Source organism: Thalassophryne amazonica, chromosome 18 (assembly GCF_902500255.1).
Source record: "Thalassophryne amazonica chromosome 18, fThaAma1.1, whole genome shotgun sequence".
Lineage (NCBI taxonomy): Eukaryota > Metazoa > Chordata > Actinopteri > Batrachoidiformes > Batrachoididae > Thalassophryne > Thalassophryne amazonica.
Genome location: NC_047120.1, coordinates 33,119,500 through 33,407,857, shown reverse-complemented (window position 1 = coordinate 33,407,857; position 288,358 = coordinate 33,119,500). Strand labels below are relative to the sequence as shown.

Below are 288,358 nucleotides of genomic sequence, written 5' to 3'. Positions count from 1 at the left end.
GTCCCTGCTGCTCGCACTGGAATCCTGCATGATGCCCGTAGACGTGGTAACAAGAAGCCAATGTTCAGCTCTGTGCAGAACAGGGATGTTTCCCCAAACCCACATTTGCTGACCATGGTTCAGAACATGGATGACCACTTTGGAAGAAGTCCAAATGCTATTGGGCTTCAAGAAACTGGAGCTGGACCCTCTGCAGAAGCTGGGCATGAGTACGGACCTGATGAGGACTGGCTGAGACTGGGGGCTGAGGCCTGTAACTTCATGCAGGCTCAGCGGGGATCCAAACCACCTTCTATAGCTCCCAAACCACAGGCCCCGCAGGTGCCACAGCTGGCTGGGAAGGGAGGCCAGCTGTTTGCCCGCAGGCAGAACAGAATGGATCGTTACATAGTAGAGCGATCGCCTTCTGTTGCTGCAGCGCCATACTCACCGGCCCAGACAAGGGAGCCCTCACCTACACCTTCCCTTCCTGCCACCTGGAAGTACTCACCTAACATCCGTGCTCCACCTCCTATCAGCTATAACCCACTTCTTTCACCCTCTTGCCCTCCTAAGGCCCAGAAGAAGGCTGAGGTGATAGTGTTTAAACCAGGTGGATCTAAACCAGGAAGACATAAAGCAGGAGTCAAACCTGTGGACATTTCAGGCCACCAGCCTTACCAGCTCAACTCTTCATTGTTCACCTATGGGGGCGGGGCTCCACAGCACGCCACTCCCAATCAGCAGCACCAACAAATGACAGGTACTTCTCAAAAGCCAATGAAGACAGCACGAGTCCATGAGGTGAAGCGCTTCTCCACTCCTCCTCCGACAGCCACAGGACCTGCGCTCAAAGTTATCGCACCGCGATCGGCCACCACATTAGGAGAACCACTGTGGCAATCTAATATTTCATCTCCGCCACCCACAACTGCTTTCGCTGCCTACCAGCCCTACCAGCTCGAACCCCAAATGGCTCATTGCCCTCCGCAGCCTCAGTGGGCCTCCTCCTCGTTGTCTCCCCCACTGCCCCCTGCTCCTAATGCACCTCTCCCTCAACTCCCCACCTTCTCCTCTACATCTGCACCAAATCCAGACCAGTCCCCTTCATTCTCCCACCTGCAGCACCCCAATACTGCGCAGGCTAACAGGCAGTTTAAGAGTGCACCAGATTTGAGTCCTTTCAGCCCCACCGATGCTTCCAGGCTGGCATCCGTCAGCATTCAACCTACCCGGGTCCCCAGACCTCGGTTCAGTACCTCCAACATGGGTCTGCAGCCTTGTGTCTGGCGCCCTGGAGCTTCTACGCACTGAATGGCTAAAAGTCTGGATGTATTAAGGTCAGGCTTTACGGGAACATAGAGCAGCCTTTTTAAATAGGCACACGTGTTTTCAGTGTTTGCAATATTCAGTCAGTTTTTACCAGCCATAATGTTTCACCACAAGATTAAGTTTGGCAGCTACCTACGTTTTTAATCACTTCCCAGTAATCTTGTTGACTTGTGCTCATTTGTCCAACACATTTGGTTATAATTAAAAGGATTGTCGTGTTCTGCAAAAGGAAGTGCAGTTTGGAAAAAAAACTGAAGGAAAAGTGAGGACAGAAGTGTTGATGATGAATAAGACTGAAAATGGATGGAAACTGAAGTGAAACTGTTATGAATAAAGTGGTAGAAGAAGAGAAATGTGAGAGTGACCAGGCCACGTGAGAGCGATATGGAAAAGATGAAAAAGAGTGTTTTACTAAGGAGGGTATCCTGTCTGTTATGTGGACTGTAATCAAGGATTTGTTGTTGATTATTCAGTGTGTCTTTTTGTGGAGTTGCACTCTGCACACTGTAGTTGTGTGTTTTCTTTCTTTTTGTTGGAGTTTTTCATCATGTTTATGTTTGTAGAAGGGATGGCCTACATGAAATTTAAGATGTATAATATGTCTAACTGTGATTCTTCTCCACAGAGGCATTTGGCTGAATAAAAATAGACATGACTCATCTCAGCTGTCATTCTGTTTCTTCCGGTGTCACCCACGTCACCACCCGCTGAGACACCAGACCTTGGAGTCTCCTCCTGTTCTCATTTTTTTCTTTACTCTGTCCTGATTTATATACTTGTTCTAAATTACACTTTGCATCAGTCACTGTGAAGTCACTGACTCTATTTGACCCTTTGACAAGTATTTGCTGTCACCAGAAGGAGGCGCTGTAGGATTTATCATACAACAATACAGTTTATGGTTATTTCAGTGTAATCAGATGTGTTATCAAAATAATTAGGATTTTATATAGAAATAAAACTCAATTAAAGAAGAAAAACATAAAGAAAAAGTAAGTAAGTAAAAAAAAAAAAAAACAAGAAAGAATGAAATAAGGTGAAAAGGAAAAAAGAAAAGCAAACAAAGGTAAATGTGAAGAAAAGACAAAAAGAAGTGGAAAGGATGAAAGAAGAAAAATAAAAGAAAATATATGAAAACATGAAACTCGAATTGGAGAAGAAAACAATGAAATAAACAGACAATAAAAAGGAAAAATGACAGAAAACAGCAAAATAAAGCAAAAGTAAAATTTAAAAAGATGAAAGAAAGAACAAACAAAGAGAAGTGATTTAGCATAATGAAAAAGGGAAAATAACAGAAGGAAATGACAGACAGGCATTGTAGCGCATGATGAGTAGTTTAAATGACAACGCAAAACCCAGCCGTATTCACAGAACGGGATCCAACCACTGACCCAGAACTGGATCCAGTGACAAACTTTAGCGGCTAACTTTAGCCCTGTTAATCTCCACTGGTGAGTGTAGCGGCTTTGCTAGCAGGGGGTAGCAACAAACATCCGCCTGTAACTTCACTACACATTTATAAATATTTTCTATGCAAATACATAAAAGTAATTGACACTTTTAATTCTTGGCCACATCACCAGATGATTTAATTTCTCTGCCTTTCTGTCTCCATTAATCTCCCCTCTCTTCTCAAACACACACTTCAGCCATTTTGGGAGCTGTTAATCTCAGCTGTTTGGCATGCTGCTAAACTCTTAATTCTGGCAGATTTTATTATATGGCAGGATTGAGCACTACAGAGAAATTGCACCTCACACATCCCTGCTCAGCCAAAAGCAATCTTCGCTCAAAGCATGTTTCTGGGTTGATGTAGCAGATTGTTTGGGATCAAGGATCAGAGTTTAGGGTCAGGTCAGATCATGGACAAACAGCAGACCATTCTTAATCCCATGTGGGTTTGACCATTTCAGTGTGTCCACCAAGAGATTACATTTCATTCACGTCTGTTTGCTGCTAACGAGCCACGTTACCTGAAGCTCAATGGAAAGGTCGAGTCGATCTAGAATAAAGACTGCTTTATTTTTGGCTGGTTTAGGAAAGTGGGAGAGGAGATTTTAAGAGAATATTTAGTGGATCAACATGATTAAACTGATTCTCAACAAACCTGGTGCAACAAATGCTTTGGCTGCATTAATAGAGGGCGACACTCTGCCTTGGTGGTTAGCACTATTGTCTCACAGCAAGAAGGTGGTGGGATCGCTTCCCACCTGGGCTTTTCTGGTGAAGCTTGCATGTTCTCTTGGTGTCTGTTTGGGTTCCCTCCAGGCACTCCAGCATCTCTTATTTCCAAAGTAGGTGAACTGATGACTGTAATTGACCAAAGGTGTGCATGCATCTGTTCTATACAGTAGTGTTCAGAATAATAGTAGTGCTATGTGACTAAAAAGATAATCCAGGTTTTGAGTATATTTCTTATGTTACATGGGAACAAGTTACCAGTAGATTCAGTAGATTCTCACAAACCCAACAAGACCAAGCATTCATGATATGCACACTCTTAAGGCTATGAAATTGAGCTATCAATAAAAAAGTAGAAAAGGGGGTGTTCACAATAATAGTAGTGTGGCATTCGGTCAGTGAGTTTGTCAGTTTTGTGGAACAAACAGGTGTGAATCAGGTGTCCCCTATTTAAGGATGAAGCCAGCATCTGTTGAACATGCTTTTCTCTTTGAAAGCCTGAGGAAAATGGGACGTTCAAGACATTGTTCAGAAGAACAGCGTAGTTTGATTAAAAAGTTGATTGGAGAGGGGAAAACTTATACACAGGTGCAAAAAAATATAGGCTGTTCATCTACAATGATCTCCAATGCTTTAAAATTGACAAAAAAAAAAAAAAAAAAAAACAGAGACGTGTGGAAGAAAACGGAAAACAACCATCAAAATGGATAAAAGAATAACCAGAATGGCAAAGGCTCACCCTTTGATCAGGTCCAGGATAATCAAAGACAGTCTGGAGTTACCTGTAAGTGCTGTGACAGTTAGAAGACGCCTGTGTGAAGCTAATTTATTTGCAAGAATCCCCGCAAAGTCCCTCTGTTAAATAAAAGACGTGCAGAAGAGGTTACAATTTGCCAAAGAACACATCAACTGGCCTAAAGAGAAATGGAGGAATATTTTGTGGACTGATGAGAGTAAAACTGTTCTTTTTGGGTCCAAGGGCTGCAGACAGTTTGTGAGACGACCCCCAAACTCTGAATTCAAGCCACAGTTCACAGTGAAGACAGTGAAGCATGGTGGTGCAAGCATCATGATATGGGCATGTTTCTCCTACTATGGTGTTGGGCCTATATATTGCATACCAGGTATCATGGATCAGTTTGGATATGTCAAAATACTTGAAGAGGTCATGTTGCCTTATGCTGAAGAGGACATGCCCTTGAAATGGGCGTTTCAACAAAACAATGACCCCCAAGCACACCAGTAAATGAGCAAAATCTTGGTTCCAAACCAACAAAATTAATGCCTCGCAGATGTAAAGAAATCATGAAAAACTGTGGTTATACAACTAAATACTAGTTTAGTGATTCACAGGATTGCTAAAAAAGCAGTTTGAACATAATAGTTTTGAGTTTGTAGTGTCAACAGCAGATACTAGTATTATTGTGAACAGCCCCCGTTCTACTTTTTTTTTACTAATAGCCCAATTTCATAGCCTTAAGAGTGTGTATATCATGAATGCTTGGTCTTGTTGGATTTGTGAGAATCTACTGATTCTACTGGTACCTTGTTTCCCATGTAACAATAAGAAATATACTCAAAACCTGGATTAATCTTTTTAGTCACATAGCACTACTATTATTCCGAACACTACTGTATGTGGGCCTGAGACAGATTTTCACCCTGTCCAGGGTGTACCCCATGTCACGCCCTATGGCTGCCAGAACAGGCTCCAGCCCCCCTCCGTGATTGGAGGAACAAGGTGTAAAAAATGAAAGAATGAATGAATTGATTAACAGAAGGCTTCTCTGTAGAAGGTTCAAAGTACCTTACAATTTCTCTTGTTCACTCATGCACACATCAATGAGTCAGGGTACCACTTTGCAAGGTGCTCAACTCCACCTCAGTGTGGAGTGAGGGAGTTCTTCCATGCCCACTCTGAAAATTGATAGGGATTGCATTGGATGTGTCACTATCCACAGGACGATGTGTTTCATATCGGAGGGCACTCTGAATATTTTCAGATGTGCCTGGCTTGACGGAAATTCCAGGCTGTATGGTAAGATGAAAAATTGTCATGATAACTACAAGGATAGACAAGGAGATGTTTGTTAGCAGAATTTATGATCCAGTAACTGCGGTCTAGTGACCCTCAGCCTTCCTACAGAGGAGTCAAAGCACTTTGCTCCTCATTTAACTGTTTCGTGTTTTCTTGAGATATCTTATTGACAAATGGACAATTATCAGACAGTGAATCTGGAGTTGGCCTGAAATCAGTGTGGTATTTGAAGAAGATTCAGCCACAGTGCAGCTGGAATTTGTATAATATTTTCATTCCTCATCTGCCAGAAGAGGGCGCACATCTCTGTTTGACAGAGTGAAGGCACATAACTTAAAACGTGAAGCACAGATTCAAATGAAATTGTGATGGTTGAATACAGTTTGAGGTCTTGATTTTTTTTTTTTTTTTGCATATACTTTTACAACATTAAAAATAAAAAAGCTACACAGGTGTGGATGTGTGTGGTTATTTGAAAAAAAATGCATTTCATTTGCATTAGACTGTGGTATATACATAATAACTTGGGGAGGAGTTTGCTTTTTTGGTTTTGGTGTTTTGTTTTATGCATTCAAATGTTTGTATCTACGAGGCTATGCGGTTACTAACCAAATAATGAAAATTTAAATAAAATGAATACATTGTCATAGATTTTCCGTCAGCCCCTTTGCAGGTATTCCAAGCACCACAATTATGACACCACAAACTTCAGATACCCAGAATTCCCACTTGCTTTTGTGAAGTCATAAAGTCATAAAAAGACCAAATAAAGAAGATGGCAGTACAAAAGCAGAGGTTTCTCAAAAAAAAAAAAAAGCCACAAAAATCCATCTACTAAAAACAGATTGATGGATGAACAACCCAAGCTGATCACATGTATGTTCTACAAAGTGACACCTCATTCGGACTCACATGGATGTTAAGCGTCTCACGATGACACCTGTGCAGACAGACAGATTTAAAAATACTGGGGCTGAATGACAGTACCATAATGGCTGAAACTAAAAATGTGAGTATTGACATGGAAATGACAGACGTGAGGACACACGTACCTGCTGTCAGGCACAGACTATTCTTAAAATCTCTCGTCCCACAGACAGTAATATGCTGCAGGTACAAGCAGAAAAATAGGGGGCGGAGTGAGCTTGAACCATAGAGGAGACAACTTTTTTTTTCAGCACATCCAAAATCTATTAGCATTATGTCCTCCTGCATGGTGCAAACACCCTCGAGGGAATTTGTTGAAAAATCTTGCTCATTGTTGGCTCATAGTGCTGGTGTCTTTCTGAATGGAAATTAAGGCTTCATAAACTTTAATACAATATGTCAGTGCAGAGAGAAAAATCTTTGCAACTCGAAAGTGGTTATGGCTTTGCACTGAGGATACTTTCTTGGGGTCGGTTTTACTTTCGACATCCTGACTGCCGAGACCCAAGTAACTGTGTTCTTTCATATTTTCGAACACGTGTGTTGTTTTGCATCTGCCACACCCCTCTAGAGAATTTATGCGGTGCCTGTTTTACATGCATGCCATTGCCATGGCATTTAGACATCCCACCAGCAACACTGGAAAATGTCACATACATGATGTTCACGGAATGCTTGTAGTATGTTTCAGACATAAGATGGTGGTTTCTGAAGAACAGCAGATGGTTTTTACACACATACCCCCAAAGAGATGAAAGATCAAAGACATGATTGGAATCAAAGAAAAGGGGAAAAGATCAAAGCATAAAGATCAATGACAAGCTCAACCAACTGATCCATATCAGCACCATAATTTCTTCAGCTTTTCTCTAATCGAAGGCCTACTTCTCTAACACATTTCATTGAAATCTGTTCATGTCCTTTTGTGATATCTCACTAACATAGGGCCCCATCACACTATGATGTGAAATGGCTGATGCTGGCTGACGTAGCAGATTCACAAAAATTTCTCTGAAATGCCAGGGCATGTTGCAGGGGTCCAAATTTCCTGTATCCAATGCTGTTTGATGCAGACCAGCAGAGGGTGCTGTTGTACTGGCGGAGCTCAATGTTTGGAGATACTCCACTGATTCACACAGGACGTAGCTTAAGTGGTGGTATATGTTGCGCTCTCGTCAGAGAAGTAACATAGTTTGGCAGAGCCAATTATCAATTCAACGTTTGAAACTTCACGTGACATCACCTGTATAAACTCGACGAAACTTTGCGATTGCGTCACTTGCTACTGGTGCGTCATCAAGACAGCTTCCTTCACATTTCTACATATTTCTTCGCACCCAAGGGATCCAGAAGAGGTGGTGCATCCAGCCAGGCCTCTGACGTTGGCCAGGGGAAGCCCCTGGAGGCTAGCAGAGGGCCACGGCCCAGTAACGGCATGCTAGCGTAGGTGACGGAGTGGTAGCAGAATTCAACTCTTGCCAGTATTTTAGCAAGAATGTTAACGTTTTTAAGCATGCTGAAATAGTCCATGGACCAACCAGATTTTCGGTACCACTTAAGGTGACAAAATGACACTTCGAATCAGTGTATCATAGCCTACACAAAAATGTATGATAACCATCCCAGGGTGATAGCTGTAGCCAGCTAGGGGTCAATGAAGAATTACACAGAGGTCAAAATGTAAAAAATGTTTTCATCATGTTGAAAACTATACTACAACCCCTGGCAAAAATTATGGAATCACCGGCCTCAGAGGATGTTCATTCAGTTGTTTAATTTTGTAGAAAAAAAGCAGATCACAGACATGACACAAAACTAAAGTCATTTCAAATGGCAACTTTCTGGCTTTAAGAAACACTATAAGAAATCAAGAAAAAAAGATTGTGGCAGTCAGTAACGGTTACTTTTTTAGACCAAGCAGAGGAAAAAAATATGGAATCACTCAATTCTGAGGAAAAAATTATGGAATCACCCTGTAATTTTTCATCCCCCAAATTAACACCTGCATCAAATCAGATCTGCTCATTGACATTGACCCTATGCCATGACATTGACCCTATGTGTCTTTTTGCAAGGAATGTTTTTGCAGTTTTTGCTCTATGGCAAGATGCATTATCATCTTGAAAAATGATTTCATCATCCCCAAACATCCTTTAAATTGTCCAAAATATCAACATAAACTTGTGCATTTATTGATGATGTAATGACAGCCATCTCCCCAGTGCCTTTACCTGACATGCAGCCCCATATCATCAATGGCTGTGGAAATTTACATGTTCTCTTCAGGCAGTCATCTTTATAAATCTCATTGGAAAGGCACCAAACAAAAGGTCCAGGATCATCACCTTGCCCAATGCAGATTCGAGATTCATCACTGAATATGACTTTCATCCAGTCATCCACAGTCCACAATTGCTTTTCCTTAGCCCATTGTAACCTTGTTTTTTTCTGTTTAGGTGTTAATGATGCCTTTCGTTTAGCTTTTCTGTATGTAAATCCCATTTCCTTTAGACGGTTTCTTACAGTTCGGTCACAGACGTTGACTCCAGTTTCCTCCCATTCGTTCCTCATTTGTTTTGTTGTACATTTTTCGATTTTTGAGACATATTGCTTTAAGTTTTCTGTCTTGACGCTTTGATGTCTTCCTTGGTCTACCAGTATGTTTGCCTTTAACAACCTTCCCATGTTGTTTGTATTTGGTCCAGAGTTTAGACACAGCTGACTGTGAACAACCAACATCTTTTGCAACATTGCGTGATGATTTACTCTCTTTTAAGAGTTTGATAATCCTCTCCTTTGTTTCAATTGACATCTCTCGTGTTGGAGCCATGATTCCATAATTTATTCCTCAGAATTGAGTGATTCCATATTTTTTTCCTCTGCTTGGTCTAAAAAAGTAACCGTTACTGACTGCCACAATCTTTTTTTCTTGATTTCTTATAGTGTTTCTTAAAGCCAGAAAGTTGCCATTTGAAATGACTTTAGTTTTGTGTCATGTCTGTGATCTGCTTTTTTTCTACAAAATTAAACAACTGAATGAACATCCTCCGAGGCCGGTGATTCCATAATTTTTGCCAGGGGTTGTACATTATTTATCTGATCATAACAATTCCAAAAAGGTATAGTTTGGACTATCTATGACTGAATGTTCTGGAGTTAATGGGGTAAAACAGCAAAAAATGGTGACAAAGGTCAGTTTCAGTTTGTACAGGGGTCAAAAGTTAAAGTTGCTCCAATTTCAGTAGAAAATTATGCAAATTATTGTTTGGGTTAAATAGGGTTGTAAAAAGGAATAGTTTGCACCATCTGTCATGCTTAGTTATCATGTTACAGGTTAGCATATGCCACATGTCATAAAATCCAATGGACGCTGACCTTGTTTGACCTTTACTTTGGAGACCAAACATTCAACACAGTCAAAACTATTTCATTTATTAATTCTTTTATTTCAACCAATAACTTGTTGTTTTTGTTATTTAGACCATGGTACACAAAGGCTGGATTCTAAGTGCCGTTTCATCACCTTACGTGGTACCAATTAGGTCAAAATTGATGACAGGCTCATAGACTAAAAATGTTTCTGAAAGAAACACAAGAAACATCATCATTGGTAAGCAACTTTTCACTCTCAGTTGGTAAATGCTGGGCTAACTGTCAGAGTGTGAATGGACCATAACTATCTTCTTCTTTCTAAAGCCTAGTCTATGCTAGCAAACATTTGTTTGCAAACACCACCAAATTTCATGTTTGGTGGTGTTTGCCATGAAAAGTTTGCCCGAGTTTGGTAGTGAGGACGTATTGCTAAACACCACCAAACTAGTTTGCAAAAGTTTGGACATGTTCATTCTTGAAAACATGTTTGGTGAAGTTTGCCAACAAACAGATCAGAGAAGAGCTGGTGATGATGTGAATTACTAGTTGGACAAAATGGCAGCCTCCAAGAAGGAAAGAGTGTGGGGATTTGAAGAGATACAAAATTCAATTGAGGAATATGAGAAACATCCATGCCTATACAACACCATAATCAAGTGTGTGTCTTGCTTTTGTATCAGTGACTCCACCTTCTGAAGGAGTTCCTCGAAAGCTGCCTCATCCATCCTCAGAAAGTTCTTAGAATTTGGTTTGTCTGAGGACTGTATTTCTTTAAGAAGGCAATTGTAGGCCCCATACTTGTGTCTTTTCTTAATCCAGGATCTGCACCACAAGTGAGGCTTGTGTTGTTTTTGGCGGCGGCGGTGACGTTCCACAGCAATTACACATACGATTAATTACACATACGTATTACTGCTGCAGATGCCCTGATGACTTCTCTCTTGAATTTTGCCATTGTTTCCGATCATTTTTAGAGGGAAAGTACAAAACATTGGAAAACATTACCAAACATTTGTTTGGTAATGTTTGGTACTGTTTCATAGTATGGATGCCCAAGCCAAACATAAGCAAACGCTGTGTTTGGTAATGTTTGCAAACAAAAGTTTTGTCAAGTTTGCCAGTGTAGATTAGGCATAAGAGTACCTCCACTGGTTCATGATGACGCCTGCTGTAGACCATAAGCTATTGGCTTGCTGGCCTTATGTAGCCCACTGGTTGCCTGTTTTTAACCCTGCTCTATACCCTTTACTCAGTCGTACCCCCCCATGCACACGCCTGGTCCATAGCACTGCTGATTGGATTTCACTCTCTCTGAGGCATACAGGAGGGCAGGCCATACAGCACAAATCTACCTGGGAATCCATATTCTTCTGACATACACCTGAATCTTGTTTGACTCTCGTCTTCCTGTGGATATCTGGGTAAGATGATCAAATATATGTCATTCTTTGTGTCAACACTTGTTTTCATCGTTTGTTTGGTTTGGTTTTTTGGAGGGGTCCACCACCAAGGCCCCAGTGTGTGTATTTGAGAAATGTGACTGGCTAAATTTATGAATAAGGGAATCACAGGCTAATCAGAAAAGCATCTGTTTTTTTTTTTGACTTTGCATACTCAAGAATGTCAGGCTGCTGTCTTTTAAGCTCACTTCACATTGATACTTGTGCCACTGAGGTGTGTAAATTTAAAGCACAATTAATGTTTAAATAATTCTGAAAGCGGGGGACTTGGATTTCTTGCAGCACTTTTGCTTCCACCTAGCACCGTGGTAGGTGAGGAACGTGACCCACTGTGGAGGAGTTTTTAGTCTGGGAGTGATGGACGTACTATATGTGCAGATTTTGGAATGTGCTGAGTGATGCCCTTCCTCCTCAGCTGTCCCCTAGAGATTTATCTGGAGCTAAAACAGGCTGGTCGCCTCTTCACTTAGAGAGGTGGTAACAGGACCCAGGTCTTTACGATACTCCTGCAGGAGTTTACGGAGGATTATGCTGAATTCCGTATATGCACCCATATCACCCATGTCGTCTGCTGATGAGTCCTATGCATACTATAGAACATGGGTTCATAAAAATAGCTTGTCCACAACCCAGTCCCAGTCTAGGAAATGAGCTTCATTTACTGCAGATGAAAACCAATTACATTAACTGTCTCCGAGTGGACGAGCCCTGCAGCCTTTTAGTACCTGTGCCATAGATTGCTATATACTGCCAGTCCGTCAGAGTGGTTTGTCTAGAGCTGCCACTGGGAATTAGAGTCCAAGGGCCTACACAGGCTCCACACTAACTTTAAAGTATGCTCAATTTAATTAGGAAACCCTGCCAGGTGATGCCAGGTTCATAGTAAACCAGGAGTCGGAGCACGTTTTGGATGAAAGTTTAGACTATGAGTCTCAAAATAAGATTACAACATAGTATGTTCAAAATTTATATTAAATGTGGTCTGCATGGTTTTCTTTCCATTTCACCCATTTTTGATCTACTCTGATAGTTCCATTGGGTTTTATACCAAGTCTGCAAAATGTGTTTTTATTACCTCCTGGGTGGTTGCCATCCAGGATGCATGACTGTTGTGTGGTATGGTGGATACGGCGATGAGCAGCAGCAGCAGCATATGTACCCAGACTAGACTGGATTGCGGATGTTATTTTCATTACATTCCCACTGTCCGGGTTGTCTGTTTGTCTATCAACAGAAAATATCAAAAGGGCAGAAATGTACTGCAATTATATTTAGTGGGTCATAGTGACAAAGTGACAAGTGACAAAGTTTTTATTCGGCACACAAAATATTCAAATAGAAAAAAATGAACAATTCCACAAACGCATAAACAAAACTAGTGAGTCTGAAGGGTGTGGGCTGAAGCAAAGCTTATTAGCGCCCACCCCTGCTAGTACAAGTCCATCAATTCTAATCAGTCATATTTACATTAATACAAATTCACTACTACATGTCGACACACAGACATACACATCAATATACTATTCACTTATAATTATATTTATATAGTACCAGATCACAAGAAAGTCAAATCAAGGCACTTTACGCAAGTAAGGACTAACCTTACCAACCAACCCCCAGAGCAAGCATTAGGCAACTGTGGTGAGGAAAAACTCCCTATAAGGAAGAAACCTCAAGCAGACCAGGCTCTTGGGGGTGACCCTCTGCTTGGGCTGTGCCATATATACCTATATACATACATATATACTTTACATACATAAATATATACATATATATAGATACATATACACGGTCACTTATATACATATATACATATACACCTACCCATATGTATATATCTACATACGCATATACATACCCACACATTCAAATATACAATAAATCCCACTTATAAATTGAACATTCCCTATAAATCAAATTATATTTGCTTCTTTATGATACTTAGACATGATGTTCTTTTTGAGTAGTTTCTTAAATCTTACTAAGGTACTACTCATTCTAACCTCTGTTGAACATTCGTTCCATTTCTTCACCCCAACCACAGACACACAAAAACCCTTTACATTTGTTCTTACTGGTGGTTTCATAAAAATTGCACAACCTCTTAAACTATATCTGGATTCCCTCAATCTGAACAGACTCTGGACATGTCTCAGTAAGGCTTGGTTTTTCGCTCGAAACAAAGTTTGAATTGTAATGTAATCGACCAAATCTATGAATTTTAATAAATTTAAAGACACAAATAGAGAATGAGTTGGTTCACAATAATGTTTATTGCAGATGATTCGTATGGCTCGTTTTTGCAAAAGGAATATTGGATTGGTATTTGATTTCTAAGTGTTTCCCCATGACTCAACACAATATGTCACATATGGTACCATCAGAGAATGATATAAAGTAAGTAACCCTTCTTGTGGCAGCACGTCTTTGGCTTTATACAAAACACACGCAGTTGTATCATCCGCAAAAAGGACACATCTCAGTGAACTCGACACCCAACTTATATCATTTATATAGATTATAAACAATCAATGAGAGTTGTTGAGTCCATAGTTATTCTGCTAGGATGAATGATGGTTGGAAAGTCCTAAACAGTACAAGGTGTTTATAAATGAAGTGATTTGTGAATGATTGTGAGGGTTTAAAAAATCTATATTGAAATCTCCACAGACAAATAAATGCTTATTTCTGTTGATTTTGTTGTACATTCCTAAGATAACGTCTTCAAAGGTGTCAATATTTGTCCCAGGAGCTCTGTAAATACAACTAACAACTATGTTTTTGGAGTTTATAGATGTAATTTCTATGGTAACACATTCCATGATGTCCACTGTAAATGACATGTTGTTAATGAATTTACAGTTGTAATCTGACCTTACATATAATGCAACGCCTCCGCCCCTTGTCATCTGCCTATTAACCAGGAACAATTCATAACCATCAAGATATACCAGATCTTTATTATCCTCATTTAACCATGTTTCCAAAATTGCAATAACTGAAAAACGTTTTTTGGATGTTTTCAAACAATCATTAATAGTGGACAGATTATGAGAAAGACTTCTGCTGTTGAAATGTCTAATTGAAAAAGCTTCATCATTGATTTTATAATTTCTGAATTGTTCTTCTGTAAAATATTTGCACTGTCTCACAATATTCTCACTGAAAAAGGTATCAGGATCATTTTCAGATTCGAAGGGGCGGTTAGCAGAATTATTATAATTAAATGTATCTAGACAGAGCTCCTGGGCAGAAATAAACGGATCATTATCCTTAGTCATTATGTCTCTCTTGTCTCCGGGTGTAGATGATGTGGATGAGTGGGTTGCTCCAGTCTGCATCATGGTGCTGTGATGTGTTTGAGTTCTCATACCTATTGTTCATATTTGTCCAGCTCCTCGATGTTCCTTATTGCCATGACTTTTGCTTGTTCTGGTGATCCCTTCAGTTTGATGAATATTTTACAGTTTGAAGTCCATGTGTGCTGGATTTTTCCCTGTTTCTTTAAGAAGCGTGCTTTCCTGGCGATGTCGGCATTCCGTTTGGTGAGATGTTCACTGATGAATACGTTTGTCCCTTTCAGTTTTCTTCCTTGTTTTAACAGTGCTGTTTTGTGTTTTCTGTTGATGAATCTCATGATGACGGTTCGTTTATCACCGTCATTTCTCCGGGGCAGAGGGTGGCATGCTTCAATGTTATTTAAATCCATTTCTATACCTTTAGATAGGAGGAAATCAGCAACCTTTTTTTCCACAGACCTGACCTCCTGTTCACTGGGCTCCCCTCCGCTCTCATCTGTTACCGCCCGTATGTAGGACCGTGGTTTGATGTGAAGACCGGTGATGATGACGTTGTTGATTCTGGTGTACTGCTCCAATTCAGCTACTCTATTTTCCAGCTGCACCAGACGCCGGTCTTTCTCAGCGTTCTGTAGCCGTAATGCCTTCACCTCCTCCACCAGATCCATGATTGATTTCTGTTGCTGCTTCACAACAGAAATCTCCTCTGATAGAAAGTCCAGAGATTTTTTTAATATCGTCACCTTCCTCCGCCGTCAGAACCTTCTTAGGCCCCATGGTCAGCTTGTGGGCTGCTTGGCGATCGCAGATGTTAACACCTTGCGTTGTTTGTCACCGGAATGGATCTGCGCTGCGCTGGTGCCGCGCAGCCTCGGTGTTTCCGCGCTGATGAATCTGCAGTGGCTGCACGAGGCCTCGGGGAAGCGGCACTCGTGACGCGCGGCTTCAATGACGCAGCGCGCGGCCTCGATGATTTCACCACGTTGGGCGAGCCTCGGACGTTGTTGCTGTCCAGCCGCGGGGCTAAGTTGCCGGTTGAGGTGGTATTCCCACTGTCCGGGTTGGCAAACACCAGCGTGGCAGATGGCAACTACAAACACCACCTCTGAGGCACAAAAACTCAGGTACAAACTTTTTGCAGCTCGCTCTCTGACGACACACAGCTCTGACTGACGACGCAGCTCTGACTGCGATGACGATGTCAAAGGTCAGAAACATGATCAAAGATGAGTGGTCATGATCAAATATCACAATCAAAGTTCAATGGTCAGTATCAATGCTCAGTGATTGGGATCAATGTTACAATCAGGATCAAATGTCAGAAACATGATCAAAGTTGAGTGATAAAGACAAAAGATCAGGATCAAATCAGTTGCAATTATCAGGATCAAATGTCAACATCAAAGTTCAGCAATCAGAATCAAAGTGTGTGGTCAGGGTCAAAATTTAAAAATCAGGTCAGCGATCGATATCAAAGTTGCAATCAGGATCAAAGGCGAGTTTTCATGAAGAAAACTATTATCTAGTTTGGACCACATGCAGATGATACAGATCTGGTGGACAAAAAATGACTTTCGGATTGAAGGGACCCACAAGAGTGGACTAAGGTTTGGAAGTCTGTTTGAAGCTTAACACTTTAAAACAGTTTGTGGAGCCTTGAAGACCGTATGGCCTCTGAGTGTCCTCCTTTCACATTTAACATTTAACAAGCGCTACATATCGGTGGAAGTGTTCGGCTTAGTCATATTCACTGTAGAACTCTGGCACCTGTCAAAAGATGTCCTACTCTAAAAAAGCAGGTGTGCATGGTTTAACATTTTTCTTCTTTTTCTGTTCTTGTTGATTTTAATATGATAGGTTTGTGTGTCGTCAGCAAACATAAAGATGTTTTCTGAAAGTAAAGTTTAACATAGTCTCATATTGCATAAATAACTGAGTGCCCCCCCACCCCCTTTCCTGGTGATCGGTCGAGTGTTTCATCATAGCAAACTGAGTGTGGACCCAAGAGTTTAAGACTCCAGATATACAGTTTTTTGGTAAAATGCTGCATGACCCATGTACTCATCAAAACAAATATGACACATAATGCACTATAATCCATCTGCCTGTCTGTGTGCTGATGCAATAGCTTAGGCTGACCAAACGTCCTGTTTTCACATCCTGTCCTGACCGTCTTTTTTTTTTTTTTTAGAAAGTGATGACAACATCCTGGTTTTCATTTTTTTATTGGGTCTTTAAACTGACCGGCATTCTGGGAGCTACTAATTGACAGACTGTAGGCGTAATGGAACTGGAACAACTAGTAATTGGCAGAATGGGTCGTTTTTGCTTATATTACACCCCAAACAAGTATTGATGAGATGATCGTATCTCACCATTAAAATAACCAAGTTATTTAGCCACTATATAAAGCTATAGGTCGGCTTAGAAGCCCCAGACTCTTGACAGAACAGTGATGGAATGGCAGAATGGGAGCTTGTGTGGTGTCATCTAGTGTTAGTGAGGGTAAATTTTCCAATATGGTGATCCGCTATTCCGGTGTGAGGAGCTCAGCACTCCCCTGCCTTCACTACGCATGCATAATTTCAGAGCATCAGGAGCGATTCACAGATTATCACCTCGTTTCTGCTTAAAACTGCACTCCAGTCATCATCTATCTCAGCGACAGACATCTGAAGTTTTTGTACAACAATCATTTCCACATAAAAGACGGGAGAGCGATCAGAGCGCGACAGTAGCACGTCTGCGTCAGAATCTCTGAGTCTGACTCTCTACATCCAAAAATGCAACACAACAAATGGAGAAATTATTGAATAAATCCCCCAGATTATTAACATGTTATTTAAAAACAACAAATCCTATCATCTTGAAATCCACCAAATTAAAAAATGTACGAGGTCTGCGAGAAAAATAACGTACCTTTTTATTTTTTTTCAAAAACTATATGGATTTGAATCACGTGCGATTACATCAGCCAACCTTGAACCCTCGTGCGCATGCGTGAGTTTTTTCACGCCTGTCGGTTACGTCATTCGCCTGTGGGCAGGCTTTGAGTGAGGAGTGGTCCACCCCCCTCGTCAGAATTCCTTTGTCTGACTTCTTCCTGAGAGACTGGCGCTTTGCTTTATCAAAATTTTTTCAGAACCTGTGAGGCAGATTGAAGTGGACACCATTCGAGAAATTCAGCTGGTTTTCAGTGAAAATTTTAACGGCTGATGAGAGATTATGGAGTCTTACTGTCGCTTTAAGGACTTCCCACAGAGCGAGACGTTGCGCCGCGCTCTGAGGCGCCGTCGTCAGCCTGTTTCGAGCTGAAAACCTCCAAATTTAAGCCTCTGTTGACCCAGGACGTCGTGAGAGAACAGAGAAGTTTCAGAAGAGCTCGGGATCAGCAGTTTATCCGGACATTCCACTGTTAAAGGTGATTTTGTAATGAAAGACATGCGGACGGATTGGCGCGTCACAGGCAGCCGGCGCGGTGCGCCACCACAGGAAAAACACCTCCGTGTTGATAACCATTTGTAAAAACCAGGCGGCTTTTGATGGCTTTCAGTAGAGTGAGTATCTGAGAAATTGTTTAACAGCTGGACATGTTCCAACTTGTCCTTAAGGCTTCCAACGGAGGTGTTTTTCCTGTGGCGGCGCGCCGCACCGGCTGCCTGCCTACGTCCGCACGTCTTTCATTACAAAATCTCCTTTAACAGTGGAATGTCCAGATAAACTGCTGATCCCGACCTCTTCTGAAAGTTCTCTGTTCTCTCATGACGTCATGGGTCAACAGAGGCTTAAATTTGGAAGTTTTCAGCTTGAAACAGGCTGACGACGGCGCCTCAGAGCGCGGCGCGACGTCCCGCTCCGTGGGAAATCCTTAATCCTCTAGTTGCTCCCAGTGTGTAGTGGGCACCTTGTGTGGCAGCACCCTGACATCAAGGTGAATGTAAAGCACTTTCGAAAAGTGCTACATAAATGCACTCCATTTACCATTTATGATCTGTGAATACTTATGTACAGTGGGGGAAATAAGTATGTGATCCACTGTCAATTTTGCAGGTTTTCCCACCTACAAATAATGCTGAGGTCTGTAATTTTTATCATAGGTACACTTCAACTGTGAGAGACAGAATCTAAAAAAAAAAAAATCCAGAAAATCACATTATATGATTTTTAAATAATTAATTTGCATTTTATTGCATGGAATTAGTATTCGATCACCAGCCAACCAGCAAGAATTCTGGCTCACACAGACCTGTTAATTTTTCTTTAAGAAGCCCTCTTATTCTGCACTCTTTACCTGTATTAACTGCACCTGTTTGAAGTAGCTACATGTATAAAAGACACCTGTTCACACACTCAATCAATCACACTCCAACCTGTCCACCATGGCCAAGACCAAAGAGCTGTCTAAGGACACCAGGGACCAGTGGTGGGCACAGATAACCAAAAAATTAACTTCGATAACAGATAATCAGATAACTGAAAAGTTATCTTTGATAAAGATAATGTTATGTGGGCCGCTGAAGAGGAGGTACTGCTGGCCCACCACCACCAGAGGGCGCCCTGCTTGGAGTGCAGGCTCCAAGCACGAGAGAGCGCCAGACCCAGAAGAAGTGACAGCTGTCATTCATCCTCTGCACCAGCTGTCACTCGTATCATCATCATCATCATCATCACCATAAAGGCCGGACTGCAACTCCACCTCCTCGCCGAGAAATCGACTACTGAAGAGGTCATTTCTCTGCTGACTATTACGTTGTGTCCTAATCTGAACTTCTGTTGCAGCCATTTTCCTGGTGTTTTGCCTTGTCTGTGGGATTGGCGTTTGGTGTGACAGCGACGGCTTCGCCTCACACCCCAAACCAGATAAGTGGTTAACCAGGAGCTGCACGAGTGTGTGATTGGAGGTGGAGGTGCTCCCTCCTAACTGAATACAGACTGTGGATTACTGAGTGTGCGGACTCACACTCATTCATCTTGTCTCTGCTTTCTGCCAGCAGTACCAGGGTCGACAGCCGAAGACAGAGGCCACCTGGGGACTCAGGACTTGGCGGCTCCGGTGTTCTTCAGACTGTTGGTGGTGGAAGCCGTGTGGGACGCGGCTTCTCTCTCGTCGGGGGTCTTCTATCTTCGAGCCTGCCCACACGTCACCTGGTGTCAGTTGACTTTGCTAATTCTGTGTATTTCGTTGTGTATCATCACAACATTAAATTGTTACTTTTTGGCTTAATTCATTGTCCGTTCATTTGCGCCCCCTGTTGTGGGTCCGTGCTACGACACCTTCCCAACAGATAAACCGATAAACCACACAAAAATGTATCGTAAGTTACAGATAACCGATAACAGATAAATTCCAGGGTTGTCTCTGGTACATTTGCAACTACTAACAAGCTGAATTTGAGTTTTAACACCACGATCGCTTTTGAAAGCGACAAAAGACTCAAACAATGAGTCAGCATTTCTATGTCAAATGGTCAAATGGACTTGGAATAGAGCCGCTATTTCTTCACAGCAAAAGGAGCCAGCTGAGGTGGTTCGGCCTGGTGAGGATGCTACCTGGTCACCTCTCCAAGGAGGTCCTCTAGGCACGTCTAACCAGAAAGAGGTCCCGGGGAAGGCCCAGGACATGCTGGAGAGATTATAACTCCCAGCTGGCATGGGAATGCCTTGGGTTCCCCTAGGAAGAGAAGAGAGAGAACCAAAGAACCATGAATTTCTGCACAACCTGTCAGAAACCGTCTCAGGGAAGCTCATCCGCATGCTCGTCGTCCTCATCAGGATCTCGACCTGACTGCAGTTTGCCGTCGTAATTGACTTGAGTGGGCAAATGCTCACATTTGATGGCATCTGGCTGCTGATAAACTCTATGAGAAGGAGATGTGTTGTACTGCGTGAAGCAAATGGTAGTCACACCAGATACTGACTGGTTTTCTGACCAGCCTAAGGCACACCTGTGCAATAATCAGTAAACTGTCTAATCAGCATCTTTATATGCCACACAACCTGTGAGGTGGGATGGATTATTGACAAAGGAGAAGTGCTCACTAACACAGATTTAGACAGATTTGTGAACAATAATTGAGAGGAATAGGTTTTTTGTGTTATAGAAAATGTTTTAGATCTTTGTCTTCAGATCATGAAAAATGGGAGCAAAAACAAAAAGTGTTGTGTTTATATTTTTGTTCAGTTATGCAGGAGTGTTCAGCATAATAGTAGTGCTATGTGACAAAAAAGATTAATCCAGGTTTTGAGTATATTTCTTATTGTTACATGGGAAAGAAGGTACCAGTAGATTCAGTAGATTCTCACAAACCCAACAAGACCAAGCATTCATGATATGCACACTCTTAAGGCTATGAAATTGGACTATTAGTAAAAAAAAAGTAGAAAAGGGGGTGTTCACCATAATAGTAGTGTGGCATTCAGTCAGTGAGTTCGTCAATTTTGTGGAACAAACAGGTGTGAATCAGGTGTCCCCTATTTAAGGATGAAGCCAGCACCTGTTGAACATGCTTTTCTCTTTGAAAGCCTGAGGAAAATGGGACGTTCAAGACATTGTTCAGAAGAACAGTGTAGTTTGATTAAAAAGTTGACTGGAGAGGGGAAAACTTATATGCAGGTGCAAAAAATTATAGGCTGTTCATCTACAATGATCTCCAATGCTTTAAAATAGACAAAAAAAAAAAAAAAAAAAAACAGAGACGCGTGGAAGAAAACAGAAAACAACCATCAAAATGGATAGAAGAATAACCAGAATGGCAAAGGCTCACCCACTGATCAGCTCCAGGATGATCAAAGACAGTCTGAAGTTACCTGTAAGTGCTGTGACAGTTAGAAGACGCCTGTGTGAAGCTAATTTATTTGCAAGAATCCCCCGCAAAGTCACTCTGTTAAATTAAAGACATGTGAAGAAGAGGTTACAATTTGCCAAAGAACACATCAACTGGCTTAAAGAGAAATGGAGGAATATTTTGTGGACTGATGAGAGTAAAATTGTTCTTTTTGGGTCCAAGGACCGCAGACAGTTTGTGAGACGACCCTCAAACTCTGAATTCAAGCCACAGTTCACAGTGAAGCATGGGAGTGCAAGCATCATGATATGGGCATGTTTCTCCTACTATGGTGTTGGGCCTATACGAGTATATCGCATACCAGGTATCATGGATCAGTTTGGATATGTCAAAATACTTGAAGAGGTCATGTTGCCTTATGCTGAAGAGGACATGCCCTTGAAACGGGTGTTTCAACAAGACAATCGCGTCAACAGCAGATGCTACTATTATTGTGAACACCCCCTCTTCTACTTTTTTGTACTAATAGCCCAATTTCATAGCCTTAAGAGTGTGCATATCATGAATGCTTGGTCTTGTTGGATTTGTGAGAATCTACTGGTACCTTGCTTCCCATGTAAAAGTAAGTCCCTTCGGCTGCTCCCTTGTTTGCACTCGGGGTCGCCACAGCAAATCCAAGGTGGATATGCATGTTGAATTGACACAGGTTTTATGCCGGATGCCCTTCCTGATGCAACATTACATCGAGAAATGCGGCAGGGGTGGGATTTTAACCCGGAACCTTCTGCACTGAAACCAAGCGCATTAACCACTTGGCCACCACCCCTGCATACCTTGTTGTACCAATAAGAAATATACTCAAAACCTGGATTCATCTTTTTAGTCACATAGCACTACTATTATTCTGAACACTACTGTAATTAATTATTTTATGTAAATGCTTTGATTTTAGTATAGTTCTCAACATGTCATTCAGGGGATACTGTGGTTTCATAAGTATTGATTGTGGACATGTCTGCTTCATGTCTCATGGGATGAGTGAGTTATTTTACAAGGGTGATTGATAAGGCAGGACCTCCCAAGAATGCTTTAAGGCTCACCACTAGAAATCTGGTGTTTGAGATGCTATTGGCAGAAAATGTCCTGTCCTGGTTTTCGAAGTCCTCTGAATTGGGCAAGTTTCATTAAACTGTCTAATAAATCTTGTTTGAACTGGTGTTGACCAGAACGAGAATGCTGTTTGGGGCCCTCAGTCCTTTTTGATACTTTATCCAAGATAGAGACTGTTCTTACTGTGGTGCTCTGAAGGGCTATAAATTCAGCCAGGAAATGTTTGGACACTTTGTGGAAAGGGGGAGTGGAAGAGACTCTTGATGCGTGGCACCAAGCCGAGTGATATACAGAGTTATCCACGCACATTGTCAGCTTAACAGATTCCAGCCTTGTGATTGTCGGGGCAGTCCGGTGCTTTAATAAATGAGAAAGTTAAGCCAACTTTGGTCCTGGAAAGATGTAGGCATCCTCGCTACACCTGTCAACATCAATCAGGGCTCAGATTTCCTCTCACAGAATGATTTTCTTGATCCAAATCTATCAGACTTTAAAAATGGCTTTTGAAAAGTCTCCTTCAAACTGTAGAGACAGTATTTATTGTAATGTTGATCTTCCCCTTCGAACTGTAGGTGTAGAGGATTAAGACAAGCCTCCAGTTAGTAATTATGCTTAGATTGCGAATGCTATACAAGCTTACCTTGGAACATGAGTGAGACAGGTAAACTAAAGATAGAACATCTTGAATGTTGTCCATGTTAACAAGTACTGCATCAGGCATTGGGAAACCAAAACAATCTCACAGGTGTAAGACAGAAGAACAGAACAGACCCCTCAGAGCGAGGCCCAAAACATCCTAACAACATCATACCACAGTTGTGTTTCCTGTTGACTTTCATTTAGGTGTCTATGTTAACACATTACACTGCCAACATGAGCAAAATGTCCCCAAAACACCCCAGATTTGTGTATTGTGTCATGTCTGCCAAAATAGAGAACAGACCTGGGGCCTATTTTTTCTTGCATCCCATCAGCAGCACTCAGCTAAAATGGAAAGAGAAATGATCTGGAGAGGTTTTGGCATCATACCGCCCACAGCAATAATTAACACCTTTGACAAGCGTTTGTATGATTGGGAAAGAAGCCACACACGCAGTACCAGCTAAAGGTTTGGACACACTTTCCCTTTCAATTGAATGGGATCCAGATTACCTCCAAAATGTAATGGGTTCTTCCATGGCCTAATATATATCCATGATGAAAATTTGGTGAGAATCCGTAAAGTAGATTTGAAGTAATCTTTCAAAGCCTATATAAAGTTAAACTTGATCCAGAATCCGGTGTCACAGGCCGAACGGTCCCCCCCCTAAAAATCGGTCCACCTTTTCCGTCTGCGCATGTGTCATTTCGGACCACAGCAGCACGTCTGAGACGGAGTCTCTTCACCCAAAGCAATCAAATGGATTAATGGGATTATTAACCATTGGATGATAAAGGTAAAACATCATAAATCATTCTAAAGTGAGTTTTAAGCAGAAACGAGACCATTTTAACCAGAAAATCAGCAAAATTCCGTGACGCTTTGAAATGTCTGATGCGCAGTGAAGGCATCAGCTAGCTGCTCATTTAGCCACGGCACTCTGATCGCTTCCGCCGCATTTTATGATGAAATAATGCTGAATTTATGTGGAAATGATTGTTGTACAAAAGCTTCAGATATCTGTCACTGAGACAGATGAGGACTGGAGTGCACTTTGGACCAGAAATGAGGTGTTAATCCATGATCTGCGTCATCAGGGGGGACCGATTTTTAGGGGGACCGGTCGGTTGGCGACACCAGATCCAGATGGAGATCATCTCCAAAATTTAATGGAGTCTTCCATGGCCTAATATATATCCATGGTGAAAATTTGGTGAGAATCCGTGAAGTAGTTTTGAAGTAATCCTGCTAAAAGTAATCCTTTAAAACATATATAAAGTGAAACTTGATCAAGAGTCTGGATCCAGATCACCTCCAAAATTTAATGAGTTCTTCCATGTCCTAATACAACCCCTGGCAATAATTATGGAATCACCGGCCTCGGAAGATGTTCATTCAGTTGTTTAATTTTGTAGAAAAAAAACAGATCACAGACATGACACAAAACTAAACTCATTTCAAATGGCAACTTTCTGGCTTTAAGAAACACTATAAGAAATCAGGAAAAAAAAATTGTGGCATTCAGTAACGGTTACTTTTTTAGACCAAGCAGAGGGAAAAAAAATATGGACTCACTCAATTCTGAGGAAAAAATTATGGAATCATGAAAAACAAAAGAACGCTCCAACACATCACTAGTATTTTGTTGCACCACCTCTGGCTTTTATAACAGCTTGCAGTCTCTGAGGCATGGACTTAATGAGTGACAAACAGTACTCTTCATCAATCTGGCTCCAACTTTCTCTGATTGCTGTTGCCAGATCAGCTTTGCAGGTTGGAGCCTTGTCATGGACCATTTTCTTCAACTTCCACCAAAGCTTTTCAATTGGATTAAGATCCGGACTATTTGCAGGCCATGACATTGACCCTATGTGTCTTTTTGCAAGGAATGTTTTCACAGTTTTTGCTCTATGGCAAGATGCATTATCATCTTGAAGAATGATTTCATCATCCCCAAACATCCTTTCAATTGATGGGATAAGAAAAGTGTCCAAAATATCAACGTAAACTTGTGCATTTATTGATGATGTAATGACAGCCATCTCCCCAGTGCCTTTACCTGACATGCGGCCCCATATCATCAATGACTGTGGAAATTTACATGTTCTCTTCAGGCAGTCATCTTTATAAATCTCACTGGAACGGCACCGAACAAAAGTTCCAGCATCATCACCTTGCCCAATGCAGATTCGAGATTCATCACTGAATATGACTTTCATCCAGTCATCCACAGTCCACGATTGCTTTTCCTTAGCCCACTGTAACCTTGTTTTTTTTTTGTTTAGGTGTTAATGATGGCTTTTGTTTAGCTTTTCTGTATGTAAATCCCATTTCCTTTAGGTGGTTTCTTACAGTTCGGTCACAGACGTTGACTCCAGTTTCCTCCCATTCGTTCTTCATTTGTTTTGTTGTGCATTTTTGATTTCTGAGACATATTGCTTTAAGTTTTCTGTCTTGACGCTTTGATGTCTTCCTTGGTCTACCAGTATGTTTGCCTTTAACAACCTTCCCATGTTTGTATTTGGTCCAGAGTTTACACACAGCTGACTGTGAACAACCAACATCTTTTGCAACATTGCGTGATGATTTACCCTCTTTTAAGAGTTTGATAATCCTCTCCTTTGTTTCAATTGACATCTCTCGTGTTGGAGCCATGATTCATGTCAGTCCACTTGGTGCAACAGCTCTCCAAGGTGTGATCACTCCTTTTTAGATGCAGACTAACGAGCAGATCTGATTTGATGCAGGTGTCAGTATTGGGGTTGAAAATTTACAGGGTGATTCCATAATTTTTTCCTCAGAATTGAGTGAGTCCATATTTTTTTCCCTCTGCTTGGTCTAAAAAAGTAACCGTTACTGACTGCCACAATTTTTTTTCTTGATTTCTTATAGTGTTTCTTAAAGCCAGAAAGTTGCCATTTGAAATGACTTTAGTTTTGTGTCATGTCTGTGATCTGCTTTTTTTCTACAGAATTAAACAACTGAATGAATATCCTCCGAGGCCGGTGATTCCATAATTTTTGCCAGGGGTTGTATGTATTCGTGGTGAAAATTTCAGCAAAATCTGTGCAGTAGTTTTGGCGTAACCCTGCTAATAGTCAGACAGACAGACAAACAGACAGACAAATAAATAAACGCAGATGATTTTATTACATCCTTGGCGGATGTAAAAATGTCGGGATGGGACTCATCTATTACAGCCAGCTTTCCTGAGACAAGTCAGGGGATGGATACATGCACATTTCAGTCAACAAGAGATACAAACAATATGGTGTTGTGTGGTAAATCTGTCAAGTAGACAATTCTCAAAAACTGAGTGACCATGCTGGATGTAGCCAGGGTGCATTCTGTTCATGCTTATGTTTATGATGTTGGTTTTGTTCCATCTCATGTTCTGTGTTGTCCTGTAGACATGGCTCTGACAACCACAGGCCCTTCTAACAAGAGAAAGAAGGCCAATAAAATCATCACTGACCTGACCAACATCAGCCAGAACGGTATGACACACGTACAGCAGACACATTATATGCTAATATAGGCCATGCAAAAATGTGACATTTTGCAGAGTTTCTCCATCCTCACACTTTCTTTAGCTCCACAGTGTGAAGTAATTATCCAGTAAATGTCAAATCCGAATTCTAAGTTTCAGGTTTCTGCTGCCTGTGTGCATAAAAGGAACTGCGTGGGTGCAAATTGATGCATGCGCTCATCTATTACCGCATTTAGATCACACTCACACTCACACACACACACACACACACACACACACACACACACACACACACACACACACACACACACACACACACACACACACACACACACACTTTTTCCAAGTGTATCCGACATGCATGTGACATCTCCTGAAGGGATGTGGGTCATTATCAGATGGCAGACTGACCGCAAATCTGTCACTATTAATATGACCACAAAATTCCAGACTGGAAATCTGCTCCCACTGTAAACTGAACTAATTCCACTTGCAAAAATGTGTCACATTATACAAATAATGAATGTTTATGAGCTCAATGGTACAAATATTTCATGAGGTGAAAGATGTAACGTACCATTCAATGAGGCTTCGCCTTATTGAATGGTACGTTACATCTTTCACCTCATGAAATATTCGTTCCATTGAAACAATGGAAAAACATTCATTATTTGTTTTATATGACGGCTAAAATAGATCCTTCTCATTTGATATTTTATTAATTTATAAACAACAGAAAAGGGACTTACATTTTGGTTTTCCTCACTGTGTTATGGATTTGATCCCAAAAACCTGGGTTAGACTCCAATGCAGGGAGGCTGAATGGAAAAAGAAAACCAGATTTATTGTACAAGAACAGGTGTAGTGGAAATGGTGAGTACAGTCTTGGACGTTAGCTGAGTGGAGACTCGGCCCGCGTTGCGGTGGGAACCGGTGGTCGCAGCCCAAGTGGATCCGGTGTGCTGGTGGAGTTCCAAGGTGTGGAATGGTGCGAGGTCCGTGGTCCAGGTGGCCCCCGTGGAGCTGACGGAGAGTGGTGTCACTACAGAGATGGAGAAACAGTATGAGAGTGGCAGTGTACAATTGCTAAGAACCAAACTGAACAGATGACTAGAGACATGCAGTTCGCAAAACAGCGAGTCAAGAAACTCTGCGACAGAACGCAGACAGAAAGGTTCTATACAGAAATAGAGAGGCCAGGTACCAGGTCGTGAACACTGAGTTTCTGGCGCCAATGAGCTGTTGGACCAGGGTTTTTATGGAGGCTGGTTGATTGTAGACAGGTGAGCTCATGAGCTCCACAAGGAATGCCACCTGGAAGACAGAGAGAGCGCAGAGGAGCAGAAACCAGGGCGACACACAACACACTGGTGCTTAACAGTCCAACACAAACTTTAAATAGGAGTCCAAAATTGTTATCAGTAGTCCGTGATGCATTTACTGACTTTGTGTACAGACTGCCGTCTGCTTTCCTCACTGCAGTGAAAAATCGCATCAGAAATTTGTCCAGCTTTTCATCCTAACAGCTCTTAATGCCTCCAGAGAGCTTACGATGTGGTGGATTTGTTTTTTTTTGGGGGGGGGGGGGGGGGGGTTTGTGTATGTGTGTTAGAAAAATAGGGCAGCACAATCTCGTTTGAACACTGCATGATATCGCGGGATTTTACTACTTATGGAGAATGCCACTCCCGTTGTGCAATATATACACAGCATAACTTCACATGGAAAAAATGGTGTGCTGTTTTGTTTTCGGCTGCAATCGCTGAAGCAGTCGTGAAAAGTGTAGTCTTTTTGGTTCCCAGTGGAGAACGGAAGACGAGGCAAATGGGAGAAGTTGTGTTGGTAAGTGTTAGCCTATACAGCTAACCAGAGTAGCTACGTTCTCTTGCCTGCAAAACCGCCTCAACATGTTTGAGCTAGAGGTGGGCAGATCAATCCTAATATTGATAATATCGATACCAATGCTGGTATTGATATTGAATGATCCTCGTGTAAAAAGATCAATACGCAAGCTTTTTTCTCTTCTGCACGCACTGACTGCTGTGCACGCATATTCATCAGTCTACTCTCTGTCTGTAAGAGCAGCGCTGCGCTGTGTCACACAACACTGAGCAGCGCACCCTTGTATTGTGGTTTGTCAACCCTCTATCTCAGGATATTTTAAGTTGTGTTGAGTGATTTTTTTAAACAAAAATGTTGATTGCGATAATATTTTGTTGTCACATACAATGTTTGGTGAAATTCTATCCTTGGTCTTTTGGATCCTTTGGATCTATGAAGCTTAAATATGAAAACGTATTGGTATCGGTATCGATATCGGTGTTACTGGGCCTGTATTTACTTGGTATCGGATCAATACCAAAATTCCCGGTATCGCCCACCTCTAGTTTGAGCTCCGGTGTCACCGACCGTACGGTCCCCCCTAAACATCAGCCCGCCTGCCTTCACTGCGCATGCTTCATTTGGGACCACAACAGCTCGTCTGACTCTTCACCCAAAGCGATAAAAGGGAATAATGTGATTATTAACCATCAGATGATAAAGGTAAAACCTCTTAAATCATTCTAAAGTCAGTTTTAAGCAGGCGCTAGGCCGTTTTAAGCAGAAACGAGGCAAACCCTGTGACACTATGAAATGACCGACGAGCAGTGAACGCATCAGCTAACAGCTTGTGTAGCCGCGGCGCCCTGCTCGCTTCATCCTTCTTTTATGAAGAAATTATGCTGAATTTATGTGGAAATGATTGTTGTACAAAAGCTTGAGATATCTGTCACTGAAATAGATGATGACTGGAGTGCAGTTTTAAGCAGAAACGAGGTGATAATCTGTGAACCACGGCTAATGACATAAGGCGGGGCGGACTGATTTTTAGGGGGGACTGTTCGGTCGGCAACACCGGGTCATAAACAAACCACAACACATGTCCACTTTCCACTGCATCGTTACTTTTTCTTTGTATTTTCACTTTGTTTGCATGTAATTTGCCCACATCTAAGAGAGACTGCAGAGTTTCTGTCCCTGGAATTAGAGAAATTCCGTCATATTTTACCCCTTTAGCGCCCGCACTCAAACGAGACTGTGCTGCCTAATTACAGTAATTTTTTAAAAAAGTTGGTCCAGGTTTGACTTTTTTCAGTGCACTTTACATCTATTGAATTCTCCCTAAAATTAAATGTAGTTTTGCACATAATACAAAGCTGTACTGCAAACACACCGAAATCTGTAGGAGTCTGTGCATTCATCCGTGTGTCTGTGCCACAGTCACATCTCTATCTCCGTCATCTTTATCCTGCTTATCTCGCATGTCGCTCCAGTTAACACCCACTCGTCTACTTGTCATCCCTGTCCGGCTCCCTGTCTGTCCACCTCTGTCAGTTTGTCCATTTTCTTCCCAGTCAGCAGCCGGCTATAGTTTCACGTTCTTCTGAATTACCGCTAATCAATATTCCCACGGGAGGGTTCGCTTCACTCAGCAGCCTTGATTATTTCCCATCTCTCTCCCTCATGCGCTTGCATAAGCCTGATTTACGAGATACCGCTAACAGCTCTTTGCAGCACTGCGATGCTAACTCCCTGCTTTATGGACGCGCCGGTGCCTGTGTGTTAGTGTGTGGCTAGAGTCCAGGTGTTATGAGTGATACCGGCGTGCGTGCGCTGGATGAGGAGAGTGTTTTATGAGGAGCTCTGTGGAGCAGTAAAATCCATCAGATCTATCATGGAAGGGTGGCACAGAGTGTGTTAGCAGGATTTCCTTCCATAAACAGTTCTACCAGAAAACCCGCTATGACATTCCCCAGCGTCCTTTTCAGCCATATTGCTTTGGCCTAATAACCTCTACAGCTCCCCTGGATTCACACCTTCTACCGCACAACAGCTTTCAACTGTAATTCACAGCATTAAGGAGGGAAACACTCACAAGAGGATATGCGCTGGTATTGCAGACATGGAGGGAAGGATAGATTAGATTAGATTAGACAGAACTTTATTAATCCCTTGGGAAGACTCCCTCAGGGAAATTGAGGTTCCAGCAGCACTGTATATCAGCACACAGGGTAAGAAGCACACAGAGTATTAAAAGTGAAAGTAAAAAAAGAAAAACAGTTTGCAATACTTGCACCATAGACCTGCAAAAACCTGCTTTACAGTCGAGCACACTGTATTTGTGGTATTTAAATGGCTTAATACCGTAGACTGTATATACACTCAACAAAAATATAAACGCAACACTTTTGGTTTTGCTCCCATTTTGTTTGAGATGAACTCAAAGATCTAAAACTTTTTCCACGTACACACTATCACCATTTCTCTCAAATATTGTTCACAAACCAGTCTAAATCTGTGATAGTGAGCACTTCTCCTTTGCTGAGATAATCCATCCCACCTCACAGGTGTACCATATCAAGATGCTGATTAGACACCATGATTAGTGCACAGGTGTGCCTTAGACTGCCCACAATAAAAGGCCACTCTGAAAGGTGCAGTTTTATCACACAGCACAATGCCACAGATGTAAAATTTGAGGGAGCGTGCAATTGGCATGCTGACAGCAGGAATGTCAACCAGAGCTGTTGCTTGTGTATTGAATGTTCATGTCTCTACCATAAGCCGTCTCCAAAGCCGTTTCAGAGAATTTGGCAGTACATCCAACCAGCCTCACAACCGCAGACCACGTGTAACCACACCAGCCCAGGACCTCCACATCCAGCATGTTCACCTCCAAGATCATCTGAGACCAGCCACTCGGACAGCTGCTGAAACAATCGATTTGCATAACCAAAGAATTTCTGCACAAACTGTCAGAAACCGTCTCAGGGAAGCTCATCTGCGTGCTCGTCGTCCTCATCGGGGTCTCGACTTGACTCCAGTTCGTCGTCGTAACCGACTTGAGTGGGCAAATACTCACATTCGCTGGTGTTTGGCACGTTGGAGAGGTGTTCTCTTCACGGATGATGCGAAGGAGATGTGTTGCACTGCATGAGGCAAATGGTGGTCACACCAGATACTGACTGGTATCCCCCCCAATAAAACAAAACTGCACCTTTCAGAGTGGCCTTTTATTGTGGGCAGTCTAAGGCACACCTGTGCACTAATCATGGTGTCTAATCAGCATCTTAGTATGGCACACCTGTGAGGTGGGATGGATAATCTCAGCAAAGGAGAAGTGCTCACTATCACAGATTTCGACTGGTTTGTGAACAATATTTGAGGGAAATGGTGATATTGTGTATGTGGAAAAAGTTTTAGATCTTTGAGTTCATCTCATACAAAATGGGAGCAAAACCAAAAGTGTTGCGTTTATATTTTTGTTGAGTATATACTGGACAGAGCCTGCATGACATCATCCATTGGCTTTCTATAGAGACTTGGAACAGCCAAAATAACTCCCTTGCCTGGGCGTCAAGATGTTGAGAGCCTCACTGTTTCATGATGAACTCATTAATGCATAAACGGGTGAAGCATGGGTGGCTCCGTGTGTGATGAAAAAAGCCTGAACACACCCCTTTCTCTGACTCCAAAGCAGCAACTTACAGGCTAACAGTCATTACAGTCTGTAAATTTATATATTTATTTGTGTCTCATTCTGATATTTTGAACCTTGGTTCACTTTGATTACAACACTTAATCACTAGTTTTATGAAAATAAAAATAAATCACATAAGATTTCAAATCTTTGTAATTTTGCCCTGGCTTGAATGTACGCCTCTGACAAACCCTGGCCCCAGCCAGGCCCCCTCAATAAAATTGGTCTACAGCCGACGCTGGGAGAAAGTTGCTTGAAAATTGAAAGGGCTAGTGTACCAGCAGCAGGTCTGTGGTGATTCCGTCAGGTCTCTCACTGAGTCTGCCGAACACGATCAGAAGATCGGCGGCTGGTTCACAAAGCTTTTTTAGGCCTTTCTCCCACTGATGTATTCTGCAGAGGACGCGCGTTTGTGTGTAGGTGTTAATTCAGAAGGCAGAATAACGCACCGTTCGTGTGCTCTGAAATGCATCTCTGTTTAGTATCATGAATCAAACTTACAGCTCTTTAAAAATGTAAAACTAACCGGAGACAGACAAAAAGCAGGCTACCGTTTTTGAGCTGTTGTTGAAGGAAGTTCCTCTTTCTTTCCTTTCCGATTATAAACAGGGGTGAATCAATCATCAGCTTGTGCCAGATGGTGATTGATGGTGCCATCAGTAATAAAACCTTAGGATCAGCAGTGCTGCCACTGTTACTTTGAAAAAGTAATCCAATTACTGATTACTCCTTGAAAAAGTAACGGTTACTTTACTGATTACTCAATTGTAAAAGTAACTAAGTTAGATTACTAGTTACTTTTTTAGTTACATTCCCCAGCTGCCGACAACAACCCTCTGCCACCTCAACATGACAATGATACTTGTTTTGCCAAAACTCACTTTATAGTCACCCTTTGTTGACTTCAATGAAAATACTTGTTTTATAAAAAGTAAAATAAAGACCTCTTTCTTGACCTCATATTTAACTGTTGACAGCACTGTAACAGTAAAACTTGCAATTTCTAACCTACATTGTTTATAAATGTAACTATTAAATTCTTTCTAAACATTTTACTTGTCAAAATTATTATAAGTAATATTAGTGGTTGGAGTAAAAAAAGGCTTCAAAACTGGACCTTTAATCTAGGGGTGTTGTGTGTGTGTGTGTGTGTGGGGGGGGCACATCCTTGCCCCATGCCCCCATTCCATCTGGATTTGCCCCTGCGTTGACGTTTGAGCACAAAGAATGGATAACGTTTTGTTTATGCAGAAAACATGACCAGATTTACAGGTAAGAAAGTTTTATTGCGTTTTCACATCATGTGGTCATCAGAAAGAGAGTTTAGGTGCATTTGAGTGGAAAATAGTGTTAGTTGTTGATGCGTCGCGGAGGATCAGCTGTTTTTAACGAGCTCAGCTGAGAATTCCAAATAAAGGAGGAAAAAAGCAGAAAAATGTCTTTGTTAAGATCAATGCAAGTGTGCTGTTGTCACCGCGCTTTAAGAGGTGAGGACGAGTCGTATGAAAAGCTCACAGCTCGCTTAAAGTGGGCAGTTCAGTCGAACCCCGACCTCCTGCCCACGGACCAAGTTTAATGCTGCTATCGACCCACAATGCAAAAATAATAGTAACGCACAGTGACTTGGAGAAGTAACTTTAATCTGATTACTGATTTGGAAAGATTAACGCGTTAGATTACTCATTACTAAAAAAGTGGTTATTAGAGTAACGTGTTACTGCTGTAACGTGTTACTAAGTAACGCGTTACCAGCATCACTGATGATCAGTAATGCCAGTTTCCATGATCTCTCCGACCTTGTTGCACATACTGTTTGTGCTATCAACTCAGCAACTGGATTCAGTTTGATGTGTCTCAGGGCTATTCTGTAAATTGTAAGAAAAAAAGTGTACTCAATACTGTGCCAAGAGGTGTGCTTTTTCCTTCATTCTGCAAGTATTCTTGTGTCTACTTGTATGTGTGCAAAAACAGATATTCGGCCAAACTGCTGTTTTTATTATAAACACACACTCAAATATGTCCACACACACAGACGTGCTTTGAAACAATATGAATTGGTCGGGAGATGTGTGGGATAGTTTATTTTTATGTTTTCTTTGGCTGCGTTCAGTACCATGGATAGCGATCAGCATATTTCATTCACAAGCACTCACGACCACAAACACGTTTGTGGAGACTGAAGATGACAATACCACACGGTGGGTCACTCGTGCAATCAAATACCCTGTGTGTGGGTGACCATAGTTAATGCCTTTAATTTCCAGGTTCCACTTTGTCCTCCTCTTCTTTTCCTGTCAGATGATGAGTCAGACCCTGAGGCCTCTGAGCTTGACCTGGGAACAAAGATCAAAACACCAAAGGATGTAATGCTGGAGGAGCTGTCCCTGCTCAACAACAAGGCATCAAAGATGTTTAAAATGAGGCAGGAGAGAGTCGAGAGGTTCATTGTGACCAACCAGAACCTGGTGAGAGTGAGGAGTGAGACAGTCAGAATGTGAGTTATGTGGACTGTGATCTTCCTCTTTTACCTTCCAGCAGAACCTCCAGAACCTGCTGGTGTCCCCACCGCCTCCTCCACCAAAGCCTCCTATGCCAAAGCAAGGTTAGCACCACTTCAACCCCCCCCCCACCACCACACACACACACACACACACACACACATTCCCTTTCTCCTATTTCACATGCCTTCCCTTTAATAAAAATTCTGTCAACATTTTGCACTTCATATCGCTGGTCTTTTTCTCTGCGGTCATTTTGGTTCTCAGTGGTTCAGCAGCTCATGGATGAGGATGCTGCCAAGGAGAAGGAGAAGGAGAAGCAAGATAAGGAAAAGAGGAAGGAGTATGTACGCACCTACATATCACCATGGGAACGGGCCATGAAGGGTAATGAGGAGCTGACAGCCACCATGAAGGCCTGTATGCCGGGACCCATCCAAACCCACCCACAACTGCCCCAGTATAAGAGCTTTAATAGGTACAAACAGGTCGATCATTTCATGCAGATGTGTTTCTCAGCACAGTTTCAAAGTGACAGAAACATTTGCACTTCTGATTCCGCTGAGTTCTGTGACTGTGTCTCAGCCCACTGCAAAGACTGAAAGATTCCATTTGATCTGAAAATGACCCGAACGGCCACTTTACCAGTGTTTATTGACAAAACAAACAACATCAGAATAGTTCCAGATCTCTACCTTGTAGTTTCTTTGAGGATTCACAGCTGAGTGTTGTTCTTTCCAGCAGTTTCAGTCTCTTGCCTGGCTTCTGGTCTACAAATCATCTATTGAATCCACATTTGCTTCATTTAGTCAGACTGGTGAGTCTGACTAAATGAAGCAAATGGTGGAAATGGCCAAACTTCCAGTTCCTTGAGTTGTTGCTTGAGGCTGGCTCCAAATAAAGAGTCACTTCCCAAAGACCCCCATGTTAAAATGGCCAAATTTAGAGGAGAAATAAACATATGAACACATTTTTTGTCTCTTTATCTAGTTTCCCTGTCTATGCTCATTTGAGTGATACAACTCAATGTACCACTGAGCCAAGTCCAGAGCTCAGGTAGAACCTGCTAACTGTTTTGGACTGACTGCGTCTGTCCTTTCTCAGCATTTTATTACAAATATCTCAGCTAATATTGCCTACTTTGTGGTTAATTGTATGGACAGACCTTCTAAGAAGCCTATCTTACAGTGATTTTTTTGTATTAATTAAATTGTATATTAGCACCATTAGCACTGTTAGCACATATTGGTAGTTTGCTGACCTCAGCTCCACCATTAAGATCCCCTCAAACAGACAGTGGGATTGCAGCATTTAGAGGCAGGTGTAGCACTCGCCACCAAACTTGCCACTGTTCGCCACAAACACACAACACAACTCCACATGGCTGCCCCCACTCACCAGTGTGACAAATCTTTTCAAAACACTCACCATGCAACTTCAATCATCAAGTGGTCGCATCTTACATGCCACTTGCATTCCTGGAAAGCACCAGGCTATGATGATGCCCAGGTTTTCCACACTAAACACCACTGAACTGAAGTTCCGGTGGGTATATCACAGCAAGACCCGCACACTCTCACACAGAAGGTGTGGGAGTGTCTTGAGATGGTTCACACACTGGAACCCGGCGAGTATACCACACTCAGACACTCCCTATCTCTAAGATGGGGTGTGCTCTGGCATCATTCATCCTACCAAGACTGTGCATGGACCTTCCCTTGATTCACCACTTTACCCATTTATGTGTTGACTGGGACTTAGCTAAAGTAAGCACTGCCAACATGGCGACACCCACTATTTGAGTTTCCAAACCACTCTTCAAACAATTTATGGGTGACCTCTCAGAAGGTTTATCCAGTATATGGTCTATGGTACCCACACTTACATTTCCCCCAGATGTATCTATATTATAATAATCAAGTGGCCTCTGTGTGTGTGCACGTGCGTGTGTACAGCTTCCATTACACAAAAACCAAGGAGAGCTGACATTTGCCATTTGGTATGCTTATGAATTTTGGGTCAAGGATGAGCGCTGCGAAAACAGAAAGTTGATAGGACAAATATTTTTGGAGAAATTAGCAATTATGGCTAACCAGTAAACAATGGACATTGTGCTGCAATGCACCGTGGGAGTTCAGGGTTTTGAGGTTTTAAATGTTTTTTGGTTCATGCTAGTTTAACAGTGATCGTGTTATTGATTTATTGTATTTTTGTCGCTCAGTTGGTTTAGTCAGTTTAGTTAAGTCTCATGTTGCTGTTACCATGAGTGACTTCAATTTCATATTGTGGAATGTGTAGTGTTTTTATTGTCTTCTGCCACCGTCTGTTTGTCAAATTAAAAGCACCTGCTTACAGTAGCTGTGTGTGTGTGTGTGTGTGCATGCAACTTTGAGCCCAGAGAATCTGTGGACAGCTGACATTTGCCGTTTGGTATGCTTATGTATTTTTGGTCAAGGATGAACTGCAAAAATGGAACCATGGATGTTGCTAACTGCTTTCTGGATTCACACACCATTCCAGTAGGGGGTGGTAAGTCATCTTTATATTAAAAGCGTGAGTGTGGTGAGTGATTTTATTTCATAAGCTCAATGTAAGTACATAATATAACGGACAATATTCAAATTGCGCTGCCAACTTGAAACCGAGACTTGCGGTTAGTGAACCTCTTGCTCACATGTTTGGGATCATTATAAACACCAGCTCACCTGTCAGAGTTCCTGGGAGTGAAATGGCCACTGGAAGCGAATTCCATGCCGTATCGGTAAGTAATTTTGTTGTCATTGTTGTTGGCAACCCACAAGGAATGAGAATGAGTGCTGCAGTGGTGTGAATATCGATGTAAAGGCCTGGTTACATGGCATTAACAAAGGACACTGAAGTCAAAACAAAACAAGTAATCAACAAGTAATCTGGACTTACGTTGAGTTTCAGAGACATCATTTAACCGTCGTCCAGCGTTGTGCACAACTTTTCCAGCCAGAAACAGGAATGCGAATGTGCGCACAGCCGTTTATGTGTGCACACAGCCTCTCCAGCCACAGACGGCATGCAAACGTGCAGATTTATTGTTTCATTTTGCCTTCAATGTCCTTCGTTAGTGCCGTGTGACCGGGGCTTCATTGCTAGGAAAGTTCAACGACCTAAATACCAACATTCTGGGCACAATTAACATGTTTTCACTATTATTTGATTTCTTTGTGCGACTGACATCATTATTTAAGCATTCAAAAGGCTATTCCTACCTCCACACAACTCCAACCACACATGAGAAAGTTTCTTGACAGTTCTTGTTGTTGAACGAAACCGCGTCTCCCTAAGCGGATAGAGTTGCGATGTCAATCTAAAGCCCATGGATCCTCATGTGTAACACGCTAGTTTACTTTAATCTTGATGGCGCTAGTCTGTTCTAATACTCTTGATGGTTTTTCTATGTAAGAGCAGCCATTTCCTAATAAATCTCAAAAAGCAAAAAACCACAATTAAATGTTGTTTCACATGGAGAATTCCATTAAGTGTGAACACAGGAGTCTGTCAACCTTTATCTTGTGGCAATCTGCGCAGCGTCTTGTGTGAGGTCCTGTGGTTTCATACACTCTTCTAATGAAAACAAAAAACAAAAAACAAAAACACTGCAGTGCACAACCACAGGTGATCCATCTGATGTTACCGTAGTCTCACTAGCAACCCTCTTCCAGCTGCCCTGTATCTCGTCTTAATTCTCCCTATGCCTTCCTCTCACCTGCCCAGGACTGCGCTGCCATACGGCGGCATGGACAATGCGTCCAAACTGCTGACGTTTGAGCTCCCTGAAATCAACCCTGCCCCCGAGGACCAGGAGCTCCTGCCCACCCTTCAGCCGGACATCAACTCACGGCCCTGCTTCAACCGCACACCCATTGGCTGGGTCTGCTCTGAGGACATCCTCGTGGACCTGCAAACCATCCCCTTGGATGGGGAGACCGATGACCTGTGAACACATGAACACTCTTACGCCCAAGTACAACACTGGAACTCATAAAAACATATAGCAGGGGTTACCTACAAGGTGTTATGTAAAAGTGTGTTATGTACACACTTTTAAATGTACTTCACTGCTTGGCAATAAACTTGGCAAAATACTGTTTAAAAAGACTTCACAGAAAAAAAAAGAAAGAAAACAAGATGTGCTTTTTTTTTTTGCAAATTCATACGTAAATGCGTCTTTGTGGGTGGTCATAAAATGTACAGAACTACAAGCTTAAAACAACAATGTGTAGCGATGAGGAACCAGTGGTCATTCCCAGCGGTGGACACAGCTAAGTGATAAATTAGCTTTGCTAACCATTAAACCCATAACTGAAAAGTTAACTTTTATAATGCTAAACTGATAAACCACAAAAAATTAATAATAATAATAATAATAATAATAATAATAACAACAATAGCGGACATTTTGGCTAATTGCTAACTGTTGGTATCAACTTGGTTGCGACCACATTGGATTACACTGTCCACTACTGATAAGCCAGTTTTGAGTTTAAGTGCCGTTGAGGCTGCTGGGCATTCCCAGGATCACAAACACATAACAAAGGCACAAAAAGTAAATACATAGAAAACAAAAACCCCAAACACTGTCAGCTTTATCACAAGCAGTAAATTGCAGCATTAGAAGTCACGGTTTATCTCTATATCATATATTTATACACCATTAAAGTAGACCTGCATTGAAATAAATGTGGTCAGATTTCAGAAAGAAATAGCTGATATGTATTTATAAGACCCTTGTGAATGCAGTAAAGTAAATCTGTAAGCCCAAATTTGTAATTCAGCGGAGAAATCTTCGTTTAAAAATGACAAATTTGCAGCGAAAATTTAGCCCTCCGTGAAAACAGTTTGTACATCCGGATCATTTCCATGACGTCGGGGACAAGATGGAACGCTCCCGCCTTCAGTCCGATCCCGCATTGAAATTGATTTTATCTGTTAGTAATGTTATTGTTATACACATCCAGGTTTCAACATCCAAAAGTAAGCTGCAATGAATGCGAGATACTGCTCTGCATGCTCAGATCAGCGGCGGCATCGACAGCGGGTGCCGTTCTTCCCCGACGCCTTGCTCTCACTGCCTCCGATGCACTTACCGAGTGCATATGCGCTTGTTAAATGCCGCCGCGGGCCACTCACACCTGTTGCTCGGAAGGACAGACTTCTTGCGGCAAAATCCGCAGCGCCGCACATCTCGGTAATCAGAGCTGCACAGCTCCATGGCCGCTGAGAGAGGTTTATATCTTTTTAATGACTTGGATTCTTTGCGGGTCTCGCCTCCGTACCCCGCGATGGTAACACCGGAGGTGAAAGACAGTAGATTTTCAATGCGACACCACTCAATCAAACGGGCATATGAAAAAGTCCCCAAAAATAATTTTCAAGCGCAAATAAAAGAAATGTGTACTCACCAAGCGTACCGCAAGACAATATGAAGTTTTTAAAAAGTAGATCCTTCTGTATAAGAAAGAAAAAGGTGCAGATGCAAACTGACGTAAATCCACAAATTACAGTTGGCGCGCGCAATGCATGCTGGGATAGAGTCTTCTCCCTGACGTCTCGGCAGCATCCCGGATGTGATCACAGTTTTGCGGAGGGCTAAATTTTAGCTGTAAATTTCTCATTTTTAAATGAGGATTTCTCCATTGAATGAGAGATCTGGGCTTGCAGATTTACTTTACTACATTCAGAAGGATCTTATGTGTAAATATAAGTCATTTTTTGGTCCAAAGATCTGACTGCATTTATTTCAATGCAGGTCTATTTTAAGGGAGCTACGACTCACCCATTCAGGGTTGGGTAGGATTACTTTGAAGGAATACATGTGGATTACATGTATGTATGTACATGCATCTGGATTACTTGTAATCTGATTACTTTTGGATTACATTTCAAAGTAATCCTACTCAACCTTGCCCATATTGTGTTCACAAACACAAAACAAATACACAAAAAATAAATAACTAAAAATACTGACTTTTGAGCTGCTTACATACCGTTCTTTTGGCTATATGTCGCAACAACAGCAGCGCTTGTGTGGATTGACCTGTGAACTGGAAGTGATAGCTAGCTCTCTGCGCTCATAAACAGGAACTAAGGATTTTAGAGTTTACAAACTTTTTGACTGTTATAAATTTACCAGCAAAAACAAAAACAAAAAATGTTAGCAGACTGAAAGTTAGCAGAACTAAATTCAGCAGACGTTAATTGGTCCTCAGACGGTTTTCAAACTTAGCTGAAAAGCTAATCTGCTAACAAAAACATTAGCTTTGCTAATTAGCGGTTAGCAGATTAGTGGAACTGTGCCCACCACTGGTCATTCCCCAGTATATTGTCTGCTGGTGGTGGCTAGTGCAGGATAATAAGTTAAGAAACTCTCATTTTTGTGAAATAGAGGATCATACATATTGTTGATCACAAGAGAAGGGAAGGCAACATGAATCCTAATCACCAAAGAAGGAAAAATGTGAAGTGAAGTGAAATTATTAGTGGCAACAATAGCTTGGGTGTGGCTTTTTTCAGCTAGACACTGTTGATAAGAGACAAAGGCTTTGAAAGTGACGCAGAAATTGTGTTTGTTGTGTGTTTTCTCTCAGCCTACCAATCTAATTAATGGACCTTTGGGGAAGAATGATAGATATTTGGGCATGGAGTTTAACGGAATGTGAAGGACAGCTTTTCTGTACTGCTGTGTTGCTGTTCACTTGTAAGTTGCTATGAAGCTGTTTTTGTTTAAAGATAAGTCTATAAGTGTCATAAAGGTGGTATGTGATTTTGTGTGTGAACCATTAATGTTCACAGCACTCAGTAACACAAGGGCTCATTAGGAGCTTCTCATTTGTTCTTCAACATGTAAAACTGTATGAATAAAATATTCCTCTGAAACCTTCAAAAATCTCGCTAAGTTTCTTAAAATATTCAGTAAAAAGTTGTCTGAGCTGTCCTTGAAGCAGTTGTGGAGGATGGCATCATTAAAGGTGAAGGTACGGTATGTAAATAAAGGTACGCTCTTGGAGCGAGTATGTGCGAGTTCAGTTTGTTGCAATATGCAACCTCACCACTAGATGGCATTAGATTATACACACAGGGTTTCTTTAATTATAAAGTCACTTCTTGAATGTCCTGCCACTGCTAATGTGTTGAGCTAATCATCACACACAAACACTACTGCAGGCATTACCTGCTCCCTATGAGTAGAACAAACTATTTACTTCCAAATGAGCTCAGTCAGGTAGGTCTGAACTTAGGTACCTGCTAACTAGAAAAGCTAGCTTGCCACATACTATCTAGAAAAGCTAACTCACTGCATGCTAACTGGAAAAGCTAGCTTGCTATTGTAATTCCCTGATCTTTTGTGTCCCGTCCCAATTACAGTCTGGATTCAACCTATTCCTCAATTTAAATTTATTTAGAGTTTGTGAAGTTAACAGGTCTGGGTTCCAGGACATGTATCTCACACAGGAGAACATGTCATCCCAACCACAAACCAACACAGAGAAGAGTTTTATAAAAAAACAATGTAGGCGTAACAATAGGAGGCCCTTATTTCGCAATTCCAAACTTAATTGGTCCCCGTAAGCATAGAGGGAGGTCCCACCCTTGCCCTGACCCATGGTAAAACAAAACCTATGGTAACCTAAGCCTTCTTTTGTTCTCACCGCAAAAACCAGTTCTACATGATTAAGCCCCTAGCAAATTAAAAATGTAATCCTTTAAGTGATTATTTAATATTAAAACACACACACACATACATACATACATATACATATATATAAAACACTACATACTAGCTAGAAAAGCTAACTCACCGCATGATAACTACAAAAACTAGTGTTCTTTTCCCCTGGCACTTTCTGTGACACTGCCCCTCACAAAGGACAAACTCAACCAAACTATTCTGCACTTTTAAATTTATTCAAAGTCACAATGAAAAATCAGGCCTGGGTTTTAACCTCCTAGGGCCTGGCATCAACATAAGTGGAAATGACATTTTTGGTTGTCTAGACCAGTGTTTTTCAACCTTTTTTGAGCCGCGGCACCCTTTTTATATTTACAAAATCCTGCGGCACACCACCAACTAAAATAATATTATAATTCTATTACCTCTGGTTTTGCGCAAAACCCAATTATCGCAATAGAAAATCGATACAGAAAACATCGCATTTCGAAAATCCTCAAGCATTTTGCGCTCTGATCTCAAGTAGGGCTGTCACGATTAGAAATTTCTGGAGACGATTAATTGTCAGACAAATAATTGCGATTGACGAATATATTGTCTATTTTTTTTTCTTTTTTTTCCCCCCTTTATATTCTACTATTGTAGTATAATTACACAACTCTGGAAGAACGTTTGGCTTCTGTGAGTGGAGAAACTGGGAATGGTGCAACATTTTCATTTTTATCTTCATTTTACATACAGTCCCAACTTTTTCTGATTTGTGGTTGTTTCTGTTGCATTTCTGAAATTGTTTCTCCTCATCAGTCACGTTTTGTGCTTAAACACTACATTAAGCTCAAGACTGAACAAATAAATACCTTTGGAAAATAACAGCTGTTAAAGTTCAGAGTTCTCACCTGCTTTTTGTGATCTGTGCGTCTGAACATTGTTTTTTTTTTGTGGCTCTCAGTTCATTCATATATTCTCATTTTTTAAATATGTTTTTAAATATATTTGACCGTTTATTTCATCTCATGATCTCATAAATTCAGCATACGACGCGCACATGGTGTGAACAGGACGGTAACGGCAGAATCACACCTTTAGAGAAAGTTCAGAGAGACGTAAAGGCAGCTTCACGTTTCCGTTTTGTTAACGTTCACTGGGGTTAAAATCCTCTCTCTGCTCCGCGCTCACTGCGCACTGAACCTGCATTCAGGAATCTCCCTCACCCACCCCCTCCCCTCCCTAACCCACCCCCTCCCTCGCAGTCTGCAGCCTGTTAACTCCGCGCGCGCGCACACAGGCACAGACACACACACCGACAGCTCCGCATTTTAAACGGCTTTTGAAGGAGACGGCACTGTTTTAATCGGCCGTGAGCCTCGTTATTGTCCCGACTTAAGACGAGAGCGAGGCTGCAGCACAATGACGTCAGATTCTGAGTCGTTTTATGCTTTGTGGATAAAATAAATAATTCACGGTAATCGCGAATATGAAAAATAATCGCGAATATGAAAAATACCCACGGCACCCCTGACGATCGATCACGGCACCCTAGGGTGCCGCGGCACCCCGGTTGAGAATCACTGGTCTAGACCATAATATTAAGTTTTGTTTTATGAGAACCTCCGGGTCTTAGGAGGCTAAAGAACTTCTCTCACAGATGAGAGCCGCTCTTTCAGAATGCCGAACAATGAACACAAACAGTTTTTATAAAGGACAACTTAGGCGTGACAAAGGCGGACCTTATTTCACAAATTCCTCCCCTTATTGCTCCCCGTGGATATTCGAGAGAGGTCCAACCCCCTGCCCATGACCCGTGCGATAACGGGACATGTATGATTTATAATGTAACCTGAATCTCTTCGTCCTAAGTGGTAAAACTGGTTAAATCCAGTTCGACATGCACATTCCAATAGAGGCACATTCCAAAAGAAAGCATTCCAAAAGAGAACAGAGAAAAATATATAAAACTATGGATACAATCCTAAGTAAAATAACTACTTCAATACCAAAACAAGTACAGAAAACAAATAAAGAAAACAATAATTAAACACACAAATATATCTAACACTAGCTTACTTGAAGAGTTAGTATAGTGAAAGGGATAGGCCAAGACTGTCTTCACCCAAAATACAACCCCATAGATGATTTGTGAAAGCACATTATTATGGTCTACAGTTACGTTTTAGCAAAATGCCATCCCTGGTAGTGTGAGCATGCGCGGTGGTCGGGGCGTGCAATAGCACATTTCATATAGCACCAAAATTGCACGCTAAAAAGAACTATTGCACGGTCAATGAAACACAACGGCAAATGGTACGAATAATCCATGTGACGTGACATACAACCCAAATGACAAGGATCCACTCAGTCATTATATATAAGAAAATAAAATGCACTAAGTCATTTAGTAAACACTATAGAAAAGAGGTGAGTTTTTAAAGAAGATTTAAATTCTCAAGGGTTTAGGGATGATCTAGAGACTATTCCAAAGTGTGGGGGCAGCTGCCGCAAAGGCCCTGACACCACTAGTCTTTAATCTAGTTTTAGGAACCTCCAACAACAGTTGGTCAGAAGACCTTAAAGTTCTGGTTGGGGAGTAATGGAGTAGAAGCTCAGAAAGGTACACAGGGGCCAGGCCATGGAGGACTTTAAAAAGAATTAAAAGAAGTTTAAAATCAATACAATACCAGACCAGGAGCCAGTGTAGACAGACTGAAATTGACAAAATATGGTCACGCTTTTTCTTACCCGAGAGAAAATGAGCAGCATCGTTCTGGATGAGCTGGAGATGATTTCCAAATCAGTTATCAGATTAAAGTTACTTCTCCAAGTCACTGTACATTACTATTACTTTTACACTGCAGGTCGATCACAGTATTACACTTGGCCCATGGGCAGGGGGTTGGGTTCCACTGAACTGCCCACTTCGCCCACTTTCGGTGATGCGAGCTTTTCATCCACGGTTTTCTGTCACAGCTCTGAGTTGAAAAACAGTTGTCTCTCAAACTGTAGTGATGACAGCACACCTGCACTGAGATTTACAAAGACATTTTTACCCTTTTTTCCCTTTTCATTAAAACTCTGAACCACTCTGTGTCTCCTCGCTAAAAACAGCTGATCCGCAACACATTAACAACAAGCACTTTTTTTTCCACCGAAATGCACCTAAACTCTCTTTCTGAGGATGACATGACATAAAAAACACTGATAAAACTTTCTTACCTGTCAATCTGGTTGTGTTTTCTGCATAAATAAATGTTATCCATATTCCTGCTCCAACGCCAAAGCAGGGGCGAAACCAGATGGAAAGGGAGCGTGGAGCAAGGCAGGGATGCGGCTCCCCAAAACACCCCGAGATTAAAGGTCCACTTTTGAAGGCCTTTTATTCTACTACTACTACTAATGCTACTGATAATTTCAACAACTAAAATGTTTAGAGAGAATTTAAATATTAGAAAAATGTTAGAAAGTATTTAATAGCTACATTTTTAAACAATGTAGGTTATAAATTGAAAGTTTTACTGTTACAGTGCTGTCAAACAGTTAAATATGAGGTCAAGAAAGATGTAATTTTTTTTTTAATAAAACAAGTATTTATGTTCATTGAAGTCAAGAAAGGGGTGACTATAAAGTGAGTACTGGAAAAACGGGTTATCTTTTCATGTTGAGGTGGCGGGGGGGTGTCAGCAGCTGTTGAAAGTAACTAATAAAGTAAATAGTAATCTAACTTAATTTGAGTAATCGGTAAAGTAACCAAGTTACTTTTTTAAGGAGTAATCAGTAATTGGATTACTTTTTCAAAGTAACTGTGGCGACACTGTTGACTACTCAGTAAAAGCCTCAGAGATGACAGAATAATGACATGGAACCTCTTCATCACCTGATGTAAACCCTACTGAGAACTCGTGGAAACAATACACCTCTTTGAGCAACATTTGGGAGGCCATGGTTGCTGTTACATGAAAAGATGATCATCCAGAGATCAAGAATGTGACAGGCTCCAAGGGCGGAAGGCTGATTGATAGAGGTGACTGGAGAGATGGGTGGTTATATTGATCACGAAAAAGGTGAGATGGAAAACAATGTTGCATAATAATTCTGCACACTAATATTCATTCATTTTATACCTGCTTACGCCAATCAAGGGTCAAGAGGGGCTGGAGCCTATCCCAGCAATCATAAGGTGAGAGGCAGGGTACACTCTGGACAGGCCACCAGTCTGTCGCAGGGCTTCATATAAACAGATAAACTCATTCAACCCTACGGTCAATTCAGATTAATCAGTTCAACTAACCTGCACATCTCTGGAAGTGGGAAGAAGCCAGAAGCAAAAAAGAGGAAACTCCTGGAACCTTCTAGCTGTGATGCAACAGTGCTAACCACTCATCCACCATGCTACCCCCCTCCCGCCTACACTCAAAAAATGGCTCATTGGATGAACTCAATTCAATTATGTGCATGATTTCCATCTAATAAATATATGTAGCCCAAACTCAAATAAAGCACATTCATGCAAGACACTCAACCTCACTCATCTTCAACCGCTTACTCCGGTTAAGGGTCGTAGGGGGGCTGGAGCCTATCCCAGCAGTCACAGAGCATGGGGCGGGGTACACCCTGGATGGGATGCCAGTCTGTCGCAGGGCCACATAATCGACAAAAAAACACATCCACACCCTCATGCACCTACAGACAATTTTAAGTTTCCAATCCACATAACCTGCGTATCTTTGGATGTGGGGGGAAGCTGGAGCACCCGGAAAGAACCCACGCAAACACGGGGAGAACACGCAAACTCCACACAGAAAGGCCACAGATGGGGATCAAACCCATGACCTTCATGCAAGACAATGTAATTTAATTTAGTTGAGACTACATATATTTATTAGATGGAAATCCAATCCAATGAGTCAGTTTTTTTAGTGTATCACGCAAACAAACGACTCACTGGATGAACTCAATTCAATTATGTGCAGGATTTCCATCTACTAAATATATGTAGTCCCAACTAAATTAAATTAAATTATCTTACATGGATGTGCTTTATTTGAGTTTGGGTTACATATATTTACTAGATGGAAATCCTGCTCATAATTGAAATGTGTTCATCCAATGCATCAGTTTTTTTGAGTGCACATATTCCCCTGAGAACGCCAAAACACACATTTCCTTTGATATATGTCCTGTTTTCCCAGAACATGTCCTGGTTTCACTGAGAAACCTAGCTGAATTTGTGTCTGTGGTTATACATAGTATTTTGTAATATAACTCCATACAGAGGAAGCATACTTTAAATGTATCAAAATTACAAGGCATCTTTGAGTAAACTTTGAGTATCTCATTGCTGGGCCGAGTGTCCTGGTTTTTCGGTAGTCAAAATATGGCCTAAGTCAAAAATAATGAAGCCTAACTGCTGATTTGCATTGCATTTGTCATGAACAAGCCATTATTTTATTTAGCACCATCCAGATTTACAGTGAGGCAAATAAGTATTTGAACACCCTGCAATTTTGCACATTCTCCCACTTAGAAATCATAGAGGGGTCAGAAATTTTCATCTTAGGTGCATGTCCACTGTGAGAGACATAATCTAAAAAAAAAAAAATCCATTTATTTGTATCTTACTGCTGCAAATAAGTATTTTACCGCTATACCAACCAGCAAGAATTCTGGCTCACACAGACCTGTTAATTTTTCTTTAAGTCCTCTTATTCTGCACTCTTTACCTGTATTAATTGCACCTGTTTGAACTTGTTACCTGTATAAAAGACACCTGTTCACACACTCAATCAGTCACACTCCAACCTGTCCACCATAGCCAAGACCAAAGAGCTGTCTAAGGACACCAGGGACAAAACTGTAGACCTGCACAAGGCTGGGATGGACTACAGGACAACAGGCAAGCAGCTTGGTAGACGACAACAACTATTATGATTATTTATTAGAAAGTGGAAGAAACATAAGATGACTGTCAATCTCCCTCGGTCTGGGATTCCATGCAAGATCTCACTTTGTGGGGTAAGGATGATTCTGAGAAAACTCAGAACTACACAGGAGGACCTGGTCAATGACCTGAAGAGAGCTGGGACCACAGTCACAAAGATTACATTAGTAACACATGATGCTGTCATGGTTTAAAATCCTGCAGGGCAGCAAGGTCCCCCTGCTCAAGCCAGCACATATCCAGACCCGTTTGAAGTTCACCAGTGACCATCTGAATGATCCAGAGGAGACATGGGCGAAGGTCATGTGGTCAGATGAGACCAGAAAAAAGCTTTTTGGAATCAACTCCACTTGCCATGTTTAGAGGATGAGAACAACCCCAAGAAAACCATCCCAACCGTGAAGCATGGGGGTGAAAACATCATACTCTGGGGGTGCTCTTCTGCAAAGGGGACAGGACGACTGCACCGTATTGAAGGGAGGATGGATGGGGTCATGTATTGTGAAATTTTGGCAAACAACCTCCTTCCCTCAGTAAGAGCATTGAAGATGGGTCATGGCTGGGTCTTCCAGCATGACAATGACCCCAAACACACAGCCAGGGCAACTAAGGAGGGGCTCCGTAAGAAGCATTTCAAGGTCCTGGAGTGGCCTGGCCAGTCTCCAGACCTGAACTCAATAGAAAATCTTTGGAGAGAGCTGAAACTACAAACCTGAAAGATCTAGAGAAGATCTGTATGGAGGAGTGGACCAAAATCCCTGCTGCAGTGTGAGCAAAGCTGTTGTGTGGGCTGCCAGAAGAGGAGGTACTGCTGGCCCACCACCAGAAGGCGCCCTGCCTGAAGTGCGGGCTTCAGGCACGAGAGGGCGCTGCCGCCTCAGGAACAAGCCGTGGTGACAGCTGTCACCCATCATCCGTGACAGCTGTCACTAATCAACACATCTGGTATAAAAGCAGGAAGACACCTCCACCAAACTGCCGAGATATCATCTTCATCTGGAGGTAATATCCTCAGCCTTTTGTAAATCTGTTTATTGTGAGTGTTTGCAGGAGAACCGGTCGTTTTTGAGGAGGCTGTGCAAGACGGTGCTCCTTTTCAGCTGAGACCGCTGCAACACGCTGAGTGAGAGGTGGAGGTGGCATTCCCACCAGTGTTACTGGGTGTTCACACACCCACCCTTTGACTGTCCTTTGCTTTCCGCCAGCAGTACCAGATCTGACACGCCGGAGAGGTGGCCACCTGGGGACTCCGGGACTTGGCGGCTCCAGTATTCCTCGGGTTCAGGTGGCAGTGGAAATCGTGTGGTTCCGGTTCGTTTCCAGACGGGCGTCTCCTATCGTCGAGCCTGCCCACACAACACCTTTTGTTAATTGACTGTTGCACATTCTGATTCTGCTGTGTTTGGTTGTGACATTCACACCAGTAAAGTGTTATCATTTGACTCCTTCCATTGTCCGTTCATTTACGCCCCCTGTTGTGGGTCCGTGTCACTACACTTTCCCAACAGGATATCTCGGCCAGCGTCATGGACTCCGAGGGGCGTCACCAGGTTGTTGAACAACCAATGGGAGAGCAGGGAGCGCAGGCATCTGCAGGAGGCGTGATTGGTGAGCTACAGCATATTCTCACCGCCTTTATGGCTCGAATGGATCAAATAGCCGAGCAAAACATCCTCCTGAACCGCAGGGTGGAGGCTCTCTCCGCGCAAGTGGCGGCGAGCGCTCAGGGCGCTGCTGCAGCTCCTCCTCCTGTCGATCCTGTGCTAGATATTAATGTTCCACTGGTGGTCCAACAACCCCTCTCACCATCCCCTGAAGCATACATAAGCCCTCCTGAGCCGTACGGAGGTTGTGTGGAGACGTGCGCGGACTTTCTTATGCAGTGTTCGCTCGTCTTCGCACAACGTCCCGTCATGTACGCGTCAGACGCAAGCAAAATAGCTTATGTGATCACTCTGCTTCGGGGAGAGGCACGCGCTTGGGCTACAGCGCTTTGGGAGCAAAATTCACGGCTCCTTCACACGTACACTGGGTTTGTGAGGGAGTTCAGAACTGTGTTTGATCACCCTAACAGGGGAGAGACCGCTTCAACTGTGCTGCTGTCGATGAGACAGGGACGCCGGAGCGCAGCCGCTTATGCAGTCGACTTCCGCATCGCGGCTGCGAGGTCCGGCTGGAATAACGCTGCGCTCCGCGCCGCCTTTGTAAACGGACTGTCGTCAGTCCTAAAGGAGCACCTAGTGGCCAAGGATGAACCGCGGGAATTAGATGGGCTTATTGATCTCGTTATACGGTTAGACAATCGGTTGGAGGAACGCCGTCGGGAACGAGACGAAGGACGTGGCCGGGCGCGCGCTGTCCCTCTTCCTTCCGGGTCCGAGAAGGGTCCGCCCTTCCCACGCGCCCTAGCCTCTATGTCCCGTGGGGCGACAGCTCCCCCTGCTGACGAAGCTATGGACACGAGCAGGGCCACATTTAGACCACCTAATAGACAGAGGAGGTTTCCACGCAGGGCGTGTTTTGTTTGTGGCTCAATGGAGCATCAATTGAGCGATTGCCCCGAACGGTTAAACACCAACGCCCGCCCCTAGAGACTGGGCTTAGGGTGGGCCAAAAACTTCACATGGGACACACACATATTGCCGCACGACTCCCAGTTACAATCCTTAGTGGGGATTTAACCATTCAGGCCCCAGCACTGGTAGACACAGGGTCAGAAGGGAATCTGTTGGACAGCAGATGGGCCAGGGAGGTAGGGCTCCATCTGGTGGCGCTACCTACACCATTGCAGGTGCGAGCACTAGATGGCTCCCTACTCCCTTCACTCACACACAAGACACCACCAGTAACTCTGGTAGTGTCAGGGAATCATAGGGAGGAGATTGAGTTTTTTGTGACTCCTTCTACCTCCCGTGTGATTCTGGGGTTCCCCTGGATGTTGAAACACAATCCCCGGATTGATTGGCCGTCCGGGGTGGTGGTACAGTGGAGCGAAACCTGCCATCGGAGGTGTTTGGGATCCTCGGTTCCTCCCGGTTCCCAGGCGAAGGAGCAGGTCCAAGTTCCCCCCAATCTGTCGGCGGTGCCGGTTGAGTACCACGATCTTGCTGACGTTTTTAGCAAGGATCGGGCACTCACTCTTCCCCCGCACCGTCCATATGATTGTGCCATCGATTTGTTGCCAGGCGTGGAGTTCCCGTCCAGCAGGCTGTACAACCTCTCCCGACCTGAGCGCGAATCGATGGAGACCTACATCCGGGACTCCTTAGCTGCCGGGCTGATCCGTAACTCCACCTCTCCGATGGGAGCAGGTTTCTTTTTTGTGGGAAAAAAAGATGGTGGTCTTCGTCCATGCATTGATTATCGGGGGCTGAACGAGATCACGGTTCGCAACCGATACCCGTTGCCTTTGTTGGATTCAGTGTTCACCCCCCTGCATGGAGCCAAAATCTTCACAAAGTTGGATCTTAGAACGCATACCACCTAGTTCGGATCCGGAAGGGAGACGAATGGAAGACGGCATTTAACACCCCGTTAGGTCATTTTGAGTACCTGGTCATGCCGTTCGGCCTCACTAACGTCCCCGCGACGTTCCAAGCTTTGGTTAATGACGTCTTGCGGGACTTCCTGCACTGATTCGTCTTCGTATATCTGGATGATATACTCATCTTTTCTCCGGACCCTGAGACCCATGTGTGGCATGTACGTCAGGTCCTGCAGCGGTTGTTGGAGAACCGGTTGTTTGTGAAGGGCGAGAAGTGTGAGTTTCACCGCGCTTCTTTGTCCTTCCTGGGGTTTATCATCTCCTCCAACTCCGTCGCCCCGGATCCGGCCAAGGTCGCAGCGGTGAGAGACTGGCCCCAACCGACAAGCCGTAGGAAGCTGCAACAGTTCCTCGGCTTCGCAAATTTCTACAGGAGGTTCATTAAGGGGTATAGTCAGGTTGTTAGCCCCCTGACGGCCCTGACCTCACCAAGAGTTCCCTTCACCTGGTCGGATCGGTGCGAAGCCGCGTTTAGGGAGTTGAAACGCCGGTTCTCGACTGCACCGGTCTTGGTGCAGCCCGATCCTGGTCGCCAGTTCGTGGTTGAAGTGGACGCCTCTGACTCGGGGATAGGAGCCGTGCTATCCCAGAGCGGAGAAACCGATAAGGTTCTTCACCCGTGTGCCTATTTTTCCCGCAGGTTGACCCCAGCAGAGCGGAACTATGACGTGGGCAATCGTGAGCTCCTTGCGGTGAAAGAGGCCCTTGAGGAGTGGAGACACCTGCTGGAGGGAGCGTCAGTGCCTTTCACGGTTTTCACTGACCACTGGAACCTGGAGTATATCAGGACCGCCAAGCGACTGAACCCCAGGCAAGCCCGCTGGTCACTGTTTTTCGGCCGTTTTGACTTCAGGATCACCTACCGCCCCGGGACCAAAAACCAAAGATCGGATGCCCTGTCCCGGGTGCATGAACAGGAAGTCAAGACCGAGCTGTCGGATCCACCGGAACCCATTCTCCTGGAGTCCACTATCGTGGCTGCTCTGACCTGGGACATGGAGAAGACCGTCCGGGAGGCCCTGGCACGGAGCCCGGAACAGGACCGACGAACAGATTATACGTCCCACCAGAGGCCAGGGCTGCCGTCCTGGACTTCTGTCACGGGTCCAAACTCTCCTGCCACCCAGGGGTGCATAGGACCGTGGCAGTGGTCCGGCAGCGCTTCTGGTGGGCGTCCCTGGAGACTGATGTCCGGGCTTACATCCAGGCCTGCACCACCTGCGCCAGGGGCAAGGCTGACCACCAGAAGGCACAGGGACTTCTACAGCCACTTCCTGTGCCTCACCGCCCCTGGTCCCACATCGGTCTGGATTTTGTCACGGGCCTCCCGCTGTCCCGGGGGCACACCACCATCCTCACGATAGTGGACCGTTTCTCCAAGGCGGCCCACTTCGTGGCCCTCCCGAAGCTCCCGTCAGCCCAGGAGACGGCGGATCTCCTCGTCCACCATGTTGTCCGGCTGCATGGGATACCAACAGACATCGTTTCGGATCGCGGTCCCCAGTTCTCCTCGCAGGTGTGGAGAAGTTTCTGCCGGGAACTGGGGGTCACTGTAAGCCTCTCGTCTGGGTATCACCCGCAGACTAACGGACAGGTCGAACGGGCCAACCAGGAGTTGGAGCAGGCCCTCAGGTGCATGACCTCCACACACCCGGCGGCTTGGAGTGAACATCTGGCCTGGATCGAGTATGCTCATAACAGCCAGGTGTCCTCTGCCACCGGCCTCTCCCCATTCGAGGTGTGTCTGGGGTACCAGCCCCCTTTGTTTCCTGTGGTGGAGGGAGAGGTCGGTGTGCCCTCGGTCCAGGCCCACCTGCGGAGATGCCGTCGGGTGTGGCGCACCGCCCGTTCGGCCTTGTTGAGGGCCCGGACGAGGGCTAAAGCCCATGCAGACCGTCGACGGTCCCCGGCCCCTACTTACCAGCCCGGGCAGGAGGTGTGGCTTTCCACCAAGGACATTCCTCTCCAGGTCAAGTCCCCCAAATTGAAGGACCGCTTCATTGGACCCTTCCCCATCCTCAAGGTCCTCAGTCCTACCGCAGTGAGGCTCCAACTCCCGGCCTCACTGCGGATCCATCCGGTCTTTCATGTCTCCAGGGTAAAACCGCATCACACCTCACCCCTCTGTGCACCCGGTCCGGCGCCGCCTCCTGCCCGTATTATCGACGGGGAGCCGGCTTGGACGGTTCGCCGACTTTTGGACGTCCGTCGAATGGGCCGGGGTTTCCAGTATTTGGTGGACTGGGAGGGGTATGGACCCGAAGAACGCTCCTGGGTGAAGAGGAGCTTCATCCTGGACCCGGCCCTCCTGGCCGATTTCTATCGTCGCCACCCGGACAAGCCTGGTCAGGAGGCGCCCGTTGAGGGGGGGGTCCTGTTGTGTGGGCTGCCAGAAGAGGAGGTACTGCTGGCCCACCACCAGAAGGCGCCCTGCCTGAAGTGCGGGCTTCAGGCACGAGAGGGCGCTGCCGCCTCAGGAACAAGCCGTGGTGACAGCTGTCACCCATCATCCATGACAGCTGTCACTAATCAACACATCTGGTATAAAAGCAGGAAGACACCTCCACCAAACTGCCGAGATATCATCTTCATCTGGAGGTAATATCCTCAGCCTTTTGTAAATCTGTTTATTGTGAGTGTTTGCAGGAGAACCGGTCGTTTTTGAGGAGGCTGTGCAAGACGGCGCTCCTTTTCAGCTGAGACCGCTGCAACGTGCTGAGTGAGAGGTGGAGGTGGCATTCCCACCAGTGTTACTGGGTGTTCACACACCCACCCTTTGACTGTCCTTTGCTTTCCGCCAGCAGTACCAGATCCGACACGCCGGAGAGGTGGCCACCTGGGGACTCCGGGACTTGGCGGCTCCAGTATTCCTCGGGTTCAGGTGGCGGTGGAAATCGTGTGGTTCCGGTTCGTTTCCAGACGGGCGTCTCCTATCGTCGAGCCTGCCCACACGACACCTTTTGTTAATTGACTGTTGCACATTCTGATTCTGCTGTGTTTGGTTGTGACATTCACACCAGTAAAGTGTTATAATTTGACTCCTTCCATTGTCCGTTCATTTACGCCCCCTGTTGTGGGTCCGTGTCACTACACTTTCCCAACAAAAGCTGGTGAAAAACTACAGGAAATGTTTGACCTCTGTAATTGCAAACAAAGGCTACTGTACCAAATATTAACATTGATTTTCACAGGTGTTCAAATACGTATTTGCAGCAGTAACATACAAATAAATTATTTTAAAAAATCATACATTGTGATTTCCGGATTTTTTTTTTTTTTAGATTATGTCTCTCACAGTGGACATGCACCTAAGATGAAAATTTCAGACTCCTCCATGATTTCTAAGCGGGAGAACTTGCATCATCGCAGGGTGTTCAAATACTTATTTTCCTCACTGTATCTGTGAGTTGCCTATAGTCTCTTTGACAGGTACTGAAAATTTCATGGAAAATTTCTGCACGGTTCCAGAGAAATGCACGAAATTTACCCCCAAAATAGCACTTTTTTTTCATCAATTTCGTGTGACATTGATATTTAGCATTATCATTTAAAGTTGAATGTTAAAGAAATAACCTTGTACTTTGTCAGTTTGTTTGTTTGTGCTTCATACTGGTTGAGAAACAAGTATAACTTTGAGTTTTATCATGTTGGGATTGATACTGTGGAATTTTTTGCAATTGGACATTGTTTTTTGAAAATTGCACAATTTTTCAAGTTTCCCTTTATTCAATGATGTAACTTTATCACAAGGTAAGCCAGTTTGTTACTATGACCATCAAAATTGTATATAATGTCCATAAAGTTGATCTAATACATTTTTGTAAAGGTAGAAATGTCATTTCCTAGAAAAAACATGTTTCTAAAGCTAGGTAAAACTGTCACAAGTGTAATGCTGAGAATAAGTCCTTGATTTATTTCTGTCAAGCTATATCGCCTACTCTGCTTCAATAGAATAATTATATTACTTGTTCAATAATACCAGGAACTAAAGGACAGAATTTCTTTGTTTCAGGCTTCTGCAGACTAAAGAAGATACCTCCAGCTGTTGTCGCAAGCGTTACTCTCTAGCACATTTTAGTATATATGCACTGACAATTGCACAGATCAAGGAATACTTAGAATTTACAATGTGCTGATGTTGTCATTATTTTCTGTGCATGTGTTGGTGACAGATTCTCTATTCTAAGCTGTTGATAGATATATCTCTTGATTGTTCGATCAAATTCAATCTAATTCTCACAATTTTTGTTTGAATTAGATATGAAGTCCTTTTCTTTCCATCTTGGAATTTCACTTGTTAATGCATTGCAAATCATAAGGTGACAGGACTTTAGGTAGAGCCAAAATATCTGCAAAATAAGTCCTATAGGTTCTTGAATTCACTGGGACGGAAGTGTAATGCTTGCGTTAAAATGTGTCGCAAGTGTAACACATATCTATATTTGTGTTACTTGTCTGTTGAACCATTCATGTTGCGATAAGTGTTCTTTTATTAGCATAGATTGAAAGCACATATATACATATTGTCTATAATGATTCTTTATAATCAAAGTAAAGGGATTTTTGCTTCTGAAGGAAAAAATTGAAGCGCTATCTGAAAATACAACTGCAATTCTTCCTAAATGTTTCATAATATCTGATATAACTAAATGTTTACTTGAGTTGTTAAACAGGCAACTTTATCATTTTCAATGGTTTTTCCTTTTCAACATGTAATGAAAACAATTTTGTCGCAAGCCTAACACTTAGCATGCTTTCCATTGCGTCACTGTTACTGTGTTGGTGATGTCTCAATTGCTTTTTTTCTGTTTATGGATTTGAAGCATACATATTCATATATTTTCTACAGTTGTTATACTTAGTAACTAAGAGAATTTGTGTTTTTGAAAGAAAATTATTGAAGTAATATGCAATTTTTTTTCTGGAAATTTTGATACAATTATACCAAAATGTGTCAAATCAATGTGTATTTAGCCATATGTGTCCTAAATATAGTTTCAAACATGTTATCATCATAAAATTATAGAGAAAGTAATGTGGCAATCCACCAAACTTCAATTTCAAGTTGCAATGAATACAATTTTTGGAATTAAAAAAAAACTGCAAGGGTTTCAGATCTTCTCAGTTATTTTTAAGATTTCTAGCAATGACTGAACCGAGACCAATAGAAATATTGAGACTGATATATCACCATACCTAAAATGATAACATTTCACAAAAAGACCACTTTTAAATTTTGATGGATATGTCACACTTTGGCTTCATTATTTTTGAACTAGGCCATATGGTCAGAACATTTAGGTTTGGCATTTATTAACATTTTGGATTGTCTGAGAGACTTTATTTGTTCAAAAATAAAATAAATCCTCAAAAAAACAATCTGCTTCATAATTGTGCATGCAGTGTACACATACAAAGTGCAGATTGCTGTAATTACCTGCATATGATGTGGCGCTGCCCCTTCTGCTGCTCCCCTAAATAAAATACTGACTCCGCTACTGCAGCAAATCCTAATATCATTTTCTTAGTATATCATGTTGTGCTAAACTCTGCTGTAGGTTCCAAAAACTGTAGAGATATAAAAACATCAAGAAACAAATGTCGCTAAAAGGACATAAAAGCTGTCAGGCGGTGCCACGTCGATGCGGAGGCGTGCGCGAGCTCCTTACGGGGATGACGTCACCGTCATCATTCTCCTCGTGGGCAGAAGGGGGCGCAGTCGGGCTGAGTCAGGAGCTCAGCAGCAGTCAGTGAGCTGTCTGCCGCCCATAAAAACGCTACGTCACGGCGCTGCTGCTCGCGGACGGCGCGAGGATCATGGCCCGGGTATCGCGAGAGCCGCGTGCCGCGACCGCAGCGCTGGATGGCGCTGGTGGGGGGCTGCACGCGCCCGCGGCTCGCCTTCTCTCCCCGTGAGAAATCCACGCGCAGGGCGGAAGAGACCGGCGGCGATACGGCATCGGCGGGGTGAGTACACCCACAGTGCACCGCGCTCCGCCACACACAGTCACACCCACCATGTATACACCATCAGGGAGGGCGTGCGTGTGGTGTCGCGGTAGATGTGCGCCTCTCCAGATGTGTTCTTGTCGTTGTACTCCGTCATCATTTTAATCATCATCATCACTATCAGCAGTAACAGCGGCGGTTCGCGCGGACAGCCCCACGTGCCGGGTGCTCCCACCCTCCGTCCCGCACAGGTGTTACTGTGCACGGATCTTTGTACGTGTACGGTCCCCGTGACTTTACCGGGCGCGCGCGCGCGCACTTCTTGATAGATGATTGCAGCTGGATTCGTGCTCGTCTGTCATTGCGATTGATTTTTCTTTGCTCTTTCGATCTGTGTGACAGCTGGTTTTGGTCCTTTACACTCACAGTGTTTCTAGGGGCGGACCCAGGATTATAGTGCGCCCCCCCCCCAAAAACCCCCCCCCCCCAGCACATAATCCCTCATTTGCATATTGAACACTGAAGGTTGCAAAATGTGCCCTGCTTTTCCAGCTGCAGTGGCTCCAGAAGTTTTTATTTTGTGAGTTCTGGTGGGAACATAATTATATACTGCAGAGTTCAACAATTTTGATTCTTCTTTTCAGTTTTAAGAGCAAAATTAGAACAGAGATTTGTTAGGGGACACCTTATATATGTTGGATAACTTTTCCTAAAATACCCAAGAAAACTGTGTAGTACTGATCATGTTGAGAAGACCATTAATCTGGATTTCTGCAGCATATTTTGGGTGGGCCAGAAAAGGTGGACTGATGACCTTTTAGTAATAGTGACCACAACTTATCAGTGTATCCTCTACATATAAATAAAAAGTGACATAACAACAGTGATTCTCCCACTCATTGTCCACAGAAATATTTGTAGTATCATTATACTAGCTGACTACCTGCCTAAGGGCAGGTTTGATTCAGAGACTGAAATGAAAACTTATTCTTTACCAACAAAGCTATCACCTCCCACCTATCCTGGATTTCAGAGGCGACTGGAATCTACTACTCCACCACTACTTAAAAAAATGAAGAGGTAAAAAGTTAAAAGGGAACAGAACAGAAAAGTATGACACTGAACTTTTAGTACATTTGCTGATGATGATGCAGCACAAAGTGTCTCTCCCATGAACTACTACTACAATAAAGTGCTCAATAGCCTATGTCACTCCCTGTATTTTAAAGTATATGCGTGCCAAGTTTGGTTGAATTCTGAAGTGCGGCTTGGACAGTAGAGGGACATACGAGTATACACACCCACACAGTTGTCTCTAGTATACGAGGTCTGTCCAAAAAGTATCAGACCTTTTTATTTTTTCAAAAACCTTATGGATTTGAATCACGTGTGCTTGCATGAGCCAACCTTGAACCTTCGTGCGCATGCGTGAGTTTTTTCATGCCTGTCGGTTGTGTCACTCGCCTGTGAGTAGGCTTTGAGTGAGCACTGGTCCTCTTCCCTTGTTGGATTTTCATTGCGAGGAAAATGTCTGAACAATTGGAGCAGCGCTGAATCAAATTTTTCCAGAAACTGTGAGAGACAGCCAGGTGGAAACTATTTGGAAGATTCAGACGGCTTTCGGTGGCTTTTCAGTCGAGTGAGTATCCGAGGAATTGTGTAAGAGCTGGACATGTCACAACATGTCCTGTGAGACTTCCAACGTCTGCACGTCTTTCATTACAAAATCTCCTGTAACAGTGGAATGTGCCGAAAAAGTGCTGATGTCCACCTCTTCTGCAATTTCTCTGGTAGTCAGACGACGTCCTGGATCAACACAGAGTTCACTTTGGAAATGATCTGGTCGTTTCAGCCTGTCGATGGCCGCTCGGAGCGCGGCGCACCCTCCGCCATTGTGCGCCATCTTTAAACCGGTTGTAACACTCAATCTGTGTGATGCCCATAGGATCGTCACCAAAAGCCGTCTGAATCTTCCGAATGGTTTCCACCTGGCTGTCTCTCAGTTTCCTGAAAATTTGATGCAACAAAGCTCCAAATGGTTCCACCTCGCAATGAAAATCCAGCGAGGGGGGTGGACCAGTGCTCACACAAAGCCTGCTCACAGGTGAATGATGCAACCGACAGGCATGAAAAAAATCACGCATGCACATGAAGGTTCAAGGTTGGCTCATGCAAGCACACATGATTCAAATCCATATGGTTTTTGAAAAAAATAAAAAGGTCTGATACTTTTTGGACAGACCTCGTATGTTGTATATTACTAGCAGAGGTGCATGTCTTCACCTGGGTGAGGAGTAGTTACCAAGTTGTGAGCATTTTTTTATTAAAAAGTAAGCATATGTTGGAATCAGTGTGTCAACATGGTAGTTTTAGTCTATATTTAACCTTTATTTAACCAGTTTAGTCCCATTGAGATCGAGATCTCTTTTACAAGGGAGACCTGGACAATTATAAAGTTTCCATTTCACCAAACCTGCATGTCTTTAGATGTGGGAGGAAGTTGGAGCAACTGGAGGGTGTAAGGTGCTCTTGTTCCATCTTTTACAAGTGCTGTACATCCCCAATTCTTTTGAACTTTTGCAGTAGTAACAGTCTGGAGGGTCTTTTTCCTCTTTTGACACGGCCGTCATTTCCAAAAACAATTTGAAATGTGGACTCATCAGACCACAGCACTCTCTTCCACTTCGCATATGTGAGCTCGGGCCCAGAGAAGGCAGCAGCGTTTCTGGATGTTGTTGATGTCTGGCTTTCGCTTTGCATGGTAGAGTTTTAACTTGCACTTGTAGATGTAGCGGCGAACTGTGTTAACTGACAATGATTTTCTGAAGTCTTCCTGAGCCCACGCGATAAGCTCCTTTACGCAATGATACCGGTTTTGTAATGCAGTGCCGCCTGAGGGATCGAAGGTCACGGGCATTCATTGTTGGTTTTCGGCCTTGCCGCTTATGTGTAGAAAGTTCTCCAGATTCTCTGAATCTTCTTATTCTGATTATGGACTATAGGTGATGAAACCATAAATTCCTTGCAAGTGAACATTGAGAAACATTGTTCTTAAACTGGACTATTTTTTTTTCATGCAGTTATTCAAAAAGTGGTGATCCTCGCCTCATCTTTGCTTGTGAATGGCTGAGCCTTTTGGGGATGCTCCTTTTTTACCCAATCATGAGTGTCCTCAGTTCCCAAATGTTTGAGTGTTGTTAGAAGGAAAGGTGATGTAACACAGTGGTAAACATACGTACCACTGTCCCAGCTTTTTTGAAACGTGTTGCAGGCATCCATTTCAAAATGAGCAAATATTTGCACAAAAACAATAAAGTTTATCAGTTTGAACATTAAATATCTTGTCTTTGTGGTATATTCAACTGAATATAGGTTGAAGAGGATTTGCAAATCATTGTATTCTGTTTTTATTTACATTTCACACAGTGTCCCAACTTCATTAGAACTGGGGTTGTATGACTGACTAAAACTATCAAGCTTGTGTTGTGTTATGATATTTATTGTTTTCACTTCACTGTTTCATGTTCTGTATTGTATTTACTGAGAATAGCCAGTGCTGTGATTCCACACAGTAGGTGGAAGTATGCCCCTCTAAAGCTTGTTTGGGATCTGACATTCACAAAGAAGATTTATTTTTGTTTTTAATTTAGTGCTACATTTATTTAGTGCAGATTGCTACATTTATTTTCAGGCTGTGGCCAATGACGTGACCAAGATGAGAACCTTAAAGCAGTGATTCATGAAGGATTTAATTGATCATGTGTTTTATAAAGGATGTCATGTTTTACATAGCATTATGCTAATGGATAACATTAGCATGGCTAATTGGCTCCTGTGTGAGCATTTTATATCAAATATCTGTAATAATATGGGTTGTTGCACAGTTATTTGGCCTAACGGATGAAGTCTAAGAAATGTGTGCTGCAGTTTTTCCCATCGAGTGAGGTGGTGGCTTCTGCGTGAGCCACACACATAAGGCACTTTAGATATAGCATTTCACCAGAAGATGTCAGTAGTCTCTAATGAGCTGTTAAATGAAGGTTATTCAGGAAGCTTTTCGTGAAGCCTTTGGCTGGGAGTTGACATTTAAACAAGGCGCTTTCCTCTTTTATCAACTTTCCCATTACTGCCAATGAGAACAGTGAGTGGCTGCTAATGCACTGTGCCTTGTCATTTATTTTTCTAAAAGGAATCCACAGTTTTGCTTGTTTACCACGGTCCACCCACACAGTAAACGTCAATGGTGTCAAATAAAGCCCTCCTGGAAATGCAGTTCCGTGACTGGCCACTTGAGGCTGGCTCCAAAAACTGAACACATTCCCATGAGTTCATGTTAAAATGTACAACTTTAGAAAAGAAATAATAAAGGATTATTAACTGAGTGCAAGGTCTGTATGGGAAAATAGACTGAATTGTAAGTACGGACCGAGCATTAGTGAGCTCCGGTGCGAAAAACACAGAGGTCTGATACAGACCGAACAAGCGAGGTTAATAATTAATTTATTATATGGCTATATATATATATATATATATATATATATATATATACACACACACACAAACTTACAGTATCACCCGAATATGAAAGCTGCTGACGGTTTTGGGCTTGTAGTCAGAGACCTGTTCGCTGCACTGCCATGAAGAACTTGCTAAAAGATGATCCGGTCGTTAGCAGCTTTCAATCTGTGTGTGTTTTTTTCTGATGCTGTTTAGATATGACTTGGTTTGTAATTGTGATTTTAGCTTTCTGCTTTGTAATGAATGGGATATGCTTTTGGACCGATTGTCATGGTAACTTGTCAGCTATGGGAAAATATAGGAAATCAGTCAATCAGAGTGCATGTAGCAATGCAGCCATATAATAATACGGGTTGTATGTGGTAAGATGTTCCTGCTGCAGTATATGCGCTGAGTGAAATTTAATGTTGCACGCTAACAGTGTTAGCTCTTTTATCGCATGTTGTTGGACACGGTGTCTGTGTGTGTAATCGACATGAAGACACGCATGCATTAACCCTCTGGGGCCGACGTATACGACGGCTAAGACCAAGCTTTACTAAATTATAAATAACTTTTTAATGATATGAGATAGAAACTTACTTCTTTTGCTGAAAAGTTAACTCTGCGGACTTTCGAGCCAGCCATCTGCCATCTTTGTACTCCTCATAGAAGCTGTGTGATGACGTGCGCAATGTGAGTGTCCAGTCAGAATTGGTTCACTGTCACATGGTTTTTCAAAATCCAATCGTAGGGCAGATTTACCTCACATGAAAAGCCAAAGATCATTTCCAGGAGTAATATGTTACTAGTTGGCCCATTTGAATAGCCCTCTGGGTGCTCCAATGAGTACATAGTATTAGTACATACTCAGTGCGCCCTGCGCCATTACGTAGAGCGAAGGTGAGCAGACGGAGAGCCTCTGATGACAATCTCACGTGCTTGAACAAAGAGTGTGTAACTATCAGGATTGCTCCACTAGTTTGCTAGTTGCTTTCTCTGTGTAAAGCACTGTTTACCATATCAAAATAACAAAACGCATAGACCATTTTGTATATATTGTTCAAAATGTGCATTTGTTTATTGTTTGAACCTTTTTGTTTTACAGTCTTTCACACAAGACCTCAAATTACCTTTTATAAAGTGTCAAAACAGTTGTTTATTATAGTTTGCTGTGTGTTTTGAATAAATGTGTGTGGAAAATAATTATTTATTTTTTTCCTTGCCTATTTTTGATTGTAAACCTTTATTACACTTATAAAACACAACAAAGACACACATATATTCTGAAAGTCCTGAAAAAAAAGACATAAAACTTGATTGTGGGATGCAGGGAGAGCTGTTAACAGCAATAATAAAACATTTATGCCAGGCGAGTGAACTATCCAAAAAATGCCCTCGGACCCCAGAGGGTTAAACGTCGCCAAAAGATTATGAAACAGATTTTTTTTTTATATCACGTATTGAACAACCAACATACTGTTATTTTTGTCTGGGATCGGGGGAAATCGTTAGTAAGCGCTGCACTGAGTCAGTGCGCTCTCCGGCTCCTACAGGCTGAATTAGGCTTCTTTTTGGCTCCTTTCGGTTCCTGTCCGTGTTGAGCTGCACCACCCCCTGCCCGTCAAAATGCATAGAACAACACGGCCATCTACTGGATGGAAATGTGAATAGCGACGTACATATTTATGAAACTTTGAGCAGCTTTGCACTGAGAATGTCTCAATATTGCGTAAGTGAGCAACATAATGAATGCGTGTAATCGGTGATCTACAAATGCTGAATCACTCTTCACAAACAGAATTTTCAGTTTTGCAAATGCTTTTGCGTTTGTGGATCACAAAACGTGTACAAATCGAGGAATATTTGTAAGTCGCCCTCTGTGCATTTGCTGGTAGGACAGTGTTGCTTTCTGTGAATCGCGAGCTGTTTGTTTGTGGATTTGTGCAATTTTCCACTGAAAATGCCTCAGTATTGCGTAACTGAGCAAAGTGATGAATGCGTGTAGTTGGGGATCCACAAATGCTGAATCACACTTCACAAACAGAATTTTCAGTTTTGCAAATGCCTTATATAACAATATACGAGGTCTATTAGAAAAGTATCCGACCTTATTTTTTTCAAAAACCATATGGATTTGAATCACGTGTGATTACATCAGACATGCTTGAACCCTCATGGGCATGCAAGAGTTTTTTTCACGCCTGTTGGTTACGTCATTCGCCTGTGGGCAGTCTTTGAGTGAGGAGTCGCCCACCCTCTCGTCGATTCCCCCCCCCCATTGTTTAGGAATGGCTCAGACTGCTGCTTTCTTTGATTAAAATTTTTTCAAAACTGTAAGGCACAACTGAGTGGACACCATTCGATAAATTCAGCTGGTTTTCGGTAAAAATTTTAACGGCTGATGAGAGATTTTGGTCTGGTAGTGTCGCCGTAAGGACAGCCCACGGCGCCTGACGGCGATCTGCGCTTCGAGGCGGCAGCATCTCGCCGTTTCAAGTTGAAAACTTCCACATTTCAGGCTCTGTTGATCCAAGAAGTCGTCAGAGAACAGAGAACTTTCATAAGAAGTCGGCATGAGGACTTTATTCGGACATTCCGTTGTTAACGGACATTTTGTAATGAAAGAACATGCGGGCAGAGTCGCATGTCGGGCCGGACCCGACCACGGGGGGTCGCGATAGGAAAAACACCTCCGTTGGAAACCTTAACAGGCAAGTTGGAACATGCCCAAGCTGTTAAACAATTTCTCAGTTACTCACTTGTTGAAAGCCATCAAAAGCTGCCTGAATTTTACAAATGGTTTTCAACACGGAGGTGTTTTTCCTGTCGCAGCGCACACAGATTTGCCGAGTCGTCACGGAAACGACTTGGCGAATTTGCGCGCACGTCTTTCATTAAAAAATGTCCTTAAACAGTGGAATGTCCGCATAAAGTCCTCATGCCGGCCTCTTCTGAATCTTCTCTGTTCTCTCATGACGTCCTGGGTGAATTAAGCCTTAAATTAGGATGTTTTCAGGTCGAAACAGGCCGACGACGGCGCCTGGAAGCGCTGCATGACGTTCCGCTGCGTGGGAAGTCCTTACACCGACAGAAACACCCCATAATCTCTCATCAGCCGTTAAACGTTTCACCGAAAACCAGCTTAATTTCTCGAATAGTGTCCACTCGGATATTCCTCACAGGTCCAGAAAAAATGTTGATAAAGCAACGCGCGCCGTCTCGAGCAGCGTGTGAAACAAAGGAATTCAGCCGAGAGGGCGGGACCACATCTCACTCAAGGCCTGCCCACAGGGAAGTGACATCACCGACACGCGTGAAAAAACTCACGCATGCGCACGAGGGTTCAAGCATGATTGGTGTAATCGCACGTCATTCAAATCCATATAGTTAAAAAAATAAATAAAAGGGTCGGTTTATTATCTAATAGACCTCATATTTATAAATACATATTTATTTGTAAAAACCAACACGTTAGAAATCAGAAATTTCTGTTTGTGGATCACAGCATGTGTACAAATCAAGGGATATTTGTAAATCACCCTCTGTGCATTTGCAAGTATTAATGAGACAAATTTAACATACAGACGCATTCGCAGTGAAGGCAGGGCGGACCGATTTTTAGAGGGGACTGTTCGGTCGGCGACACCTGATTACCGCACTGTGATTTTTCAATTCATTGCTTTCACTTTATTATGATCTGGATTTGATCCCCCTGTACAGATGTGTGAGAAGTAGCTGAATATGCCAGGTTGAAGATGGAAAATAATGCTTTAATGTAATGAATTAATGAATCCCAAAGTGCGGGTCGCACCCGTGGGGTGTGAAGGCACTGCAAGTACATGAAGTTTGTCATTTTTAGTTTTACAATAAAGTTCAAAATTGGCAATAATGATGATAATAACAATAACAGCAATCAGAGATTTCTGATGTCCGCCAATCTGGATCACCTCCAACATTCAGTTGAGTCTTGCATGCCCTAATATGTATCTGTGGTGCAAATTTGGTGAGAATCTGTGAAGTATTTTTGACATAATCTTTCAAAGCCTATATAAAGTGAAATCTTGATCCAGAAACGATCCAGATCACCTTCCAAATTTAGTTGAGCCTTCCATGCCCTAAATATCTATCTGTGGTGCAAATTTAGTGAGAATCCGTGAAGTAGTTTTTAATGTAATCTTTAAAAGCCTATAAAGTGAAACTTGATCCGGATCACCTCCAAATTTTAATGGAGTGTTCCATGGCGTAATATGTATCAGTGGTGCAAATGTGGTGAGAGTCCGTGAAGTAGTTTTGACTTAATCCTTCAAAGCCTATATAAAGTGAAATCTTGATCCTGGATCTGGATCACCTCTCAAATTCAGTGAAGTCTTTCATGGTGTAATATGTATTTGTGGTGCAAATTTGGTGACAGTCAATGAAGTAGTTTTGACACAATCCTTCAATGCCTATATAAAGTGAAATCCTGAGCTACAATCCAGATCCGGATTACCTCCAAAATTCAGTGGGGTCTTCCATGCCCTAATATCTATCTGTGGTGAAACATTTTTCAAAATCCGTGCAGTGGTTTTGACGTAATCATGCTAGTAGACAAACAAATAAATGAATAAACGCTGATGATTTTTATTATGCCCTTGGGGGACGTAATAATAATAAATAAAAAGTAAAAGTAAAAACAAAAAACAAAGCCATGGGATTTAAATTAAGTGTTACTCTTCATTTATCCAACATAGTTTTAATGTCTGCCATAATTTCCACACTATAAATTGCTCTTGAGTATTAATCTTATCTGTCCAGAAATGTCTCATGAAGAAGACACACACATAAGTTGCGCTAGTGTGTAAATAATTTTTTAAATGTGGTGCTACCACTTGATGCAACAAAAAGAAAAATTTGTTTAATCTGCACATTATTTATTTATAATACAAGCACTGTGTTCGTGAGCAGTAGCTAATGGCCCAGTTTCATATTATTATTATTATTATTATTATTACTACTACACAGGCACAGAACATGAGTAAACTGCTTCTTGTGGCCTCTATACAGACAGTCATAAGTGAGGTAAATTTGCAGCGCAGTTAAACATTCGAACACTCTGCACATTACTTATTTATAATGCAAATACCTTAGATTTAGCTTGCTGACCTCCCATTACTGTTTTTGTTATCTCACACAGTACAGGCAAGTGGCAAAAAAGTATGAAAGCTGTATTCCTTAGGGCCCCTTCACACATAGTGTGAATTTGGTCGATTTGTGTACAACTCCAGGGCGACACACAGCGATAGTCGTATGAGCACACCACGAAACATTGCGCTGATGGGCAAGTGTGCACGACGTCGGCGTGACGGTTTGTGCACGCGACAGTGTCTGTCGAGCAGGATGAGCTGCACCACATCGCGCTACTGATGTGGAGGAAAATGAGATAAAAATCAGCTGTATAATTAGTGAATATCACTGGGTTTATATAAATAATACATAAAGGGGGACGCAATACAGAACCCTGCGGTTAAACGACTTTAGTTTAAAAAAAAAAAAAACAAACACCACTCATGATTTGAACCCGCGCATCCGGATTACCAGATGAAAACTTTACCACTACACCACAATCGCTGCATGAAATGGCTAAAATCAACAAGCAGACAAACGTATTTTCTAAAAAAATATAAGAAAAGCACTGTGATAACTGACCAAACAACGTCTGCTACGGTTTATTTCTGCTGATACATGACTGAAAGTGGCGTATATGTTGTACTGTTGGCATGTCATATGGTCCTGCGGTGTGCGGCTCACTGTCGTGTCAGACAGACGTGATGTTCAGATCGCCTGCTGCATGTCCGCATAAACTGATGGTCCGGTCCATCTGGAACAGCCTGTCAGTGTGTGCGCTCTCCAGCCCATTGCAGAAGCAATGTATGTTTTTCTGTTTTTCGATGTGAGTACAGCAAGCGCACACACGCGCGTGTCCCTCAAAACACAGTGCATGTTCTGCAGCTCTGATGTCCAGGACCAGAGATTTTAACAGCTGCCACGCCCCCGTCCGTTTAGCGCACAGACCAAGTCACTCTGTGATCAGATGAGATGCGCCTCGCCCACGCCAACCACACACATGCATGTGTTGGAGGAGCACACGATACACGCACACGTGTTGTGGGGGTAGCCGACAACACACCACATCTCGACAACTCCACAGTGTGTGGAACTTGGACAAATTTCACTGACAGCACGACAGTGGTTGTCTGCAGACTGTTGTTGTGCTAAGAGTGTGACTGGCCACACATTTTCTAAGTGCCAATTGAGCAGTGTTACATGTTACATGCGTGTCAGCTGGAATTTACCTGACATCTGCCGCGAGAGGGTTTGATGGGTTCGCACAGTGCACACTTTGTCTTTCAGCCGCTGGTGTGCGCAAACAGGTGTACGAGGCGTTACAGGCAGGGATAATTTTACACGGGTTGCACACGATTCCTGCGTCATGCACACTTCATGCGCACTTCGACCAAACTTCGCACTATGTGTGAAGGGGCCCTTACTTTTGTTCCAGGGAGTGGTCTTTCAGTTTAAGAGCATGATTTCTTACATTTTCTCATTCTTAAAGACACAGAACCTATTTCTTAATCCGATTTTCTTCTTTTACAGTGGCTGGCAACCTGTGTTACAGCCACCTTCTGTTCTGGAGTATGAATCACATTACCTCATTCAGTATATAGGAATAGCTTGTCATGCATCCCGATGGTGCCATCTTGTGGTGATTGATGGCGGTGCAGTATTTTTCATAGGTAAGTCGCTTCAGAATATAAAAGGCAGGGCTGCCTAAAGTAGTAAAACAACAGCAACAACAAAAAAGTGACTTGTAGTCCAGAAAAAAAAAACACGTCATCTTAGTCTCATGTGTAGATCAAAACTGTGATTAATGGTTTGGGTGGACCCCAATCAATTTTCAGTTTTCAAATTTGGCCCCCTTAAATTTTGAGTGGTTACTTTAATGCACTCATTGACCTTAACCATGCATTGGAGCATTTTTATTCATTTTCACCTGTCGTCTTTGACATGTGGCTCCTTTGTCACGTATATACAAGGTCTATTAGAAAAGAAACCGACAGTTTTATTTTTTAAAAAACTATATGGATTTGAATCACGTGTGATTACATCAGCCAAGCTTGAACCCTCATGCGCATGCGTGAGTTTTTTCACGCCTGTCGGTGACGTCATTCGCCTGTGAGCACGCCTTGTGGAAGGAGTGGTCCAGCCCCCTCATCGGATTTTCATTGTCTGAGAAGTTGCTGAGAGACTGGCGCTGTGCTTGATCAAAATTTTTTCAGAAACTGTGAGGCACATCCAAGTGGAGACCATTCGAGAAATTCAGCTGGTTTTCTGTGAAAACTTTAATGGCTGATGAGAGATTTTGGATTGTTTCTATCGCTGTAAGGACTTCCCACGGAGCGGGACGTCGCACAGTGCTCCGAGGCGACATCGTCATCCTGTTTCAAGCTGAAAACCTCCAAATTTAAGCCTCTGTTGACCCAGGACATCGTGAGAGAACAGAGAACTTTCAGAAGAGGTCGGAATCAGCAGTTTATCCGGACATTCCACTGTTAAATGAGATTTTTTTTTTAATGAAAGACGTGCGGACGGATTGGCACGTCGGCTCGCAGCCGGCGTGGCGCGCCCGCCATAGGAAAAACACCTCCGTGTTGATAACCATTTGTAAAATCCAGGCGGCTTTTGGTGGCTTTCAGTTGAGTGAGTATCTGAGAAATTGTTTAACAGCAGGGCATGTTCCAACTCGTCCTTAAGGCTTCCAACGGAGGTGTTTTTCCTGTGGCGGGCGCGCCGCGCTGGCTGCGAGCCGACGCGCCAATCCGTCTGCACTTCTTTCATTAAAAAAATCTCCTTTAACAGTGGAATGTCTGGATAAACTGCTGATTCCGACCTCTTCTGAAAGTTCTCTGTTCTCTCACGATGTCCTGGGTCAACAGAGGCTTAAATTTGGAGGTTTTCAGCTTGAAACAGGATGACGACGTCGCCTCGGAGCGCTGCGCGACGTCCCGCTCCGTGGGAAGTCCTTACAGCGATAGAAACAATCCAAAATCTCTCATCAGCCGTTAAAATTTTCACAGAAAACCAGCTGAATTTCTCGAATGGTGTCCACTCGGATGTGCCTCACAGTTTTTGAAAAAATTTTGATCAAGCACAGCACCAGTCTCTCAGCAACTTCTCAGACAAAGGAATTCCGACGAGGGGGCTGGACCACTCCTTCCACAAGGCGTGCTCACAGGCGAATGACGTCACTGACAGGCGTGAAAAAACTCACGCATGCCCACGAGGGTTCAAGCTTGGCTGATGTAATCACACGTGATTCAAATCCATATGGTTTTTTTAAAAAAATAATAAGGTCGGATACTTTTCTAACAGACCTCGTATTTATACGTTATGTTTATTTCTCTCTGCTAGTCTGTTAGCTACCCCCCACCCCATAGACCTGTAACCTAAAACATAAAATTCTCACATGAATTGCAGCATGAATCGTAATAGGCTGAATAATAAACAAATTTCCATGCCCCTTTTCTTTTTACTCTGTGGTGATCACGGGTTCCATGTAGGTTACAGTGTTCGCAGTGTGAGCAGCAAAATGACCTTGGAGGGTGGAGGAAAAAAAAACCCATCTTGGTGATATGGTCACACATGCAGTGGCACGTATGCGCTTGCTTACACACGCACACGTGTGTAACTTCATGTGGATGAAATAAAGGTGTGTGTGTGTGGGGGGGTAGCACAGAGGGGAAGATGAACTCTGGGCTCTTCCTATTGTCATCGAGGGCTATTGGAAGGGCCACATAACCCAGTTACAGGAAAGCTTGTGTGTGTGTGTGTGTGTGTGTGTGTGTGCACACACACACACAAGTGAAGTTTTTTGGGAACAAGACAAAGATGAATGAATGAATGAAGAAATGGAGGGGGAGAGTGAGAGAGAGAGGCAACACAATGAATGAGAAGAAATTTTCAGATGAGGCACAGGAAGACTTGTTACCTTTAGATGGATGTGTGAACAAATTCCCTGTCATGTGAGAGATCGGGAGGACAGAGGAAGACAAAAGTAGAAAGGGACAGGTTAATGTCCTTGGGGACAGAATCAGGTCATTGTTCAGCCTGTTTGTCGCTGGTGTTACTGATAGCAACCTGTACAAACCACAGACGGTACATATACACATGTGGACAGCAGGTTTAAAGCTCCAAATGTCGCCATCTTAACAGTGCCTGACTCTGCCTAACTCTCGCCCAACCCATAAATGGGTAATGAAGTGGAGCGTGTGCACAACCAGTGTGACGTGGGTGGAATGAATGAAGCCGAACAGTTTCCAAACAAGCAAAGCTAAGGCTAACACCCCTATTCCACAGAGCGCTGTTCTACTACAATCACCCATGCTACCAAAAAGTGCTAAAACGGGATGAACCGGCCTCGGGATGAATCTGACTTGCCTCCTAACAGACTGGCTTATACAGTGCAGACCTGGTAACCTGCCCAAAAACGAAAGGAAGAAGTTGTGCCTTCAGCCAGAGCTGCTCACCTTTGAACCAAAACCACAACAAACGCTGTTTCAGTTTCAGATTTTTACTCCGATGGAGCACGATCAAACAAGTTTCAAGTTGTTAGTCACTACACATACCCCATTTATAGAAGTTTGAACATGATTGAAGACTACAAATACCCCAAAGGTCCAGTTCAAAAATTGGATCCCGATTTCAAATCTGGTGTTGATGATGGTACTAATTCAGGGGTGGCCAAGTTCGGTCCTCAAGAGCCACATTCCTGACACTCTTAGTTGTCTCCCTGCTCCAACAAATCTGAATCCAATGAAAGACTCGTTAGCAGACTTTATTGAGCCTTTCATTGGATTCAGGTGTGTTGGAGCAGGGAGACAACTAAGAGTGTCAGAAATGTGGCTCTTGAGGACCGAACTTGGCCACCCCTGTACTAATTCATCCAAGATGGACAAAGATGGATCAAGAAGTTACTATGATGCTTCAAAACATGCGCCCAATTTGCTTAATCGGGAAGGAACGGCACTCTGTGGTGCAGCCCCGTAACACGCTACCTTGAGTTTGGGTGTTTGAATAACACATTTTTTGGACTGGGTGCTGGTTTTTATAACCAGGTATTTAAATATATGACCAGAGTATTGGTTTTGTAACCTTTTCACCATCATTGGCCCTAATGCTACATGCTAATTAGTGCTAACCTGCTGCTAATAGTGCTAACATTAATAATACTAAAATTTCACGCAAATGAAATGCCAAAGTCCCAACTTCTTTGATGGTCCATTAGTACAGTTAACCATACAGCAAGCCATGTTAGTTCAGGTATTTGTACTTACATGCTCACAGAGGACAAACTGTTAAGACCACAGCAGCTAAATGGAACCTAATTTGCATGCCAAATGGAACCAAATTTGCACACCAAATGGAATGCAACACAAATTGGATGAATAATCCATGTCACGTGACATACAAAGCACCAATCAAATGACAAGAATCCACTCAGCCGTTATATAACATGTAATGTGAATTTTGCATACTCCTTGGAAACATCAGGTCTGAGTTCCTCAATTTTGAAAATGGGACAGAAATTGGGGCCAAAAATTGTGCTGGGAGACCACCATTACTCTAATGAGTTTCTTAATATCCCACTTCAGCACAAAAAGTGTGATGCAAAGCATAGAGCATGAAGGTCTTAATTCTGCTTTCCAGGTTGATATGAATAGAATTTATGACCAAAACATCCTCCGTATGCCCTGTACACAGGGAAATACAAATCAAACAAGGCTACAAGTAATCGTGGGAGGATGATGGTCTTCGTTTTAAGAGGCACTGCTGTTGTGCCGTTCCTCTCCGTCATTGATCTCATGGAGGCAAAGATTTAGCCTAGATTTAGATCAGAAAAGAAGTGTTACAGTGTACAGGGATCAAGCAGGCATGATGCCACTCCTTAAATGCTGTCCTCAAATAAACGTCTGCAAACCTCTGCGGTTCTATCACTTGACAAGCTTGGAGAAAGGAAGGGAATACACAGGTGACAATGAAAGTGAGGAGTTCGATATCAAGGGAAAAAATTCTAGGCTGAATTAGAAGCACAGCAGAAGTACAGCAAGGGATTGAGGAAAATTAGGAATGTGTTTGTAGGAAAGCGAACATGCATTTGATGATTGGGTCAAGTTTTGCTTGATTTAGAGTTTAGGCCTCTACAGCAGTCCTATCATGTTCCTAGAAGTTATTGTTGTTGAAACCTTTTCTCTGTTTGGACAGTTGTTTGGAACCCACTTCAGTTCTCTGTGATGCATCCCTTTTTGAACTTCGTGCACAGGTTCACGTTGTTGGCCATGATGTGTAGGATTTCTTATGGATGGACTTATGGATTTTATTTAAACACTTTTGTGAGAGTCTTCTCTCGCAAAGGAGCAGGAGCAAGGAGGAGCAGCAGCTGCAATCAGCATTTTTTTTTTCTGTGCCTTTTGAGCGTGTAGTTTTACTGCATTGTGTACACTGTATGAAAACAATCCTGCATGATTTATACTTCGGGAACAATGGAACACAGCAGGAATCATAAATTGGCGTCAGGTAACGTTGTATTGTGAGGGTGTGGCTTCCAGTCACACTGAGTACCGTCCTGTTGCTCTGACTTGCACTGAAACCACTTAATTTGTGCATCGAGCACAGGACGCCAAAAAATTAAACATGTTTAGTTTTTGGCGTCTGATTTGCTTCGTCCTTTGCGCCCTCGCGCTGTTGTGGCGTTGAGATACATCGTTTTGGCACTAGTTTGCTTCCACGCGGCGGCGTCATGACGACACACGACGCAACTGGAAGCACACCTGGTGTGAAAGGGGCTTAAGAAATAGCACAGGCTGTGATGTGCAGATGTGCTACACAGTTCCTGTCTGTTGTTAAACTCGCCCCCAAGGGAAATGCTGCGTTGCAAAAGTGAATACCACATGCAAAAGAAAGGTGTGACTTATACTCCATAAAATATGGCAAATTGAAATTCTCTTGCCAAAATGATGTAAGGGGGAGTTGTAACCGGAAAGTGGAGGCGGTAGCTTCTTGTTAACGTTACAGATGTTGCAACTGGGGCAGTGTGACATCAGATGAAATCAGTATTCCATTCATAGGATCGTCTTGTCTGGACAAATGGATCCAGTCAGTGGTTATGTGCATAACGCACCATCTAGATAGAAGTACAGATTTCCAGAATTCTGCTTAAATTCTCATTGGTGGATCTTTCAAATTTGGCAGACAGCCTTGTTTTGGTGTTAACAACCATATACATTTAATTACGTCCACCAAGAATGTAATAAAATAATTTATCCGTTTGTCTGTCTGTTAGCAAGATTATGTCAAAACTACTGCAAGGATTTTCTTGATCAAGTTTCACTTTATATAGGCTTTGAAGGATTACATCAAATCTATCTGCACGGATTTTCAACACAGATGCATATTAGGCCATGGAAGAACCCAATAAATTTTGGAGGTGATCTTGATCCAGATTTTGGATGAAGTTTCACTTTATATAGGCTCTGAAGGATTACATCGATTCTCACCAAATTTTCACCACAGACATATATTAAGCCATGGAAGACTCCAGTAAATTTTGGAGGTGATCTTGATCCAGATTTTGGATGAAGTTTCACTTTATATAGGCTCTGAAGGATTACATCGATTCTCACCAAATTTTCACCACAGACATATATTAAGCCATGGAAGACTCCAGTAAATTTTGGAGGTGATCTGGATCCAGATCCGGATTCTGTATTCTGTATCAAGATTTCCCTTTTATATAGGCTTTGAAGGATTACATCAAAACTACTTTACAGATTCTCACCAAATTTTCACCACAGACATATATTAAGCCATGGAAGACATCAGTAAATTTTGGAGATGATCTGGATCCAGATTCTGTATTCTGTGTCAAGATTTCCCTTTTATATAGGCTTTGCAGGATTACTTCAAAACTACTTCACAGATTCTCACCAAATTTGCACCACAGATAGATATTAGGGCATGAAAGACTCCATTGCATTTTGAGGTGATCTGGATCAGGATTGGTGGATGTTAGAAATCTCTAATTGCTCTTGTCATTGTGATCCTACTAGAGCCTTAAAAGCTACCTTTTCCTTATTGGCTGTCCAGGTTGTCCTTGTCCCAATTTCACTCCATTTTGCATATTAACCACCATGTACATTATTTATTTTTCTTATTGTCTTTTTTTTTTTTTTTGAGTTTTGTTGTTGTATATGAGTGAAATTTTGTTGCATGGGTGTCTAATAAATTCAATTCAGCATCTCCTTAAAATATGACAACACAGGAATATCTTAGTTTTGGTCAGTGCTCACTTAAATTTCATTAGAACCTGACCAGAACTCCAGCCTTTCTCCTTTTTGGGCCGGACCTCAGAACATACTGCACAGCTTCATCTCATCCTGCACCCATGCATACCAAAGGTTTTCCTGAAACCTATTCGTGGTTCTGTGTGTGGCTGTGTGGGCTTCGACCACAGGTACTGGTTTCCTGATGCTTTCCAGCGCAAGGAGTCAAGGAGTTGATTGACTTGTTCGCCGGCTCACTGGTTTGCTGGAACCATCAGTCCACATCATCATCATCACTGCTGAGGACTGCACGTCTTCATACACTGTCTCCACCATGAGAGCACAGTGTGTCTCTCAGTTAAATCACATGGTTCGGCTTTTTCCCCCCCGTGCCTGCTGCTTGACCTATTTCCATGGTAACTAGCCTAAGATGTGGGGACACATATATGCAGGCACAAAAATACATATGCATACACACACACACGTATGTGTGAGGCCTGATTGCACATGGGCTCGGCGGGAGGCCCACACACACACACACACACACACACACACACACACACACACACACACACACACACACACACACACACACACACACACACTGCTGAGACAGAAGCTCAGAATGCTCTTTGGTAGTGGTGAAAGTGGCACACGAGGACATGCCAACCAAATCCCTCAATAAATCCTCTGGCAATTTGGATGCGTTTGAATCCACTAAATGTGATACTGTTTTTTCATACATCAGTGTGAGACATCGTGAGCACGACTTTATGACAAGTGGCTGAACTGCCTCTCAGTTGCCTAATGTTTCCTGTCGTATTGGCTGTAGCACACTCGCTTGCCTTGTCACGATGTGCGCTACCCCCCCCCCCCCCCATACCTTCACTACCTTTCCTTCGCCCCCTCCGTCTTGTCTCATCGTGCTTATTGCCATAATGACGACGCACACTGTCTCTTCACCGCAGCATCCCTGTGCTCTTTGGCCCGTTACCAAGGGAGGTGCAGAGGCAGTGCATCCGAGCATCCAGGAGAGAGTTTTGCCAAAAGTGGACAAGCTGTAGCATAAGGAAGTACTAGAATGAGAGTGGGGGGCACTGCCGCTTCCCTGGCTACTGCCCTGTGGTGTTATGCAACTTCACGCGCACACACACTGTAGGGTGACAAACATGTCACTCGGAGGTGGGGTGAGGTGCATCTCTTTTCTCTTGTCTCCCTCACTCACGATCAAGCTGACAGGTAGAAGCTGCACGCAGAAATGACAACGTAAGCTTCAGATAAGTTCAGATTAAGGTGCAACGTAGCAGAGTTCCACAGGTGGCGCTTGTGTCGTTTGATGAATGCATTGATACTGTGGCTGACACTGTTGTGTTCCAAGGATATTTTTCATGATTTAAAGGGGTAAAAGGAAAGGTATCAATTTTTTTTTTTTTTTTTTTTTTTTTGGCCACCAGGAGGCAGAGTAGATTTAAAAAACCTGGCAAACACATAGTCCCCACAGAAGGCTAATATATGAACAAGCAGTTGCCAACTTTAGCCAATAGAGCAGTATTTGTAAAGGGGTAGAATGTCATTTTTATCTACATTTTACAATTAAATGAGGCTTTATGCTAAACATTAGGGCCAGGTGACACACTTAACTCTTATTATGGTAGCTATCATGATACTCTGGTGCCAATTCAGTACATATCGCTATTGTTAAAGGTGCTCAATCACTTCCTACTGTTGTCAGTTAATTTTAGCTAATACAAACGTTTACCAGGAAAATCACCCTGATCTTGCTTAGTATCTCTTTCTCACCAGGTTGATCTACTCTTTTTGTTCTGTGTGTTAGCAAACACAGTCCATGTGCGAGGTCTGATCTTGCACATGCACAAAAACTTTCAACCAAGAAGAAGAACACTAGAAGTTGAAAAATGCAGATTGGAAGAGTCCGAGATCAAGTGTCCAGAAATGAAAAAGCCATTGGAGTCGTAGAGGATTAGAGTATGAACTTGAATATGAAGATGTCACTAAAGCTGTGTAAATACTCAGATTTCACTGTCAAACCAATGGAATCATGACTACACAATCAAATATAGGCATTTATGTGAATTATTTATTAGTTGTGGTTTTCAACAGGCTAATGAATAATGATTATGTTGCACCTTTATGATTTACTATATATAATTTTATAGGCTTTCCAGAGCAAGGAAATGGTAACATATGAATGATCACGCTAGCAAAAGCTAACAGAATTTTTTAAAAATTTTATATAGCCATCTATCGCTTTTATTTATTGTTTCTTATTCAATTTTTACTTTTTATTTTAACCAGTCAAAAAATTACAGTGCCTCTGAAACAAGACAGCCGGTGTACCCAGGACCATAAATTTGTGTTGTAGTTTTAACCAATCATAAACTATTTATTTTGTCATGTTTTCAGTTATTTCTCTGACATCAACATGCGATGCAGTGCGTCTTTGCTTCACATTTTTTAATCACATCAAATAAAATGGCATGCTGTGAATCATAAGTGTTTAAACATGCTGGGTTTTTTACCATCTTTGTTTTTTTTGGCTCCTTGAGTCATCCAGGACAGTGAGTTAGACAGAGAGTGCGCCACTAATTGGTGTTTGCTATGTTTACGTTGCTCTGTCCCGGTGCAGCATCTTTTCTACTTTTGCACAGGAGCAGCAAATGGTTACCAAACAGGATCTTGAAAGGCATCATTATATTTCAGGGAAAAAACACTATTTCATATTTATTTAAAATATGCATAATTGGACTGTGTAGCTTTTAAGAACCTTTATTCAGCAATTAATTTCAAGTATTGCAATTTGATATGACAATATATTGTGATTTTTTTTTTTTTTTTTTTAAACACATTGGGGAAAAGTTAAATCACACATCACATCTTCATATACAGTGTGAAGGTTTTTTTTTTCCCCTCAGATCACTTTTTTTTTTTAAGAAAATGTTGTCTTCCAGTGTGTCTTCCACAACCACAGAGTTGGCTGCATAAAAAGTGTCAAATAGTTTGCATTATTGTTGGGCAACGTGAACTTCACTGGTATATCATGACACATCAGGCAAGTGAACGCTTATGGATTTTTTTTTTTTTCTTCTTCTTCACCGAGTTGTGCACTGTCTGCAGAGAGCCAATCTGAGGTGACCAGCCAAGGACAGTTGGTTACATGGCCGGCTTCCCTGCCTTGGCTTGGTCTACATTTGGCTCATGAGCTGTTGACACATCTCCACCATTTAACATATAAATAAAGACTCCCCCCAATTCTTACCTTTTCACTCTGTGGCTGCCGCTCTCCTTCATTCCTTTCCTATATCTACTTATTCCCGTTAAGTCAAATTAGTATTGATTAGTGAGCATTTATTTTCTTTAAAAAAAAAAAGTTTCTCGTGCTCCACCATGGTTTCCTTCTTGCTTCTGAAATGGAGGTGACGTCACATAATATTACCATTCGCTCTACAATACACTGCACCTTCTACTCGTCACAGGCGGATGGGTTCAGACCCCAATGCAGAGATAACACCAGCAAGTTCAGAAACAGTGTTTAATGACTCACTTAGGCAGAGGTCAAAGGTCGGTACACGAGAGAGGAGTCCTAAATTGGCAACAGTGTTTGTGAGGGGATTAGCAGGCACGACATCAGGGAGGCAGAGAATAGTCCAAAAACACGAGAAGCAATCACAAGCAAAGTGAACAAAATGGCAGGCAAAATCTAAACGATGAGAGAAAAACAAGGTTCGGCAACAAGAAGCCATACACTGGAGAGGAGGGCAAGAAAGAGGGCAAAAGCACACAACATTGAGGCAACGCACAGGAGGGACACAGGGGTATGAATACACACTGAGGGTATTCACAGGGTAGACACAGGAACAACGTTAAAGCACACAAGGAATCCATCATCACCAAAATAAAACAGGAAGAACTAACTCCAATACATACAGAAACAAAACCATGATAAAATAAACACAGAGATGAAACGCAGAATAAAACCAGACTATAATTACTCAGGAACTAAACTGCAGAATAGTTAAACACCAAAGACATACAAGGATAAAGACAGATTAGTGTTTTCTGATTGTTTAGCAGCAGTTGCTGTTTGTCTTTTTGGCTTGCCCCATTTGTTCAGGATCGCCACAGCAGAGTTGATCCAACTTCACATTGGGACTTGCCTGTTTTACACCGGGAGACCTTCCTAACGAAACTTCAGTTTTACCCGGAGAAACAAACACAGCCCTTGGTCTTCCTAAGAGGTCTCCCGTACAAATACTAACCAGGAGCTACACTGCTTAGCTTCTACAGCCTTGTCCACACAGAAATGGAGGTTTTTGTACACAGTCTTTTTCTTTGTCATTTTCAAAAAGTGTTCCATAAACATGTAATTGTTTCAAGAAATATCTGTGTCCTCACAAAAATGCTCCAACCACCTGAAAATGTTGTAGCACATAGTGCAGGCCTGTATGGGTGATTCTTTAACTACGGGCACTATTGGCCTTGTAAATGTAATTTCCACCACACCATTGCCTTACAATATAAAGCGCCTTGGGGCAACTGTTGTGATTTGGCGCTATATACATGTGCTCTGATGTCACTGTTTATCTCCATAGAAACTACCCAAACAATCTTTCATACAAACTGTTTAAAGGGACATTATGTGTTGTGGTGGAAATTACGGCAATAATGTGGGACAAATACATTTTGTTTAAAAAAAAAAGCACAACAGTTGTATGACATTGAATACCCCAATTATGTTTTGATTATTTTACTGATATTTTATTCAGAGATATTTTAAAACATTAGAAAAAACGTTTCTTTGCCATTCATTTTTATCATTGAAGCTCAAAAGTCTGGGTCTTGGACAAGCACAAAACGGCAATATTTGCATATAATGATGCTGAAAAAAGGTGAAAAAGTCATCATAGACTACTAGAACAAATTTCTTAACACACTTTCATTGTAAAGATAACTATAAAAGTGTGAAATTTCCCCTTTTTTCTGTTTTTCATACAGTATGATCAAAGGACATAATAAGTGCCCGTAGTCTAAGAATCACCCGTATGTGGCACTGTTTAGCTTCCACAAAAAATAGAGACAAAGATGTAGAGCATGCACATAACCAGTGGAAGGAGTTAATGATTGTAGCAGAAGCTATACCTTACAAAGTGGCACATAACGTAAATATAACATCTTTTAATCTGGCCTGTTGCTTGCTTTCAGCCAGATTCAACATCACAGCCAAAAAGTGTTATCCATGTAAGGCATCCTTGTTTTGGAAGACAACATCTGAAGGACTTCCTTACTGTGGAAATTACTTGTGAATAAACACTAGGTTTTTAAAGAAGTCCCTCTGTGTTTGTCTGCTCCGGGTGCATTTCTCAGCCTTAGCCAACAAAAGAAAAACTAACTTATTTTGAAAGCTGAAAGTCCTTTCGTCAATTATTTTATTCATGTCACAGCAGTTCCTTTATTCACAGTCGGCATTCACTGCAGCCACCCTTTGTCTCTTCAGCAATCTGCTAGTGATGAAAATAAATTCCATTAATGTGTCTTGAGCCACCAAGACAAATGTTAAATTACCCTGTTAATGACATGTCATTCATTATGAACAGCTGAGGTTCGAGAGGTGGGGCTATGACATCATCATTTGAGATAAGTTTAGTGTAGGTTGTCTACACAAAGACGCAAATCCGGTGTTTTTCAGATTTATCCATTCTGGGACCCCTTTGCAAAAAGTAGCATTTTTGGCTGCAAAAAGCGGCAGTTCCATGTGGACAAAATGCCTGTATATGATACAAAACATTTGCGGATACACCTGAACCCATCTCCATGTGGATGGGAGCTGAGATCTGGCGGGATCAGGCAGCACACAAAGCAGAACGGCTGCCTTGTTTAGTTGAAATAATTCACATCTGCATAATTTACATCCTTTCAACACGATTGTTGAAAGGATTTTATATGAATGTAAGTGAAGCAGGCACTTCTTCATTCTCTCTCTGACTCTCTCATCGTATTTGTGTCTGCAGTTAGGTGTAGCTTGAAATAACCTTCTTTGTCAGTTTCATTCATTCCCAAAGTCGTGGCCTGACTTGTCTGCATTGTCGGTGAGAACTTGCTTGTGGTGTAAATCTATAACAGTCACCAGTCACCTAAAGAGCTTTAGTGTTGATTCCGAGCTATTTTGGCCCAGTGAGAAAACCTTTTAGCGCACATAATTGTTTAATCCGGTCTTGTAAAAAAAACTATTGATTCATGCAGTAATGTTGGTTTGCTTTAATATTTAATAGCTCTGCTGCGGCTGTGAGCCTGAGTAGGTCTGAAGAGGTGTGTATTTATTTATTTATTTATTTAAATGGGAAGTGTTAACAACGTTGTTTGTTTGTCATGCATGCAGAATGAGCGAAGAGACGAGGGCATCGAAGGAGTCCACACATGGGAGCAGCAGTGCCGCCTAATCAGTGCTCATTTGAAAGAATCTGCCAAAGGACGCTTTGGATGAACTCTCATGTCCTCAGATTCAAACAGCTAAATTCAAGGATCTAAATGGAGGGGAAAAAACAAACACTGGCCCCAGCAAGTGGATGATTGTACAGTGAAAACGGGGCTGCAGAGGGTTGTATGGCTGCCAAATTCCCATCCAAGACGCACCACATCTCCTCAATCGACCGCCTCCACCTCCCTCTCTTTCCTCCCTTCATTTGCTTCTCGTCGGCCTTTCGTCCATTCTCCTTCTCTCTCTCCCATGGGAGTGACATAGAGGCTTGCTTTGCTGCCCCGCCTCTTCCTCGCGTTGCTGTGGAAACAGGGGCATCCAGGTAGTGATGTCGTGGAAGAGGAACTACTTTGCGTCGGGCGGAGGAGCAGTAGGTGGGGTGCACGGGTTGGTGAACCCGCGAACGATGACCTCCATTGCGCCCAGCAAAGGCCTGAGCAACGAGCCGGGACAGAATAGCTGCTTCCTCAACAGCGCCCTCCAGGTCAGTCTGACACAAACATGGCAGAGTTGTTGCATTTTGAAGCATTGAATCATTTTCTGAATGATGCATTCCTCACTATTCATTAAATAGTGCCATCGTAGTGTTTTGAGCCTTTTGAAATGTGATTTACTTTGTGAAGCAGTCCTTTCTTTTATTGTTTCAAGGCTTTCGAAGCAGTTAATGTTTTTGAAACAAGTCATTCATTTAGTGCTCTAAGCCCACTGAAGCATTTGATCATCTTTTTGTAGTTATTGTTTTATTTTGTGTTTTGAAACTATCATCTTTTCACTTAATGAAACTTAATTTGAAGCAACTGGTTCATTTATTGTTTTGAGAAATGATGAATCTTTTTGAAGGAAGTGTTTTTATTTATTTCGTTTTTGCATTTCGAAGCAGCAAATATGATTCTGATCAAAGCCTTAGTCCTAGAAATCATTGTTTTTGAGCCTTTTTAAATGGTGGTTCATTTTTTAATGCCTTCATTTCTTTCATTGCTTCAGGACATTCAAAACAGTTAATCTGATTCTGAAGTAAGTCATCCATTAAGCATTGTAAGCCTACTGAAACATTTCATTTTGTGAAACTGAATCTTAAGCAAGTGTTTTTAGTATTCTCAAACAGAATATGATTTTCTGAATGAATTGTTTCATTTATTTTTGCATTTTGAATCATTTTCACAATCTAGCATTCTCCACCATCACTAAATATCACCATGATAGTGTTTTGAGCCTTTTGAAATAGTGATTCAATTTGGAAGCACTCATTTATTTTATTGTTTCAAGGCATTCAAAACAGTTAATACATTTCTCAAGTAATTAATTCACTTAGCGTTGTAAGCCTACTGAAACACTTGATAATTTTCTGTAATTATTGGTTTGTTTAGGGCTTTGAACGTTTCAAAACACTGTTATTTTCTTGAATAGTCCTTTCATTTCATGAAACTGAATCTAAAGCACCTGGTTAATTTTGAGAGACAATAAATATTTCTGAAACAAATATTTTATTTACTGCCGTCAAACACAAAATGATTTTCTGAAGGTTTTGTTTATTTTGCAGCAAATCATTTTCTGAACGAAGCAGTTCCCACCGCACACTGTTCATTAAATGTCACATCATAGTGTTTTGACCCTTTTGAAATGGTGAGCCAGCCAAAACAGTTAATATTTTTTCTTTGTTTTGCATTCAAAAGAAGAGATATAAAAGAAACATACACATATACATAAAAAATGTAAAATATGTTTCTGAAGTAATAATCCATTTAACATTGTAAGACTACTGAACACTTTGATCATTTTCTAAAGTAATTGCTTTATTTGGTATTTTGAGCATTTTGAAACACTAAATTATTAATTTGCTTTTTATTCATTTTTCTTTTTTGTAGCTTTTCCAAAGAGGAAATAATTTTCAAAAAAATTGCTTAGTTTGGGTCAATGTCTCACCCATCACGATATGTGGAAATGTCTGCTTTAATTTTGATTTTCTGTTCATGTATAAAATAGGCAAGTCTTTTGTGCGATTCATCAATATCCATCTCACAATTTGATTTCAGTCATACTCCAGCATTTCTGACAAATGTTTAAAGATGAGCCAAACTCTGAACCTGTGGGCACTGACTGTGCCCGTGGCTCTTGTTTTTGTCACTATTTTATTGTTGCCATGGTGCATCTATTGTTTTTTGTTTTGTTGATGCATTGAGCGAAATATGCAAAGTTACTCCTGAATGCATATTTTCTGAATATATAATAAAGGCATTTGACTTATTGTAACTATAAAATTTCATAGAATTGCTACCTCTTGCAGCTGAGGGTTATATGAGATTAAAAGAAAGTCTGTTTATATGATTGTTTTATTGATGTAATACGACAATGCTGTTAAAACCTCCAACAGCTAAGATTTATAGTGTTGTGTAAATATTTCTCTGTATGACCAGTGTGTTGTATATTTTAAAGTGAGTCTCTCTATTCCACATGATGTCACATATTTCCCAATGAAATGGGATTCTCAGTGGGATTTCATGTTGGCCTTGGTTTGATTGAGATTCTAGATTAAACTGGAATATTAACATTATTACGAGATATTTTTGACCGCAGCCAGTTCAGCAGTTTAGCCCTGAAAGTAGTTGGTATTTTATACTGCCACCTTCTGCTCCTGATTGTGGATCAGACAGTCCATCTTTCATATAAGTATACAGGAGCAGTGTGTAGATGATGCCATCTTGTGGCCATACAGCAATATTTGGAGCATATTTTGTTTGTTTCTCAATTACGTGGCATAAGGCACTTCATTGCTACCCAATACAAATATGGCCACCAACGGTTGGCACAATTCCACTAATCCACTAACTGCTAATTAGCAAAGCTAACTTTTTTGTTAGGGGATTAACTTTTCAGCTAACTTCAAAAGCCATCAGCTGACCAATTGGCTTCCACTAAATTTAGTTCCGCTTAGTCTTATGTTTTTTTTTTGCTGGCATAGTTAGGAATGGTCAAAAACATTTGTAAACCCTAAAATCATACATGTTGATTCCTGTCTGCTATGTATTTTGCAGCAGTCATGCAGCTGTGAGGAGCTGAGCTAAACTACCCCAGCAGAAGGGGCCTAGCTGCCAGGCTGCTAGGAAAAAAAAAAAGAAGTCGTCATTTACATTCAACATACAGTGCCCAGACAAGTGCTGGAAGTCATGAAAAGCAAAGCACATTTGACTTGTGGTTTTGATTTATAAACCAAATTAATCCTGATAGTTTATCTACATTAATGTTAACTGTCATTTTTACAAAGTGAAAATATAACACATATCTTTTAATTTTAAAATAATGCGTGAATTCTGCAGGTTTGAACATTAACACACAGATGCCAAAAGGCATTATGGGAAAAAGAGCATCCGCCCATCACTGGTTGGTTGGTTCATTTATATGTAAAAACCAACACACGAGTTACTATAACGTGTGTGCTGGTTTTTGCAAATAAATGTGTATTTGTAAAATAGGTCATATTTGTCATTTGTAAAAGAAAAAGGCATTTGCAAAATTGAAAATTATGTTTAGGTGTGATTCAGTGCAACAGCCTTTTTTACTGCTCTGTGCTAAAACCATATACAGTAAAAACACAAACCTAGAATTAGAATGGTATGGTATATCTACACTATGCTAGTTCTATGCTAACACACATTAACTGACTCACATACACTGCCTCACTGAAATAAATTACTGTTCATGTACAATGAGGATGACATTATCAGCACATTAATGGGTGTTTGTGTGTTTTGGTTGGTTTTGGCACCAATGCCAAAGTCAGTGTGGATGTTGAGTCTGTGGTGGGGTTTGGGTTGCTCTTCTCGCTAGCTGTTTTAGTTTTGCACACCCGTAGACACACACTCGTCCTTCCAAGACTTGCAGCCGGCACTAAACAAACCGATATGCACAGAAACGCACTTCTCGATGACTGGCTCGACAGTGCGAGAGAAGATGAGAGTGAGAGATGGGGCAGAAGTTTAATTGAAGAGTGCGGAAGGATAGATGAAAAAGAGAGAAAATGCTGAGGGGAGGAGAACATGGAAGGCAGTGTATAAAGAGTCAAGAAAAAATAAAGCGCGATTACTGGGAGGAAAAACTGGATTTAAAAAAAGACCACTCAAGGTAAGAGGAAAAGGAAGGCGTGACTGAGTGTTTGTGCTGAGTGAGAGGAAGACGACAAGCTGGAGAAAGGGAAAGAGAGAGAGAGAGAGAGAGAGAGAGAGAGAGAGATAAAAGACAGCCAACTAAGGGCAGGAAATTTATTTGTGAAATTAAGAAAATGTCTCAGCAAAGGCCTGCAAAATATTAAAGCAGCTTTAAGAGGGAGAGAATTGGGTCACACGAAGGACTTGATAAAGTGTGTGTGTGTGTGTGTGTGTGTGTGTGTGTGTGTTTTCTCAAAGGCGGCTCTATTGTGGTGCTTCATAGGGCTTCCACCACCCAATTCTCGGACTGATCTGGTCCTATCACGTCTATGTCACAGTTTCCAAAGCAGCCGTGAGATATTGTTTACGCAATGGAATGGGATCAATTGAGCAAATATATTCACTAACACAAGATGTGTTGATTTTTCTTTCGTTTGCTTGGTATGCCAAAATGATTAAAATTCACTAACTCCTTCTTAAAGAACTCCAGCCAGGAACCACAAAATAGTAAAATTGAAGAAAGAAGGTGAAGATCTCACATTTGGAAAGAATAATGCCTATAGTTTCTTTTTTTTCTGGCCTATAGAGCACACCTGAATATAAGCTGCACCCACCAATTTTAAAAAGGAAAAGAAATTATACATAAATAGGCCGCATTTGTCTATAAGCCGCATGTGGTCCACGTTGTAACATGAGATATTTAACTGAAAAATGTTAGAAAGATTTTTTAACTGCAATTAAATATGAACCATAAATGCTTTTTTTTCCTGAAGGCGTTACACGTAAATATTGACGAGCACGGCATCCAGTGCACGGCGTCTCTGCTCCACACGGAGCCAAAATTGAGTAATTTTAACTTCTTTTTTTGCTTTGTGAATCATGAGATAATTTCATCGCGTGCAGCTAGAATCACCTGATGACTGTGGAAACTGAGACGTTAATGACGTGCTGTGACTTTTTCAACTTGTGCCGCAAAGACAGAGACCTGTGGGGGGAGAAGGCTCCACTGACTGATTAATCGGAGCAACTGTAGGGCAAAGTGCCCGTGTCACACAGGGACTTTTTTCAGCCACGACAAGGAATTAAAGTATTTTCAGATGTCGGATTTGAATAATATCGCATTTTTTTTTTTTTTTTTTTTCTGAGCGCCATCACCTATTTTTCAATTCTCCATACCACATATAGTCACATCTGGGCCACCGTATGGAGCACACTATGATTATTTGCCTAATTTTGAAGAGATATACAGTCACCTGTTCTTTCAGTTGCGCTCTAAAACCCAAATTATGCTGCTCCATATCTGCACCTCCGTAGCCACACAGAACCCTCTACGTCAGCTGTGCCCAAACCTGTTCCTGGAGGGTCCCTGACCTGCATGTTTTCGAACTCTCCCTGTTCCACTTCCAGGCAATTAATTCTATCAGGTGTGTTCAGCCAGTCAAGACCCGGAAGACACCACTTTAAAAAAAAAAAATCAGGTATGACTAGGGATGGGTATCAGGAACCGGTTCTTTTTGGGTATCGTTAAGAAATGATTAGATCCACTGACATCAATAGACTTTTTACTTAACGATTCCCTTTATTGGTCCTTCAGAGCGGCCACTTTAAGGGTGTTTGTCGGGAAAATGATCATTTCTCTACATTGATTACAGACCCTGCAGCGGGTCTGTAATCAACTGTTTCTGCAGGGTGGCTTTGCTCTGAACCTTGAACCAATGAAGCAGTGCTTCAATCTGTTGCTTCATTGGTTAATTGTTTCGCTCCTTTTCAGAAGTGGCAACTTCGCTTATTATCCCCTCTCAAAGCCATTAAAATATGACAATAGTGAGTCACTTTTGTGCAGATTAAAGTGACTAACTGGGACTTCTGTCTGTTACAAGAAAGAAATGAGAATCGTCCTCCGTTCCGTTGCTCCAAATGCTGCGCTGCTCTCTACTGAGTCGAGTCCGCACGGAATTTATAACTCAAAGCAAATCGCCGTTTAAATCAAATGACACCTCTTTCAAGGTTGTAATACAAACATTAAACTGCATTTGATCAAAATGTTGTTGTTTTTTCTCCTCCCAAACTAAGACGTCCTGCGCTGATGTGCAGCAGCCCAATACTGCATGGTTGCAGGGCTGCAGACCTGCAGACTCCAGTAGCCAGCTGAGCTCAGCTCAGATGTATGGAGAGACAATCATGCCATTATTGTCTGAAAGGAAATGCTTTTGACAAAAACTACAGATTTTGTTTATTTCTATTTATGTCCAGATTTCAAGGATCCACCATGTAGAGTTTATTTATGTCCAGAGTTCAAGGATCCAGTGACCAATTTCATATTTATTTGCTTTAATACTCAAAAGGTTGTTGGCATAGAAAACCTGTAAAGCCTACTTGTAGTACACAGAAAATTCACAGGAGGTATCGATAAGGAAATGGATTGATTAAGTGGAATCAATAATGTATCGATATCTATAAAATCTTATCAATACTCACCCCTAATGTGACTTGAGTAGGTGGATGTTGAAAACATACAGGACAGGTGCCCTCCAGGAACAGGGTTGGTGACCCCTGCTGTGTGTGTGTGTATGTATGTGTGTATATACACTCAACAAAAATATAAGCGCAACACTTTTGGTTTTGCTCCCATTTTGTATGAGATGAACTCAAAGATCTAAATCTTTTTCCACATACACAATGTCACCATTTCTCTCAAATATTGTTCACAAACCAGTCTAAATCTGTGATAGTGAGCACTTCTCCTTTGCTGAGATAATCCATCCCACCTCACAGGTGTGCCATACCAAGATGCTGATTAGACACCATGATTAGTGCACAGGTGTGCCTTAGACTGCCCAAAATAAAAGGCCACTGTGAATGGTGCAGTTTTATCACACAGCACAATGCCACAGATGTCGCAAGATTTGAGGGAGCGTGCAGTTGGCATGCTGACAGCAGGAATGTCAACCAGAGCTGTTGCTCGTGTATTGAATGTTCATGTCTCTACCATAAGCCGTCTCCAAAGTCGTTTCAGAGAATTGGCAGTACATCCAACCAGCCTCACAACCGCAGACCACGTGTAACCACAACCAGCCCAGGACCTCCACATCCAGCATGTTCACCTCCAAGATCGTCTGAGACCAGCCACTCGGACCAGCTGCTGAAAAATCGGTTTGCATAACCAAAGAATTTCTGCACAAATTGTCAGAAACCATCTCAGGGAAGCTCATCTGCATGCTCGTCGTCCTCATCGGGGTCTCGGCCTGGCTCCAGTTCGTCATCGTAACCGACTTGAGTGGGCAAATGCTCACATTCGCTGGCGTTTGGCACGTTGGAGAGGTGTTCTCTTCACGGATGATGCGAAGGAGATGTGTTGCACTGCATGAGGCAAATGGTGGTCACACCAGATACTGACTGGTATCCCCCCCCAATAAAACAAAACTGCACCTTTCAGAGTGGCCTTTTATTGTGGGGCAGTCTAAGGCACACCTGTGCACTAATCATGGTGTCTAATCAGCATCTTGATATGGCACACCTCTGAGGTTGGGATGGTTATCTCAGCAAAGGAGAGTGCTCACTATCACGGATTTCGACTGGTTTGTGAACAATATTTGAGGGAAATGGTGATATTGTGTATGTGGAAAAAGTTTTAGATCTTTGAGTTCATCTCATACAAAATGGGAGCAAAACCAAAAGTGTTGCGTTTATATTTTTGTTGAGTGTGTGTATATATATATATATATATATATATATATATATATATATATATATATATATATATATAATATATATTTCGTATTCTCCTAGTTCAGGGTTCACCAACCCTGTTCCTGAAGAGCCCCTGGCGTGCAAGTTTTCCACATCTACCTACTCAAGTCACACCTGATTTTTTTTTTTTTTTTTTAAAGTGGTGTCTTCCAGCTCTTGATTGGCTGAGCACACCTGATAGAGTTAATAGCCTGGAAGTGTAACAGGGAGAGTTCGAAAACATACAGGATAGGGGGCCCTCCAGGAACAGGGTTGGGCACAGCTGCTCTACATCATTACAATCCCCCTTTGAGCCACTCTCTGTAGCCTGATGTGCACCACTCAAAACATGTCGAGATGATGAAGACCACACACGGGCTGTGATTGGTCCACTAACTACATAATTTCCAGAATGGCGGGACAACTGCATAAGGGATAATGATTGTTTAAGAAAGAGTAAAATTTCATGGTAATCCAACCAGAGGCAGGGGTGTGGCGAGAGTTCACGCACAAATACAACCACGCACGCACTCGCTCACACCAACTACCAAGACACACGCAGCACACAGCATTAGGATTTTTCAACTGGAACAACACACGTTACTTACCCCCCCCCCCCCCCCCCCCCCCCCCCCCCCATTGAAATAAAAGGCAAGAATGTACATGTGAGCATAATGTTAGATTTATTTAATTCCAGTTGTGGCTTGTTGAGGTGCAATAAATATCAAAGTTCTAAAATATCTATTACATTTAATTGTTTAACTATTATACACATAGTAAAGATATTATCTATAACTAGCTGAGTTATGGCCCTGTCACACGGCATCCGACGATTCCTGAATGAAGGAAAAAAGTAAAAAGCCACAAATTGTCGAGAAAAGGTGGACAAATGAGCTTGCTACTTTTCCCATCACCGAATAGTCTGCGGCTCAAGAGCACAAAAGGAACAAAAGAAGAACAAAATGACAAAAAGATCTCCACGCTTTAAAAGAAACGTGCCTGGAGCCACTGCTGGAGTAGTGTGTGTCTGCATCCTGCTCTGCGTTCCAGGATGCTGTGCTGGGACGGAACTCTGTAGCACCTGAGTCCTGGAGAAGCTGCAAAGAGAGGCGCGCGATCCGACCCACTGTGGAGTTCTGTGCGCACATCGATGGATCCACTTGCTCTGGTTGCTCGTCCAGAACAAAAGAGGGATGATCACTTTCATCATCAGAATCTACACTGTCTGCTTCAGACTCTGACGACGTGCTGCACACTCCTGCTCCAATTTAAAAAACAAAACAAACAAAAAAAAAAAACCACAAGATCTTCAGAGTTCATGGACAGAATACTGCAGCTTCTGAGAGGACACCAGCTGGACTTTTTGTGCAGGACCTCCCTCCTCAGGTGTGTGCAGCACTGGCCAACAGCTCGATCACGGAGTGCTGTGCACTGGTGGAGGAGGCCGAGAAATTCATCCTGGCTGGCTAGCACCAAGGGCATTACAACAGGCGCACTTGCCCCATCACACGCAGTGGTAGAAGCCTCACACCAGCAGCGCCACGGAGGAGCTGCATCTCTCCTCCACAGCAGTGCTCACAAACTGGCTTCTATACTGCATGAAAACATTCAGCTGGTTGAATGAACTCAAACTAAATACAAATGTTACAAAAACTAAGCAAACGATAAGAAACCATCAAGAACGATAGCAAAATGAAATGTGGATGAATTGAGGTTTTTGGCAGCATTCGCTGAATTTTTTCAAGAGTTTTAAAAGTCCTGACGAAGGGGCAGCTGCAGGATCGAAGCTGTGCGAAGGTTAAATGATGGCTACGAAAGTCCAGATTTCTTGTTTCATTTGGGCTTCGTTGCTCTTTAAGTGCCATGTGTCTGGGCCTTTACTTGTTCTACGAACTGGTAATAGAGAAGAATTCTAGCCATGCCATTGTATGTTATTGCGTTGCATTGTGTGTATGTTGTCATCATTAATTTTCATTGAGCATTTTGTTACATTCATGAGACTCAAGTGAATGATGATAAAAGGTGATAGCATGACATATCACGGCAATGCTCTGGCATGCCGTACACAGCAGGTATGTTTTAATTGAAAAAGAAAAAAAAACGCGCTGCTTAACTTGCACGCGGCATGCGCTGGCCCATTCAGATTGTAATTACATTGCATCCTAGCCAGCCGCTACTATGGAGTAAATAAAGTGTGATGCTTGCTACCTGAACTGAGTACCATGTGAACTGCAAAAATAAGGGCTCCAATGAGCGGGCTGTGATCTAATATATATGGCTGGCTGTGTGTGTTCATGTACATATGCTTTAGGGGATGGTCTAGTGGTTAAGGTGTTGGGCTTGAGTCCAGAAGATCATGAGTTCAAATCCCCGCCTGACTGGAAAATCACTAAGGGCACCTTGGGCACCTAATCACCTTGGGCAAGGCCTTTAATCCCCTATTTCTCCCGGTGTGTAGTGTGCGCCTCGTATGGCACCCTGACATTGGGGTGAATGTGAGGCATAATTGTAAAGCGCTTTGAGCGTCTGATGCAGATGGCAAAGCGATATATAAATGCAGTCCATTTACCATTTATTTCCCCAGATTTGCGCCTCGAGACAGTCCTGTCTGGGTGATCTATGGACAATTCCTTTTACTTCATAAGGACTATGAAAACTCTGCAGATCCGTGGAATTCCGTGGGTTTCATCATGGTTGGGGGGGGGTGGGGGGTGTTGGTGTTGATCGTCACCGTGTTTATAAAATGCCTATCGCAAAGTGTTCGTTTCTTTGACATCGTATAAGTTTTAAAAACCTGTGTCCTCGGATCCAAGGAGAAAAATGCCAGAGTGTGGCTGTTACGACAGTTGCCGTAAAACTGGACTGGTTGGTTGCTATGGCGATGCTGTGTGCCTGACTGCTGGAAAACTGTTCAACTAAAAGTAGCATGTGGACATCACATATCTTTAGAGAATTTTGCAGCATGTCTGTGTCACGGAGCGGTGTGGGACAGAGTGAAGATGGCGAGAAAGACTGTGTGAAAATGTTTGACAAGGAATCAAGAATCCGTGTAACTGGCAATGGCTTGAATTTAAATTGTCTTAATGAACACGTCTTAAACATAAAAGAAACAAATTGCAATTTTTCTGTCCCTGGAAAATAACAGGATTTCAGACAAGATTATGTGAATTTTTTAATGTAGACTTTTTCTTTCACTGGAAAAAAGACACTGGCTTTAAATGGATTGACAGGAATTCACAAAAGAATATAAGATATGTTATTGATATTTTACAATGATTTTCAGCTTTAGCTGTGGTTTTTGAAATGCTTTAACAGTCTTTTCAGTCTTCTTGATTTTCATGTCGTTTAATTGTTCCGAGTTAATGCATAATTTAGTTTACAATTAAAAGGAAAATAATTCCAGGTCCTACTTCTGTGACATATTCTGTTATTTCAACAATATCAGTGACAGTTCAAATGAAAAGTTGAATCTAGGATCATCTAAATATGCACTTCTTTTGAGATTTTTTTTTTTTTTTTTCTTCCAGCAGATGCTGAAAATGCAGCATTAGCTAAAAAATTAATTTGGTTTCTAGATCCCGGCTCCATGCTTGGTTTGTACTCTGACATGCACTGTCAACTGTGGGACCTTATATGTAGACAGGTGTGTGTCTTTCCAAATTATGTCCAATCAACTGAATTTACCCCAGGCGGGCTCCAATTAAGCTGTCATTTTCCCGATAAACACCCTCAAAAACAACGGTCGCTCTGAAGGATCGATAAGAATCAGAAGAAGTTTATTGCCATTGCCAATGAACAGGATTCACAGACTAGGAATTTGCTTTGATATAAAGGTGCAACATTAAACAGAGAGCAATATAAAATGCTAAGATAAAATATACAATATGTGCCAAAATAAGACAAAATATAAGATAAAAAAATAACATATGAAATATGAAAGGCTGTGTGCAACAGAGAAACAGAAAAAAAAAAACAGTGCAGTGGGAGGAGTGCAATTAAAACCAAAGTACATTGTCTAAAGTGACCTATGATAAAGTGACAGAGTTAAGGTTAAGGTGACTGAGTTATGAGGAGTTCATGAGTCTAACAGCAGAGGGGAAGAAACTGTTCTTATGGCGGGAGGTTCTGGTCCGGATGGACCGTAGCCTCCTGCCCGAGGGGAGTGGTTTGAATAGACCGTGTGCAGGGTGAGAAGGGTCAGCTGTGATCCGACCTGCTCGGCCCAGAGTCCTGGAGACGTGCAGGTCATGGAGAGATGGAAGGCTACAGCCGATCACCTTCTCAGCAGAGGCCACAATGCGCTGCAGTCTGTCTGTCCCTGGCTGTGGTCCCGGCGTACCACACCGTGATGGAGGAGCAGAGGATGGACTCGATGATGGCCGTGTAGAACTGCACCATCAGCTGGACAGGCAGCTTGGCCTTCTTCAGCTGCCGCAGGAAGTACATCCTCTGCTGGGCCTTCTTGATGAGGGAGCTGATGGTTGACTCCCACTTGAGGTCCTGGGTGATAGTGGTGCCGAGGAAGCGGTGACAGACCACAGTGGTGATGGGGCTGTTGGTGAGGGCGAGGGAGGGTGGGGGGGCTGTGGCTTTCCTGAAGTCCACGATCATCTCCACTGTTTTCTGGGCGTTGAGCTCCAAGTTGTTGCTGCTACACCAGGTCACCAGCCGGTCCTGTGTGTGGTGCTGTAACATCCCCATAAAAAACAGAAGACTAGAGCATGCGCATAAGCCGTGTAAGAGTTAATCAGTGTAGTACCAAAAATTACAGCTTTTGCGACACACAGAGTAAAATAAAGTGTTTTAAGAGAAAGACGCTCTATGCTGATCATCTGAAATAGACTGCACACTTAAAGCGAAGCAGTGTGGTTGCCTATTTTAAAAAACACACAGTTTGGTCCGCTGGCTGTGCTCCGCTCTACGTGCACTTTAAGTCAAGCTTTCATCGACAGGGTGCAGAGCGAATTTATCAGTGTGGCTTTTGTGGAAAAGCTGCAGTCCGGAGCCCAGTTTTTCACAGGCTGTACATGTGCAGCCTGACTGAGGATTACACCGACCGCCTGCACTTACGGTCCGATGTCAGCGGAGTGCTGACCTCCTGACACAGGGAAAGATCCAAAACTTGTAAAGACGTGAAAAAATAAATAATTACCCAGGAAAACAGAAAGGGATACACTAAATTTGCCAATCTGCGTGATGGTGCAGCAACACTGTGCCATGCTTAGGGAGAGGCCTGGACTATTGATCTTGTTTAAAAATGCAAAGTGCTTTTTATCTGATCACTCGATTTATTGCCAGAATACAGGGTGGGCCAATAAAATGTTACCACTTTTTTAATTCGTACAATTTCCAAAATAACAAAGATTTCTTTTTCATTTTCAGGAATATCAATTCCTGAAAATGAAAAAGAAATTCAGAGAATTCCTCTTGAGAAGTGTGGCAATGTCATCACAAACTTCAATGTGCGTGTTGCAGCTATAATCCAAAGAGGAGCGTGGATTGAACATGTCATCAGTTATTGAACTGTGCAGTAAACAAGAGACAAAGTGGGAAACCTTTGGTATCATATGTTAATTTGATGCTTCTCTTACAAGTCTGTAAATAAAATTTTCGAATAAGTTCTCATTTCAAAACTTGTGTACGATCAAAAGTGGTAACATTTTATTGGCCCACCCTGTAATCGATAGAATCCTCGATAATTAAAATAATCGATAGCTGCAGACCTAGCCAAAATTGTTTCAAAAAAGCAGGTCCATCACATTGTTGATGACTTACTTGGGTGTAGAAAAGTGTTTGCATGATGAATCTCACACACGCTGACTCTTGAAATACAAACGGAACCAAAAGCGGGTTTGTTAGGAACTTCAGACTTGACGTGTACAGGAAGGTGAGGCTTTTCTTTGCCAGATTGTCACTGGTGACGAGTCCTGGGTAGATCACTATGACCCAGAACTCAATGGAGTACAGGCATAAGGACTCATCTTGCCCAGAAAAAATCAGTCATTCCTTCAGCTGGAAAAGTCTTGAGGACCTTTTTTTTTTTTTTTTTTTTAGATTGCAATGGCATAGTCTTCAGACGGCAACGCTGTCAACTCCAGGTGATATGTGGACACTTTCCACTTTTCAGCTGGGCACATGCTTGAAGTGGATTTGTCCTTTCAGCAACACAGTGCTCATCCGCACACAAGTAAACAAACACTGGATGCATTGCAGTGGCTCAGATTTTATGAGATCTTGCCACAGCCGTTGTACAGTCTGGATCTTGTGCTCTGACTTTTTCCCAAGCTGAAACAACACTTGAAGTGACACATTACACTGATGATGCACAGGTACAAGCAGCACAGCATCACTGGTGTCAAGAGAAGACACCCGATTTCTTCACTGACGGGATCCAAAAACCTGTCTGGCATAAGAGTAAGTATGTGAAAAGGAAGGTGACTATGTGGAAATGTAATGACACTGCCTCATAGGGAACATTCTAATCTTTAATGATATGAAATTCATTCATGCATTCATCCTTGTACTCCTGCCTGGTGGCTCCATCCTCAGTATCCGTCTCTCTATATACCCGGTAATCCTCCTATGTACATGTCTTAAAAACTATCTCAATCTCACCTCTCTGACTTTGGCTCCAAACCCTTCTACCTATGCTGTCCTCTCATTTCTAATCCTGTCCATCCTCATCAGTCCCAAAGAAAAGCTCTGCCACTGGACACTGCCAAGTGAGAGCTGTTTGGGGAAATCAGCCTAGGTGCTGTGAGTTACAAGTTGGCGTGGTACGGTGCAAAACCTTGCAAAACTTAGCCAGTGGCGAGAGCTGCTATCGACCCCAATGAAGATCTCCGGGATGCAGAGAAAATAGTTGAGATCCAGACATTGTTCTGTGTGGAAGTGTGCTATTTAATGAGCGTGCTGTAATTAATTATACACAAACGGCAACCTTTCACTGTGCAAATAAAGGGTAAAATAAAAATAGCTTAAAGAGTATGTGTGCACGCACAAGTGTTGCTGGGAGTGGGGTAAAAAAACAACCCTTCAAACTACTAATTAAAAGTTAAAATGATAACAGAATTGTTTATTTATACTTTTGGTATTTAAAAGCAAATTCAACATTTGTTTTAAACACCCACACTTATGATTACTTTTCTGCAGTGCACCAATTTTAAATCTGGCACATTTCCTGTTAAAAGTTGAACCATTTTAAAAGTTATTCCTGTTAAAGTTCTTTAACAGACGTGCGCAGTGAATATATAATAATGAGGCATCCATCTGACTGAGTACAGTACAGCAAAGCAGAAGAGATTGGAAATAAATCCTCTGGCAGCTGATGAAGCTTTGAACATCCTGAAAACATGGATGGTTGGTGGGTTTGGTTTTTTTTTGTTGTTGTTTTTGTAAAGTTTACTCCAAAAATATATATATTTTTTAAACAAGAAATGCCAGCCCTAAAATTGAAGAAAAATGGGGAAAGTCCAAAGGAAATGACAACATTCATGTTACCTTTAACTGAATGATACCTTATAATCCTCGTGGTGCTTAGTAAATCAGCAGTCAACGAAGCAAACCAGAATCACTTTGGGACTCCTGGGCTTGCCTTTGCTGACTGTTGCTCTCGGAAGTGCCACTGGTTAGCTCATTGAAAGGTGTAAAACAAAAACAAACAAACACAAAAAACTGAAACATACAACCCCAATTCCAATGAAGTTGGGACATTGTGTAAAATGTAAATAAAAACAGAATACAATGATTTGCAAATCCTCTTATACATCCTCTTAATACACCACAAAGACAAGATATTTAATGTTCAAACTGATAAACTTTGTTTTTGTGCAAATATTTGCTCATTTTGAAATGGATGCCTGCAACACATTTCAAAAAAGTTGGGACAGGGCAACAAAAGACTGGGAATGTTGATGAATGTTCAAAGAACACCTGTTTGGAAACAGGTGAGTCTCATGATTATGTATAAAAGGTGCATCCCCAAAAGGCTCAGCCGTTCACAAGCAAAGATGGGGTGAGGATCACCACTTTGTGAACAACTGTGTGAAAAAATGGTCCAGCAGTTTAAGAACAATATTTCGCAACGTTCAGTTGCAAGGAATTTATGGATTCCATCATCTACAGTCCATAATATAATCAGAAGATTCAGAGAAGCTGGAGAACTTTCTACACGTAAGCAGCAAGGCCAAAACCAAAATTGAATGCCCATGACCTTCGATCCCTCAGGCGGCACTGCATTAAAAACCGACATCATTGTGTAAAGGATCTTACTGCGTGGGCTCAGGAACACTTCAGAAAACCATTGTCAGTTAACAGAGTTCGTCACTGCATCTACAAGTGCAAGTTAAAACGCTACCATGCAAAATGAAAGTCATACATCAACAACATCCAGAAATGCCGCAGCCTTCTCTGGGCCTGAGCTCATTTGAAATGGACAGATGCAAAGTGGAAAAGTGTGCTGTGGTCTGATGAGTCCACATGTCAAATTGTTTTTGGAAATCATGGACTTTGTGTCCTCTGGACAAAAGAGGAAAAAGACCATCCAGATTGTTACCAGCGCAAAGTTCAAAAGCCAGCATCTGTGATGGTATGGGGGTGTGTTAGTGTCCATGGCATGGGCAACTTACTCATCTGTGATGGCACCATCAATGCTGAAAGATACATCCAGGTTTTGGAGCAACACATGCTGCCATCCAAGCAACGTCTTTTTCAGGGACGTCCCTGCTTATTTCAGCAAGACAGTGTCAAGCCACATTCAATAGCGTGGCTTCATAGTAAAACAGTGTGGGTACTAAACTGGCCTGCCTGCAGTCCAGACCTGTCTCCCATTGAAAATGTGTGGCCCATTATGAAGTGCAAAATACGACAATGGAGACCCCGGACTGTTGAACAACTGAAGTCGTACATCAAGCAAGAATGGGAAAGAATTCCACCTACAAAGATTCAACAATTAGTGTCCTGCTCCCAAACGCTTATTGAGTGTTGTTAGAAGGAAAGGTGATGTAACACAGTGGTAAACATACCACTGTCCCAGCTTTTTTTGAAACATGTTTGTTATGTGTCGACGCGAGTTGAGGAGCGGACCTGCGTCAGACAGAACCCAGCGCTAAAAATAACCAGAAAGCGGTTCCAACAACAGAAACAATTTATTTTTCACCTGTGCATAATAATGTGTACAAAACTAAAAGAACGTCCTTCTGGTGGAGTGACTGTTGGCGCGCTCTTAAGCGCCCAAAAGGATAGAAGCCCGGCGTTCCTGGACCCACTACCACCAGACAAACACCCCCCAGGTGGACACGACAAACTGACTCTCTGTGAAGCAAAGAAGAGGTGAGGTAAGTCAGCAGTTACAACAATATCTTTCAAAAGACACACGCTATCAGCAACACATTCAGGTCTGTATTTTTTAACTTTATGCAAATGAGCAGCTTCTCACAACAAGTGGAGGATCACTTATCCTGCACGCCACAGCAGTGAGAAGCAAACTGCACAATTCTCATCACAATTCCAGTATACTGCGTAACAAAACACCAAGTTACTATCAACAATTAGTCGAACACTTAATCACCTTTAATATGTGCTGACAGCAAGTGTCCTCACCCTTCCTTGCTTCACGGGCTCGATGTGTCAAACCCAGGCGCGGTCCTCAGCGTCTCACAAACGGACATCACAAGGTCGAGTTCCCGGCAGTTCTGCTTGAATCACACATGCCTTAAATGCAGAACGCCATCCAATTACCAGTCACAGGTGCTACACATGATGTTGATGAGGGTGAGGATTCTTCAGCCAGCACCTTCTCCACAGACAAATCAGTTCTCATGCCACCTGAAGAGCAAAGAAAAGAAAAGAACACCAAAACATCCAGCCACACCCCCCCCCAACACACAACAATGTTGCAGGCATCCATTTCAAAATGAGCAAATATTTGCACAAAAACAATAAAGTTTATCAGTTTGAACATTAAATATGTTGTCCTTGTGGTGTATTCAATTGAATATAGGTTGAAGAGGATTTGCAGATCATTGTATTGTGTTTTTATTTACATTTTACACAACATCCCATCTTCACTGGAATTGGAGTTGTACATAAATTTGTGGCAAGTCCAACTCATTTTTGCTATTTACACAGGAAGTAGGTGTTTTCATAGAATATCACAAATGATGTGGGCCTATAATTGGTTGGAATGCTTTAAAAAAGGAAACCATGTTGTTCTGAATATAAGACCATCCTCACTGTAAGATGACCCCACTTTTTCAAAGGCTTTCTGCTGACCAAATTGTATTTTTGTATTTATTTATTTTTTTGCAAAGCAAATTTAAAAACCAGAAAAGCTCCCCCATGCTGGTTAAATCGCAGCATAGGGGCCCAAATTACAGCATAGGGTGCCCCTATGCTCAACTATGCTGGCAAGAACCCGAACATTGTCTTTTTCAACTATAAAACTACATAATCTTCAACACACTTTGCTTTCATTTCATAATTTGTCACGCCACCTTTCTTAGCACACTGGAGAAGCTCCTGAAATTGGCAGCTCTATGTATTGAATTAATTTAGAAATTCGAAAATCTTTTTTTGTTTTTTAATCAAATTGTTTCAAGCCAAAAAACATTTTTGAATTGAATTGGAAACTGACTGAATTGTGATATACTGAAAAGTTCACACCCCTACTATGGACCATCTAAGAAGTGTGTGCTGCAGTAGTTGAATATTAATTAATTTGTTTGTAAACACTATTAGCACTAATTACATATCAATAGCTTGGTCCTATTAGCTTCATGGATCATGCCATAATTATTGACGCAATATATTGGGTTATGGTTTTCAATACCTCTACCCAAGTCACCCATTATGAAAACCAGTACCATGTTAGCCTGCTAGCTAAAGCTAACAGCCTGTGCCCTGCCCAGGTCATGTCACTGTACCCCTTTACCCATTTATGGGTTGGCCAAGGTAGCGACATGTATAACCAACTTTTCTGTTTTTTTTTTTTAAAGCAGTCTGATCAGTTTTTGAGTTGTGCACTCAAAGAGAAATAGTAAGACACCTGATAGTACTTTGAATATAAACATCTACAACATCACAAGACGTGCAAAGAAAACTATTTCCTCTCTGTGTTTGTCTTTCTGCAATAAAGATGAGTTCTCCGGTTTAATCCAGGACTCATTACAGGTTTGCATAATTACTTTTTTGGCGGGGGCAGCGTGCTGAGCAAGAAGACCAGATAATTTCCATTCTCTTTGTGTGCTCGTTGCTGTATGGCAACTCTGCAGCTGGATTGCCGCCAGCTCAACAGTTATTGAATTTTTCTAGCCAAGTGGCTTATTTAGTCCTATTGCTGATGGTCTGCATTAACATTTCTGTCAGAGACAGATTAAAATACAGAGCCACGTATTGCATTGTCGCACACTATTATCTGGCAAAATAGCCTCTGCTCCCCGGTGAATTTGAACAGCGGTGCAGCATCGAGGCCAGAAGCAACAGCCCTCAGGGCTGCACAGAATTGAAGCGCACATATCAGAACATCCACACACAGTAAACAGACATCAGCAGGCGCTGTGACAAGAAAGAACACGAGCAGCCGCGTGACAGGTACGGCCTCCGCCAATAACTGCGAGGCAAAAGGGGACAAAGAAATTATGAGCGTGAGCTTGTTGCGTTATTAAAGCGGCGTCATTTTATTCACTGAATATGACTGGTGTCTCTTTTGTTACAGGGGACAGCGAATGGTGTGCACGACTTGAATGCTGTGCCAGAACTGTTGGAATATTTCATTGTTACGCAAATGATTTCTGTCAGATGTAGGGCTGGAACATAACCCTAGGGGATGTGAAGGCTAGTGGTTAAAGCGTTGGGCTTGAGACCAAAGGATCCTCTGTTCAAATCCCAGGCTGACCAGAAAATTACTAAGGGCCCTTTGGCAAGGTCCTTAAATCCCCTAGTTTCTCCTGGTGTGTAGTGGGCACCTTGCATGGCAGCAGCCTGACATCGGGGTGAATGTGAGGCATTGATGTGTAAAGCACTTTAAGCGTCATGCAGATGGAAAAGTGCTACATAAATGCAGTCCATTTACCATTTAACCCTATGCAGGTCTGTATCACAAGTGCGCCGTCTCCCATCACCAACTGGGGCTAGAAGTGCTCCCAAACAATGTCAACTCTAGAACCAAGCAATGAATTTAACCACCCAGGAAATGACATTGACTCTGAAAAGGCTTTTCCACTCTACTCATGCCAATAAATTTGTAGTATTGTAATTCATGAATATTTTAGGAAACATATACACACACACACACACTCATCTTCAACCACTTAGTCCAATTAAGGGTTGCGGGGGGCTGGAGCCTATCCCAACAGTCATAGAGTGCGAGGCGGGGTCCACCCAGGACAGGACGCCAGTCTGTCGCAGGGCCACAAACAGACAAACAAACACATTCACACCCACTCACACACCTATGGACAATTTAAAGTTTCCATTCCCCCTAACCCGCATGTCTTTGGATGTGGGAGGAAACCGGAGAACCCGGAGGAAACCCATGCAAACACGGAGAGAACATGCAAACTCCACACAGAAAGGCCACAGGCAGGAATTGAACCCATGACCTTCTCGCTGTGAGGCAACAGTGCTAACCACTAAGCCACCGTGCTACCCATTTTAGAAAAAATAAATATTGCAAAATGTAGACATCTGTGTTTGTAGTTATTTCTCTCACAACAATACAAAATATCATGCACCTTTGATCGACATTTTCTTTTTGTTGCTAACAAATCAAACTACATGGCATAAATCATGAATACATGTTAAAAAGAAAACTCAGAATTTTCACTACTGTGTATGTGCATTACTGCAGTGTTGCCACTAGATGGCAAGTGCTATGTTTGTAGCACCATTTGACGATGGCTGTAGTACTTCCTTGGTGGCACACGGTCATGTGATGAGTTCTCAAATTCCATGAATTTTCTCTATAGAGGACATCTACTGTGTATTTAGCCATATTTTAGCAATGTATGAACAGAAGGTTCCAGATTGTGCTTCATTAAAGGTTCTGAAAAAACAAAAACAAAACGGTACTTTCTAATCCCTTGTTTGAAACTGTCTTCTAGCATGTTCAAAGCATAGCTATATCACATAGCGTATATACTGGACAAATTCTCCCAGTGATGGGCACAGTTCAGCTAATCTGATAGCAAAAACATTAGCTTTGATAATTATCTACTATCAGATTAGCTTTTCAGATAAGTTTTAAAATAATCATCGGACCACTTATCTTACGATAAATTTAGTTCTGATAACTTTCAGTCCGATTTTCTTTGCTGATAAAGTTTAATGGTCAAAAATGTTTGTAAACACTAAAATCAAACATTGTAGTCTGTTTGTTGTGCGTTTATAGCCACCAAGCAGACTGGCTGCCTGTCGCTTGCTGATGATATCATCATTAAATGAAAATGGTGATTGGCCGGTTGATGCAGGGAGCATTGTGGGTAGTGTAGTTCAGGTTCACTAACAGGTAAGAATTTCTATTTACTACGTGTATTTTATTCTGCCAATCAGTGCATTAATGGATGTATTTCGATTGTTTAAGCCGCAGGGTTCAAACCGTGTGGGGAAAAAAGCGGCAATTTTTAGCTCATAAATGACGGTGTATCGAATACCGAGATAAACTGTGACTTCTCATACTGTTACGGTTTTGGTGCGGGATGGAAGCCAACCCAGGATTTGAACTGGACCCAAACGCAAGGAAGCAGAGATGGAAGGAATGAATAACTGATATTTAATTACATACGAATCAACAAAACAATTTATTAAGTCAGGCGGTCTGTAGAGTGGAGGACACGGCCCACTCCAGGCGATGGAAGACCTGGAAGCCACAGCGAGAACTGGACCAGGAGGGGAGCCGGCACCAGGTGGCTTCAACGGAGCTGAGTTTCTCAGGAACTATGCTGTCTGACAGCTGAACAGAAGCAGAAGGTTGTTTGGTAGGTTCGTAGAGTGTTCATTCGTTCACTCAACCAGTGAATCAGTCATCCATCAGCAAATCCTCCTCTTCAACAACAACATAATTATCAAACACAAGTTGGTTTCATCAACATCAACAAGTCTCTGGCAATCAACAGCTGCATCACCAGGCTTTAAATGCAGCAGCTCCTGATCAGGTGGAAACGAGCTGCAGGTGATGTTCCTGATCAGGTGGAAATGAGCTGCAGGTGAGGTCTCCAGATGCTCAGCTCCGCTTGCACGCCACCTGGTCAGAAATAAAGAAAACAAAAACCAGCCAAACAGCCCAGACCATGACACATACTGTGTTTTACTGCTTTTGAAAGATGACAATGTTTGAGGTTTTATTTTTTTGTTCATTTTTTGTGCATTCTTTGTGTTTGTGATCCTTGAATTTACCTAGCAGCCCTTCCGGCGCTTAAAGTGAAACTGGTTTGTCAGAAGCCGGCAGTGTAATCTGATATGGCCGCATCCAAATCAATACTAATTATCGGTTATCTGTAATAAAGATACATTTTTTTAGCAGTTTATCGTCATAAAAGATAACTTTTCAGTTATCTGATCAATGGTTATCGAAGCTACCTTTTGAGTTAGCTGTGCCCACCACTGAATTCTCTGTGACGTCATCCACAGGTTTTCTCATGAACAGGTTTGAAGATCAAATTAAGTAGTTCCAAGCAGTGCCTGTCTCCACCTAACTTCCCGCAAAACCATGAATGTGTCAAGAGGTGGAGGGTAGCGTGAGCAAAGCAGGGACAGTTGCCCTACGGTCACATTAGCTACAAATGACGACAACATGCCAATAGGCTTTGTTGCTTGATGGTTCCGTAAGATGTCTTGTAAATCACTTCAGAAGTGTTGCCTGGGTAAAAAACATTGTTTTTAGATTTAAAAATGTTTATTTCTCAGTAACTTTTGCAAAATATTTGAGAAACATAGATTTATACAGAAGCCGTCACTTTGCCTCTGTCGCTAATGTTGACCATAGGGTTAGTGTTGACAGGTCGTTAACCCTCACATTAATGTCTATGTACAGTTTAGAGCCACCACCTGCCTACCTACCCAGCATGATTGACTAAATTAATGATGTAATTCGATAGTCGTGTGTCCTTCTCTCTAAGCAGTACTGAATAGTTATAATAATAGTATATTATTGTGTCTTTCTATCTGAGACAGATGCTCAAAGTACATAAAAGTGATGTCTCACATTCACCCATTCACAAATGGCAATGTCAGGGTGGTCAGCTGCACTGTGGTCGCCAATGGGAGATTAAAGACTTTTCTCAAGGGAGGTTTTCCAGTGTGATCGGGGCATTAAACCTATGACCCTCTGGTCAGAAGCAAGCTTCATACAGCTCTATAGGTCACCACTGCGGGGGGGAGAGAGAGAGCCCTCCTTGTGGCTGCTGCAATGTTGTGCAGGCAGCCGATTCATCATGACCGAATAAATGACAGAGAGAGAGAGCGAGTGAGCATTGGCGTCAGCATGCAGTCTGTCATCCTCCTTCCTCTACCTTTCACGCTCCTTAACACACACAGATATTGTTGGTCTGTACTTGGGTGGCTTTTGCAGATGTGCACAATAGTGTGTGTATAGGCACATAGAACCACGATTCTTCCCGTGTGTGTGTGTGTGCTGTAGATCTCAGTAGAAGCCTAAGGGACACTGTTGTGTCAATATTTTACCTTTCACTGCAAACGCTCCTCGGAGCTCTTTCCTCTAATTACACACGAGAGAGCGACTCCTTGTTTATGTACCATGTTCTTTGCCTTTTTTGCACATCTGCAGTGTCACACAGGTTGTTTTCTGTCCATCCATCCTGCAGGATGATTTCAAAATACAACATGGGTATGAAGCGCGCACACTATGGGAGGGGAAATAAAATAAGTTGGAAAAGCCTGAAACCCGGTGCAGGCTGGGATGTTGATTCTCAGTCATCCCTAAATTCCTCGACATCCTGCGGTGTGAATGACCACACATTGTTGACTATGTGACACAAAATCACAAACAAATAGGGTGCGGCTGGGCAAAAAAAAAATGGATGGACTTGGGCTCCTCATTTGTCATGGGTGTGTTGTGGATCAGCGTATTCTCCTAAACAAATACTTTAGTAAAATATATAAAAAATGGTGCATTAAAAAGAATGTCCTGGATCAAGACTAATGCTGCGTTTACACATAACGACAAGTCACGAATGCCACGAAGTACACATTCTTGGCCGCTGATCACGAATGTGATTATTCGGAGCAGAGGCGTCAGGTGTCCTCAGGAACTGCTGCAACCTGTTACCACACATTACGATTAATGGCACATGTTGCGCACGGTCAAGAATAGTGTTCCGCGTTGTTATGCGCTATCGCGCGCTATTGCGCGTAACAGCGCATCGTTAAGTTCTGTCACGTTGTGAACGAGGTGAATTGTCTCCACACACACACACACACACCCATATTCATCCAACCAAATTCAGATCGCTCCAGTTTTTCAGAAGAACTTTGTGACTGCATGCGTAGTTGGGCTCTGTGTCATGGAGTGGCGCAGAGAGGAGGAGGAGGACAGCGCCAGATGTGTGGCTTCATGCGGCTCTCATCTGGCGCATTTTCCCAAACATCAGGCACATGCAGCAGGTGGAACACCTGCAGGAACGCGCTGAAGACCACTGAAATTTGACTTTTAGCTGACTTGGTGTCAGCAACCAAACTGAATGTTATGCAGCAGGGTTTAATTGTGCGCACGCTTCTTCCTCCCCCGGACTGGAGGAGGTGCAGAGATGTCTGGCTGCACGTGAGTCTCCTCTCGCTCCTCTGGTTGCTCAGACTCGTTCTCCCGCTCATCGGTTACAACAGCAGGTGGAACACCTGCAGGAGCGTCCTGAGGAGCTTCAGCAGGAACTGTGGACCCACATTTGGAGCAGAGTTTAATTGTGCGCACGTGACAGAAAACTGATTCGTCGTGGCGCGCAGTGAAATGTGACGCCGCGTTACAAGTCGTGTCAAAACTTGACAGGTTCCGTGTCACTTTGTAATAACGCGTGACAGTTTGGGCTCCAAGAACCATCACAGGAACCACTACGAACATTGTCACGTTCTGTTAAGGATCAGTACTCATCAAGACGGATCAATACGCTCAGTTGCGACCTCCACAACGTGAGACGAAATGAGGGTGGTGTGTGACATTCGTGGAAGATTTTTTGACACGAATATCAAGAATATCACGCACCAACACGCACTATTAAGAAACCTATTCAGATGCGTTAAGTCACATTAAGAATGTCAGGAATGTGTCACGAATGACAGAAAAATGACGTTCGTAATGCCTCTTGCTTATGTGTAAACGCACCTTAAGGTCCAGGGCACACATCCATGAAGCAGCCTAATGCCGCGTTCACACCGGGCGCGACGCGAGCGACAGGTTGCCATGTAATCCCTATGGAAGGAAACGTTTTGGCACCAAGCCACGTAGCACGACACGATGGACGCGAGTGAAGCGATTTTGAGCGATTGGCGCGATATTGCGTCGTATCACGTCACGTTGCCCTCCTCCCCAAGTTGAAAAATCTGAACTTTTTCATCTTGTCGCGCTGCGATGACCAATCAGGGACTGAATACGTAGTGCCATGGAGATGTCTGGAGTTTGACTGAGTGGGATGTGAACATGTCCTGTCTCTGGTAGCCAGCCTGTGAGCAGGACTTATGTCCCTTTTGTCCTTTATTTCACAATTATGACAGAGTTTGGGCGAAGAGCGAGCGGCAGCCCCGCAGCAGCGGGAGCGGAGTTTCTTTTTTTCTGTTACGTGCACACGCGAGCGAATCGGCCGTGGACATTAATTTATTTATTAACTACACAGGTGTATAATAAAAAAAATGGTGACTGGTTTCTAAACACAATTATGAGTTTTTTTGGGGGGAAGAGCGAGCAGCAGCCCCACAGCAGGGGCAGCGGAGTTTCTTTTTTTTTTTAATTTATTTATTGTTTGTCTGGTTTGGGAACCACAGAATCTCGTCTCTGCTGTTTGTGGACGATGTGGTTCTGTTGGCTTCGTCAAATCAGGACCTTCAGCGTGCACTGGGGCGGTTTGCAGCCGAGTGTGAAGCGTCCGGGATGAAAATCAGCACCTCCAAATCCGAGGCCATGGTTCTCAACCGGAAAAAGGTGCTTTGCCCTCTTCAGGTCGGTGGAGTGTCCTTGCCTCAAGTGGAGGAGTTTAAGTGTCTCGGGATCTTGTTCACGAGTGAGGGACGGATTGGAGCGTGAGATCGATAGACGGCTCGGTGCAGCATCGGCAGTGATGCGGTCACTGTATCGGACCATCGTGGTGAAGAGAGAGCTGAGTGGGGGGGGCAAAGCTCTCGATTTACCGATCGATCTACGTTCCGATCCTCACCTATGGTCATGAGATTTGGCTCATGACCAAAAGAACGAGATCGCGAGTACAAGTGGCTGAGATGAGTTTCCTCCACAGGGTGGCTGGGCGCTCCCTTAGAGATAGGGTGAGGAGCTCGGAGTCGAACCGCTGTTCCTCCACGTCGAAAGGAGTCAGTTGAGGTGGCTTGGGCATCTTTTCTGGATGCCCCCTGGACGCGTCGCTGGAGAGGTGTTCCGGGCACGTCCCATTGGGAGGAGGCCCCAGGGAAGACCCAGGACACGCTGGAGGGACTGCATCTCTCGGCTGGCTTGGGAAAGCCTTGGTTTGGGAAAGCGGAAGAAAATAGATGGATTTATTGTTTACATGTGTGCGCGTGAACGGGACACGAGGTCCTCAAACTGGGTCCTGCAGAGGCGGAAGGACCGCTGAAAGCGGCCATCATTCAGACGCAGCTCCTGCAGTAAATAATGATACTCCCCGAATTGGGAACGTCTCATGACATTTGTCAGCTTTCCACAACAGCTTGCTCCGTGTGATCAAGGTCCGTCATGTTAACTTGACTGACAACCGGAGACGGTGAGCAGAATGGAAGCTCCTCCTATTAGATGACGCACTGGGGCGAATTTTCGCAGTGAAAGCAGAGCGACACACCGGACGATGGTGGCGCGTCTGTCGCCACGCGATCTCCGCGAATTTGTGGCGTCTGATCGCGCCCGGTGTGAACGCGGCATAGCACTAAAAATAGCTCCTAGTGACGTTATTCTAAGAAAAATCTTAGAAATCCTGGAATTCTTACATTTCTTAGAATTGGTAAGATGAAAGTTATCCACAAAGCATCTTAGGCCTAAAGAGAGCGCCTAAGGTGCCAAACTGGCAGGAGGGAGGAGGATGTTTAAGAAGTCTAATAGCGTCTTAAGTACTGTGTTACAACAGTACTTAAGCTGTGTAACAATTAATTTATCTTAGCTGGGTTTCGTCATCGTAACAAAGTTATCCTCACGATTACATGTCTTAATGCAGTTCAGGTTATAAGATCATTTGATTTCACTGTCCATTCATGACGAGGAGGGTGGAGTGCATTTTTTTAAAATTTCTCCTCCCCTTTCTATGACAACCAGTCACAGCTCTTAGAGGACTGTGTCGTACCTATCAACAAGATCAACCCCGCCTCCTCACAAGGATAGTAGTTTCTGTCCCCTCCTTGCTCAGACTTGCTCTCAGACCCCTGCTGGCTCACTGTAAGGCTAAGATTCTTTTCCAGGAAATTTTAGGCTAAGTTAGGAGCTCTTTGAGAGGACTTTGAGTTGCTTTGAGGATACAGGCCCTGACTTGCAGTGATTTCCTGGACTCGTCCAGCAGATCTATTTGTAGAAAAAGTGTTAAACTTGTAAAGGCATTCACTTATCTCGGCAGTGGTATTCACGTGTGTGGGTCCTCGGCCTCTGAGATTGTGAGATGCTTGGGAAGAGCTTGTGGAGTGATGAGGTCATTGATCAGAGTTGTTTGGTGATGCCAGTATCTTTGCAGGACAAAGAAGGTCCAAGTCTTTATGCTCCTGGTGCTTTCTGTCTTACTGTATGATTAGGAGATGTGGACACTAATCAGTGAACTAAGGTGTAAATACTTTCTGTAAATACTAGAAACTTCATTTCACTTCTCAAATATCAGTGTGTTCGTCTGCTATATGATATATTTAACTGAAATTTCTGATCCAGACAACCAATGATTTATAAAATTATCAGGGGTGCCCAAACTTTTGCATACACCTGTATCTATCTGTGGTGCAAATTTGGTGAGAATCTGTGAAGTAGTTTTGACATAATCTTTCAAAGTGTATATAAAGTGAAATCTTGATCCAGAATCTGGATCCAGATCCACATCACCTCCAAAATGTAATGGGTTCTTCCATGGCCTAATATGTATCTGTGTTGACAGTTTCATCAAATGTGTGCAGTGGTTTTGTGGGATCTCCCAATTTTAAATGATGCATCATGTAATGCTTTGAATGCTGAAATCACCATTCAAGAGATAGTATCAGTAATTAAATCCTTTCCCAGTGGCAAGGCTGCAGGTCAAGATGGCTTTGGCATTGCAATTTACAAACAAATGCTGAAAAAATTGCCCCTTTGTTACTTAGAATGTTTAAGCATTCATTTCAAACTAAGGAATTCCCACGAACATTATATGATGCCAACATCTCATTATTATTGAAGGAAGGGAAGGATGAAATGGAACCTTCATCTTATCATCCCATTTCCTTATTAAATACTGATTTGAAAATACTCAAAGTTATTGGCAAATAGATTAAATAACCACATTAGCTCAATCATTCATCCTGACCAGACTGGGTTTGTACCTAATAGGTTTTAATTTTTTAACGTTAGGAGACTAATGAACATCATGTATCATCGACATTGGCAAACTCAAAAAGTCGCGGCTTTATGCTTAGACGCAGAAAAGGCATTTGAGCAGGTGGAATGGGCCTATATGGTGGTAGTATTAGAAAGATTGGGTCTGGGTGAAGTTATTATATAGGCATCTGTCAGCTTCCATTTTTACCAACCAAGAACAATCAGCGCCTTTCCCTTTGCATCGGGGCACCCGTCAGGGTTGTCCCCTAAGCCCCCTGCTTTTTGCAATTGCAGTTGAGCCCCTCGCCATAGCGATTAGGAACAGCCCCTCCATTAACCCAATCCGGTTAGGAAGAGTTGATCATTCCATATCAATGTATGTTGATGATGTGGTTATGTTTTTATCTAATCCTGAAAGCTCAGTTCCAGGTTTATTAGAATTGGTAAAATCTTTTGGGGAAATTTCTGGCTATACCATTAATTAGCAGAAAAGTGAATTTATGGTTCTGGGGGCTGATCTTGATGCAGATTTTTTAGAAAATCTCCCTTTAAAAAAAAACTGACCAGTTAAAATATCTAGGTGTTACCTTGCCAAAAAAATCCTAAGTTAATTTTTAAGTATAATCATCTTGATAAGATTGAAAAATTAAAACAGGATATTGAGAAATGGAGAAGCCTTCCTATTTCTATGATAGGTCGTATAAATGCAATAAAAATGGTCTCAATTCCAAAATTTTGGTACATTTTCCAAAACTTGCCCATTTACTTGACAAAGCAATTCTATAAATCTATAGATTCAGTAATTCTTCCTTTTTATTTGGGCCTGTAAAGCCCACAGAATAACTAAAACTAATTTTCTGTAAGCCCAAATCGATGGGGGGGGGGGGGCTAGTTTTGCCCAACTTTCAACATTACTATTGGGCAGCACTCTGCCGCACGTTGGTCTACTGGCAAACGGAGTACAAATTGGACTCAATGCCTGACATTCCTCCTTGGGTGGCCATTGAAAATGAAGAGGTTGAAAATAGTTCTCTCCTTGCCCTTCTTTTTTCGCCTCCTAGTCCAAATGTTAAGGTGCATAATTTTGTTGTCTCAAACTGTATAAAAATGCTTAATCAAATCAGGAAAAAATATTCCTTACCAAATACAAATATTCATACACCGATATCTCGTAATCACGCTTTCCCCCATCTTTGTTAGATGCCTCGTTTGACAATTGGAAGAAAAAAGGAATTGTTTCTCTTAAGGATTTATATGTTGCTAGACAGTTTGCCTCATTTGCTCAACTAAAAGATAAGTTCTCTCTGCCTGCAGTGCATTTTTTTTCAATATCTGCAAGTTAGAAGCTATGTTCGCCAGAATATCCCTGAATTCGAGTCCTTACCTGAGGAGGTGCCAATTTACAGCTTCTCTCACGCTCACCTGAATCCAACAAGTTGGTGTCTGGAGTTTGTTAATGTTTTTTTAGTTCAGTGTACTCTTTAACTCTTGAAAAAATGCATGGGAAAGGGGGAGCTGGGCTGACAGATAGAGGACGAGGAATGGGAGGAGAGTCTGAACAAAATCCGGTCCTGACTCTATAAATGCAAGGCATCAATTAATTCATTTAAGATGCCACCTAAAACAAACAACGTGTGGTGTGTGTGTGTATGTATATATATTATATATGTATATATATATATGTATATGTAAATATATGTATATTGTATATGTATATAATATATATACGTGCACCTGTTTCCAGTGCACGTTGGCCTCCGCCAGGGATGCTTTGCTTGAGCTGCTGCCCCCGTGACCCGACTCCGGATAAAGAAAATGGATGGATGGATGGATGGTATATATATATGTATATATGTGTGTATATGTATGTGTGTGTGTGTGTATATGTATGTGTGTGTGTGTGTATATGTATGTGTGTGTGTGTGTATATGTATGTGTGTGTGTGTGTACAGTGAGGAAAATAAGAAATGGCACACGACGGTCCCGGCTCCACAGAGCCATCCGTTTAGAAATGATCCGGTGGTTTGTGGCTCTCGATGGCGGCACGGAGCGCGGCGCGCCGAGCGTCCTTAAAGCCGTCCTTAAAGCTTTAGTAACAGTCCTTATTCTCTGTGAAGCCCGTAAAATTTTCACCGAAAGCCAGATAAATTTTTTGAATGGTTTCCAGCTGCCAGTCTCTAACAGTTTCTGAAAAAATTGTGATGGAAAAAAAGCCCAAATCATTCCGCCATTTCCTGACAATGAAAATCTGCCGAGGGGGTGGACCACTCCTCACTCAAAGCCTGCTCACAGGCGAATGACGCAACCGACAGGCGTGGAAAAACTCAGGCATGCACACGAGGGTTCAAGCTTGTCTGACACAATCACACGTGATTCAAATCTATATGTTTTTTGAAAAAAATAAGGTCGGATACTTTTCTAGTAGACCTCGTATGTGTTATTTGATTTTTGTCTCTGTTTGTTTGTTTGTGGTTTTTTTTTTTTTTTTGCATACTTGACAGGAATGTTTGGGGGTTCTTTACTGTTCAGTTATTACTCTTTGTTCACTTTGTATATAAATCTGCAAAATGTTAATAAATACATTTGGCTATATATATATATATATATATATATATATATATATATATGTGTGTGTGTGTGTGTGTGCAGTGGTTTTGACGTAATCCTGCTAACAGTGGCCTAATCCTTCAAAGCCTATATAAAGTGAAACTTGATCCAGCATCCGCATCTGGATCTGGATCAACTCCAAAATTTAATAGGTTTTTCCATTCACCGTATAGAGGTTTCAAGTCCTGCAAAATCTCGCAGAACTTTGAAGAGCTCACCGCGCTGCCAGATGTCATTAACATTGAGAACTGCTTTGGATCGGCCTGATAACACTGCAATTTAACCGCTGCACAAGGACAACAGCATTAACATTGCAACATAAAACTCTTTGGATATTGTGCCTAAACCTCTTGTGAATATATTATCTGGAGTTTTAGACATTGTTATTGTGTTTGTTTTATGTAAACATGTGTGATGCTCAGGTTGTTTCTCTGTTATTTTCAATGGGAATCCCTGTGATCACTTCCTGTTCATGTCCTTTGGGGGAAAGTGAAGTTTGCTCTTTAACGTCCTGCTTATTGTCCTTTACAACACTGTTTGTCCTGTTTGTTCCAGAGTAATATATATAAAATGTCTGAAATTCAGTTTGCGTTTATGAAATTCCACGCATGTTAAATGTAGCAGGCACTGAATATGTGGAACATTGTTTAGCAGGTTCAGGGTCTTATCCATGCAGTCTCTTATTAATGTGATGAAAGCATAAAAAAACATTTTGGTGGTTTCTCTGTTATTTGACTCTCTGTTGCGCAAGGGATTATGGGATATCTCAATAGGGCAAATGGTCTAATATCTATCTGTGGTGAAAATTTCATTGAAATCCATGCAGTTGTTTTGATGTAATCCTGCTAGCAGGCAGGCAGACAGACAGACAGACAGACAAATAAATAAATGCATTTTATTACGTCCTTGGCAGACATAGTAATAATTTTCTATATGTATATTGCTAATCAAACATCAAAGCCATGGGTGGAAAGATCTGTGTAAATCCTGTCATACACTGCGGTTGGGCATTCAGCGGAGAAGAGACAGAAATATAACCAGGACTCTCCACTCTGACAGTGTACAGCAAGTAACAAAAATAAGACCGATTTATTCAGTTTCTTTTTCCTGTCCATGTTGTTTTCCAGGTTTTGTGGCATCTCGACATCTTCCGCAGAAGTTTTCGACAGCTCACCACCCACAAGTGCATGGAGGACTCATGCATCTTCTGTGCTTTAAAGGTAAAAAGTGTTGTTATTTTGTGCAATGATAGCTTGAAGTCGACTCACAGTCCCGTCAAAAGTGTTGGAATGATGACCCCAACAAGTCATTTCTTTCTGCTGTACACTGAAGACATTTGGGTTTGAAGTGAAAATATGAATACGGGAAGACATTTCTGAATGGCAGCTTTTGTCATATTTAAGTCTACATTTATTCAAGAACATAGGACATGGCATCTTTTGTATCACACCAATTTTGGGATGAACCAATATATTGAAACTGATCTGTCTTAAAGTATATAGCACAGTAATTGGTTCCATAGCTCTTGCTTGCTGTAACTACTAGGATGATACACTTACTGTATCTCCTAATTTGATACATATCACGATACTTCGGTGCTGATTCAATGTGCAACTTGATTCTTAAGAAATGTCATTCTACCTGTACTGCAATTTGATATAACAATAAACAATCTTGCTCATGAGTGGAGGTAAGATGTAGTGTGAGATCAACACAGAGATTGGGGCTGCATCTGAGGTTTTGCGGACACTGTAGTGGACCATTGTGTTGAAGAAAGTCCATTTATACTCCTACTTCCTCCTAGGGTCATGAGGTTTGGTAATGAACTGAAAGAGCAAAGTCGTGGATACAGCAATGAGCAAGAAGAGTTCACCTGCCTGGTGCACCATAGAGACATCACTAAATATAACCAATTAAGAATACAGTTGCACACTCCTAATGCAAACTATTTAGGCCACTACATACAGCCAATTTGTATTGGAAATGAGTACCTGAAAGACAACAGCTTACTTCAAAAAGCAGTTAATTATCTCATTACCACATCTGCAGTATGCTTCTCCTGTGTGTGTTTGCGGGTGGGTGGGAGGAGGCTTTTGATTTGCATTGTTCTTGAACATATGACTCATGATATTACCTCTAAAAGTGTATTATACAACTGGATATAGTGTTACAAAAAGCTAACAAAATGACAATCTATTGTTCTAATCAAACTGCAACTACTACTTTGTAGAATTGCATTCCTTAGGGCCCCTTCATACATAACATGATTGAAGGCAACTAGTGCATGAAGGAGGAATTGCATGCCATTTGTGAAAAATCTGAGCCACCTCAAACGCCTTGTATACCTGTCACCACAACCATCACGCACACAAGCGGCTGAAAGATAGCGAATGCCCTGCACGTGCTCATTCGTTCCCAGGTGTCGGCCAAATATCAGGTGTCACACATGAACATCTAACACCGCGCGTTGTACGCTTAAAAAAGGCAGGACAGTGGCACACGAAAGTGGCATAACCTAGCAATACACATGGGTGTAACTGCACCGATGCAGACAGATGCAGGACTAACACATAGTAATACATACATAAAATTAAAATCACAGAACAAAGCAACAGAGAGTGAGCCTTTTTTCCTCTCTGAGTTGCGAGGTCTGCTGACAGAGGTGGATGTATCCCCCTGTGACATGCAGCTGGTCAGATAACTGTGCTCCCATGTCACAGCTCGGGAACACCTGTAGTGGCTTGTAGGATATGAAGTTACATAACTACATTGTGAAGCGTGGACGTCGGCATGCTGTCCTCTTGTGGGAATAAATTAAAACATATCGCTTCAGCTGACCGTTGCGTCAGAGCACAGCAAAGCTGCTGAACATCGTGGCATGCAGGAAATCACCCCACGGGATGCCCCCGCGAGGTGCGTGTCACTGTAGGATTTCCCCACATTGTAATAAGTAAAACACATATCACATTTGTAGTGGATCACTGCTGATGTGTTTAAGACACGAGAGCCCGACTCTTCATGACACGGGAGCCAGCTGGCTCTTCATGAGACGAGAGCATTAGGTAATTCATGTAAAACATGAAAGAGAGAATGGTAATCCAACGTCATTTCATTACTTCCTGGTGTAGGTCTAGGCGGAGGCTAAATCCACTCTTTATACCAGGAATTAAATATTATAAAGTGCGGTGTTTTTAAATTTTTTTTTCTTCTGCTGCTGTGTGCGCAACTTTCCAAGTGCTCGCATTGTGTTCATGTGCGTGAATACAAGCGTGCACAAAACTATTGCTGTGGTTTCGTGCACTCCTGATCGACCATGCGTTGCTCCCGACAGCAGGTGGAATGTTTCGTGGTTCCTCATTTCGTTTTTGGTTTGCGGATTTTCTTCCGGTTTCTGCTTCTTTGTGTTATGTGTGAAGGGGCCCTTAGGGTAGTGTCTCACTGGGCTGCCACTGTTGGCAAGTAGTTGCAGATACAAATTTGCAACAAAATGTGCAGATCTAGCTTTTGGAATCTCACTGAATCGGTACTGATGACACATTTACAAGATAGTTTATATATGGCTGGTCACGTGGAGCACATGATTTAAATGCGAACAAACTGCGACATATTTGCGACACTCCAAATAATTTGTGGCATTCGGAAAATAGGTGTGCATAATTTCACGCCTGTCTCATGCCCCGAATGTCATATTCTCATTTTGTCTTCAATCACTCACCATTTAGTATCATAGGTTCCCAATCCCTTAAGGTACTCTCACTGGGCTGCGACAGTTTGCAAACATCATTTGTGAGGGATTTCTCAAGATTTCACGCAACATTTGCTGGGTAGTGCCATCCCTTCACATGAGTCACAGGGTGTCACTCACATGTTACCTGAATTTCGAACAGTTCAAAGTTGGCGAGGCAGCAAAAGTCCTTACTAAGTACTCACAGAGCCATTGCAAGCGTTGCAAAGCCCTGCAAAAATTGTGAGAGGACTTTTTCAGGAGTTGACGACAGATGAAACTACATTGCGAGTGATTGGAGATAAAACTGAAGATCTGACATTGCTAGTGGGAGTAACGCATGAGCTGCCCTGGGAGCACGCCAAAATAGCAGCGATGATCGGAGAGAGACTGTGCTTCTGAAAAAGGCTGAGGGAGTCCAGCAGCCACCCTGGCTTGTGCCATCCTTGCACCAGCCATGACCTCTTTAGTGGCGTGGACTGCTGGATATTCTGCAAGTGGGTGAGTGCCCTGTTCAGAGTTTCCCTCCTATTGTACTTGTACTTTTCCCTCTTTGGAGCCAGGCTAGGCTTTTTATTATTATTTTTTATTCATTATTATTTTATTATTTATATTTATTATTATCATTTATACTACTGTTCCTTCTTGGGTACAGTGGGGGAATTTCCACATCTATTGACATGGATAATGGTGGGTGTTGTGGTGGGGTGTTTGTGATGTTACTTGGGAGGTGGACTGCTACTGGGGAGATGGGGGCCTTGGTTTCGGCGGGAGGATGCTGTCCCGCTCTCGTGTGGGTGTCATACTGACGTTGGGCTTTGGTGTGGGTTGGGGTACAGGGGAGAGGGTGGTCAGCTGCAGGACTTGGCAGGTCATGGGGGGGTCCTGCGGGATGTGTTGGGGGAGTCGCGGGTGGGGGTCTGTCGCGTGCAGCCTGGCTTTGGATGTATTGGGTTTTTTTTTGCTCATCCGGGGTCGGGTCTCACCGTCGTTGGCTCTGCAGTGTCTGCCTGGGCTTGGTGATTGGACTCCCCGGCCCTCGTCCCCCTCGCTGTTCGCTCCTCCCTTTTAGCATCATGGCCTGTGTGGTGTGGTGCCAGGGCGCCTCCCTCTGGGCCTCTGCCAGTGCCCTGTGTGCTTCCCCGTGTGCATGAGGGTGTTTCCTCCGTGGGGGGTCTGGGAGTGTGTTGGGATTGTGCCTGGGTTGCTCCCCTGGTGGTTCATCAGGCTGCTACGGCCTCTCGGCCCTTCTGCTGTACTGGTTCTCCTGGTTTCCTCTGGGGCTCTGCATCCTGGACCCCTTTCCGTCAAGGTAAATGCACTCGCCCATGTGGATCCTTTCATGCTGGAGTGATCCATGTCATATGGTAAGGTTGTGTACTTGGGTGTTGGCCCAACAAACCAACCACAGTAGTGATCTGATAATTTAGCAGTGACGGGGTCTCTGTATGTGGATGGTCCGGTGTTTGTGGCCATCACCAACAATTCGGTTTTGTGTGTTCCCAAGGGGATCAAGTCTCTGGTGTCCTGGAATAGGTGTGTGGATCGTCATTAATTGCACAACAGACTGTTACTGTCATTGCTTGTTTATGTGTGGCTGTTTGTCCTGTATGTTGTATCTTGGCATCTTTGGTGTTTCACATATTTCATCACTTCACTGTTATTACTGTCACCACTTGTCTTTTGTTATTATCTGTCTCTGTTGTTTTGTTGTTCAGCCCTTCCTGATAAAAATTATCTGTTAGCTTTAAATAAAACTTTACAGGCTGATCAAGAAGGGCAGGCCTGTGAGGAATATCCGAGTGGACACTATTCGAGAAATTTAGCTGGTTTTCGGTGAAAAGTTTAACGGCTGATGAGAGATTATGGGGTGTTTCTGTCGCTGTAAGGACTTCCCACGGAGCGGGACGTCGCGCAGCGCTTCCAGGCGCCGTCGTCGGCCTGTTTCGAGCTGAAAACATCCTAATTTAAGGCTTAATTCACCCAGGACGTTGTGAGAGAACAGAGAAGATTCAGAAGAGGCCGGCATGAGGACTTTATGCGGACATTCCACTGTTTAAGGACATTTTGCAATGAAAGACGTGTGCGAAAATTCGCCGAGTCGTTTCCGTGACGACTCGGCGAATCTGTGTGCGCAGCGACAGGAAAAACACCTCCGTGTTGAAAACCATTTGTAAAATTCAGGCGGCTTTTGATGGCTTTCAACAAGTGAGTAACTGAGAAATTGTTTAACAGCTTGGGCATGTTCCAACTTGCCCGTTAAGGTTTCCAACGGAGGTGTTTTTCCTGTCGCGACCCCCCGCGGTCGGGTCCGGCCCGACATGCGACTCTGCCCGCACGTTCTTTCATTACAAAATGTCCGTTAACAATGGAATGTCCGAATAAACTCCTCGTGCCGACTTCTTCTGAAAGTTCTCTGTTCTCTGACGACTTCCTGGGTCAACAGAGCCTGAAATGTGGAAGTTTTCAACTTGAAACGGCGAGACGCTGCCGCCTCAAAGCGCAGATCGCCGTCAGGCACCGTGGGCCATCCTTAAAGCGACCACTACCCAGACCAATAATCTCTCATCAGCCTGTTAAAATTTATCGAATGGTGTCCACTCAGTTGTGCCCTACAGCTTTTGAAACAATTTTTATCAAACAAAGCAGCAGTCTCTGAGCCATTCCTAAACGATGAAAATCGACGAGGAGGGTGGGCGACTCCTCACTCAAAGACTGCCCACAGGCGAATGACGTAACCGACAGGCGTGAAAAAAACTCTCGCATGCCCACGAGGGTTCAAGCATGTCTGATGTAATCACACGTGATTCAAATCCATATGGTTTTTGAAAAAACCTCGTGTGTGTGTATGTATGTATGTATATATATATATATATATATATATATATATATATATATATATATATATATATTATACTATATATATATATATATATATATATATATATATATATATGCAGCCAGGGTGGAAAAAAAAATGACATGGATAATAGCAGCTGAGCACTTTGTGTGTAATGTGTTATTTGTACTACTTCAGTGAGATACCAACTGGGAATTTGTTGCTGTTTTATGTGTTTGGTCACCAATTTGTGTCTCCAACTACTCTCCAGTAGTAGCACCCAGTGACATACTACGTTTACAAAGTTGTCTTACATTTTGCACAGAAGGGTTTGAGACAGGTTCGAGACACCTGCAATAACTCCGACTATTTTGAGAGAAAATTTGTCATGTGAAGTTGTTCAGCATGTTCAAAATTCCAGTGACATGACAGCGAGGCCCTGCGACTCACGTGAGGAAATTGAGGACGCCCACAAACATTTCGAGACATTTTGGAAACTCCCTCACAAATGCTGTTCGCAATTTGTCGCCAACCGTCACAGCCCAGTGAGATACTACTTACACTATGTACCAAATCCCCAACCAAGTATGGTGATATGTTGCACACATGCACCTTGAGAAAGATGAGCTTTTATGTTCAAATAGACACGAGGTTACTGATGTCCAGTTTGTGATGGTGGAGGCTGTACGGCATAAAGTCATTAGCATCTGCGTTTCCCTGTCACTGCATCCCATTTGTCACTATTAGGGGTTAAATGATTTGCCAATTAACTCAAATAATTTGAATAATGAAAAATCAATGAGGCAGATTGTCTGAGGCGAGGAGTATTTTTATTAATGTTTTTACTCTTATTCATCAGAGTGTTCAGTGTACAGGTGTTTTTCATACTGCGGATTGATCATCTTTGGAGGCTTTGAAGGAAAAGGATAACAAAAGATGAAAAAAGAAGGATCAGACAGCCTATAAAAAGTTGTCTGTTTTTCCACCACATTGTGTGACACAAGGGTATCAGTGGTATCACAAAACAGTTATCAGTGTGTCCATATTGGTGGGATAAACTCAAAATTTTTGAAGATTACATGTGGGCTGCCTCAGGGTTCAGTGCTGGGTCCATTGCTGTTTCTTTTATATATCAAAAAAAAAAAAAAAAAAAAATATATATATATATATATATATATATATATATATATATATATATATATATATATATATATATATATATATATATATGACTGCTCTGTAATGAGGATCATTTGTAAAATCTTTTTTTTCTTGTGACAAGGAGCTTTGTGTGCTGAATGAATAAATAAATAAATTAAAATATTCTAAATTTGCAGCACATAGAGATGAGAAACAAAAACTGTAGAGCAGACATCGTCATTTACTAAAGCAGCCAGTAATTAATATTTTGGGCCACCATCTTGGGCCAGATATTAAATGATATTCCACATTGTTCACTGAAATGCTTAGTAAGTTCAGAAAGATTTAAGTGAAATATGCTAAATGTGCAGCCCATAGACATGAAAAACCGCTAGAGGGGACACTGTAATTTACTAAATCAATCTGTCATGAGTAGCTTAGGCTGCCATCTTGGAAAGGGATTGAATGACCTTCCGCAATCCAAACAAAGCAGCATACTTGCTTTTTGAATAAATGAATGAATGACTGAATTAATGTATTTATTCAGCACACAGATCAACAATAACAAAAACTCATTAATATACAAAAGAAACAACAGTGGACCAAGTACTGAACCCTGGGGCATCCCACAAGTAATCTTCAAGAATTCAGAATTTGCCTCACTAATATGGACACACTGATACCTATTGTGTATGTAGCTTGTTACGCATTCATGTGCCAAGCCCTTGATACCATACTTCTGTAATATATCCAGTAGCAAACTATGATCTGTAGTATCAAATGCTTTCTGTAAGTTTAACAAAACAAAACAAAAATTATTTTTTATGCCACAAAATTAGGAAGAAATGTTTGGGGAGGGGGATCTTTTCTCTGAATCATTGTAGCTCTTTAATATCATGGAGATCAATTTGTCTCATTAATACCTGCAAATGCACAGAGGGTGATCTAAAAATATTCCTTGATTTGCACATGTGTTTTAATCGTTTTAAAGTAGTAAATTGGATTCTCTTCGTCTTTTCTTTGTTTTAATGCAGATCATAATGTAAGCTAAGAGGTTTAATTTGCAGAACAAGAGAAATGTAAAAAAATGTTTTTGCAGGTTTTTTTTTTTGCCTCAATAGTGTTGCATAATAAATGATCTAATAATCATATAAGCGAATTGCTGTGGCTTCCTTAAAAATTTTAATGAACTTAGCTGGTGGAAAATTCAAAACGTCTGTCACAGAGAAAGAATTAACGCCCTTGGCTGCATCCCTGGTGGGAATTTTAGTGTATCTGCAGCAGATGAAGATGCCTGGCTTTGTTCGAAAACACAAGATCAGAAGTTGCCTGTGGTGATCCCTCTAGAAATCACTGCAACACTTTATCTCTCTCAACAGCAAAACCACCACAGTGATCTCTCTCTCTCTCTCTCTCTCTCTCTCACACACACACACACACACACACACACACACACACACACTGTTGGGTATATTCCCCCTCCATTCTCCTTGGCGCATTGCTGCAGTCAGCACACCAGAACACATACACGCACACACACACAAACACACACACACAAGCACACAGATATATATACACACACACACACACACACCTCGCTCTCAGCCAGCTGCATTACCACTGTCACTGACAGTGTTCAGCCTCCACACCCACACACTCATTCATGAAAGTTTTCTCTTGTCTTAGATTTCTTTGTAAGTAGTAATAATAATAATAATACTAGGACTGCAAGCAGTCATATACGGGCCCTCGTTCCGCGCAACCGCCTACCCAGGCCAGTGGGTGCCCTTGTGACCACGTGGGCATGTGCATGCAGGGGCAACCACTCATCACACAGTTAAAATTTTAAACAAATCACACAGTGCATCAAGGAGTTATGACATGTTGATTGTTAATCCACTAGGGGGCGCTCAGTGTACAAACAGAGGGGCTGGGTGTGTTCAGGGGCCTACCATCATCATACATGTGAAGTTTCAAGTCAATCAGGCAAAGCATGAAGGAGTTATCATGACTTGATGTTCCATGGCAAAGGGTCAAAATGGCGGCACCATAGCGGCCACACCCTTCAACATAGAGAAAAACTTTCGATAACTTTTGGGGGCGCTATGGTGCAGGTGGGAACTTAAGATATGTAGACATTCAGGGCGGAGCCCTCATCATGTCCAGCAAGTTTGAAGGATCTACGATGAAGTATGTGGGCGTGACAGCCGTTCGAAGTGAAATGGCGTGCTCCGAAAAGCTCGTCAAAGTTTGACGACCCCTAGCAGCCACGCCTTTTGACTTAATTAGAATCTTTTGATAACTTTTGATCACCATTGTGTTGTGATGATTTTGACCAAATTTGAAGACGATCGGATGAAATCCCTAGGATGAGTTCGTTCAAATGTAAGTAGTGGAAATGGCCAAAAATGGCAAAAATTTGTTCAAAATCGAAACTTAAAATCAAAATGGCCGACCCTGAAGTGTATAAAGCCATATTCATTGGTAAACAACTTGATAACTGATATTATCATATACCTATAAATGATACGCCAATATGATTGGATAAAACACTAAAGAATAAATAGCAATACACCCTTTTTGCAGACGGTAATATTTTTCATACCATCCGAGTAATCAGCCAATCCGAACAGCGGAGCGGCGCCACGACGAAGAGGCGCGGTCAGAGGAACTGTGAAATACTGGTGAGTCACTATTAATAATTTCTTATGTGTCCAACCTCGTAGGTTGAACGTTAAAATTAAATTCGTTAGTCCTAAAAGCCATCATAATTATTTATAGGAAACCATTCTATTTTTTTCTACTAAGGTTTGAACTTTGAGTGTTTATACAGGAGAGACAAGTGAGAAAATGTTAATGCCTGTTTGAGAAAAGTGTATAAAGTGTGTCGTGAGGGGTTTTACAGCCTTAAAACATCTATAATAATTGTAAAAAATAACACTGACTACTTTGCGGATTTCGCCTATCGCAGGTTATTTTTAGAACGTAACTCCCGCGATAAACGAGGGACCACTGTATATGATAAAATCGTTATCAAGTTGTTCACCAATGAATATGGCTTTTTACACCCTTCAGAAAACCATATAACATTTAACATTTATCATTTATCCTTTACAGGCCTCAGGGTGTATGGTTTTCTTCAGGGTGTATAAAGCCATATTCATTGGTGAACAACTTGATAACTGATAATATTTAATTAAATCTGAAATTTAATTAAATATGTCAAAAGGGGAACTTTCCTTCCAGATCACAGGAAAATATTAATATTGATCAGTCTTGAATCTGAAAGTCATGAGTTCTGAACACAATTGATTAACATGTGTCTTCAACTGGACACAAAAAATATAACGCAGTGCTGAAGTACCCTCGGCCATATGAGCCTTGTGTTCTTCATAATTTGCAGTTGTGTAATTAATTATTAAGATCCTGCTGTCTTACATACAATTTGTACATGTTCAATGAAGCCCCTCTATTAATTAGTCAATCAAAAACAATAGTTATGTTTTAACAGCGTCTGAAGGAGGCTTTGCATGTGCATGTACATGAGTTTTTGACCAAAGCGGAAGTTATGCAAATCAAGGAATATTTGTAGATCACCATCTGTGCATTTGCTGGTATTGATGAGACAAATTTAACTCTATAGGAAGATAGCTTTGAGTTAGCGGATGTTAGCATGCATGCTAATGTTGCAATATGTGTTACGAGGTTACAAAAACAGCACTTTCAGTTTTAGAAGTGTTTATTTCTCGCTAGCTTTTACATAATATATGAGAGACATGCACACAAGGGAAAGCGGTTTTGACCAGACCAGCCACTGACGCCATGGTGCAGCTCTACTCTGATTGGCTGTCATCCTCCGCCACTCAAAAACAAAGCCAAACTGATTAAAACAGAATGTGACTTTTTAACCTCTTAAAATATGTCAAGGTTATCCATCTTTGAACTTGTCCAAGGTCTGTGTCCCAATAATAATCCCTGTGAATTTGAAGACTGTGGCAGTAATAAAACTGGACTTATGCTGAACACGGATGGACGGACGGACGCCAGGTCTTCACAATAACTGATGGCCATATGTTGGCCTCAGGGTAAAAATAAGCGTAGTATTTACACATTTATTTACATATTTACATATATATATTGTCACCTAAATATGTAAATATTTAGGTGACAAACACGTGAATGCATTACTGACAGCAAAGACCATCAAAACAGTGGGCCCTTTGAATATCTGGGCCCCTTGTAGCGGGTGGAGAGGCTTGATTCGGTCTGATTTGGTTTTGGCTGTTTGCTGGTCTGTGTCTGGTTAACCCTGTGAGTCACCCAGATGACGACAGGTGTGAGGATGATTCTTGTGTTCCCAGCAGGACCCAATGTGGGAGTTTGGCAGCTCTAGCTCCATTGAGGTTGACGACTCAGGAGGAAAACTCTGTGTTTGCTGTCAAAAATGCTGTGCCGGCTTCCAAATCTTGTGGAAAATCAGTTTAAAGTCTTTGTTTAAAAAAAAAAAAAAAAAAAAAAAAAGGCTCAAGACTTGGCAAAGAAAGTTATGGAAAAAAAAAATTAATGTTGACATAAAGCTTTTCGCATCAAGTGAAGAATTTGGAAACTCACAAATTCACTTTTAATTTCAAAAACTCAGCTAGCAAGCTGTCTTCAAAATGCAGATGACTTGATTCATGTCTTAAAGTTACCTGCAGAAGTTAGCAATGTTCCAAGGCTCGTTCATCAAAACTATGCGTCTAACAGAAAAATGTAAAAATAAAGAATAAAGCAAAGAAAAAGAAAAGAAAGGAGCAAAAAAAAGCACGAGCTAAGATAAGAGACTTGGAGGCAAGATGAAAAAGCACCGTTTTTTAGTTTCAGGGTTTTTAAGGAGAGCTTCGCACATGGCCATGAGCTCCACCCACTTGGCATTATATTGCTTTTGCCAAAAAGTTATTTGAGACCCAACTAAATAAAATGTGTTAGCCCGATGTCTTTCTTTGACTCTACAATATAAACTGACTGAATTCCATTATGTAAAAGGAATATGCTCATCACATGAAAAACAAAATGTCAAGTATTAAATTGGAATATAATTCTCAAGACACATTATTTTATGTAGCTGCTCACTGTTTTGATTTGGGGTTTAGTATAGGTCCAACAATGTCCTTCAGGTGGCACAGTGGTTACATCCCATTGTTGGTCAAGGACACATTTGGTTCTGTTTGAGTTGACTTGTGACAAGGCAACTTTTGTTTGTTGAGATGTGATGTGCAGAATATGTCCTGTTGATGTCTAGACATTCTCTGAATTGAACAGGTTTCATTAAACTGTCCAATAAATTCTGTTTGGAACTGGCGATGACAGGAATCAAAGTGCAGCTTGGAACAAGAGTCTTTTGATTCATATGGGCTGTTTGTTGCAGTTTTCCTGAGGTGTCATAAATTTGGCCAGGAAGCTTTTGGTGCTTGGTACCAAAGCAAGTGATTAACAGAGTCAGTCCACTGTAACACATTCAAAACTTAAGTCCAGTCCAGTTCTTTGTTAAAAGTGAAAAGTGAAGCCAACTTTTGGTTCTGTAAATATGTCTTTGGCATATTCTCTACACACAGGTGTCTGCACTTTAAACATAGTTTGAAACCAAAACATAGACTATTGATAGTACAGTGGTATGTAAATGTTTGGGCACCCCTGATGATTTCCATGATTTTCCTTTATAAATCATTGGTTGTTTGGATCAGCAATTTCAGTTAAATATATCATATAGCAGACAAACACTGATATTTTGTTGTGAAAGTGTAGGAACACGGACCCACAACAGGGGGCGCAAATGAACGGACAATGGAGGAAGTCAAATAACAACACTTTACTGTTGTGAATGAGCACAACAAACACGGCAGGTCACAATAGTATGTAATGAAGTCAATTTACAGAACGTGTCATGTGGGCAGGCTCGAAGATAAGAGACGTCTGTCCAAAGCAGAACCGGAACCACACGATTTCCTCCGCCACCGAACCCCGGGAATACTGGAGCCGCCAAGTCCCGAACTCCCAGGTGGCCACTGCCTCCGCTTGTCGGATCTGGTACTGCTGGCGAGGAACAAAAACAGTTAGATGTAGGTGTGTTTACACCCAGCAACACGTATGGTGGGAAATCCACCTCCACCTCTCATCAAAAAGCTGGTAAATGCAGGAGTAAGGTTACTTATCAACAGGTAGGAGAAAAGTCCAACTCGGTCTCCAGCTGCAAGCACTCACTCTGCAGTCAAAAACACAAAGCAACAATATTCTGCTGTCAGAAAGACAACTCAATTGTCTGAGCTTGTTACCTCCTAAGAATAGCGATATCTCGGCAAAGAAGTGGAGATGTCGTCCTACTGATATACGATTGAAGATCTGATGATTGGTGACAGCTGTCACAGGTAATAAGTGACAGCTGTCACCCCGGCTGCTCCTGTGAGGCGGCGGCGCCCTCTTGTGCCTGGAGCCCGCACTCCAGGCAGGGTGCCCTCTGGTGGTTGTGGGCCAGCAGTACCTCCTCTTCAGCGGCCCACACAACAGGACCCCCCCCTCAACGGGCGCCTCCTGGCGCCCGACCAGGCTTGTCCGGGTGGCGGCGGTAGAAATCGGCCAGGAGGGCCGGGTCTAGGATGAAGCTCCTCTTCACCCAGGAGCGTTCTTCGGGTCCGTACCCCTCCCAGTCCACCAAATACTGGAAGCCCCGGCCCATCCTATGGACATCCAAGAGCCAGCGCACAGTCCAAGCCGGCCCACCATCGATGACCCGGGCAGGAGGCGGTGCTGGACCCGGAGCACAGAGGGGTGAGGTGTGATGTGGTTCTATCCGGGACACATGGAAAACAGGATGGATCCGCAGTGAGGCCGGAAGCTGAAGCCTCACCGCGGCTGGACTGATGACCTTGAGTATCTTGAAGGGGCCGATGTAACGGTCCTGCAGTTTAGGGGAGTCCACTTTGAGGGGAATGTCCTTTGTCGACAACCACACCTCTTGCCCTGGCCGATATGTAGGGGCCGGGGTCCGCCGGCGGTCTGCATGGGCTTTTGCCCTTGTCCGGGCCTTCAGCAGGGCAGAACGGGCGGCGCGCCACACCCGACGGCACTTCCGCAGGTGGGCCTGGACCGAGGGCACACCGACTTCTCCCTCGACCACCGGAAACAACGGGGGCTGGTATCCTAGACACACCTCAAAAGGGGAGAGGCCGGTGGCAGAAGACACCTGGCTGTTATGGGCATACTCGATCCAGGCCAAATGGGTACTCCAGGCCGCCGGGTGCGCGGCCGTCACGCAGCGCAGGGCCTGTTCCACTTCCTCATTGGCCCGTTCTGCCTGCCCGTTGGTCTGAGGATGATACCCGGACGAGAGACTCACCGTGGCCCCCAGTTCCCGGCAGAAGCTCCTCCAGACTTGTGAGGAGAACTGTCTGTTGGAATCCCATGCAGCCGGACGACATGGTGGACCAGGAGGTCTGCTGTCTCCTGGGCAGTCGGGAGCTTCGGGAGGGCCACGAAGTGGGCTGCCTTGGAGAATCGGTCCACTATCGTGAGGATGGTGGTGTTGCCCTGGGACGGCGGGAGGCCCGTGACGAAATCCAGGCCGATGTGGGACCAGGGGCGATGAGGCACAGGCAGCGGCTGGAGCAGTCCCGGTGCCCTGCGGTGGTCAGCCTTGCCCCTGGCGCAGGTGGGGCAGGCCTGGATATAATCCCGGACGTCGGCCTCCAGGGATGCCCACCAGAAGCGCTGCCGGACAACTGCCACGGTTCTTCGCACCCCCGGATGACAGGAGAACTTGGAGCCGTGACAGAAGTCCAAGACTGCAGCCCTGGCTTCTGGTGGGACGTAAAGTTTGTTCTTCGGCCCAGTTCCAGGGTCCGGGCTCCGTGCCAGGGCCTCCCGGACGGTCTTCTCCACGTCCCAGGTGAGGGTGGCCACGATAGCGGACTCCGGGATGATAGGTTCCGGTGGATCCGACAACTCAGTTTTGACTTCGTCTTCATGCACCCGGGACAAGGCATCCGATCTCTGGTTTTTGGTCCCGGGGCGGTAGGTGATCCGGAAGTCAAAACGGCCGAAGAACAGTGACCAGCGGGCTTGCCTGGGGTTCAGCCGCTTGGCGGTCCTGATATACTCCAGGTTCTGGTGGTCAGTGAAAACCGTGAATGGCACGGACGTTCCCTCCAACAGATGTCTCCACTCTTCAAGAGCCTCTTTCACCGCAAGGAGTTCTCAATTGCCGACGTCATAGTTCCGTTCTGCCGGGGTCATCCTGCGGGAAAAATAGGCACACGGGTGAAGGACCTTATCGGTCTCTTCGCTCTGGGAAAGCACAGCTCCTATCCCTGAGTCCGAGGCGTCCACTTCAATCACAAACTGGCGACTAGGATCGGGCTGCACCAGAACGGGTGCAGACGAGAAGCGCCGTTTCAACTCCTTGAACGCGGCATCGCACCGATCCGACCAGGTGAAGGGGACTTTTGGTGAGGTCAGGGCTGTCAGGGGGCTAACTACCTGACTGTAGCCCTTAATGAACCTCCTGTAGAAATTTGCAAAGCTGAGGAACTGTTGCAGCTTCCTACGGCTTGTAGGTTGGGGCCAGTCTCTCACCGCCGCAACCTTGGCCGGATCAGGAGCGACGGAGTTGGGGGAGATGATAAACCCCAGGAAGGACAAAGAATTGCGGTGAAACTCACACTTCTCGCCCTTCACAAACAGCCGGTTCTCCAACAACCGCTGCAGGACCTGACGTACATGCCGGACATGGGTCTCAGGATCCGGAGAAAAGATGAGTATATCGTCCAGATATACGAAGACGAATCGGTGCAGGAAATCCCGCAAGACATCATTAACCAACGCTTGGAACGTTGCGGGGGCGTTAGTGAGGCCGAACGGCATGACCAGGTACTCAAAGTGACCTAACGGGGTGTTGAATGCCGTCTTCCACTCGTCTCCCTTCCGGATCCGAACCAGGTGATACGCATTTCTAAGATCCAGCTTAGTGAATATTTGGGCTCCATGCAGGGGCGTGAACACTGAATCTCATGGACGGAGCCCGCCATCTTTTTTTCCTACAAAAAAGAAACCTGCACCCATCGGGGAAGTGGAATTCCGGATCAACCTGGCAGCTAAAGAGTCCCGGATGTAGGTCTCCATTGATTCGCGCTCAGGTCGTGAGAGGTTGTACAGCCTGCTGGACGGGAACTCAACGCCTGGAACCAAATCAATGACACAATCGTACGGCTGGTGCGGGGGAAGGGTGAGCGCCAGATCCTTACTGAACACATCCATAAGGTCATGGTACTCCACCGGCACCGTCCCTAGATTGGGCGGGACTCTGACCTCCTCCCTAGCCTGGGAACCGGGAGGAACCGAGGAACCTAAACATACCCGATGGCAGGTTTCGCTCCACTGAACCACTGCCCCGGACGGCCAATCGATCCGGGGATTGTGTTTTAACATCCAGGGGAACCCGAGAATCACGCGGGAGGTGGAAGGAGTCACAAAAAACTCGATCTTCTCCCGGTGGTTCCCTGACACCACCAGAGTTACTGGTGGTGTCTTGTGTGTGATTAGAGGGAGTAGGGAGCCATCTAGTGCCCGCACCTGCACTGGTGAAGTAAGCGCCACTAGAGGGAGCCCTGCCTCCCTGGCCCATCTGCTGTCTAGCAGATTCCCTTCAGAGCCCGTGTCCACCAGTGCTGGGGCCTGAAGGGTTAAATCCCCATAAAGGATTGTAACTGGGAGTCGTGTGGCAATATGGGTATGTCCCACGTGAATGTCTTGGCCCACCCTTAGCCCAGTTTCTCGGGGCGGGCATCGGTGTTTAACCGCTCGGGGCAGTCTCTCACTTGATGCTCTATCGAGCCACAAACAAAGCACGCTCCGCGGACCAGCCTCCTCCGTCTATCTGGTGGCCTAAATGTGGCCCTGCTCGTGTCCATAGCTTCAAGAGCAGGGGGAGCTGTAACCACACGGAGCGTAGAGGCCGTGGAGCGTGGGGAGGGCGGAGCTCGGTCGGAACCGGAAGGAAGAGGGACGGCGCGTGCCCGGCCATGCCCTTCGTCTCGATCCCGACGGCGTTCTTCTAGCCGATTGTCTAGCCGTATAACGAGATCAATAAGCCCGTCTAAATCCCGCAGTTCGTCCTTAGCCACCAGGTGCTCCTTCAGGACCAACGACAGTCCGTTTACGAAGGCGGCACGGAGGGCAGTGCTATTCCAGCCGGACCTCGCAGCCGCGATGTGGAAGTCGACTGCATAAGCAGCTGTGCTCCGGCGCCCCTGTCTCATTGACAGCAGCACGGCTGAAGCGGTCTCTCCTCTATTTGGGTGATCGAACACTGTTCTGAACTCCCTCACAAACCCATCGTATGTCAGAAGGAGCCGTGAATTTTGTTCCCAGAGCACTGTAGCCCAATCACGTGCCTCACCGCGAAGCAGATTAATTACATAAGCTATCTTACTAGCATCAGTCGCGTACATGACGGGACGTTGTGCGAAGACGAGCGAACACTGCATAAGAAAGTCCGCGCACGTCTCCACACAACCCCCGTACGGCTCTGGAGGGCTTATGTATGCTTCAGGGGAAGGTGGGAGGGATCGTTGAACGACCTGTGGAACGTCAATGTTGCGCACAGGATCGGCAGGAGGGGGAGCCGCAGCAGCGCCCTGAGGGCGCGCTTCCACCTGCGCGGCGAGAGCCTCCACCCTGCGGTTAAGGAGGACGTTCTGCTCGGTCATTAGATCCAACCGAGCAGTAAAAGCGGTGAGGATACGCTGCAACTCACCAATCATGCTTCCTGCAGACGCCTGTGCGCCCTGCTCTTCCATTGGCCGTTCAACAGCCGGTTGACGCCCCTCGGGGTCCATGACGTTAGCCGAGATATCCTGTTGTGAAAGTGTAGGAACACGGACCCACAACAGGGGGCGCAAATGAACGGACAATGGAGGAAGTCAAATAACAACACTTTACTGTTGTGAATGAGCACAACAAACATGGCAGGTCACAATAGTATGTAATGAAGTCAATTTACAGAACGTGTCATGTGGGCAGGCTCGAAGATAAGAGACGTCTGTCCAAAGCAGAACCGGAACCACACGATTTCCTCCGCCACCGAACCCCGGGAATACTGGAGCCGCCAAGTCCCGAACTCCCAGGTGGCCACTGCCTCCGCTTGTCGGATCTGGTACTGCTGGCGAGGAACAAAAACAGTTAGATGTAGGTGTGTTTACACCCAGCAACACGTATGGTGGGAAATCCACCTCCACCTCTCATCAAAAAGCTGGTAAATGCAGGAGTAAGGTTACTTATCAACAGGTAGGAGAAAAGTCCAACTCGGTCTCCAGCTGCAAGCACTCACTCTGCAGTCAAAAACACAAAGCAACAATATTCTGCTGTCAGAAAGACAACTCAATTGGCTGAGCTCGTTACCTCCTAAGAATAGCGATATCTCGGCAAAGAAGTGGAGATGTCGTCCTACTGATATACGATTGAAGATCTGATGAATGGTGACAGCTGTCACAGGTAATAAGTGACAGCTGTCACCCCGGCTGCTCCTGTGAGGCGGCGGCGCCCTCTTGTGCCTGGAGCCCGCACTCCAGGCAGGGTGCCCTCTGGTGGTTGTGGGCCAGCAGTACCTCCTCTTCAGCGGCCCACACAACATATTTGAGAAGTGAAATGAAGTTTATAGGATTTACAGAAAGTGTGCAATAATTCTTTAAACAAAATTCAGCAGGTGCATAAATTTGGGCACCCCACCAAAAAAAATACATCAGTATTTAGTAGATCCTCCTTTTGCAGAAATAACAGCCTCTAAACGCTTCCTACAGCTTCCAGTGAGAGTCTGGATTCTGGTTGAACGTGTTTTGGACCACTCTTCTTTATAAAAACATCTCTGGTTTGTTGGTTTCCGAGCATGGACAGCCCACTTAAAATCACACCACAGATTTTCAATAATATTCAGGTCTGGAGACTGAGATGGCCATTCCAGAACATTGTACTTGTTCCTCTGCATGAATGCCTTAGTAGATTTTGAGTAGTGTTTAGGGTCATTGTCTTGTTGAAAGATCCAGCCCCAGCGCAACTTCAACTTTGTCACTAATTCATGAACATTGTTCTCAAGAATCTGCTGATACTGACTGGAATCCATGTGACCCTCAACTTTAACAAGATTCCCAGTACTTGCACTGGCCACACAGCCACACAGCATGATGGAACCACCACTGTACGTAACATGTGTTTTTCTTTGAATGCTGTGTTCTTTTTCAGCCATGCATACTGCCCCTTGTTATGTCCAAATAACTCAATTTTAGTTTCATCAGTCCACAGCACCTTATTCCAAAATTAAGCTGGCTTGTCCAAATGTGCTTTAGCATACCTCAAGCAACTCTGTTTGTGGTGTATATGCAGAAAAGGCTTCCTCTGCATTACAGCATCATGCAGCATCTCTTTCTGCAAAGTGTGCTGTATAGTTGAACGATGCACAGACACTATCTGCAGCAAGATCATGTCGTAGGTCTTTGGAGGAGGTCTGTGGGTTGGCTATGACTGTTCTCACCATCCTTCGCTTCCGCTTATCTGAGAGTTTTCTTAGCCTGCCACTTCGGGCCTTAACCAGTACTGTGCCTGCAGTCTTCCATTTCCTCACTATGTTCCTCACAGTGGAAACTGACAGCTGAAATCTCTGAGATAGTTTTTTTGTATCCTTCCCCTAAACCATGATGTTGAACTATCTTTGTTTTCAGGTCATTTGAGAGGTGTTTAGAAGCTTCCATGTTGCCACTCATTAGAAGAGATGCAAAGAGGGGAACCATTTGCAAATGACCAGCTTAAATACCCTTTCTCATGATTGGATTCACCCGTGTCAGGAGGTCAAGGGTCAATTTACCAAACCAATTTTGTGTTTAAATAATTAGTGCTAAATGTATTCAAATCAATAAAATGACAAGGGTGCCCAAATTTATGCACCTGCCTAATTTTGTTTCAGTAATTATTGCACACCTTCTGTAAATACTAGAAACTTCATTTCACTTCTCAAATATCAATGTGTTCGTCTGCTATATGAGGTCTGTTAGAAAAGTAACGGACCTTTTTATTTTTTTGCAAAAACTATATGGATTTGAATCGTGTGATTGCATGAGCCAAGCTTGAACCTTCGTACGCATGCGTGAGTTTTTTCACGCCTGTCGGTTGCGTCATTCGCCTGTGAGCACACCTTGTGGAAGGAGTGGTCCAGCCCCCTCGTCGGATTTTCATTGTCAGGAAATTGGCTGATCGACTGCCGCTTTGCTTCATCAAAATTTTTCCAGAAAGTGTGAGAGACAGCCAAGTGGAAACCATTTGGAAAATTCAGATGGCTTTCAGTGAAGATCTTATGGGGATCACACAGATTAAGGACAATTACAACTGGATTAAAGACGGCCCACAGCGGCTGATGGCGCGCCGCGCACCGAGCAGCGATTGACAGGCTCAAATGACCAGATCATTTCCAAAGTGAACACTTTGTTGATCCGGGACGTCTGACTACCAGAGAAATGGCAAGACAGCTGAACATAGCACTTTTTCGGCACATTCCACTGTTACAGGAGTATATGTAATGGAAAGAGGAGCGGAGAAATTCGCCACGGAGCCACTCATGGCGCGGGATGAAAGCACCTCCGTGTTGTTCTCACAGGATAAGCCCTAACATGCCCAGCTCTTGCACCATTCGGAAAATTCAGACGGCTTTTGGTGGCTTTTCAGTCGTATGACTATCCGAGAAATTGTGGACGAGCTGGATATGCCACACAATTGCGTTGCTTTTTGTTCTGTGCCCTGCGCCTCCGTCCCGACACGCGAATTCCTCTGCACGTCTTTTCATGCTGAAAAAGTGCTGATGTCAAACTCTTCTGCCATTTCTGTGGTAGTCAGACGGCGTCCCGGATCAACAAAGCGTTTACTTTGGAAATGAACGGCACATTCCACTGTTACAGGAGTTTTTTGATCCAAAAAAACAATGATTTATGAAGGAAAATCATGAAAATTATCAGGGGTGCCCAAATTTTTGCACAACTGTACATCTTTAATATGTGTAACAATCAGTGTTTTGATGCAGAAATGAATTTCAAACACTAATCGTGCACACATGATAAAGTACACAAGAGTGAAGTTCCACTTGGAGCAGGGCACAGTTTTTAACTTACTTTACAGAGTGACACAGGTGATGTGTCTTGACATCAACCTGCGGAATATGTAATCCCATTCCTTCATAAATTTGGGCAGGAGGTCTCAACAGCTCCGCCTTTTGTCAGCAAAAATGCTTCTTACATATTGGCCCTTATGATGATAAGATTGTTGTGTGGGCCGCCAGAAGAGGATGTACTGCTGGCCCACCACCAAAGGGCGCCCTGCCTGAAGTGCGGGCTTCAGGCACGAGAGGGCGCTGCCGCCACGGACACAGCCGGGAGTGACAGCTGTCACTCATTAATTCCTGACAGCTGTCACACATTCTTCATCATCAAAGACCAGACGTCATCTCCACCTCATCGCCAAGATATCATACTTCATTGGAGGTAATATCCTCAGCCGTTTGTGTCTTTTGCAATATATCTGTATATTGTGAGCGTTTGCAGGAGTACCGGTTCCTTTTTCTGTGGAGGCTGAGTGAGTGCAGGACGGCACTCTTTTCCCCTGAGGAATCACTGCGGTACTCTGCAACATATTGAGTGAGAGGTGGAGGTGGCATTCCCACCGCTGTTGTTACTGGGTGTACACACACCCACACTTGACTGTCTTTGTTCTTCGCCAGCAGTACCAGATCCGACAGTCGGGGACGGTGATCACCTGGGAATTCGGGACTTGGCGGCTCCAGTATTCACCAGGTTCTGTGGGGGCGGAAATCGTGTTGTTCCGGCTCTTCTCAGGACAGACGTCTTCTATCCTCGAGCCTGCCCACACGTCACCTTTGTAATTTGACTGTAATTATATTCTGAGATTGTCTGTATGTTCGTTGTGCACGTTTCACAACATTAAATTGTTACCTTTTGGCTCATCTATTGACCGTTCATTTGCGCCCCCTGTTGTGAGTCCGTGTCACTACACTTTCACAACAAAGATTGCAGTTATGCAGTGTGCAGTATAAAATATTATTTAATTGAGAGGTTCTTCCTATATTTAAGGAAACACGTAGAGTAGTTTGGGGAACTGCACTTCAAATAAAAAATCACTCCATAAGAATCTTCCAAACCTGAAAGTTTGAAAGCAAAAACAACACATAGGTGAACGGGTATTACAAATACAACTAGCTGCTTTCTAAGGATCAATAATAGAGGTCGTTCAAAGTGTCAGTGTGAAAACTAAAAGATCACAGGAATAATAAGGTTTAAAAAAAAGTCCAAAAAACCTTCTGAAACTATGAACTCTTAATATAAATGCATATAAATAAACAACTAATGCCTGAGTGGACATATTTTGGCTGGAATATTACTTTAACATTTGATTATACATTCCTGGCAGTTTCTGTTATGAAGCTTATGTGCTGACTCTGAAACTGCTGTTCCATAAACATTATGTGCATGCTAAAATCTGCAAGTCTTTGCATATTCTGCTGTTATTTTACAACTAATTTAGCTTGCTGCAGAAAAGTTCATCTCACTTATTTGGTCACAGAATTTTTTTGGTATCACTGACGGGGCACAGACAGAACCTGCTGATTTTTAGTCTAGCTGTAGAATAAGTAAATTATTTTCTGGATGGAAAACCAGCAGGTGGTTGACACACAGAATAGAAGGTGCTGCTCTGACATGACAAACTGCCAAGTCTTTTCTGTTTTTTTTTTTTTTTTTTTTTTTTTGGGGGGGGGGGGGGGGGTAGCCAGTTTTTCCCACAAGAAATCCAACCAACCAAAAATATTATTATTATTATTATTATTATTATTACGTAATACTACTAATAATATATTATGAATTAATTATGTAATATAAAAATAAGTGCTTAATTATACAATAATTAATAACAGCAGTGATTATAATAATGTATTAATTAATTCAGTAATAAGTAATAATAATAATAATAAAATAATAATAATTGAAATGGGATTAGGGGACTAAATGACACTTAAAATCCACCCTCAGGGTGCTATAGCCTTCACAAAATGTGTCGTGGCCATCCCAGAGTTGTACAGTAGCTGTAGCTAGTTAGGAGTCAATCAAAGATAACACAGTGATCAACTTTTAAAAATGTCATGTTAAAAACTATACCATATTTTTTTTTGTATGATCATAAGGATTCCAAAAAGGCTTAGGTTATACCATCAGCGGCTGAACGTTATGCGCTAAGAACAGCAGAAATTGTTACAAAGGCTGATTTCAATTTGTAGAAGGTTCAAAAATTATAACTGCCCCAGTTTTGGTTAAAAAAAAAGTGATGCAAATTATTGGTGAGTTGAGCTCAAAGAATGTTAAACATAAGTAGTTTGTATAATTTGCTAAATGCTTAGTTGACCTGTGGCCATGGAGGTCATATGTTATAGAAAGTGGTAGCCTAAGGTGCTGAAAAATGAAGCCAATGTGGAAGTGCCATATCTTCCAGTTCCTTGAATGGCTGGTTGAGGCTGGTTCGAAGGACCTGTCCACACAGAGACTGCTTTAAGTGTATCTGCAAAAGGTTTGTATTATCGTATTATTGTATGTATCAGTCTTTTGTTCATGGTAATGAGTCATTCACATCATCAGGAGAGTCATCAAGGGAGCCATCAGGGGAGGCTTCCGTCCCATCATTAGGAGGGACAGCTGCCCTGTCATTAGGAGGGTGCTAACTAGAGCACAATAGGTGCTAATTAGAGCTATTGTTTAGTCACTAGCCTGTAGCAGTCGGCCTCTCGATAGGAGGGGTCTGGTTAAGTTAAAAAACTCCAGCTTTTGTTGGCTTCTGTTTTATTCTTCTCTACAAGAGTCAAGACAGAGGTCAGACTACCAGAGCAAGAATTTTAGCTGAGGAAGCTTCTGCGATTTGAATCGAAACGTCCTCACGTCAAGCAACCCAGTCCAGTCGAAGATTCAAGCTTCTCTACAGGTGTTATCCCAAAGGGGCTGATTACTTATGCAACCCATCATCTTGGCTTTTATTTTTTAATTAATTTATATCAAGTTGTAGAGATTTACTTTCAGTTTGAACCTAAGGAAGATAATTTTTAGAAATCTGTATGTTGAGTAGCTTGATTTCAATCCAATGGTTAAGCTCATGCTCTACCCAAAACAGTAGTCTATGACTATTAAGTAGGTTTGTACCCTACTTTGCATTCAGGTTTTGCAGTATGTAAGCTAATCACCAAATGCATTTGTGCTATGCACATTAGTCTGTGAGCCAGAAATCCAGTTAGGGCCCCTTGTAATCATGCCTACAGCAGAATTAGAAGGTACAAAAGCTGAAAATGTGTCCAGTGGTGCATATATTGTACGTAAATGGTGCAAACCTCACCACTGACCAGACTGACTGATCCAGACATTGCAGGTCTAAGCACTGCCTTCGCATCCTCTTTCTACAAGCTCCCTGCAACAGTTTAATTCGGCTTCTATTTTGCTGCTACAAAGCACTCCGAGAGCTGTTTTTATCAGAGAAAAAGTGCACTACAAAGCAATTTATTATTGATGCGCTCTGATACTGAGGCTCGCTGGTGCTCTAAGGATCAGCCACATCATTATGTTTTAGGTGACTCTGGGATTGGAGTGGAACATAAGTTTCAAGGTCTCATCAGGTTGACAGCTGGTTACTGGTTCTATTTAAAGGGACACTTGACAGAACACGATAGTGATTTATCTTGGGAAGACAGTTTTCTCTCTGGGTTTTTTTTCCACCCAGGTGAAGAGTAGTTACCAAGTTATCAGTATTTTTCATTAAAAAAAAAAGCACACTGTTGTAATCAGCACATCAACATGGTGGTTTTATGGTAATTAGTACAGCACTCACAGTATGCTCTTGTTCAGTCTTTTAAAAGTGCCATTTGATTGTGCTCAAACTATCAAGCTTGTGTTGTTTCCTAAGTATTAAGTAATTTATTGTATGTTTTCATTATTTACTTTTGTATTTTTTGTTTCACGTTCTGTTTTGTATTGACTTATGTTTTGTTGTAATTTATATCTGGCTGACGATGTGACCAAGATGCGCACCTTAACGCACTGATTCATGATGGATTAAATTGTTCACGTGTATTGAAATCAACATCATATTTTACATAGTGTGATGCTAAATGCTAACGTTAGCATTACCGAATGGCTCCTGTGTGAGTATTTCATCACAAATATATGCAATAATATGGGTTCTAAGAAGATCATTTCTAAGAAGCGTGAATTGCAGTTTTTCCGCCGAGTGAGGTGGCGACATACATAGAAAGCCATGCCTTCGTTGCACACACACACCTACAGAGTCACTGAGCCACACACATGTATATAGGATGAACAGATACGTCGGTATCTGCACTAGCACTCATAATTTCACAATTCAGGAAAGAATGTGTTTGTGTGAGTGTGTCTTTCTGTGTGCTCGTGCGTCTGTCTTTATTTGTTGCAGCGAAATAAAGAATTCATAAGTTTTACTGTGTGTGTGTGCTTGCAGAGTATTTTTGCTCAGTTCCAGTTCAGCAGTGAGCGCGTGCTGCCTTCAGATGCACTGCGGAGCGCTCTGGCCAAGACCTTCCAAGACGAACAACGATTTCAGCTGGGCATCATGGACGATGCTGCTGAATGCTTCGTGAGTGTGTACACACACACACACACACACACACACACACACAGAGAGAATCTGATGAGTTGCATTAACTTCACTGCTGTGACTTTTGTCAAATTTATAATTTTCTGCAAATGTTTAGATTAAAAGTACGCACAACTGTGCATGTGTCCCTTGTCTATGTGAGCTTTATTGCACTGTTGTCCTTACTTCATTATGGTTTTATGTTCTATATTCCACTATATTTTACGGTGTATATTGTGTCGTTGAGATAGGGGGCAATTATGTACGCAAGACAAAGACATTACATGATGGTGAAATAAAATTTTATGTCTCAAAAGTAAAGCGTTATACACCACTAGCTGCCTCTATGTGGAAAATGTAATTACCACCTGAGGCTGTGTTCACATTATTGAATGGAGTTACCTGAATCTGAGTTGCCAGATTGGAATGTTATTATTATTATTTTAAGTTTGAGTATCACATTCATGTTTGTAGGTGACTCCATACCTGATCAAACAAATCAGTCACATTGCCACAGATCAGAGCACAAATCAGATCTGCAACAGAAGTAGTACCGCATAATGTATGCACATGACCCAAATCGATATAAAAGCTAGAAACACACTCAGTAAACTGCGTTCCTGCACCAAGGATGTTCAATTGTTTGCTTCTTTATTGGTAATAAATCTCAATGTGATGTTGCATTGAAATCAAAGCAGTTGTGCGTTTACAGAGCAGGTTAAAAACACACAGTGCGCTCGGCTCGAGTAATTCTGCTGCAGACTCAACACGTCGGGGTCCAATCGTGGATAGAATCACGTCAAAATTTCAGGAGTTGAGAATAGAGTTTGCTCGGTGCTTTCCTTGTGCCATCCCGCGTAGAGGTGTCTGAGACTCCACTGATCTGTAGAAAAAATAACTTTTCCCAACTTTTGTCAAGTGGTGTGGCCAGATTGGAGCTGCAGGGGGTAGCCAGTTGAGGTTGTACCTGGTACTTCAATACCGAGTGAGATGGCATTCTATTTTATTTTAAAATATTATTTAAACATCAGACACCTTGTTTTTCATTCAGGACCAAGAACAAAGGATCATTGTTTTCATAGTTGCTACAACCTGGTTCCTAAGAAATTATTCGATCCACTGACATCAATAGCCTTTGTGCTTAATGAGTCCCTTATCGGTCCTTCAGAGCGGCCATTGTTTTTGGGGGTGTTTTATCAGGAAAATTATAATTTCTTTACGTTGATTACAGAACCTGCAGTGGGTCTGTAATCAGCTGCTTCTGTAACTGCTCCACCTTATAGCTTGAAACAACGAAGCAGTGCTCCGATCCGCTACTTCGTTGGTTCTCTGCTTCACTGCTTTTCGGAAGTGGCAAGTCTGCTTCTTAACACCTCTCAAAGCCATTTAAAGATGTCAATCGTGAGTCACTTTTGTGCGAATTAAAGTCACTAACTGGGACTCTTGTCTTCTTGCGGGCAAGAAACAAGAATCGTCCTCCGTTCTGTTTGTACCACTCCAAATGCTGCGCCGCTCTCTGCCAAGACAAGTTAGAGACCAGTCGGAATTAATAACTTCAAAGCGAATCACCGTTTTAAATCAAATGACACCTCTTTCCAAACATTTGGAACACAGACAACAGACTAAAATGAATTTTCCCTTCCAAAATGAGAAGTCCTGCGTTCTTTATGAATTACATTGATTTTGACTTACAGCACAACCGGCTGAGCTCAGCTCAGAGGTATGGAGTTAGATTTGTGCCATTAATGTCTGAAAGGAAATGCTTTTGAGAAAAACTACAGATTTATTTATTTTTGTTTATGTCCAGAGATCAAGGATCCAGTGACCAATTTCATATTTATTTACTTTAAGACTCAGTAAAATGATCTTGACATAGAAAACCTGTAAAGCCTACTTTTAGTGCACAGAAAATTCACAGGAGGTATTAATAAGGGAATCGATAAGGAATCGGATCAGCGGATAAGCGGAATAGATAATGGTATCGATATCAATAAAATCTTAACAATACCCATCCCTTATTATTTATGTTAAAATGTGTTAATTATGCCAAAGATGTTTAAAAACACAGAGATGTTTAAATGTTTTAAAAAACAATGTTTAAAATATGACAAAAGATAAAAACAGAATAAAAAGTTATTTAAAAAACATGTTTAAAATGTTTGAAAAGGGTGTAAAATATGTGAAAGAATAGAAAGTTTATTAAAAACATGTTTAAAATTTTTACAAAGGCTGTAAAATGTGTTCCTTAAAAATGCACAAATACTTTAAATGTGTTTTAAGATGTGTAAAATAATAAAAAGAACCACACGAAGATGTCGAAATTGTGCATATGTGTCTTGGGGGGGGGGTTGCTGCTATTCATTTGTTCTCTGAGGGGGGCTCACTCTCCCACACTTTGAAAACCCTTGGTGTATATTTAAAAATACACTATAATGCGTCAGTTACTAGGTGCATATAATATGTTTATAGATGTATAGATTTTTCTGCTGGTATACTTTCAGGTCAGAAGTAATCAAAGTCAGTAGTTTTGACTGATTAAAAGGAAACATGACACTTCCTTTCTACAGCCATTCATTTGGTTTACGTCTACCTTTTTTCTTTTTCTTCCTCAACCTCTTTTCCTCCTACATTTAAAGACATCCACTGTGTGTGTGTGTGTGTGTGTGTGTGTGTGTGTGTGTGTGTGTGTGTGTGTGTGTGTGTGTGTGTGTGTGTGTGTGTGTGTGTGTGTGTGTGATGGGTGCTTTCTGATCGATTGGTAGTAAATGTGTTCAGGCAGGGGATCTGTTGGCTTCTTATGAAATATAGATGCTGTTCCCACGGTCGGATTAACAAGAGCCCCAAAAGGGAGGATCTCTCTCTCTCTCTTTCTCTTTCTCTTTCTCTTTCTTTCTCTCTCTTTCTCTTCTCTCCTCTCCTCTCCCACATGCACATTATTATCTGTCTATTTTACAGGAAAATCTCTTGATGCGCATCCACTTCCACATCAGTGCTGAGAGTAGAGAGGACATCTGCACAGCCAAACACTGTATACCACACCAGAAGTTTGCCATGACTCTGTTCGAACAGGTGGGTGACGTGCACACACACGCCAAAGTATTTCCCCCGTCCACGTGGCTATGTTTTTGTTGCCGATTGCTTGTTAGTTTTTCTGCATGAAAACTCAAAAAAATATTAACATACTTCAGTGATATTTGTTGGAGAAGTAAACCTTGGATTTTAATGTGTGTATGTGTGTGGCTAGTTAGGTGTCCATAAGTTAGAACAGCTTCTTAGCTCAGTGGAGTTAGATGTTACGGGCACTCCAGATGAGGTTAGTGTTGGGCCGGCTAGCGTGCCCATTAGCATCAGCCTAGAAATGCCGGCTGTGGAGGATGGCTTTCGGTCTGTGGCTAGGTGGAGGAAGCCCCGTAGGGCTTGGTGCCCGGTTGTGGTACCCTGATCACACTCGCCACTGCGAACTGTGAATCTGTTCTCCCCCTTGGATTTGCCTGATGTGAATTCTCTGAATCCATGAGTCACTTCCACACCTGTCTCCAGGCCAACATGCCAGACTTTAGTGATAGGGGATTCTATCACCCGCAAAGTAAGGTTACAGATGCCGGCTGATGTTAAATGTATTCCTGGGGCCAGAGCTCCCGACATTGCATCCCATCTTAGGGTGCTGAAGCTGCAGAAGGGAAGACAGATTAAGGAACATGACATAAGATATAGTCACATAGTTATTCACATTGGCACCAATGATGTCAGGATGAAGCACTCAGAGGTCACAAAAATGGACATAAAGAGGATTTGCCAGAAAGATGTGTTGGCATCGATTAATAGTCTCTGGTCCCCTCCCCTGCCGGGGTACTGATGAGGCATTTGGCAGGCTGACATTGTTAAATAGATGGCTGGCGCAATTTTGTAGACAGCAAGGCTTTAGCTTTATTGATAACTGGCCTTCATTTTGGGGCCACCGTGGCTTGCTGATGCCGGACAGCCTCCACGCTACTGGGGAAGGCGCCGCCATCTTGTCTGCGAACATAGATAGAACTCTACAGGGAGGGTAACACTAGGAATTTACAGCAGGCCACGGAGCAGGTGATTAGAGACCCTGCAAGGCTTATGACAAATGTGGGTGTGGAATCCATTAGCTTAGCGGGAAATTAGTGCAGAAAATCCACTATGTTGATAGTGCAGTTTATCTGACAGGGAGGGAAATTCAACAAGTTGAGACTGTGGCCTGCTTTCGTAGATGTGTCCATAAAAATCATAGAGGGACATGCTTTGTACCCATTACTACATTGGATGATGTTGAAATTCCAGCAATATTAAAGATTTCATGTCTGCTACCTACAACGCGTGTGGAATGTCTCAAACCTAAATAAAATTCAGCCGTATTACTTTGTCACTGTATATAGGCCTCCTGGCCCATATTCTGAATTCTTAGATGAATTTGGTGAGATCATCTCTAACTTGTCAACTAGCGCAGATAACATTCTCATCATTGGTGACTTTAACATTCATATAAATAAGCCTTCTGATCCCCTCTGCAAATCATTTATGGAAATTGTGGATGCATTAGGATTTCGGCAGTGCACATTAGTGGAAATACCCTGTATTTGGTTCTTGCATGTGGTATTGCTGTCACGAATATTGATATCATGCCTCTTAAATCAGTGGCCTCTGATCACGCATGGGCGCAATTTGGTGGCAGATAGGGGGGACATGTCCCCCCCACCTTTTCAACCAGGGGGACAGAATATGGTATGTCCCCCCCACCTTCTGACATATGTTTGTACTTGAAACATGCTATGCCAGTCTTATGTGCAAACCATGTCAGTCTTATGTGCAAAACCATGTCAGAATGGTATCTTTGTTTCTGCAAGTTTGTATTTTTAGCAGCATTGACTTGTTTACAACACCTGTTTCTTGTTTGTCACATTCTGAATTTTGTGGGACTGCATTTGCCCAGATTTGAAACCAAAATAGTTGCCTCTAGGGACTAGTGTCTCTACACATAAGTATCAATGGACTGTATGCTAATTTACTAAATTCTAAAAGTTAGAAAAGAAAATCAGAAAAGCTATGTGGGACCTCAGAAAGCCCATCTGCAATTATTGCTTGATCTCCAAAATCAGTCTATGCAAGCGAAATTATGTTCAGTATGAGTGTTGCCATTAGTGCCACTTCGAAAATTAAATTCATGATAAGTAATTTATCCTAAACTTATGATCTGTTGTTTTTTCAAACTTATGCAAAAACAAATCTTGACAAAAAAATACAGTATGCAATAGTTAATAATTATTAAGAGCCTGTTCTTTCATATTTATGAATACATTTTACCACATTGCAGTTGTTTTTTTTTTTAATGAAAACTCAACTTATGATTCTTTTTGAGTTCTACACATGTGATACCTTATTTACACCAGGATATTAATAAAATCAATGCTGGCTATTCTCAGAATAAAGTACTTATATCCACAGTTTCAAATTGCATAAGTCAAATGGTGTCCACTTTATGGTCTTCTCAAAACATTAAAATTACTGTTCTGGATGCTCAGAATGTATCTGAGCTTATCTAGAAACCGTTGGCCGCTTTAGGCCCCCAGACCCCTGGCCTATGGGCTTCAGCCTTGCGGGCCTCGCACTTTGTTCCCCCAATTTCTATTTCTAAATTGCGCCCTTGTGATCACTCACTTATTAAGTTTACAGTTTCGCTGCCGTGTTTAGAGGATCAACAACCTTATATATCACTACGGCGATGCATCAACTCCTCAACTAAGACTGAACTCGAAGCTAGACTACCTGATGTCTTAGCTTCACATTTGGCAAATACCCAATCAGTAGACAGTCTTGTGGATAGTTTAAACTCTGTGCTTAAAACTGCACTCGACATGATTGCGCCAGCTGTGTTAAAACCACGCTCCCCCAAAACCCAGTCACCTTGGTTCAGTGATTACCTGCGTGACCTCAAGCATAAGGCTAGAGTTCTAGAACGGAAATGGCGTAGTTCAAAATTAGAAGTATTCCACCTTGCGTGGCGTGACGCTATCTTAGACTATAAGCATGCATTACTGGCTACAAAGCGGACCTATTACTCTGATTTGATCAACAAAAACAAGCATAACTCAAAGTCCTTGTTCGACACAGTGGCAACACTTATTCATGGACAACCACCTGTAGTTCGCTCTCCTTTTACAGCACAAGATTTCCTGGATTACTTTGAGAAGAAAATAGAAAACATTAGGTTAAACATCCCAGCATGCCTCAACCCAGCCACTACACCCACCTATTCAGGTGGGCGCCATTACTGAGGTATTATGTAGATTTACAGAATTTGAGAGTATCTCTCTAGGCATGCTGACAAAACTTGTAATGTCAACAAAAAAGCACAACCTGCTTATTTGATCCTTTACCAACAAAATTGTTTAAAAAAAAAAACTTTTACCTGTGGCCCACTCTTGGGCCAACTGTGCTGGAAATTATTAATCTTTCTTTAACTTCTGGATCTGTTCCTAAATGTTTCAAATCTGCAGTGATTAAACCATTACTTAAGAAACCTAATCTTGACCCTAATGTATTGAAAAACTATCGGCCAGTATCAAATCTATCATTTTGCTCTAAAATTCTGGAAAAAGTGGTGTCATGGCAGCTTGTGGACTGTCTTACTGAGAATAATCTCTTTGAGCCACTGCAGTATGCTTTTAGAAAATATAATTCCACAGAGACTGCTCTCACTAAAATGGTGAATGATCTTCTGCTTACAATGGATTCAGACACCACTACGGTTCTGGTGCTGTTAGATCTCAGTTCTGCATTTGATACAGTGGATCATCATATTCTACTTGATAGGCTGGAAAATCACTTTGGCATTACTGGGAGTGCCCTTACATGGTTGATGTCATACTTGACCAGTCGTTCTCACTATGCTTTGTACAGTAACACTATCTCTAACCTTAGTGACATGAAATTTGATGTCCCACAGGGGTCCGTCTTAGGCCCCCTGCTTTTCTCCCTTTATATAGCACCCCTTGGGCACATATTGCAGCATTTTGGGATTACCTTTCACTGCTGTGCTGATGATACTCAGTTATACATGCCGATAACTACTGGTAATCTCATCCACATAAAATCCTTAGAAGATTGCCTTGCATCAGTGAGAAGTTGGATGTCTAGAAACTTCCTACTTTTAAATTCTGATAAGACTGAAATGATGGTTCTTGGTCCAGTGAGACAGCGGCATCAATTTGACCAGTTAACGCTTAACCTAGGCTTGTGTGTCATACATCACACTGACAAAGCGAGGAACCTTGGGGTAATTTTTGATCCTACATTGTCCTTTGACCTCCACATTAGAAATATTACGAGGACTGCTTTCTTCCACTTGCTAAATATAGTGAGGATTCGTCCCATCCTGTCTATGGCTGATGCTGACACCCTGATCCATGTGTTTATCTCTTCTAGACTGGACTTCTGCAATGTTCTATTTTCTGGTTTACCGCAGTCCAGCATTAGGGCTCTCCAATTGGTTCAAAATACTGCAGCCAGACTTTTAACACAAAGCAGAAAGTTCGACCACATTTGGCATGCTCTTCACTGGCTTCCTGTCCCAGTGAGATTAGATTTTAAGGTTCTGCTACAAGTCTATAAAATTGTTCATGGACTGGCACCTCCCTACCTAGCTGACCAAATTAAACCTTACGTACCGGCCCGGGCTTTGCGTTCTCAGGGTGCAGGACTACTTTGTGTCCCTAGGGTGAATAAGAAGTCTGTGGCTCATAGAGATTTCTCTTATCGTGCCCCTGTTCTGCGTCAATAAAAGTCAGATTCTGTGGAGACTTTCAAGCCCAGACTTAAGACGCACTTATCTTCCCTTTCGTATGGCTAGCATACTGGCATAGTATAGTTCTGCTCTTTTTATTCTTTTAATTCCTTTTATTAGGAAACGGAGTGTGCCGCGGCCTCAACTTTACCTAAATTCTGGGTCTTTCAGCAAAGCTTAGGGCTAGTACCCAGTGATCACCTTAGTATCCTGTTTTTCTTGTTGTTTAATCCTGGAAAATTGTACTGTATTTCTTGTCTTTCTGATGCCTGATTCTGTTTATTCTCGCTGTTTAAGGTGCAGCTCCATCCAGAGATGGGTGTGGTATTTGTGCTGAAAACCCTCTTGTCCTGTGCACCAACAGCATTTCTTATATATTTGTTTTGTGAATTGTGTCTGTTGCATGGCCCAAGCAGAGGGTCACCCCTTTGAGACTAGTCTGCTTGAGGTGTCTTCCTCAGAGGGAGTTTTTCCTTACCACTGCTGCTCTGGGGGTTAGTAAGGTTAGACCTTACTTGTGTGAAGTGCCTTGAGGCAACTCTGTTGTGATTTGGCGCTATATAAATGAAAATAAATTGAATTGAAAATTGTGGCTCAAGTCTGCCTTTGCTCTTTCAGCTTTGATCCTTATTCCTTTGATCTTCTTACTGCTTTTGGTATTTATTCTTTGATATTTAATCCTGATGCTTAGATGATGACTAGAGGATCACAGCCATCCATAGTGTACAACAATGAGGGTGAAATTTTAGGATCCACTCCTTGGGACTGATTCCTTGATCCTCAATACAGATCTTCTGTTCATAGATTTGGATTAAAGATCAGTGTTCCTGATGCAAGGTGTAGTTTGGTCCAGAGTCAGAGAGTGATCCAGATTTAGTGTACAAAGAATGTATTTGTTGTGCTGTGAGTGCTTGGTCTGTTGCGTGATCATATTCTTAGGGTATTTTTTCACTGGATGGTACCAGACCAACTCAACTTTTTTTTTTTTTTTTTTTTTTTTTTTTTTTTTTTTTTTTTTTAAAGAACAGGTTTGAAACTTTCCCAGTTGGTCAGTGTTCTGCAGTGTTATCACTGATAGCGCTCAGCTTCAGGCCCCGATTGGGTATCAGATTATTATTTTTTTCCCAAAATCTGTGACACGCAGTTATCAAAAATCGGTAACATAGGGCTGCTACAAACGGTTATTTTGTTAATGGACTAGTCAACAATTAGTCGACTACTCGGATCATACGTAAATTGCGGCTTATTGCACCAGCATGCAGCTGCTCTTATATAACCATCATTAGCTTCAAGCTTGAAATGTTTAAGGTATGTGCTAACTAAAAATAAAGACAATTAAGATGATAATTCATTCAACTTTTACTTGGTAACAAAGTCATCCATTGAAGAGGAACATGTCTTTTTAGCACTGTAACTGTTGTGAAAGTGTAGGAACACGGACCCACAACAGGGGGCGCAATGAACGGACAATGGAGGAAGGTGAATAACAAGGTTTACTATTGTGAAACGAGCACAATGAATACAACAATCACAATTTGGGGTCGAATCCGCTGGTGTCGTGTGGGCAGGCTCGAAGGTAGGAGACGTCCGTCTCAGTCGAACCGAAACCACCCAGATCTCCTCTGCCACCGAACCCTGGAAATACTGGAACCGCCAAGTCCCGAATTCCCAGGTGGCCACTGCCTCCGCTCGTCGGATCCGGTATTGCTGGCGGGAGAGAGCAACAACACAGGCGTGGATGCGACAGCACCCAGCAACGGAGAGGGGAGAAGCCGCCTCCACCTCCAGTTACAGTATGACAGGCAGGTGAGTACTTATCTAAGCAATTCAGCTGTCCTGAAAAGGTTTAACAAATCTGTTAGCTATTTAGTCAGAATATAAATGCAGAGAACGTTACCTTCGTCTAAAGGCGATATCTCGGCACTGAGGTGGAGACGCCGTCCTCCTGATATACCTCTGTGCTGAGTGGAACAGCTGTGTCCGGTGATGGGTGACAGCTGTCACCCAGGCTGCTCCCATAAGGCGGCAGCGCCCTCTGGTGCCTGGAGCCCGCACTCCAGGCAGGGCGCCCTCTGATGGTGGTGGGCCAGCAGTACCTCCTCTTCAGCGGCCCACACAACAGTAACATAGTGTTATAAAACATTAGCTTTATCACTTTTCCTGTTCAAACATGACATCACTGTTATAACCTTACAGCAAACACATATATGTGCTAAAGCTAATTACATCATCATCGTTAATGTTAATGTTTACAGCTATCAATATAAGTAAGTAGCTCACTATAGACGTTAGCGGCTAACTAGCCAATTAGTTTACCGAGACAACTGTCTCTCTTCGTCAGAATCAGCTACAATGTGTTTCCATCTCAGATGTTCCTGCATCGCTGTTATACAGCTGTGGAAGGAAAGTTCTGCCTTTCAGATTTTGCATTGCCTGTTTTTCTCTTTAATTTGGTTAAAATGCTGCCAAACTTCTGAACTTCATTGCTGGCAAGCTATGATATTGTTTGGACATAACTTTTCTGGTGACATCATGGCTGACCCAAATTAAAACTACTGTGCATGTGCGTCAAGGACAGAAAGGCAGCGGAAGATCCAGCAGCAGTTTTGAGAGAAAAACAAAGCTGAAAAAATAAATGACAACGTTGATTATTAAATTAGTCGCCAACTGTTTTGAAAATCGACATAATCATGACTAGTCGACTAGTTGTGGCAGCCCTATAGACAGGCTTAATCATTGATATAGCAAATATTATATTTATAATATAAATATAATCTTATTACTTTTTTCCAGTGTGAACTGATATAAATACTTGTTTTGTAATCTGATTGCATAATTCCAAATACATGTAATCCATTACTACCCAATCCCATTTAATGCAATATTCAGGCAGCATTCGATTGCTAGCTGGGAATATTCTATGTTTCTGTCCCATGCATTTGCACGTTTCCCATCCTGGGTGAAGGAGAACTGCTGATCTGTGTGCATCTGTTTCCTGAACTGATATGAAAAATCCACTACCTCTGAGAACTGATGAACACAGAGTCTGAGCAGCAGTGCAGAGGGACAATGAAGGCTTTGTTTGCATAAATCAAACAAAGAGGGAGCTATTACCCCCAGGACGAGGAGCTGATACAAACTGTGACCACTTTATCCAATCAGCAGCACATCCCTGTGAGCACCGCCGATGACGAGCGAGAAAACCAAGACACTGGGTCTTTGTTGCACTGAGATAAATTAGCAGCTTGTTTTTTTGTGTGAACATTTGCTCGTCTCCCTCAATATGAGACAGTTGATGAGACAGCATCAATGTGTCGTTTGTGCTGTTGCCACTCTTTTTAATCTCTCTTGCTAATTAATGGGGCGCATCATGCTGCTGCCATTATTCATGTTGTGATTTTGGTTCCATCGCTTTTTAAAATCATATCTAGTTATCAGGATGTCACTCGGATTGGATAAATGTGGCTGAATGGTGGCAAAGAAAGTGAAGGTGATCCAAGCGGAGGGGGTGGAGTTGCCAGAAGGCAGGATAGGGGACAATACTGGACAGGTAGAAGTACCTGGGAATTCCACAAGCCAGTGGGAACCATGATGAAGATGCAAGAAGGTCAGCCACAGCCAAATATCTGCAGAAGCTAAAACAGGCACTGAGAAGGCAGTGCAATGGTAGGAATAAGATCTGAGCCATCAATGCATACGCCCTACCAGGCATCAGGTACCAAACTAGGATAATAAGTTGGCCACAGGATAAGATAGGTGCCACTGATGGCAAGACATGAAAACTCCCCACAGTGCATGGAGGCGGTGCTGTTTTCCAAAGGTATACAATAAACAATCCAATCTCATGGCACATATCCAAACATCACATACTAAATGAGCAGCAAAATGGATTTCGAAAAAAAATCGTACTACTTCATTTGTGGTAACTGATTTTGTGGAACATATTATGAATGCAATTGAAAACAAACAATATAGGGTAGGGTTGTTTTTTTCTGACTTACAGAAAGCATTTGATACCATAGATCACACCATATTATTGGATAAATTATGGAAGCATGGTATCAGAGGATTAGCTCACAATTGGATAGTTATCTGCACAATAGGTAGGAATGTGTTCATATTGGTGGGATAAATTCTGAATTTTTGAAGTGCACGTTTGGGGTTCTCCAGCGCTTAGTCCTTGGGCCTTTGCTGTTTCTTTTATATATTAATGACATATGTTTGGTTTCTAAGTTTGTGAGTTGCATTTTATTTGCTGATGACAACTGTGTTTGGTAGTGGGGATCATTTGGGACAGGTTCTGGACGCGATGGAAACAGAAACAAACAGAAGTTTGAAGAATGGTTTGAGTCAAATAAATTATTGCTTCATTTTGGTAAAACAAAGTGTATCATATTTGAAAATAAACCCAGGAATTTATGTAGAAATTTATTATATTGAAATTGAACTTGTAAATGAAACTAAATTTCTTGGGGTTTTCATTGACGATAAATTGAGTTGGAAAGCACATATAAATTATTTTAAATCAAAAATGTCAAAAGCCATTGACATTTTGTATAAAGCACAAGACTTCCTCCCCCAACACTCATTAGTTACCTTATAGCATTCATTACTTGTTCTGTACATGGCCTATTGTATTGAAGTTTGGGGAACCACCTACAAAACAAATACAAAGTCAATATTTTTATGACAAAAGAAAGCCATGAGAATTATTAGTAATAAACCACATCATGAGTCAACAAATCCATTGTTTGTCTGTTTACACATTGTAAAAGTTTGGGACCTGATTGATTATTGCATAATACAAATTATGTTTAAAGTAAAAAGTAAACTTTTACCACATGTCCAGGATCTGTTCAAAATGAGGGACTCCCAGTTATAATTTACAAGGAACATTATTATTTCAAAAATCAAAGACTGAAACTATTATAAAAAGTCATTGTGTTTCTGTTAAAGGTGTTAATATTTGAAATTTGTGCACGGATAACATAAAATCACTTGGTAACTTGGTTGGCTTTAAAAGGCTCTATAAAAATCATTTAATTACTTGTTATGGTGTGATGAATTAGGTTTAGTGATTTTGTTTTTTGGGGGTTTGTGCATGGTGCACTATTGTTTGCACATTTGTGTTTTGAAATTTTAGTTCAGTGATTCATTTATATTTTGTATTAGCTATCATGGGTATATTTATATTTTTATATGCATATGTATACATTTTACTTTTTTGGTTAAAGGTGTGGGCATTTATAAGCTTTTGCTTCTGCCTACACTCTTATGGGATATGGTTGTGTTGTTGGATTGTTTTCTTTGTGAGTTTACTTTATTTTGGGTCTGTGTGTGCCAAATAAATTCATTAATTCATGGCATGATCATGGTGGCATCACCAAAATTGATTTAATCTATTAGTCTGTGATACCGTCGCAAAATGGAGATTTTCATGATGGTGTCACAAAAAAATTTTGTGACTTTATCACAAAATTTGGGGTGACACGATGGGGTGTTGGGGTTATAGTTAATGTTCTGTTTAGGATTAAGATTCGGGTTAAAATTATTATTAAATTATATCGAAGGGTGATACATTTCCTGACTGTATCGTGAAAAAAAACAAACAAATGTGATACTGGCCTGAAAATAAACCACATGGAACCTACATAGAAGTGCAAATAAAGCTAGACGGCACTCAGAGCGCATATCTCTGCCAAGGTGACCAGTTACTAAATGCTGAAAACGTTTTCTGGATGCAAAATATGCTCCAAGTCCAATTCATACTATTAAATCCCTCATTTTAGAGAACATGATCCATCTGCCTTCAACATCCTCTGACAGCAATCTGCCAAACATTTTTCTGGACCCGTGTTCCACAATGTTTTCCAGGTCACCTCCAAAATGTAATCATTACCTGAGGCCATCAAATATGGCCATCAGGTATTGCGAAGGCTATTTGTCCGTCCGTCTGTCTATCTGTTCTCAGCGTACGTCCAGTCCTATTACTGCGAGAGTCTTCAAATTGACAGGGAACATTCTTGGGACACAGACCTTGGACAAGTTCAAAGATGGCTAACCTTGATCTATTTTAAGAGGTCAAAAAGTCACATTCTGTTTTAATCTGTTCAGTTTTGTTTTTGAGTGGTGGGCGTGACACCCAATCAGAGTAGAGCTGCACTGTAATGTCATCTGTGGGTCTCTTCAAAATTGCTTTGCATTGTGTGTTTATGTGCATGTTTTCAGTGGTGGACACAGCTAACCAAAAAGTTAGTTTCGATAACCGTTAATCTGCTGAAAAGTTAACTTTTATAAAGCTAAACCGATAAACCCCTAAAAAAAAAATTAGTGGAGGTTTTAGCTAAAAGCTAAATCAATAACTTTTAGTATTGATTCCAGTACACTGGCAGCTAGTGATACTTCTGAGTAAATTCAAAGCCAATCACAAACAACAACGAGCCAGCGCTTCTGTCTAAGATTAGCCTTCTCTCAGAAAAAGAGACCTTGTGACCAGAAAGAAAGGGGAGCGATAGAGATAGAGTTAGAGATAGAGAGAGAGAGAGAGAATCATTTATTTTCACAGTCATACGGTCATGCAGACGTGTCGGAGGAGTCATGCACAGCAAGGCAGTTTTGACTTATGGTAAAAACTTTTAAACAAACTAATTCCAGACAGGTTATCAAAATTAACATCACTTCTGTCGTTTTTACAAAGTGAAAATATCAGCTATATCTTTTAGTTTTAAAGTAATGCACTAATTTTGAAGGTTTTAGCATTTACAGACACACATGCCAAAAGGCATTATAGGAAAATGGAACTTCCTGTCATCAGTGGTTGGTCGGTTTCTAAAAACCAACACACAAGTTACTGTAATGCGTATGTTGGTTTTTACAAATAAATCTGTATTTGTAAATATGTCTTTTTTTCATTAGTAAAAAAAGGCAATTTGAAAACTGAAAATTCTGTTTAAGTGTGATTCAGCACATATAGCAAATGCGTGGTAATTGGTATTCACATTGCCATGAACTCTGCCATCTGCTGGATGGGAGTGTGAATGCCAGTTGCCACACATTTGCTATATGTGCTGAATTACACTTAAACAGAATTTTCAGTTTTCACATTTCCTTTTTTTAACATATGAAAAGTATGACATATTTACAAATACAGATTTATTTGTAAAAAAACAACACACGTCACAGTAACTTGTGTGTTGGTTTTTAGAAACCAACCAACCACTGATGACAGGAAGCTCCATTTTCCCATAATGCTTTTTGGCATGTGTGTCTAGGATATTAATAATTAATTAAACAACTGCAAATTATAAAGAACACCATGGTCATACAGCTGAGGGTATTCGGTGTTTCAGCGTTTCCCATAATACCCCTAGTGGCCGCCTGCACTTCCCAGAATGCGCCGAGGCACCAGCAGAGTTCCGCTGTCTCACAGTGCATGTAAACAATGACAAAGCGAGGATGTGGATTGCGTTAATTTAGCGAGTTCACAGGCGATTATGATAATTATACATTCTCCCAAGTTGAGAGGGTTATCGAGAGGAGGTGTAGCACCTGCGATGGACTTCTGCTGTGCCCCTTGTTGTCTTATTGTCCGTACTTCACGAGATGCGTTTACACTGTGAGTGCTGAGCTCCTGACACTGGAACTCTGCTGAAACTGACCTCTCGCGTGAGTCATGTACCACCAGACAGCATGAGATTCACAACTGCGAAACACCGAATTTTAGGATTGCGTTATTTTTTGTGTTTGGAGATGATCTATCTGCTTGCCAAATTTCATTGAACTCTGTTTCATTACTTTTTGATTTATCCTGCTTGCAGACCAACAAAGACACAGACAAACAGTGGTGAAAACATCAACTCTTTGGCAGTGATTGTGACTGAATTGATTATGAATAGTTTCGCTGTTTATATTTGTGAGTATGAGCTGGAGTACCCAGAAAGAACCCATAAAAACGAGGTGAAGAATGTATAATCCCCACAGAGAGAAGTTGGCAGTGCTGATCAGTGCTCCACCATTAGGCCACTGCTGCAAGGGCTGAAGTGGACGGCAGTGCACGAGTCCCCCATTTGAAGATATTCCAACATTTATGTCATTAGCATTAGCCTCTCCTCTGTTCTTGGCACACTCTTCATCTGTGTGTGCAAAGGTGAGAGCATTTGTGCAGTTGTATTTAATCCAATTTGATCCTGAGGCGGTGCACCTCTGAGATGTACCTCTGCATTGCATTCCTTCTTGCAAGATTGTCGCAACGCATCGAAAACACATTGGATGGTGTCACCTATTGTGTTTTGATGCGTTAGCGTATGCACAAACGCATAAAGAAAGAGATGTGCAGTAATGAAACTCAAGGTGTGTTTGTGTTTGCAGTGTGTGTGCAACAGCTGTGGAGCCACGTCGGACCCACTGCCCTTCATTCAAATGGTTCATTACATTTCCACCACATCCCTCTGGTAAGACCCCCCCCCCCCCCCACACACACACAAACACACACACACACAGACACGCGTGCACTCACACACACTGCAGTAAATTTGTCAGCATTGTGGGTGGCAGTAAAATGAAGTTGGGCTGGTTCTTGTCATCTTTGTGCAGGTCCCTGCTGAACATTGAGCTGTGAGCACAAGCACACACAGGCACGTGTACAGTGTGGGCACGTACAGTCTAGCATATGCATGACCGGGGCGAGCTGTTACATGATGCTTTTCCAGGTCAGGTTGCGGAACATACGCTAGGGCCGCATGTCGCCAAATCTTCCAAAGTATGGAACCCTTGTTCGTCCTGGATGGCAAGCACCCAGGAAGGCAACTGGACTGTCCCCTCCTCTCGAAAGTAGCCATCTATCTGATGGAAGGACTGCATTTCTATAGCTCTTTTCCATTGCAGATTGAGGTGCACTAAATGTGCACTCACCAGCCACTTTTTTAAGTACACCTGTTCAGTTGCTTAACACAAATAGCTAATCAGCCAATCACATGGCAGCGACTCAGTGCATTTAAGCATCTAGATGTGGTAAAGACAACTTGTTGAAGCTCAAACCGAGAATCAGAATGGTTGTAGGTGCCAGACAGGCTGGCCTGAGTATTTCAGAAACTGCTGATCTACTGGGATTTTCACACACAACCATCTCTAGGGTTCACAGAGAATGGTCCGAAAAAGAGAAGATAGAGCGGCGGTTGTGTAGATGAAAATGCCTTGTTGATGTCAGAGGAGAATGTGCAGACTGGTTGAATAGGCGACTGCGTGATGGTATCATGTCCATATGGACCAACATCTCTGAGAAATGTTTCCAACGCCTTGTTGAATCTGTGTTACAAAGAATTAAGCAGTTCTGCAGGCAAAAGAGGGTCCAACCCTGTACTAGCAAGGTGTACCTAATAAAGTGACCGGTGAGTGTACAAGGTCAAGTGCATGGATGCAGTTTGGTGGGGGATAGGGGGGGACATGTTCCCCCCCCACCACCTTTTCAACCAGGGGGGAACAGAATATGGTATGTCCCCCCCACCTTCTGACATATATGTGTGTACTTGAAACATGCTATGCCAGTCTTATATGCGAAACCATGTCAGAATAATATCTTTGTTTCTGCAAGTTTGTATTTTTAGCAGAATTGACTTGTTTACAACACCTGTTTCTTGTTTGTCACATTCCTAATTTTCTGGGACCGCATTTGCCCAGATTTGAAACCAAAAATAGTTTCCTCTAGGGACTAGTGTCTACACATAAGTATCAATGGACCATATGCTAATTTACTAAATTCTGAAAGTTAGAAAAGAAAATCAGAAAAGCTATCTGGGACCTCAGAAAGCCCATCTGCAATTATTGCTTGATCTCCAAAATCAGTCTATGTAAGCAAAATTATGTTCAGTATGAGTGTTATCATGAATTTACTTTTCGAAGTGGCACAAATGACAAGTAATTTATCCGAAACTTATGATCTGTTGTTTTTTCAAACTTATGCAAAAACAAATCTTGAGAAAAAAAATACAGTACGCGATAGTTAATAATTATTAAGAGCCTGTTCTTTCATATTTATGAATACATTTTACCACATTGCAGTTGTTTTTTTTAATGAAAACTCAACCTATCAGGCCAGCTCCTTATCCACTGAGCTATCTCCTCTTCATCAGCTGTGGTCAGTTCCAACGTGGGCGTCACCTTGTCCTGTTCCTGGACAGATAGTGAATGTTTTTCCAATGCTCAGAAAATGTGAATGAGGACAGATGTTGAAAATGAGCATGCACCTTTGTTGCATGAAAATGGTATTTGCGCCTTGGCTCAGTGAAATAAAGAATAGAAGTAATCAATCAGCTATTTGGTTCAGTGGACGCAGGGGGTGACACAAATCTTTAAGTTGGACGGTGGCTCGTAACGACTGAACGAGTGAGGAAATAAGGGAAGGTATCGGCGCGTATTGCTCTTTTGAAATAGAATGCATCAGAGAAAACAGGATGAATAGGCGAGAAAAAGGTGCAAATGAATTATGACGTGGCTTGGGTGTCCCTGTTAGCAGTTCAAAGCTATTCTTAACCAGTAGCTACATGCAAATGAAAATCTGGGTGAGAAAACCCCCAAAACAAACATCTTGTTCACCCGCGTTTTCGTCGTACGCTTGAATCTGGTCTTGTTTTTTTTTGGTTTTTGGTTTTTAACCTTTTCTTCATCTGCACCTTTGGAGAGGCGAGGGCGAGGGAGGTGTGGAAATGGAGCGAGATATTGGAGAGCAGAGATGGAGAGGGAGAGTTCATTGCAGGGTAGAACAGGTGAGAAGAGGAACCGAGGCGGAGGTGAGAGATCTGGGTAACTTGGTTATTCACAACACAAACGTCGTGCTGAGTCAGTGTACATTAAAAACAATGCATGCTATCATCATATTCCTTCCAGATTAAAAGGGCATGGATAAACAAATTAGATGTTCGTTAAAATTTTATTCACCACATCAATCCAAAAATCAAGTTTGGTTTCAGGTCAGGGCACTATTTCCAAAAATATCTCTCTGAAATGTTGTTGAAAGTCGCCATTACATATTATGGATGACGTCATTCGATATATAATGCGCATCACGTGTGTGTTAGTGTGTGTGTGTCCGTAGGGCCAACCCATATATGGATAAAGAAGCGTGGGTGAGACAATGTACACCCTGGACAAATGAACGCAGAACACCAACAAACTCGGCTAATAGGCTAACTTTGGTTTTTGTGTTTATTAAATCATATTCTTGGGGGTTGAGCGATGGTTATCGTAATGGTTTTTCTTTGGTGTGGGTGCTAAAAATTATGACCCATTTATTTAATCAGAAATCATGGATTAACTGCATCTAATGTCCTTAAGATACCGATAGCTGTTATAAATGTTAATGCTGTTTTCTTGCTGACAAATTCAGCTAATAACCTGGGCGGGACAAATCAAGCCGGAACACCAACAAGCTCAGCTAACAGGCTAACGTAAGCTCATATGTTCGTTAAATTATATTTTTGGTGGCTTTATCTTGGGCATTAAAAATTATAATGTGCTTATTTCCTTAGTAATCATGGATCTGGATCTAACATCATGAGGCTATCGATAGCTGCTGACCAGTTAGCATACAAAAGTTACCTCACATGGTAATTTCATTGAGCACAAATACCAGCACACCAACATCTTAGACGATTAGGTTTGAAGAATTAACCACATAACAAGTCATATTATAACAGATATTTGTAATAAAATGTTCATGGGTCTCCATAGCAATTACAACCAGCTTCCTCTGACCATCTACAGGGACTGCAGACGTGTTGTCATGGCCTCTGTGTTAAAATAACTGGGATTTATGTTCAAAGATGATGACAATAATCCTTGTTTTCCCACAAAAATGACAGCACCCATGGCCAGTATTTTCAAACAGTCGTTTCTCTGCAGTAACTAATGTGTATTTATATGCTGGTCACATCTAATTTGGGTATGGTGGGAACGACATCTTGTTCTCTTGAAAGTTGGATTATTTTGTTTGCTTGTTGTTGTTGTTGTTTGTTTTGTATTTGGTGGTGTGGGGGTGGGCGAGACTGATGGGCCTGCATAGTGGTATATATATGTTCTGTTTTTGTAATTTTCTTATACTCAGCTAACGTTTACAAACATGTTACAACGGTATTGTTGGGAATGTTGTTGCTGGGGGGACAGAAAAGAGAAGGACATCGGGACACAAACATTCTTTCCCTCTCTTTCCAATGGCATAGTAAAACAATTTGACTTTTGATGTCTCATTTGTGTATGCCATTGCAAGTTCTATGTAGAGTTTAAAGTCCTACGTTCATGTTTAAGCAGTTCCTTTCCACGTACTGTTAGCTAACTCACGTTAGCTATCTCGAGGCTAGCTAACAAGTGCACAATGGCTTGTGCTGCATTAAGGACTGGTGCCACAATGTTTCAGCTGGTTGAGTCTTCTTTTACTATATAAACATTATATTAACATATAATATTATATTATATAATCCAATTATATAATTAATATAATTAATAATATATTATATTATATAATATATATAATATATAATAATATTATATTATATTATATTATATTTACATATAAACATTACTATATAACATTACTTTTACTGGCAGGGCTTCTTTATTGAGCAAACTTACAAGTTAGAGAACATGTGAGCCTCCCAAAAGCTCCTCCCCTACATCTTCCAGTGTCACCATCTTTTGTCTCCCTTCATCAACAACATTCCAAACAATCTTGTTGTTACAAAACTGACCAGTGTGTGTGGAATAAAAGCTGCCAAATTTGTTACTTCATACTAGATAGGATTTTTAGTTGCTAGGGAAGGTCATAAAGTCCCCAAATTTAGCGACTGTGGATCATGCACAGAGAAAAGTGTCACATGGGCAAAATGTCAGCTGATGCTCCCTCACTATGCAAGTGATTCTTTGTTTGTTTGCTTGTTTGTTTGTGTGGGTAATATCCCACCGGCCTATGAGCCACCTACTGAGCCCTGCCAACTGCTGGGTGGTTGGTGGCTGCTGGAAGGATGATAGATATTAGGAGCAGGTGTGGTTGAATTTACTGAATACTTGTAGGTTATGAGCCACCTGCTGGACATGTCTGGGATTGTTCCAGGTAATAATTGTATCTCCACAACCATAATGCAAATCAAGAGAAGATGTGCTTGAAGTTGGACAGAAATGAGCTTTTCAGAGCTCTGTCTGCTGGTCCCCAAGGCCACTGCTGCTTATTCCCAACATGCAAAAATATTTCCCTTCTGAATTTTGTCAGTGTGTTGAAACACAATGAATGGAGTATTTGTGACTGACTCATTTTTCTGTCAAGAGTCAAATACGTACAGTAGCTCTCTGGCCAGTCATAGTTTTTTTTTTTTTTTTTACAGTTATGTAGTCATAACCTCTACAAGAGGTCCCTATTTCTTCCATGCAGTAGCTGAATTTTCATGATATCACCATTATCATTAAAAACAAAAACAAAACAAAAATTTAACACAGGCTCCACAGTACAATTATCACAACATGCAGACAAATTACCACACTGTTTGTATTTCATAATGATTAATGTAAATGAAATCCAAAACAGATTGAGTGACTTGGGATATGTTCATGTGTCCATCACCTGAGATGTGCAAAGAAACTTGGAAGTGAAAGTGATGATTTACTGTAAATTCACCAAGTAGTACTAATAACTGTTTTAATGTTACGATATGAAAGCAGTTGTTGTCAGTGATGTCCAGTATCTTTTTTACATTTTATTAAATATTCCTGTTATACAAAATTTTATTTAGTTCTGGACATATTTTAAATTCCATAATTAAAAATACGATGCCGAGCCGGACTGTAGTTTCCTTCTGTTCTTTCCTTGCCGTGGAGAAAAGCTGATTCAGAGTCTGTGTAGGCCGAACCGTAGACAACAGAACACATTGCCAAATATCATTTGCAGACAATTGTTTTATTTCCTGTGGAGTGTTTCTGGCTGAGTTCAAACCATTCTGAAAAGGAGTACTCATCACGCATACTGTAAATAAATGTAGACACCCCACAGTGGCCTGTACTGCAGCTGCTTGAACTGACACTTTGTTTTATTCAAAGTCTGCATTTCTTAATTAATGACATCTGCAGACTGAGGTGCAGATCAACATTTGCAGCAGGTAAAAGTTTTCATAATCAGTGTTTCAGACGTCCAGAAAGTCCATTTTGTTTTGTTTTTTTGCACAATTCTTGTGAAGAACACACATTCATTGTGTATGCTTGTGCACGTATTTTGTTGCAGTAACCAGGCAGTGAGGATGCTGGAATGCAGAGAGAAGCCCACACCAGATATGTTTGGGGAACTGCTGCGCAATGCCAGCAACATGGGAGACCTGCGCAACTGCCCTGTAAGGACGCAGACACACACAGCACGCACGCACACATGCACTCACTCACTCACACAAAGTCAAAAGTACTGTGTTTCTGTGTGCATCAAGCATGATGCGTTGACAGTAATTGGCAAAGCGTAATCTGCACCTGTAAATGGCCTCGCTAGAAGCTGATCCCGCTATCCAAACAGACTCTGGGAGATGTTCAGTGTAGTTTACTGAATCTTTTTTTTTTTTTTTTGTGAAACTGTAACAACACAGAAAAAAAACAGAAAAAATTACATACATATTAATATTTGTACTAAAACAAAAGTGTCAGGCTATAGAGGGTTTTCAGTCACGTGACCAATTTGCTCCCATCTCCATCGCGGATTACTACGCGGCTGGCGTGTGAAAGAAAATAGAGAGAATGAAAGCTTATTACTAGGTTTTAAACCCTCGAGATAAAGCTGTTTATCGTGATCGATGTGTAACAGTTGGTTCAGTGGATCTGTATGTTATACCGGATAGTGAATTCAATGGCGATGTAATAAAGTGGCCGGCAGTGTCACAGTGTAAGCAGCTCAATGGATTTCTGGTAGCAGCGCATCTCTCTCAGCACCACGGTGCCGGGCCTGTAACGGTGAGGCTTCTTCACACCTACGGTAGCCAGAGCGCTCTTCCGGACGGCTTTGGATTTGGATTTACAGGCGGTCTGCTTGGTTCTGGCCATATTAAAGCTTCCTTCAGATCTGTCTCTGTGTGTCGCTTAGAAAGCTCGTAACACTCCACTGCTTGATGCACAATAACTGCTGGCAGCCTGTAAAATGAGCGACCTGCATCATTTTTATCACCTGTTTGAACAACTGACGACAGCACAAAAGTTGACCATTGTTGAAGCTTCTGCAGTTGTTCGCCAAATGCATGCACCATATCACAGCGACCACTGCGTCATAATCCAGAATGGCTGCGAGGCACAAAATGATGTGACCGATACATCACATGAAAACCCTCTATAACCAGCACATTACCATAGGTATTACCATGAGACATAGCTGTTAGCTTAGCGATTAGCATGAACATTAGCGTATGGGTTTACAGCTTTTATAGTGCGGCAAAACATTTTAACTCTCATATATGCAACCAAAGGACTGGCGTCCAGTTATTTTTAACTATAAAATACTGACAGATGATGCTTTAACATACACCAAAATGAAGGAGCCAGGAAAGTGGAGCTGTCATGAACTGCAGTGAGCGAATTTGTGTAGGATGGTAGGGGAAGGTTCCGCCCTTTTCGCCTATGATTGGCTAGAAGGCGTCTAACATGATTGGCTATTTGATTTGGCCGTAAAATGTCATCTTACATTCAGGAACTGCCGTTGTCTTATCTCGATCGTAACAGTGTGATAAATGCGTGCCGTTATATTCCAAGCTCACGTTTTTATAGCCTTTTTAGAGCATGTTTAGATTAGTCTTAGCTTTTTGGGGTAGTTTTGTGATGAAAATGTGAACTTACAATGTGATCATAATGTTGGAATGTTGTTTACTCTGTTGGCTCTCAAGCATTGAACAGTATCCTATTACAGCATATGCAGACTTGTACAATGCCTGGGTCCAAATGTAGGCCTATGCAGTAAAATATCTCCTACAGTCTTAATCCATTTCAACCCATCAGTCACAATTGTGACCGGGAAAAAAAATTGACACTTTCAAGGCTTTAAAAATGTTACTGAATCAATCATCAGTACATGTAGAGCAAAAATGGAGACATGGAAGGGTTTGAATGAACTATGTGCAATATCAAGTACGTAGTGCAGTTTGTCACATGACCAGAGCTGTTTACATTATAGTGTCACAGACAGAATCAAATTATTACACCAATGCTCTCAAATAAAACCTTATCTGCACGTGTGGTCTCTCAGGTTTTGGAAACCTACCGTGTGAACCAGGAAGGTTTGTTAAAATAAACATATCACTAAGATTGGCAAATTTTCCAGAATTTACAGTTTTCTTTGTGTAATTATCAAAATATGAACATATCTCACTCAGAAATGTTACTATGACTTTGTTCCAGCTCAAATTAAATCAATTTTATTTATATAGCGCCAAATCACAACAACAGTTGCCCCAAGGCGCTTTATATTGCAAGGCAAAAGCCATACAATAATTACAGAAAAACCCCAACAGTCAAAATGACCCCCTGTGAGCAAGCTCTTGGCGACAGTGGGAAGGAAAAACTCCCTTTTAACAGGAAGAAACCTCCAGCAGAACCAGGCTCAGGGAGGGGCAGTCTTCTGCTTGGACTGGTTGGGGCTGAGGGAGAGAACCAGGAAAAAGACATGCTGTGGAGGGGAGCAGAGATCAATCACTTATGATTAAATGCAGAGTGGTACATACAGAGCAAAAAGAGAAAGAAACACTCAGTGCATCATGGGAACCCCCCAGCAGTCTGTCTATAGCAGCATAACTAAGGGATGGTTCAGGGTCACCTGATCCAGCCCTAACTATAAGCTTTAGCAAAAAGGAAAGTTTTAAGCCTAATCTTAAAAGTAGAGAGGGTTTCTGTCTCCCTGATCTGAATTGGGAGCTGGTTCCAGAGGAGAAGAGCCTGAAAGCTGAAGGCTCTGCCTCCCATTCTACTCTTAAAAACCATAGGAACTACAAGTAAGCCTGCAGTGTGAGAGCGAAGCACTCTGTTGGGGTGATATGGTACTAAGAGGTCCCTAAGATAAGATGGGACCTGATTATTCAAAACCTTATAAGTAAGAAGAAGAATTTTAAATTCTATTCTAGAATTAACAGGAAGCCAATGAAGAGAGGCCAATATGGGTGAGATATGCTCTCTCCTTCTAGTCCCTGTCAGTACTCTAGCTGCAGCATTTTGAATTAACTGAAGGCTTTTCAGGGAACTTTTAGGACAACCTGATAATAATGAATTATAATAGTCCAGCCTAGAGGAAATAAATGCATGAATTAGTTTTTCAGCATCACTCTGAGACAAGACCTTTCTAATTTTAGAGATATTGCGCAAATGTAAAAAAGCAGTCCTACATATTTGCTTAATATGCACATTGAAGGACATATCCTGATCAAAAATGATTCCAAGATTTCTCACAGTATTACTAGAGGTCAGGGTAATGCCATCCAGAGTAAGGATCTGGTTAGACACCATGTTTCTAAGATTTGTGGGGCCAAGTACAATAACATCAGTTTTATCTGAATTTAAAAGCAGGAAATTAGAAGTCATCCATGTCTTTATGTCTGTAAGACATTCCTGCAGTTTAACTAATTGGTGTGTGTCCTCTGGCTTCATGGATAGATTAAGCTGGGTATCATCTGCGTAAAATGAAAATTTAAGCAATGCTTTCTAATAATACTGCCTAAGGGAAGCATGTATAAAGTGAATAAAATTGGTCCTAGCACAGAACCTTGTGGAACTCCATAATTAACCTTAGTCTGTGAAGAAGATTCCCCATTTACATGAACAAATTGTAATCTATTAGATAAATATGATTCAAACCACCACAGCGCAATGCCTTTAATACCTATGGCATGCTCTAATCTCTGTAATAAAATTTTATGGTCAGCAGTATCAAAAGCAGCACTGAGGTCTAACAGAACAAGCACAGAGATGAGTCCACTGTCTGAGGCCATAAGAAGATCATTTGTAACCTTCACTAATGCTGTTTCTGTACTATGATGAATTCTAAAACCTGACTGAAACTCTTCAAATAGACCATTCCTCTGCAGATGATCAGTTAGCTGTTTTACAACTACCCTTTCAAGAATTTTTGAGAGAAAAGGAAGGTTGGAGATTGGCCTATAATTAGCTAAGATAGCTGGGTCAAGTGATGGCTTTTTAAGTAATGGTTTAATTACTGCCACCTTAAAAGCCTGTGATACATAGCCAACTAATAAAGATAGATTGATCATATTTAAGATCGAAGCATTAATTAATGGTAGGGCTTCCTTGAGCAGCCTGGTAGGAATGGGGTCTAATAAACATGTTGATGGTTTGGAGGAAGTGACTAATGAAAATAAATCAAAATCATAAACATACCACCCCACCCCAGTGGGCCTCACATGTCAGAATAGTCCAATATTTACACACTTTACAGCACCACCACTGTCTCACCTGTGCACCAATGGACCTTACATACTGCATTTTATATATATTGCACACACTCCCCACACACACCTCATCCACCATTCACCACCTCATTGTGCACACTCCACCCTAGTGGAGCAAACATACTGTCATAGTACAATTCTAAGGTCCACCCAGTTAGGGGCGTGGGGGGCTATGTTTAATAATTTGAAGTAAATATGTAGAACTGATCAAGGACAAACTATTCAAAACATCTCTGGCTGAAATATGTTAAAATACTGAGGATTACACAGAGAAATGTGTCAATTGCCCATGAAAAACCCTCACCGCTCACTATTGTGAACAACCATAAAAAAATCACCTTTTCACCTGCTTTTCCACGGAAAAAAAAAAAATTGATCATTTCAAAGGGGTACCAAGCACACATGATTTACATATTTTAATGTCTGGGAAAAATGGGTTAATGATGTGAAGTAATAACGAGGTGACTGGTAGTAAGATACACTGGGTCACCAGAAACTTTTTCAAGGGAAATAAGGCATCAGCATGTACGTATAATGTAAGCAGTTTGTAAGTTTATTACTAGATTGTAGCATTCTAATATCAAAAAGAAACAAAGAAAAACAGATGCTTGCATTTATGTGTTGACATGAACTGTAATAACTGCAATATAGAAATGACTGTTTACATTGTTTATCTGTTTATACTGATAAATTTATATCTTATTTAATCTGGGATTGTGCACATATTCAAATTAAGGTGCAGGAGCCAGTCAAAAACAAATACAAATACTTAAAAAAGAAATATAGCTGCATGCAGCCATGTGGGGGTCGAGCAGAAATGGCAGCGTAGATAAAGTTAGTGTTAGTTTGCTCACCACTAGGATAGTAACTTTACTGAAGATGCGATGGTGGGCAGCCATTGATAAACTATTCACCTGCGATAACCAAGTACAGCCTTCTAGTTATTTTGCAGATATATTTACCACTTAACTTAAATGATTTAGCACTTTTAAAACATTTATCTCTGCTCAGCTGTCAGTCAGTCAGTCTGTCCTGCTCGAGCGTGAGATAACGTTTCAAAACAGACTTCTACTGCTGCTCACCTTCGAGCCAGTCGGAGGCGAAAAGGGTGGAACCTTCCCCTACATCCTACATTTCGCAAATTCGCCTGCAGTGATGCAGTTTTTCAGTGACTTCCTGTCTGAGTTCTTCTTCTACTGTCTTAAGCAAAGTGAACTGAAAGCAACCACTAGATGGCGTATTTTACCAAACTATACCCATAATATCCACAGTGAACATAACGGCACCCGTATTTACTTGTGTTAATTTCTCTGTGCTGGCCTGATCTAAGCAGCAACCTCCGCGGGTAGAAAATGAAGCCAGCGGGCAAGTGCCAAAACCTGCAGTTCCTTGAATGACCACTTGAGGTTGCCTCCAAAATACAAGTCAATCCTCATGTCCTCCCCCCACCTCCTACTTCACAGCAGAAATGAACGTGTTTCCAGCATGGTGCAAAAAAAAAAAGGTTTTCGTCTCAAAAACTAGTTTTCTTATTCATTTCAACTATGTGTGTGAGTGGTTGGGTTGGAGAGGGTGAAAAATGTGTGACTGTCCATGTAACTCATCTATTTAAGCTTAGTCATAAACTTTTGAATACCTAGGGACATGGTAGCTTTGAGTGACAACTAGCGTGCCAGGTCCAGGGTCCAGCAAAGAGTGGCTGCTAGCTGCTGTGACCTTTCTGAGCATTTTATTTTAAATATCTGTGGTTTTATGCTTTGTTGTGCAGTTAAGTCTGTGTGCATCAGTATTTCTGTTGTGCAGAATGTTAGTATTATTTAGTCTCCATAGTAACAGTTGGTACATAATTTAATTAATTGAATAGAATTGATCTTTAAATCTGATATTTAAATGTGTGTGTGTTTGTGCATTCACGCTTTCAACCTAAGGGCCCCAGTGACCTCCCCCTTTGGTGCCCCCAGTCACTATACCAAGTATGGTGTTGATTGGTTAATTACTGTGGCTGTGCATAGCGAACACACACGCGGTCAGTTTTATATATTAGATTTTAGGTCTTCAAAAACTCAAAAGAAGACAGTGTACCTTTTATTTTCTTTTTTACAAAATCTAGGTGTTGTTCTTATTAAACACTATAAGTATATCATGCATATTTTCTGTTTGACCATCGTGAGAAAATGAGAGAAGAAATGAGATGGATGCACACGGTGACGGAAGCGCATAGAGGTATTGTAAATCAATGGTGCGATTTCTTTGTTCTGCAGGCTTGTGTATTTTGTTGTGCCACATGGGAAAGTGCTGCTGCTGCATGGCACTGAAAAGATCCAACTTGGCTCCACTTACCCACACCTCACTGCCAAAGTGTCCACACAAAGAGACTCCTCTCTAGCATGAGGAGCCAGATGCCCTTTACACAGCTCTAGCACCACTGTTGCATCCTTATAGTTACACAGTTATTCGTCAAAATGTGTGTGTACAGTCCTGTGGGAGGATACAACCTGCCTCTGTTTAGCTTCCATCACATTTAGTGCTGAGCTTTTGTTATTGCCACCTTGGGCTTTGCTCAAACAAAAATGATGGTATTTGCAAAGGAATAACAGGTGCTGGAAAATGCTATTGGTGCCAGATAGAAGATAGGAACGGTGAGGAGTGTGTGCAGGAAACTGTGCATTGGACAGCATTTCATATGGGATCAGTTAAGCGTAATTACAGTGACGAAAATAAGTATTTGAACACCCTTCGGTTTTGCAAGTTCTGCCACTTAGAAATCATGGAGGGGTCTGAAATTTTCATCTTAGGTGCATGTCCACTGTGAAAGACATAAAAAAAAAAAAAAAATCCTGAAATCACATTGTATGATTTTTTTTAAAATAATTTATTTGTATGTTACTGCTGCAAATAAGTATTTAAACACCTGTGAAAAACAATGTTAATATTTGGTACAGTAGCCTTTGTTTGCAATTACAGAGGTCAAACGTTTCCTGTAGTTTTTCACCAGGTTTGCACACACTGCAGCAGGGATTTTGGTCCACTCCTCCATACAGATCTTCTCTAGATCTTTCAGGTTTGGAGTTTCAGCTACCTCCAAAGATTTTCTATTGAGTTCAGGTCTGGAGACTGGCCGGGCCACTCCAGGACCTTGAAATGCTTCTTACGGAGCCCCTCCTTAGTTGCCCTGGCTGTGTGTTTGGGGTCATTGTCATGCTGGAGACCCAGCCATGACCCATCTTCAATGCTCTTACTGAGAGAAGAAGGTTGTTTGCCAAAATCTTGCAATACATGACCCCATCCATCTTCCCTTCAATACAGTGCAGTCGTCCTGTCCCCTTTGCAGAAGAGCACCCACAGAGTATGATGTTTCCACCAGCATTCTTCACGGTTGGGATGGTTTTCTTGGGGTTGTTCTCATCCTCTAAACATGGTAAGTGGAGTTGATTCCAAAAAGCTCTATTCTGGTCTCATCTGACCACATGACCTTCTCCCATGCCTCCTCTGGATCATCCAGATGGTCACTGGTGAACTTCAAATGGGCCTGGACATGTTCTGGCTTGAGCAGGGGGACCTTGCTGCCCTGCAGGATTTTAAACCATGACAGCATCATGTGTTACTAATGTAATCTTTGTGACTGTGGTCCCAGCTCTCTTCAGGTCATTGACCAGGTCATCCTGTGTAGTTCTGAGCTTTCTCAGAATCATCCTTACCCCACAAAGTGAGATCTTGCATGGAATCCCAGACCGAGGGAGATTGACAGTCATCTTGTTTCTTCCACTTTCTAATAAATAATCGTAACAGTTGTTGTCTTCTACCAAGCTGCTTGCCTGTTGTCCTGTTGTCCATCCCAGCCTTGTGCAGGTCTACAGTTTTGTCCCTGGTGTCCTTAGACAGCTCTTTGGTCTTGGCTATTGTGGACAGGTTGGAGTGTGATTGACTGAGTGTGTGAACGGGTGTCTTTTATACAGGTAGCAAGTTCAAACAGGTGCAGTTAATACGGGTAAAGAGTGCAGAATAAGAGGGCTTCTTAAAGAAAAATTAACAGGTCTGTGAGAGACAGAATTCTTGCTGGTTGGTTGGTGTTCAAATACTTATTTGCAGCAGTAACATACAAATAAATTATTAAAAAAAATCATACATTTTGATTTCTGGATTTTTTTTTTTTTAGATTATGTCTCTCACAGTGGACATGCACCTAAGATGAAAATTTCAGACCCCTCTATGATTTCTAAGTGGGAGAACTTGCAAAACCGCAGGGTGTTCAAATACTTATTTTCCTCACTGTATATACATAAAGGTCTGCATAGCTGGCACAGTAAACTCACTGCACATCAGCCGTGGTGGGCACAGCTAACTGAAAAGTTAGCTTGGATAACCATTAATCCACTAACTGAAAAGTTAACTTTTATAATGCTAAACCAATAAACCTCTAAAAAATGTAGTGGAAGTTGCTGCTGACCGCTAACTTTACAGATTGACTCGTCACGGCCACATCGGATTACACACCAGTTTTGAGTGTAAACGCCTCATGGGCTGCTGGGTAAATTCAAAGGACAAATCATAACCCACACATTCCCAGGATCACAAAACAAATGCAAATAAATAAATAAAATAAAACCACAAACACTGCCATCATATTTATGTAAAGCAGCAAATCGCAGTAATCGAAGTCAAAGGTTATCCCTATATTATATATTTGTAAACCATTAAAGGAGCTATGGCTCACCGGTATTGCATCCGTAAACATGACACAAAATGAATGCACAAAAAATAAATAAATAAAATAAAGACCCAAACACTGTTATAATCTTTATCAAAAGTAGTAAATTGCAGTGTTAATAGACACAGGGGAGCTTATCTTGACAGAACACCAGCCTGACTTTTGCAGACACACAACAGACAGGAACTAATGTGTATGATTTTTAGGGTTTACAAACGTTTTTGACCGTTAACGTTTACCAGCAAAAAAAAAAGTTGGTGGACTGAAAGTTAGCAAAACAACATCTAGCAGAAGCTAACTGGTCCCCAGATGTTTTTGAAAGCTAGCTGAAAAGCTAATCCTCTAACAAAAATGTTAGCTTTGCTAATTAGCAGTTAGTGGATTAGCGGAACTGTGCCCACCATTGCACATCAGTACTGTACAGTATCTTGCCCTGTCACTTAATTTTTCATACCAATGTTATGCTGATGCCGAACTCTACTTGTCCATCGGGCAACAAGCTCAGTCTTTCAAAGATGTAGTTTCTTGTAGTTTGGGCTTGAATCCTGCTTAGTATCATGTGTCCTTGAGCGTAATACTGTCCCTCTCTGGTGGTGGCTTTATATCTGTCACTCAGGTCTGCTCCCAGGTCTGCAGGCGTAGATGCTTCAGCCATTGTAAAAACATTGAGTTGTCTTGAGACACCATGAGGGGTGATGACAGGAGACTGTCATCTCATTTGGATCTCCCAACAAGAGGCGGCACGGTGCATTAGTGGTTAGCACTGGTGCCTCACAGCAAGAAGGTCGTGGGATCGATTCCTGCCTTTTCTGTGTGGAGTTTACATGTTCTCCTCGTGTCTGCGTGGATTTCATATGTGCAATGACAATAAAGTTTCTGTTCTATTCTATTCTCCCAGTGCATTATTATAGAGCCTTTGTCATGATCTTCAGTTCAACATCAATTCAGCATATAAGTTGATTCCTTTCTCCTTCAGTTGATCAATTTTGTTCAGAAACCTCAGGACCATAACTCACAACAAGCTAACCCTTACCTTGAGATGGGCGATGTTAGGCTTGTTCTCGAAAGGGCAGCTCTTCAGGTGATTTCATTGATTAACACCACCATGACTAGAGGGGAAGAGTTCATCACTGAAGTCATCCATTATGGCTGAAAACATGTACCACTCTTTGCCCTTACTAGAACCAGGTAGAGACCACTGATTTATGTCATACAGATTTGCCAAGTATACCATCAAGAAAATTGGATCATACTTAAATGAGCATGTAGCACAGCCTGTGGTCATCTCAGGCATTTACTACTTTAATGCGTTTTTGGCAGGTTTACTGCTCTCTTTGAGCTCTTTCAGCTGATCCACAATGCAAGCACACATTTCACCTTTAATCATGCAAAACATCTGCATATCATGGTGCTCATTTCTCTCCACTGGTCCCAGTAGGTGTTCACATCAAGATCAAGTCCTTGTTAGTTGTTAGTTGTATACAAGGTCAGGTGAGGTCTCGAAGCATTTGCCAGTGCTGCATGCTGCTAAATCCCCCCACCCCATGGAACCGTCCTGTTCCCAATAGGAAACCACCTTGTCAGACCAGCGGTCAATTCTGACCTCTTGAAACTAGCCATCTATGTGCGACTGGAAGGCTGCTGTGGTTACTGAGACACCTCACTAATTCAGGTGCACTCTTACAACTCCTGTAATGAATTTCTTTTGGCTGCTCCCTCGTTTTTCTTGGGTCTGTCACCATGGATCTGGCACTGACCACATGTTGACTTGGTACATGTTTTATACAACCCCTGGCAAAAATTATGGAATCACCGGCCTCAGAGGATGTTCATTCAGTTGTTTAATTTTGTAGAAAAAAAGCAGATCACAGACATGACACAAAACTAAAGTCATTTCAAATGACAACTTTCTGGCTTTAAGAAACACTATAAGAAATCAAGAAAAAAAGATTGTGGCAGTCAGTAATGGTTACTTTTTCAACTGGAGTTGTACAAGGAGAATGGGGCACAGGTGGCCTTGAACTGCAGGCCTTCTATTTGGGAAGGAAGTGTATTACTTGCTTGAGCCATCATGTTGCGTTTCCTATGCTTGGGCTATAAGCAACATCTGGCATTGCAATGTCACAGCAGCTACAAATTTCAAGCTAGACTCTAGACTCTTCTCTGTGGCCGTCCCTTGCCAGGGGATTGACCTGCCAAACTCAAACCAATAGGACAGCGCAGTCTTGTTTGAACCCCTGTGTGATATCGCAGGATTTGACCACATCTGGAGACAGCCTGCCCGAATATGGCAGATACTAATACCCGGGCGGAGTGTGGGAGTTTCAGCAGAAACCATTCAGGCCCACTCGGTAAACTTAAAAGCATATTCACCGCCAGAGGTAGGACGAAGTCACTGTCAAGTCATTCTCAAGTCATGAATTGGCAAGTCTCAAGTCAAGTCCCAAGTCAGTTTGGAAAACAGTCTTGGTCATTATGACTTGGGACTTGACTTGAGACTTGTGACTTGGCGATTCATGACTTGAGAATGACTTACTGGTGACCTCGTCCCACTTCTGCTCGCCACCACCTAGTGGACATGCTGGTTTAAAATGGTTTCCACTGAAACCCCCATCCTCCGAATGGTTTGTACTGACACTTCCACACTCCACCCGGACATTAGTCTATTCCCATAAACAGCATCACTTCTAATGGAAAAGTGGTGTACTGTTTTGTTTTCATCTGCAATCACAGAAGCGGTCGTGAAAAGTGCAGGTTTTTTTCAGTTCCCAGTGGAGAAGGGAAGATGCAAATGGGAGAGGTCGTATTGCTAAGTGTTAGCCTACTCACCTAGTCAGAGTAGCTACGTTCTCTTGTCTGCACACCCGCCTCAACATGCTGCTGATCCACAAGCTGCCGATCAGGTCAGCCTCACTGGCCTCCTGCAGAGCATCACAGTGGGGCTCTGAAAGCAGAGGTTGGTCTTGAAGTTCTGAGCACTTTCTCTCACCAGGTGCTGGATGGGCAGCTTGCGGATCAGCAACTTGGTGGATTTCTGATAGTGGCGGATCTCTCTCGGCACCACAGTGCCAGGCCTGTAACGGTGAGGCTTCTTCACACCGCCAGTAGCTGGAGCGCTCTTCTGGGCGGCTTTGGTAGCCAGCTGCTTCCTCTGCGCTTTTCCTTCAGTGGATTTAAGGGCAGTCTGCTAGGTTCTGGCCATATTAAAACTTCCTTCAGATTTGCTCTACCTATTCTGCTGAGCCAGGTCTCTCTGCATCGCTTAGAAAGCTCGTAACACTCCACTGCTTGATTCACAATAACTGCTGGCAGCCTGTAAAATGACCGACCTGCCTCATTTTTATCACCTCTGTTTGAACAACCGACAACGGCACAAAAGTTGACCATTGTTGAAGCTTTTGCAGTTGTTCGCCAAATGCACGTAGCATATCACAGCAGCCACTGCGTTGTAATCCAAAATGGCTGTGGGGCTCAAAACTCACGTGGCCGATACGTCACATGAAAACTCTCTATTCTGCCCTGTTAACGCATAAACTCCAGCAGGATCAAACATAGATGATTTTACAAACATTCTTGGCCTTTAAACATTATTTTTCTAACATCTGAGCAGACCTAAGGTTAGCAGAGATAAATTTAGTGGAAGCCAATTGGTCCACTAATGGTTTTCAAAGTTAGCTGAGCAGCTAATCAAACGTTAGCTCCTTTAATTAGCTGTTGAAGTTGCATCTTTCTCCTCCATACAGATTTTGGAAGTGGTTGTATAGTTTCAGTTTTGAGATCAGATTATTCCAATCCTTTTACTGATTAGCTGAACTGTCCCCACCACTGCTGTGCTGTTAGCATCTGGAACTCATTTGTGCTACATTTTGTCTTGATGCGTCTTCTGATCTCTTCCAAGCTTGTTTTGTATTTCCTGAATTGTAAATCAGTTTAGACAAAAGCAACTGCTAATGCATAAATGTGCTAAACGTTTGGTTGCGTCCTTATTTCTATGCGGCGAGAGCTATGAGGCAACACGAGCACAAACATTTTCAGAAGTTGTTTCATTTTGCTTTGAATAGTGCCGCGATCAGCATTCTGCAAATCTACAGTATCCATCGACCTGCAGGACCATTATATAACTCTTGGAACTGTCTCCGTAGCCACAGGGAAACAGGAGAGATGTGTACATATAAAATAGCAGCGCGGAGGGGAGGAGGTGCAGTCGATGTTGTAGCTTATGAAGAAAATGTTTCAGGCAGTCAAAACTGTTTGTGCGATAAATTGAAGAGTGTTGTCAGCACAGAAAGGTAGCTGCGTCTGGCGCTAGCGGATAGCCCGTATTTCTTTGCTGGCTGATTTTCTGCTTTGTGATTGTGTTCCTTTGAAAGAATCGAAACTCAGACCCTGGCAAAAGCGTTCTCCTGCCATCGCCGGTGCCAGCACGAGACGGCGCGCTGCCCACAAAGAGAGGGTTCTGTGTGCGAGCGCCGTGTTGGCAAAGCGCACGGTTGCCGGGGTGTTCTCCGGCTGTTTCCCTGTCGGCTCTGCCAGCATCGGGCACATGCTCGTGTGTGTGTGTGTGTGTGTGTGTGTGTGTGCGCGTGCATGCGTTCGCGTGCAACGGCTCTGCAGTGGGTCATGACTCAAAGGAAGGATTTGGAACACGCGGTTCTGAACTTAACAGAAGGCCCAAGGGACAAACTCAACAGTGCTCCTTCCTCTGACGTTCGCTCTTTTATCCGTGCCTTTTATTGCGCCACTCTTTAATTTGTGCAAATCTATGTGCATGCATGTGCACATAATACCGAATAAAGAAACAGTTTTAGTATCAAACATCAAGGACATCACGCTGTGTCACAGAGTATGACTCTCTGATTGCTAAATGTTCTTTTTCCTCCCCCCTGCCCACAGAGTAACTGTGGCGAGGTTTTGCGAATCCGCCGGGTGCTGATGAACTCGCCAGAGATCGTGTCCATCGGCCTGGTGTGGGATTCCGATCACTCCGACCTGGCAGAGGATGTCATCCACAGTCTGGGAACCTGCCTGCGCCTGGGAGACGTAAGCAGAACATGTTGTCTACATGCATTTTAAAGTGTGCACGGAAAATAGGAAAGCGTACACTGTGCAGTGCGGCATGAATATGTTACGCAAATTAAATATGCCGACCATTTGGTGAAACGCTGAAAATCTGCTTAATATCTCATACTCGTATTTAAATACAAATATAATTAAAATATGTGACGGCAACATTCTGGGGGTGCCTAAAACCCAAACATTCAGAACCTTACATACAGTAAATCGGCACATAACACTCAAAAGCACCAATGTGGCAGGTATTAAACCCAAGAATGTTTTTTTATGGTCATACAATATGATGTGATTGAACAGAATTTGTGTGCTTCAATTCTTGTAAAATCATATTTAAGAGAAACGTGGAGTCAATGCGCGGCATTCACATGGACTGATCAATTTACTGCTCTGATATAGTCAATCATCTTTACACTTATATTTATTCCCAGTTTTGACAGTTTTCTGTTATAAATCAATATATACAGCTTAGTAATGTAATACAGTGATACAGCAGTGACCATGACACACCAGAGTGTTTTGTTTTTTTTTTAATTGGAGCAAAACGGAGCGCTCAGCGTGTCATCAGATAGTGAGGATTGTGATGATGGAGATGGTCCCTCTTTTGTTCTGGATGAGGAACCAAACGTGCACACAGATCTCCACAGCTTTTGTTTGCAGTTTCTCCAGGACTCAGGCGTTATGAGCTCCATCCCAGCGCCGAGTCTTATAACAGAGATGCAGACACACACTGCTCCAGCTGTGGCTCCAGGCGCATTTCGTTTAAAGCTTCAAAATCGTTAGCTTCAGTATTGTTTAGTTCCTCTTTCGTCCCTTTTGCGCTCTTGCTTTTCGCAGGCTGTTGATATGTGATGATAAAGCTCATTTGCCCACCTTTGTGCCTTTTTTTTTTTTTTTTTTTTTTACTTTTTTCCCTTCGTTCAGGAATCATCGTGTGCTGTGTGACTGGGCCATAAGCAATGTTTCCAACACCTTGTTGAATCTATGACATCAAGAATTAAGTCAGTTTTGAAGGCAAAAGGGGGTCCAACCCCATACTAGCAAGGTGTACCTAATAAAGTGCCTCAGGAACATATATAATCATTACATTTATAAAATTACAACAATTTTAACAACTTACTACAATTTTAAACAGTCATGATAGTTATACATTTACACGTTTGACTGGATGAAAATAAAAATTTGAAAAATTTTGGAAAATGTGAAGGCAGCAGAGAAGAACAAACTTTGAATGTTGGGTTGTTTTCTTCTTGATTCTTTTTCATCAAGTTCTGGTTTCCAGCTGAGTTATTTGACAAGAAAATGATCTATTCTTAATCGTGCTACTGCAAATGCATACTGCCTACAGAGCATAATCTCTGACAGGTGCCATGAAAACTGGGGACAGAGGGGCTGGTGAGAAACTGAGGCTGAAAATGGGATATGGAATGACAAATATCAGTTTTGTAGTGGGGTTATCGTGTGCAAACTGGGATGGGTGAAAGAGGAGGATGCCATAGCCCCATGGAGCTGCACTCTAGAGCTGCTTATGTGCATAAGCCACTAAAGTTGCATCAGTTTCTCCTCCAAACAGATTTTGGAAGTGGTTGTATATTTTCAGTTTTGATATCAAATTATTCCAATCCTACAAAACCTTATGTCAGTAGGAGTTGAAATGTAGTTATAGTATATAGTCCTTAAAATAAATATTGAATTGCTCGCCTTTTTCTCAAATACAGAAAGGGCTCATTACATTAAGGTCAAATCACCACAGTACCACAGTCTGAAAGGTGTCATTGCTAGTTTCATCTGATGCAGTTGTCGTTTTCATGCCCAACGCCCATTTTCTTGATAAGAGATGTACTTGTGCTCATCTGCATATCGGTGGTCATGTTTGTCTAAAAATGAGGTGTTGTCAAGCATGAAACTGGCGCATGTCACTTACGTCTATCACAAGAAAGTGTTTGTGCTTTCAAACACATTAAGGCAGGTCTAAATTCTACTGAAGTGCCTTTGTGGTATTTTAAGAATGCAGGACTCAGATGCACTTTACAGAACCGGGTTCACCCCACATCTTCACTCTACGCACAGTAAAGAGTGCATCATAGGAACATGATATGGATGTGAAATCAACTAGCCCATATTTTTGGGCTGGTTTTCTCTCTCCCTGCAGCTTGGACTATGCGGATGAACAAGGATGGCGTTTTCACAGGTGGTCTGGACATTAAACCTGGTTTAAAACAAAACCATATATGTGATAATTCATCATTAAAATGTGCAGCAAGCTTTGCTTTGATACGTCATGCATGGCAAACACTAATTCAGACAATCCAACCTTTTTACAGACAAAGAAAACTCACTTCAAAACAGTTTTGAACATATGTGAAAAAGTAGTATAGATGATGGGTAATAGTATATCCATTCACTCATTGAAGGTGCATCACAATTTCACATTATGTGCACAGATGTGCACGATGGTCAGTCGACACTCTTGGCTCAACTGATTTGGGTAATAGTATATCCATTCACTCATTGAAGGTGCATCACAATTTCACATTATGTGCACAGATGTGCACGATGGTCAGTCGACACTCTTGGCTCAACTGATTTGCATCATGCAGTTTAGGCAATGTGTTATGGAACCTCAAGCCAGCACCTTTCACCTTGAGTCTGGCTTGTATATCTAAAAATGTAGCTAATTTGATCATTGATTTAAAAAAAAAAACTCAAGTTTTGAGATCAGTCAAGTTGTATTTTTGACCACTAGTTATTTGACTCAAACAGACATGTTGCACCTCCCGCTAAACTCAGCCACTCCTGTTCCTGTACATTCTAAACACACTCATTGGTATCACACACGGGCAGACATATCTACAGAGCTGACATTGGTTACTCTTATTTAAATGTGCGATGCATCAGGCTTACATTGCAAACTGCACCCACAGTATTCGATTGACACTTGATTCTCTGTGCCGTGACACTTGATTCTCTGTGCCGTGACTGGATACATTTTAATGCCACTGTAAGATCTCCAGCAGCATTCTGAAGTGCTATCTATGAATAATGGATCAGTGAATGAATGCTCTAGCAACTCAAGTTTTCCCTCAATCTTCTGCCTCAGCAGCCTGCTTATGTCTCATTTTTATCCCACTGTTGGGAAACACTTATTGTCAGATGCAAATTTGAAGCATCGTCTTTTGCACTTACTGCTTTTGTGTGGTTACTAAATCACGTCTCTTATTGTGCATCTTTTTTCTTTTTTAAATCTTTAACCTCCACTGTTGGTTGGTTGGTTGTTTTGTGATTTGATTGTTGCATTTTTTTTGTGGTGTACTGAGGCATATCTACAATTCTAATCCAATTACTTTTTTTCCCGCAAAAATGATTAGCTAATCATGTGAGATTTCAGGCCGTATAATATCGTTGTAACGGTGGCAAAATATTCAACCTTTTCACATTCGGATGTATTATTCCGCACCCTGACCGGCCGTGCGTGCTGCTACGCAGATGTTAATAATGGCTGAGAGCGAGAGAAAGTCACGTACCGACGATTGTGCAGAAATGGGTGAATTTAAGCTACCATACGGAAGTATTGATGTGGATTCTGATACAGAATTACCACTTCACATTTGATGGATGTGATGGAGTTTCACATTTGAAGGATTACTCCGCGCCCTGACCGATGTTGGAGCGACGTTGCCTCGGCTCGAAGGTAAGCCTTGCCGACCAAATTGCCTACAGAAAAATAAACCGTGCAAATGATGGAATTGGATTAGAATGGGAATAACCCCCTTGTGTCTGATGATTTGCAGACGTTAAGGCTGGATTATGGTTGCAAATATCCGGTCAATTTGCGACTGTATAACCAGCATGAACGTCTGCAAATCATCAGACACAAGGGGGTTATTCCCTAAATAAATGGTAAATGGACTGTATTTATATAGTACTTTTCCATCTGCCTCAAAACGCTTTAAATGATGCCTCACATTCACCCATTCACACAGACACATGCACAAGCCCAACGCACACCAATGTTAGGGTGACGCCATGCAAGGCGCTCACTACACACTGGGAGGAACTTGGGGATTAAGGACCTTGCCCAAGGGCCCTTAGTGATTTTCCAATCAGGCTGGGGTTTGAACTGAGGAGCCTCTGGTCTCAAGACCAATGCTTAACCAAGAGACCATCACCTCCCTACAAAACTGCAAAACCTTTGTGGCTGTCGAAAACATTATGGACCTGACCATGTCCGGTGCAGGTAGCTCAAAGGGATACGCGTTGTTGTCTCAATGTGTAGACATTGGTTTGATTCCCAGTTCTGCTACCTGTTTGTGTCTTTGGACAAATCGCCAACATTGTCTGTGGAATGATCTCCCTGCGTCAATAAAACAATCAGATTCTGTGGAGACTTTCAAGTCCAGACTTAAGACGCACTTATTTTCCCTTTCATATGGCTAGCATACTGGTACAGTTTTGTTTTACGCTTTTTACTCTTTTAATTCATTTATTAGTAATTGGAGCGGGCCGCGGTCTCAACCTTACCTAAATTCTGGGTCTTTTAGTGAAGTTTAGGGCTAGTGGCCGGCCATCACCTTAGTATTTCTTCTGTTTTTCTTGTACAGTTTACAGTTCTGTTTACAGTACTTTCTGTCTTTCTGATGCCTGATTCTGTTTTTTCTCTCTGTTTATGGTGCAGCTCCATCCAGAGATGGGAGTTGTATTTGTGTTGGCGATCCTCCTGTCCTGTGCGCCAATAGCATTTCTTATATATTTGTCCGTGAATTGTTCTGTGAATTGTTCTGTAATTTATGTTTGTAGCATGGTCCAAGCAGAGGGTCACCCCTTTGAGTCTGGTCTGCTTGAGGTTTCTTCCTCAGAGGGAGTTTTTCCGTACCACTGTTGCTCTGGGGGTTGGTAAGGTTAGACCTTACCTGTGTGAAGCGCTTTGAGGCAACTCTGTTGTGATTTGGTGCTATATAAATGAAAATAAATTGAAATTGAATTGTCCCAGAGTAAAGTAGCTTGGCTAGCCAGATTTACTTGTTCCTCCTAGGCCTATAATCTTTCCAACATCATCTCTTTATTTTACTTCTCCCCCTCCACTGTGCTGCTGTTAGTTTCACTGCTGCTGTGTCATATGTTGGGCTGTAGGGGACACATTTTTTCAGCATAATATGAGCTCCAGACTTACAGAGCATTAAATACTAGCCATATTATCGGATGCTACTTTTGCCCATGGGTCAGCTTTTGGGTGCAAAATAAATTAATTGGCAACCCCGTTCCGCCTTAACTACACTTAACTACATGCGGAGCATTTCTGTGTGCATGATCCAACATGTAAATGTCTGTGTTTAGGAGCCCAAATGGCTGCAGAGGGCCAAAGGGACACCAGGCTTCACCTGGGTGCACCAGTTGTATGGTTCCTTTTGAGAAGTGGGGATAGACTGGTTGTCATCCTGGGTGTTTGGCATCAAGGAGCCTAGGCAGTTCAGCAATGCAGGGCACTGTCTATTGTCCTGGATGCCAACTACCCAGGCTGGCAACCGGTCTATCCTCACTTCTCAAAACTTCTCACTTTTTTGCATGCTCCCACGGCAAATGTAGTGGAACAGATGCAGAGAAAGATATTCATTCATCTGTCTTTTTGTTCTTTGTATTGTGTGTTTACTTCTGTTGCTCGCAATTAAAATTAAGAGGGTCGAGTCCCTTTTTTTTTTTTTTTACAAGTTGACAGCATCTCCCTTGTATGTGATCACTTCTCCCACTGAATTAAAGTGAGTTTTCCATAATCCATATGAGGGGACTTTTTAAATCAACATTTGTGGAATGGAAGTCAACCCAAGGTCAACTTCCTGCTGCTGCTGATGTTATTAATAATTAATTAAAACCATAGGAGAAGGTCGAACAAGAAGTCAAAGTCCATTTAATGAAGTTTGGAGCATGAAGTGCAAGGAATATCAAGAAATGCAAGAGCTGCATTTGGGGCAACCCATGCCCCACTCTGACCAGAATAGGACCATATATACACTGGCAGTGTTAATTTAAGACTGTCAGTGTTACTTTTACACTGGTGATTTTAATGTGCACCAACAAAGGTACCTAAGGCACCAGTTTTCACAAGTCTATCCAACACCCAGACCGTGCAACCACTGATCCGGATCGGCGCAACAACACGTCCCTGATAATCCTCAGATTTCTATATGAGCCATTTCAATCCTAATTTATTCACAAATCAGCAGGTTTTCTGCATATAGAGATGATGAATTTTGGACTTTCAGGATGTTTCATATCAACCTCAAGTATGTTTAACGGTAGATATATTTTTTATATCATGGCCCCTTTAAGATTTAGTTCAGTTTCTAATTTTGTATTGCTTCTTTTGCAACCCTGCATCTCTGATACCATAATTAGTTGCTTGGTAGCTTGGAGGCTTTAACAAGGCTATAAATGAATAGTACAACCTCATTTACATAACCGTGTTTGCACTTGTAATAACTCCAGAGTTGCAATTATCCAACCCCCACCACAGTTCCCTTCTCTTTTGTTGAGGGTTGCTGCACATCCCAGCATGCATTGAATGACAGATCAGTCCAAAATAGCTCATAAAATCTTTATTTGTAACCAAATTCTTTCATTTCTTCGTACCTGTAGATTTTTTTTCCTTCATGTACACTGTGATGATTGTTGCCTGTAAATGTTTAAATTTGGCATTATTATGGTTCAGTTTGAGTCTATATTCATTAGTTATCAAATTTTGAAGTTCATTTAACCTGTAATCTCGGGTGTTTGCTTAGCGTTATTACTTTTTAGGCATGACTTTCCATCCAAACGATTCCTGAGGTGGGACTAGTTCCCCCGTTCGTGAAATCTCTTTCTGGTAGTTTGGACAACACCAACGTACAGTATGCAGTACAGACGCTAAGCTAGATAAACATTCTTTGAAGTTTGGCAGCGACTCTCGTTTCTATGATGTTTTAGATCTCACTCTTGGCATTTTTCCATCACTGATAAATCTGGATATCTGCTTTTCACAGTTGATCTGGTAATACAACTGAAATGAATACAAAAGCCTTGGCATCACCTTCAAACTTCACTTTAAAGCCACGTTCACACCGGGCGCGATCAGACGCTACAAATTCGCGTGGGTCGCCAGGTGACGGACGCGCCTCCTTCGCCCGGTGTGTCACTCTGTTTGGGTGGACTTTTGTTGCGAAAATTCGCCCCGGTGTGTCATCAAATAGCTATGTCTGGGTGATGGCCGCTTTCAGCGGTCCTTCAACCTCTGCGGGACCCATTTTGAGGATCAACTGTCCCGTTCGCGCGCGCACATGTAAATAATAAGAAAAAAAAAAAGAAAAAAAAAAAAAAGAAACTGCGCTGCTTGCTGCAGCTGGCTCTTCCCCCAAAAAAACTCTGTCATAATTGTGTTTAGAAACCAGTCACCATTTGTTTTATTATGCATCTGTGTAGTTAATTAATAAAATATTCTCTACAGACGATTCGCACGTAGAAAAAAAAGAAAAGGAAAAAGCTCCGCTCCCACTGCTGCAAGTAGGGCTGCTGCTCGCTCCAAAAACTCTGTCATAATTGTGTTTAGAAACCAGTCGCTTTATTATACACCTGTGTAGTTAATAAGTAAAATAATCTCCAGGATGATTCATGCGCATGCACGTAAAATAAAAAGAAACTCCACTCCCCACTGCTGTGGTGCTGCTGCTCGCTTCACTCGCGTCCATCGCGTCGCGCTAAGCGGTTTGGCGCCAAAACGCATCCTTACATAGGGATTACATGGCAACCTGTGGCTGCAGTCGCTCGTGTCGCGCCCGGTGTGAACGCGGCATAAGATTTGAAGTAACAATGATATTTGGATATTAATGACTGTGTAATTAGCTTCATACAGCTCACTTTGTTTGATATTAATCCCCTGATGTATGTTTGTGGTCCACTTTTTATGTTTGTTTTCGATCTGGCCTTGGTGAAAACCTGAATGTAAGTTTTTAGTTGGTCTGCTGATCACTGGCTAAAATCTTTTCCTTTGGGATAAATTTGATTTAATAAGCGCATTGTTTAGTTATCGTGAAAAAAAAAAAACGTGTCTAAAAATGCACACTACTTTTTGTAGAACTCTTTCAGAAAACAGGGGGGACTAATGACATCAGGTACCACATTGTTAAATGAAGCTGTCAGTGACAAGGTGGAGCACGTAATAGAAACTGATGGATAAAGACTTGAATGCACTGACCAAATGACATTTTTTAAATCCAAAACTCTCCAACATTTACACCATCATAGGCCCTTTGAGTAGCTCAAAAATTCACCCTGATTTCAGAACTGGTACTGATGATGATTGTACTATTACGTATATCAGGTTTATTCAAAACAAAATATGGATCAAGAAGTCACTCTGTGGTATAGCCCTATAATCAACAGCTATGTATCTTGATAAACGATTAATCAGTTTGCGTAATAAAAAAATTAAATTTTTCTGATTTCAGCTTCTTAAATGTGAATTTGTGCTTCTTTTATACAAACTATTTTCTTTACTCTTCTCTGGCAGTAAACTGAATATCAATACCTTAGTCTCTGGAAAACATTGATTACCATTTTATAGACCAAAGAAATAATTGATTCATTGGTTAATTTTTTTCAGTTACTTGATTATGAAAATAATTGTTTGCCACATTTCAAACCACCTACAAATAAGGCTTGAATAGATTTTTTTTTTTTTTGGGCGGGGATTTATGCATTTTATTTATTTATTTATTTTATTTTTTGACTGATCAAATTTGGAACCTGTGCTCAGATTCAAATCAGACATACACATAAATCAGATTTTTTTTTCTGTCTGAATAAAAGTACGTTGATTTCTGTCCATTGTATTTATAGGTGGAACTGTCAACAGTGCTGACCTGCTTGTCAGCCCCTGAGTGTGATAGTGAACAGACACAGATATCATGCTGCTGTCAAACGTGCAATCTCCATACACAATTGTTAGCCCCATAAATTTTAGAGCTTGATAAATTGCATCAGGTGTGCGAAATTAACCTATTTGCATATTCTCTTCCTAGTATTTTGCACACTTTAGTAGACACACCCCAGATTCAGGCATGCAGGAATCTGGGGTGCAGAACATGTCCATGCTGTGCAAATTCGTTGATGCATGGCAGGCATTGTAGGAATATCACATTGACCATGATGGTGATGGCTGGCGTTATTGCGCCTTACTGTCTGTAAATCCCTGAAAAATTATGATGCACCTACTGCTGCCATGGCCTTTATGTTCCAAGTCCCATTTTCAGCTACTTTTCTTTTGTCTGTGTGCTTTTGCAAACATCACACAACATCACATAATTCGAAGCAAAGGTAGTAGCGCAAAGCACTCTTTGGAATCTTTGAAGTGTTCTTCAATCCTGAAGCTTGGAAGCTTCCATTTTGAAGACTGCTTGAGAGTCATTGCAGGCTGCTGAGTTTAAAACAAGAAGCCAATTATGGACCATAGCTGCAAGCTAACTAAACTAGATACCTAGCTATCAATTGATAAGGTTAGATATCAAGGTAATGTCTTAGCACAGGTCTGTGCTTTCAACTGTACTGTTGACGGGTAGTTTTTATGGCAGCATGCTGGTTTGCCATTATGCCAGGAAATGAAAAATTACACCAGTTATAGGAAGCAAGCTTGCAAGAATCACAGCAAAATGCATGTGAGTGGACAACTTCATCAAATGGTGACTATTAAAACATTTCCAAGGTTCAACTACATTAGACAAAATAACACTCTGATCAGCCGAATCTGCGAACAGGCAGAACTGCCTCATTCATTTGCACACAGAAGACGATAAGTGTAAGTGAAGGGCAGCCTGTAATTATTTTATTTATTGTATTTAACAATCATGCCTGTTGGTGTCATCCAACAGGTGATGTAACAGTGTGAATAACAGAGAGAGAGAGCATCCGAGTGATTTTGCAAGCATAAGCAGATCCAAGAGGGGTGCAACAGACAGCAGACAGCTGCATCCCAGAAGACTGTCACTGCTCAACCCTCTAACAAATGAGTGAAAATGATGACCAGCATAACTGTAACTTGTACAAAGATTGACTTTCATTACAACCTAGATATTATTGTACAGTAATTGGCACATTATGTTCATGTTTTTAGCTGTTATGCAGGATGTTGTAGCCAACACATTGTTACTATATTATAGATCTATGGTCTAATTGATTATATTCAGTGTAATCTCAGACACATAAAGAATCTTTGAGTTCAGTGAAAAATTACTAAAATGGTAAGTGAACTGCATTTACATAGGTCTTTTCCATGTGCATCAGACACTCAAAGCACTTTACGATAATGCCTCACATTCCTCAGTACACACTGAGAGCAACTAGGGGATTGAGGACCTTGCCTAAGGGCCCTTAGTGATTTTCCAGTCAGGCTGGGATTTGAACCAAACATCCTCTGGTCTCAAGCTTAACCACTAGACCATCACCTCACTACTTTAAAGTATTGAAGACTTTCTATTTCTTATTCTCTGAGTGCTATATATCTACCACCAGTATTTTTATTCTAATATGTCATATTAGGGGATGTGTTTCTCAAATGTTAATGTCTATGATTAAAGAGCTATGAATTTATAATGGGGCAGCACGGTGAATAGCACTGTTGCCTCACAGCGAGAAGGTCATGGGTTCAATTCCCATCTGTGGCCTTTCAGTGTGTAGTTTGTGTGTTCTCCTCGTGTTTGTGTGGGTTTTCTCTGGGTGCTCCAGCTTCCTCCCACATCCAAAGACAGGCAGATTAGGGCCCCTTCACACATAGTACAAATAAGTACAACTCAGGGCAAATCACGGCGGAACAGCTTGGATACTTTAAAATTGTCCGTAGGTGTACATGCGGGTGTGAATGTGTTTGTTTGTCCTGCGGCAGACTGGCGTCCTCTCCAGGGTGTATCCCGCCTCATACTCCATGACTGCTGGGATAGGCTCCAGCTCTCCCCGACCTTTAATAGGAGTAAGTGGTTGAAAATGAGTGAGTGAATTTATAATGATACAGGTTGGAAAAAAACAAGATGTTAAACCCCTAGAAAATGCCAGAGAATGTACCAGAGTTTTTACAAAACCCAGGAGCTTCCAGGGGTGCAGCTCCAGGACCCCCAGTGGTGGGCACAGTTCCGCTAATCCGCTAACCGCTAATTAGCAAAGCTAGCTTTTTTTTTATTAGTGGATTAGCTTTTCAGGTAAGTTTGGAAACCATCAGTGGGCCCATTAGCTTCCACTAAATTTAGTTCCACTAATTTTCAGTCTAACTTTTTTTTTTTTTTTGCTGGTAAAGCGAGTAAAGTTTAACAAAAATGTTTGGAAACCCTAAAATGATTAGTTCCTGTCTGTAGTGTGTCTGCAACAGTGAGGCCTGTAGCGTCAATCTACAGTTTGTGTGTTGAGTGTGGCTTCGGGTTCATGGGTCAAAACACACAAGCGCTGGTAAGAAGGCAATGTTGTTGCAACTTAGAGTCAAAAGTAGTTGCACTGTGGACAAAAACAGTATGTAAGCAGCTCAAAAGTCAGTTAACGGTTTACAAATATATAATGTAAAGATAAACTGTGACTTCTAATACTGCAGTTTACTGCTATTGATAAAAATGATGACAGTGTTTGGGGTTTTTTTTTTAGCAGTTTATCGGTTTAGAAGTCCCGTTATAAAAGTTAACTTTTCAGTTAGCAGATTAATGGTTATCGAAGCTAACTTTTCGGTGAGCTGTGCCCACCACTGAGGACCCCAACACCTCCACCATCACCAAAAATGTAGGTCTGTAAAATTTTCCCGGGAAGAACCCTAGTTTTCCCTCTTTTTTTTTTTCTTTTTTTGCCATTCTCCACCCATATCCTTTCAAATTCTATAGTCATAAACTTAGTGTTGTTTCTTGCATTTCAATGATGCAATCCTCAGTGTTCAGTGTTTGTAGATCAGGTTGCACATTTTGTTGTGGGTACTGTGGGATCTGCACACATTTTTGTACATGGAAAACTGTAATATATCAAGAAAGAAAGAAAAATGGTCATTCACAGGCTGCATTCTGAGTGTCCGTGTGTCCGGAGTCGTGGGCCACATCTGGCACTCAGGCTGTTAGTTTGAAACCATCACGTTAAGGTGTGATTTAAAGCTGTTTTATGATTTTGGAGATTATTTATTTGGATCATGACCTTTGCCCCATTTCGCCTGTTGTCGTCTGTACTTTTTTGTCCATCCTTTCACTCTGTTCTGCTCCTCTGTGCGGTTATAGATGCTCTCACTGCATCAAATCCTTTGGCTCTTTTCTACACGTGCGCGAGCTAAAGAATGTTGTACGAACACGCATAAACCAAGAACTGCAGTGCTTTATTTCGCACTGGTCTGAAGCCTTTGAAAATGTGCCGGCATCAGCAGTAGTATCTGCAGTGGCTGACCTCACCGAGAAGCGACTGAGAATCTTTACATTATTTGTACAATGCATTAAGTGCAGAATATATGCAGCACTTTGTGCAATGAGAGAAAAATGACAGTTTGGAGGAAAAGGCACCGTGTGAAGGATTACTGCATCCTGCATATACTGCAAACTAGCTGTGCAAAAAAAAAAAAAAAAAATGTGCTTGTATTCACATTAACTCCCCCCCTCCACCCCCACCAATCGCACACCTCTCTCCTGCATCCCTCCCTCTCCCTCTCTCTCTCTGTAGTTGTTCTACCGTGTGACAGAGGAGAGGGCTCGCCAGGCAGAGCTCTACTTGGTGGGCATGGTGTGCTACTACGGCAAGCACTACTCCACCTTCTTCTTCCAGACCAAGATTCGCAAGTGGATGTACTTCGACGACGCCCACGTCAAAGAGGTGAGGCGCTGTTTGGAGTCTGCATGCTGCATCACAAGGCAGGATCCTGTATTTCTCCCACACCTGTCTCTGCGGGAGCAGGAGTGACGAGAACTCTGCTACATATCCGGCCGGGCGCTTTGCGGCAGTGGCAGCTGTGGATTGATGATGTGTTTAAAGTTGTAATCCCTGAAAGCTGTAAGTCGAAATCGGAGTGTTGTTTCCACTGATGAAAGTGGTCTGACTTTGTAATGCTTGAGTATTGTGATTTATTTTATTTTTTGGAGGTTGTTTGTGTGTGTGTTATACGATTTTAATGCGTGCGTGTTTGTGTGTGTGTGTAGATCGGCCCTAAGTGGAAGGACGTGGTGTCGCGCTGTATCAAAGGCCACTACCAGCCCCTGCTGCTGCTGTACGCTGACCCCCGTGGGACGCCGGTGTTACTGCAGGACAGCCCAAACTGTTCCAGCTCTAACACGCAACTGGAGCTCCTGCACTGCAGCAGCAAGGCCGGCTACGACAGCGAAGACTCTGGTACAGCAAAGACCAAACACTCTGTGGCACACGTGCTCAGATTACTTTGCATTTGTCATCCAGGCGCCTGCAAGGTTACAGCTTTTACAGCTCTGACCTTCAACCCTGCCTTCTGACTTCTGTTTTTGTATTTCTGCATTTGTTTCGATGTAAACGCGCAGAGACGCAAGGTGAAACTAAAAGTCGTCTCTCTTCTGTCGTATTTCACGCAGGACGGGAGCCGTCTATATCCAGCGATACTCGTACCGACTCGTCTACTGACAGCTCGAGCCACCGTGCCTCTCACAGCCGACCTCTCCACCAGTACACAGGCGGCCACCTCTCCAGCGAATCCCAGAACAAAGTGATCTGTAATTACAACATAGTCACCCCGCTGCACGGTGCTGCTGCTGGAGGTAATGCTCCCTTCACTAGCAAAGTGGCAGAAAAAAAAGTCAGTGATCATTATGGGTTAGTCTGCATATTAACATAGTGTTGTATTAGCTTTTCATTCATTTAAAAGTTGTTTAATTTACAAAATAGATGAAATGTGGTGACATCTTCAAATGGCCAAAACCCAAATATGGTTAAAGCTACAGTGTGTAGGATTTAGAAGCAGAAATATAATAGCATTCATAACCATCTGTTCATTGGTGTATAATTAGCTGCAACAATGAATTGATGTGGTTTTATAAGCCTTGAACAAACACAAACCCTTCATATCTACACGGGAGCGGGACCTATCTTGGAGACCGCCATGTTGCTCCACCATGTTTAACAAAGCAGCCCAAAAGGGAAATGTTTACAATGCCTTTCACATTTTGCAGCACAACGGGAAGAGTGAAGAAAAAAGAAAAGGAATCGGGGTACTCCCATAGGAGGTGCATTCAAAATGTATCCAACCTTTGGCCGAGAAAAATAGTTACTCACCTGGGGGTCTGGAATCCTAATTCCCTTCAAAGTAGTCTCCTTGGGACTGCACACACTTCACCCAGCGGTTCAGTTATTGTTGGAAGTATGTCTGGAAGTGCTTTTGTGGAATGGTGTGTCCAGCTGGGCCTTTGCATTCCGCATGATGTCTTCTCCAACTCAAATTGAGTCCCTTTCAGTGTCATTTTTATCTTGGGGAAACAACCAAAAATCAGAGGGAGCCATGTCAGGAGAGTAGGGAGCCTGACAAATCACTGGAATGTTGGAATGGACATTTATATAGCACTTTTCCATCTGCATCAAACGCTCAAAGGGCCTTACAATTATGCCTCACATTCACACAGACACACTCACAAACCCATGTCAGGGTGCTGCCATGCAAGGTGCTCACTGCACACTGGGAGCAACTAGGGATTAACCGACTTGCCCAAGGCCCTTAGTGATTTTCCGGTCAGGACGGGTTTGAACCGAGGATCCTCTGGTCTCAAGCCCAACATTTAACCACTAGACCATCACCTCCCCAAATCAAATATCAAATTGGAGTGTTGTGTTTGGGTAGAATGGGCAGGTACATTGTCATGGTGGAGCTGCTTACTTTTTGCCCCCCACAGACTTGCGGCACACAGCATCATGAAGACGACGTAGGACCCTCCCGATAATACTCTAACATTTTGGCCTTCTGGTGTGTACTCATGAAGCACCACACTACGGGAGTCAAAGAAAGCGATCAGCATGACGTTGACCTTGCTGCACACCTGCTGTGCTTTCTTTGGCCTCAGTGATGTTGGATGTTTCAATTGCTGTGATTTCAGATTTGGTTTCCAGGTTGTATCCATGAACCCATGTCTCATCACTAATGATGACAAATAGTCCATGAGCCAGTCATGAATTTTGACCTAATCGGTACAACTTAACGGGACAAAAACAACACTTAGAATCCAGCCTCAATGTATCATACAAAAATGTATGATAGCCATCCCAGGGTGGTAGCTGTAGCCAGGTAGGGGTCATTGAAGATTTACACTAAGGTCAAACTTAAAAAAAAAAAATGCTTCAATCATGTTGAAAACTATATCACATTGTTTGTCTGATCATAACAATTCCAAAAAGGTATAGTTTGGACTATCTATGATCTAATGTTCTGGAGTTATGGGGTAAAAACAGAAAAAATGGTGACAAAGGTCATTTTCAGTTTGTATAGGGGTCAACATTTAAAGTTGCTCTAATTTCAGCAAAAAATGATGCAAATTATTGGTTGAAATAAAAATATCAATAAATGGAATAGTTCTGAATATGCTGAATGCTTTGTCTCCAAAGTAAAGGTCAAACAAGGTCAACATCCATTGAATTCTATGACATGCGACATACGAGGGCTGTCAATAAAGTAACGGTCCTTTTTATTGTTTCAAAAACTATATGGATTTCATTCATATGTTTTTACGTCAGACATGCTTGAACCCTCCTGCGCATGCGTGAGTTTTTCCACGCCTGTCGGTGACGTCATTCGCCTGTGAGCACTCCTTGTGGGAGGAGTCGTCCAGCCCTTCGTCGGAATTCCTTTGTCTGAGAAGTTGCTGAGAGACTGGCGCTTTGTTTGATCAAAATTTTTTCTAAACCTGTGAGACACATCGAAGTGGACACGGTTCGAAAAATTAAGCTGGTTTTCAGTGAAAATTTTAACGGCTGATGAGAGATTTTGAGGTGATTCTGTTGCTTTAAGGACTTTTCACGGTGCGAGACGTCGCGCAGCGCTCTCAGGCAGCGTCATCAGCCTGTTCAAGCTGAAAACCTCCACATTTCAGGCTCTATTGATCCAGGACGTCGTGAGAGAACAGAGAAGTTTCAGAAGAAGTCGGTTTCAGCATTTTATCCGGATATTCCACTGTTAAAGGAGATTTTTTTTAATGAAAGACGTGCGGACGGGTCCGCGCGTCGGTACGCAGCCGACGCGGTGCGGCGGCACAGGAAAAACACCTCCGTGTTGATAACCATTTGTAAAATCCAGGCGGCTTTTGATGGCTTTCAGTGGAGTGAGTATATGAGAAATTGTTTAACAGGCAGGACATGTTCCAACTTGTCCTTAAGGCTTTCAACAGAGGTGTTTTTCCTGTGGCGGAGCGTCGCGGCGGCTGCGTCCCGACGCGCGGACCGCGACAGTCTCACCTCAAAATCTCTCATCAGCCGTTAAAATTTTCACTGAAAACCAGCTTAATTTTTCGAACCGTGTCCACTTCGATGTGTCTCACAGGTTTAGAAAAAAATTTGATCAAACAACGCGCCAGTCTCTCAGCAACTTCTCAGACAAAGGAATTCCGACGAGGGGCTGGATGACTCCTCCCACAAGGAGTGCTCACAGGCGAATGACGTCACCGACAGGCGTGGAAAAACTCACACATGCACACGAGGGTTCAAGCATGTCTGACGTAAAAACATATGAATGAAATCCATATAGTTTTTGAAAAAAATAAAAAGGACCGTTACTTTATTGACAGACCTTGTATGTTACCCTGTAACATGATAACTAAGCATGACAGATGATGCAAACTATTCCTTTTTAGAACCCTATTAACCCAAACAATAATTTGCATGTTTTTTTTACTGAAATTAGAGCAACTTTAATATTTGACCCCTGTACAAACTGAAACTGACCTTTGTCACCATTTTTACCTTTTCTTTTCTTTTATTTTACCTTACATTTTTACCTCTCATTACCTTTTTGGAATAATTATGATCAGATAAATAATGTGATATAGTTTTCAACATGATTGGAGCATTTTTAAAGTTTGACCTCTGTGTAATTCTTCACTGACCCCTACCTGGCTATAGCTACCACCCTGGGATGGCTATCATACATTTTTGTGTAGGCCATGATACACTGAAGCTGGATTCTACGTAAGTGTCGTTTTTTTCCCCTTAAGTGGTACCGAAAACCTGCTTGGCCCATGGACTAAAAGTTTAGGAAGTCGGTATGGCAATTTGTGCATTCCAGCAAGTCCTGCAAGAATTCCAGACACAGTTGCTTCTGTTTCACCATCAGCAGCTTCGGCATGAATTTCGCAGACACTGTCCAAATGCCAAAATCCTCCATCAAAATGGACTATACTGAACCTGTGCTCATGCCCACCTCGTCCACAAGTTCTTGGATGGTGACACGATGGTCATCCATGACCAAAGTCTGTATTCTGTCCATCATTTGGTTTTTCAGCTTGTGGATGACCTACTGGAATGTGTGTCGCTCCCCACTAATGTGCACCCATTTTTGAAGTGGTTATACCACGCTTTTATTTGCGTTACGCCCATGGCATCATCGCCAAAACCTCACTGAATCTTGCGAATGGTTTCTGCTTGGGTACCACCAAGCTTTTGGCAAAGTTTGATGCAGTGCCTTTACTGAAGTTGTTCTGTCATGTCAGTAGTTCCAACTAATATGCTCTGTGGACAACAAAAATTCACTTGTGCAAGATGGTTCCTGTTATCTCACCACCAAATGACAAATCACATGCTTATGTTTCTGTAGAATAAAATAAGGTTGGGAACTTTTTGAATGCACCTCGTGCCCTGTTTACGGGTTGTTAGTGCAGGCTAACAGCTTTGAGAATGCTCTTTTTATGAAATGGTGGCTCATACATATTGCTGATCACGAGAATGCAAGGGAGCATGAAACCCCGTCGCCAGAAATCAAAAACATGGAGGGAGACAACATCATGATTAGTGAAATGTGATGGCATAGCGCAATGTGCACCCTCACCACTAAATGACACAAAACACACCATTTTGTCATTAAAATGTCTCAAAGTTTCCAGAGAGACAAAGCCACCTTAAAAATGAACTGTTACTATTCTTGAGCAGGCACAGCATTTCTACCGAGTTTTTATTCACTCTTCATTATGAAAACTGGCCAGTCTTTCAAACTTCAAAATTAGTTTTGTAAAAATAACAGAATGTGCAGAATGTCTTGAATGTGCTCCTTTTTCCGGCTCCATTCCCAGATTTAATGTAATCTTTGTGGAACATTTTGGGGAAATTGGTTCATTAGAGTTTGAATAATCCGGCAAACAAATGAAAACATAGTTATATAATATTTTGAGGTTCAGGTTAAACATTTCCGAGTGCTTCACATCAACATCTGCGCATCAGAATTAAAAACACTACAGTTAAAATCAATGGCATAAAATCAAACGGTAAAAACCCATTATCACACAGTAAAATTTTGTATATTGGGCAGCATGTGGATTAGTGATTAGCACCGTTGCCTCGCAATGAGAAGGTCACAGGTTTGCTTCTGAACAGATGTTTTTTTTGTGTGTGGAGTTTGTATATTCTCCTTGTGTTTGTGTGGTTCCCTGTGGGTTCTCTGGCTTCCTTCCACTTTCAAAGACATGCAGGATAGATGAAATCGTGACTCAGAAATGAGTTTCAGTGGTATATCAGAAAGATAATTGTTGGAAAAGTTCTTGTGCGTTATTTTTTTTTCATTATTATCATGATGGGAGAATGTGGTGTTTTCTTTTAATTGATGTCATGTATACTAAATATATATTGTGCTAACTTTACATTTAAAGGAAATGAAAACCCACTGACAATTTACGATTGGGTTGGTAGAGTATGATATTGAGAGCCCATATGAAAAGTTGTAGGCATGTGTGATCATTTATGTTAAATGCTAAAGCAGGTGACCATGCCGGCTGCTCTAACAGCGATGTGCAATGTCACATGGGCACAGAGGTTCAACACTCCGCCAGTGTTGCTCTGCAGTATTCACCTTATTCCTGGGGGCGTAGAAGTGATTATGGGTGCAAGTTCCTGTTAGACACCCGAAGTAGCAGTGAGCCATTGTTTTCTAGTGGTTTTTGTTTCCTGGGCCGGTTTATTTTAAAGTTTATTGTTTTATTTTCTAAATGATGATCAGCTCTCGTAGCATTTAAAAAATGTCCTTGCACAACTCGGGAACATGTTGCGCTGTTCGTGGTTGTACTAACAACCAGACAAAGTTAAATCTGCAGCTACAACAGCAATGTTTTTAACATGCAGTCGGACTAAAAGAGTTTCCACCGCCGACCGAGAGATGAGGAACCCAGAAGTATGTTGCTGAAAAAACTCAACTTGAAAAGACCACCTAAAACGTTATACGTGTGCTCTTTTCACTTTACTGACAAAAAGCCCACAGAGGAACGTCTTAGTTTGTGGCTGGGATGTGACAGACCACCGGAGGAATTAACGATGATTGACAGCAGTGTCACCAGAATAACAGGTATGATTTCATGTGTCTGGAGGATAAATCACTGTAATATTAATCATTAGCAACAACATGCATTATCCTTTTCAGCTGAACAGTTGAAATGTAATGTGAGTTTGGAATGCCATAATTTCAGTACAGACATAAAATGTTCAACAGTATTTTAATCTTAATCTGAATTTAATATAATGTATCAGGTTTTCTCTTGGTATCTGGAGCACAGAGGTGATGCTGTTACCAGTGGGAATTAGTGGGGTTGATGGAAGGTTAATGGTATAAAGTGTTGTAATGAAAACCCTAATGCATCACTTCTTGATAAACATGTTCTGCATCGTTGCCCTCAGATGAACAAGATGAGATGGATCAGGGTGAGGAGTTTGTTTGCACTAACAAAGTCATCATGTGATGCCCAGCGGTGGAGAGTCACACCTGTTCAAATGGGCCCACCATCACATGTCAAATGCGTCCACCACCACCACCAGGGCCACCACACCCTGCATCTTGAAGAGTGATGCAGACTCCTGTCTGTGTGCAGGGATCCCACTCAGAATTTCAAACACTTCACCATCAATGCCGTTTGTGGCCCAAATTCTAATGACTTTTATGAAACTCAGACAAAAAATTTTCATGGCTGATTTAGCATACCGATTTAAAATATCACAAGGTCAGGTCAGCAGCACAGTGGGACTGTGGGTAGATGTTATGTATGAACATATGAAGGATCTCACTGTGTGATTGCCTCATGAAACAATTAAAGCAACACTGCCAAAAGCTTTTAAAGAGCATGTTGCTAATACAACCTGTGGAATTGACTGCACAGACGCTTTTCAAAAAGAAAAAAAAAAAACCTGGATTCAAGAAGTGAGTCATAGAATCACTATTATGCAAATAACACAGTTAAGTATTGATTGGCTGTTTCCCCCTCTGGAATAATCATGTTTTTTTTTTTTTTTTTACTGATGCTTATGGTGGAAAATGTAACATGTATAGAACACAGATAGTGTGTGTTTTAAATTTGGAACATATATTGAAAATGTAATGGAAAAAACACTTTTTTCCTTGTAACAATAAAAAATAAACAACTGAAAGTGTCTTATTTCCATCCTTCTTTATTTTTCTTTTATTTTCCTCGTTTGTTGTCTTTATACATTACACCTGTTAAGTGATGGCTGTATTTTTAAGAGATTCAGATATTTGAGGCAGAGCAGAACATTCTTTGTAACAAATTCACCCACTAATGTTGGAAGGTGGTGTCCAGACGACCAGCTGCAGGCACATCAGTATCAACTGGACCTGGAGGGATGTAAAATATGGCTTAGAGTTTATTTTAATGAAGGCTCACATGTATTCTGTCACATTAGTTCATACATTATAATTTAGAAAAGTTACCCACCTGGAGATCTGCCCTGACCTGAGATGCATGAACCCCCTTGCTGTTTGTATTGTACCTGATGCTGAAACTCAAACCCAGGTTCTGTGATGTGGGATTTTAAGGTTTCTGCTGGCCTCTGCGTTTGCCTTAAGGTAAATAAGCTGTGTTCCAAAACCTCTTTTAGCAAAATGGTACCGACCTCGTTCCTGTGCAGGTCCTGATATGCGGCAGAGCTTTTCAGATTGTTCATTGCCTCCTGTCCGAAGTGAGAGCTAAGTAGCTAAAAATGCTATCGTGTGTTATCTTAGGCCACTTCTTCATGTCGTCCTCCTGCCTCTCTGTATTTGTAGACAGCGGGATTGTAATGTTATCTCGTCTGAGCTGTGACAGCTGCTGTTTATACCTCTAAGCCTCATAGAAAGTGGATCCTCGCGAACAGTTAACATGTAAACAAACGCTGGTTCCAGTTCTTTCTGTGCCCATGTTAGGTCACAGCATTTCCGTAAGCGATCCGGTGGGTTTTTGCTGATTGGTTAACATTGTTTTAATGGCGGCATCTATGAAATCGTCCATGTTGGATGAATTCTCATTAAATGCCAACTTTCAGAGGAAGATATTTCAGTTGTAAGAGCTCCTTATTTTAATTGATACGCATCATTCGCTAGTTTATAGCACCGTCTATTTTCCCAGCTGTATTTTATCAGTGGGTTTTCTTTTCCTTTAAGTGTGACCACTTAATGCTGAGGGGTTTTCATGTGAAAGTACAAAAGACAGCTCTCCTCAGGGAATAAGATAAGAGAAGGTCACTCTCCACCATTTGAGAAAAATGTTTGTCTTGGCTAACTTTGCGTAGATAAGTCTGGCAGCTGTATTGGAGATGTTGGGAGGGTTATGACTGGTGAAATTGTTGCTGTGAACCCCCTATGTGATCCAAGATGAATATATTCTGAGGTCTTGCTAATGTGATTCAGTGATGGCACTCCCGTGACATAGGTGTGTCACACACTGACATACTGACATAGTGTGTGTGTGTGTGTGTGTGTGTGTGTGTGTGTGTGTGTGTGTGTGTGTGTGTGTGTGTGTGTGTGTGTGTGTGAGAAGGGGTGAATGTGAGGCATCATTGTATAGTGCTTTGAGCAGCCGCATTGGATGTAAAAGCACCATAGAAATGCATTACGTTGCCTTCCTTATGCTGCTTACACAGTTATAATGCCTCTGCAGTTATGCAGACTCACTGCAAAGTCACACTCATTATGGAAGCCATGCATAACCAATGCATAAATGAATGCAGTATGTGTATAATTTCACATGTCCCATTTCCTAGTCAACACCAAATATATTTGCATGTTTAAAGCAAATAAAGGTCTGGTTGCAATCTCGGCTAAGGTTTAGTTAACACCTGCCTATCCCTTGTTGCTGCACTTCATTACTACACTCTTCAGCTTGTGTGCCTCATAAGTGGTTATTCTCATATTTACTTGCACTGCGGCTTTCATAATTGCCCCCTGTGGCATAAATACAAATGTTACTGCCTTTACTTTCTCTTGCTCACTGTTTCTAGTGAACTCTCTCTCTCCTTTCCATGGCTCTTGCCTTCACAATCAGTGGTGGAGGGTCCTCCGCACCCTTCCTCTCCTCCCCTGCAGGAGTACAAGGAGACGGCTGTCTACCTGCTCTCTTCCCGTCGGCCGCTCACCTCTTCCTCCTCCTCCTCCCGTCCACTGTCCTCCTCCTCATCTTCAGGACTGGGGGGTTGTGAGGGTGGGGCTGGGGGGCCCCACTGGGAGAATGAAAGCACCAGCAGTGAGAGCAAGTCCAGGTACAATGTCACTGACACATCATTCGAAGAAATGAATTGCTATATTTATATAAATGTAATTATGTCCGCTGGTCCTACAAAAGGTGGTAATTTTACATTACAAAAGAAAATTGTAACAAATTCATTTATTCATTCATGTCATTTATTTTCTGCCACTTATCTAAGTCTGGGTCACAGTGCCAGCAGACTTAGTAGGTCATCTCACACTTCACTATCCTTGGCCTAGTCAGCTAACTCTTCCTGGGGGAATCCAAGGTGTTTCTAAGGCAACTGGGAGACATGATTCCAACACCTTATAATGGTGGAGGGGTTTGTGAGTTCCAGTGATCTTGGGAGCTGTTTTATCTGGAGCATTACCTCCTGGTAGGGCCACAGAAGGTGGCAGCAGTGAACCATTATGCTGGATGCCAACTGCCCTAAATCAAGAAGCAGAAGAAGATCTAAATGTGTCTTGGAGAATTAGTAAATTTAAGAAATCATGATCTCAAACTGAAATATTACACTCTGGAATAAAAAGAGGGAATACGAGGGCTGTCCGTAAAGTATAGGTCCTTTTTATTTTTTTCAAAAACTATATGGATTTCATTCATATGTTTTTACGTCAGACATGCTTGAACCCTCGTGCGCATGCGTGACTTTTTCCACGCCTGTCGGTGACGTCATTCGCCTGTGAGCACTCCTTGTGGGAGGAGTCGTCCAGCCCCTCGTCGGAATTCCTTTGTCTGAGAAGTTGCTGAGAGACTGGCGCTTTGTTTGATCAAAATTTTTTCTAAACCTGTGAGACACATCGAAGTGGACATGGTTCGAAAAATTAAGCTGGTTTTCAGTGAAAATTTTAACAGCTGATGAGAGATTTTGAGGTGATTCTGTCACTTTAAGGACTTTTCACGGTGCGAGACGTCGCTCAGCGCTCTCAGGCAGCGTCATCAGCCTGTTTCAAGCTTAAAACCTCCACATTTCAGGCTCTATTGATCCAGGACGTCGTGAGAGAACAGAGACGTTTCAGAAGAAGTCGGTTTCAGCATTTTATCCGGATATTCCACTGTTAAAGGAGATTTTTTTAATGAAAGACGTGCGGACGGATCCGCGCGTCGGGACACAGCCGACGCGGCGCGGCGGCACAGGAAAAACACCTCCGTGTTGATAACCATTTGTTAAAATCCAGTTGGCTTTTGATGGCTTTCAGTGGAGTGAGTATATGAGAAATTGTTTATCAGCTGGAGATGTTCCAACTTGTCCTTAAGGCTTCCAGCAGAGGCGTTTTTCCTGTGATGGAGCGTCGCGGCGGCTGCGAGCCGACGCTGCAATCCGCCCGCACGTCTTTCATTAAAAAAAATCTCCTTTAACAGTGGAATATCCGGATAAAATGCTGAAACCGACTTCTTCTGAAACTTCTCTGTTCTCTCACGACGTCCTGGATCAACAGAGCCTGAAATGTGGAGGTTTTAAGCTTGAAACAGGCTGATGACGCTGCCTGAGAGCGCTGCACGACGTCTCGCACCGTGGGAAGTCCTCAAAGCGACAGAATCACCTCAAAATCTCTCATCAGCTGTTAAAATTTTCACTGAAAACCAGCTTAATTTTTCGAACCATGTCCACTTCGATGTGTCTCACAGGTTTAGAAAAAATTTTGATCAAACAAAGCGCCAGTCTCTCAGCAACTTCTCAGACAAAGGAATTCCGACGAGGGGCTGGACGACTCCTCCCACAAGGAGTGCTCACAGCGAATGACGTCACCGACAGGCGTGGAAAAACTCACGCATGCGCACGAGGGTTCAAGCATGTCTGACGTAAAAACATGTGAATGAAATCCATATAGTTTTTGAAAAAATAAAAAGGACCTATACTTTACGGACAGACCTCGTATAACCTTTATACTCCTCAGCACAACACTTGTTTAGACTGTGTAAGCCAACAATAACACCAAAGCTTGCCAGCTAATCTAAATCTATTCAATTTTACACGTGATGTTAGTAATCCAATCCACGAGAGACAAAGGCATGAATCCATGTCTCTGAATAGAGACATGGATTCATAGACCATAGACAGAATGAGGCAAATCTTCACAATATTGCGGAGGTGACAGAAAGCATTCTTAGTGATTTTTTCTAATGTGTAGAGTCAAAGGACATGGTGGGATCAAAGGTCACCCCAGGATTTTTCACTTTATCACTCTGATGAATAACATGCAAGTCCAAGGTTAATGTTAGCTGGTCAAACTGATGCCTGTTTCTTGCAGGACCAATGACCATTCAAATGACTTCCAACAATGGGAGATATGATGAAAAGGATGCAGTGTAGAATAAAAGATGTGCAGCTGAAATGCAGTCCTGCACAACGGCTTTGATGTGTGATACCGCTGCAGCTCTGCACTCTCTAACTTTTCAGTTAGCGACTTAGCGGTTATCGAAGCTAACTTTTTGGTTAGCTCTGCCCACCACTGAGCTTGGGATTGGTTGCCACACCAAACTGGGTGTTGACATTCACCAAAGTGGAACACTATATTGGTTTACTTAAACAAATATATATGGCCTCTTGAAGGAAAACACTACTAATTCCTCTTGGCCACTATGTTAAACTGCATCTGGGAATGTACTGTAGGTGGTCTTTCAACCTGCAGATGACATGTTTTTAGTAGTTGGCTGTTTGATTTTGCATTCCAAGCACCATAAAATTAATTGCTTTTAAAGCTCAACATCAAAAAAGAAGATATCTTGTTTTTGCAGTCTGTGGAACTAAAGGCATTTTGACACTTAACACGAATTTGATCCCCGCACTGCCATGCCATGCAATTCATTGTGCCAATGTGTCTTGCTTTGTCCTGCTTGATGCCACACTATATAAAATAATAATTTCTTAGCCAATGGCACATTTGCTCAGAAGTTGGCTGATGAAACCATTCTGTCATTGCTCCCAGAATCACAGATGAATTATCTACAGCTGCAGGCTGTCTCGTGCGCGTCGTATGGTGGAGAATGCATTTAGAATCTTGTCTCAAAGGTAATCATTGATAATATATATTGTAATGGATTGGTAAAACAGTTACAGTTTCATTCCTTCTCATTAGTTTAGACAATGTATCTGTAAAGTTATGTTTATTATAGATGTAACATCTTGTCATAATTGTTCAGATGCCTTGCGCGCAACGACGTGCATTGACACACAGTGACACACAATGCTTTCGAATAGGCTGCGCAATGTTCATGCAAGTGGCACGAAATTAATGAGTGCCAGAAATTTTGAACATTTCAAAATTTTCTTTGCTGGTACGCTGTTTACATGAAACTGTTTACAACAGTTTGCAATGCATTTACTCACTGGCATGGAAGATTGTGTACCAGTGCGTGGATCAAATTCGTGTTAAGTGTCAAAATGCCTTTAGTCATCATGTCTGCTGCCACCTTTGATTGGAGGATAGTACACATTGTTATGCTAATGGGAAAATGCCACCTGAGTCTTGTTTTGTCTCTGGAGGGTGGCAGTGGGTGCAGTGCGAGGGAGTCATCCTCTGCACAGTAATACTGAGGTCCAAACTTGAAATAGCTCATGCAGGGTGGCCACCTGGAACAATTTTTTCTTTGAGCAAAGATGACCATCTTGCAGTGCTGTTGAGAGAGGTTGAAGACCTCTGCATTGCAGTAGTGCTCTGCTTTACAAGGCACTCCAATCTCCCTCAAGGATTACAGGCCTGGAAGTGTTCAGAATTCTGGGGTACATAAACCTCTCTTAATGACCATATCATTAGGCTCAGATATAGACAGTCTTTAGATGTTTTGTCTGGTGTTCAGTGCTATTTCCAAACGTGTTGAGCGATAAATGGGTGAAGGAGACTTTTTACTCCCTGCTTGATTTGGTGATCGATTACTGCCCTATAGGCCAGGTAACCAACTGATGTCCTCAGCCATCCCTGTAACCTCAACGAGCCTTGTAATAGAGGGCTGCAACCTCTATAGAGGTCACAGGGCTGGTTATGAGGACATCACTTGGCACAGTTCTAGCAGTGATAGTGGCGAAATTGTTCAGTGCTCGTCGCCTTAGAAAACATCAGAGACTGGGATCATGGTTCCAGTATCCTGAGCAGCATGGCTTGACCTTGTACTCTAATACTGATTGGTGCAGTTAATAACATCAACTACGTTTCAGCATCTTCTGAAAGGTGGAGACACTGTTTCTGGTGTTTCAAGCAACATGCATTCATTCATTGTACATACTCGCTAACTCCAATTAAGGATCACGGAGGGGCTGGAGCCTATCCCAGTAGCCATGGGGCATGAGGAGGGTACACCCTGGACAGGACACCAGTCTATCACAATGCCACACAGACAGACATTCACACCAACACACACACACACATACACACGGTTAATTTAAAGTTTCCAATTCACCTAACCGGCATGTCTTTGGATGTGGGAGAAAGCCGGAGCACCTGGAGGGAACCTATGTGAACACAGGGAGAATATGTAAACTCCACAAGGCCCCGGGTGGGAAGCAATCCCATGATCTTCTTGCTGTGAAGCAGCATTGCTAACCACCAAGTCCTGTGCCACCTGCTGCAATTCAGTTCAATTTATTTAGTTTATATAGCGTCAAATCACAGCAAAGCTGCCTCAAGGTCCTTCACACAAGTAAGGTCTAACCTTACCAACCCCTAGAGCAAGCACTCAGGTGACAGTGGTAAGGAAAAACTCCCCTGATGACATTGAGGAAGAAACCTCAAGCAGACCAGACTCAAAGGCGTGACCTACTGCTTAGGCCATTCTAACATTTACAAGAATTTGCAAAGTTTTACAAAACGGAACATAACACAACAAAAGATGAAGTCCATGCAGGCATCCAGTCCATTACCAGGGGTTATCCAGCAGTGGTCATGCCCTTCAGTGGGTCTGTTCCCGCGGCAGAGTCTGTTCTACATTCCATGCCGTTTCAGAAATTCTGCAGTCTGAAATCCAGCCTGTGACATTGTGATGTCATCCGCACCTCGGACAGAGAGGAAAAAAAAAACAGCAGAATCAGTCGGCCAGAAAAACTACACTTGAGGTATAATTCATCAGCACTAAACAACAGGAAAGCATAGAAAATACTAAGGTGATCGCCAGCCGCTAGCCCTAAGCTTCACTAACAGACCCAGACTTTAGATAAAGTTGTATAGAATAGAAATAGAATGAATTTAAAAAAGATAGGAAGCATAGTACCATACTATGTCAGTATGCTAGCCATACGAGAGGGAGAATATATCTGTTTTATTGCCATAGGGAGATCATTCCGGAAAACAGGTGCACAATAAGAGAAGGCTCTGTGGCCCACAGACTTTTTATTCACCCTAGGGACACAAAGTAGCCCTGCACCATGAGAACGTAGAGCCTGGGCCGGTATGTAGTGTTTGACTAGATCAGCTAAGTAGGTAGGGGCTAGTCCATGAATAATTTTATAGGTTAACAGCAGAACCTTAAAATCAGATCTCACAGAGACAGGAAGCCAGTGAAGAGACAAGAAAATGGGTGTAATGTGGTCAAACTTTCTTCTTCCTGTGAAGAGTCTGGCAGCAGCATTTTGAACCAATTGGAGACCCCTAATGTTGGACTGTGGTAAACCAGAATATAGAACATTGCAGTCGTCCAGTCTAGAAGAGACAAATGCATGGATCCTGCTGCAAGCAACATTTCCTTCCATTTTCAGAGACCCTAGAAGAAAGAACGTGGCCCTCTCTAGAAAGACAGGGAGATTGCCTGAATTGCAACAATACAGAGGCATTATACTGCTCTCTGTGCCGAGCACTGTACTTCCAAGGGTCATTCTCAGTAGGTTGCAGTACCATGTGCTTATTGCTAACCGACGAGCAGTCGGGTTTTACACACAAGAAGACAGCCATCAGCCATGTCTTAACTCTGCAGGTACTCATTCACAGGGTCCACAGTAAGTTTCTGGATATCACAGCTGGCCTTTGCATGAGACTGAGGCAATGTTTGACTCCCTCCCAGTACATTCTGGCATATTACTAATGTGTTCTTGCTTCTGTTTTAATTTGTGCCCTCTATGTTTGGGGATGACTATTCCCTGATTGAATGTTATGTATTTGGATTGCTTAGCTGCAGTGTTTCTCTCTTTTACATGTTTGACATTTCTTTGTTAAGCTGTGTTATTTGTTATTCTGTTATTGTTAGTATGGCCAAAGCTGATGGTCAGTCCACTGCATCTAGTCTGCTTTGGGATTCTTCCTGTAATCAACAAAACACCAGAGGCAGTTTTTTCTTACCACTGTTGCCAGTGGGCTTGCTCTGGGATAGACCTTACTATTGTGAAGTGTCTTGGGTTGTCATGTGTTGTGATTTTGTGGCTTACAAATCAATGGCATTGAAATAGAATTTAATGTTTACATTGACTGGGTGTTGGGTAAGGTCAAGTCTAAGAGCCATACTTTGTCACTTTCTGGAATCAGTGCTCTGAAATGTGTCTTTTAATAGTGAACCTGTTGAACTTGTTGACAGATTCATTCATCTTGGCTTTAACATTCATGAGATCAGCCCATGAAATAGAGAGACATCTAGGAAGAGTTTATGGACTCATGAGATTGCTGGACAGATGCATTTGGTGATACAAATATCTTTGCAGGAGAACGTAGGTTCAAGTCTACAGGGTCCTGGTGGTTGTGAGACCTGGACTCTCACCAGTGACTTAAGCCAATTCCTGCATGTCTTTTGTATGTGGTCTTTCTGGGGAATCCTTGAGTACTGCTAACTTTGTATCAAGTCAGTGGCTACTTAGGGATACTCAGGTTTTTGTTGGGGTGTAGCACTTGGATTTTGAGGGAATGTCAACGACACTGCAGCCATATGGTATACTTCCCTAAACATGACCCAGCATATAGGTGGCTCTTTGCCGAGTACTCCAACAACTGTAAAAGGCCAAGATGACGTCCACTCATCACCTTCTTGCACATAGATGTAAACTTCCGAGAGGTGAGGATGGACCAGTGCATCGCTTGGGTGATTGTGTTCACACATAGTGTGAATTTGTTCGAATTATGGCGAAACAGCTCAAAACCATTCGAATTAACGCACCACGAAACATTGCGCCAACGGGCAGGTGGTGCGATGGTTCATACACACGACAGTGTCTTTCAAGCAGGAAAACCGTGTGAGCTGCTACAGCTGCTCACACTGTGGGATGAGCTGCACCACATCGCACTGCTGATACGGAGGAAAATAAAATAAAAACCAGCTGTATAATTAGTGAATATCACTGGGTTGATATTCACTAATGCATAAAAGGGGAGGAAATACAGAACCCACTTTTTATTAAATAAAAATAAAATAAAAACAAATAAATAAATAAAAAAGGCCACTCACGGGATTTGAGCCCACAGGCTCTGATTACCAGATGGAAACTTTACGTATTTTCTAAAAAAATAAAATTGAAAAAATGAAAAAACAAAACTGTCATAACTGAACAAACAGCATTTGGTACAGTGTATCTCTGCTGATATGTGAATGAAAGTGGCCTATTTGTTGTGCTGTTGGCCTGTCATATGGTCCTGCAGCGCGCCGCTCACTGTCCTGTCAGACAGACGTGACATTCAGATCGCCTGCTGCATGTCCACATGGCGATCCGGTCCAGCGGGGATAGCCTGTCAATGTGCGCACTCTGCAGCCTGTCGCAGAAGCGATATATGTTTTTATATATTTTGATGTGAGGACAGCAAGCACACACACACGCGTGTCCATCAAAACACGGTGCAGGTCTGATGTCCAGGACCAGAGTTGTCAACAGCTGCCGTCTGTTCAGCGCACAGATTAAGGTGTCACTCTGTGATTGCCTGCGGGGGGGGGGGCGCGAACCACACACATGCACATGTCGGGGGATGGAGAGTGGGTAGGAGCGCACGACACACGCACATGTGTTGTGGGGGGAGCCGACACTCTGGCATGTCACATGTGCACTTAGCAACTCCACAGTTATGGGTCACTTAGACAAATTTCACATCCAGATCAACAGTGATTGTCTGCTGACTGTTTTCGTGATGATAGTACGAATGGCCACACATTTTCTAAGTGCCAAACGAGCGGTGTTAGATGTTCATGTTTGTCAGCTGGAATTTGGCCGACACCCGCCGCGAGAGGGTTCAGTGGGTTCTCACAGCGCACACTCTGTCTTTCAGCCACTGGTGTGCGCAAATAGTTGTAGCAACAGGTGTACGAGCTGTTCGAGGCAGCTACAAATTTGCACATTTTGAATACAATTCCTGCTTCATGTGCACTTCGTGTGCACTTCGACCAAATTCACACATGCCCTGACTTGTTACCTGATATGACATGTAGGAAAAAACAAATTATGGATGGATAGCAGCAAATTACAGTGAAATTTTGTGTTGAAAGTGTTAATATGATGCCAGTGTAAGCATTATTATCACCTTCCAGAACTAATGCGTATGTGATGTAACACACTATGGTGGTATCTTTATCATATTTTGGGGCTTTTCTAACTAGGGGGCAGGATAATGCATTATATTTATGCAGCAGTACTCTTTAAATGAAATTTCAGTCTCCAGAGACCATCTTCATTAAATAAAGGTCAATTGCATTCAACAAACTATAAAGGGTTGAAGCTTAATGACCATTTGGCTCATTGCTGAAATTTAACATCTTTTAAGATATGTATTTTTAACAATGAGAACATTTCCAGTAGCTTTCAAAAATCTGTTCTCTCAAGCTTGTAGCTCATTGGGACTACCGTTGGAATACTGTTATGTACCCGGATTTGATTCCCTGTCATGCTACCTGCTGGTGTTGTCGGACAAGACTCTTCATCTGCCTTGTCCCACTCCACCCAGCTATGGATGGATATCAACCTTTGGTGGGGAAGTAACCTGAGATGGACTGGCATCTGATCCAGGGGGGAGTTGGAGACTCTCATCTGGGGATAAGTGCCGGTACCAGTAGGTCTAAGGGTCAACAGTATACAGGACTTCTTCTCTCAACCTCTTCCTTCCATTTCTTAATCTCTTCCATGCATGCTCTCCAGTTCTTCTGGAGGTCACTACAGGCCAACCTGGAGGCCCAGAAGAGAGGCTCTAAATATCGACAGCATCTTCACATGCCAGAGAGGCTCCTTTTTGGGCTACAACACCGTACCTGGGCCACCTCTCCAACAAGAACCCCAGGACTCCGTCCCTTTGGCAGGACCTGCTCTACCAACACAGCCAGGGTTAGAAGACGTGGAAGGGAGGGAAAAGAGGGAGCTGGAGGCGGAGTTTGGGCTGGTCGGACAGCCCAGGTCTCTGAGCAGCGGTCGGACAATGGGTCCCCCTGCCCCTCCACCTCTGAGAGGGGTGGAGCACCAGCCACGTCTAATTCAGAGGATGGAGAGTGGCTACGAGAGCAGTGAGAGGAACAGCAGCAGCCCTGATAGGTGAGGAGCATGTTAGTTACACTTGCTGTTTCTGCCTTAGATCTTCCCTGTTGTGGTTTTTCTGTGCATTAACAACAACAAAAAAGTAATGTTCCATGAAGTGGAATTTTCCATGCACACATTTATTGGCTCAAACGCACACTTTGGTTTCAGAGAGGTGGGACAACAGAAGCGGGTGCTGATGTCAGGGCCTTCATGGCGCTCTGTGCCAAAGTCAAAAAGCAGCGGTGCCATTTTGCAGGAGTTACCTTCACAAAGCCGCAGCAGTGCAGGTGCTGTATGCACACTCGCATTGAATTGATTTGTGTTTGAAAGAAAAAAAAAAAACGGTTTTCTTTTCTTTCCCAATCACTGTCTACGTCTTGCGTTCAGGCTTAGGGCGCAGTGAGCTGGATGAGCTGCAGGAGGAGGTGGCGAGGAGAGCTCACCAGCAGGAACAGCAGAAGCGAAGAGAGGCAGAGCGGGAAGCAGCCATGGGATTCAACCCTAAACCCAGCAAATTCATGGACCTGGACCAGCTCCAACACCAGGGTATGAATGAAAGTGGGACACAGACGGATATAAAATGGAGGGAAGAACGGAGATAATGGAAGTATGGGAGGTCACACTGTAAGATTTTCAGGGCTGCAGGAGTTTAACATAAAAATACACGAGGCGGATCCTTTATTTAAAACTGCACAAAGCAACATTATGTGCTTGTAACTCCACTTAGAGCTTTACTTTTAAATGAGTGGTTCACACAAATTTAAAAGACATACCCTTGATCTAAATCTATTAGGAAGCTACTACCTAGCTGTTACCGCAGTACGTACTCAAAGTAAGTGAGTAGTACATATACAATTCAGACATATGGTATTTGCCCCGTCGGAGGACACAATGCCAAGCATCCGCCCACCCCCTTTTTTGAAGAAAGTTGGCTAAACACCCACCTGAAATTAAATAAAATTGCATGGAATACATCTAATGAATGAGAAAAGGACTAACAGTTGACACAGTCAGGTGAGTTATTTTTGATATATTTTTATTTGTGATGAATTTAGATATTTTATTTAAATTGGCATTCAATGTGCATGATATTGGCCATTCTAGTGCATTGCGCTCCTCCCTCCCCCCACCCCCAGGCAGAATTTTGAACACCACTGTCTTACCTGTCCTACCTAACCTGCATTCTGTGAAAAAAAAATCTCTTTTGCAATGACAGACTTTTTTTAAAGGGTTCCTGATGTATATTTGAACAATGCCTTGGCACCTTGGATGCTGCTACCTTTTCCATGTACTATGTCCGCTGTCATCTTTGAATTTTCTTTGGAATCAATTCTTCTTCAGTTACCAGACTGCCACTTCTGCCTCATGGGATAGTATTTTGTGGTCTGTTTAGGTACTATTGAGGTAGTAGATAATCTGGGTACAGTTCAACTTCTATTAAATGCCTACTGAGTATTTGAATACCCTACAGATCATGACGCTCTAATTGTATGTCTACTATATAGTAAGGTAGTATGAGTATGCGAATGTAGTCATACTCTCCTACAAAAGTTTGGTTCATCTACTGAGATTTTGCGATAACTAGCTCAGACATTAACACAACCTAGTACATTGGAGATAAATGGAATTCAGTTTGGTGCATACAAAGTAATATTATTAAAGTAAAAAATTGGTAAATGGACTGCATTTATATAGCACTTTTCCATCTGCATCAGACCCTCAAAGTGCTTAAAGAGTTTGTATTTCCATAAAATTGTGTAAAACGTGGACAGTAAAAAACATAGTGGATGAGTGAATGAATCACTCCATCCCAATGAGTTTGTGTCGACAGTGAATCAAAAACAATCAATTATCATTTTCTAACTCACAAAATTACATTACAAGAATATATCATGGGAGCAAATGCTATTGTATCTGGTGAGGTTTGGTGCACTAAATTTATGGAAAAACGCAACATTGTTTTGCCAGTGCAATATCCCATAGATGTGCCGGCCACCTGCTGGATAGTTTAACGAAAGCTGAATCCTGTACTCGCATGTTGTAATTCCCTGCGCGTTCCTCTCAAAATTCTGCCTAAATGGGGGGAGTAGGCAGCTGTATGGATGCGCAGCCAATATTGCATTAATTGGATCACTTACCCCTTTATATATTTCAGTAAAATGTCTAATTTAATCACAAAAAACTCACGGTGTTTACGTCGAGACAGTGTCAGATTCATACAACCTTGTGCGCACCTCACGTATTTTAAACTCTCAAAATGACATCATTGTCATGCCACTACTACTAACTGCAAATTAAACAACCCTTGCCTGCTTGTGTAAAATAATTAATATATTTTTTAAAAATCCCCATGCAAAACAAAACTTATGGTGGGTCACTCCATGCATTTATGGCACTTGGGAAAGGCCAGCGCACACTGATGACATTGTCACAGGTAAGACACAGAAGTGATGAAAAACCTATATTTTTTTGCTTTTTATGATGTGTTGAGGTCATTAATTAATTAATTTTATTTGGGTGGGTGTTTAAACAAAATTAATAAAAATGTATTTAATTTAGTGTCAGCATTTAACCAGATTTCAGAAAAGAAAAAAAGGGGGGGATGGGAAGATGCTAGAGCGGGGGGAGTTCCAACATGCAAGTACAGTAAATGATCAAAAACGGTGAACGAGAAACATGATGCCCAATATCCTGGCAAAAACAGACTGAAATATACAACAGAACCAGAAATTAAAACCCGTATCAAAGAATATATAAATCAGGATGGTGCCACAACTTTGCATCTGTGCTGCAAATTAGTGATGGTAAGTTGAAACAACTGCTTTGAAATGCTTCAAAACCTTTGCAACACAAGATTTTTGAACATTGATGTGAAAGGTAAGACTGCGGGTGCTGTGCCACCACATGGTGAACACTGACACCTGCTGGACTGTTCAGGAATGTGCATCTGTGTCAGTTCTAAATTAATATTTTAAAAGTCTGTAGGAGCTGTACGTGCACTAGCACATACTGTACCATCATTGCGCATTTGAAAAATAAATGATTTTTAATTTTGTGCTGCTGCACATCTCTCTGGCTTTTGGTTGATGCAGATAATTATGTGTGATTAAACAATGCAGGGGCTTTTTCACATACAACATGCAACAGCATTTCGTCTGCGAGGGACATTGAAAGAAGCTAATTGATGGAATGTTCTCTTTAGGCTGAACCACAACACAATAATAGAGCACTTAGAAAACTGAAAGATTTATATCAAAGCACACGTAATACATTACATTATCCTACCAGTGGGCAGCGTGGTGGTCAAACAGTTTGTTGCTTCCAAACCAGAAATGTCCGGGTTTAAGACCCCCCCCATTCTCCACATAATGTGGCATTGGGTCTGGAAGGGCATCCTGCATTTCAGGTGTCTGTTAGCACTTGATTGGCTGCACACCTGAATGAGTTAATCAACATGTGGCAGAGCAGGGAAAGATGGAAAATATGTACGTCAGGTGGTCCTTGAGGACCATTTTGAGAACCATTGCAGTAGAGGTAATATCCTAGGCTAGAGTAACAAGGTGAAAACTGTTTTCTCCTAGGCTTCTACTCTGTTTCCTGGTACCGGCTTAGTAAAGGTCCGGTCACACGGCGTTAGCTGAATGAAGGAAAAAAAGTCACAAAGCCCCAAATCGTCGAGGAAAAAGTGGACGAATCAGCCGGCACTTCTCCCATTACCGAAAAGCCTGCGAATGCAGAGCGCAAAAAAGAATGAAATGAAACCGAAACTAACAAAAGAAAAATGAAGCGAACGGCGACCTTGATGCTTTGCTGCTGCGAGAGCTAGTTGTCTTGACAACAGATCTGTCTTCACTACAACAGTGTGTGTGCACACATGCACATTGCAGCCAGAGACGGCTGCAACAGATAAAGTAGCTGATCAAAAGTTCTTGCCGCTATTGTTTCTGTATAACAATGTTGCTTTTTGTCCCACACATGGATGAGTCACATTCAGCTCGTCGGATCTTTAGTTATTGATCCGTTCAGAAGTCGTCAATATTCATGCAAGTCGTCAGACTTGGGAGGTTTGACGAAGTTGGATGACAGTCACACGGAGCGCTGACGGTACATCAACTACGCAAATGATGAGGAACCGTCAAGACAGAAAGCAAAATGGAATACGGACGAATTGAAGTTGTCGTCGGGATTCGTTCACATTTTTCAACAGTTTGAAAATTCTGACAAAGCGCCAGCTACAGGAATGAAGATGGACGACAGTTAAACGACGTCTCTGAAAGTCAACGCAAGTTCAGATTTCTTGTTTCGTTTTGGCTTTGGTGTCCTTTGTTTGTGCCGTGTGACCGGGGCTTAAAGTACTGCAAACACTGTGACGTGTCTCTGAACGTACCTTGAGATGTTGCTGTTCTCACAAATTTGATCTGATTTGTCTTCCATCCTTTTTAATTCCTGAATAAATCTTAACTTATGTTTCCTAATAGTTCTGTTTATGCAGATTCTTGGAAGTGTCAAATTGACTTCAATTGAATCAGCGCTGATCAAATATTAAAGGCTCAAATCACGGCTGAAAAAATACACGTTGAAAGAGAATGAATCATTACATGCTTACTGTGGATTATCATGAAGAACCAGGACATTAGAAGAGGGAAAGTACATTACTTTTGAGTTGTTCAAGTAGAATTTTACAAGCATTTACACAATAGAAATTAAATAACTTCCATCTCCACTGTGAAATTTCAATTTCAATTTATTTTCATTTATATAGTGCCAAATCACAACAAGGTTGCCTCAAGGCGCTTCACACAAGTAAGATCTAACCTTACCAACCCCCAGAGCAACAGTGGTAAGGAAAAACTCCCTCTGATGAAGACACCTCAAGCAGACCAGACTCAAAGCGGTGGCCCTCTGCTTGGGCCATGCTACAGACACAAATTACAGAACAGTTCACAAAACAAACATATTTGATGTATTTGATGACGATTCAATTCCTCACAATGTGATACAATGCGATTTGGTGTGATATGATGCAATTCAACATGATGCAAAGAAATAATACCAAAAATTTTCATAGAAAATTAGAAGCTGCAATTCAGTGTGGTACTATGGTATTCTTCTTTTTCTTCTGATTCTACTAGAGGTAGATTTGTTTTACTCCTTATAAGCAGCAAATTTACCAGATTTAACATTAAGGAACAGCATTCGGTTCCCTCATATGTGGAACCCGTTTCATCACACTGTCAGAACTTAAAACAGTAAACAGTAAGACAACATCACTCTCAATGAGTGACTTAAAGTGAGTCACTCATTGACAGAGTACTGCCTTGGCAAAAGTAATTTGAGATACTTTTCTCACAAGTTTTGCTGGAGCTCGGTTAACAATCTGCCTCAGAAGAATATGAGTTATGGGAGCAGCAGTCGCCACAGCATTTTTTACAAATGACCTGTGTCTTGTCAAGTTTCCCATCTTTTTTTAAAAAACAAAGTATCTCCAAACACCTATTTAAATCTTTTAGGTGCATCAAAACCTCTTCCAACCACTTGCTGTGGTTCTCGCGTACCTCCATGTTTGTTGCGGTAGAAATGTGCCTTCTGGCTTCCGTCCATGTTCAAAACACAACGCGAAGTACATTCAGCGTGCCTCGGAAAAAATCGATGCAATGCATCACGATTTCGCCCGGCAATTGAATCGATGCACACTGAATGAATCAATACACTCGCTTCGCACACATTTGTATCTAGATACTGATTCGTATCAATTAATCACCGCACACACACACACACACACACACACAAATTAATCACCACATGCCTAGCATATACCACATGGTGTCTATACTGACAGTAAAGCACAATGCCCCAATACAATACAGTCACGGTCAGAATTACTGGCACACCTATATGTTATGTATAAAAAGTAAGTCCTTTTGGCTGCTCTCTTATTTTTTTCCCCATTCGAGGTCGCCACCAGTGTTGCCACACTTACTTTATTAGTTACTTTTTTAGTTACTTTATACAGTTACTTCATTTGCAGCTGTATGCAGTTACTTTAATAGCAGCTGCGGACAACTTGTAACTAATAAGGTAAGTAGTAATCTAACGTGGTTACTATTAAGATTGATTAATTAGCAAAGTAATTAATGGTTACTTTTCTGAGTACTCAGTCTTAAGAGGATTTTCTTAAAAAGAAGATGTGACATTTCAGGTGCAGTCTGCCAGCAGGTACATGAGAGATACAAGCCTAGATTTGATCTGTTTTGTTGTATGAAAATCCTTTTCCACTATACTTCACTATGAGGCTGTGAGTGGTGGTGCAATAGACAAAAGTTGCACTATGCACAATTTTCTCCAATCACAGTCACAAAAACCTGTCACTTATTCAGAGTTGTCTTGGGTGTCTTGGTGGCTTCCCTCACTAGTCTCCTTGTTACACGGTCACTCAGTTTTTGAGAGCTGCCTCCTCCAGACAGATTTACCATTCTGTTTGCATTTCTAAAAGACTGATGTAAATAAAGTCCAAGACATATTCAGTATTTTGGAAATGTTCATGTATCCATCCCCTGATGTGTCTAAAGAAAACTGGCTGTAAAAGTGACGATTTACTGTAAATTCAGCAAAGGGTGCCGATAACTGTGTCCAACATACATTTTATGTCAGAATTTTTTGTTTCACTTTGAGCTCATTTTGTTTTGTTGTTGCCAAATCACTTTGGACATTTTTAAAAATATTTTGTTGAAACAGAATTGCTTTGTTTGCATTTATTTCTTGCCATATATTAAAATGTGTACATAAAATATAGCAGTGCCAGTAATTCTGACCATGACTGTTTGTAATTCCAAGACTTTGGAAAACCCTTGGCATATACCGTGGTAAATATAGCGAATGAACAGATGTGCAAGAGTGTGCGTACCGCTACACAACCCCGCAAAAAGGAGTTTGCATGCATTTAGCCGCAAAAGAAATCAGCATTTGTGTCCTGTACATTCCGGACATTCACAGAGTGGGTTGTTTTGGATTTCAGTCTCACCTTTCGCTCACACAGAAATAAAACTGGACAAAGCAATTATTTTGCAGTCGTGGGGGTTTTACTGTTGTAGTCTGGTTATATTTTACTGCACATTACACTCTTTTCCAGAGCAGCTTGAAGGTCATGTTATCATGTTTTCTTCTGTGCATTTTTGTGACCTCCTCTTCCTCCTTATCTCCATCCTTTCATTTGTTTCTCCATTTGAAGTTTGTAGAAAATTGCATATGCCTGTGGATGTTCCTGTAGTAGCTGGGGAGCTTATACTGCAATTAAGTTTGGGCCCAATATTGTAAGATCCCCAAAATAAATTATTGCACAAAGGCTGTAAAATTCCAAATGTATGATATGATATTTTTGAATGTAGACTTTTCTACATCTAGCACAGTGCTAACAATGAATTAAAAGGATGAAATAAATGTCAAATTCAAAGAATGATTTTAGGTGACAAAATACTTCCTCAAATGAAAGGGTCACCACAGCCACAAGTTTTATGCTGGATCCCCATCCTGACACAACTCCACATTATATTGGGAGAAATGTGGCAGGGATGGGTTTGAAACAGGAACTGACTGCACTGAAACCAAGTGCACTAACTACTTGGCCACAGAACAACTGGATCAGAATTATGCCAGTGCTGAATAATGTGTTTTGTTTGAATATATCAATTTGGTGATAACACTGCATTTTTGTGTAATACTGCAGCTTTTTACCAATCTCCTTTGTTGTTCTCTACATTGGGGTCCTCTGACAAGGCTTTACAGTACAATCTGGCCATGACAGACCCCACGGTGAAGTCACCGTTTGGTCATACCCTGATTATGTAAACGCTAGAAGTACATGCACTAGAGCACAATTTAGCCAGCCTTCAAGACATACACTGTTCTTTACAGACCTCACAAGAGAGCATCATTAAATAGCTTGAGTTGCTGACTAACCATCAGCTGACACTGGGAGGAGCTCATGCAGCTCCTAAGTTGGTGGCAGCATCAGCGTCCCAGGGGGCCGCTATCATCAGGAGGGCTTCTCTAATAACGCACACTGAACCTTGTCTTTCTCCCTTTGAACACTATGATGGTGATTCTGACACTTCCCGTCCTTCCTGTCCCTTTGTGCAATGACTTTTATCCTCCAGCCCCGTTTGTACCCAACAGACACCTCCCAGGTAGTCTTTATAATTTTCCACTTAAGGGGACATGCCAGGTAGCTGGTGAGGACCAGAAATGACTGGGAATCTTCCATCTGTAAAATGGCACATACCTTCTCACCAACTATGCGTAAAGTGTTCCGAGTACGGAGCACCTGTGTGTGAAGCTGTGCAGGGCCTGCTGTCACTATGTCAAGGAGCTGGTAGAGTGTGGCAGTAGCTGGAAATCCTCTGCACTGTGTGTGATGCCTTCATCTTGGGTGTCTCCGATCAGATGAAGGATCACCTTGACCTTCTCAATGTCTCTTTGAGCTTCAGTAAAGTGGCATCAGCCACGAAGACTGACCAACACTTACATCAACGCAAGCTGGAGCACTCACTCTCCACCCCGGCCAGTGGTGATGCTCATGATAGTGCCATTCATTTCTCTTTCCAAGCTGTCCTTTCTGGTTCTACTCTCCACAGACGACCCAGTACAGGTAGGATGGTCCCACTTGAGTTCAGAAGAAAACCAGTGAAGTGTGAAGACAGGCTTCTGACCACTACATGACTGGATGTTCACTAAAAGGTCAGGCTCATCATTAAAAGGAGCATGATGAGCCGTACCTCCACCAACTCCTTCCCCTGTCAACCCATCATGGCAGCTCCTTTGCATGCACCATCCAGTACTTTGTACCTCAGTGTTTTCATCTACAAGAATCTTGCAAATCAGCTTCGAGGCGCTGGGAGAGCCCCACCACATCAACACTTTGTACCGCTGGTTGTCGATGGTATTGAGCTATCAGACTGCTCGTCTCCAGCTCACTATGCCAGGTAACCATTCTACAACTTCATGTAATTAGGTCCCCTGATGCTCTATTCGTGGCTATCAATGACTGCGGGTCCATGACCCATGAATAGAATGGTTTACTGGAACTGCTTACAGTACTAGTCAAAAGCTTAGACACACGTTCCCATTCAGTTGAAACTTTTGACTGGTAGTGTATATGTAAGTGGCCTCCTCGATGCAGCCCTCTCTGTGTTATGCATGAATTACAGTTTGAACCACAGCAGCTGACAGTCTCAGTGCCTTGATTCACAGGCTCCCCCCTAAGTACCTGGATTTGTAAGAGTTATTCAATAAAACTACGGTAATAACATTACCTCCACACCGACCCTATAACTAAGTCATGGATCTCCTCTCAGGGGCAACAATTCCCAGGGGTTTACTATATTCTCTGTAGGGACCTGAGCTCCAGGCTTTGGACAAGTATATCCAGGAGGAGCATTCGGCAGGAATCATCCACATCTCCTTTTCACTATCCAGAGCTGGGTACCTTCTTCTTTGAGAAGGAGGCCAAGACTCTCAAGATCCATCTAAGCATTGATTACCGAGGATTCAATGACATCACGATTAAAAAAAGTATCGTCTGCCACTCACCACGTTGAACTTCTACAAGAAGCTACTATCTTTAGTAACCTTATCCTACGTAACAGTTACCATTTGGCCTACATCAGAGATGGTAATGAGTGGAAAACCGCTTTTAATACCCCAAGTTATGAATACCTGGTGATGCCTTTTTGATTAACCAGTGCACCCATAACTCGCACCTAGAACTTGGTGAATGGCATATTACACGAGATGCTTAATGCTGTCTCTGTGTGTCTAGCTAATATTCTGATTTTTTTTCTTGGAGAAAATCAGAATATCATCTAGACATGCACTTTAAGGTCCTCCAGCGGTTATTGAAAAATCAGTTTATCAAAGCTGAAAAATGTGAAGTTTTGTGATCTTCCTCGGCAAGGTGGGCATCTCTGTTCGTGCAGTGGTGAACTGGCCTGCTCCTGAGTTTCGCAAAGAGTTTGCCAACTTTTATTGCTGCTTCATGCATACCTGTGGTACATCTATCCACCACCTCATATCTACTAATGTATCTCTGGACTCCCACAGAGGAACTTGTTGTTCAAGCGTTGAAGGCCAAGTTCACCACTGCCCCATTCTTACCATCCCAGAATCAACCGTCCAGTTTGTGATCAGGGATGATGTTTTTGATGTGGGACTGGGGGTGACTCTCTTGCAGCATTCTGCTATAGGAACAATGAGATGCACCCTTGTCCATTTCTCTCAAAGAAGTTGTCGCCAGCAGAACTCGAGCATTATTTGGGGAGCCAGTGTCCACCAACCTTTCTCGGTTCCCTGTCTACCCTGGTCCCACCGCTTAGTTGATTTTACCATCGGTTTGTCTCCCTCTAAAGGGTACACCGATATGCTTAATTTTATGGACTGCCTTTCAAAAATGGCCCATTTCAGTCCTTTGCCCAAGCTTCCTTCAGCCAACGAAACTGCCAAAGCAATGGTACAGTATGTGTTCTGTCTACACGGACCCCCCACGTCGATTGTCTCCATTTGAGGTCCCGGTTTATTTCCAAACTTTGGCAGTTCTGCAGGCGGATTGACACCACTGTCAGCCTTTCTTTGGGCTTTGAATGGCCAAACTCAACACTTTTGTCAGGAATTGAAGCCTCTTTTGTGTTGTCTCATGTCTTGGCAGCTCTCTTTATGGGCTTGAGAATTTGGTTTGGGTTGAATATACTCACAGTATCATCCACTGGTTTGATCCATGATCATATACATTGTAGCCACCTCACCTAGTGGAGGGACCGGGTAACGTTGTAGCATTAATCATTGGCTTATCAGTGTGCAGCCAACAATGTGTGTGTGTGTGTGTGTGTGTGTGTGTGTGTGTGTGTGTGTGTGTGTGTGTGTGTGTGTGTGTGTGTGTGTGTGTGTGTGTGTGTGTGTGTGTGTGTGTGTGTGTGTGTGTGAGAGAGAGAGAGAGAGAGACTAGTGCAGAGTTGATATTAACTGGTATATGGGGAAAAAAAAATACATAGTTGGCAGTATTTCTTAAATGGTCATTGTACCACTAAAGTACCAACAACTACAAAGTAGGCTGATTGCATTGTTTTGTCATTATTTTGAACCTATATTTAAAGTGTGTTTTTGTAACACACTGGGCAGGTGCCGTGTTCATTGTCATTCATTCCTCTGTAACTTTTTTCTTTTTGAATGAGGTTTCTGGCACATTAAGGAATCATTGAAGGTGAGTAGAGTGCTTACCGGTTTGATTTTTAAAAAGACTGAAGTGAACTTTTAATGTTGGGCATTTTGCAAAAAAAAAAAAAAAAAAAAAAAACACGCCTGGATGAAATTGTTTGCAGATTTCAAAATAGTCTAAATATTCCAGGGTGGTGACCAAATGGTTAATGCACTTGGTTTCCGTGCCAAAGGTTCCTCGTTCGAAAGCAACCCCTGCCACATTCCTCCATGTAATGTGAAGTTGCGTCATGAAGGGCATTTTACTGTTGGAGCTAAATGTATAGCGATTTCCAAAAGTAATTGGACAGTGAGACAAATTTTTGTTCTTGTAGTGTAGACCTTTTGCATTAATTCAAGAGATTTAAGTAAATATTACATTAATCATTTAGGAATTAGTTATTTGTATACACAGCTTCTCCATCTTCAGGGCTCGTATGTCAATGGACAAACTAAATGTAAGAATTATTATTAATGCCAGTCATCCTTTACAGCCAGTTTTCATTATATAACTCTGGGAATGGTACATAAATATTTCCAAGGCATTAAATATGTCTTAGACTTGATTTAGAAATACAAATACAGTATGGTATTGTGCAATAAATCTGCCTGAAGTAGGCAGATGTCAAAAACTATGCAAGAAGGATACATGTGAGTGAAGCTTTCAAGACACCCATAGGCTTCTAAATGGACTGTATTTATATAGCGCTTTTCCATCTGTATCAGATGCTCAAGCACTTCACAATAATCCCTCACATTCACCCCGATGTCAGGGTGCTGCCATACAAGGTGCCCACTACACATCGGGAGCAACTAGGGGATTAAGGACCTTGCCCAAGGGCCCTTAGTGAGGCTGGGGATCCTCTGGTCTTAAGCCCAACGCTTAACCACTAGACCATCACCTCCCCTTCTGTGAGTGTGATGTCAGAAATTGTACAATTTGCAACTTTTGTCTGTTGCATCACATTACACAGCGGCATGGTGGAGTGGAACAGAGAAGAATTTTCTTAAAAGATGAGATTAAGTTTCACTCCACCAGAAAAAAAAACAAAACACTGTGGCTGGTGATGAAACACACAAAAGTTGCCTTACTTACAGTTTCTCCAAAGACAATCGCAAAAGCTAATAATTCCTTTAGAGTTGTCTTGGTGGCTTCCCTCACTCATCGCCTTCTTGCAGTCACTTTTTAGGAATGTCTATGTGTGACAATTTTGCCCTACACTGCCAATACTGTTTGGATTTCTTTATGATTATGGTAAAAATCCAAGCAATATTCAGTGATTTGGACATGTTTATGTATCCATCCCCTTACTTGTCTAAATGTTGATTTGTTAAAAAAAAAAGGCACCACAGAGGGACAGTGTGTACAAATGGCAATAATTCCAAAATGGTTAATGTGATATTTTTGTTAAACATCTTAAATTAAATTTTAAAGTGTACACTACAAACATTTGTTTTTTCCATTTCAACTCCATTGTTGTGGGAAAAGAGACAAAATTACACAAATTGTGTCCCAATCCTTATGAACCCAGGTCCCTATTTTTATATTGTTTATTATCATTTCTGCTTCACTGTTGTTTTACGTTTTTTTTTTTGTTTTGTTTTGTTTTAATCAACACTGACACTGACAGTGATTCACATTTACACTCAACAAAAATAGAAACGCAACACTTTTGGTATTGCTCCCATTTTGTATGAGATGAACTCAAAGATCTAAAACTTTTTCCACATACACAATATCACCATTTCCCTCAAATATTGTTCACAAACCAGTCTAAATCTGTGATAGTGAGCACTTCTCCTTTGCTGAGATAATCCATCCCACCTCACAGGTGTGCCATATCAAGATGCTGATTAGACACCATGATTAGTGCACAGGTGTGCCTTAGACTGTCCACAATAAAAGGCCACTCTGAAAGGTGCAGTTTTATCACACAGCATAATGCCACAGATGTCGCAAGATTTGAGGGAGCGTGCAATTGGGATGCTGACAGCAGGAATGTAAACCAGAGCTGTTGCTCGTGTATTGAATGTTCATTTTTCTACCATAAGCCGTCTCCAAAGGCGTTTCAGAGAATTTGGCAGTACATCCAACCAGCCTCACAACCGCAGACCACGTGTAACCATACCAGCCCAGGACCTCCACATCCAGCATGTTCACCTCCAAGATCGTCTGAGACCAGCCACTCGGACAGCTGCTGAAACAATTGGTTTGCATAACCAAAGAATTTCTGCACAAACTGTCAGAAACTGTCTCAGGGAAGCTCATCTGCATGCTCGTCGTCCTCATCGGGGTCTCGACCTGACTCCAGTTCGTCGTCGTAACCGACTTGAGTGGGCAAATGCTCACATTCGCTGGCGTTTGGCACGTTGGAGAGGTGTTCTCTTCACGGATGAATCCCGGTTCACACTGTCCACGGCAGATGGCAGACAGCGTGTGTGGCGTCGTGTGGGTGAGCGGTGGGGTTATGGTATGAGCAGGCGTCTGTTATGGACGAAGAACACAGGTGCATTTTATTGATGGCATTTTGAATGCACAGATACCGTGATGAGATCCTGAGGCCCATTGTTGTGCCATCCAAGAACATCACCTCATGTTGCAGCAGGATAATGCACGGCCCCATGTTGCAAGGATCTATACACAATTCTTGGAAGCTGAAAATGTCCCAGTTCTTGCATGGCCGGCATACTCACTGGACATGTCACCCATTTAGCATGTTTGGGATGCTCTGGACCGGCGTATACGACAGCATGTACCAGTTCCTGCCAATATCCAGCAACTTCGCACAGCCATTGAAGAGGAGTGGACCAACATTCCACAGGCCACAATTGACAACCTGATCAACTCTATGCGAAGGAGATGTGTTGCACTGCATGAGGCAAATGGTGGTCACACCAGATACTGACTGGTATCCCCCCCAATAAAACAAAACTGCACCTTTCAGAGTGGCCTTTTATTGTGGACAGTCTAAGGCACACCTGTGTACTAATCATGGTGTCTAATCAGCATCTTGATAAGGCACACCTGTGAGGTGAGATGGATTATCTCAGCAAAGGAGAAGTGCTCACTATCACAGATTTAGACTGGTTTGTGAACAATATTTGAGGGAAATGGTGATATTGTGTATGTGGAAAAAGTTTTAGATCTTTGAGTTCATCTCATACAAAATGGGAGCAAAACTAAAAGTGTTGCGTTTATATTTTTGTTGTGTAAAATCAGAATCCTAAATCACTAAACTCTGCAGCATTCGGAACACATCCTTGCTGATCAAATGTCTTAGCGTGAGTTCCTGCATATTTTTATCTTTAGACGTGTGCAATTGTCTCCATGCATTGCTGGTCTGTGCGCCCACAAATAATATTTCTCTGTGTGTATTCCTACATTTAGAAATGTGACAGTGAGGTAGAGATTGTGCGAGCCTTGTTCAGGCTGCAGGTGTTCAGGTTTTCCCCTCCAGCTCAGCAATAACTAAATCTGTATCAGGGATTATGATGCTGTGTCCTGTCTGTCCTACTGTGTGTGCGCTGCAGCCGTGTGCACCTGACACACACACATACACACTCACACAGAAGCCCCTGTGAGTACACTCAACCTTGATGAAGTGAAAGGACAAGTTGCAAACGAGCAGATGGCGCCACTATTGCTGCAATTACGCAACAGAATCTGGTTCCCTGCATTCCGTATTGATGGTTTTTGCAAACAAAAAAATCTGCCTCGATCTTTTATTTAGAGGACGTTACAGCCAGCAAGCTGGCATGAATCTTCCCTCCCCGTCTCTGTCAATCAAATCTCTAGACTCATCTAATCGCAGTGCTGCTGCATTCATAAGGCTGGACATATGGCGTAGGACAAAATATTTTGTCCTCTCTGTCCTGGGTGTCCATGACCTCGTGAACGCAGTCTCAGCTGTGCTCCTCATTTTTCTGACCTCCGCAGTTTGACTAATTATAGTGCAGGTTTACACAGACATGAATGTGCAGATGTTTTTCTTCATCATAGAATCAAAAACAAAAGAAAAGTGAAACCAATCAGTCAATGAAATCATGCTAGTTTGTTATTCATTTTCAAACCTCATTATTAAAAAAATAGAAAAAACATATTTTTAAACTTTTGCATTGTGTTGTGGGACATACAGTTGTATGCAAACATTTGGGCACTCCTGATAATTTTCATGATTTTCCTTTATAAATCATTGGTTGGCTAGATCAGAAATTTCAGTTAAATATGTTACGGTTTGGACTGGAGTGGAACGGAGAACCCAAAAGCTGGGAGCAGAAACAAGAGTGCAGTGAATCAGAAAACCGGATTATTGACATAGGAATGTGTATAGACAATGTGGACGGCGCTGAAACCAGAGCGAGGAGTGGATGATGCAATCCAGGAGCCAGGTGGCCGCCTGGAAGCTGTAGACGTGTAATCTGGAGAGGACACCCAGGTGAGTGTTTTGCTGAGCACACGAACCCAGTACAGTTCCAGAAGTAATTCTAGTTCACAGTCAGGTCTATGAGCAACAGTCAGTATGTTAACAGAATCCTAAATACTTGTACAAGCTGAAAGCTGGAAAAAGACAGACAAAAGTAGCAGCACACAACTATTGAGCATGGAAGCTCAGAGAAATAACTGCCTAGGAATGCACAAACTCTGAAGAGACAGAGTGGCCAGATTACCATGACAGATACGCTGAGTTTCTGGCAATGATGAAGTGAAGAGCCGGGGTTTATATGCAGAGACTGATGGGATGAGAAGCAGGTGTGTCGATCAGCTTGAGGCGTGCCACCTGTGCAGAGGAGAGAGAGACAGAAGCAGCAGCAGCAGGAACAGGCAGCCCACAACAGTACCCCCCCCCCCCCAATGGGAGCCCCCAGGTGACCTACCAGGATGATCAGGATGGTCCCGGTAGAAGTCTCGAATGAGGGAAGGGTCCAGGATGAAGCCCAGCTTGACCCAGGAGCGTTCTTCAGGTCCATAGCCCTCCCAGTCCACCAGATACTGGAAACCCTGCCCCTGACGACGAATGTCAACTATCTTCCTCGCAGTCCTGGCTGGATGACCATCCACGATCGGGGCAGGAGAAGGTGGAGGAGCCGGAGGGCATAAATAGCTGGTGTGCACCGGCTTCAACCTGGAAACATGAAAGATGGGGTGTATGCGCAGAGAACGGGGTAGTCGGAGCCGACTAGCAGAAGGATCGACCACCAAGTCAACAACAGATGGCCCAGTATATCTGGGTGTCAACTTGGGAGAGTCCGTCTGGAGAGGGATGTCCCGCGACAAAAGCCATACCTCCTGCCCAGGCTGATAGTCGGGGCCGTGGGTCCGGTGCCGCTCAGCATGGCTCAGAGTCTGGGTCTTGGTCCTCAGCAGGGCAGAACGGGTGGACTTCCACACCCGATGGAACAGGCCTGCACAAACTCCCTTAAGTCTGCCTAGACAGTGGGCCACCAAAAGCGGCAGTGGAGGAGTTCCAAATGCTGATGAACTCCAGGGTGGCAGGACAATTTGGAGGAATGGCAGAACTGCGAGACTTGGGATCTGGTCTTGGGCGGCACCAAAAGCCAACCGGGCAGCCCTCACCCAGGATCAGGATGACCGGTGAGGGTTTGCTGGACTTCTCGCTCGACATCCCAGGTCAGCGCTCCCACAATCATGGATCGGGGAAGGATAGTCTCTGGAGTGGACTGTGGTTCCTTTGCCGTGGAGAATTGATGGGAAAGGGCATGTGGTTTGCTGTTCTTGCTGCCTGGTCGGTATGAGATGGTGAAATTGAATCTTCCAAAGAACAGCGACCACCTGGCTTGACGGGCATTCAGATGTTTGGCGGACTGAATATATTCCACGTTGTGGTGGTCTGTCCATACAATGAACGGAACTGTGGCCCCCTCCAGCCAGTGTCTCCACTCTGCAAGGGCCTCCTTAACTGCCAGGAGTTTCCCATTCCCCACATTATAGTTCCTCTCAGCGAGGAAGAGGTGCCGCGAGAAGAAAGCGCAAGGGTGGACCCGGTTGTCACTCTCTGATCTCTGGGACAGGACCGTGCCCAGCCCAGAGTTAGAGGCGTCCACTTCCACTATGAGCTGACGATCCGGGTCCAGCTGAGTGAGGATGGGAGCTGTGGCAAACCGGTTCTTAAGGAGGGCGAATGCAGAGTTGGCCTGAGGAATCCACTGAAAGGAAGTCTTGGAGGAAGTGAGTGCGGTGAGAGGAGCTGCAACCTGACTGAAACCACGGATGAATTGTCTGTAAAAGTTAGCGAATCCTAAGAACTATTGTAATTGTTTAACTGAAAATGGAACTGGCCAGTCCGTGACGGCCTTGACCTTAGCGGGGTCAGGTTTGACTAGGTTATGAGAGATGATGAAGCCCAAGAAGGCGACTGTGTCAAATTGGAACCCGCACTTCTTGGCTTTAACAAACATGTGGTTCTCTAGTAACCGCTGGAGCAGGAGCCGGACATGTTTGGTGTGGGTCTGGGGATCCGGGGAGAAAATCAAAATATCATCTAGATAAATGAACACAAAACATTTGAGGAAGTCACACAGCACGTCATTCACTAACACCTGGAAAGTTACGGGTGCATTGGACAGACTGAAGGGCATGACCAGGTACTCGAAGTGCCCCAGTGGCATATTGAAGGCCATCTTCCACTCACCCCCTTCCCAGACATGCACCAGGTGGTTGGCGTTACGGAGGTCCAACCTGGTAAATATGGTCGCCCCATGCAAATAGCTAAACGCAGAATCTAGGAGGGGTAGAGGGTACCGATTGTGGACTGTAATGGCATTTAGTCCCTGGAAATCAATGCAGGGGTGCAGGGTACCATCCTTCTTACCAACAAAAAAGAAACCTGCCCTAAGGGGAGACGAAGAAGGTCGGATCAACCCAGCAACCAAAGAGTCCCAGATATAGGTTTCCATTGACTCGCGTTCCAGGCGGGAGAGATTGTATAGCCTTTCCGAAGGTAGCGGGGCACCTGGAAGCAAGTCAGTGGCACAGTCATAAGAACTGTAAGGAGGCAATGAGATTGCATGATCCTTGCTGAAGACCTCACCAAGGTTGTGATACTCAGGGGGAACTAAAGACAAATCAGGTGGTGGACCACCTCCTTGACAGCAACACTGTGAGGAACTGAGGCACCCCTTGAGACAGGCTTTGCTCCACTGAGTGATAACCCCAGTCGACCAGTCGATACCGGGATTGTCTTTGGAAACCCCACGGTGGCCTAAAACCACAGGAGATGACGAAAGAATAACAAAAAAACTGAATTGTTTTTTTGTGATTACTTGACACCACTAACGTGACTGGTTTAGTACGGTGAGTGATGGCCAGGAGGGTCGTGCCGTCTAAAGTATGCACGGACAGTGGGGAAGGAAGTGGTTCCAGGGGTATGTTAGCCTTGGAAGCTAAATCGATTAAATTCTCTTTGGCTCCCAAAGCTATCAGAGCTGGGGATGAAAAAGTTTCATCACCAAAAAGTATAGTCGCCAGAATTTGAGTGCGACTGGATCCCACACCTGTGAATCTAGCTTGGCTCACCCACAACCCGGATTCTATGGGTGAGCGTTGGCTTGACCGAATGGGGCAAGTGCTGAGGATATGCCCCTTAGCACTGCAATATAGACACTCCCCGGCCGCCAGTCTCTGTTGTCGTTCTTGGGGGGACAATTTGCCCCTGCCAAGCTTCATAGGCTCGCCAGCAGGGGGAGCTGGAGTGTCGGAGAGCGATTCATCAGAATCGTTGCTCCAGAGGGCGGTAGACCAGGACCTCACCCCCACCCCCCACCCCCCACCCCAGAGCAAATTGACAACGTATGCGATCTTACTTTCATCAGAGCTGTAATGGCTGGGACGCTGGCTGAAAACAAAGGAACACTGCATCAGAAACGAGGTGCTAGTGTCTACACAACCAGAGAATGGTTCTGGATGGCATATAAATGTTTTGGAAGCAGCTGCAGCTGCCGCAGCAGGAAACAAAGCTGTGATTAACTGAGCCGGAGAAGACGGAGGTGGTGCTGGTGTGTGTATGAAAGACAGCTGACTGAGTTGTGTGGAAAGATCTGTGAGCTGAGTGTCGGAGTGTTTAACCTGATCTGTTAAGAAGCTCACGTGATCCGCGATGCAATCCACGGCATGCTGGAGTTTACTGATGTACTCCCCCTGACTGGCAAGTGCCTGCTGCATCCCGTCTTCCATGACGTGGCCAGAAACTCTTGTTACGGTTTCAACCGGAGTACCAAAGAGCTAGGAGCAGAAACGAGAGTGGAGTGAATCAGAAAACCGGTTTATTGACAAAGGAATGTGTATGGATGATGTGGATGAGACAGTAGCCTTGCAGAATGGAGACAGGGCCTGCACAGCATTGGAACCAGGGAACCACAGTCTGGATGGCGTTGAAACCAGAACAAGGAGTGGACGATGCAATCCAGGAGCCAGGTGGCTGCCTGCAAACTGTCGATGTGTAATCTGGAAAGGACACACAGGTGAATGGATTGCTGAGCACATGAACCCAGTACAGTTCCAGAAGTAATTCAAGTTCACAGTCAGGTCTATGAGCAACAGTCAGTATGCTAGCAGAATCCCAAATACTTGTACAAGCTGAAAGCTGGGAAAAGACAGACAAAAGTAGCAGCACACAACTATTGAGCATGGAAGCTCAGAGAAATAACTGCCTAGGAATGCACAAACTCTGAAGAGACAGAGTGGCCAGATTACCATGACAGATACGCTGAGTTTCTGGCAATGATGAAGTGAAGAGCAGCAGCAGCTGCAGGAATAAGCAGCCTACAACAAAATATGTCATATAGCAGATGAACACACTGATATTTGAGAAGTGAAATGAAATTTTGAGTATTTACAAATTACGCAGTAATTATTAATAATTTAGTGTGGAATAATTATTTAAACAAAATTAGGCAAGTGCATAAATTTGAGCACCCTTGTCATTTTATTGTTTTGAATACATTTAACACTAACTATTTTAACACAAAATTGGTTTGGTAAGCTCATTGACCCTTGACCTCCTTATATAGGTGAATCCAATCATGAGAAAGGGTATTTAAGGTGGCCATTTGCAAATCTTTCCCCTCATTGCATCTCTTCTAATGAGTGGCAACATGGGAGCCTCTAAACACCTCGCAAATGACATGAAAACAAAGATTGTTCAACATCATGGATTAGGGGAAGGATACAAAGAGCTATCTCAGAGATTTCAGCTGTCAGTTTCCACTGTGAGGAACAGTGCGGAAATGGAAGACTGCAGGCACAGGCCCAATGTGGCAGGCCAAAAAAAATCTCAGATAAGCTGAAGCCATCTTCATTTTGGAATAATGTGCCATTGACTGATGAAACTAAAATTGAGTTATTTGGACATAAGGGGCGGTATGCATGGCTGAAAAAGAACACAGCATTCCAAGAAAAACACCTGCTGCCTAGAGTAAAATTTGGAGGTGGTTCCATCATGCTGTGTAGCTGTGTGGCCAGTGCATGTACTGGAAATCTTGTTAAAGTTGAGGGTCACATGGATTCCAGTCAGTATCAGCAGATTCTTGAGAACAATGTTCATGAATTATTGACAAAGTCGAAGTTGCGCCGGGGCTGGATCTTTCAACAAGACAACGACCCTACGAGGTCTGTCAATAAAGTAACGGCCCTTTTTATTTTTTCCAAAAACTATATGGATTTGAATCACATGCGATTACATCAGCCAACCTTGAACCCTCTTGCGCATGCGTGAGTTTTTCCACGCCTGTCGGTTGCGTCATTCGCCTGTGAGCAGGCTTTGAGTGAGGAGTGGTCCAGCCCTCTCATCTTTTTTTTCATTGTTCAGGAATGGCTCAGAGACTGGTGTTTTGCTTTATCAAAAATTTTTTCAGAAACTGTGAGGCACATCGACGTGGACACCATTCGAGAAATTCAGACGGTTTTCGGTGAAAATTTTAACGGCTGATGAGAGATTATGGAGTGTTACTGTCGCTTTAAGGACTCCCCAAGGAGTCGCAGGGCGCGCCGCGCTCCGAGCCGCCGTCGCCAGCCTGTTTCAAGCTGAAAACTTCCAAATTTAAGCCTCTGTTGACCCAGGACATCGTGAGAGAACAGAGAAGTTTCAGAAGAGGTCGGGATCAGCAGTTTATCCGGACATTCCACTGTTAAAGGAGATTTTGTAATGAAAGACGTGTGGACAGATTCGCACGTCGGCGCGCAGCCGCTCATGGCCCGGCGCCACAGCAAAACACCTCCGTTGGAAGCCTTACAGAACAAGTTGGAACATGCTCAGCTGTTAAACAATTTCTTGGATACTCACTCGACTAAAAGCCATCGACATCCGTCTAAATCTTAGGAATGGTTATCAACACGGAGGTGTTTTTCCTGTGGCGCCGCACTGCGCGGCTGGGTGCCGACGTGCGAATCCGTTTTTTTTTTAGTTTTTGAAAAAAATAAAAAGGACCGTTACTTTATTGACAGACCTCGTAAACACTGCTCAAAATTTAGTAAGGCATTCATGCAGAGGAACAAGTACAATGTTCTGGAATGGCCATCTCAGTCCCCAGACCTGAATATTATTAAAAATCTGTGGTGCAATTTTAAGTGGGCTGTCCGTGCTCGGAAACCAATAAACCCGACTGAACTGGAGATGTTTTGCAAAGAAGAATGGTCCATAATACCTTCAACCAGAATCCAGACTCTTATTGGAAGCTATATGAAGTATTTAGAGGCTGTTACTTCTGCAGGAGGAGGATCTGCTAAATATTGACATATTTTTCTGTTGGGGTGCGCAAATTTATGCACCTGCCTAATATTGTTTAAAGAATTACTGCACACTTTCTGTAAATCCTATGAACTTCATTTCACTTCTCAAATATCACTGTGTTTGTCTGCTATATGATATATTTAACTGAAATTGCTGATCCAAACAACCAATGATTTATAAAGGAAAATCATGAAAATTATCAGGGGTGCCCAAACTCTTGCATACAACAGTATTATGAATGAAGCGTGAGAACATAATAATAATTCTGGCTTTTTCATAGAAAAGTTTATATATATATATATATATATATATATATATATATATACACACTCAACAAAAATATAAACGCAACACTTTTGGTTTTGCTCCCATTTTGTATGAGATGAACTCAAAGATCTAAAACTTTTTCCACATACACAATATCACCATTTCTCTCAAATATTGTTCACAAACCAGTCTAAATCTGTGATAGTGAGCACTTCTCCTTTGCTGAGATAATCCATCCCACCTCACAGGTGTGCCATACCAAGATGCTGATTAGACACCATGATTAGTGCACAGGTGTGCCTTAGACTGCCCACAATAAAAGGCCACTCTGAAAGGTGCAGTTTTATCACACAGCACAATGCCACAGATGTCGCAAGATTTGAGGGAGCGTGCAATTGGCATGCTGACAGCAGGAATGTCAACCAGAGCTGTTGCTCGTGTATTGAATGTTCATGTCTCTACCATAAGCCATCTCCAAAGTTGTTTCAGAGAATTTGGCAGTACATCCAACCAGCCTCACAACCGCAGACCACGTGTAACCACACCAGCCCAGGACCTCCACATCCAGCATGTTCACCTCCAAGATCGTCTGAGACCAGCCACTCGGACAGCTGCTGAAACAATCGGTTTGCATAACCAAAGAATTTCTGCACAAACTGTCAGAAACCGTCTCAGGGAAGCTCATCTGCATGCTCGTCGTCCTCATCGGGGTCTCGACCTGACTCCAGTTCGTCGTCGTAACCGACTTGAGTGGGCAAATGCTCACTTTCGCTGGCGTTTGGCACGTTGGAGAGGTGTTCTCTTCACGGATGATGCGAAGATGTGTTGCACTGCATGAGGCAAATGGTAGTCACACCAGATACTGACTGGTATCCCCCCCCAATAAAACAAAACTGCACCTTTCAGAGTGGCCTTTTATTGTGGGCAGTCTAAGGCACACCTGTGCACTAATCATGGTGTCTAATCAGCATCTTGATATGGCACACCTGTGAGGTGGGATGGATTATCTCAGCAAAGGAGAAGTGCTCACTATCACAGATTTTGACTGGTTTGTGAACAATATTTGAGGGAAATGGTGATATTGTGTATGTGGAAAAAGTTTTAGATCTTTGAGTTCATCTCATACAAAATGGGAGCAAAACCAAAAGTGTTGCGTTTATATTTTTGTTGAGTATATATATCAGGCCACGGAGCAGGTGATTAGAGACCCTGCAAGGTTTATGACAAATGTGGGTGTGGAATCCATTAGCTTAGCGGAGAAATTAGTGCCGAAAATCCACTATGATAATAGTGCAGCTAATCTGCCAGGGAGGGAAATTCAACAAGTTGAGACTGTGGCCTGCTTCCGTAGACATGTCCATGAAAATCATAGAGGGATATGCTTTGCAAACTTAAAACACATTACTACATTACTACATGTTGAAATTGAGGATGGCCGTTCGCTGTTCCAGCAATATCAAAGATTTCGTGCCTGCTGCCTACAACTCACATGGAATGTCTCAAACGATTAATGATCTAATTATGGATCATCACTTGGATATGCAGCCCAGTCTCACGTTTATTTTTTTATTTTTTTTGTCCTCCCATGACGAATTAGTCAAATTTTCGTGACAAGGTTTTTTTAACTCACTATTACTAACCCTACTCTTACCCCAACCCTAACCTTAACCATAACCATAACCTAATCCTACTCCTTCCCCCCAGCATAACCATTACCACCCCTGACCCCCCCTCCCCCCGCTTCACTTTTAATTTCGTGTGGCCATCACAGAATGAATTAGAATAAATTTGTGCTGCCGTGACAAAAATGAGGTGCTTTTCATCACAATATCACAAACCAATAGATCAATGTATATTTTGTCCTGCTGAATCATGACTTGCTGTGAGACTGAGTTGGGATATAATTGGGTTATGTGAAACCTGGCTTAAACCTACAGCTGTCCTCCCCTTAAATGAGGCCTGCCCACCGGCGTACACATTTAGTCACATCCCTTGTGATGTGAAGCAAGGCGGGAGTGTTGCTCTTATTTATAAATCTAGGTTTAGCTTATTAGCTGTTGGGGGTTACAAATATGATTCATTTGGGCATCTGATTTTCCACTCTGCCCACGATGCTACGTATTGCCAAAGTCAGAAGAATAAAAATCAGCTGTATTACTTTGTCACTGCATATAGGCATTAGTTGAATTTGGTGCGTTCATCTCTAACTTTTCAGTGAGTGCAGATAACATTCTGATTATTGGTGACTTTAACATTCATATAAATAAGCCTTCTGATTAGGGATGTCCTGATCCGATCACGTGCTCGGAAATCGGGTCCGATCACGTGGTTTCAGATTTGACCGAAATCGGACGTTGCATCCCGATCAGGAATCCGATATAGATTTTATCCTCATTATTTTGATCAGCGTTATTTCAGGCTCATTATTGCAGATTAATGGGCCTTTCATGCGTCGGAAGCATCAGTGAATTTGGGAAGAAGAGATGGAATTGTAACCCGGACAGAGGTGGGGGGAGTTACGCGCGCAGTTTCTTTTGCAGAACTGCTGTTTGTGTGTTTACACGCTCAGCCTGACGCCTCGATGGAATGACAAGAGGATGATGGACACTTTACCACCAAAACTCTTGCTCAGGCATCCTTCCGTGTGCAGCAGGACCCGGTGCTGACCAAGTCCTCAGGATGATGATCTGTCATCTGATTAACAAAAAGAAAAAAACAAATTGTCCTGTGATGATTTGTCTGCAAAACGGAGCGAGAGATGGTGTGCGCACGAGCGACGTGCGCACTCATCACATTTAAGAGCGCATCTTAAAGAGCTTCCGTCTTCATTCACATTCAGTGCGCTGCTCTGAACTTGTTGAACACTGATAAAGCATCAGAGGGGTACACTGAGGACTGTCAGGACGCAAATGTAAGTTGTTGTTTTTTTTTTTTCCTTTTCAAGTTGACTTTTGAACTTTGGACACTCTGAGCTGTGACATAGCTTCGCGCTGTCCAATAGGAACAACGCGTCGGGCCAAAACACGGAAGACTAGTGGCAGAAACCACTGATCTGTACAAATTGTAAATGGACTGCATTTATATAGCGCTTTTCCATCTGTATCAGACGCTCAAAGCGCTTTACAATTATGCCTCACATTCACCCCGATCTCAGGGTGCTGCCATACAAGGTGCTCACTACACACCGGGAGCAACTAGGGGATTAAAGACCTTGCCCAAGGGCCCTTAGTGATTTTCCAGTCAGGCGGGGATTTGAACCCCAGATCAGTGCAGAAACCACGTGTCTGAAGAAAAATCCTTGGAAATGTTTTTTGTTGTTGTTGTTTGTTACCTCAAAATTTAAGATTACTGTTTAAAAAAGTTTAGAACACTTGTAATTAAAATAGCTAAATCAATAAATGGTTCTTTAGAAACCTTTCATCTATAAATTAAAACCACCTGTTATTTCAGATGAGATCATTTCTTGTTTAACATATGGAACCTTGGCCATTTATTTGTAGACAAATAAAATAACATGGAAATTTGTACATTTTTTTTAAGTCTGGTAGCTTATTACTTGATTGCTCAAGCTACTTCAGAGAGAAGTGCACTGTTTAAATGATAAATAATAAAATAAGGTGATTAAAATGAAATTATTATATATTTAGCATTTGTTCATTGTTCATTCAGTTTTTTAAAGTATCGGATCGGGACTCGGTATCGGCAGATACTCAAAATCAGATGACCCGGAATCGGATCGGGGCCAAAAAAACCTGATTGGGACATCCCTACTTCTGATCCCCTCTGCAAATCATTTATGGAATTTTTGGATGCCATAGGATTTCAGCAATGCATTCAGGACTCAACTCACATTAGTGGAAATACACTGGATTTGGTTCTTGCACATGGTATTTCCATCACAAATGTTGACATCATGCCTCTTGCTTTGGTGGTCTCTGATCACTCACTTATTAGGTTTACAGTTTCACTGCCATGTTTAGTGGAACAACACCCTTACTTATCACTACAGCGATGCATTAACTCTTCAGCTACGACTGAACTCGAAGCTGTACTGCCTGATATCTTAGCTTCACATATGGCAAATGCCCAATCAGTAGACAGTCTTGCAGATAGTTTAAACTCAGTGCTCAAAACTACACTCACATGATTGTGCACCTTTGGTAAAACCATGCCCCCCCAAAATACAGTCACCTTGCTTCAATGACTACTTGCGTGACCTCAAGCATAAGGCTAGAGGTCTAGAACAGAGATGGCGTAGTTCAAAATTAGAAGTATTCCACCTTGCATGGTGTGACGCTATCTTAGACTGTAAGCGTGCGCTACTGGCTAAAAAGTGGACCGATTACTCTGATTTGATCAGCAAAAACAAGCATAACTCAAACTCTTGTTTGACATGGTGGCAACACTTATTCATGGACAACCACCTGTAGTTCGCTCTCCTTTTACAGCACAAGATTTCCTGTATTACTTTGAGAAGAAAATAGAAGACATTAGGTTGAGCATATCCCAGCATGCATTAACCCAGCCACTACACCGTGCTATTGAGGTGGGTGCCATTACTGAGGTATTACCTAGATTTACAGAATTTGATAATATTTCACTCCGCATGCTGGCAAAACTCGTACAAAAAGCATAACCTGTTTATTCTGATTGATCCTATACCAACAAAAACTGTTTAAGGATCTGTGGCCCACTCTTGGGCCGACTGTGCTGGAAATGATTAATCTCTCATTAACTTTGTTCCTAAATGTTTCAAATCTAGTCATTGAACCATTACTTAAGAAATCTAATCTTGACCCTAGTGTATTGAAAAACTATAGGCCGATATCAAATATATCATTTTGCTCTAAAACTCTGGAAAAAGTGGTTTCACAGCAGCTCATGGACTACCTTACAGAGAATAATCTTTTTGAGTCACTGCAGTCTGCTTTTAGAAAATATCATTTGACAGAGATGGCTCTCATTAAAGTGGTGAATGATCTTCTGCTTCCAGTGGATTCAGACACCACTACAGTTCTGGTGCTGTTAGATCTTAGTGCTGCATTTGATACTGTGGATCATCATATTCTACTCGATAGGCTGGAGAATCATTTTGGTATTACTGGGAGTGCCCTTACATGGTTGACGTCATACTTGACCAGTCGTTCTCACTATGCTTTGTACAGTAACACTACCTCTAACCTTAGTGACATGAAATTTGGGGTTCCACAGGGGTCCATCTTAGGCTCCCTGCTTTTCTCCCTTTATATAGCACCCCTTGGGCAAATATTGTGGTGTTTTGGGGTTACCTTTCACTGCTGTGCTGATGATACTCAGTTATACATGGCGATAACTGCTGGTAATCTCATCCACATAAAATCCTTAGAAGATTTGCCATGCATCAGTGAGAAGGTGGTTGTCTAGCAACTTCCTACTTTTAAACTCTGACAAGACTGAAATGATGGTTCTTGGTTCAGTGCTTGAGGTTTCTTCCTCAGAGGGAGTTTTTCCTTACCACTGTTGCTTTGGGAGTTGGTAAGGTTCGACCTTACTTGTGTGAGGCAACCTTGTTGTGATTTGGTGCTATATAAATGAAAATAAATTGAAATTGAATTGAAATATGTATATGTATGTTTGTGTGTGTGTGTATATATGTATATATATATATATATATATATATATATATATATATATATATATATATATAATATCGTCTCTGCTGTTTGTGGACGATGTGGTTCTGTTGGCTTCGTCAAATCAGGACCTTCAGCATGCACTGGGGCGGTTTGCAGCCGAGTGTGAAGCGTCCGGGATTAAAATCAGCACCTCCAAATCCGAGGCCATGGTTCTCGACCGGAAAAAGGTGCTTTGCCCTCTTCAGGTCGGTGGAGTATCCTTGCCTCAAGTGGAGGAGTTTAAGTATCTCAGGGTCTTGTTCACGAGTGAGGGACGGATGGAGCGTGAGATCGATAGACGGATCGGTGCAGTATCTGCAGTGATGCGGTCGCTGTATCGGACTGTCGTGGTGAAGAGAGAGCTGAGTAGGGGGGCAAAGCTCTCGATTTACCGATCGATCTACGTTCCGATCCTCACCTATGGTCATGAGATTTGGCTCATGACCGAAAGAACGAGATCGCAAGTACAAGCGGCCGAGATGAGTTTCCTCCGCAGGGTGGCCGGGTGCTCCCTTAGAGATAGGGTGAGGAGCTCGGTCACTCGGGAGGAGCTTGGAGTCGAGCCGCTGCTCCTCCACATCGAAAGGAGTCAGTTGAGGTGGCTCGGGCATCTTTTCTGGATGCCCCCTGGATGCCTCGCTGGAGAGGTGTTCCAGGCACGTCCCATTGGGAGGAGGCCCCGGGGAAGACCCAGGACATGCTGGAGGGACTACATCTCTTGGCTGGCTTGGGAACGCCTTGGGGTTCCCCTGGAGGAGCTGGGGGAGGTGTGTGTGGATCGGGAGGTCTGGGCGGCCTTGCTTGAGCTGCTGCCCCTGTGACCCGACTCCGGATAAAGCGGAAGAATATATATATATATATATATATATATATATATATATACACACACACACACACATAGTACTGTGCAAATGTTTCAGGCACATTTAATACATCATAAAAGCATTGAAAATGACAAAAACCTGATAAATGTTCATAAAAAATAAATGGTAAATAAAAAAATTAAATATGTGGTGAATCTAAACTTTAGTGATAATCGATATGACGACTGGTTCCTATTTACATGTGATTTTTTAGTGTATAAGTTGCACCAGAGTATAAGCCGCATGACCTCAGAAACTATTTTACGGAAAACATGATCATCTGCAGCTGTGTTTGTATGGTATTCTACTGGCCAGTACACTTACAAAGAAATTATTATTATTATTATTATTATTGTTATTGTCATAGAATTAAAAAATTAGCTCACATATTCACATCTGTTTGACCTGATTTTGTGTTGACATACAAACAAAAGGGGGGGGGGGGGGGGATCGAATGCTGCTTTTATTATAACTGTGGACTCTGTATATACAGGTGAACCTTGTTAACTCCTGCTAGTTGGGGTCCACAAAATCAAACCGTGAGTTAATGAGGTTGACCAAAAACATGTAGTCGTATTAATACTGTAGTCTAAGTTTTCGGAGTCCACAAATCAACACAGATTTATCATTTTTAGTGATCTTAAAATGCCACTCAGACCATGTAATATGGTTGCTTATTTTCCCCACAAGGGGCAGTATGGCACCTTGCAGAAATGGAGTTTGAGTTTATCCTTTTTGAGCGGAGAAGCAGCCGCCCGGCGGTGATGCACAATAAGAAGTTAATTCAGACCTGCGTTCTATAATGTACTGATTCCACATTGGCTATTAAATATTAAACTACAACTTAAGAAATGCAGTTTGACCTGCTTCATGTGAACAGTGTGTATTAAAAATACTGTATTGTGATGCCTAAATTTACTGTATCGTGCACAGAGTTTGATCAGAGCGTACCGCATGCCGACCCCCCATAACCGTAAGTTATGCGCTGCCCCTCTTTTTCGTCTCTGACTGGATCCGTCATTTTTTTTTGCATCCGTTCTCATCTTTAACTCTCTTCTCATATTCTCTCATTCGCTAACTTTTCTCTTCCATCTCTCTTGTCTTTTATCTCCCGCTCTGTTGTTAATGTCCTCAGCTGTGCTCAGACCCCTGCATGAGGCTAACGCTCATAGGGGATTGGCTATAGCTGCGTGCATGAGGAGTACTGGTGGCCCAATCAAACGCAGGCAGGAACAGGAAATGGAACGGGAGACAGGAAGCGCCCGCCCACAGGGTTCTCGCAGGTACCATGACCCCCCCCACCCACCCACCTACCCCTATCTGTGTCCACAGGGGGCTCCCAGTGTGCACTGCTCACTTTGTGTGTGCTGTGGATATCTTTAAAGTCACTTTTGGACCCACTCATGTGCTTTAAACTCACTCAGCACCCTCGTGTGTGTGTGTGTGTGTGTGTGTGTGTGTGTGTGTGTGTGTGTGTGTGTGTGTGTGTGTGTGTGTGTGTGTGTGTGTGTGTTTACGGTCATCCATCAATATTTGGACAGTGGATGCAATTTTTGTAATTTTGCCTCTGTCCACCACCACTGTGACCGCGCAACAAGGAGACGAATGAGGGTAGCCACCAAGACATCCACAACAATCGGACAGAGTTATGTGCTTCTGTGTCTGTGGTTGGAGAAACTGCATGCAACATTTGTCTCTTGCATCACCAGTTATTTGGCTTCATTGGTGATGAAGAACAGAGACAGAATTTCTTCAAAAGAATATGAGAAAATTCATCTGCTATTTGCCCAAAGGCGCATAGGACGCTTGAGCCTAGTTTTGAGCTGCTTACTTGTTCCACTCCACCTTTAACCTGTAAACTGTAACTGATGATGCAAATGACAACAGCTGCAGCGAGCACAGCAACAAAAGCCTGTAACGCCTTCAGAGTTGCAGTGGGTATCTTGGTGGCTTCCCTCAGGACTCCTCTTATTGTGCAGTTGCTCAGTTTTGAGAACTACAGTACCATACACTTTGTATTTGTTGATGATGGATCTAATTGAGTCAGTTATATTCAGTGACTTTTAAATGTACATGTATCCATCGCCTGACTTGTCTGAAGAAATCTGGCTGTAAATGTGATTTGTATTTAAAATCACCCTGATATTTAATTTGCCTGATTACCCATGGCCTCTGAAAATGGACATACTATGCAGTAATTGAGACGTACTTAATGCAGTATTTTTGGTAAACGCCTTGAGTTAAAGCTGAAGGTCTACACTATAAACACATCTTTGTTTTATTTCTACTCCCTTGTGGTGGTGTGCAGAAGCAAAAGTACAAAAACTGTCCCTGTCCAAATACTTATGGGTCTGAACGTATATGCAGTAACTTTGTGGGTTTCTTGCAGTGCAGTATGTACTTGCTTTGCTCTGTGTCGACATAAAGGGTAAAAAAAGAATTGTTGTGTGCCTCACTGCTTCCCGTTACTGTTGTTGTGCTTCACGTTGTGCTGCTAAACCATCACTGTGCGAGCTGCTTATCTGTCCATCTGCACGCTGTAAAGCTGCCGTCCCTCTGTATGTTTGTGTCCTCTGAGCTGCTGTGCAGTTTATGCGATGACACTCTTAGATGCCATGTAGTTTGTTTGTTCCATGCTGCTGTGTTTAGTCAACCTGTCTGTTTGTCACCCGCTGCGTTACATTTGTTGTGTGAGCGGAGGTAAGTGAGCTTCTGCAAGGGAGTTTTGGTGTGAGAGGTGCTGAGCCAAAAAAAAAAAAATAGGCTTCATTCGACCTTTAAGTCAGAGCTCTGACTTTCTGGCATGTTAGTTCATAGTAAAGTTTGCAGTGTTAAATTGTCATATTTTCCGGCCTATAAGTCACACCAAAATATTAGTTGAATCTTCCCAAAAAATGCCTCATGAAGATGAAGAAACCACATATGAATCGCTTTGGTCTATTAGTCGCATTTATTTTTGAAATGTGGCATTACTACTTCAGACAACAAGAAGCCAAATTAAATTAAATAGTGCATTATTTATTTATAGCACAAATACTGCATTAGCGAGGAGAAACTAACGGGCTAATTAATCTTCTTCTATGAGGCACAAAGAACTCAATAGTTAAGTGTTTCTTGTCATCACTGAAAAGGAAAAAATGTCAATGCGGAGTTTTGCGTGTGCACACTTATCTCATTAAATGTAAATGAGCTTTTAATTTATCATACATTTAGCCTTAGCTTAGCCTAGCCATCCTATTTGTTGTCCTTCAGCTGCCACAAAGTACAAACAAGTTGAGTTCCAAGTAGTATGAAGTTTACTCCCAGTTTTTATTCAAGAGTGTGGTGTTTCAGTTTGAGAGCATGATTTATTAACTTTACTCATTCAAAACCCAGCATGTCCTCCTCATTCAGATCTTCTTTTGGGCTGCTGGGATCCAATAACAAAACATCCTGAGTCTGGGGAGTTGGGGATGGCGGAAGGATCACCTGAGCTGGACCTCAGAAAATTACTGTATTTTTTGAAAATGATATGTTAAACAAGATTATTCATCTTTAAAACATTTTATTTTGTGAGCACGCTGACCGGAAATGACCTTTAACACAGTCACGTGACCGGAAAATAGTGCAAACAGCCAACAAAAATGGCCAAAGGAAAATAGTTCCACACAACATGGATCTGCTTGTGCTGGATCCATTAGAAATCTAGTCGATCCACACAACACTGAGGTATAAAGAGTGTGCCTCATACAGTCAGTCATTTAGATTATTCTACGAGTGTGAGAAAAGCCTTCATTTTAATATGAAAAGTACACATATTCGCTAATTGTGCCCCTAAAATATCTTAAGAAAAAAGGACATCTCTGTGTCCCCTATCCAAACTACACTAATGCACTGTACAGAAAACCAAATGCTCAGCAGCGCTCAGATTATTCCATCTGGTAATAACTTCATGTAAGGGGACATAAAGTGAGTGAAAGTCAGCAACTAGGGTAGGCCCAAAGGAACAATGCAATTCCCAGAGTGTTAATTGCATAAATGTCAGGTCCGTTGCCCTAACTGGACCTGGCACTTAAACTGTGCCTGAGATCGTATCCTGCAAAACATAGTTTCTCAAAGCACAATCACATAAAAAGAGACAACATTAGACAGAGATCTCTTTTGTGAGCTTTGCGCAAAGGGGAGAAGCTTCGGAGAGAGCGTACAAACCTAAGACCAACCTTTCTTCTCCTGCTCCTCTCCGCCGCCCCTCCGGCACTTGCTCTTTTATTAGAAAAGAAAAAAATCATAAACAATACAACGTAGCATTAGGGTACATTGCGTTTGGGGAAGGGAGGGGTGAACGGTTGCTTGTGAGTTACGGTTTCCTGTGAAACATGCTCGTTTCTTTCACCGAAAGAAGGGAGTAAGCTGTTAAGTTTCGATGTCAACAGAGTCCTGAAGCAATCTTCAGTTCATCACTGTGGCTGAGCAATCATTTAGCTTAAATGCAGCATATATGAATGGGTACATAATTATTATGATTGAATGAGTAAATGAAGTATAAAAGAATATAATTCAGACAGTAATAAATGTAGAATCCTTTAACAACTCAGCTAAGACACATATTCTTTCAGTCTTGTGGCTGGTTTCACTCCCACATCACACAGATAACAGATAGTTGATACAGTTTATTTCACAAGAAACAGAAACTTAACTCAGACTACTTTTGATTACATTGAATATCATGTAAGCAGGCAATGATTAATTAAATAAATGGTAACAACTCATAAAATCTCCATCAATACGTCATTCATGTTCTGTGTCCTAGAGGCAGTTGATCCTATAACAGGGGAGGTGATGGTCCAGTGGTTAAGGTGTTGGGCTTGAGTCCAGAAGATCATGAGTTCAAATCCCCACCTGACTGGAAAATCACTAAGGGCCCTTGGGCAAGGCCTTTAATCCCCTATTGCTCCCAGTGTGTAGTGAGCGCCTTGTATGGCAGCACCCTGACATCGGGGTGAATGTGAGGCATAATTGTAAAGTGCTTTGAGCGTCTGATGTAGATGGAAAAGCGCTATATAAATGCAGTCCATTTACCATAACAGAAAATACGTCTACTTACAGAATCCAAAAGATGCCCCAGGATGTTCAAAAAGCCTTAACAATTTCCGCTGAAAATATAATTGATCACAAATGTCTTCAAATTTTCTCTCAAATGACTTAATTTGTTATCAAGTGTATCTCTTGGAAGTATTTTAAGGAAATGACAACGTTAAACTTTGAAGAGAGTGGCTCCATATCTTGTAGGTGCACCCTGCTGCTTGGACTCTGGATTTTCTTTTTTTTTTGGAGGGGGGGGAGGTATTCAGGACTTTTACCTTTTTTTTTTTTTTTTTTTTTTACATTCATTAGCATTAGCTAAAAATTTTAAGAGGCATTCTAATCATGCTTGAATAATGAATGGAGTGTAAAATGAAGGGAATACTATTAAATCCAAGTGATTGTGTGATGGAACAAGGAGGAATGAAGGGCAATACCTTCAGCCTGTTAATTTATGTGCATGAATGATTAATTCAGCAGCATAAATCCTGCACACAAGTTACAGATTCAAGAGCGCAAATTAGTTGAGAGTGCAGATGAGAATTTTGACAGTACAGAGTCTTATGTCTTCCTGTTGCTGGGGTCTGTCTGTAGCTGTTTTGACAGTGTGAAAACATCAGGAACATTAATGTTCTCACTGATTTGGCTAGCATTAGCAGTTACATAAGACAATCGCGTCAACGTAAGTTGGAAGTGCTTGATGGTATATACAGGCTTAATTCCAGGAGGTACTTAGCGGGCAGACAGTATATACACAATCTTGATCTTTAAACGTCTTAACTACATCACAAAAGGTCTATTTTGCTGCATCTCTACCGTGCTTCTAGCATTTGCTACTAACTTCTGTGGATTATAGTAGAGGACCTAGCTGAGAGATGTATGCACATCATTTAGGAGAGCATAGCTCAACAGTTCTAGACTAATATGATCCCAGCAAACAACCTGGGATATGTGCCAAAATCTCTATCCGGGACAAATAGCCTGAAAATGACCACACCCTTTTTTGTCCCGAGTGTTAAACTCCTTTCACACCGGGCTTGCATACAGTTGAGTTGTGATGCGTATGGACTAAACTGGAAAATTACACAGATTTGGCGTAGTCTCTGTGTCGGCTGTTACATCTACATCTACAGTCATCCTCAGTAACTGCCGATGGGCATCACACTGAGTTATGTGATGGCGTATGGTTACTTTCCTAGTCTTGCTTACAGTTGTGCTCGATCCGTCCGTGAGAAGTGAACGGTGGATGTGGACATGTCCTCTCGCTGGTGATCTGTCCATGAGGAGAGGACGTGGACATGTCCTCTGAATGTGGGAGCTTGGCTTTCCTCTTCTTCTTCCGTGGTTTTGAAGCTTCACTGCCAGCAAAGTCCAGCGGGATGAATAAAATCTCTCAGTCCAGGTATGTACTGATCAAAGGATTTTTCACCCTGGTGTAGGGTTGTGTAGAATTGCAGAGGCTTGGTGTACAGTAGCACAATATTCTGTAGATTTACATACAGTAGCGTAGTAGGGTGTTTGCAGTAAACGGTGTGGTCATTTTCTGGCTGTTCGTCCTGTAGGTCCAGTGTAGGTTTGAGAACCTGCTAATGAAATTAGCAGCAGCAGTCTAGCTAGCTAGCTGGCGGCCCTAGCGTTAGCTAGTGAATGAGTTGTTTTAGGAATGGGTATTTTTAATTCTCAACCAGTTTAACCCTAATGCACTTTTAATAAACATTTAAGGTTGTATGTAACATTTAAACCAATATTTTATTGAGTTTCGTGACAGAGTAAGCATAACATCAGAATCTGAAAAAATAAAATAAAATATGCTGATCTTTTCTAACAGTAAGATACTTTTAATCCGATTCTTCAGTTACTTTGATCAAAATTTGCTTAAAAAAAATTAATTGTAATGAACTGTTAACATCAGCCGCACTGGCGAGAAGGAGCAGGAGGAGTAAAACTCAGCGCTCAGCCTCTTTTTATTACCTTCCTCCTCTCCTCTATTGATCAACACAACGTCTGATTTATTGCTCCCTGCTGCAAAGCCTGCTGGGTAATTACTAAGGCTGAAAGAGACAGCAGAGTTAATGTGGTGGATGGGGGTTGGCACTCAGATTGCACATACACATGCACCTTGTGCACACTCACATTAAAAATAGACACACAAATTTACAGAGGTACTGTAGAGAAATGCGCACTGTGTCTGTGCATTTGCTAACGTTCAGCATACATCACGTTCTCCACATATTAATGAAATTTCAATCAATAAAGTAAAATACAGTGGCCAGCAAGACCAAATGACTCCGTAGGATTCACATTTTCCTTTTTTGTTCTAACCTTTTTTGTTCTAATCTGCACCAGTGCTGCATATTTTGAAAATTAGTCTGCGGGGTTAGAGTGGTGGCTTTGTGGCGCACGGTGGATTTGTTCAGATCGAAAAGTGCGGCGAACTTGCGGCGATCTGTCAGTCGATGCGTTTGTGTCTGACTCGTAAGCAGCATGGCTGCCATATGTCTCCAGCAAAGTGATGCATCATGGGCTCTGAGCTGTGTGTAAGCGCGCACGTGACTGGTTGTGCATTTCTGCTTGCTTACCTGCATCTGCTGGTTGTGACCTTCCCTCTGTGCAGTAACTCAACTGACGTCAGAGCAGCTTGGTTTTGTGTGTGTGTTTTAATTTGCTGCCATTTTGATGGACGTGTTCCCACTCCTCTGTCCTCCAGTGAACAGCCTGGCCCGGTCCAAGTACTGCTGACACCCAATCAAGAGGAGGAAGAAGACCAGGTGGCACCCAACCAGGATGTCGCCCTGTGCCCGGACCTGCCCCCTCCACCCTATCGCCCCCCTCCTGTTCGACCCCCGCTCACGCTCGCCATTGCTCACCCTTGTGCCCCTTCTGGCCAAGGTGGAGAAGAGGAGGGCGGGTGCGTGGGGAGGAGAGGGGAAGAAGGGGAGGACAGGAGGGAGGGAACGGGGGTGAGGCTGTGCGAGTTGCTGCAGGCAGGGGGGGTGAGTGTCAAACCTCTTGGGAAGCACTTGGCCATCTCTCTGCCCTCGCTTCCTCTGCGTCTCTGGGATACACACTCCACACACACACACCTCGTGCCCACACACACCTACACTTCCCCTCCACCCTGCAATCACCCGCCTTCTCTCCCTCTGGAAGCCTTTGTCCAAAAGAAGCCTCTCACACCTGTGTGGCAGCCGCCCCGGCCTCATTCCTCTACAGATGCAGTTCAGCATCAACGGGAACGCAGCACCGCCACCGCCGACAGCGGCATACGCCACTGGTCCTCCTGGAGTTTAGACCGGCCCGACGCAGTGGTGACTCCGTATGACACGCCCCCAGACCGCTGTGTTCCCATCAGACCGCAGCCATCCAGTCAAAGCTACTTCTACAGCTGCCAGTCGTCACCTGGACAAAGCAGCTCCCAGAGTGCCGCTTGCTGTGACCATGAAGAGGCAGAGCTGTCTGAGTTTGATTCAATTTACCAGGCTAGTCTGGTGTCTGGAAAACCAGGTGCACGTGCACACACACACACACACACACATGCACACAGGTTCAAACCCTGTTCTCACGTTCACATATGTAACCCTGAAATAACAGCTTAAGAAGATCATAGTTTTCCGCATGTTTTTTGATTTGAAGACATAATGCCCCGAGCTAATACCACGTAGCCCAACTGACAGTGCTAGAACTTTAGCACAACTTTGAAAACCTTCCGATAATGTTGGCATGTACAGTACGACAATAATAAGAACTCTACTAAAATGCAAGCGATTGCTAAAGTGTGTAAAAGTATGTGACAGAAGAAAGGAATTTTGAAAAACCTTGAATGTGCTGCCACAATTAAAACAAACCTACTATAGGTATCCAGGTTCCTCATGGAAACCCTCCTGGACCCTCTAAGGTTGTCCAAGGTGGACAGGATTTGAAACTGTGAGCTTCCTCAATGCATATCAGGGAAAATTAAAACAAGACTCAAAAGTCGACTTGAATTGTTCAACCTGAACTCTGTTTTTTTTTTTTGTTTTTTTTTTATGCTTTTGGGTTTATGGTTTCAATCAGGACAAAAGTATTTTTAATCATTGCCATATTGATTTCAGCTGCAATCACGATCGCTTGCTAAGCAGATGCAGAATGTAATTGTATGGGGCTAGTTAAAAACACAGTAAATCACTGTCACCACTGAACTTGTGAAAATGTCATTTAGACATGTCTGGTTGCTTGGAGAGGATTCTACTGAGGTAAAGGTACTATCTCACTGGGCTGCGACAGCTTGCAAATGGCATTTGCGAAGAATTTGCAGAATTTCGCAAAATTTCACGTGACATTCACAGGGGTTTGCATGCTCTGTGCACACATGGTCGGTGGACTGGCTGAGCCTTCTCTGGCAGCGGACGAGCTGCACGTTGCAGGTTTATTCTGTTGTTTAAATTTTTATTGTGGACCGCTATGTAAATAACTTTAATTCTTTATTATTATTATTATTATTATTATTATTATTGGTAATTTTATATACTATATTGTTTATTTTATGTACATGCGTGTTATTGCTGAATAAATCAAATCAAAAGAGACACACCCATGAAGCGCTGCTGGACATTACGCCGTGTCATGGAGAATTGGCTGTTCCAGTGCATCAAGCAGCGCTTTAAGTGGATCCTGAAGTTTGAGAAGAGGAGGAGACAAGAGTGGATCTGGCAGAGACAACAATGATGAGACACGGCTGCCTTTCCTACGGGCTCACTGTGCTGGACATTGCGGCATGGAGATTTAGCTGCCCCAGCGTGTTGAAGAGTGTTTCAAGTGGATCCTGGAGCCCTAAGAGAGGAGGTTGTATAAGTGGAAGATTATATACTGGACATTCCCTGGAGGAGAGGACAGTGAATCTAGCAGGGACAATAATATTGACAAGACACAGCTCCTGGACATCATTCTGCAATGCAGTGAGTGCATTGTCCACACTTTTCTTCCTGTTTTTTTCTCTCCTTAGTGGTGCATGCTTGTTTTTTTTTTTAATGTCTTATTTTTTGTTATTATTTTCTTATTTATGTATTTATTAGTATTTTTTGTTATTTATAGGGCTGTGGCTTCCGTTGCTACAGTCTGGGGTATTTCCGTAGCCTCTTTTCACATAATAGTAGCCTACAAGCATTCTGATCACTTTGTTCACTAAAGTGTCATCATTTCAGCTGCACGAGTGTCGCTGAACACCCATGAGAATGTGATATTTGTATGCAGATCCTTGCACCAGCAAAGGCCACGTGAGTGGTGCTCAACATTCACGACAGTGCTGCACAGCATTTGAGTGACACTCTCAATTTTTGGCCCTATTTTCGTCTCCTGTTCGTGCAACATTTGGCCTACATTTGGGCAAGATGCACCAATGTGTTGTTTTGGTGCAAATTTGTGTCTTCAACTATTCCCCAACAGTTACAGCCCAGTGAGATAGTACCCTAAATATGTGCATGGTTACCTCACTAAATGTAAATAAGCTTTTTAAAATTACTAATGATACTTCTGCTGATTTTAGCTTCTACCAAATGATCAGAATCACTTTGGAAGGGCCTCTTATAAAGGTTCCTCTTTATGTTAAGTCATGGATTCTGAACACAGAAACTCACATTTCCAATTACCATGGGGACCTGAAATTTTAAAATCTACATATTTTCCCATCAAACTCCAAAATGGCAGCTTCTCTGTCATCCTCAACTCAAGGTGAATCTCCTGACTTATGATTTATATGAATTCTAAGTCATTTGTGTGAAAAATATGGACGCCCACCTCAAGTTCATACTCTATTGTCATAGCAATAAACATGCTTGAGTTGCTTCAAAAGATCATTGTACAATTGCAGTAGGAACCGATAAGAATATGGTGTGGTCCCCATGGATGTGGAAGACGTGGTCAAACTTTAGACATGTTAAAAAAAACATAGTGAGGACGTGGTTGAATCAGGATGGCGTAAGAACTTAATAAGAAAGTAGTAACAATGTAATTGATGAAGAAACAACATAACTAAACCTAATAAGGAATTCATTGACATTGTACAAGAATTGTGTGGCGTTCTTGTTACATCACTGGAGTTCTTATTGCAACCGCTCTGCTTTTGTGCTATGACTATGGTATGCCCATGCCAAGTTTGTATCACATACATGTCATGTTCAGAGAATTTATAGTGGATCCAGTTCTTCAGACCGCCACTTCTGTTTTCAAATTATACCAAACTGTACAAGTAGTGTTTTATACAAGAATAACTGCAACCATTCTATTTTTTATGCATGTACAAAACACTCAGTGTACGCATACGTGAGTTTTTAAAAGCTGCTGAAGGTGAGCTGTCCATGGTGCTGCTGATGGAGTGTCTGATCAGCACCATGGACAGCTTACTCTCAGGAGCTCATTATTTATGGACTGCAGCTGGGCGATGAGTTTATCACAGCCCCCCCCCCCCCCAAAAAAAAAAAGTGTGCACCGGCGGGGACATGCCTCTGAGCGTGCGTAATGAATTGGGTGCACTCCTGGAAAGCTTGTGTATTTAGGCTACACCGCTGTAAGAGACTGACTGAGTAAAAGTAAAGAGTGATGACAGTATTTTTTTTTTTTATTATTATTTGAACGTATAGACCCTCGGTCAAGTGATCTCCTGCATACCACACAGAGCCGGTGTTCTGTCGAGATGAGGTGCGCCAACTTTCGACATTCTGAGCTGTGACGTACCTTCGTGTTGTCCAATAGGAACGACGCGTCGGGCCAAAACACGGAAGACTTGTGGCAGAAACCACTGATCTGTACAAAACATTAACGTGTGACAGGACTGCTCATTTATAGAGCAATTTTCTGAAGAAAAATCATTGGAAATGTTTTTTTTTGTTGTTGTTGTTTGTTACCTCAAAATTTGTGATTACTGTTAAAAAAAAAGTTTAGAATACTTGTAATTAAAATAGCTAAATAAATCAATAAATGGTTCTTTAGAAACCTTTCATCTGTAAATTAAAACCACCTGTTATTTCAGATTAGATAATTTCTTGTTTAACATAAGAAACCTTGGACATTTATTTTTAGACAAATAAAATAACATGCAAACGTGTACATTTTTTTTTAAGTCTGGTAGATTATTTATATCTCATTTCAACCAGGAAAACAAACACTAAATAAATACAAATGTTTATTATAAATGCAACAGGAAATAATTTAACAATAACTGCAGTGTGATTGTAAAGTAGGATTTCTGTGACATAAACCTCATGATGTTTTTTTATATATAGTCATTTAAATGTGTAATTTCGTCAAAATATGTAATTGCCTTTAATGTTATCAGGACAGAGTCATTTCTAAAATATGAATTTGAGCACAATAGGTGGAGAGCTTCTATCTGTGCAAATGTTTTGACTTTGATTCGTGGACATTTTTAATGATCCGTTCATTTATTGTTAAAATATAAAATGAAAAAGCTTTTTTAAAAATAATAAAATAGTTGCTGTTGAAAGAGCCTTTTATTTAGAAGCAGGTGATGTTATGCTGGATTCTTGGGACCAGATGAAGGTCTCTTCTGCAGCTTTGAACTCTGGTGGTGTTGCTGAAGACATTTTTGTCCTATTTTGAAGAGCAGAGATGTTTTCTTTCAACTGGACTTCGTGGTGTTCAGCTCATCAATGGAAGTTTGGTTGTCTGCACAGCAAATGTTCCTGATTGGGACAAATAGAAATATTTCTTTAAAGAAACACTAAACAGTTTATATATATATAAAAAAAAGGGGAAAAAAACGGCAAAAAAAAAAAGATGGAAAAAAAACGCCCGAAAAAATAAGTTATTTAAAGTTGAGCTTTTGTGGTGTCTGAAAATAAACGCAGCGTTCACTCAGATCAACTGTGCTAAAAAGCTAAGCTAACGTTAGCCGATCAATAAACCTTCACAGCAGTGCAGAAATGTCATGTTTTACTTTTATTTTATCCTCACCTCGATAATGCTGCAGAACTAACCTCCGTTGGGCACACTGGGACTTCACATATATACAAAAAGTGGGAGATTTCGGACTGAGTGGGTCTGCTCCATCCCCCCAGCTGCCTGCCTCGGTCTGCCCAGGAATGATGCCTGAAGGCCGGCTTCTCTGTGCGGGTCGGTCCGCTGTCGCGGGTCGATTGATATCCCACCAAGTCGTCAGTCCTCCCTCGGTCGGCGTCACTCTGAAAAGTAGCTGAAAAAAAGCTTCTCCGAGCAGGGTGATGGGAGAATCATTCTACTGCTGTTTTTTAAAGGTTTTTTTGTGGTTCAGGTGACCCAAATTCAAGAAGGCGATCGCTGAACTTTTTTCAGGTTGTGGAAACAGCCAGAGTGTGACGTGGCCGCAATCTCTGCCCCCTTGCCGCTTCCGAAGCGACACGTCTGACATCACAACGCGTTGGAAACGCACCGGTCTGGCGTTATGAAGCGTTAAAGCGTCGCGTTGAAGCTTGCAGTGTGAAAGGCCCTTGACACTGCTTGAATAAATCGAGCTTGCCCTCTGCCACACTGACAAGCGCAACCCTCAACCTATCAAATCGCTTGAACACAGACACACGCCATATCCGTTTGTTTTAAAATTAATTACTTTGGTTAATTAATTTGGTTTATTTGTTAAATACGTGATATTATTGAATAACTAATGCAGGGGTAGTGGCCAAGTGGTTAATGCGCTTGGTTTCAGTGCAGAAGGTTCCTGGTTCAAATCCCACCCCTGCCACATTTCTCCATGTAATGTGGAGTTGCATCAGGAAGGGCATCCGGCGTAAAACCTGTGCCAATTCAACATGCAGATCCACCTTGGACTTGCTGTGGCGACCCCGAGTGCAAACAAGGGAGCAGCCGAAGGGACTTACTTTTTACTATTGAATAACTAATATTTTGCTATATTTTCCAGTATTTGTTTTTCTTTTTTTTTTTTTTTTTTTTTTTGATAACTCTAACATCCGAGGGGGCGAGGTTGATGACATGAGGGGGTGTCGCCCCCAAACGCCCCCTCGTGGCGCCGGATCTGTGTGGACACAAGAAAACTTGTACAGTGAATGAAAAAGTACAGCATGTAGCGCAGTATTTATAAGGACCAGACAGACAGACACATTGAGAATGTGGTGCGATCTGATTGGTCATAGTAATAATGTAGTGGGCCTACGACATGTGATTATGGGCATGGTAAGAAATTAGTGGGAATATATTAGAAGCAGTGACATCCTGGCAAAGATGTGGTATGAACTTGAAAACTGCACATTTTTCCATTTTGGCCATGTCCCCACTATGATCATTGAAATTTTCAGGACACAGTATGGTCTTCATGGTTTTTGTCTGAGTGTGATGGGAGCCTTAAACATCAACACACCCATGAGCACAGCAATGGGTGCAAATACATTTGCTAAACAATGTAAGAGCTGGTTGTGATAATCACATCTGCCTCAGTAACAAACTAGCAGGGGTAGCTGCTGTTCTGTCAAAGAGGGGAAGCTCATTGTCTGCTTACATCATAAAATTTGTCAGTTTATTTATATGTAACTTCAAATTTGTAAAATGGTCATAACAGTTCTTAGTTGCACAAGTATTTCACAATTTATATCTCTATTACATACAGTATTTTATGATGGCACAGTTACATTATAACACAAGTATATTAATGTTTTTAAATGAAAATATCACCAAAAATTTCAAGGTGCACCTTGAACCTTTATTATTAAACATGCATAACAGAGCCTGACTGTTTGATGACATCTTGCCCTATATTACATGCAAATGTTATGTTAAAGATTGGCCAGCAGATGTCGTCATATATAATTGAATCAAAAGCTTCAAAACACTGAACCATTACTTCATATTGATTCAGTGGTTTTTCTGTCACTAATTTTCATCAATAAAATTCATCAGCAACCGATAATTATTACCACATGTGCCCGGATAGACTTACAGTCATGAATACTTTGATGTTGTGTTGCAACACTAACTTACTGAAGGACCAAGCAGAGAGTAACTAACCTGGATCTTCTCACACAACGGCTAATCTAGTACCCGATGTCTGCAATCTGTAAATGTTCCTGGCATCAGAATCACCAGTTTAGTCCAGTTCACTCAGCTCCATTCACCCCCAGAGACGATTGGCGTCCGGGGACGGGACAGAATCGTAGCTTTTATCCAAGGACCATTGAGTTTTGAGGCAGTGAAAAAACTCTTCCAGGCAGTCCCATTGAAGTGCATGGATCAGGGAGAGCTGACATTTGCTGTTTGGTATGCTTGTGGATTTTGGGTCAAGGAACCTGCAAAAATGGAAAGTTAATGGGCCGAAATTTTAAATTTTAATTGTAAACAAAGGACGTTATGCTACAAAAATGTTAACTGCGTTTGGTGTCTTCTGCCACCATCTATGTTTCTTCATGCCTAAAATTAGTAGCACCTGCTTGCGGCAGAATGCGGAAAAGACAAAAAGCTCTCCGTGCGTGCTTGTATGTGTGTAACTTCGATCACAGAGAAACTGTGGACAGCTGATATTTGCTGTTTGGTATGCTTATGTATTTTGGGTCAAGGATGAATGCCATCAAAATGGAACATTGATAGTACTAAAATTTTTGTAGAAGGTACGGATACTAGCTAACAACATTGAACAATGGACATTGCAAACTACATTCTGGACTCACACTCCATCCCAGCAGGAGGCAGTAAATCATTTTTATATTAAAAGTGTGAATGCATGATTCTATTTAGTAAGTTCAATGCAAGTGCATAATATAATTGTAAATATGTTTAAAAAAAAACATGGATGACACAAGAAAGTGATACACGTATTTTCATTGTGGTCCATTTAAAGTAGACCTGCATTGAAATAAATGTGGTCAGATTTCAGAAAGAAATAGCTGATATGTATTTATAAGACCTTGTGAATGCAGTAAAGTAAATCTGGAAGCCCAAATTTGTAATTCAGCGGAGAAATCTTCGTTTAAAAATGACAAATTTGCAGCTAAAATTTAGCCCTCTGTGAAAGTTTGTACAGCCGTATCATTTCCATGACGTCAGGGACAAGACAACGCGCTCCGTTAGTAATGTTACTTATACACGGCCTGGTTTCAACATCCAAAAGTAAGCTGCAATGAATGTGAGATACAGATCTGTGTGCTCAGATCATTAACGACATCGAAAGCGGGCGCCGTTCTTCCTCTCCCGCTCTCTGCCTCCGCTGCGCTTATTAAGTCTGCGGGCTCATTAACGAGCTCGTTAACCGCCGATGCGGGCCACTCACACCGCCCGTGTCTGCTTTGCAGCCGGTGTTGTGCCAGATTCAGCGCACAACACCAGCATCACCTCTCTGTCTACTGAATGGATCTTGAGATTACGCTTGCTGTTTTAATGCGAAGCGGCCGGTACACCTGTTGCTGCAAGGACAGACTTCTTGCGGCAAAATCCACAGCACCGCACGTCTCGGCAATCGGAGCCCCAGAGCTCCATGGACGCTGAGAGAGGTTTATATATTTTTAATGACTGGGATTCTTTGCGGGTCTCGCCTCCATATCCCGCGATGGTACCGGAGGCGAAAGACAGTAGATTTTCATTGCGACACCACTCAATCAAACGGGTGTATGAAAAAGTCCCCCAAAATATTTTCAAGCACAAATAAATGTGTACTCACCAAATGTGCCGCAAGACAATATGAAGTTTTAAAAAAAGTAGATCCTTCCGTATAAGATAAGAAAAAGGTGCAGATGCAAACTGACGTAAATCCACAAATTACAGTTGGCGCGCAATGCATGCTGGGAGAGAGAGTCTTCTCCGTGACGTCTTGGCAGCGTCCATGATGAGAGGGACAGTTTTCCAGAGGGCTAAATGTTAGCTGTAAATTTGTCATTTTTAAATGAAGATTTCTCCGTTGAATGACAGATCTGGGCTAACAGATTTACTTTACTACATTCAGAAGGATCTTATGTAAAGTCATTTTTTGGTCCAAAGATCTGACTGCATTTATTTCAATGCAGGTCTACTTTAAAAATCAAATGACAAAATAGAAGTAATAATAAAATAAACTACAGTCAACAAAAATATAAACGCAACACTTTTGGTTTTGCTCCCATTTTGTATGAGATGAACTCAAAGATCTAAAACTTTTTCCACATACACAATATCACCATTTCCCTCAAATATTATTCACAAACCAGTCTAAATCTGTGATAGTGAGCACTTCTCCTTTGCTGAGATAATCCATCCCACCTCACAGGTGTGCCATACCAAGATGCTGATTACACACCATGATTAGTGCACAGGTGTGCCTTAGACTGCCCACAATAAAAGGCCACTCTGAAAGGTGCAGTTTTATCACACAGCACAATGCCACAGATGTCGCAAGATTTGAGGGAGCATGCAACTGGCATGCTGACAGCAGGAATGTCAACCAGAGCTGTTGCTCGTGTATTGAATGTTCATTTCTCTACCATAAGCCGTCTCCAAGGTGTTTCAAAGAATCTGGCAGTACATCCAACCAGCCTCACAACCGCAGACCACGTGTAACCACACCAGCCCAGGACCTCCACATCCAGCATGTTCACCTCCAAGATCGTCTGAGACCAGCCACGCGGTTTGCATAACCAAAGAATTTCTGCACAAACTGTCAGAAACCGTCTCAGGGAAGCTCATCTGCATGCTCGTCGTCCTCATCGGGGTCTCGACCTGACTCCAGTTCGTCGTCGTAACCGACTTGAGTGGGCAAATGCTCACATTCGCTGGCGTTTGGCACGTTGGAGAGGTGTTCTCTTCACGGATGAATTCCGGTTCACACTGTCCAGGGCAGATGGCAGACAGCATGTGTGGCGTCGTGTGGGTGAGCGGTTTTCTGATGTCAATGTTGTGGATCGAGTGGCCCATGGTGGCGGTGGGGTTATGGTATGGGCATGCGTCTGTTATGGACGAAGAACACAGGTGCATTTTATTAATGGCATTTTGAATGCACAGAGATACCGTGATGAGATCCTGAGGCCCATTGTTGTGCCATACATCCAAGAACATCGCCTCATGTTGCAGCAGGATAATACACGACCCCATGTTGCAAGGATCTGTACACAATTCTTGGAAGCTGAAAATGTCCCAGTTCTTGCATGGCCGGCATACTCACCGGACATGTCACCCATTGAGCATGTTTGGGATGCTCTGGACCGGCGTATACGACAGCGTGTACCAGTTCCTGCCAATATCCAGCAACTTCGCACAGCCATTGAAGAGGAGTGGACCAACATTCCACAGGCCACAATTGACAACCTGATCAACTCTATGCAAAGGAGATGTGTTGCATTGCATGAGGCAAATGGTGGTCACACCAGATACTGACTGGTATCCCCCCCAATAAAACAAAACTGCACCTTTCAGAGTGGCCTTTTATTGTGGACAGTCTAAGGCACACCTGTGCACTAATCATGGTGTCTAATCAGCATCTTGGTATGGCACAGCTGTGAGGTGGGATGGATTATCTCAGCAAAGAAGTGCTCACTATCACAGATTTAGACTGGTTTGTGAACAATATTTGAGGGAAATGGTGATATTGTGTATGTGGAAAAAGTTTTAGATCTTTGAGTTCATCTCATACAAAATGGGAGCAAAACCAAAAGTGTTACGTTTATATTTTTGTTGAGTGTAAAAATAAGAACACTGATAATACTAATGACGATAATACTATTAGTGTGTATTTGATAACAACAACAACAACCTAAAGTAGTTCCTCTTTGATATAAGGATCAAAAAACATTCTGGACTCACACGCCATTCTAACTCATTATAGACACTTTGCATAATTTATTGCCACGCTTGAAAAATGTCAGCTATCTATTTTATAAACACTATCCAGTCTGTAGCCTGTGGATCCCCATGGGAAACGCACTGGTTTTCAGTATTTACACAACATAATCTGAGTGCAGAAGAAGGTTCAAGGCACAAAGGGGTTGCATTTATCTTTTTTATTAGTTTTGGGGATGTTTTGTAAATAACATGAACAAGCCAATCAGAGCATCATCTGTAATCCGCTTTAAGAGCGCAGTCAGCTGTTTAGAAAGTGTCCTCAAGGTAGATTCTGAAGAGTTAAAGGAACTGCTCCAGTGTACCAGAGCATACCAGCAGACAGCAGCCACCAAAGCGCCCTGAAGTGAAGCAGTGAAGCAGTATTGTGAAGATTTATATTTTAGCATTAGTGTTTTACTTTCATTTTGTTTAATGTTTGTTATCAATTCAGTTTTTGTTGCAACATTTGAATACAACAAATATTGTGCACTCGATTTAAGTCAGGTGTTTGGTGGTCTATGGTGCAGTCACTTTCTGGTGCCAATGCACCATCACTGCATGTGACCACACCTCTTACTTCTTATGGATGACATCCATGATTGCACAGGTGGTTGCAATTTAATGAAAGAGAGCATGACTCCCCAGCGTGAAAGAAGCAAAATGTGAAGGGAAACAAAATAATGACTGGCAGTGGCATAACACAGTCTGCATTCTCATGAACAGATGACACCAAATCCTACAAGATGAGATTTAAGTGATTTTTGGGTGGGTGTTTAATGAACTTTAATAGAAAATCATTTAACACAGATGCTCAGCCAGGGGCATTCCTGTGTGCGGATATTGTATTTTTACAGAAATTTAATGCTTATATTGCATACAGTTCTAAAACGTAGTCAAGATCCAGAGTTTAATCCTGGATCCACATGTATATCCAGCCAAATAAATCCTGGTCATTTCACCACAACTAATAATTGTCAGTTCAGTTAAATAGTGTAGCAATGAAAATGTCATCACATGTGTAGATGTTACACTCAATACACTTAATACATTAGTTACAGGGCTGGGACAGAACATATTTTTATGTTGTCAAAAAAAATTCCTCTAAATGCACCCAGCGTGACCTCTCATCTTCCACGTGTGTGACTGCAGGCTGCAGCCCATCAGAGAGGCTCATATCCAGGGTGGGAGGACAGACTCGCTCCAAGACCCCCAGCGCAGACATGGAGAGGAGTGTGTACGGCGCCGACTGCACGAGCACCCCCACCTACCTCAACAAGGTCAGCCAGGAGCTCGCTTTGTGTTCCTAACAATCTGCTGACATCTGTTTGTCACTTTCTGCCATCTGACAGACACACTCTCCCTCTGCAGCCAATGCTGTTGCGGGATCTGCGTTTGGGGGCGGAGCCTGACGATGGGGAAAACCTGCGGCGAATCGGGCGCAGCCTGAGCGGCACGGTAGTGACCTCACGCCGCAGCCGCCTGACTGCAACTCGCAGCTTTGTGAGTGTGACTTCCTGTGCTGTGCTGCCTCCCTGTGGCCACGCGCTTTAACCGTCACCACCACGGCACTTTGAGCACTGCTTTTGCCTGTACATACTCTTTGCCCCTGTCGGGTTTGTGCCTTTTTGTCCTGCTTCTCGGTTTCCAATCTGTCCTCCTGCTCTGTCCTTCCCACCCTCTTCTGTCCTCTCTGTGTCTCTCTCAAAGGTGAAGCAGGCCGATGTCAGTGCCTCTGCTTGCTTGCTTCCTCTCTCCTGAGTCCTTGTTACTGTTACACCACCATCATCTTCCTCCATCCTCATCACCAACACCTCCTCATCACCACCTCCCTCCACTGCTTCACAGGTAAACACCGCGTCCAGCTCACAGGAGCTTTTAATCTGAATTTCCAAATTGAAGGTTTTTTTTTCTGCTGTTTATTATTTGATTCCAGTAAACATTTGAAGCAAAACTGAGTCATCTGGCACAAAAAGTAGGCTAAACCCATATTCGCACAAATCATATTTCCCGAGGATATGCGCCAATTTGTAATAACTGGGGATCAGAGATTATTTATATCTTGTGTAAAACATGTCATTTATCCAGTGTTTTTGTTACGTGTATTATTTTTAAAATTAAGTGGACATTTTATATGGTGGCCGAGAGAACTCATCACGCTGCAACTTGGAAAAACACATGCAAACACAACACATAGAAATAAAAAATTCACTGCAGTTTCCCACAACACAACCAAATAAAAAGTGTGCTACAACTTCTCAAAACACAAGCAAATAAAAAAAATGTGCTGCGACATCTCACAACACAACCAAATTGAAAAATATGCTGCATCTGCTCCCAACACATCCATATAAAAAATGTGCTGCAACTTCTCACAATCCAACCAAATTAAAAAAATGTGCTGCAACTTCTCACAACCCAACCAAATTAAAAAAAATGTTCTGCAGCTTCTCACAAGCCAGCCAAATAAAAAACATGCTGCAACTTCTCCCAAGACAATCAAATAAAAAATGTGCTGCAACGTCTCACAACAAAACCAAATAAAAAATGTGCTGCAACTTCTTACAACCCAGCCAAATACAACCCCTGGCAAAAATTATGGAATCACCGGCCTCGGAGGATGTTCATTCAGTTGTTTAATATTGTAGAAAAAAAGCAGATCACAGACATGACACAAAACTAAAGTCATTTCAAATGGCAACTTTCTGGCTTTAAGAAACACTATAAGAAATCAGGAAAAAAAATTGTGGCAGTCAGTAACGGTTACTTTTTTAGACCAAGCAGAGGGAAAAAAATATGGACTCACTCATTTCTGAGGAAAAAATTATGGAATCATGAAAAACAAAAGAACGCTCCAACACATCACTAGTATTTCGTTGCACCACCTCTGGCTTTTATAACAGCTTGCAGTCTCTGAGGCATGGACGTAATGAGTGACAAACAGTACTCTTCATCAATCTGGCTCCAGCTTTCTCTCATTGCTGTTGCCAGATCAGCTTTGCAGGTTAGAGCTTTGTCATGGACCATTTTCTTCAACTTCCACCAAAGATTTTCAATTGGATTAAGATCCGGACTATTTGCAGGCCATGACATTGACCCTATGTGTCTTTTTGCAAGGAATGTTTTCACAGTTTTTGCTTTATGGCAAGATGCATTATCATCTTGAAAAATGATTTCATCATCCCCAAACATCCTTTCAATTGATGGGATAAGAAAAGTGTCCAAAATATCAACGTAAACTTGTGCATTTATTGATGATGTAATGACAGCCATCTCCCCAGTGCCTTTACCTGACATGCAGCCCCATATCATCAATGACTGTGGAAATTTACATGTTCTCTTCAGGCAGTCATCTTTATAAATCTCATTGGAACGGCATCAAACAAAAGTTCCAGCATCATCACCTTGCCCAATGCAGATTCGAGATTCATCACTGAATATGACTTTCATCCAGTCATCCACAGTCCACGATTGCTTTTCCTTAGCCCATTGTAACCTTGTTTTTTTCTGTTTAGGTGTTAATGATGGCTTTCGTTTAGCTTTTCTGTATGTAAATCCCATTTCCTTTAGGCGGTTTCTTACAGTTCGGTCACAGGCGTTGACTCCAGTTTCCTCCCATTTGTTCCTCATTTGTTTTGTTGTGCATTTTCGATTTTTGAGACATATTGCTTTAAGTTTTCTGTCTTGACGCTTTGATGTCTTCCTTGGTCTACCAGTATGTTTGCCTTTAACAACCTTCCCATGTTGTTTGTATTTGGTCCAGAGTTTAGACACAGCTGAATGTGAACAACCAACATCTTTTGCAACATTGTGTGATTGATTTGATAATCCTCTCGTTTGTTTCAATTGACATCTCTCGTGTTGGAGCCATGATTCATGTCAGTCCACTTGGTGCAACAGCTCTCCAAGGTGTGATCACTGCTTTTTAGATGCAGACTAACGAGCAGATCTGATTTGATGCAGGTGTTAGTTTTGGGGATGAAAATTTACAGGGTGATTCCATAATTTATTCCTCAGAATTGAGTGAGTCCATATTTTTTCCCTCTGCTTGGTCTAAAAAGTAACCGTTACTGACTGCCACAATTATTTTTCCTGGTTTCTTAAAACCAGAAAGTTTGAAAGCCATTTGAAATGACTTTAGTTTTGTGTCATGTCTGTGATCTGCTTTTTTTTCTACAAAATTAAACAACTGAATGAACATCCTCCGAGGCCGGTGATTCCATAATTTTTGCCAGGGGTTGTAAAAATGTGCTGCAACTTCTCACAACCCAACCAAATAAAAAATGTGCTGCAACTGCTCACAATACAACCAAATAGGAAAAAAAAACATGCTGTAGATTGTCGCAACACAAGCAGATTGAAAAACAATATATGTTGTCAAGCTAATGAAGATGTTTACTCTATTTGCATGTTGTTTCTATTTGCATGTTTTCCCAAGTCCCAGCATGATGTGCTTTCTCAGCCACTGTATTTTAATCATTATCCCAACAACCTATTAATACAAAGTTTAGTTTCACTAAATGAAGAAAAGTCAACTTACAAGTCTCAGTGATGTACATCTATGTGTTGCAGCAGTGATCTCGGTAATACAAAAAGCATCTAAATGGGCAATACGCACATTTTCTTCAAAGTAATTCAAGTCATCAGGTGTCTGAAAACAGATATGCACATGTGGAGTCAAAGATGTCTCACAGACACTGAAAAAAAAAATCAAGTTTGTAGTAAACACAGTAATTTGTTTTTGGACCTGTTACTTTAAAGGGGAAAGAGCTAACACCCCCTCTTTGATAACAAGGGGAGCACAAGCATTGTAATTGCCTGAACAGCCACAGTCTTTCTCTAACACACTGTGCAGGCATGTTACAGAGCGCAAGCAAACGCCCAGGAAAATGTGGATCCTATGTATTGTGATATTGTGTGTTATGTATCCAGAAGGTATTCACAGTGGCACTTCACTTTTTCCACATTTTGTTATGTTACAGCCTTATTCCAAAATGGATGAAATACATTTTTTCCACAACATTCTACACACAATACCCCTTAATGACAATGTGAAACAAGCTGTTTTTGTTTTTTGTTTTTGTTTTTTTGTTTTTTTTTAGATTTTTGCAAATTTCTTAAAAAAAAAAAAAGGACAAAAAAGAAATCACGTGTTCACAGCCTTTAACATGAAGTTCAAAACTGAGCTCAGGTACATCCTGTTTCCACTGATCATCCTTGAGATGTTTCTACAGCTTAACTGGAGTCCACCAACAGTGTGTTGGATTTTACAATCAAATAAATGACTTGGGTTATTGTGTTATAAATTAGAAATAGAAGTCAAGATATCAAAGGAGTGGCTTCAGGGCAACTCTGTGAATGTCCTTGAGTGGCCCAGCCAGAAGTCAGACTTGAATCCGATTGAACATCTCTGGAGAGATCTGAAAATGGCTGTGCACTGACACTCCCCATCCAACCTGATGGCGCTTGAGAGGTGCCCCAAAGAGGAATGGACAGAAGTGCCCAAAGATAGGTGCACCAAGCTTGTGACATCATATTCAGGAAGACTTGAGGCTGTAATTGGTGCCAAAGGTGCATCAACAAAGTATTGAGCAAAGGGTGTGAATACGTATGTACATGTGATTTCTTAGTTGTTGGTTTTTTTATATATAAATTTGCAAAAATTTGGGAAAAAAAAAGCAAAACCTTGTTCCATGTTGTCATTATGGGGTTTGTGAGTTGAATTCTGAGGGAAAATAAATGAATTTACTGCATTTTGGAATAAGGCTGTAACATAACGAAATGTGGAAAAAGTGAAGCGCTGTGAATACTTTCTGGATGCACTGTATACCACAGATACGTTTTGCTTAGCAATAAAAATTTGGACATGGATGAAGAGAACTGTGCAACTGTAAGGGTCTGTACCATGAATAATGAGCCATACTTTAAAAGTAGATTAAACAAAAGTTTGCAATACCACTTTAATGTTGTGCAGCGATCCTGATGGGTCATATCAAACAGAGTCGAATGCCTTTAACAGTGATTTTATTCAACATTGCTTCTTTCAGCTGGGACATTATATATCACTAAATTGAACATTTTGCTGATCATTTGTTATAGTCTCATTTCATTTTGAAGAAAGACACAAATGGGTAATCAGATTATTAATCAACTCATTTGTATTCCACATCGTAGATCAAAGTGTAACACTTGTCTTGATGTCTTAATACGAGGGTAGGCTGAAAAGTTCTAAGGCTCCCCATGAAGGAATAATGCATTAACTGCATTATAGTGAGCCTTAGAACTTTTCAGTCTACCCTCGTATATTAAATTACCCAAATAATTAAAATTACAGTTCTTTGCCAGTGTTTTAGATACATTATAAAATGTAAAATGTAGTATTTGGTTTTTCTTTCAAATATTACTTTTTTAACAAATGTTAAATAAACTGTCTTCAGCAAGTTACAAACTTCTTTTCCAAACTGTAAAACAAATCTTGATTTCTTTGCATGTGTACTGCCTGGAAGCACTTAAAAATAAAATGATTACAAAAAAACAAATAGGATATACAACCAGATTTTCTAAAGAGTTGTTAAATGTCACCTAAAAAACTGTGCATTTCTGAAGGTAAAAAGAGCTCACAAATTTATATTTATTTCTCAATTTTTGGTATTTATCTTTTTAGTGTCAGAGATGTTATTGGTACCTAACATTTTTGCACGGTGTGATAAGTTTCTCCTCGTTCCTATATTGGGGGTACATGTAGGAAGTCATGCATTACCTTTCTCTGTAACATTTGATCTTGGGTCACCTTGAAGTGACAAACTAATTTAGAATGGTTAATTTGAAGAATCCGTTAAAGATACACCTGTGTTTAAGTCACGTCACCTTTCAATTTGTGGGTATGACTTCGACCTTGGGCGACCTTGTAAGGTTAAACTCAAAGTCAGAACAGTTTCACTCTTGATCAGTTGTCAAGGCCACACAGCACCATGGTACAGTATCACTGAATCACAGACTATATTTGCATGAATTGGTGACAACCGTGAGGTGTGGGTGTTTCTCTGAGTGCGCCTGCTACTTTTACAGCATCTTTGCTCCTTGCTGTTGTGTGTGAATTTCTAAAATTGAATGGAATAGAAGTTTTCATCAAGTTTTAGTAAAATTGTGTTATTATGCCAGATCATACTATGTTTTACATTTGTTCCTCTTCTGCCCCAAAATATCATGCTTAAAATTCCAGCTTTGACCTCTATCCATGCTTTATGAAAATCATTTTGTAAAGCTTTTTTATTGCACTCGAGTAATCCCACGAAACTGCGACGGCATTTTAGGGCCACTTTTTTTTGTTTTGTTTTTTTAGACTTTCAGAATAAAGTAACAATTTTACAAGAAGAAAGTTGTAATATTGTGAGAATAAAGTCATAATTGTATGAGAAAAAAACTTGTACGGTAATATTACACAAATAAAGTCATAATATTAAGAGAATAAAGTTGTATTTGTATGAAAAGCGGTAACCCTGCAGACTGTGCGTTCCAGCCATCTCCTCCTCCACGAAAGAGGCGATTTTGGGAGGTTCAAAGAGCCGGAACTACAGGCGAAGTCCGTGTGGTTCCTCCTCCGGAATAGACACATGTTCTTGCATATTCTTTTCAAAATTCTGATACTAATGATAATGTGGTGTAGATGGGCCAAAAGATGAAGTATTTCCTTATTTGTAAAACCTATACTGTAGTACAACTTAAAGTGCTTCACAGATCTCATTTTGAGATGCAGCGTTTTTTTTCTCATAAAATTATGACTTTATTCTCGTAATATTATGACTTTATTCTCGAAATCTATTAAAAAACACTCAATGTGGCCCTAAAATGCTGTCGTACGAAACACCAGCATGCAGCAGCAGATTCTTCAAAGCTGCCGTGTGCGTTTCGTGTTGGTTCTGAGCGGGACGTAAACCTTCATGCTCATCTGATCGTCCTCTCCTCTCGTGTGGTCCAGGAGCTGTCCGGTGGTGCGGGGAGTTTCTGGCTGTGTCTAACGGGGGTCAAGCTGTCCTCGGACCGGAGTCCCGCTCTGCTTCACTAGCGTGTTTCCCCGCCCACTTCTGCGCCTCGCAGGACAGCGGTGCGTTCTTTGGCGGAGAGCTGGAACTGGCTGCGGAGGATCGGCTCCACACCTACTTTTGCTGCTCTTCTCGCCCAAACATGCACTCGCCAACACATGCACGCACATCTGCACTGACGTAGAGCCTCCCCGAGCGCCTGCAGCACCCCGCTTAGCCCCTCTTTGCCTTCTTGTCCCAACTACCCTTTTCCCACTATTCTGTCTATGCAGTCACTCTGACACCCCCCCCCCCCCCCCCAACTAGAACCTCAGCCTCCCCTTGACCTCCCAGGACTGTTGTTTTTCGCCTCCCCCTGGAGGGTTTTCCACAGGGTCTCTTTGTGCGATCCATCCGTCGAGCGAGCGTATCACTTTTTAGTGGCCTAACCAAGCTCACTCCGAGCTCCCAGCAAACATCATCGAAAGGGATCCTCAGCTCAGGGGGAGCCGCTTACCAAGTAGCCACGCCTCTCCCTCTTTCTTCATGGGCATTTCCTGTTGGACGCACACAACTGTTTTTGTTTGTTTTGGGGTTTTTTTTTCAGGACAGCCATGTTGTTTTTATTTTGAATTAGTTTTTTCCTCCTGTGTGCGCACACAGTGAACCCAACTGAGACTGAACTCTCTAATAACAAAAAGTCGTGTACAGAAACCCCCCATCCCACCATATATGGAACCTGTATGTTAATTAATAAGACCTTATGGAATGTTGATAATGACAATTACTGAATATTGATAAACTTAAAGTGGTACTTCCTCGTGTCTGCATTTCAAATAAGAGCGGAGTGCACTTCACAAGTGTCTAGCTGGAATTTCAAACCCCCCCCCCCCCCCCCCCCAAAAAAAAAAAAAAATACGCTTGCCGAACCTAATGACAGCTCTCCCGTTTCTACCGGGAGATGAAACAAGACAAGCGCTTTGTTTTTATGAGCAGCGTGTTTGTTTGTTTTTCTTGCTGTCTTTTCTTTGGTTCTCGCTTGCTTTCAGTAAGCTGTACCACCAGAAACAGGCTGTGGAGGGAGAATCGTGGAAAGGAATGACAGAATGTATGTTAGGAAACCCTTTATCTTGGCTTCATCGACGAGCGGTGACTTAAGTGCACTTTGTGAAGGCTCCTTGACTGTGAAGTGCTTATTATGAGGGTGATGTTTTACTTAAAGGGGAACTTTGGAATTTCTCAACCATGGTGCAACATTTGCATGTTTTGGGGTTCATCTTTTCACTTGGCACTAAACAGATTTTAATGGTTCCAGTAACAATCTAGAATCTGAACACCATCACGGGCTAAAGAGCTATACGATATAAGGCTATGGGGCAAGCTTGAAGCACTCAAAGTCAGCTTCTTATTTGTCATTAAAAGTGTATGAAGCACAAAGAAGCTCCCTACAGAGGTACAAATATGCATGTTTATCTCACCTAAATGTAAAGAAACTTTTTAATGACAATTATACAGTTAGCCACTTACATTAGCCTCTTTCCCATGTGGTAAGACCACTCTCCACTAAGTCATTAAAAGTCAGTTGCTGATAAAGGGTTCATTCTTCTGCTTACAACAGGAACACATGCCTCATCAAGACTCAGCTTGTAATAACTTAGTATATAAAGTGGAGCCATCTGACATGAAGGAGGCTAAGGTAAGTAGCTAACTGTGTAATTGGTCATTTTAACAGGTATTTCCATGGGGATTTTTTTTAGGCTACCACACACTAATCTAATCCAATGACATTTTTGCCTATTCAGCAGTGACAAGCAGCAAATTTCTTCAAATTTTTCAGCGTGTCCCATAGGCTTATATTGTACAGCTGTTTAGTGTGTTCTAAATCAGTACTAGATGGATTAAAATTGGTTTTGCTGGGAGTGAAAGTTGGAACCCAGAAACATCTAAATTTAGGATCCAGGGTGAAAAATCCCTGAGTTCCCCTTTAAGGCCTCAGGTGAACTTCAGCATCACTTACAAACTGAATTGACACTGATACACTTTATTTTTGTGCCCTCGAACAAAACAGGTTTGGAGACCCCGGATGTGTAAATGCCTATCTTCAGCCTGAGACAGTGACATGATATGCTTTATATGATAAATAAATCTATATATATATATAAGAGGTATATTTTCAGTCTCTCCACAAAGATGTCAACTATTCTTCAGCTGTAAATGTTACAAATCAGTTCACTCGCGTTGAATTGCCCTTTTACTATCATTCTGACGTATGTAGAGTGCATAAATTAAACTCTTGGTTTTACTGAATATCATAAAATACTTCATAAAAGCTGGCCAATGTAAAGTTACTTACCCATTTACTGATGCTGATTGATTGATGTAACTAAACCAAAGGTTGGCACTTAACTCAGAGTGAATTTAACATTGCTGTTTTTCCTTTTCATATTTTTTTGATTTTGTTGATACTTTCAGTTCTGTATTTGAGAGAATGTAGCCAATTGTAGCGCATGAGTCCGCTATGCAAATCAATCTTTCCTTATGAGTCTGGGTCAGAGACTGACAGGTGGCAGACACACCCACCCACAAGCGTTCTCACTGACTCTGGCAGAGAATCTCTGCCAACGCTCTGCCCGTTGACTTTGTTATTCTGCATCTGTTATTCTGTTTCAGCCAGTGGAACGCAAAAAGAGAGCAGCAAGGTGTAAGACGAGGCATGCGAGCGACTGAATGTAAACAGACTAAGAAGGATGAAAGCGTGTGTTTTTGATTATAAGATGCAGAGCGGCAGCGAGTGGAAGTTCAGCACTGCAGGCGGTTTGTCGTTTGTGGGTGTGTGTAGAATGTGTGTGTTTCAGGGGTGGTGTTGCTCTGGGAAAGAGGGAACCTGTATTTTTGCAATAAAGTTATTACCAATGCACTCCCGCAGGGGGCGTAATCACCGTAACGCGTCTCTGTCCTCATTGGGTTGGAAAACGATGAAGCTTCATTTATGCTCAACGTTGAATACGGATACGGACAATTGCCTTCATTTTGTCCATATTTGTGTACATTTTCATAAAGGTTATGGATGAGGTGAAATGGTGCAGTACCGTCGGAAAACATGGGAGCAGTGTAGCCACAGTCCAAGTGAGACCCAATCCAAGGCAAAAGGGCGCAAAGAAGATATTTAACAATAGCGTAAAGTTTTGTATCCTTCACACACCGTCTCTGCCTCTGCTTTTCTCTTTTGTAGAAATATTCCATGCAATTTGTGAATATTTCACAATTGGACCTTGACCATATCTGAATTCTGCTACTGTGCAAGACTCCCAAAAGTGTCCAAAGCTGTGGTTTGGAAGCTATTCAAATTTATTTTTAATTTTTGTGTTTCACAAAAATTAAACCCTAACCACAGATTTCCTAACTATTTGCAAGTTTGTGTTGCAGCTGAAACATTAGGGCCTTGTTTGGACACTGAAAGGATGTAGTGTCCCCACAGAAATGGTGGTCAGATCCAAAAGCGTGAAAAAAATCAGTTTTTCCCAGTTCATGAGCTACACTGAACACAAATATTATTAAGATGACTTCTGCCAATTACCATGTTAGGTGTCAGAAACTTTTCAGCTTGTGCAGTCCCCTCTTGTGGATGGTTTGGTTAATGTCTTTGCTGATGTAAAGGACGCATGGAAGTATGTGGGCAGTGAGGGTTACACCATTTGAAAAGCATAAATGAGGCTTACATCAGTGGTTTCTGGTATTATTTTTATTGTATTTCTTGGCAGAGTGTGATTATTTAGTGATGAGACAACAGAATATGTAGTACATTTGAAAATATGCATTTTTAAAGTACATTTCAAGTGGTGATTACTTACATGCTGTAAATTCATTAACACAAACAACTGCAACTGCTGTTAAAAATCATAATCACTCTTTTGAATGGACATAGGACAGTCACAAGAACAATAAAAAAAAACCCATAGGAAAACAACACAAACTAACAAATGACACAGCAGAGAGGCTGCTTTCCTTTAGGTGGCGTTATTCTCATTCACTCTGGGTGTTGAAATGTAATTTTACTGTTTCTTAGTTTGACCAGGGTTTGGTTTGTGGACCAAGTTGTTTTAAGTGTTAAGTGTTGAATCTATTTTTAATCCTGCTGCCATACCAAAGTAAAGACATGCTCTGAGAGCACGTACCTTTGCAAACTCTTCACATATATTTCTGTAATGATTAGAGATCAATTTTGGCAGGTATATGCAAAAACAGATTTTCTTGAACCTTGGTGAAAGGGTAGGATATGGACCAAGAAAGGACCCATTCACTTTTGGAGTCTATTTAATTGAGGGGTGAATTTTTTTTCCCACTTTGTTTAATGTTACAAGAAAGGGAATCTCAAGAAATTATCAAAAATGTTGAGAAATGTTTTATCTCAGGGGCCCAGCCCAGTCAAAAAGTCTGAGAAACTGAGGATGAAAATTGGATTTTGACTGGCAAATGTAAATTTTTCTGATGGGGTAATCAAACTTTTTAGGGCGGCTACATTCCCATCCTAGAGCCACCAATTTACTAAGTGCATAAGAAGTAGCTCATGCACATGCAGTGATCCAGAAATGTTTAAATGACCCCATGTTTTCAGATATATTTACAGTCCCTGTGAACTGTAAAAGAACCAAATGGATGACAGAACTGCTGATACGCAAGTGTCATCCTGGATGCAACAAGGTGCAACTAGGAATACAACATGAAGATAGTCCCACGGGAGAAACCAATTGGTGAACATCTCCAACAACAGAAGGGAAAAGGTGGTGAGGAGGAAGAGGAGACTTCAAGGAAGACCAAACCCCTCTATGAGATATACTGCCATTTTACAGAGGGGTGACTGAGATCAAGAAATCCTACCAATAGCAAGCAAAGGCCGCATTGAAGGACAGTAGAGAGGCTGTGATCATGGCAGCGCAAGAACAGGACCACAACACGAGATCCATAAATGGTAGGACTACCATAACAGAAAGGATCCAATTTGCAGTTGGTGTGATGATGTTCTCCTGGTGTTGCAACCAAAGTTTGCTTCCATTTGGGACACTGGTATAATCCAAAAAGATGTGAAGAAGGGACTCATCACCCGGACTGTAACAATTACAAGTATGACACTGCTCTGTGCCTGGCATGGTAATTCTAAGTACCATTCTCAAGAATACTCAGTGTCACCTGCTTGTTGCTCAGCAACCTAATAGACCATATTCAGGTCCAAGAAGCCAATGACTGACTGCATCATATCTGTGTTTACTCATTGAGTGTTGAGATGACTTCTTTGTGCCATACTGTATTGCTAATTTTGAAAAAGTTAAGTTAGGCGATCATGCTGCTTTGTGGGACATCATGAGAATTTGTGGGATACCAAAACCATTGCTGGACTTATATACAGTGTGTGTGTGTGTGTGTGTGTGTATATATATATATATATATATATATATATATATATATATATATATATATATATATATATATACACACACACACACACAGTAGTGTTCAGAATAATAGTAGTGCTATGTGACTAAAAAGATTAATCCAGGTTTTGCGTATATTTCTTATTGTTACATGGGAAACAAGGTACAGTTTCAGTAGATTCTCACAAAACCAACAAGACCAAGCATTCATGATATGCACACTCTTAAGACTATGAAATGGGGCTATTAGTAAAAAAAAAAAAAAAAAAAAAAGCAGAAAAGGGGGTGTTCACAATAATAGTAGTGTGGCATTCAGTCAGTGAGTTTGTCAATTTTGTGGAACAAACAGGTGTGAATCAGGTGTCCCCTATTTAAGGATAAAGCCAGCACCTGTTGAACATGCTCTTCTCTTTGAAAGCCTGAGGAAAATGTGACGTTCAAGACACTGTTGATAAGAACAGTGTAGTTTGATTAAAAAGTTGATTGGAGAGGGGAAAACTTATATGCAGGTGTAAAAAATTATAGGCTGTTGATCTACAATCATCTCCAATGCTTTAAAATGGTCAAAAAAAAAAAAAAGACATACGTGGAAGAAACTGGAAAACAACCATCAAAATGGATAGAAGAATAACCAATGGCAAAGGCTCACTCACTGATCAGCTCCAGGATGATCAAAGACAGTCTGGAGTTACCTGTAAGTGCTGTGACAGTTAGAAGACGCCTGTGTGAAGCTAATTTATTTGCAAGAATCCCCTGCAAAGTCCCTCTGTTAAATAAAAGACGTGCAGAAGAGGTTACAATTTGCCAAAGAACACATCAACTGGTCTAAAGAGAAATGGAGGAATATTTTGTGGACTGTGTAGCGGGGTAGACTACGCTACCCAAGATACATTGCGGGGTGACTACGCTACCCAGAATACATTGCGGTGTGTAGCTGTAAAAAGTTCCGGTGACGATCAGTAAAGTGTACACTGTACATACCTCAAGTCCATCTCATCTTTATTATACATGTGTCAGAAATTGGCAAAGGACACATATCTCCTAAACGGAGTTAGATGAAAAGCTAAGTCGTTTGCGGGCACGGCGAAAGAGGGATATACCTGCAAGAAACGGCGGAGTTTGGCACGCGCACGAAAGCGAAGGGGAACGCCAGTGAAGCTGCTTAAGCCGGTGAGCGGGAAACTCAGCTAAACTACAGGGAGCTTACTAGCCGTTCCAAAACGTGAAACAGAAAAGACACAGCATGGCGGTTTCATTACAAATAACACAGCCAGAACTTCTCGAGACCGTCTGACTGGCCGTGATGGATCCGAAGATTTGATAGATTCCATGTTGCATCCGGATTACGCGACCAAGATGAGGAATATCAGGTAAATGCTCTCCTATATGCTATGGGGGATGCGGATGACGATATCCTCAGTATACTGCGGATCACTACTGCAGAGAAAAAGAAATATGCCTCAGTTAAAGCAGTGATGGAAAAACATTTCATAGGCAAACACAATGTGATTTTCGAAAGGGCACAGTTTAATATGCGATGCCAGCAAGAAGGGGAGAGTTCAGAAGCTTACATCACCGAAGTTCACAAGCTAGCAGAACACTAAATTTGGCTTACTGAAGGAGGAGCTCATCAGAGACCGAACTGTGGTCAGGATAAAAGACAGAAAATGATCCGAAAAGCTGCAAATGGACTCTGAGTTGACGCTACAAAAAGCAATAGACCAAGTGAGACTGTTAAGAAACAGGCAATACTACACGGTGCATCAGTCCAGTCAAACATGGACGCAATCAAAACAATGAGAAGAGGAAATAACTTTCAACAGACAGGGAAACAAAGGCCCCTGTCAGGTCCGTTGCCCTAACTGGACCTGGCACTTAAACTGTGCCTGAGATCGTATCCTGCAAAACACAGTTTCTCAAAGCACAATCACATAAAAAGAGACATTAGACAGAGATCATCTAGCATCTGTTTAGGTATGTATCTTTTATTGATTTTTGCAAACGCTTCGCTTTGTCTAGCTGTCTCTTGTAACCGGAAATGATGAAGTAAATATATTACCCCTGCTAACAGAATCAACATTATTATACAACAACAAAAACAAGAGCATTTCTTTCTGCTATTAACCTCTCGGATTTCTCCCTTACGTCGTCTAACTCTCTCCTCAGCAGGAGCTCTTCGTCCTTCATGTTGACTGGTACAGGCGTCATCTTTAGTGACAGTTCAAAAGGTGCAGTTTGTCTGGGCTTAGGGGCTGAAGGTGACAGTTCAGTCTCAGTTCAGTTCAGCAAGGGACTGAGGGAATCTGGAACCTTTTTTTTTTCTGTTATTTCCCTTCAGTTGCAGTGCATAAATCTGTACTATTATCAGTATGTGTAAGGCATGTTGCAAGTGGACTTATGTGTCATGTACTCTGTCCTGTGCCCTGTTCTTGACGTTTCTTTTAAACACAGGTGCACAGGAATAGAACAGGATCGTCTTGTCTCCTGTTTTCAAAGATGCAGTTTCGTCTCCTTCTGTCTCCTGGTCTGGTCACGTCAGCTTCAGTGCTCTTATTTTAAGCTTGTAGTACGTCTGCTTCTGATCCTGGTCTGAGTTGACAGGCCTCTTCTTGGTCACAGCTGGTTACTTGTCTGCTTCAACCTTTGGTCTTTGTCTTTGTAGTGGGATAGATGCACCCAAGATCACCTTTTCCTCTGGGCTGGATGCCTTTTCCTCTGGGTTGTCAAGGAGTTTTACCATCTTACAGTGACTTAGGTGGATCCAACTCAACCTCTCAGCGATTTTAACTGCAGTTGGTGTTGTTAGTAACACTTGCAATGGCCCCTCCCACTTTGGGCTGGACCAAGATTTCCTTTTGATTACTTTAATGTAGATCCAATCTCCAGGGTGTACTTCCAGAGTCTGTAAGTTGTGATTGTGGTTGTTGTACTTGTGAATTCTGCTGTGATGGTTGTTGTACAATTTGTTGTCCAGGTTGTGGTCTCGGCTGTAATGGTGGCTGTTGTCATCCGGTCACTGTCTCATTATCTTCAGGTCTTACATACATTATCTTGTCCTTTCCTTTCTGACTCTTCCTGTCATTGATTGCTTTCTGTCTCTTCTGTGCCTCATCTAACCATCTCTTCGCTACTTTCAATTCTTCCTCCTTTTTTAACTTACTCTTTCCTGTCTTTGTGGCTACTTGAAGTGTGACGTCACTTACAACCTTTTGACAATTTTCCACCACAAGTTTATTTGTGAAACCATATTTCTTTTTCCAGTCTTTACAGTACTGTGTGGATCCCGGGGAGACCCTTTCCATATATTTGGGGTCGCCCTCGAGTTTTAATGTACCCTGTGTGTTTCCCATTTTAGACCACTGAGGGGGTTAGGCCTAGGGCCATCTAAATCAGTGATATTTCAAGACCCCTTTAATGACTCTGGCGCGTCCGCGAGGTGCCGACCAAGCTTCTACCAAATCCTTAGATTGGGCGGGTCGACCTTGCCTCTGTTTCCTTGCGGTCGCCGTTGAGTTTTTGTGCATATGGAATGTCACGCAAGCTACACTGCAACCGGAGTTACAGGAATTCGCTTACGATCATTCCCAGTCATACATTCCATTCATTCATCATTCATTACCCTTTCAGATAAACTTGGGTTTTCAGTACTTTTTAAAATGTCCAATTAGAATTTGTGAAATCATTTGGAGAAAAAAAACAATCCTACACGTTGTCACAGTTGTCTCTCTTTGACGTAAATAATAGTCTTAGAATTGCCCTCCAGGTCAAGTGTTAACTGTCTTCCTGTGGCAAACATCACATCGGGTCAAGAATAAATCTGTCTTCCCGTCACAGGTCACGTGTTAAACGGTCTTCCTGTATTTTAGTCACAGGTCACGTATTAAACGGTCTTCCTGTGTTTTAGTTACACTGCAGTGATTAACTTCAAGTCCACAATCTCACACAAAAGACTCCTTACTTACGTCAAAATTGTGATTCTAGTGGCTTCGTAGAGCGTCGTCAATACTCCTCCGAGCCACGAGTCGACTTCAGTCTAAAACGCCGGCCACGTTTGAAGTGGTGGGCTTTTCCCCCGTCTAATGGGGTTGCGGCGCGTTGTCTTCTGGTTACGGAGGGAGGATGTGTCGACGCCCCACGTTGGGCGCCAGGAAAATGTCAGGTCCGTTGCCCTAACTGGACCTGGCACTTAAACTGTGCCTGAGATCGTATCCTGCAAAACACAGTTTCTCAAAGCACAATCACATAAAAAGAGACATTAGACAGAGATCTCTTTTGTGAGCTTTGCGCAAAGGGGAGAAGCTTCGGAGAGAGCGTACAAACCTAAGACCAACCTTGCTTCTCCTGCTCCTCTCCGCCGCCCCTCCGGCGCTTGCTCTTTTATTAGAAAAGAAAAAAATCATAAACAATACAACGTAGCATTAGGATACATTGCGTTTGGGGAAGGGAGGGGTGAACGGTTGCTTGTGAGTTACGGTTTCCTGTGAAACATTCTCGTTTCTTTCACCGAAAGAAGGGAGTAAGCAGTTAAGTTTAGATGTTAACAGAATCCTGAAACAACCTTTAGTTCATCACTGTGGCTGAGCAACCATTTAGCTTAAATGCAGCATATATGAATGGGTACATAATTATTATGATTGAATGAGTAAATGAAGTATAAAAGAATATAATTCAGACAATAAATGTAGCATCCTTTAACAAGTCAGCTAAGACATATTCTTTCAGTCTTGTGGCTGGTTTCACTCCATCACACAGGTAACAGTTGATACAGTTCATTTCACAAGAAGCAGAAACGTAACTCAGACTACTTTTGATTACATTGAATATCATGTAAGCAGGCAATGATTAATTAAATAAATGGTAACAACTCATAAAATCTCCATCATTTCCCTCTTTTAGAATTTATTTGTAGTTAGCTAGTGTAAAAATAAATATATTTACAGTGTATGACAATAATTCAGCATAATTTCACTCATCCATCATGAGCACTTGTTTACACATTTTCACTCATAACTTCATTACTTTACACTTTCAATTATCATCATAAGTGTCTTGTCCTTAGTCCACATTATCACATCCTTCCTGGGGCTCCTCGAGGTTCAAAAGTATAGGTTGGTGTGTGAGCCAATTGTAATTGCACAAACAGCTTGGTTGCCAGCCTGGTAACCATTGCCTTAATACAGGGTATGGCACAGCAGGAGAAAACAATCAAAACTCCAATCAAAATCAAGAATAAGAATAAAGAATTTTAGCAATATTTGCCACCAGGAGCCGGAGGTAAACCACCCCCACAGGCTCCATCGTGCTGCTGTTTCCTGAAACTCGGTGGTCATAGTACTTTGCATTTTTTCCAGGACCCCCATCGCCTGTTGTGCCGAATCAGAATTTATCTCATCAGATATATATGTACAGCACGTGGCATTTATCATTCCACATACTCCGCCTTGTGCCGCTGTTAACAAATCTAACACTAATTGATTTTGGAGGACCATTGTACGGATTTCGGTCAGTAGTTTGTTTTGGGCTTTGTTGACTACGAGAGACGCGTTTAGGAATACAGCCAATCGATAATTTACTGTTTGTAATCGAAACTGTAAGTTTGGAATACCCAACCAGGGCAACACGGACAGACCACCCCTCTCCCAATCTTTCCAGATCTTAAACTCCTCGGGCACATCATCGCTCTGCCAGATGTGTTTTACCTGGTGAATCTCCACGTCGTCTAAATTCCGCCTCATCCTTTCTGGCCTTTTGGGCTCGGCCGTGACGACAAAGGTGTGATCTGACACCTGGGTAGGGGCGCAAATTCCATCCCATCCCAGTGGGAGATTCAGGTACAAGTGTACCACAAACACAGAACACGTCATCCACTGGCCATGTTCCGTTCCGGGCTGGTAACCATAATTTTGCTATCCTGAAGCAATTATGATCTGTTGGACAGGAGGGTCTGTCCCACTTTCCACAATATAGGGTTTCAGATTTGGTTGTGTTAACGTGAATACACTCTCCAACATTTAGGCGAGTCTCTACACATCTCTTAGCAGTCAACCGTCCCACTGATACATTCCCTTCCTGATAATAACAAATTGGAAATTTAATTCCGTGGGGTATTATAACAGTTTTGGCCACAAGTGCAGATGCCTTAATCCTAGTCAAGGTTACTAATTGACTACACGGGTCATAAATTTTCCCCCAATGAGATCCATTCCATCCGCTGTATGCTTTGGACATATATACGTGATCCTCACCAGTCATTGTTACGTACATAGCTTGAACATTACAGTCAGTGACACCATAACTAAATGGTCGTGCCCATAAAGTTGGTTGTGTGCTGGATATTGGGATGTATGAACAGACATAACAGTCTGTCTCATTAACTGATTGAGCTACGATTGTTGCATAATTGTACCATGAGTTTTGCTGTAATGGATTGTCTGTGGTATTGTTTTTTATCTCATCGAGTAGTGCTAGCATCTGTTTAGGTATGTATCTTTTGATTTTTGCAAACGCTTCGCTTTGTCTAGCTGTCCCTTGTAACCGGAAATGATGAAGTAAATATATTACCCCTGCTAACAGAATCAACATTATCATACAACAACAAAAACAAGAGCATTTCTTTCTGCTATGAACCTCTCGGATTTCTCCCTTACAACGTAGCATTAGGGTACATTGCGTTTGGGGAAGGGAGGGGTGAACGGTTGCTTGTGAGTTACGGTTTCCTGTGAAACATGCTCGTTTCTTTCACCGAAAGAAGGGAGTAAGCTGTTAAGTTTCGATGTCAACAGAGTCCTGAAACAACCTTTAGTTCATCACTGTGGCTGAGCAATCATTTAGCTTAAATGCAGCATATATGAATGGGTACATAATTATTATGATTGAGTAAATGAAGTATAAAAGAATATAATTCAGACAATAATAAATATAGAATCCTTTAACAAGTCAGCTAAGACACATATTCTTTCAGTCTTGTGGCTGGTTTCACTCCCACATCACACAGATAACAGATAGTTGATACAGTTCATTTCACAAGAAGCAGAAACTTAACTCAGACTACTTTTGATTACATTGAATATCATGTAAGCAGGCAATGATTAATTAAATAAATGGTAACAACTCATAAAATCTCCATCAGCCCCAAACGTGTGATGCACCCAGTGACAAAGAATGCGGATGATGTGGGGGATGAAAACATGCATGAAAGGATTGCCCAGCCAGAGATGTGGAATGTCGGAAGTGCCACAGGAAAGGACATTATGCTGTGGTCTGTCGCAATGGTCAAGCAGTGCATACTGTCACAGAAGTACTGTCAGACAGCGATTCAGACTATACTTTCTTAGGGGAAGTGTCTACAACAATCACCAAAGCATGGATGGAGAAGGTCACTCTGAATGGAGACGCAGTCAACTTCAAAATCGACACGGGTGCAGACGTGACCTGCATACCAGAAAGCCTGTTCAATCCAGAGAGAGATGGTCCGCTACAGAAGCCGCTGAAAAGATTAGTGGGCCCAGGACAAAATGTGCTGAAAGTTGGGGGCTGCTTCCAGGGCAAACTGTGTGCAAAAGGCCGACCCACAGAGCAATGGGTGTATGCCATAGAGGGGCTGACACAACCGCTTTTGGGGCTGACACAACCGCTTTTGGGTCTGCCAGCCATACAAGCCATGGGGCTGGTGCACAGAGTCAATGAAGTGACACAGTTGGATACTGACTTCAAGGCACTTTACCCAGCAGTGTTCCAAGGGCTAGGAAAGCTGAAAGAACCATACCACATCGAACTGGAAGAAGGAGCCGTACCCCATGCACTGTCAACTCCCCGCAGAGTACCTCTTCCACTCAGAGACAAGGTACGTGAAGAGCTTGAGAGAATGGAAAGTATGGGGGTCATATCAAAGGTGACAACAGCCTGGTGTTCTGGCATGGTAGTGGTGCCAAAACCAAAGAAAGACAAACTGAGAATCTGCGTGGATCTCACACACCTGAATGCAGCAGTGAAGCGAGAGCGCCACATATTGCCGGCTGTAGACCAAACACTGGCAATGATGTCATACGCCAAAGTTTTCACAAAACTGGATGCAAGGTCAGGATTTTGGCGGATTCCGTTAACTCCAGACTCTAGGGCCCTCACAACCTTCATCACTCCATTCGGGAGATACTTTTTCAACAGACTCCCGTTTGGAATTGCATCCGCTTCCGAACATTTTCAGAGAAGAATGTCACAGATGTTCGAGAGTTTTGAGGGGGTCTTGTGAATGCAGATGATGTGTTGGTGTATGGACGAGACAGACAGGAACACGATGAGAGACTACACCACGTGCTGCAGAAGATGCAGGAGGAAGGACTTACGCTTAATGAGAAGTGTGACTTTTCACAAGAGAACATCACATTCGTCGAACACAAGGTGTCCTCAAAAGGAATTGAGCCAGACCCAAACAAGGTGAAGGCTATCCTACAGATGCCTGAGCCTACATGCGTGGAAGATGTGAGACGTCTTATGGATATGGCTAACTACCTCTCCAAGTTTGTACCTCAGATGGCCACCATCACAATGCCACTCAAAAACCTGCTGAGAGAGAAAAACGAGTGGGTCTGGGATGAACCACAGCGTACTGCTTTCGAAAAGCTGAAAAGGGGACTTAGTTCACCAAAAGCGCTTGCTCAGTACACAAACACAGCAGAGACAAAAGTGGCCGCAGATGCATCACCATATGGAATAGGTGCTGTCCTTACACCAAAACAAGCAGATGGGTCCTGGCAACCTGTCAAATACATCTCAAGGGGATTGACAGACACAGAGAAGCGCTATGCTCAAATTGAAAAAGAGGCGCTGGCTGCGACGTGGGCGTGTGAGAGACTGACCTCATACCTGCTAGGACTGCACTTCACTCTGCAGACAGACCATAAGCCCCTGGTCCCTCTGTTGAGCAGCAGAGGTTTGGATGACCTCCCCCCCAGAGTTCTGAGATTTCGACTGAGACTCCTCAGGTATGACTACGACATTGTTCATGTGCCAGGCAAAAACCTCATCACTGCTGATACTTTGTCCAGAGCTCCACTGAGTGACCCTCCATCGGCGGACGACCTGCAGCTGGAAAAGGAAATCCAGGTGTTCGTGGATGCTGTTGTGTCTTCGCTGCCAGTTACAGACTCATGGCTGGCAGAAATCAAGCAGGTACAACAAACAGATGACACATGCAAAACAGTGACACACTACTGTCAAACAACGTGGCCACAGAATCACAGGGTGAGTTCCAACATCACACCCTACTGGCAAGTCAGGGCAGAGCTACACGTTGTAGGAGGGCTTCTGATGAGAGGGGAGAGAATAGTCATTCCCCAGACACTCCGAGGCAAAATAATGAGCAAACTCCATGAAGGGCACCAAGGAATATCCAAATGCCAGGCCAGAGCTCAAGTTTCTGTGTGGTGGCCAGGTATCTCCACACAAATCAAAGAGACTGTAGACAGGTGTGAAATGTGTCAGAGATACAGAACACTGCACAGAGAACCCCTCATGCAGTCACGTGTCCCTGATAGGCTCTGGCAAAAAGTTGGAATGGACATGTTTGAGTGGGCAAACAAGACCTACCTTCTCATCGTCGATTACTTCTCACGATACATAGAGGTCGCGGAGCTCAAGACCACAGCATCTGAAGCCACTGTTCATGCTGTGAAGGATGCTTTCACATGTCATGGATACCCGGAGACTGTGGTATCTGACAGCGGACCACAGTTTTCTTCAGAGACATTCAGAGCATTTGCAAAAGAGGCCTGCTTTGCACATGTCACGAGCAGCCCTCGTTACCCACAAGCAAATGGTGAGGCTGAACGTGCCGTGCAGACAATGAAACGTCTGTGGAAAAAGGAGACTGACCAAACCAAAGCATTCCTAGCATACAGGGCCACACCGTTAGAGCATGGATACTCATCTGCACAGCGACTTATGGGTAGACACCTGCGCACATCCCTCCCACAGTCTTCAGGTCAGCTCACGCCAAAATGGCCTAACTTGGAGGCTTTCCGTAGGGAGGATGGGGAAGGATGATGTAAACAAGCATCACACTACAATCATCGCCACCAGGCCAGACCACTTCAGGAGCTCAAGGCAGGACAAAAGTTGTGGATCACCACAGAGAAAGCTCCAGGGACTGTGCTGGGGACTGCAGACATGCCAAGATCATACTTGGTGGAAACTGACAAGGGGGTTCTAAAGCGAAACAGACTTCACTTGAGAGCCACGGAGAATCCCTGTGTAACCACCACCAAGTCAGGCAGAGTTTTCATGGCTCCAGAGAGGCTTTACCTGTGAAAAAAAAGGAAAACAATATATGGAATGTGAATGAGATGTCTGTTTAGTTTGTATTACAGCTGTAACGTGGTTCATGGTTTACATTTGAGGTTTACATTTACAGGTTCTGATATGGATTACATGGTTTAAGATAGAAATGTAATCTGAATGTTTCAGTCTAATACAGGGGTTAAGAGAGAAATGTGTTTTGATAAAATAAACCATAAGAAAGTTTAATATGTAAAGAAAAGAGTTCCAGAGACATTTACATGGTTGATGTGCTTAGCTAAAAGGAGGAGATGTAGCAGGGTAGACTACGCTACCCAGAATACATTGGGGGGTGACTATGTTACCCAGAATACATTGCGGTGTGTGGCTGTAAAAGAAGTTCCAGTAACGATCAGTAAAGTGTACACTGTACGTACCTCAAGTCCGTCTCATCTTTATTATACAGACTGATGAGAGTAAAATTGTTCTTTTTGGGTCCAAGGACCGCAGACAGTTTGTGAGACGACCCCCAAACTCTAAATTCAAGCCACAGTTCACAGTGAAGACAGTGAAGCATGGTGGTGCAAGCATCATGATATGGGCATGTTTCTCCTACTATGGTGTTGGGCCTATATATCACATACCAGATATCATGGATCAGGTTGGATATGTCAGAATACTTGAAGAGGTCATGTTGCCTTATGCTGAAGAGGACATGCCCTTGAAATGGGTGTTTCAACAAGACAATGACCCAAGCACACTAAACGAGCAAAATCTTGGTTCCAAACCAACAAAATTAATTCCTCGCAGATGTGAAGAAATCATGAAAAACTGTGGTTATACAGCTAAATACTAGTTTGGTGATTTACAGGATTGCTAAAAAAGCAGTTTGAACATAATAGTTTTGAGTTTGTAGCGTCAACAGCATATGCTACTATTATTGTGAACACCCCTTTCTACTTTTTTTTTTTTTTAACTAATAGCCCAGTTTCATAGCCTTAAGAGTGTGCATATCATGAATGCTTGGTCTTGTTGGATTTGTGAGAATCTACTGAATCTACTGGTACCTTGTTTCCCATGTAACAATAAGAAATATACTCAAAATATAAAATATACTCAAAACCTGGATTAATCTTTTTAGTCACATAGTAGTACTGTTATTCTGAACACTACTGTATACGGTATACTGTATACTCGTATATAATGGCATACCAAACAGGAAAATATGACAATATGGATAGTGGGTTGAAACTTGAATATACTGAATAGAAACTTCAATATATTCGAGGTTTCCAATGTCCATCTTCTTATATTTTCCTGTTTGGCATGCCATGGTGTGTGTGTGTGTGTGTGTATATATATATATATATATATATATATATATATATATATGTGTGTGTATATATATACACAGTGAGGAAAGTAAGTATTTGAACACCCTGCGATTTTACAAGTTCTCTATCTTAGAAATCATGGAGGTGTCTGAAATTTTCATCTTAGGTGCATCCCCACTGTGAGAGACATAATCTAAAATAAATAAATAAATCCGGAAATCACAATGTATGATTTTTTAAAATAATTTATTTGTATGTTACTGCTGCAAATAAGTATTTTAACACCTGTGAAAATTGATGTTAATATTTGGTACAGTAGACTTTGTTTGCAATTAGCGGTCAAGCATTTCCTGTAGTTTCTCACCAGGTTTACACACACTGCAGCAGGGATTTTGGTCCACTCCTCCATATAGATCTTCTCTAGATCTTTCAGATTTGGAGTTTCAGCTCCCTCCAAAGATTTTGTATTGGGTTCACGTCTGGAGACTGGCCAGGCCAGTCCAGGACCTTGAAATGCTTCTTATGGAGCCCCTCCTTAGTTGCCCTGGCTGTGTGTTTGGGGTCATTGTCATGCTGGAAGACCCAGCCATGACCCAGCTTCAATGCTCTTACTGAGGGAAGGAGGCTGTTTGCCAAAATCTCACAATACATGACCCCATCCATCCTCCCATCAATACGGTGCAGTCGTCCAGTCCCCTTTGCAGAAGAGCACCCCCAGAGTATGATGTTTCCACCTCCATGCTTCACGGTTGGGATGGTTTTCTTGGGGTTGTTCTCATCCTCTAAACATGGTAAGTGGAGTTGATTCCAAAAAGCTTGATTCTGGTCTCATCTGACCACATAACCTTCTCCCATGCCTCCTCTGGATCATCCAGATGGTCACTGGTGAACTTCAAATGGGCCTGGACGTGCTGGCTTGAGCAGGGGGACCTTGCTGCCCTGCAGGATTTTAAGCCATGACGGCATCATGTGTTACTAATGTAATCTTTGTGACTGTGGTCCCAGCTCTCTTCAGGTCATTGACCAGGTCCTCCTGTGTAGTTCTGAGCTTTCTCAGAATCATCCTTACCCCACAAAGTGAGATCTTGCATGGAATCCCAGACCGAGGGAAATTGACAGTCATCTTGTGTTTCTTCCACTTTGTAATAAATAATCATAACAGCTGTTGTCTTCTACCAAGCTGCTTGCTTGTTGTCCTGTAGTCCATCCCACCCTTGTGCAGGTCTACAGTTTTGTCCCTGGTGTCCTTAGACAGCTCTTTGGTCTTGGCTGTGGTGGACAGGTTGGAGTGTGATTGACTAAGTGTGTGAACAGGTGTCTTTTATACAGGTAACAAGTTCAACCAGGTGCAATTATTACAGGTAGAGTGCAGAATAAGAGGGCTTTTTAAAGAATACAGGTCTGTGTGAGCCAGAATTCTTGCTGGTTGATAGGTGTTCAAATACTTATTTGCAGCAGTAACATACAAATAAATTAATTTAAAAAATCATACGTTGTGATTTCCGGATTTTTTTTTTTTTTTAGATTGTCTCACAGTGGATGTGCACCTAAGATGAAAATTTCAGACCCCTCCATGATTTCTAAGTGGGAGAACTTGCAAACCGCAGGATGTTCAAATACTTATTTTCCTCACTATATATATATATATATATATATATATGAGAGAGTGTCTTACAGTCTGACGGCGAGGAAAGGTTTACTGACTAACAGTGTGGACGACAGTGATTTTTCAGTGATGTGCTGATTGCTGCATTTGAAAACCTGAATGACGAGTGAGAGATCCAGATTAAGACTAAGATCCATACTTTCATTGACTTCCTGGACTAAGCCATCAAAATATCTACATATGGTGAAAGTGTCAAACCTGTTGAGAGATTGTTGAAAATGGTGACACCCATCTTGTAGTTCTGTCTGTCCACCACTGGATGTCAGCAGTGACAGTGGGATGCCGTGTAGGACTTTGACACACTGCTGTCAGTCGCCGTTTTAAGCGACCCCCCCCCCGCATCTGAAATGAACATAAACAGAAATGCCTGCTGAGGAGAGAATATTAAATAAATTACTACATCCATTTTCATACATTTGATGCTTCTTTTATCTGTTTGATCTGAATTATACTGTGCCTGTGGAAAAACATGGCCCAAACACAGTCTGTAGTGCCATTGTTGCATGTTTTGGCTGATTCCAACTACTTACCTGTGTGTTAGATTGTGTCTATTCTTTGTGGCTTGCAGCGTTGCCTCACAAGGTCCTGGGATTGCGTCCCAAGTGGATTTCCTCCGGATGCTCTGGCTTCCTTCCACTTCCAGAGATATCCAGGTTAGGTGAACTGGAAACCTGTCTGTTTGTCTGTATGTAGCCCTGCGATAGACTGGTGGCCTGGTGTACCCTGCCAACTGTACCAACGACTGCTGGGACAGCCTCCAGTATCCCCCTGATCCTTAATTGGAAGCGGATATAAAAAATGAACGTCAAGGTTAGGTTTCGGGTAATCATTATGACAAGGGCACAGCCATGTGTGGGATCCCCCCGGGTGCACCGGCTTCCTCTCACTTTGAAAGACGTGCAGTTAGGTGAATTGGTAGCTTTAAATTGAGTGTAGGTGTTCATGAGAGTGTGAATGTGTATGTCTACAGACGGGCATCCTGTCCAGGGTGTACCCTACCTCTTGCCCTATGACTGGTGTGTAGGCTCCAGCCACCCCATGGCTGCTGACTCAAGTAAGCAGGTATAGAAAATTAATGAAACAAAGGCAATAAACTCTCAAAGTCTGTAATACGATGGAATCAAGTTCAACGGTAAAGAAACAATGCCTTCAGTGCTCATCACTGATTAATTATTAAACAATTTCTGTCACTGCAGGACGTGGAAGATGTTGGAGGATCTTAATTAACCTTAAGGACACATAGAGTTCCTCGCTCACACTAGTGAGGGAGGTTTGATTGTCTGGTCATTGAAAAGAATAAAATGGACCCAACGTCCCCCTGGAGCAGGGTTCTTCTTCTTGATGGTGGAAAGAACCTCGCGTTCATGGCACAGTTATCCCTCAGTGATGACACCGGCAGTGTCAATGTGGAAATGGTTGTCTGTATCCGTGCAAACTTCCTGTCACACTCCCTCCAGCTTTGCAGAGGTGGCATAGCGTTAGCTGTCACGGCAGGCAGATACACGTGCGGCGGACTCACGTGCGGTGTGGCGGCAGACAGGAGCTTTGACTTTCTCTCCAAGAATCAAAGAGCTAAAAATAACACTGGCGGAGGGAGCAGGGGAGCAGCAGAAGAATACGGAGGAGAGAAAATAGAAACTGCAGAGCTATTTTTTACCCCGTGCCCCTTTGCTGTACCCCAGGCGTGACGTCATCACTCTCAAACCCATTTGCCTTTATTATTTATCAGGTTTTATTTTCAGAACATGTCCAAAGATTTCATCTGTGTATGAGGACGTTTTTATGGAAATAATTCACGAGTTGGAAGTGTTACAGCGAAAGTGGCGTGTAAACGTACACACTCCTCTTTTCCCAACAACAGACCAGCTACTGACTGAATCTTAACAATTAAAATCTGTACCCATCCCAGAGAGACACTCCGGTCACCATAGCAACCTCAGCTTTTCCGTTTTTAGACTCTAGCAGTTCTTCTCTCTGCCATCCATCTTCACATACTTACTTTTTGTTTCATATTCATTATTTAAAGTTTTGCTGTGAAGATGCAACTGATTGGCCAGAAGCACAGAAATTTCTACACACCATCATGAATTTAATGCCCCATTAGTTAAGACTGACAGAACACTGGAGAGGAGCTGGTTCAACTCTCGTGTTAAAGTCTGTAGTTAGAGCTGTTCTACGGTGTGACTTGTCAAATCGTTAAAATATTTATGGTCTTTATTCATTTCTGAACCTTGACTGAAGTAAGTGTGCATAAAAATGAATGAATTAATTAATCACTTTAAAAGGTGTTAAGTTAGCACTGTCAGTGTTTATGCAATTTACAGTGTTAACGCAAATATAGGAACGTGCAAAAACCGTCAGATGATCACTGATGTCATTAATAAGTAATCCACACATTAAATTCCCTACAGTAACATTTGTTAATATATTATCACTAAGTGTTGATGAATTCGTAGCTATACTAGTTAGATGTGTAATCACTGGATATAAACCTATACAAAACACAGAGCTTATAAATTCCAATATCTGTAATTGTCTGTGAGAATTTAAGAAATCTATATTGATGTCACTACAAACAAATAAAAGCTTATTATTTTTGACTGTATTATACATTTCTGTCAGCTTATCCTCAAACATATTTCTGTTAGATCCAAGAGCTCTACAAACACAGCTTATAATTATGTTTCTTGATTTTTCACATTTAATTTCCACTGTTAATACATTCTATAACCTTTTCCAAAGAAAGTAACATATTTTGAATAATTTCACTTTGGTAACTTGATCTGACAAAGTGCCACACCACCTCCCCTTTTACTCATCCTGTTTGTTGCAAAAAAGTCATATCACAAAGCCTGCACAATCCTCCATTTCATCCTTATTCAAACCATTCTGATTCATGCTCCTAATGCACAGACCTCTGGCATTTTCAGGTGCATCCTTTTGTTTAATAAAAACCTTACAGTTTGTGACTCAAACTGAATGGATCGTACCCTGTTTCCTAAGCAGCCTTGCTTTTCCGGCGATGTCCGCATTACTTACATTAGTAAGATGCTCACATCTGTGCCTTCCAGCTTCCTTCCCTGTTTGAGTAATTGGACTTGATGCATTCTGTTTGCAAAACGGATGATAATAACCGGAATGGAAGGCTTATCCTTCTGAGCCCAAGCCAGCAGAGTGTGACATGCTTCAATATTTTCTTTATTAATGTCAGTATGTTTGCTATGAAGGAACACAGTCATCTGTTCCTCTGTTGTTTCCTCATGTCCACCGTCCTCACCTCTAACTCTCGTCACAGCCTGTGAAAAATTCCTTAGTTTGATTTTTAGTCCAGAGATAATGACATCGTTCATCTGAGAATACTGCTCCAAGTCAGACACACGATTTTCCAGATATAAAACTTTATGCCTCCATAGTTACTGCAGCTCTGCACATCACCCTTGTTCTTAAAATAGGAACCAGCACACTTCCTCTCCACTCCTCAGGCATCCTCTCACTTTCCAAGATTTTATTAAACAATCTGGTTAGAAACTCTCCTGCCGTCTCTCCTAGACATTTCCATGCCTCCACTGGAATGTCATCTGGACAAACTGCCTTTCCATTCTTCATCCTCTTCGTAGCTGCCCTCACTTCATCCTTACTAATCTCTTGTACTTCCTGATTTACTCTCACCACATCACCAAGCCTTTTTTCGCTCTTTTTTCTTCATTCATCAGCTCCTCAAAATATTCCCTCCACTTTCTCAACACACACTCCTCGCTTGTCAGCACATTACCATGTACATCTTTTACCACCCTAACCTGGTGCGCATCCTTTCCAGCTCTGTCCTGTTGTCTGGCCAATCGGTACAAGTACTTTTCTCCTTCCTTGCTATTCAACTTCTTGTACAGATCGCAGTATGCCTTTTCCTTAGCTCTTGCCACTTCTTTTCGCCTTATGCCACATCGCCTTGTACTCCTGTCTGCTTTCTTTATTTCCCTTTTTGCCCTTTCCTGGACCTTTTCGTTCCACCACCAAGTCTCCTTGTCTTCCTTCCACTGTCCAGATGTCACAGCCAGTACTACCTTCCGAGCTGTCTTCCTCACCACATCTACAGTACTTTTCCAGTTGTTTAAAATTGCTTCCCCTCCATGCAGTGTCTCTGTTCACCTGCTCACTGAATTTCACACAACAGTCTTCCTCCTTCAGCTTCCACCATCTAATCATTTGTTGAGCTCTCACTCTCTTCTTCTTCTTTAGCTCTAAAGTCATTCTGCAATCCACCATCGTATGCTGTCTGGCTACACTCTCTCCTGCCGCCACCTAACAATCTCCAATTTCTTTTAGCTTGGATCTCCGACAAAGAATGTAGTCCACCTGTGTGGACCTTCCTCTACTCTTATATGTCACCATGTGCTCCTCCCTTTACTTAAAGTAGGTATTCACCACCGCCATTGCCATCCTTTTTGCAAAATCAACTACCACCTGCCCTTCCACATTCCTGTCCTTGATACCATATCTACCCATTACTTCCTCATCACTTCTGTATCTCCAACATGCCCCGTGAAGTTCGCTCCTATCATCACTCTTTGACGCTTGGGCACACTCTCCACCACCTCATCTCATTCACTCCAGAAACCTTCTGTCTGCTTCATCTTGCAACCTACGTGTGGGGCATAGAAACTCATAATATTCATCACCACACCTTCGATTTCCAACTTCACACTCATCACCCTGTCAGACACTCACTTAACCTCCAACACACTCTTAACATATTGTTCCTTTAAAATGACCCCAGCACCATTTCTCTTCCTATCCTGACCATGATACAACTTGAACCCACCACCTATGCTCCTGCTGCAACTTCCCTTCCACTTGGTCTTTTGTACATATAATATATCTACTTTTGTCCCCTCCATCATATCAGCCAGCTCTCTCCTTTTACCAGTCATACTGCCAACATTCAATGTCCGGACTCTCACTTCCACCCTTCCAGTTTTCCTCTTCTCCTGCTGTCTGCACATTCTCCTCCTCTTCTTCTTCACCCAGCAGTAGCCCAATTTCAACCGACACCCTTTTGGGCAACAGCACTGGTGGTAGCCGTTGATAACCCGGGCCTCGACCAATCCGTTATGGAAATTCAATTCTTAGTCTGCATAGTTGGGTTGGCTTGTTTTACACCAAATCCCCTTCCTGACGTGACCCTCCTTATTTATCTGGGCTTGGGACCGGCAGTGTACTGGCTGCATCTTCAAATTAAAAAGGGCAAATGCTGATGCATATGCACAAGGTATGCATCAACCATCTGGTGTCTACTATTAGGGCCCGAGTAGGACAAAGTCCTATGAGGACCCTATTGTAATCGTACTGTTTTTTATTATTATTATTTGTGTTTAGGGACACAAATAAAAGAACCAAAGCTACATTCTTATAGTATAAGTTAGCAGTTAATGGTTATTGATAGCTTCAGATAAATGCTTTAGCAGTTTATCAGTATCACATAACTATTTAGTTAGTAGTTATGGAAGCAAATGTTTAGGTCAAATTTGCCCACCAGTGCCAATCAGTCACTGGAAGTAGGACCCTTCCCAGTTCTTGCCCAAACCCAAATGCTTCTGTGTACTCCCCACAAAGTGCCACCAGAGATATTCCTACTTTAGGCCACGTTTGCCTCTTCTAACGTCTACAGTGCATCCAGAACAGTGTTGTATAAAGTACCGGAAAATCACACTTAAGTAAAAGTACAGATACCCATTAAAAAATGACTTTGGTAGAAGTTCAAGTCACTGATTGAAATACTACTCAAGTAAAAGTCTTTAAGTATCTAATATTTATTGTACTTAAGTATGACAAGTAATGTACAACTAAATGTACTCAAGTATTGAAAGTAAAAGTACAAGTAAATGTTAATAATCAAAAACAGACTGATTTTTTTTTATATTAAAGTTTATCTAGGCTTGTAAATGACTTTTTTTATATTAAAGTTTATCTAGGCTTGTAAATGACTGGTAGTATTAGTCAAAATACTGAAAATTGTGCACATCACACAAAAACACTTCAGAAACAAGGTTTCAAAACCTAAACAAGAGTAGGCTACTCACTAAGTGTTCACAGGAAAGAGTTATTTATTTCGATATGTATTTATTTATTTTCATTGTTACATGGTTCTATCTTTTCTGTTTTTTTTTCATTAGGTTCTTTTTATCTCTTTCTCTAAAATTAAATTATTAGTCT

At 42.3% G+C, this 288,358-nt stretch overlaps 3 protein-coding genes and 1 long non-coding RNA gene across 5 annotated transcripts in view; all 4 read left to right on the top strand.

Moving 5' to 3' along the window:
* LOC117530750 (synaptopodin 2-like protein) overlaps window positions 1–1,975 on the top strand; it is a 42,862-nt gene extending 40,887 nt beyond the window's left edge. The window contains 1 exon segment of the mRNA XM_034193670.1: window positions 1–1,975. This exon segment is cut by the window's left edge and continues 1,448 nt beyond it. Within this exon segment, the coding sequence (XP_034049561.1) occupies window positions 1–1,293 (1,293 nt within the window). The 3' untranslated portion in view covers window positions 1,294–1,975.
* A 9,139-nt stretch (window positions 1,976–11,114) lies between these two features.
* LOC117530190 (myozenin-1-like) lies at window positions 11,115–38,671 on the top strand. Of its 2 annotated transcripts, none has more exons than XM_034193121.1 (6): window positions 11,115–11,253; window positions 26,537–26,623; window positions 34,436–34,602; window positions 34,676–34,739; window positions 34,900–35,113; window positions 38,383–38,671. In XM_034193121.1, exons 2-6 carry the CDS (start codon window positions 26,539–26,541, stop codon window positions 38,606–38,608), a joined length of 756 nt encoding a protein of 251 aa, XP_034049012.1. In that variant the 5' UTR covers window positions 11,115–11,253; window positions 26,537–26,538; the 3' UTR covers window positions 38,609–38,671. The 2 variants fall into 2 exon arrangements, with proteins under 2 accessions (XP_034049012.1, XP_034049011.1); XM_034193120.1 differs by having other exon boundaries at window positions 11,116–11,253; window positions 34,673–34,739.
* Window positions 38,672–57,690: 19,019 nt separating this feature from the next.
* Window positions 57,691–263,707, top strand: usp54b (ubiquitin specific peptidase 54b). The gene is made up of 20 exons (XM_034193455.1): window positions 57,691–57,784; window positions 82,012–82,594; window positions 114,423–114,515; window positions 139,587–139,721; window positions 142,677–142,790; window positions 155,896–155,978; window positions 161,786–161,891; window positions 175,585–175,731; window positions 188,452–188,601; window positions 188,925–189,114; window positions 189,327–189,564; window positions 198,193–198,450; window positions 207,469–207,855; window positions 208,009–208,127; window positions 208,228–208,386; window positions 237,746–237,893; window positions 244,379–245,175; window positions 256,579–256,706; window positions 256,798–256,929; window positions 263,405–263,707. The coding sequence occupies exons 2-20, from the start codon at window positions 82,439–82,441 to the stop codon at window positions 263,489–263,491; spliced, it is 3,627 nt and encodes a 1,208-aa protein (XP_034049346.1). The 5' UTR covers window positions 57,691–57,784; window positions 82,012–82,438; the 3' UTR covers window positions 263,492–263,707.
* A 360-nt stretch (window positions 263,708–264,067) lies between these two features.
* LOC117530192 lies at window positions 264,068–276,286 on the top strand. Its single transcript, XR_004566220.1, has 3 exons — window positions 264,068–265,322; window positions 271,135–271,145; window positions 276,274–276,286. It is a non-coding gene; the product is annotated as an uncharacterized LOC117530192 (long non-coding RNA).
* Window positions 276,287–288,358: the final 12,072 nt, after the last annotated feature.

Excerpts from the sequence above, each read along its gene's own strand:
- LOC117530190 (XM_034193120.1), top strand. The coding sequence starts at position 26,539 with ATGGCTCTGACAACCACAGGCCCTTCTAACAAGAGAAAGAAGGCCAAT. Across the intron at positions 34,740-34,899 it reads GCCTCCTATGCCAAAGCAAG|CAGTGGTTCAGCAGCTCATG; the intron begins GTTAGCACCACT and ends CATTTTGGTTCT. Across the intron at positions 35,114-38,382 it reads CAGTATAAGAGCTTTAATAG|GACTGCGCTGCCATACGGCG; the intron begins GTACAAACAGGT and ends TCACCTGCCCAG.
- usp54b (XM_034193455.1), top strand. The coding sequence starts at position 82,439 with ATGTCGTGGAAGAGGAACTACTTTGCGTCGGGCGGAGGAGCAGTAGGT. Across the intron at positions 189,565-198,192 it reads AAAGTCAGTGATCATTATGG|TGAACTCTCTCTCTCCTTTC; the intron begins GTTAGTCTGCAT and ends CACTGTTTCTAG. Across the intron at positions 237,894-244,378 it reads CGCCCACAGGGTTCTCGCAG|TGAACAGCCTGGCCCGGTCC; the intron begins GTACCATGACCC and ends TCTGTCCTCCAG.